Below are 286,129 nucleotides of genomic sequence, written 5' to 3' on the forward strand. Positions count from 1 at the left end.
AGCTTGAATCAGGAATGAGTTTCAAAGACCTTAATATAACAACATTCATAGATGATCAGTGTTTCATTCCCTGCCCACACTATTTGATTTTCCTTACTAAGGAACATCAAACGTACAGCATGTAAGCTTTGATCAAGGAAAACTCGACCAGTCCTTACCACAAAGAACATCTCCAATTAAAACACACAGTATATAAATAGCTTAGTTTACACAGGACTGCCTATGGACGGCCAGTGTCTTCAAGCTACCTGGCTCTTTATGCATTAATTGATGCCAGGCCAGAGATGCAGAAGAAAGCTGTAGCATGATACAGGTCAAGGGGGAAGCCTACGTGCTGTGTGTTTGACACTCCTTCCACCTCTCTGTTGGTCACAGGAACAGGTGGTGCTGAAAGTGAGAAATATCCTACGTTTCAGCCCTTGGTATTCTCTTGCCTTGCCTCATTTTAGGACAAACAACTGGTGTCAGATCTGATCAGATCAGACATAGGGTAAGATTCCTCTGGGCTAAAGGAGATCCGAGGATGTTCAGCTCACAACTTACCTCTGCAAGCTGACAGTATTTGGATTGTCCACAACTTCTTGATGCTCTTGATGCAGCCACACAATTACGTTGATGTCAATGGACTCATAAGAAAAGGGAAGCTGCCTCTTGGGATGTCACATTTACTATAGGAGGAGAGCAGGTTAAGGATATGGGAAATGCAACAAGAATGATTACTACTGACTTTCAAAGTGGATTCAGTGACTTTCGAGATGACAAATGAGGTCAAATGGCAAGGAGGAAAAAAATTGATGAACACATGACAGAATGAAAGAGTTGAGCAAACAATTGAGCTAGGCCAGCTTAATGTATTTTAAAGTTTATTAAGTTGTAATGTGAAGCACTAATTTGACATGTAGACGCTATTAACATTTATATATTACAGCACATTTCCTCTTGGAAGACTTAACAGGCTTGTTAAGCTTGGTGCTTTTTCCAATTCATACCTACTGAAGAGACAGCAAATCTTCTCACAATATTTTAAAGAAAAACCCCTTTCCTCAGTACCTGTTGCTCATCCTTATGTGTGTTATTTTTCCCAGACTACCTTACCCTTTCTTTGCAATGGTTTATAGGATTGCCAAACATTTATCCCAAGCAGCTTACACCTGTGGTGACAGCCCTGAAGCAAACTCAGCAGCGTATACCCCCTACCAGTTCCAAGGGAAAAATAAGCCACACATTGGGTGACAGAAGAATCAGTATCTCTTAAAATAGAGTTCTCAGAAGTGCTTCTACAATTCCAAAAGTCCAGAAGTCAAAACTATAAATCTACTTCCTCAAATAATAGAATGCTAAAAGGATACCCCAGGTATTTTTGCTCCAGTCTGATTTGAAGCATAAAGTTCACCAAATACCAGAGGGCTGGTGGAAGTCTTACCATTCCATCTATAATGCTGCACCCTTCTTCTGAAGATCTGAAATAAATCTCTAGCACCTTAGGTGTCATTGCTGAAAGACATAAAAACACTGTACCAATTAACTTCTTCACCTTATGCAGGCTAATAAGATACTTCTGAGTACAACCGAGCCAAAACAATTCCATCATGGTCAGTTACCTTTCCCTACCTGAGACATCTCTGAGCAAGCTGTTCATCACCAAACAGCATGGTGAGTACCTGAGATAAAAGTGTCTTGCCACATTTCGAAGAGTAATATATCACTATAAAGAAATATACCTTAACATGCTGAAGACAGTGATTATTTTAACTACTGCAAGTGAAATGAAAAACCTAATGAATGTGGAATGGACTGCAGTTTGATGTCTATAAACACAAAAATTCCAAACCAAAGGCAAGTGTGTACAAAATAATTTATTACAGCATAACATATGTTGGCAATATTTTACAGTGAGTTTTCCATTCAACAATTTTGAATCTAAACAGATGACACACAAAGGAGAATTTTAATTAGAACAGTTTATTTGTCTTAATAAAATCCCCTCTTCATGAATGTATATTTGCCTTAGAGGGGCTAGTTAATATTACTGAAATTATTTACATTGCAGTGAAATAAAAACAAAACCGATCGAATGATTCCATTACAGTTTTCCAGAAAATGGATTTCCTGTACAAGCCACAGTATAGTAATGTTTTGATAGCAGTTCTTATAGAATGTAAAGCTGTCATATGTAGCCATTTTGTCCAGCATTATGCTTTAAATAGGTATATTAGAGTCAAACTTCCATTTTCATGTGTTGTATATTTAATATTTACTGCACCAGAATACAGAGTAAGAAAAAGGTTCATTGTGATTTGTAGTCTTCCTCTTTGTGCTCCCTTAAATAGTTTTAAAATATAAAACACACTCCTCGGATACTATTTGCTTTGCAGCTCCTAAAGCAATAGTATTTAGGCATGAGAAGTACTGGAGTATTGGCCCTAAGTCCACAACTAAGACTTTTAATGGAGGTAACACAGTAAACTTAGCAGTGAGTTTAATGATGTAGAGAACAACTATATCCTCCATTCCTGTACCTTACGCATTTGCCCAAATTTGGAGCAGCATTTTTTTTTTTTTAAATTTAAGTGACAGTAAGTGAACAGATGGGGAGAGAAACCAGAAGAGAGAAAGAAGAGTAAAATGGACAGACAACAGTATCAGATTCATTGTATTTTCAGGGAATTGCTTGAGAATACTGGAACATAAAACATTAAACCGACCATAAACTTAAGAAAATGATAGTTATGGAACACAAGGTAGATAGAATACCGTTTTCAAAAAAAAAATAAACCCTTAGTTTTTACACAAACCTAATCTTCAAATTCATCAACACTGGTTCCATAAGACACACACCTTACAAAAACATGCAAACCGCCAATGTTCACTGTGCTTCAAAAGAAATCAAAATGACCAAAGATAAAATAAAAAAAAAAAAGAAAAAAAAGAAAAACAGTAAAAGATGAAGAGGGCAATTCAAGCAGCACTTCTGTATTAATCTGCTAAAAATGCTCAAAAGAATTTATTAACAAGATATGATCACATTTATATGCATATGTAATGACACTTATGTGAAAGCAGTCTTCAACATCCATAATTTTTTGTGAGGGAGGGCTGATGGATTATTAAAAGACTTAAAACTGTACAAGTATAAACATGAAAAATGGTGATTAAGGATAATGTTTACATAAATATTGGCAGTTTTTGTTGGGAGAAAAAAATAACTAATAGTATAATCCATTTCATTTAACTATCCAAATATTTCATTTTATACCTGTTAAAGATATTAAAATACAACCTGGAAAAGTAACCCTGATCCATATCCAGCCAGCACGTAATGACAGTCAGAGTTTTGTGTGTGTGTAGGTAGCTAGACACACACGTGGGCTTGCACACGCTACTTCATATTTCATTAGACAGTAAATCATGGTTAATGGCTGTATGATTCACAGATGCAATGCTGCTATCGTCCTCATTTGTGGCAGGCATAAAGGCAGATGTAAAAGGAAACAGTTTATGACATGCTGCTTGATATTCTTCACATTGAGTGTGGCAGCTTCCGAAACTGCCATCAAGCAGTGCCTCGAAAACCTTTGTTAACGTCTACAGAAAGAAAATTAACAGTTAGTAATAAAACAACTGTAAGTCCCACTTACTAAAAGGATGTGCTGTTAAACAATACTAATCTGAACAAACAGGTGCTCTGTTGGTATTCAGATATAATTACTTCGAAACAAGTTTAAAAACAACATTCTTTTTAATATTTATCATGGGATATAAAACTGTGTGATAATATACATGATAACTATACATTATTTAAGACCCCATATATTTTTGTCTCTGAATACTGTATCTTTTACCTTCACATTTTTGTCTCTCATATTTTTATCCAACCTAGTAGCCACAGCAATAGCTTTTTCTTGTCTTGATTTGTCCAGGAAATACATCATTTTTGCACCTTAGCACAAGGAAAAAAAACACACATTTAGGTAATATCATTCCTAAATGCAATACTGCACAGGCAGACACACAGGATCCAAAACATTTAATGTGAATTAGGGCTTAATTTTAAATTATATTTTCCTCCATTATAAATTACTTAAAACCAATGAAACTAAAGCTATTTTGAAGTTCATTAGGAACATAGGGAGTGAGTAACATGGATTGCTTCTCCAAAAATGAAATGCATTAATGATCATGACTAAGCTGTTCAAATCAGCAGGCTAAATGAAATCCATACTATAAACATAACAGTGAGTAAGAGATGTTTTCTCAGAGATACTCTGATTAATACTTCTTGAAAAAGTATTGGAGATAAATGAATTAACAGACCAGTCCAGTTACTGAACAATTTTGGAACACATTCCAGAAGAACGCCATAAAAATCTGTTTGTATGGCAGAGAGCAATCCGAAGCAGAGCTACTTAGCTATTTCACTCACCTGAGGTTAAGTTTAAGAAAAGCCTAACACACATTTAGTACTTTGCTTGGGCTAGATAACCTTGATAAGAAGCATGATGTTGTATTAATGTAACCACGCAGTTTATTGGACCACAAACATTTTAACAAAACTGGTCTGGGCATCTCTGCAAGATACCATGTTGCTCTGTATTGGCATAATATAAAGTCTTAGTTTGATGAAAACGTGGGCATTCCACGGACTTTTCTTTTTCCAAATACAGAGTACAGACATATCTTACATCTAATCTACTACAAGGAACAAAAGTCTTAAGAAATCACTTTAATAGAGAAGTTAAAAACCCACATTTTAAGTGTATTGCCTCTTCTTGTTTAACTTATTTCCCAATCATTAAATTTGCTTTCCTAATTTAAAGAAGTTTCATAGTTCTTAACAGCTTTCTGTACCCAGAATGGTTTAGAAAAGAAATTACGAGACCAAATATATTTGGGTTTGAGTTATCACCGTCAAGAAACATTAAATTTAACCTGGTTACATTTGCTTCAAGTCAGGGAGTTTATGGTTTAGAAGTTGAAAAGTGTTTAAAATTCTGCCTATGATATTATTACTAGAAACTTCTTTAAACTAAGAAAACTCATTTGGAAACTCAAACTTTGGAACTTTGTATTTTCAAACTTGGATTAGAGATGCCAGTTATTTACGTTATGCACCAGATGAATCAACCATTTTAAACTTGTGTCAGCATAAACAGAAGACTGACACAAAGTCCTAAAGCTACAAAGGATTTTATTTCGTTCCAGAGCTCACTTTTAATCCTAGTCCCACATTTGTTGCCGCTGCCTGTAAACTGATCCACTGTTGAATCACAGTGATCAGTGGACTCTAAGGATATAAAGGGGCTTTTACACACTTGAGTCCCTCACCTCTGCTGAATATCTATCGATTTCACCTTCAAAGGGGTCCCTGACACCTCTCTAAGATTGGTGCCACCACCAATGATCTAGCTTGCTTTCTTCTCAAAGACACTACAGATATGAAGTGTCTGGGTGTTATAGTCTCGGCTTGTATGATTGTTAGGACAAAGTGACCGTATTATTCCCATAATAATGGAGGACAAGAAAGCAGAACCTGGAAAATATCCAGTTAGATGACTAACAAGGTAACAAAAGCACAAGAACACATCTGTAAGAACCTGTAGCAAACACCTGCTGAAATACCTGCAACTTGACTTCCCAAATATTGAACTTGCTCACAGGAAAGGAAAGGGTGCAAGTATTTCTTTCAAGTCACTGTCCTGAAACTGGGCTCTTTAATGGGCTCCAAGTTTGGGGTAATCTGCCTAACCTTCCTTTAAACAAGACAACCAATCCTCTGGAACTAACTTTCTCTAGGGATTCCTGAGAGAGCCTGGGTAATTTTTACAGTGAGATTTTTACTAAGCGAGATCAGTACTGTTCTAAGCACTTTAAGCGCCTGATTGATTTTTATTCCACAACTTTCTGGACTCAGGAGAAGTGAAAAATTTCTATTTCAACTTCCTTCCACTTAGCTCCAGCAGCTACTCATACTTTTTCTATGCAAATAGTATGAAAGTGACATGTGCACATTTTCATTGTTGCCTACAGAGCAGAAACACAAAAGGAACAAGGTTGTCATCATATTTTCTTCATGCTGTTGCTACTTGACAAAGCTGTAAGAATGTGTGAGATACATCCCAGCTAATTAGAAACCAGAGGGGGAAAAACATTGTTTCTAATATATAGGATTATTATTACATGAGATAAACACTACTGTTTTATATTTTCTAATTATTTCAACACTAGAAGCTGAAACAGGAGGGACGACAGTGCTTCCACACTTGAATACCTATGGTGATTTGGTAGTTTAGTTACACTTTCTAGAGGTAAGGAGCAGGTTCATCATGCATCTTATAAAGCAAATGACTTGGTGGTTTTTTGTTTGTTTAAAATGGTCAAAGAAGGCAGAGGAAAAAAAGGAAACAAACAGTAAGCTTCTGGTTCATTCCAATTTATGGTTAATGCAGAAAAAATTTCTTGATTTGAATCACTGAAGTCAACTCATTTTCGAAAACATTAAAAAGTTAAACAAACCTGACAGCTGGTGCTGAATGGAGGTAGCATTGTGTTTGAGAAACTCTTCATTAAAACTTTCCAAATTTTTATTAACAAAGATTTTCTGCATTTCTTGAGTTAGGACCTTGCTCACAATTTCTGGGAGGTTACTATGGTCAGATACTGGAAAGAGAAAGGGTAAGAGAGAGATATGGAAAAAAAAACAAACAACTTTAAAATAACTGCAGAAAACAATGTGAAAACGCAAGCATCACTGTTTAAATCCCTGTTTGCTTTTTTTTTCTTTGCAAATTTGTACACAAACAAATTCTAGTTCAACAGTATTACAAGTAAGCACAAGCTTTAGTATTCACAAAACAAATCTGTCAGATTCTGATTATAATTTTGAAAAACGTTCATTTTGCAAACATACACATTGACTAGTAGCATATGCTTTCTGCAGTTATTTTAGTTTAAATCACCTAATTGGGAATGAAGCCAACAAGAAATACACAATCAATACACTGTCGTATGCATAATTTCTGCTATCAGCCTAAGAAATTTAAGACTGTATATTTCAGCTGAAAAACAGATTCATATGACAAAATAAAGCACTGGACTTAGTAGTACATCTTCAGAGCAAACAGGATATACATTTAGGTAATTATCAGCTCTAGTGTCTTTGTTTACTTTCTACTCTTTGTAGGTTTTTTTAATATGCCATTTTTTAACAGACTTTTAAGTCAACTTAATTGCACTTAAAATGCAGAAACATTTACTCAATTTCATTTTCAGCTCTATAAAAGCATTATAGATACATTTCTAGATGAATCATTCACAAGGGCTCTCTGCCATGTCTACTTGCTGCTGCCTAATATAATAATGCTGCCTAACACTCATAATGCATGCTTGGCTTTGGTCAGAATATTTCTCCCCTATTTGCCATTTGTTTTCTTAAAACAGAGTGACTTGCAGGGTCCACCTAGTGGATTAATGGAGGAAAGAGTACGTAATACGTACATGCTGCCTTACATAGTACAATCTGTGCTTTCCTAGGTATTACCTAGCAGTTTGTTTTTTCTTTTTTGTCTTTGTTAAATTTTGTGTTTCAGGAGTATATTTATACATTATAAAAACATGTTTTTGTCCACAGTACTTCCTGTATCCTTATACATGCATACGTACGTACTTCCTACACACATACCAGCTTTAGAGAATTTAATCAAGCACTCATGTAGCCATGGGTTATTACTGTTGATAGCAAAAGCTCTTTTGACAGACTGTAACATTAACAGAAATTTTCCTGTGGGAAGAGAAAAAAAAACAAACATTGAGATGAGGAATACAAAAAATTAGAAAGTTCTGCATCAACTACTGTTTTATTTAGCAAATCTAGTACACACATAAGAAACATCAAGGCCTACAGAGAATTCAGAAAGATTTACTTTTCATACCCAAATTGCTTAAGAATATAGGAATGCCTATAGCTCAAACTGACAAAACAGCATAGATCATTTCACTGTCTGGATTTGTGTTACCCTAGGTAATTATCAATCACACTACAAATATCTTTCTATAGCATTCATTAGCATATGCTAAAGCCTACTCTGCTCTGAGCTTTTCTTTTTTTTTGATGGATGGCTGAACAAAAATTTTATTTGTCCTATGATTTCTTGGAAATCAAGTAAGCTCCTGCTTTAGTCAATTAAAGAAATAGGTATTTCAGACAATTTTCAACTATAATCAGATAACATAGGCCGCAGTGAAGAATTAAAAGTTTGCAAAGCAAAAATAAAACCAAGCCATACTTTACCTTTTCTAAAGTATATTTCAAATGCTAATAAATGCGTGTCTATGTTATCTCCGATAAGATTCTTAAGTGGTATAAGGAACTTAATGGCTTCTTCTAATGGATTTTCTACCTGTTAAAAAAACACAATGACAGTTAAAACTTGAAATATATGTCTGATAAAACCCACCAGTAATTGTTATTCATAGCATTTAAATTATCAGAGGCCAACAGTGAACTGTAGATAGCTATCCGAATTAAACTGACCTGTAACATTTTTATTTGAACGGTAAGGCTTAAAAGTGTGTTCTCATGATTTCATATTGACAAAGGCAACATTGCTGCTAACTGTGGCACTGCTCATGTAGCACAGTCATGCCGTAAGTTAGCATTTAAAAAGTAAATATGATCACTTTAGACAACTTCTGAAGTTACTCTGATAAGGGGAAGTTCTTTGTGCTTAGAGAAATACTGTCTCTGTCTTTATATTTTGTGGACAGCAATCATATTTCTGTTATTTTTTCTCTATTCACTGTATGAAGATCAACACAGTACATTGGGCGAGAACCATCTTTCTGTTTAGTATCTATCTTAACGAAAGATGGCCTACCATTGGAACAACCAAAATTTAAATAAATTCAGAATATTAATACAGAACTTCAAATTATTAGAGTAAAAAAAATATGACTTCTCTTCGGTATAAGTAGAGGTAGACTACAAAAAAAGGTGTCTTTGCATGCAAAAGTGTTTTTATATAAACTGATGGATTATTTTAGAAGAACCTCATAGCAATCCCATATTAGGAGATTTTTATGACAATGACATGAATTTAATGTAGAGACCATGCTAACCCTTTCCAGTTTTTCAGGAACTAGTTCTTCCCTGGGTCCACTAGTTTCCTCCTCCTCTTCATCTCGCTTTTTCTTTTGATTCTTTTGTTGTCGCTCTCTTTCTGCATGTTTTCTTTCCTCTTCAAGTTTTGCTTTCTTCTGTGCTCTTCTCTGCTTGCTAAGCATTTTCTTCAATTCTTTGGCTGAGAGATTTTCTATAGATTAAGTAACAGGTAACTTATTTTAACTTTTTAACTAGAAAACCTGTTTGTCTCAAACAACACTGAGGCACTCCATTATGCTCTTCCAACCATGTCGAAGTGATGTACTTTTACAGTAGCTTCCAGAAATACCAGCTCTTGCCAGCACATTATTATCACTATATATAGTGATAATAAAATCAATTTTCACCACTGGATTACAGCACGACACTTGTTCTTGCATATTTTCTTTCATAGCTGTTACAGAAACCTCAGCTACTTGAAATATTAAGTACATGAAGTTGTTAAATCCTTGTGACAGATTTTGCCTTAGAAAAATGGATTTTCAAGGGCAATACTAAGCCTGTGTTGACTGCAGCTCAGCTTCTAATACTAAAGACATCCTGACCAATTTATACTCCAACTTAAAACAAGCCTATTATCATTCATTGAAGTGTCTGACCCATGTACAGTCATGATAATACCCTTGATTTTCTGCAAATGCCAAGCTAAATGGATGGAAGCAAAAACCGGTATTGTTTGGGGTTGGGAGGTGAAATATTCTAGTATGTATTAATACTATCTTATGAGAGTTTATTCTGCTGGCTGTGTTCAAATTTGTAGACTTCATTAACTTCTAGATAAGCCAAGAAAATTTAACAGTTGTGTGAAAAGCAGAATACAGAAAAAAAACATGGTTTTCTACAGGTCCGTATAGAAGTGTGAAGTCTCCAACCTTTCCCATTCACTCCTTTTTTTCTTTCCTGCCTTTTTTTTTTTTCCTGCTTTAGCTGGGAACGTACTGTAATCTCCACTTGGTCCACTTCTGTCATGTTTCAGAGAACAGGATTTATGCAAATAATATGTAAAAAAAGAAAAAGAAGCTTCCGAGGGACTAACACATTCTTTTTGTGACTATCAAAACCTCTTCCAAGGCTCTACAGCCAAAGTTGAGACTGGGAAGCAAGGAAAAACAAATGTTCTTTTTTCCCCCATTCATGCAATGCTGTCTTGCCCTGTGCATAAGCTTACTGAATTCATATTCACAGCAGGCAAATGAACTGTATGACTTAGTCTTCCTCACTTTAATTTGTTACATATTGCTGTCAAGGTCCTCTGTCACACACCTATTTTACATTACATACAGAACAAAATAAAAATTGGAGAGAAAAAGGATGCAAGTTGAACTATGCTGTGAAATGTGCCTCCTTTTATATATGCATCATAAACAGATGGGGGGAAGACCTCATTCACCTCAATAAAAGGTAAAACGGTACTAGCAACATGAAGTGGCACTTTTGGTTTAGCTCAACATTTTTCCTCCATGTCAAGTCTCTCTCCCTTTACAAAAAGCCAGGCATTAATTTCATCCTTTTGTCAACAATCACTGCAGTGCTGACAGTAGCTGTGATTCCACAAAAGGAGAAGCAACTATTCTCTTAAGAAAAACAACTTGTTTAAATGGATAAATGGATGTATTCAATTTGATTTTTCCTCTTCTGATTCTGAAATACAGCTCCTCCTCAAGTACTCCAACTATAACTAGGTTCATTCACATCCTGTTTTTAAAATACGATGAGAGCAAAGAACAGAGGGAAAGCTATAGGATGTTATCTATGATCTCTTTTCAGTTACTCATCAAATTATAAACAGAAACAGAATGTATGTTACAAATCATTAATTCTATAGTACATAGCTTACTTAGCTTAAAAGCTTTTACTTGTCATACACATGAGTCTCCATTATGGTCTACGTACCTGAATTCACTTCTTGTTCTTTGCTTTCATTGGTAAGAGGATTATCATGAAGCTTCAAGTAGATTTCAATTGCTGATCGAGCAGCCTTGAAGTAGAAGGCATGTTTCCTGAGCACATCTTCTAATCTCAAAAGGTCTACATAGGCACGAAGAGTCATCTTTCTCATGCAGTATGTGTGGAAGTCAAATTGATCATCTGTTATCTCAAAAAAATGCTTCAAGGAGGAAAAAAAAAAAAAGTCTTAGGCATTTCCATGATTTACCCTTTTAAATAGATGGGAGATAATTTATATCTGATATTATTTACAGGCAATATTCAGCAAGCATAGAACTATTCTTCCCATACTGATTGTTCAAGAGTAGCTGTCAGAAGGAAAAACACACCCAGGAAAATCTGATTTTGTTTGCGAAAAACAATAATACTAGTCAAAGGTTTAGGCACTCTTTAAAAGCCAACTGAAATGTGATTGCTTTTATTAAAAACAATTCACCAAAGTCATTATAAAGTTAATGCAGAAATAGCTGTAGGTAAGAGACATGAAATATTATATTGAATCATTTTCGCTTCAAATAATAATAGTTTTGCACATAATGGATAACAAATGTCATCTCTAGCTATTACAATGAATCTTCAAGAATTAACCCATTTAAAAAATTTAGAAGCTTTCTATGCAAAGAAGCTCATGCTGTTTGCATCAGCAAATATCTTTCATTAGTGTATGAGAAACATCAGGAGAGAAATTGACTGTTTGTACCTACTTACCCTTTCTACTTCGTGACATTTTTTCAAGGCATCACCATACTTCCCTAGCCTTTGATAAGCTGCAGCACATTCAGTCTGGAACCACATACACTGCATCTCGTTTAGGTTTTCCATAGCAGAAGTCCCTTCCTGAAATAAGTGTCATTATCACTTTTTGCCATTATAGTTTCCCAGTTTTTTTCAAACATGGCTACTAGTTTCATCCTGTCAGTAGGAAACACTACTTGGAACGCCATATAAAATTGATATAGCTTCACAGCAACTGATAGTACTACTTGTAATACCCTAGTACTTCCCAAGATATAAAGGAATAAATTTAAATGATTTTCTAAAAATAATTATCTGAAAAAGTTTAGTGTCTCAGTATCTTTGAAATTAACTTATGCTTATATACACAGCACCTACAAAATTCCAGCCATATACTTAATTGCTTTATCACATAAGGAATAATATTTGCTTTTTTTTTTTTTTAGAACTAGTTGATCTAAATTAAAAGGAAGTTGGATTCAGATTTCATACTTTTTCAAGAAAAAATAACCACAGGATTTATTCTTAACAATTTCAGTAATCTAGACCAATATTAAAAAGATAAGAGAATTTATAGAGCTTACCCTACCTTTCAGGGATGAGATTGGCTTTATAAAATTTTTGTCTGTAGTACTAGCTTTAAGGAAATGCTTAAGTACAAGTTACACTTATGATGATGCTAAATCATAACACAGTAGCTTGCACATTCCTGTGCAATTAGCTCAGGTCTCATTACTGACAAATACAGGTTTTGCAAACAAGTTATCAATCAGATGTGTTTTCAGAGAGGTACTCAGAAGTATGTCACTACAAAAATACAAGTATCTTTGGAAAAGTATCTCTGACTGTTTTTTCAGTATTTACCAGGTAAATTTTTAGTATTTACATAGTTATTCATCACCAAGTTATTTTGAGCATTATCTTAAAAATAGACTATTTCAAGATAAATTTCTGATTTTGGTCAAAAATTGTTTAAGAAACAGTGAAACTTGAGATGCCAGAGGCTAACTAAACCTCTCTTCATTACAGCAATATACTTACCCTCGTGAATTTAGAACACATCTCCTCGGCATCCTTCACCATATTTGCTCGCAGCATGTACTTAGCACATTTTGAATTGATAAATCTGTCTGCAGTATCCAAAGATTGTGCTTCATCCATCCATTTTGCAGCTTCCTTCAGGTTACCTACATGCTGTTAGGGAGAAAGTAGTTGAGAATTAAATCAACTTTCAGTATAAACTTGATTTTGACCAATTCTTAAAATCTATAATTACAGGCATTTCTCCCTCAGAAATAATAAAGAAAAAATATTATTGTTTGGCCCCCTTCACCCTCCACAGTATATTCTTTTAGAACAATTTGTTTTAAGTTATGACTTGCTTCAAAAAAGTAACAAAATAAAAAGGTTTTGATTTTCTTACTGACAGAACAGTGCACAAAAAGAAAAATGCATGAAAATCAATACCCATTAATATTGCAAACTGCATTACTATCCACACATTCACAACAGTTTCATGGGGCTTTCTGTTTTTGAACTATGTTCTCCACATGTCCAAATTCACTTTTTACCTTGTAAATTTTTGCTTTTAAATAGAACAGTTCTATTAATGTTGGAGTGCTTGCAATTGCTGCATTGATGTAATCCAAGGCCAAAGAACATTGGCCAAGTTTGTCAAAGTGCTGTGCCAGGAAATACCGAACCCAGAGTAGCGTCGTCGGGGGCTCTTTCTCTCCATTTTCTGGAACAAAACAGAAAGTTACAGTAAACAGTAAGACTGCACTTCAAAAATAAACACGAAAAACAAAGCACAAAAGATTCATCAAGTATTTTCTATAATGGTCTAACTTACAAAAAGGTACTACAACTATTTTCTTGCAAAAAAGTATCAGCACTTCAATGGTTCTTTGTAACTGTCATAAAAAGTATTAGTAATTACACTGTAATTAATACAAATCCAAAGAAGCTTACCACACGGGCCAAAAAGGTCACAAGTTTTCAAAGAGGCTTCATAACCAGTAACAAGTTCTTGGATTGTAGACACCTGCATACAAAAATATCAACTTCAATTTTGTTTAACTGTTGTGGATAAATAAATTAACACACTAAAAAATACTTGAGCAAAATTTGAGAATCTATACTAAAATAATTAATCGGAAAAATATCGTAGGTATCCTCATATGGCTTACTTTACCTTTCCAAGGCTACCTTTGATAATTAGTTACAACTGATGATACTACAGGAAGCAGGTGTAACCTTCAGCAGCTTAGAGTGGAAAGTAATCAAGTATATTTGATTACTATCCTTCACAAGTTATATTTTTGATTATTTTTTTTAATTAAGGTATTAGTTTTCAAGTATCCAAATTGAGACAACTGAAACAAGTTGCTTTAGAAAAGACTGGGCATGATGAAGACACAATGAAGACACAGAGGAGACTTTCTGTTTTCTACTACTAAAGAATTTATTTACTTTTTTTGTTGTTAAGAAGGCATTGTGGCCTAGCACACAGAGTACATCCTTTTATATACAATCTATACATTAACTAAGGCTAACATTTCCTGAATTCATGACTTGTCAACTGTATCATTGCCCCTTCTATGGCTGAAGACTCAAAATTCACTGATACAGTTCTGGGCTCACACTACTGAAGTTTGACATTTACAATATATACAAATGTTAGTACCTGTGCTTCTCATGGCAATGATCTATTCCAATACCAGGTTCATGTCTTACAAGTGCCATAAATTACTTTTTAAGCATTTTATAAAACCTTCAACCTGTTTTATAGTTACACTGTAAATGTGCCTGCCATATCTAACAAAGAATCAGCCTCTTATGGAAACAAAAATAGTAGGAGAGTGAAACATGACCCGTGTATATATACCCAAAATGCTAAATGGTCCTGAAAAATGAGATCATCTGGCTGTAAGCACAGTAGAATAATAGCTATGTTAACCAATCTGGTGAAACCTGGAGATTGTAGAAACCTCCTCCAGGCCACATCCACCTGCTCCACCGGGGGCTCCTCCACCCATGGGGGGGCTGCAGCGTGGAGATCTGCTCCATGTGGGACCCATGGGCTGCAGGGGGACAGCCTGCTCCACCAGGGGCCTCTCCACAGGCTGCAGTGGAACTGCTGCTGCCTGCCTGCAGCACCTCCTGCCCTCCTGCTGCACTGGCCTGGGGGCTGCAGGGCTGCTTCTCACTCCTCTCTCCCAGCTGCTGTTGCCCAGCAGTTGTTTTTTTTCCCCTCCTTTCTTCCATCTGCTCTCCCAAAGGCCCAACCAACATCGCTCCCTGGCTCAGCTCTGGCCAGCGGTGGGTGAGCCGTGTGGAGCTGGCTCTGACCTGACATGGGGCAGCTGCTGGGCTCTGCTCACAGAGGCCACCCCTGTAGCACCCTGCTACCAAAACCTTGCCGTGTAAACCCAACACGGTTTTAGAAAAACAAAGTTTTCAATTTGAAGGGTACTACTAAGTCAATGCAATTGGTAAGAAATAGCAGGTGTTTGTTTCAAAGAGCAGAGGAGGTGACACACAAGTCATATGCAGCCAGTGTAAATGCCTCAAAAATGTAATACAATGTATAAACAGATATGCACATTTTGAAAAGCTCTGGGCAAATCTCATGAGAAAATTTCTAGTAGCAAGAATCTCATCAAATATCATCAAACATTACTAGACTTCAAGTAATTACCAAATGCTAAAGGAATGCTAGGAAGTCACAAATGAACAGAGGCAGATAAATGCATTAAATTGTTCTCCGGTCTCAGACATCTATTTGCTTAAAGAAACCTTCAGCACCCTCAGAAAATCTTCGAAGATCACTTTCTCTAAGATGAATTTAAATGCTGAAGCAAGCATCTGATTCAGGCAGCAGGCTGGCAGTGTATGTGCAACGGGAAGTGTTATTTCCCTGATGTTTTTCACAACTTCAGAGTCTTCCCAAAATCATCATTAGTCATGTGGTTGTTAATAAACTCAAACTCATCTGAGATCAGCCAGCTTTGCTAGATTGCAGGTGAACTGTGTGTAAAGGGAGAAGATCCCTCCTTCTCCATAAGAGAGAACCCAAGTTTTCCACTACTGCAAGGACACTGGGAGTACAGCTTCCCAACTGCACAAGGACCATGTATCCACCAAAAGAAGGGTCCCACCACCTCCAAGGCACACGGCTGGGCTCTGCCTTGAGTTAGGGCCGGCAGCTTCTTTGAACAATACATTTGGAAAATACTGCCAGCAGTCAGCTACAAAAGTGCGACTACAAAAATGCAAAATGGGTGATTAGAACATTGCACATATTGACAAAAATTGAAATGATCTTCGCTTTTCATGACCCACTCACAGAATCCTTTTCCTCCTTTTTATGCTTATGCTGTTTTACTTCAGTCTCTCGCTAGCAATTTAGGGTAACAATTTCTCGTTCACGTGCCACTTCACGAAACAAATTGTCTAGAAATGTGAACCACAATTTGTACGCCCATATTAACAGCAAATTTAGTAGTAAAACATGTCTCTTGGATTTACTACCAATTATCGTTATGCTAGAGCCACCATTGTCATCTTAAAGGCATTAGTATTTCACTATTTCAAAGCAAAACATCATTCTTCATGAAGATTATGTTAAAACTTCTAAAAAAAATTATCAAATCGAAGCATCTGAACCTCAGATTACACTGTAAGAGATGAAATCATCTTCTATTCCAAATACATCTTGTATCAGTACTTCAGAGGGGTAAAAAAAGAAGAAGTGTGTGCGCTTCTCGTTCCCTTCTACACCAACAAGCTTGCTCTGAGATGCCCAGCCCAGAAGTAGTACAAAAAAAAAAAAACTTTGGTCGCAAGAAAAAGATTTGTAACATCCAGGAATCAGATCCACCTTGGTATTACTGAGCATTTTTCAAATAGTTAGCAGCCTGAGAGGTCAAACACTGACTGTACTCCAGCACAAGTATCACACATCCAAATGGACTTTGCCTTGATTACAGAGGCAGTAGTTACACAGGATTTCTGAGCTTCAGCTCACAAATTAAGTCAACTGCAGCCCCTCCTGAGGAAGGTGATGGGTTGCTGCCAAACTTCTCTCCCCTGTAAAATACGGGATTAATTTCATACAAACTTCCCCAATACCAATAAAGCACTTCTGCTTTAGCAAAAAGACATCTACTGCAGAATGGTCAGCGAAAGAGGGAAAAGAGGAGGTAGAAATACATTGAATGCCAAGCTGTGGAATTGTTCATCACCCACAGGATGCTCTTCTGTGCCTGAAATGAACTTGGCTGTTTCCAAAGGCAGATGTTCTTAATTCTGGAACCCCACAGTTTGGCTCTCATATCAACCAGTGGCATTGTCTTATGACTCAAAACCTCAGCACGGGTGGTCTCTGCCACCATGGAGGTTGCTTTTCTCAGCTGGTTCTGAGGATCTGCAGGGGGAGGATGCTGCATCGACCTGCACAGGCGATATTTCTGCATCCTGCATTTGCTTTTAAGGTGAGAGGATGCATACAGGAAAGAAAGAGCACGTGCTCATGTTCTATCAAAGAAAGACTGTGTTATCTGTCCTGGAAACTTGGAATTGAACCACCTTTCCTCTTAATATAAAGGTCTCCACGACATTTCCTGAAGAAAACTTGTTTCTTGCAGGTAACACGGTGACAACAGTGGCCCTGCATGTAACAGAGACCAATCCTGAACCTCCACAGGACTTTGCTATCAACAGAGCAAACATCTCCTGAATCAGATCACTACTTATTCAACAAAACAACTCTTACAGATGTCAAAATGCAATCTTAATAGCAGAAGCATGCCTTGAAGGTGAGTAAAGAAAATCCCTTGTTTTCATCCCAAAGTACAGGTGAATTTTGGACGTATTTCCCATTACCAGCACTAGTAGCACTTGAAAAGTTCTCTGGTTTTCTGAGTATGAGTATCTCCTATTCAAAAGAGTGGAGTGTGGTTGAGTTTGTGACACCGCGTTTTCAGCGGAGCAGAAGAGGTGTCTGCTAGACTTGGTATGAATCCTGATACCTATGTGAGAAGCTGAAAAATAGGAGCACACTTTAAAAAAAAAAAGTATCTGGAAACCATTTGCATCTTGTTTAGCCACAGAGTACCCAAGGGAAACTACTACAGTGCAAGACTTCAGAACAGACCTCGCCACCTAGAGAAGATGGGATACCTAAAGACCAAGTAGCAAACTGTACTTACAGCCATAGCCCTGGCAAGGCATTTCCCATGGCCCAGAGGAAAGCCATGTTGACATGAATAGATAAAGAACATGTGGCTGAATTTTTAGCATCATCTTCCACAAGACAGAAACAAGTATCCAGTGTGTACCCTGAAACCAATACTCTAAATTCCTTGTGGGAAATGGAGAAACAATAAAAACAGTCTGTAGGAGGACTATATCAAAGCTCGCAGTCTTCACTACAGCGAGATGTTATCTAAGGGAGAGACACAAAAGTGTTCCCAATATGCCAGCAGACCCTGAAAAATATTTCATGACTTAGTACCAAAGACGTTAAGACAGAAAAGCAGAAAGCAGCTGCTGGCCCATATTTCTAGAGAATGCTTTTGATGACGACACTTTGAACAGGCCTTGTGGTGGCCCACAAATAAGACCAGAACTAAACCACCCCTTGCTTGAGCTGTCCCCATTGTTGGTCCCTCTTTGAGATGGTGGTAATTATTTACATGTGCACACAAAACTAAAAGCTGAAAACCGGGGAGCTGAACCCACAAAATAGTGATGGGGAATACAAGAGAGATTGGTTTCTAGCTTTTCTTTAGATGCTATGCTGTCTGTAGCATTTTAAACAGAACCTTTGTCAGGAAGAGGCTCCTGGGTTCAGAGACAGTAAGGGCTCTGCCCATGAGGTCTGCAACCTGGAGTCTCACCTCTACAAATGTGGAGACCTAAACCTGAACAATCGGGCCCTCAAAATATTTAAGAATTGATGTATTTCAAGGTAACAGAGGCACACTTCTGAGGATCTCATGTACCTAGCACAGCCCCGTCACGTGAGCAATGTATGTTCAGAGTCTCTGGGGTGGAAATACCTTTCTGGACACTGAGGGGAAGGAAGTTTCATATAAAGAAGCTACCAACCAACTCTAAAAGAAAAAAAAAGCTCACAAATTCAATTAACTAAACCAGGATGAAAATAAAAAAGGCAACTACACCAGAGAAAGGGTTTGACTGAAGGCTAACAAAGACAAGAAGAATCTTCATCCACAGCCAAGAAGCGACTGGCAGGAGCTGAGATGTGCTTTTCATTGAGGCAGCAAGGAACAGAGCATGCCAGACACGAGCCAGCTGGCACACTCGCACCGTACAAAAGGTCTGAGTTCAGGCTCTTCCGACACATCCACACAGGAAGGTGTATTTAGGTAGCCACCTGAATAAGAAATCCCATTTCCTACGGCTTTATACTTTACATTTAACTCAAAGAGCATCAAAGTCAAAGATGGAAACATTTATAAGCTCACAGACCCAAAAAACCTCCTCAGCACAGCTCACACTGGTTGGTTTTATTTCTTTATAAGAAAATATTATAAAAAAATTAGGACACTCCAGGTTTATCTTTCTAAAAAGAAAGGCAGGGGTTATGCAAATAAACAAGGATTTCCGATTTTTTTCCAGCTGCCTACACACTAACTTCCAACAAACTACCTTACGCTCTCACTTGGAAAGTTTCTGTTCCACACCTTGTTGTAAGACTGATCAGATCTACCCTACCAGATGAGGTATGAACCACAGAGTAAGTCCATAAACAGAGACTACTTAAAGAAATTACTCCAATTATTAAAGGCTTTTCAGCCTCTCACATGTAGGACCTCCACACGTAACATTTTAGTGCATGAATAACGTTTGAAGGAAATAAAAATCACAATCAAATAAAAATTATTTCTCTACACCATCAAAGTAAAAAACAGGAAAACACAGGAAAAGCAGTCTTAACACAAATCTATTGTACTAGTTAACGCATTTCTTTAATTTTCTTATTTATCTTGGACCTATACTAATTCAAAGCCTGTTTCTGTAAACAGCTTTACAGTTTTGTATCAAACCCAGTGAAAATGTTGGTTTTAAACTAACAGCAGTTCAAATGGAGATGTGTCTTGGTTGTGTAAATTGAATCAGTCAAGCCATCGATACTCCCTTCTGCTTCCCTAGGGAAAGCATTGTTAAATGTGTATGTTCACACACACAGAGGGCAAATTTTAACTGGCATAAAAATACATATCTACAAGGGAAATTCCACATTTCCTTTAAGTCAACTTAGGATCAAGAAGCAGATCTGAATGAAAACTTTTTTTTTTCCTTGTCTGTTAACATTTGTTTGCCTATCAGCTGCACAAGAACTTGCACGCTGCTTTCAGTGGAAACCTACCTACTCTGCAGCCATGGTCACAAAAACTGTACGTACGCCTTTCCAGACAGCTTGCAAATGGACATCGTGACCCAGCTTCTATAAAAATTCATTGTTTACCTTTCTAGCAAGCGAATCCCAAAGTGTCACATTTAGTCACTAACTTAAGCATTTTTCACTGTGGGGTGGGTGAGCAGACACCATACTTGGGCATTTCACCAGTTTATTAGGACTAGCCAGCCACACAGCATTAACTCTGCAGTACTCCATTTAAAGCAAAAACAAAACAAGCAAAGTCAAAACAAAACAGAAGAAACAACACACCCTGAAGCCCTGGAAAATTAAATGTTCCTTGTTCCCTATCCATGTAAGAAATCAGTTCTGTGTTTTGTATGTGGTAGAGAAGTAGCCTTCCTGATTTGTTTAGAGTTGATCTACGCTGTAAGGAAGTTTAAGAACTTTTTTTTATGTTTTCATAGAAAAAATATATATACAATTATATTTTTTTATATAAAAGCTTTACTAGCTTTTAGATTTTTCTTCGTTACAACCAAAATCCTCCATTAATAACTTATCACTTCTAAATACAAAACATACCAAGTAAAGTGTCAGATACATGTAGAATTTCAACTTTGCTAAAAATAAAGCATGGTGAGAGCTCCTCTTTACCCTGGATTAGGGTCAGATCTGTGCCTTACAACGCGCATCGTGGCTGAGACACTGCATGGTATCTCCTTAAACAGTTGCAAACGCAGTATGTTTGGGAATAACATTTGCACACATGGCTTGATACCACCAAATCCTATTCTGCACAACTTCTGTAAACACTGTTAGCTTGTTGCATAAGCAAAGATTTCTGTTGCTGTCCACTGCAGCTAGCACTGATAGCAGCTAATCCTGAAACAAAAAATCAAAACCAAAAAATCCAAGTGCTACTTTTTTCTAGTATCAATACCTCCACTGTAAATACAGTTGATTTGAAATAGCAGAATAAAGACACTGAAGAAAGTTTCCTCCACTGATAATTACAAACTAAAGCTCATTTAGATAAAAGCCTAACTTGTAACATGGTGGTCTCCATGCATTTTGCACACCTGCTCTGCTGAAACAGCATTATTTCTTTAATAGGGCATGCCACTTCCAAGGAAAATAAATTGGAAGATTTATAGTATAATTAGTACTCCATAAATGCTGCAGTTGCTTTGCAATTTTGACTGAACCACACAACATTTTTAGTCATCTAAGACAGAATTAACCACATTTTTATTTTTTTTTTTAATCTAATCTTGAAGGCCTGCACTGGAAACACTACCCCATATGCCATAAAGGCTATTTAAAGTTGATTCTTGAGTTTCTTTTCTGATTCTATGCTTCCAAACACTGATCTTCCATTGCATTTTCCCTGCCTATGCAGAGGGGTTGGAACTAGATACCTTTGAGGTCCCTTCCAACCGAAACCATCCTAGGATTTTCCAAAGCTACACAAATGTAACACGCCAGTCCAATACTGAAAGCTACATGTAATTTAGAGAGACTGTCCATTCATCTGCTATTTCCAAGTACTAAAACAGAGAGTTCATAAAAAGCCACTTACTTACTTAAATGTATTAGACATGCTTCATCTAGGAATTAGTCTAAAAGGAAAAGCATACTATAAACAGAATATTATTTCTCCCCAGACGTACTGTTACAGATGTGAAAGAAACTTACAAAACAGACTCATACAGTTGTATAATCATGGACTGGAAAGCTTTGCTAAGAGCACTTCATATGGAAGACTCAGGAGCAGAAGTTCACCCATCTTTTTAATTTACTCAACTTCACTCCAAATTAATCTACCCTTAAGAGCAAATCGCAAAGACCTAGTAAGTTAAAATGACTGCTGTATTGTCTTGATACAATGAGAGTAGCAAGGAATAAAAGCCAACACCATCAGCTAGAGATGACTGGGTGGCTCAGAGTTATTGCCCTAACAGTAGCTACTTGTCTGAATTACACTAGAGGCAGCAGGTTGTAAGGTATCAAGGAGCTGATCTAAAGTGACAGAAACACAGCTATCAAGTACCATGATGTATTTGGTTGTGCATTCCTCCTGAAAAGCATTTGCCTCATTTAATGCACACCAGGGAGCGAATAATATCCCACCAGGTGGGATAATGTTGTATGAAGGTAGTGGCACGCACAAAACGGGTATTTATGTCCATTTTCATGCTGCCTAGAACCAGATTTTCTGATGTGCTGGGCATTCCACATCAATTGAGATCAATGAACGCTTCTGAAGATAAACATCTCTGGAACCTGAACTCCTGGATCAATGCCTGCAAAAGTTAGTCCTGACATTTTACTGTTTTAGATGTGCAAAATGGGGATAATACTTCCCTTCTTTGTTGCGTTGTATGAAAATTAACAACTTGGGAGATGTGACATAAGCTACAGCATGTGAGAAAACCGCCAAAAGATCTGGACAGTATATGAAAACTTTCAGAAAATTAGTATTCTTAGGTCTATGTAGCACTTAACTTCCTAATTTTACAAATGTTCCTTGAATGATAGTGACAAAATCATTTATATAAAATGGGATTTAACAAACAACAGCATTAAAGTTTGCACTGAAAATGTTAAGACACTCAGAAATAAAACCTTAGAACAAACCAGTGCTTTGAAATGTCACTATAGTCAGCACACAACTCAATCCATCAGCAACTGGTTTTTGAAAGTTTTTGGACAAGTTTGGGGACTTCAGAAACCAAAGATCAAACAATTTCAAAAGGGCAGAGCACCAGTAGCAGCAGCGGTGAGCAAAGATGTTGTGTCTACTTCTTGTGGACCTTTCAGTAGGTATTTGGGGCAGTCATTCACAATGTAGATCACTCAGGCTAAAAGAAACTCAGTGATAGAGTGATAGTGATCATTGATCAGCTGCTACACTTGTTAGTCAACTCTTATCTTACGTATCAGCTCTGGGGCCCAAATTACCAAACACCAACATGTTTGACACTATGCTTGCTACTGAGAGGAAACATGCTCTCCTGGCAGTACCTGAAACAGTTCACTTTCCTCCTTCCTTCACTTACTGTAAAATTTCCTTGCTTTATATATACTTATATAGCAGGAACACTACCTTTTGCTATGAACACATCAAATGTTAGCCAGATCCTGAACAAGTCCAGTTACCAGATTTCCTCTCCTGGAGTTTTATCCCAGAGACACTAGTTTCTCTAAACTAAACTGTCAGTCAGCATACATAAAAGACTGAGCTCTTTGGTTGATCTTGCAGAGTTGTTAGTTCCAGTTTCTCTACGTTTTAAGATGAAACATTTTTCGCTTTCTTACGTAAGCCACCAATAAATCACAGAGGGCATCTAACTTTGAAAATGGTTTTAATTTGCTTTAAATTCCTTTAGCTTTTTATATCAAGGAGGGAAAACGTCATCTGTCTTGCAAGGGGTAAAGAAAGGTCTTCACTGGAGACAGCCTACCTTCCTGTGTAGAGAGTCTTACACTTTTATTTTTTGAGACTGTTGTTTCTGATGTTTCTTCCAGACAAGCATTTTCTCTCATCCAGTATTTCCTCACAGTCTCCTTGTTTAAAGTTACCCAGAAAAAGGGCACATGTGCACTAATGTCAACCTTCAATGGAATCAATGCACCTGCAACACAATCGATGCAAACCTTGATGTTGACTAATTGAAGATCTTCACTCTTGGGACTTTTATCTCATGGATATAGAAATCAATGTCTATGGGGAACTAAAGAGTATTTTTGAGTATTGCTCCAATACAAAGAGAACAATTGTTTTGGGTTTGGACAGTGGGTGTTAGCATTTCAAAATCTCTTGTGAGGAACAGTAAGTAAAAAATAAAGTTGTTCATAGTTGCTTGTAACCCATCCGGACAGCAATTTAAAGAATGTGGGAGTTGCTACATCCCATGACTTGCACACACACCGGGTTATTAGCTTCCAGCAGAACCATTCCATCAAGAGCCACAGCTACATTCACCACGACCAGTAGCTTTCTGTGAACAGCAGAACTCATAATTATGCAGTGGCACTGCTAAACACAAATTTTTGCTTCTTGAGTGTGCCAACGAGAAACTAGAGCTTTTTCCTCAACAGAACACACACACTGTGCCAGCTGTGTATGTTTTACTCAGGTACTCAGATATCAACGTTGTAGATGTACTTGAAGTAGCCAAATATATTTGTTGTTTAAAAACCAAAAGCCTGATAGAAGCAAGTTTAATCTCAGAAGCCTGCTATTTGGTGTGGAGTCTTATTAGAGACCTAGCGTTTTTAGAAAACTTGAAAGTTGGCCACTGTGCTGGTAATTTCTTTTTAATAAACTGCAGAAATTAAAGCACCAGGCAAAACAAACAAACAAAACTACTAAAACTGCTTCTAGCATAAAACAAGGAGCCTAGTAATTGGGCAGTAAATATGCTATATCAGAGAACAGGACAAGATATCGATATCAAATGATTTTGTGTATACACTTACTGTTGTACTGAAACATTTTCCTAGTAAATGCTCTGTGCATATAAAGCATTCACTTCAGAACGTCTCACTCACATAGCCGTGCTTTAGATGGTTTTTCTAAAAGGCTCCACAAATCATGGAAATGAAACTTGATGCCATTTTAGAAACATGAGCCATAGGTAAAAATTCCATGATGCTCATGTTTAAAGCCATGTTTTGTTTATACATTTCAAAGTTGCAGTGGAAAACAGAATATCTTGTTAGAGGAAAAAACACAAAACCGTAAGTTTCATTATGGAGGATGAAGCTACTTTTTGATTATAGCCTTCTGTCTGCCATGCATCAAACTGACTTTTTTTTAGTTAGTCACCTACAATCCCTATTCACTTTTAACCATGCACTAAGTATTAAAGACAAATTCACATTGAAATGCAAATTACCTCTACAATGTATTTATGAACTGATGATGCAGAAATTTAGCATTTTGTGGCAACCTCAAGAAAACCAAGTGAATAGGCAATCTCCAGAAGCACATCTTTGCAGTGATACTCTTCTAAAGTAGAAGTATTTTTTCTAGGAATGATTACAGTTCTTCAAAACACACTAACAACACTGGCCCCGCTACAGAGAAGCACCTCCCTCATAGCATGTGAATTTTTTTAAATCATGTAGTGGGATGGCTAATGTTTATTTTCACATCTTCAATCCACCCGTCTGTTAGAGACTGCCACTGCAGAAACGATTCTGTTGCACAGATGCTTATAGCAGAACAGCACAATGCATTCAGAAAACCAAAAATGAGTGCAAATTGAAAGCTGCTGCTGTACCCCAAACATCTGAGTTGTTCCTTCAGCAAAAGTGCCAACTGAAGGACAAGGGTGGTATGGACAACTCTGTCCATGAGTCCAGGCCCTTACACTAGGGATTTTGGACTGTTTGATGCACTCATGAATCAAATCCCTCAGCAGCAGCATCTGCTAGTCACACCAATTCTGTGCTTGCAATTTTCACTGTCAGCATACAGAGCACACAGAGACTGTGATCTTTTGTTGTAGGTTTTATACAAATTAGAACTCCAGGATTCAGATGTCAGACCATGGGACTAACATTACCACCTCTCAAAGGACAGGCTGTTTCAGGGGAAATGGCTATTTACTTTTTAAGTGTATGCCATTGCATACTGTACTGTAAAATATTGCACAGTGTAAGTGTATGCCATAGTCACTGCAGAACAGGAAGGCAACACGTGCTTGGGATAGTACTAGCAATAGTCTTCGAAGACTGAAGTACTGATTTCCATAGCACAGCACCTCCTTTAACTGATGAAAGCCTGGCATATTGGAGTTGTCAAGCATTAAAGAAAGTTGCTCCACTGAGCACCTCAACAGTTGCTGTGTGTTAACACACGAAGCCAATGGTAGCACAGCACTCACTGATCCCCCCCATAGCATTGTGCCAACCATCCCTGCTGTATAAGATTATAAACCGCAGGTCTGCCAGACCAAATTGTCTCCATCTGCACGCAATTCAAGGTGAGCGTGAGCTATCTGACCCGCAAAATAAACCCAGACAGTTCTGGCTTTGCTAGAATGTTATTGACATCTCTCCTCCCACTTTTCCTTCACCAACACAGCGAGGGCAAATTCAGTATCAGTGAACATTGACATCAACAGCTTGGCTAAGTGACTGCTGATTTCTAAGAAGCACAATAAAATCTTGAGATAGCTCTCTCTTCATTGGAAAGAACAAGCAGATCACTGACAAAACACCAAATGCACAACTGTTACATTATCTGTTAGAATTTGCACTTTGGAACATCACAAAAATAAAGAAGGTTGTCATATACATCACTTTGAGGGCTCCAAAATCCAGCATGATGGATGCAGGACTGTATGTAAACAATGCTTAGATCCCTCTCCATCTAGACAGCATCCTCAGCCTAACCCCATTACACTCCTGAACAAACAACCTATTCTTTTGGAAAGTGGCTACCCTGAAGCAGCAATTACAGGTGCTCAGCTTCAAGTGGTGAACCATGATGTCCTCACATTTAACCTAATATGAACGCAAATCTACAGTTATTCACCTCTGTTTGAAGTGAATCCATTTCTACAAAGCAGGTTCTGGGGCAAGTAAATCTTTCCCCTGTTGTGAAAGGTCTGAGAAGGCAAAAGCAAGAAATTATAGGAACTGACTGGGGGCTTTGCTACCAAAAAGGTGTAAAACAATAAAAATCCCAAAGCACAGTACCTACTGTCACAGAACTGTTACAGCTAGAAGGGATCTGCAGCCTGCTGAGTCCAAGCCCTCCCTTTCCAGAAGCAGGTCAGCCGAAGCAGGCTGCTCTAGGCCACATCCAGTCATGTTCTGTCAGTCACCAAGAGGTAAGTCTCTGCCACCTCTCTCAACCTGTTCCCACCTTTGACAAGTGCCATGTACTGGTGAGCCCAGAGCTAGAGCCAGCACTCCAGATGTGTCCCACCATGGGGCTGAGGAGAGAAGATGGCCTCCCTCCACCTCACCTCCTGGCGGGGCTTTTCCTCAGGTAGCCCCACATGCTACCTAAGGCCTTCTTTGGTGTCCTTTGTCACAAGGGCATACTGATGGCTCAGTGTTCCTTTTGCTGTGTTATCTGAACCACCCCCGTCAGCTGCTTTCCAGCTGGTGAGCCGCTGGCCCATATTGGCACATGGGATTATTTCTCCTCGGGTACAGGACCTGGCGTTTCCCTTTGTTGAACTTCATAAGATCACTTTTTGCACATTTCTCCAGCCCTCTGAATGAACAGCAACACAAGCAGCAGCCACTTCTCCCAGGTACCTAGATGGCTGTTCCAGTGGAAACCCTTTCAAGTGGAGCTGAGCAGTTTTATGTACACTGACCTATAATCAAATGCCTGAATCCAGAACTTAATTTCATTCCTTGACTGTTGAAACTGCATTGAATTTGGAAGACGAAGACCACCCACAGACTGGAAGTTTTAGAAGTGTGAACATTCACAATCACACCTGCCTAAAAAACAATTCACCAGTGTGGGCCGGTGGGGAGGGACAAGAAAAGAGCTGTGGAAAAACAACGTCAGTTATCTTTATTGCATGTCAAGCACACGAGAACTATACTTTTTTTTTTTTAATTTAATCAAATACTTAGAAATAGACTACTTAAATAAAGGAATGCAATATATCCTTTACTATAACCTGTGCAAAGATAATTTATGTTTGTTTTTGTTTGTTTTGTATTCTTGGAAACGTTAAAGTAGCAAAAAAGACTTTAACATTTAAATCTGTGCCTCTATGATCCTTTGTTTAGATGCAGCTTGTTGATCCCCGATCGGACTGTAGCATTTCCAACAGCAGTTCAAACAAGAAATTAAATTAAATATCTGAATGAGGACAAAACTATGCGGCATTAGCCTGCCTAAGTTGAACATAGACATAAGCACTGCATCCTTATCAGTCTTCCTGAAAAGACAATTGAATAGCAAAACCATAAAAAATAATCTAGATTTTTCTTATTGCCGGCTCTATGATAGTGAAACATTTTTAAAGTATTTGCATTTATTGACTCAAATGCATTAGAAAGCATTTCATTCATCTCCACATAGAGATTAAGTCAACATCAGACAGTCAGTGCTAAGCCAGAAACTACTTGAAAAGAAAAGTCCAAACTACTTTGTTTAGTTAGACTGAAATTTGTCTGCATCTCCAATTTCCACCAAAGCAAAGAACTTAAAGCTAAATCCCCAACACTGTCACAGTCTGCTCAAAAAGAGAGCAAAATCCTGTAATACGATAAAATAAGATAAAAAAGAAAAAGATAGTGTCAGCAAGCTGAGAAAGCTACAACTGGAGAAAAAGGAAAACTTAAAATTATTAGTTAGCTTTGCCAATTTCATCCGATCACACTTACATTACTATTATCTATTGTCCACTGAAAGCTATAAAGTTACTGCTTTATAGATCTTCTGTAAGTGATCTTTGGACAATTTACAAGTGTAAGTGTGAAAATTAATGTTTCTAAATCTTAGTATGCAAATCAAATGATCTTGATTTAGACACAAAGCGTGATCCTAAAATACTCTTAAGCCATGTACATACTTACCCTATTGATTATTTTTTTTTAATTGAGTTATATGGTCAAGATTCCAGTGTCATCAAGAAGCAGATTTCAAAGTCCGTAAGAGTTGGAAAGGAAAAAAATCAAAGGCAGCAACTTACCATCCCTTGAGATAAAAAATATCTCAGCCTAAATTTTCTACATGGGTCTCACGTACTTCTCTTACACCAAATCTTTGAAATAGTGTGACCTATACCATTGCAACGACTATGGCTATACAATTGGCAGTAACCTGAGTTGCCTCCTCACTTTCCTGGTATAAATGGTAGTATGGTTATCCTAGCTGGCATTAAGCATACAAAGACCTGGTGGCTTTGTCAATTTAAACCAGTTCAAGTCTGAGTTGCTGTGATCCCTCCATCTTGATTCAACATCTCTGGCATACTACTTCTGAACTCATTTGCAGTATTCACAGTATTCCATGAAGCTAGTGATAAGATCCAGAAAAATGATCCGGCTGAAGACTGATGGAAGGGATTTGATTGCAGATGGATTAACCCTAAAGCAGCTCAGCGAGCAGCTGCATGGGAGTTTGTGCTGAGGTGAAAAGAAGAGAAATTGAATGACAGAAGGGGAAGTCTAGCAAGCAGCTGTAAAATGACGTTTATTATTCAGATATGGTTGTTAACAACCATAAAGGTATGCAAGGTACCATTACTTCACAAAAAAAACACAGCTTGGCTATGCTTTTTCCATCTTTAATATCTTATATCTAATATCTTAATATCTTATAGTGATATATCTGTAATTTTTTATTTTAAGATAACTGGCAAATGAAGTCAAGAACCCTTTACTGCACACAGACACCAAGATTTTACATTTCTGAAGCATGTGAACTGGGACACATTTTTGATGTGTGCCAAATTTGATGCAAGTTTCCATGTTGGAACAAAGTGTCATGACAGCCCACCCCACCTCGATCCCTCAGAAAGAAAACAAAAATGAACAAAAAAAAGCTAAACATTTTTTCCTTCTTTTAAAGAAATTGTTCTGTATATAACAGAATAAGGCCTGGCTTTCTATGCATTTTAACCTGCATCCTCCAGGCTGCCTTCCACACTACATCCCTTAAATTGTTACAGCCTGAAGAAAGAGCAGCATTTAGCACCTGTGCTTTGAGCAATCTGCTGAGCGCTAACTCAAGATTTAGTTCTTAACCTCATACTACCCACTCTTCCAACAGAGTAAGCATCCTCGAATTGGACATGCTTCTAGTCTCTAGTGTTTGGTGAACTCGTAAATTAAAAATTACTCTAGTGGATTTTATTACACATTTGTTGAGCAATTTACCTTTAACTCTTTAATTATTTAAAGGATTTTTGATCAAGTCAATACTAATATACTAAACATTGCTCGCTGATCAGACAATCATAAAAGAACAGTTGAACTTTAGTTCTCTAAGTAGATAAAAAACAATTTTTCCCACTTTATTTCTGTGGTTTCTTCCACAACTGCCCCAAGTACTGCAAGTCTGTCTTAGATCTCTATCACAACCATGTCATGTCTGCTGGAATCTAAAGCGTATCTTCCAACCTGTAACATCACTATTTGGAGTCCAAGCAGAGTAAGTACTGAATAGTTTCTAAAACCTCCCTGATTAGGCTTCACGTTGAGCCTGACAAATCCTACAGATTTGCAGCTCAGTGTAGCTGAAGGTAGACTTCACCCCAAACTGAAGCTGTTTCACCCTAATCTTCTAACCAGAGCTAGCAGAACATAATGTTTTGAAATCAAGATATACCAGTAGTTTTTATGTAAAAACATTTAGTGTTAAGTACCAGCTTAGAGCAATTAGATACCAAACAGTTTTCTCAACAGCTTAGCAAACATTTACTTTCCACATAATGTCTTTTTTCTCTAACCCCCTCCAAACAGAAGGACACAGACATCAGTATTTTTCCTCTAGAACTGACTATAATTTACATTTTGGAGTTTCATACCTGAGTGAGGAGACTAAAATGTTAACTCCAAAACTTAGCTCCAAAATGTTAAAAGAAACTTACTGAGAAACCTAATCCTCATCTTGGTTGAGCAAATGAAGTTACATTTTCCCCATTATTCTTCTATATTCTTGCAGGCACTGAATTAAGCAATTTACATTTCCCTTTCTCTCATGTAACATTATAGCACTTAATTTTGTCTGAGTTAAGTATATACTAATAGAAGCTTCTATTAGTGTAAGTATTACTTATTGTACCTTTTCCCTGAAAGCACGCTTTATAAAAGATCCTGGACACCCCTGTAGTTCTAGAAAAAAAGCTTTCTAGTCTTACATGCCAACTCTTTGATAAAATCCTCGTATCTATACCATTTCAAAATGCAACTGCAGTTGACTACACCGATTAAAACTGCTTCCAAAAGTCAAAACTGTTCATCCCCAACACTTGCAGGAAATGTATTCATTTCCTAGATATTTTCTAACAGGCACAACATAATCCAGACTACAATTCTTTCGGTTTTCAGTCAAAACATAACAGTATTTGTGTTAGAAGGTTTTCCTAGAAGGTGCAGCATGCATTGCTTGTCACACTTTTCTTTCTCCTAGTCACTAAATTTCAGAATTGCTAAAACTGTTAGAGGCAAAAATTAGTCAGACAAAAAAAAGAGATTCCTATTGTGTTATGGTTACATGAACCATAGTGAACTAAGTGAAATGCAAACAGACCCCTTTTGGGGAAGAGAAGGAAGAGAAAGTAGAGAAAACTCTTTCGCAGAAGTCAGCACTGCAGACAAATCCAAATAAATTTGGCAACTGAGGCTTTTGATTTTGCTTATTAGTTAGTTTTTTAGAATCAAAGTACTAGTTTGGGAAGTACTGATTTGATACACTGAAGATGACTAGCAGCAACGCGCCTTTCCTGGCAAATCTGTCCCAAAACATGTTGGTAATCTTTTCACTCATCATGTCTAAAACAGGTGCTAAAATATTCTTCCAAGCCAAATGAGTTTGTCTTTTACTTCTACATTTTCATACTTCAAATATCAGAGAGAAAAGTTTTGCAGCAATGTTTCTCCTTCTGTCTAGCTATTCAGTGCTTTTTATTTAAGAAAATCTTGATGCAGTTTCAGAAGTTTACATGGAAAAATATGCATTAGCAATATGCACTGTAGAAAGGCTTGTGCTGTACACGATACCAGAATTTATTAGAATTATGTCAACCCAGGAGACACACAGAGTACAGATTACAAATCCCAAAAGTGTTTTGAAAAAAATATTATTCACTCTGATCATCTCATGAATTTAAGTTCAATTAAAGGAATAGCCACTGCTGGTTGAAAAGCTGGATCATGTATTAAGGTTTTTCTTCCAGCTACAAAAGCTGCTCTTAACCAGTCACGAACTGATTAGAATACCAAGCGTTTGTATTGCTTGTAGCAAAAATGGAACATCTGAATAGACTGACCTTTACTTTTATTTGCTGCACAGTTTATTAGCTTGCTTTAGTTTGAAGATTAGTATTTTACTGTACATTACAAGAGCTTGGAACAAAGAACTAAAACTGAAATAACTGTTATGATACAATTTTGCCAAAACTGGGAGAACTTGGAAGAGCAAAAATTCAACACTAAGATTTATCCAGACACTGAAACAGGAAACAAGCCTTTGTGGTAAATACTAATGTGTTGATGCAATTCAGAAATACATGTAGAATAGCCACGTGTGTGCTACTTTAAAATCATGACTTCTGGTGACATCATAAACCATAAGTTGAAAGAATCTCGACACAATTGCATTTGGAGTACATAAATACATTTGCTGGTTATCTCTGATTTTTCAAAAAATAAATAAATAACTAGATAAATCAGTGCATCCTGCATCAATCAGATTTCAAGCATTTTGATGTCAACTGTCTACAGAAGTTTCATTTCACAGATTAATTATCATCAAATGGTGAATATGCATATGACAAAATAGCATACCAAAGAAAAACGTTATGCAACAGTTATTTGAAAGTTACAGTGAAAACTATAAATAAACATTTAGGTAATCCTTTAAAAATTCAATACAGAAGATTTCATTAAAACCGAACAAGTACTAAATTTTACCTTTTCTGGATTGTAATATAAAGATTTCAAAGTGGTAAACAAGGGTGGGCAGCCTTTACTGAAGTTAACCCTCAGGAACTTATCCATTAGTTCTCTAAATTTTTCACCTAGAAACAAAAGTGTATTTGGTTATATGTCAGTGATTGCAAGTGTCATATAAATATAAGCACTAATTGGTGTACAATTCTGGATAACAGAGTAACTGAAAAACTGCAGTTAAGGGTTTTCATCTCCCCTGTTATTTAAGAATAGGTTGCAAATATGCCCTGGATTAAAAAAAAAAAGATCAGAAAATAAAATGCTTGACTTTCTAGTGTTTAGGAGACTGCTGTCTAGAAGACATGGTAACAGTCTTCAAACCTGCAAAAGCTTCAAAAGAGGGAAAGGATTATCTGGTGGCTACCCAGGACGTAGCAAGGGGTATTTAAATAACCACTGAAGAAAATTATACTGAGAGTTATACTGTTAAGTCTAACCAAGGAGTGGATTACCTTGGAGATCTTTCAAAAGCTCCATCATGGAAGTTTTTATGATATAGTTAGATAAATGTGTGCCAGGAATAGTGCATATAAAAGTTATCCATGCTTTGAGGAAGAAGAATGGATTAAATGAACCCTCTTCCTCTCCTGGAGTCTTTTTTTAGTCTCTGTACAGCAACTTCTACCACCTGTGTACATGGGGGTCCACAAGGTAACTAGAAGCACATGCTTTATTACAGGTGAATTAATTAAAACTTGTTTTATCACACTACAGGAAACTGCCCTCCAACAAAAAAATCTGTTTCTTCTGTTGCATTATTCTAATTTATATTCTTGGTGGAAAAATTGTAACTTTAAGCTTAGACAATGAAGCTTCAATTTCTATTAAGTATGTGCTTATTTACAGAAAGCAGAACAGCTTTGAAAAAGCCTTAGAAACACACAAAACAATGAAGCACCCACCTATGACAAAGCCAAGCTCAGGGTCCTCTAACAGATGTGCCAGAGTCCTGGCCACGTGAGCAGTGAATCTATAGCAACGTCAACAAATCTAAAACTGGATTGCCAGACTTTATTCCCTGATCAGACTGAAAATTAACTATCCTACCCAGCCTCCAAAAAGGTGGTTTCCAGGAAGATGAAGGACCTGGTCTGTATCAATTAAAGGGTTACTGAGTTGGAGTGCCTGGCAAGGTCTGGAAAGGACTGTCCAATTAATGAGAGCCTGCAGTTTTGAGCACTCCACACCAATTCTGGATGAACAAGTGCTGGCTGCAAGCAACTGGTCACTGGCCACTCAGGGACAGCAACCTCATTTAACCAAAAATTCTACCCTCTTGAAATTTGCAAATGTAATTCTACAACAGTTTGTTTCTACATCTCAACATTCTCATTATTAACTTTAGCCAACGAGATTTCTCACCTGCTCAATTTATAAACATGAGTCATTTGGGAAACCAATCTATCAGATGATTTTCCACAGGATGTCTTATTCATCCTGACTGATACAAGCTTACTGGATTAACAGAAACACAAGTTTTAAATCAGGGAAATTCTTATTTATGAAACCTGCTGAAGGTAATTTACAGGGAGATTTTACTCAACTGATTTAAAAATGAATTATTTTGCTTTCATTTAAAGTTCGGTATTGCAGGAACAACTAATCCTTACTACCGAAGTTATTTCTATTTAAATGACCATTAGCTGTAAGACTACACTGTCAGATGTGAAGATAACTCAGAGCAAAACATATAGTGAAAAAGGTCAACAACAGAACACTATTAATAAAGATATGCAAAATCATTTTGCAGGGTACTTGTTTGCTATGTATTAGTGCTTTTACTTTATAACAGAAGAAAGACAATTACTTGTCACGTAGCTTTTTAAACCTAGTTTAATGGTCTTAAAAATTTGTCTCTGTGTCTTCCAAAAAAATAAAATGCCTGGGATTAAGTAAGGCACAAACGCTAATTTAAAGGCTAAATTTCTTATGAAGTCATTCGTCTTGTGATGGCACACAGAAGTGTATGCACATTCAGACTCCTGAGCAACAACAGACAAGTACAAGTGTACTAGTCGTGCTCTGTAGTATTTAGAAGGTATGACATAGGCAACGATCAGTAAATGAACCAAACTAAAAGCTAACCTTAAGAAATTGAAAACATCAGCAGATACCATGGTAATTTACAGCTGAATTTAGAAATATCATGGCAGCCAAAACCCAAGTAGTGTAGTTTTCTACTGGAGTTATGGCACTTAAATATATTCTGAGCGTACGTTTTTAAGGCTTTTACTATTTTGTAAAGTTTCGTCTCTTGTATTTTGGAAAAGCAGTTTTCTGTTTTAAAAATATGTGTATTCCCTCCATATTTGAGGATGTTTGTGCACTGTACTTCAGTACAACTTGTAAAAGGACAAAGTCACTGAAAAGAACTTAGTCATAAAATTAGAAATAAAACAACTCATGCTGCACACCTGCTTTTTGTTTCTATTATTAAATTTTCAGCGCTAAATCCATGGATTTTGGCTTTAACAGTTCTAGATAAAAATGCTGCACACCAGTTTATAAACAGATTCATAAAAAAATGGTCTTTTCTGATACATCACCAGTATACAAACTGTTAGGGAATTCTTCGGCCGTATGCTATCCAATTGTTATAAGCATATTTTAGAACTGGTTTTAGTGGTTATAAATTAGAGTATAGGATATTTCATATGTATATGCATGTATACATGGACATATGCCCCGGCTACCTTCAGTGTACTATATTCCCTCCCTTAAAACTGATGACTTTTAACCAGCATGATGACAAAGAAACATGGACAATAATCTCCCCCCAAGTTTGGACACCATTCTGTAGTGTAGTTTTATCAATGAAGACACCATTATACAGTTGGTACCACCATATTAGAGTGCATGAACTTGTCTATCAAATCCTAAAACATGAATAATTTCATCTATTCCAGGAAAAATAGATTTGTCTAATTTGTGTACATGTATAAATACCTATTAAAAGCACATTTAGCAGCCTGATAAAAAATTGAGAAAAAAAAGAGCTATTATGGAACAGATATGCAACTTGTTACCTGAAACAAAGTTTAAAGGTAATCTTCTAGGTGAAACTGCTCTGGGATGCCTTTTACTAACTTCTTCATAAATCTGAAGCCTCTCTTCTAAAGTGCCTATTATCAGTAAATATAATAGATATAAGTAACAGATAAAAATCTATTCTTCTAAAGGTTTTAAAATGTTGAGAATTGTTAAATTTCTTACACAGTTTGGACTTCGAACAATTTTAACATTTCAAGTTAATTTTTTCCAATTCATCACAAACATTGTGAAACAGTGTATTGAAAACGCTAAGATGTAAGTACCAATATTAATCACTGTAAAGGTGAACTTCTAAAAGAAAATTATCTTTCAAGTTCAATGGAAAAGTACCAGCATTTTTCTTTTAATTTAATTCTGTGCAGACCCATTCATACAGTAGTTTGACACTGATAGCTTCAAATAACTGTTTTTCGCTACGCAACTGTTTCAGACATCTATAAATCAGAAAAAAAGTATTTCTAAATTGTAGGTATACAAATGGCAAACTATACAAGTATGCCTTTATTTTAAGTCCTTGGTGACAGCAAACTTAGGGCACAACACTGCCAGTGGCACAAGAGTTGTTGATACCTTAACATTTAAATAGCTTTATTTTTGTTAAAGATTTTCTTCCCACTCCTCCCCTTTCCCCCATAATATGCTTTGGAGCTCCAATGTGGTTAGAATTTAAATAGAAGTAATCTGTTGTTTTGAAATGCCATTTTTATGTAACTAGGATTGATTTTGCTTATGTATTTTCAAATTCATCAAGCAATTTAAATCAAACTGAATGTACAGATCAAGCCTACGGCACAACGTATTTTCAATAAATATTTCTAGTTTCTTTTCTAAGAAAAATAATTTATCTTGTCTCTGAGCTCTGATATTGGGGAAGGGGGGGGAAATGTTACCCAGTGGCTCCAAGAGATGTGCAGTTCTAATAGTTACACTAAAATAATGTTTGATTGGAACTAAAGCATATAAAAAGCCTAATTGAAGTCACAAGTTGGAGCTCCAGAACTTACCATGGGGGAGGAAATAGTCCTAAGAACACCTAAAAAATAAAGTAGCATTATTAGTTTTATAAATTAGTACAGTTTTCTCTTCATAGAATTTTAATATGTCAAATAATCTACTGTATTGGTTCCTTGTTAAGAAATATACATTTATACGAACACATTTTTTCAAGCAGAATAATCAAAATCTTGGACAATTTATGTTGAGATACTAATCATGATCTTTAACTCTACAGATATACCAAGAAAAACATTCAAATGGCAACGTTAGTCTCTGTATAAATGCAAACAGAATCATCTTAATTCCCCAATCACAAGGCGTATTTCCAAACATTAAACCCAAACTGTAAAACTTTCTAGAAGCTGGTTGAGAAATATAATTCAGATCTGTATCTACAAATAATATCCTGGTGGGCTTATGATTTATGATGTCATCAGAATTACTCCAATAAAGCTTCCACTAATTAGCGAACTGTGAAATACAAGGAATGTATTCCAGTGTTCAAGTAGACACTTAGTGAAGTTGCTATTGCAAAGTATTTGGTATAATAAACATGTTTGCAATGTTGTAGGGCTGTTTGTGGGGTTTTTTTTGTTTGTTTGTTTTAAATCCAATTGTGGTATTTTTCTGGAAAGATAGAACAGCAGTAACATGACCTAGCATCGGAAAAAAAAACAAACGTTTCATCACATTTATCAGCCTTTCCTCCAAAGAACAGTCAGCTTCTAAAAAAAGTTACGTATCTTTACAAGTAAGTCTGAATTAGACGTTTATTTCCCTACATGACCATGGAAAGAGGTGCCGCCTAAACAAGTTTCAGAATGACAATTCTGTTTTCTGGTGTATAATAATACTCTGCCAATCAGGTTGATAGAAACAAACTGCAGTTTGGTTTCCAAGTTCATGCATTGAAAGGAAAGGTTCTTCAAGCAAGCACACACACCAACAAATACCAGCTTTAGCTCCAATAATAAAAACACTTGCTGCTGATGCTTCACGCATACAAGTTTTTCAGTGGACAATTTAAAAATGGATAAACACAACTATATCATATTCAAGATTGAACAGTACATAATTTTATGCTGAGCAAACTTTTTAATCTAAAACTGTAGTATACCGAACAGTTTTAAGCATATCCTGTATCATACTTATTTCCAATGCATATCTTAACTTACTAGGTTGTAGGGACTTTTCCAAGCCTTCATAATAATACCAGTTTTCTGCATTGCGCTCAATTAATTCTTTGTATACTTCACCAGCTTCTTTTAGTCTTCCCAACTTCAACAACATTTCGCCTAAAAACAATGCAATAAAGAACTATGAATTATATGAGAAAACACGTAACTGGGCAGTGAAGTTCACAGAATAGATATATAAAATTGGGTTCAGTCATATGTAGATATTGATAAAGAGGCTTTTTACAAAGGCAATTACTGTATATTACATTTGCTTCTTGAAGTTACCATAGCTCAGCACAATTTGGAGCATTCATTACCTGGGAAAAATAGTATTATTTTTATGTCTTTGCATGCATATATTTAAACCAGCTATTGGGATTATTGCAAAGAAACAACGAACACTTCCTTCCAGAGCTGTGTAATATTGTGCTCAGCAATAAAAACTATGGGGAAGGCTTTAGGGGCAAACGGTCATTGCTTGGAGACTTGCTGGGTATCAGTCTGTTTCTGGGAAGCAGTGAGTGTTTGCCTTTTGTATTATTATTTCTTCCTCTTCCCTTAAGTTGTCTTTATCTCAACCTGTAAGTTTTTCCACTTTTTCTCTACCTATATATATATTCTCTCCTGCCTGATATGGGGGGCTGCAAGGCAAGGGGGTGAACGAGCAGCTTTGTGGTACTGAGCTGCTGAGCAGGGTCAACCCAGCGCAACTGCACAAGCAAAGAGCAGATGAAGAATATATGCTATGTTACACTACATGACTGTGTATTCAGAACTCAGTTCTTCAAACCCAGAGAGCACTGTGGGTTGTTTTTAAATGAAAAAAGTCAACTTCAGTACTCACTGAGGGCAGGTAATACAGATAAATGGACTAGAAAGCTTAAGAAGGAAACAACAATTTGATACTTGGAATCAGTGTTTGTACTACAAACACCATGTTCTTCATTAGATTAAAACTGGGTTATATTAGTTTTTATTTATGAAAAGCTAATGGTGTATACACTAATATAATCACCTCTGAGATCTCCTCTGTTCCTCTGTCAACCCAAGTTAAGCTACCCACATCCACTATCCACTTTAATAGCACAAGTTATTGAGCCCAAAATCGTAAATATTGTGTTACCAATTCCCCTACATTCATTGTCTCAAATCATTTAAAGATTTCACATTTCTTCTTTTAACACTTTACCACATCTGAGAGCCTGTAGCAAAAGTTTAGAACAAAATTGGCTGAGGAAAGAAGGATGACTTACCTTTGATTTCTTCTACTATTAATTTATCACATATTTGCTTTTCATATGTTTCTATATGTTCTAAAGACTCTTGAAATAGATCTGCCTCTCTCATCACTTGATTTTGATATAGAATCAGTTCACTATATTCATAATCTATTTTATTTGGAGGAATCTAGGGGGGAAAAAAAGCAATAGATTAGTGAACTTATGCCATCTACCTATACTTCTGCTTTATACAATATTATAGAATACAGGATTGAGTAAATGGAAAGTAGCAAGTCTATTCACATACCCACCCAAGCATCCAAAATTGTAAAGCTCCCAATATTCCCAATCAAATTGAATTCACTCAGGATATCCAATGTTAGAGAACAGTTTCAGAAATTCCTGTATTTCACTTTTCTCTATCACTGTGGCCAGGTAATTAAAAACAGAATCCTTGCCTTCCCTCGTACAATTCAATTAGGTTTGCAGAGATGTCCGTAATCTCATTCCTTCTGAAGGACTCAGGTACTCCACAATCATTTTGACCTAAGTGTGGTAGCAGGCTGCTGGGATATCACAATACTGCATTTCAATACACCAAAAATTCGGGATCAAACTCTTTCCAAAGAGCAACAAACTGCCTTAACACTGGCCACAGCTTGACAACTGGGATTTTTCCAGCCAGAAAATCTGCACTATTTCTCTCTAACCAAATACTCTGTACTAGACTCCAATCCCCTTGAAAGTACAGTGCACAAGCAATGCAAAGAGTGTTTTCAAACAACATAATTCTTGAGGTCTGCTGCCAGTAGCATGGAAAATTATCAGCAGGCTATGGTAGAACTAGTATGCCATCCAACTTTCCACTGATACATCGGCCACTGAAATAGGATGACATATTGAAATGCGTTCCCTTCTAGGGAAAACTCCTTCAAGTGTACTCAGGCAGTGAAAAGTCTTCCCAGAGTCATCACAATCATTTTATTGCAAGGGCTCTTCCCTACTATACACAGAAGCCACTTGAACCACAAATAAACTGCAAAAATTGCAGAGACCAAATACAGGAGCTATGGACAAGGCCCAGTAGATCTATACAACAGTTGACGATAATGAAATTGTAGAAGACAGGACAGTTACAGTCTAAATGTGTTTTTTTTTTCTGTAATAAAAATAGAAAAGAGGCAGCTGAGCTTGATAAATGGTTACTGATTTTCTTTCCCATGACACTACATACTCTGTTTCTTCCTGAGCAAGCAACACTTGTAAGTCACACTGGTCACCAAATGGTTGACTATTACTTTGCTGTTCCCTGGGTAAAGCTTTTCCGCTGTCTTCTTGAAAGAACCAAGTCACATAATAAACAATAACAAAGACATTAACTAGTTAAAATTAACATTCATATTAAAAGAATATTGTTCTCAATTACTACGTCCAGCTATTCTCTAAGTACAGATCCATTTTGAGATTTGACATTCCTGTTCACATACCCCTTGAATTTTCAGAGGCAGCTTTTACAGTATTGTATATTTTTAAGAAGGAAGATTCCCTTGTTGAAAGAAATACTCTGAAACACACCGTAAGTAAATAACACATAAAGAAGTGTGTATTTGACAACAAATATCAGTTTGGGGGCTGAAAGTAACAGCACTCAAATGCTGTTTTTTTTTTTGTATTTATTTTTAATTGTTGAAGAAGCAAACGATGGCTAATGGAACAAACAAGATCAGACCATGTACGTCCTCGAGTCAGCAGCTAGCAAGATATACTTGATTAAGAGAAGAGTAGGGTATTTCCTCCATCTGCATTTCCATTTCTGTTGCTACCTTGGCTCAATTTTATCCATATTAAACATCAGAAATTGCTAACAAAAACGTTGTTCCCTGGAAAGCATTAACTGCTTCACAGACCTGACACATGCAACAGGAGTTAAGCCCTCAAGCGTGCGTTCCTGCTTCGCATTACTGCAACACCAGAGAACCGAAGCTGCTAAGCACCATTTCAATTCCTCTTTTTCCTTCGTTTTCTTTCTGTAAATATTGTCCCTTTCTATGCAATGCACTTATGCTTAAGTTTCTCAAGTAGGACAGCTTTTTGACATCTCATGAATTATTTGTAGGCCTTCAAAATACACAGAAATTACCCCAACAACCTTAAAAAATAACCGAGGACAAGAAGCAGATGCCAGTTAACCTTTTTTGGCCTGGCAGGACTGACATAAAAGAAATGGTAAAATGCCAAAGAGTCATACGAACTCTCTCTTGCATATAGGGCAAATCCAAGATGCTGTGCTTGCTGTCACTCTTGGAGCAATTTTAAAAGTACTTTTGGAAAAGCTCCTTTCTAGAGAGAATTTAGAAATCTAATCAGGTTAATGATCACTTACACATGCAATTCATCAGAAGACAAACAGCTTGTGTTCAAACAGTACCTGATCGGAATAATTAGGTTGTCTTAAAAATAACAGACTCCATAAAAAGCCTCCCCACACACCATTGTAATTGCTGCACATCTTTACTCTTCCCTCCCCCCAGAAGCGTTTTTACGTCTTGTACATGAGATGTCCAACTTTCTCTTCAACTCAGTACAGCTGTTTCAGAAGAAATTTCTTCTCCTGGACCACAAGAAGAATCAATTTTACAACTGTAGATGCCCTGGCATAATTGTCACTGGAAGAATGTGACAAGATGCAGCCAAAACATACCTAAGAGCAGAACCCCAAAACTCCAGAGGCTTTCTGTCCATATCTGTAATTGTGGGCCTGATGCAGAAATTAGGAATAAAATAAAAATTAAGAATAAAAATTTTGCTCTGGAAAAGAAGAAAGGAAAAATGGGACATGCAACAGTAAAACAAATTGCGTAATTGTTTTACACCTCGGTTCCTAAAACTCCGATTCTGAGCTGACTCTTAAATCATCTGATTTAATTTGTACAGCACAGGCTGTCATATTTCCTGCAGTGATTTCTGCATTCAACCTCATAACCTGTTTCTGACTGAAATATTGTGCATCTGGCTAATTTACAGCTTCCAGATGGCAGGCAGCATTGATCTAGATCTTGAAAGACTAGGAGACAGAAAATTCACCATTCCCAACGATAACTCAACCATTAGAATAAAACTGTCAGTGGCAAAAAGTGATGTAGCATTTCAATTTGTTGTTCAGTTTCCAGCTATTACTTGTCCTTGTTTCTCCTTTCTAAGCAATCTTCTTAGCTATCATTCTTCCCCAAAATAAGTATTTAAACTGTACTAGAATCACTTTTTCTTTTCCCGCTTGCAGGAAACAAATGGAATCTCCACCTTTCACTAAACAGCATTTTCTCCAGTCCTGTATTCTTTCCATGTTGATTTTTTTTTCTATTTTTTTTAAAAAAAGGATAATCAGAAAATCTTGATCTCTCAGTAATCAGTGCTCTATAGAGAAAATTGCCCGTTTCTTCTCAGAAATAGGGGTCTTTTCTGCTTTTCACCCAGAAGCCTGCCCCGAGGGACAATTTTACAGTAAGCTAAACCCATCTAACCGCAGCCTGGATCAGAGGCAGCTCACTTCCCTCTATTATTCCCCTTCCTTTCCCCTCTCACCTCACAGTTGTTCAGTTCAGCCAATCAATCCTCCAAAACAGTGATTATATTTCTGTCACTTGGGCTTCCTGAGCCAGCCCTCCGGGAGCCGAGCAGTGCTGCCCAAGGAAGCAGTGGGAGCACACAGGACATCACATTGTTGCTTCTGGCAACAGCTCTAGTTGAGTTAGCTCGGTTATTGTGTAATACTACACCTTAACATACCTACAATCACTAAAACGTCAGCTCCTTGATCTTTTTCTTAGTTTTTACCGCTTGGTTTTGGCTGTGTTAATTCACATCTGAATGGACAGAGCTGCCTGAGTAATCCAAGTGAATGATAGTGATCACCCTACAGTGCCATTATTTACCACTTATTATGACAGCAGCATTTTACAGAACATTTTATGCTTCTTTGTTCATTCATCAAAAAGGGTAAACGCTTTGAAGCCTAATACAAGTTACCATAAAACTCTCCAAAAGCATCAGCTTGCTCAGGATTCCCATTTACTAGTGACTTGGAAACCCTTGAGTTTTTCAACCCTTCCTTTTAAACACTGAATACCACCACCATTTTTATCAAAGTGACATGCAATATTCCATCAAGTCATAAGAGTTCATCTATTAAGTTTGAGTGAATACAAACTACAAGAAGGGAGATTTGGCAAGTAAAGCAAGCAAGAAGTACAGCTCCTCAGATTCAGGAATAGACTGGGCTCAACCATTTTAAGCACGAAACTTAAGTATCCAGGGACTGCACAAACAGCACATTTGGGAACTACTGTGGAAGAGTCAAAACATGGCAAAATTGAACTGTGATTTTCCTCATGCTATCCCGACCGTTCTGGACCCAAAACAATGTTCACTTCCAGCAGCTGCACTGTGTGAGCCCGCACATCTCAGTGAGCTCGTAGAGCAAAGCACAAGGCACAAAACTTTATTTGAAAGATAAGTGGAAACTCATGTAGTCATCTTTATTTTTAATGTTTTTTTGGGGGAAGTCACAATACCTTACATAACTTCACCTACCGATTTCAGAAAAGAAGAAAGGCTTGTCCTAACTGTTTTTCTATACATTCACGTAGTCTAACACTCATGGTATATTTCTCTCCTCAAGTGCTTAAACAGCTTTTCTGTTGTTTCCCTGTCATCAGTATAATGCTGAGCAACAGCTGAACAGTTCACGTTGTTTGTATCATTCAAGCACAAACCCTTGTCTTACGGAAATTTCCCAAATGTTTCCAGTCTTACTAAAAAATGGCATCAGAGCCAGAGAACTTCTCAGAATTTATTTATTTATTTTTAAAGACTGTGGTAACTTCAACAGATTCAACTGATTTAACATTTATCTACGGCAGATGGTATTTGAATCTGTCTCACTAGACTGAAGAGTGTATCACCGTGACTGCCCCCAGACAAGCATATTCACACACAATCTTTTAGAGAAGACAACAACATGAGCAGTATCACTTCCATTCTCTCCAACGAGCCAACACAACTGTTAAGCCCTCCAGGTCCTTAAGAGAGCCTCACTTTCTTACAGTCCATCATTTGCAGCATCCCATCTATTATGTATAATTTCTAATTACAACATCAAACTCAGCTAGGGCTCTGCTGATTCATGCAAGAACCATAACTTTGGCCATCAAAAACTCATAAGAGATGGCCCAGTTTATTGGTTTTGGCTTTCAAGCTATGCATCCCTGGCTTACAATGTCTTATATTATCTTATATTTGACTACATTATACACAATCAAGACACAAACACTCTTAGCAACTACTAACTTTCTTTTCCCAAGTTATTCCACTTCTGGCAGCATGACAGCAACTCAAATGCAATTATCTTAGACAAGATACAACATTTTTGTTCAAAAAAACAAAAACATATTCACCATCTGTAGATCAGGCAATATTTTAGTACCTGCGCATGATATTTCCAGCACATCTACCAAGTTGTAGACCCCTGTAAACATGTTTTTTCTTCCTATGTTAGAGAATATTTAATTCATCCACCGTTATGTTAATCCAGACTTCATAACTCCAAGTTACCAATAACAGAAGTGAATGGTATCTCTTTAAAAAAAATGTTATACTTGGGGATTTTAGTATGGTATCATTTGATGTATTCCAACAAGTTTCAGTAACACCAGATCTTCTCAAATGTAAGAATTTCTAACTCAGCTTTCATGCAGCTCTGACACCAAGCACTGATTTTAAGTGAATAATATATAGATGCATACAAAATTAAGTTTATTTTCATGTTCTTTGTAGAGGTGTAACGATACCCATATTATGGTAGGAGATGGTAAGAGGGCATATATGCACAAATCCAATATTAAACAGTATTTTCTGAAGTTTTAACTACTGTAAAGGGAAAGCATCATCACCGGTTTTCTCTTAGCTAAAAGTCTCACAGACTTCAAGTTACTCAGTTATTCCACATCGGTCTACCCTTACTTCTTCAACCCTAACAGCTTATTGCCAGGGAACAAGTGATCCTGTATAATTTGCATCAGCTGCTAGCTCCTCAAAGAGATTTCCAGGAGCTAAATGTTCATAGAAGAAAACTCCACAAATAACAAATGTCTTCCTCATTAGTTCTTCCTAATTATGAAGAATTAATTCTTCAGACTGTCTCTTATACCCAAAGTGTTGTTTTTTTTTTTTTAGAATAGGATGTCTTACCTGTTGGGTTTTCCTAAACTCTTCAAGTAGTTTTAAGGCCATATCATAATCTTTAAGTAAATGGTATGCAATTGCATATCCAATCCAGGAAGCCCGTTGTGTGGGGCGCAGCTGAAGTAGCTGGTATCTTGTCTCCTTGAGTAAAAGGAAAGCCATTTAAAAAAAAAAAGGATGTTAAGAGTTACTACATCATTACCATGGTCTATCACCACTACAGCTAACAATTTAAAAGATCTTTGAAAAGCTCTGAACTAGACTATTTTTTAAATTCTAGCAGCATATGGAAAAGAAGCATGTTTCTGTCATAGAAGTTTAGAGTCTAAATATAGGAGTTATGGTACAATGCACAAAAATCTAAAAGAGCAGTGCTACTCCACTCATGCCCAGGCACAAGGTCTGGATACTTACACTGCTGCAGTGCTTCTCTGACCTCCCTTCCTTAGCCAAACCACATCTCGGTTATCTGTTTCTCTTCCCTGAGCAAATTCTACACGTTCGGTCAAGTAGATCAACTGATGTGGAAACCCACAACCCAGCCCTCTACTTCAGATGGAAGAGGACGAAAAAAAGCAACACTTCTCCCTTTGGCAGCCAAATCAGTTCAGCTATTTCGAAACCACTGACTCAGTTCTTACACAAATTTGAAGTTTTTATTTGTGATAAAATCTCTACTGGGACTCAAGAAAGCAATCTGCATGGGGCAAAAGTTTCCCATATCCTCAGTAAAACCTAGGGTGTGGAGATGTTTTGGGTTTGGGCTTTTTTTTTTTGGTTGGTTGTTTTTGTTACTTTTGGTGGAGGGAGCAATCACTATTTAATAAAGCCCTCAGGATATATTCAAAGCACTTCCAGCAGTGACGCATCTCACAACTTTCCATAAAAACATGTCATATAACACGCCATTATCCATATTTGAAATTGTTCTTGAGACAATGTAAGTAGTACTAATTTCTATAGACTTTCAGAGGAAACTTGGATTATTTTTTTTGGTGTTTGCAAAAGCACTTCTTATAGGATAGGCATCTCTAATCCAATAAGCCCTACTAAAACCCTGCAAGTCATAACAAAGAAAAAATTCCTCACAAAACCAGAAGAGCTATTTTGTTTCTTTGCTCGCTTTTACGACACAATCTAACAACGCTCAGTTTTATGAGAATGTATTTCTAACAAAGAACGCCCTCAGTACATGCAACCAAAACCTTGTTTGCAATACTACACAATAACGCAAGTACTCTCACTTGCTAAGCTTTAAGCCTTATCCTTTTTATATTCAGTATTTTAATGAAAAATCAATTCACAGCTAGAATTTTAAAAAGGTGATTCACTAATCAAATTTTAATAGAATAATCTTACTTCTGGGATCTGCTCCCAATATTATATGGAGCTCTGCTGCAATTCATTTTCATACTTTCCAAAACAATGGTCCAAAACACTTTCTAGTTTGAAATGTCAAAACCAAGTAGTAACCGAATTACTACCAATAAAAGAAATAATAGCAGAACGTAACAAGAGAATACTAACAGTAGTAAAGAGGAGTTTAAATAGAATACTTACTCTATATCCTTCTAAATCCCTCATCTGGATCTGCAACAGAGAGAGATCTCTCAAGATCTGTAGATTATCCTTATCTAGCTTGAGCGCATTCCGGTAACACTTGATGGCTTCATCATACTTCTTATCAGAACGCTGCAAGAGACCATAGACGTGCCAACCTAATACAAGTTAAGGAAGACACATCCACGATTTTCACAAAGTAATTTTTTGTGTTGCAGGGCATTTGTGTTACAGACCAAATAACTTGATGGCGTCCTTGAAGACCGTCACCCTTCTCAGACTAAAAACTTAAAAAAAGATTCAAAGCCTGAATGATGCAGTAGAGTTATTCCTAGAGATGCATTGCTTAAAGTACACTGCTGTGACTACAATAGGCATTTTTATCCCTAGAAGTGACTCATTCTAAACAATACAATTGGTGTATGAGTTCTACCTTACCCCACCTGCCTATCTGCAACCTCAACTAGTCTCCAGATTTTACAGGAAGGGACAAATAGAGCTACCTTTCATTTACTGATAAAAGGAAATCTTAACATTTCTGGGCACTAAATGCCTTTGTCGGATTCTCAGCATCTCAGACTCCCATCATAGTGTGTCTTTGCACATTTCAATAGATTTCTCTGCCAAGCATCTTTTTTTTTTTTTCCTGAACTGTGAAAAGATTTTGAATTCAAAGCATGAAACCAACAGGTGTCATAGCAACACATCACACTGTGTGTTTACATCTGTCTCCTGGAGCTATATTAAAAGTATATTGTGTCAAGTCATATTTCTATTTGCTACTTCAGGTTACCAGCAGCTCGCTGAGGCAGTATCTTCCACAGCAGTAATTCTGCACTACTTGATTTTCAAATCAAAGGTGACTCAAAAGTTCTGTCCTGAGGCTCTCCCGTGTGCCTCTGAAGCAGCTAAGCCCAACAAATCCTGGGAAAAGGTATATGCATCCTGCCCCCGCTTGCAGTTCCGGCCTTGTGAGCTATCTGTGCCAACAGCAAAAAAAATTTATCAGTTCTTATTCTGCTGAATTGAAACAGAAGCAAGTGTTCCCTCCGAAGTTACAAGCATTTTGAAACAGCTAAGTGGAGAAGGCATAGGAAAAAAAAAAAAAAAAAAAAAAAGGTGCTTTAACCTGCTCAAATTAATAAAAGAAACTGAAAGAGAACATCCTCCTTTCTTAGAAAGCCTCAAGTGCTGGAGTGGGTTCTAGACAACAAGACAGAAAGCAGGTTGGAAGAACAAAGGGGAAGACTTCAACTGAAAGAAAAATATGGTAAGAATTCAGAGTCTGAGGGAAGCTTCGATTACACAAGAGCCCCTGGTTTATGTTTCTTCTGGAACACCAGTCACTTCAGATGAATGGTACAAGAACTTCCCATACCGCTCTGAGACTGCTAGCAGAGCTGCTGCTGCTGCCATAAGGATGTCAGACTCCACCGAGGGGGATGGGATTTGGAAACAGTTCCTGAAGTCGGTCTGACTCTGCTGCTGCTTTCTGTAAATCCTGCTTTGCCTATTTGTGTTCAAGTACTGGGGACATGAATCAGAGTTAAATGCAGCACCTTCAAATTGTAGCCTCGTGAAGCGCTGATAATTTTGATCCCTGCCTACAGCAAGACTGTTGAGTCCAAAATAATTTGTTCTTACTTGGACTAAGATACGATGCTTCGAGCAATTTATTGTGCATCGTTACTGTTCCCAGATCCAACTGGTAATCTGTTTTAATCCCTCATAAATCACGCTCTTCATCAAGCAATCACAGAAATCAAGGCACAGCTCCTTGGGAACCAAAGTCTGTACAACGGCAGACTCCAAGCACAGTATGACAGCTGGTACAAGCCAATAAAGCACAACACTACCACTTCATTATACAGCACACAGCTCTGGCCAGTCTTGAACGTGTTCCTGAAGTGTCCTGAAAGCCTAACGTGCCACCTACTGAAACTGCACACTGAAATAAGTGCAGAGCCTTGATTCAAATTACATTTAAAAAGGCTCAGAGCTTATTTGTACATCAACAAGAGAACGTCTACATTTCTGAGTAGTTTTAGTTGCCATTTTTCCCCAAACCTCAGTGGAGAAACTACTTGAACCTGCAGAAGAATTAAAGTTTTCTTCTCTTAATCCTTAAACTAACGAGGACATTAAGGTGACCGGCTGTACTTCAATCATCCTCTATCGCGTGCTATTTTAAAAGCACAGACGACTTTTACCCCTTATTGCAAGAAAACAATACACAGATATATTGCAACTCGTCTAGGTTGGTAGAGACCTCCAAGATCACCTCGTCCAACCTCTGACCTAGCTCTAACAAGTCCACCACTAAACCACATCCCTAAGCTCTACATCTAAATGTCTTTTAAAGACCTCCAGGGGTGGTGACTCAACCACTTCCCTGGGTAAAAGAAACCTTTGTTAAGGAACTCAGCCTCAGATCCAAGTTCCCCAAGGGCAAGAATACATCTTTTTCTCCTGACACTCCCCACACACACCAGAGCCCCACCAGCAGGAGAATCAGCTATTTGGGCAGTGACATTGTGATCGTCAGCTGCTCTCACAGCATGGTAATAAAAAGATGTTTGCTATTCCTTAAGAACATCAAAAGATGACAACCAAAATACCGTGACAAACCTTCGATGCCTGGTCTGAATTCATTATGCAGCAAACCTCTGCTCAGTAGAAAAGTAATTCTGCAGACAGATGACTTGCTCGAGGCTTATGAGAGGATTCACCGAGAGCTACAACAACACACTTGAATGTAAGAAGTAGCAACTTCTTGCTTTGTCAGTGCTGGTTTTAGGGATGCAGCAAAAAAAAGAAAAGGACTTCTGTGCCTAGGAGGACTCAGATAAGTTTACACTTTTATCTGAATGCAGAATACAAAAAATAATCCTTGTAGTCACCTTACAGTAAGATGAGTCAGTTAAACAGTGAGAAATCCAGTAAAATTCACTACAAAACAAACATTTTTTTAAACTTATCTGGGAAGCATCTCTTTGACCACTCCATGCAACCCAAACTAAACTGGAAAAAATACCAACTCTTCTAGTGAGCCCTCCAGCATTGGAGAGGAAGGATTCTAGACAATTTTAAGAGTCCCACAAACAATAATTAGGGTTGCTGATAAATATATCATTCCGGAGTGGGATTTAAGGGTAGAGATTAGTCTATCCAAACTTGCCCAGATTCTTTCACTCCTCTATTTAAGCTGTAAGACTTCTTACACAAATCAAAATTGCTTTGGTATTTCTTACCTATTTAGCCTTTAGATCAGGAAGGAGCAAGTTACATTTGATTCTTCAACACTATCTCACTAGAAACTCTAATGTCCTCCATATGCTTAGAGTCTTTTTGTTTGTTGTCTTTTTGTTTGCCTTTTTTATTTTTTTGTGATGGGGGGTTTTTTGATCTGCAACCACAAGCTCCCTGGAGGTTTACCATAGGCATAAACAGAAATCCCTTTGTGTTAGCCAGATAGCAATCAAAAAGTGTTTCTTTCAACCATGATACCCTGGAAGATTTTTTTTTTTTGGATGGTAAAAAAAAACAAAACAAAACAAGATTTAATGGGAAACTTGCCCCTGAATAGACTTGACGTGCACATAGAACACATAAGGCAAATTTAAAGTAGGCTCCTACCTGTGGCACAACAAACAAAAGCTCTTGGGTAGCTGACATATTTCACAGGTATAGACTTTTGGGAGACAAGCTTAGAAGACAATGGTAATCACCAATGACCTAAACAACTATTTAAAATTTAGTAGCAAAATAGATATTTTCATAGCACCTCCAGGCAGCATTTCTTATACCCAAGTAACAAAAAGGAAAACTTTAGGAAAGGGCCAGATTTCACACGCTGTGCTTATTTTCTGCAGAAAGTAAGCATCACAAATGGTCTTTTTGTAAGAGACTTAAATGTGAAAGGCATTTTACTTTTCTTAAAGATTCTATAAAACTGTAGAAAGTAAAAAAGTATTTTTTTTCAAGTATGTGATTACAAATTAATATTCATGATATGCGCTTCATTTCAGATTTCTATATACAGACCACGTTATGTATTTCAAAAGTATGGGTTGATGCAGCAATAAGATGATACACATACACACAAATGAGAACACATCAAAAAAAGATCAGGTTTTATATTACAAAGGATACAGACGTGACTCTTTACATCATTACGAAGTCCTTTACGAACAAACTCATATGCTTCTTCCTTCTTCCCTAAACAGTTCAAGGTCAGTCCTTTCATAGCGAGCGTTTCTGTAAGAAATATCATATACTTATGTTTCTCACTTCCCATATGCCAGTTTTCACAATGCAGATATCCTTTGAAGTTGTTACACAGTAAAAGTTCCCCACTAAATGATAAATTTAGATCAGAATAGCTGCCTAACACAGCTGAAGATTGTTATACGGAGGCATTTCCTTTCTTGAAACTGGTCTTAAAAGACCTTCGCAGAGCATCATACAGATGGGATGAACATGGACAACACAAGCTTTGGTTAAATCTATTTTTTCATTCATAAGTGAGTTCTCAATAAGCTGAAACAATTTTATAGGGCTCAGCTTTATGTATTAAAGTTCCAGGTAGGCAGAACATGAAAGAAATTTATTAGGTTGTGTCACACCATAAGAAAAAAAATCTGTCACAGTCAGTTCCTTTATTGAAGGTTGCTTTCAAAACGTTAGTTAAAAAGACCTTATTTCCTGCTACAGTACTTTGGGGGTAAAAGACCTCAAAGTAGTAGGATTTTGAGAGGCAGAAGATTCCAAATAATGTGCTTGCATGACTATTGCTTCTGTTCTTCCTGCAGTCAAGTAACACTGTGGGAAACAAGCTGCATGTAAGCATGCACTGTGCCTGAAAGCTCATCCAGATTCATGGGTGGGTTCTTTTTTGTTGTTGTTTTGCCTGCTGAATAAGAGACTGTTTATTTTTACCCACTGCCAGAAGATTATTAGTCTCATTTTCAACATTGTATTCAGTTTGTCCTCTAACTACAACCTTTTCCCCCTGTGTTAATGGAAAGGGCCCACGACCTCAAGGTCTGTTACAATGCCTGCTTGAACTTTAATTGATAGACCTGTCTCTAACAGTTTTCTTTAAGAGTACACCTAAAGTGAATGACAACCCCAAATAAACCCTTTCGTTTTGTTTTTAAGCCACCCTACATCCAAACTGTGAGAACACGAAGCCAGAATGATACCCTCACAGCACACCAGGAAGCTTGAAAGAGAATATCGCCACTGCATGAAGGAGGGCAAGCTACTCCTACCTTCCCATACCAGGGACGTAACCGTCCAGCCCTAGCGATCCATCTGTTTGTCACCTTCTCACTAAATTTTTCTAATTCTTTATCTCTGAAGCTAAGTGTGACAACAGTGCAGCTTCCCATCAGATCATTTCACTGGCTTAGTTCTGCTTCAGCTGTTCATTCCAGGCTCTGCTCCCAAGCTTCAAAGCCACTAGTGGCTCAGAGCCCAAGTAGTATGCGGACTGCCAAGGCAGCTAGCTGTCCTGGAAAAGTTTAAGACAGCTAGAGCAGAAAAGACATGGAAACGTGTAGTGAGAGGTTATAAAAACACAAGTGTTAGTAGAGGTAAGTGATTAGGGCACAGGCCACTCTAATTTTGAAGCAATTAAAAAAAAATGTACTTCTAACTCTAGGAAAGTAATGAAGACAACCAAGAAGGAGCAGGCACTGATGAAAGGAAGATTAGTCAAACATTTTGCCAAGATTTGATGAAGTCAGAAAGCAAAATAGTTTTGACACAGTACATGCACACTCAGAACGTTAGGCTGCCTGACGAGCAGACCAAAAAAAAAATGCACTGAATCAAAAGAAGTATTCCCTGAGCCGTGCAACAGAAATGCTGTAACGCACTGGGACTAGGGTGTCCTATTGATGGTTCAGTTCTGAGAGATGTAAATAAAACCAACATTTTCCTGCCAAGTTTCCTGGGATATTTATCAGAACAGGCCAGTCCTAGCACCAAGTAGCAATGTATAAGATATCCATTTGAGAAAAAAAGTCAAGATTTTTAATTCTCTGGCAGAATACCTTCATGTAATGTTCAAAAGAAGGGATGGTTTGCTATTAAAAACCACACTAGCACTCTGACCTGGAAAACTAGAAAGGAAACTTTAATTGGAAACTTCAATGAAGCGTGCTTCTACTATACCTTTTGATCTTCCCACCACAAAAAGTGTTTCTGACTAAGAGCTAGTGGGGACATTTGGTGTGAATGCACTACAACTGAAGACGCAGAGTGTTATTCAGCCACAAGGACAGAATTATGCTCACTGACAGGCTCCATTCTTTCTCAATAGTATTGAATAGACTGACAATCCATTTAAACTCATGACAAAAAAGAAAATGTTGAGCTCCACAGTTACCTCCATGTTCAGCAAATTTGGGATTAGAGAGTATCATCTTGCAGAACTTGAGTCCATTTTTGTACTGTTTCTGTTCATAGCATTTCTGAAAAAGAAAAAAAAAGAATTACAACTACCAAAATGCATTTTAAAACAGTATGTTAACATGGTAGTAGAAACGCATTAGTAATTTCCGTAATCAGGTCAGTAGCAAGCTGCAGCTGAATATGACTGTTCACATTACATTGCCTTTTCCTCCAGCATTCAGCTCAGTATCTGCCTTCATTCACATGCAGCCGGTGCTTTGCCTCATGGTCTCCACTGAAGCTGAACTGTTGGGACCAAGTTGGCCACTCCTTTTCAACAGAAACAGGAAAGGCAGGTAGCAGTGTTTTGAGAACTTTTGCACTGAAGTATAAAAATGGCAAGCCAAGTTAGATAACTTGACTCCACAGAACTTCTGAGAAGAGTCACCATGAAAAAAAAACAACAAATGCTTCTTTCAACATCCCATTTTTGCTAGCGGCCTCCAGATTAACAACTTGAAGAGAAGACTTTGGTTGTCACGGATGTAGGCTTTGGGGAGAGAAAGAGAAACCTTCAAGTAGGATAGACCTGTTGTAGCCTCAAAAGAAATACATATACAGATAATTTACCTGGGCATTAAAAAACTAATCAGTAGCTGGAACAGTACAGCTAAAAGCTACTTTTAAATTTATTTCAGATACCATTTACCTAATGATCATGTGAATTGACAAATAATGCTGCTCCACTGGGGAAAAATTAAGAAAAAAAAAAGTACAAGTGAACTTTATTCCCTCCTCTTCTTTGCAAGACATTAGCTCATGCTAATAAGCCAGTTAGATTGTAGTCATCTGGATCATTACAGCTGATCACTTTAAAACAAAGTACATAAGCCAGTTAAGGCACGCTTTTATCTGTAAGCATTAAAGTGATTTATGGTCAGCTAAATATGTCCCTTTTTTTTTTTTTTTTTTTAAATTAAGGAAACGGCTTAACTTGGCACCATTCAGCTCACAAGGTGTGTTGTCCTGCTCCAATTCAGATGGTTATTTCAAGGAGAAACGATGCAGTTCCGGTCATATACTTTGATCTTAGACTGTCTCTAACAGATCTCTTCCACTTGATCAATCTTCGAGGACAGGGGTAAAAATCTCTATTAAGGAAACGTGGTGTGTGGTGACTCCTTTACAGCTGTAATGCATCACGTTGCTTCTCAGGGCACAGGCAACACGGAAACATGCCCATGCTCACTTTGGGGTTATTAGCTACGGTGGCAAAGCACAAATCCTCCCCAAGCCCATGGGAAAAGGCTTAGCTGCAGACGGCTTTTAGTTACTTGTCTGAAACTCAGGACATGTGTAGTTAACCATGATTAACTGGAGACTAAATCACAGAATAATTTTGGTTGGCAGGAACCTTTGGAGGTCACCTAAATCACCCCTCAAGACAAAAAGGGCCAGCCTTGACATTGGATTAGGCTGCTCTGCCTGGCTGACTTCTGGCAGGATGGTCAAGGGGTTCCGTCAGGGGCAAGTAATTATAATGGGGCAATTAACACTTAAACACCAAGAGCAAAAAGGCTTGGAGATTTTTCTCAACAAAGAACTAGTTTCCATGCCCTTATCTGAAATCACCCAGGTTGCAACAAGCCTTGGAGTCCCATCTCAGGGACTGGGGAATCCCCCCATTAATCTGTTTTCTTTTCTCAACATAATATGTTTAGTATCATTTTTAAAGAGCCATAAGAAAATACTAACAATGCTTTAGGTATGCTTTCTAGGTTTATTCACGTGTTCCTGAAGAAGTAACAGAACAGTGAGCACTCATCCGTGACTCTACAACTCGTAAAACACTGAGTAAAACTTCAAATATATCATAATGACCAATACACATTTGAGTCAAGGGTGCTCTTAAGACAGATGAACTGCCTGAAGAAATCGTATCAACTATCCTTGTTCTGATATTTTTTTCCTCAAGTTCAGTCTCAGGTCTAGAACAAGAGCTGAAGCTACATAATCCCAGCCTTCTTATGGTATGGGCCTCGCTGGTTAGCCAAAAGGTGACTTCCCAGCACCCCCACCCCTAAATAAATACACGTATGTGTTTGTAAATAAGCTATAAATTGATGGCTATAGATGGCTATGTGTAGATTCATGCCAATAACAGAAAGGACCTCACTCAGCAATGCAGGTTATTAACGCTCACCATCAACGTCTACACCAAAACGCCTGGAGACTTGGTCACATCGACAAGCCCAGGGTGTTGCAGCACCCCAAGAATTGCTTTTGAGCTCCCTCCTCTCACAGCACGAGCGAGCACGCAGGGCTCCACCTGCAGTTCACTTACAGGAGGCAGGACCTGAGGGCGATGCCGTCTCACCTGGTGGGGTCCATAGGTGAGAAACCTGATGTCTCCATGAGGATTCAAGTTCTGTGCTTGTCAGGACAAATACGGCTGTGTTCATTAGGATCCCTCCCACTGAATTAAGTCCTTCAGTACATCAAAAGCTCAAATGAATATGCTGTGGGTTTAGTTTTTTCATTTGTTTTTAGAAAGAGCCTGATCTGCTGCACTTAACGTGAGGCTTCCCGTCACCCTTCCACAGCCATTATTTCCTGCTAAAAACTAAAGCCAGATCACAAATGTGTGATCCCCTGAAACCTCAAAGGGAGGTTCTGGCAAGGCCAAAACACTATCCAGAGCTTCTGCTACCAGATGTTTGCCAGAGAAGGTAACATCCTTCCAAGAACATCTCATCCTGGATTATTCTCTTCTTCAACACTACCTCAGAGATGTAATCCACTTGCAGGGTTTGCTACACAACCACACCAGACATTGCTCCAGATGCTTCCAGCTACGTACGGGTGCCTCTGACCGCAGGTCAAATGGCACAGCACCCTGGAGGTAACCACAATTAAAAAAAAAAAAAAGTATTGGGAAAAAGAAAAAAAACAGTCTTGTATTGGGAAAACAGATCGGTTTTTAACATCCTGGAGTTTAATACACAGATCAGCAATTTCACAGCTGAAGAACATCTCGTTCTGCTCCTCAGACACTAGCACATGCTCCTGAGAGCCATCTATCAGAAATAAAACCTCAACTGGATAATCAAAGAGAGACTGCAGTTGCTCTGATTCCCCTCCTTACTCCGTGTCCCAAGGGCCCCAAACACCCCGAAGAGATGTGGTATTATTTCAGATGCCGTTTTCAAGTGACAACCAAATAAAGGGCAAAATATCACCAAGGGTGAATCATGCCTGACCAGCCTGGTGGCTGTCTGTGATGGGGTGGCTGCAGCAGCTGACAAGGGAAGACTGACTGATGTCATCTACCTGGACTTCTGTAAGGCCTTCAGCATGGTCCCATGTGACATCCTGGTCTCCAAATTGGAGAGAGAGGGATGTGATGATGGGCCATTCAGTGGGTAAGGAATTGGGTTGGGGCAATCCCAGCCATGAGCACAGACTGGGAGAAGAGCTCACTGAGAGCAGCCCTGCAGAGATGGATTTGGGGTTGTGGTGGCCAAAAAGCTGGGCAGCAGCCAGCAGTGTGTGCCTGCAGCCCAGCAGGCCAACTGCGTCCTGGGCTGCACTCCCAGAGGGGTGGGCATCAGGGCAGGGAGGGGTTTGTGCCCCTCTGCTCTGCCCTCGTGAGGCCCCACCTGGAGTGCTGCGTCCAGGGAGGGTGTGGGGCTGGGAGAGCAGGGCCAGAGGAGGGCCGTGAGGGTGGGCAGGGGCTGGAGCGGCTCTCCTGGGAAGGCTGAGGGGGCTGGGGGTGTGCAGCCTGGGGAACACAAGGCTCTGAGGAGAGCCCCTTTTTCAATAGCTAAAGGGGGCTTATGAAAAAGATGGAGAGCAACATTTTGCTCGGGCAGACAATGACAGGACAAGGGGGAATGGTTTTAAACCATAAGAGAGGAGATTTACACTAGACATAAGGAAGAAATTCTTCACTCTGAGGGTAGTGAAGTGTTAAGCACAGCAACCATACCTCTTTGGTCGATATAAATGTTTTAAGTCTGAAGTTGTTTAAGACGGTCTGTGGCTGTAATCAAGCTGCAAGTTTCTGCTCAATCCCCAATGAACCAGTCCCATGGCGAGCATTTGAAGTTTTCTTTAAGCACGGTTTAGCTCTTTGTAAGTAGCGGAATCCGGACAGCCTCGCACTTAGAAGAGCACCTTTTAAGTTAATTAGCCTTCCCTAGTACTGATGAAGTGCTCTCCAACAGATCCGTACATCCCACTTGCAAACCCCTTCACAATCTGAAGAAAGTTTCGGCCTTCTTCTTGCCAGGCAGAATCTTCTCTTGTTGCTAGGGTTTTGCTACAAAACTCGAGGATTCACCCAAGCAACATTTGAATCTTATATTCTTAATGCTTCAGTGCCTACATCCCCAGCTTTTTAAACAGTCCATGCCTGCTGTGTAACACTGACAGGGGAGGAACGCGGAAGGAAGGAACCCAAGAGCTAAACGTGCAACAGCAGAGGCAAGAGAAAAGGATGAGGCTTGGTCATCCAAACCTATGGAGAGGATGCTGGAGGCCAGTTGCACTGGCAGTCTGCCCCTGCCACAATGGGAATTAAATTCAGCGATAGAAAACACAAAGTTAGCACTGACTGATTCCAGCAGCACCCTTTCTGGGGAGCTGACAGGCATTTAGTGGCTGCTCAAGTTACCAGTTCCCATTTCTGACCCAAACGCAGCACGATCTGCTCACTGCCAGTGCTCTTCTTAATTGACCTAAGACTTAATACTTGGACCTTTTGAAGTCTTTACTGTTTCATCGTTCCTCTATAAAAGTATCGTCAGAATCTGAGGGGTTATCTAACGCTTCCCACTGCAGCTGATGAAGTCACCTAAGCACCTTACTGGGATGTGGGGCAGCACTCTGCATACACTGCTCCTCTGCTACCAACTAATTTGGTTTAGTGGGGACTGTTAGTGTTAAGTCAGAGGTTGGACTCAATGATCTTGAGGTCTCTTCCAACCTACAAATTCTGTGAAATTCTGTAATTACTAAGTTATTGGCCAGTCCCACACTATCTTGTTCAAATAATATCCGGCTAAGCCGTGAAAGAGTTCAGCATTTGAGTTGGAAGTTCCCCTTGCATCACACAAAGCTAGGCTCCTTTGCAATTCTGACAAAAAAACAGGAAAAAAATTGAACTGCGAAAGTGGGGTCACACATGAGGAGGCTTCAGCTCATGGAGGGCAAGGAGAAGGTTCAGTACAACTCCCATCCTCACAGCCTCCTAGTCTCTAGTCCTGGGACAAGCCCTCTCTGGCACCAACACAGTCAGGCCCCAGTGGAATGAGCGGCCAGCATCAGATCCAGCACTAACACCAAGGTGCTCAGGTCACCGTAATATTTAAGTTTTTACTACCACGATTCTCCACAAGCAGCAGTGTTTTATCCCTAAACCAGCTTTTCCCACTAGGAGCTCAGATCTACAGATGGCAAAAAATACAGATTAAAAAAAATTAAATTAAGATCAAGTCTCAGTCAGTGCTGTGCACAAATGCTCAGTACAGCTTGAACCACTGGGACTCTCTTTGCTGCAATAAATGAATAAATAAAATACAGAAACAAGAGAACATTCAGTAGGAAGAGCTCTTCTTTAGAGGCACTCAGCACCTGTAACTTCACCACAATTTGAGTTGCTAGAGCTTCTTTAGTTTACGAGCACGGGTATGCCTCTGCAGAACAGGAACCACAACTACATGCTAGGAATGAGACAAGCACCAGCCCAGCCACACATTTTACGCTCGTTTTTCATCTGCACTTTGGGCAGAAGCACTGAGGAGACCAACCTGCCACGTCTCCTGGAATGAAACCACAGGGTGTTTTGTGGGACCTGATACACACACAAATGTCAGGCTTTAAAAAATAAGAAGTTATGTAAAGGACTTGCTCCCCATGAACCTACCCAGAGCCTCAAAACCTCCAGCAGCACAAACATCTTTGCAGCAGCTGAACTACTTTTTTGCTAGGAACTTTGTGTTTGGCAACTGCTACTTTGTAGCTGCCGTTTCTACTAAAACATGAAATGGACATAGGCTGGAAAAGGTGCAAAGCTCGGTTTTAATACCTGCTTTCTTTGGAGGAGGCCGACAGCAGAGTTGAAGATGCAGCCCTCAGTGGTGGCATAACACAATCTGCATTCAGCCCAGAGTGGAAGGCACAACTCAGGATTCACTGGCTCCCTGCTGCTGTACAAGGGAACTGTTTTTATCAGACCCCCCAAATCCCTAAAAATCTCAGCTCTTAGGGTAAGCCAGCTCACAGCCAGCACTATGTCCACGTTAAATTAGGGTTTCCGAGCATAACGTGTTCATCCACACGAGCAGCTTTACCTGCTATGACCCGATTTACTCCTGCGTGCTTTCAGACAGCCCTCAGGTTTTCTGCCAGGTGTAGCTTTGTACAACTGCTGCCACTGCTCATCAGCTGCTCTGCTCAATGCAGTGAAGAACAGTTAAGGAAGTCGCAGCACAAAACACAGTGGGACTCGACTCTGAACGTTTCCTTATCCATACAGGAACCCTTCAAGAAATCCCACTGTGAAGAAACAGCCAGCACCATTCCTCAGAAGCCTAGTTTATGAGCCTTATCACGACAGCACTCAAACTCCTCCGGAAAATTAAAACAGGAATATGCATTTGGGATCCAGGCTTCTCTGATTTATTCCGCCTCGAGTCCCTAACAAGCATGAAGCACGTTTTTCCCTCGCAGAAGCCCCACTGACACTTACCAGCCGTCCCCTGCAATCCTATCATTTCAGCAGCCTGCAGCTGACCAAGGTTCCTCACCACCTCTCTGGAAAGTTAAGAGCAAGGGAGCAGCCTCCTTTCTACGCTGTCTCCCCAGAGCTGCGCCACAAACCAGGCGTCCCAGTCACACCAGAGGGCTTTTACTGGCAGCTCCGTGCTCTCCTCTGTAAAGGAACCAAGGATCCAGCCTCCAGCAGCCACCCCAAGCATCCCCTGCTCCACAAGGGGATGACAACGGCCACCTCAGCTACGTTGTCAGCCAGTTTAGGAGGCATTAATTAGCATACCACCATAGCCTCCTAATTATTGAATTAGTTTGTGGCAACTCCCCCACATCACTACTAAAAAACTGACTATTTGCATGTCTATAACCCATTACTACTACACAAACAGAAAAGAAGTCATCGAGTTTAATGAATAAGAATTAATTTAACACCTACAAACACTCTAATATTTATCTTTTTTCACAGAAGGAATGTCCTAAGACCACTGTAGAGCTCGGGGAACAGAAGACAATTCATAGTTGAGCAATTCCTCAGACACTGGCGCGTTAGATAGTTTCTAGGATTTGTTCACAAAAAAGGAAAAAGAAAGTGTGTATAGGAATGAACTAAGCAGTAACAAGTCACTGCCATCAAGTTAAAATTAAACTTCTTCTATTTAATTACTTGAAATCAAACAAGTAGGTGGCGAATCTGTTCCTAATAAGAGGGTTAGCCCCATCCTTACAGGATCAGGTATTAACAGGTGAGCCCTTCTCCAAGGGAAACATAATTGCAATTCAAGCAGAAAGCCTTATTTCATGTAACAATATGTTGCAGTCAATAGGAAATCAAAGGATTACTTAAATGCATGACACTTCCCACAGTTACATGAGGCATGAGACAAACAGCAGGGAGTATTTTATGTTGTCCAATACAGGTGGACACCACCAGTTACTAGGGGACACTTACCAGTTTAGCAAGTAAGCCATGGAGGTATCACAACAACTCCTCTTCTTTCCTCTAAACTACTGGCGAGGACCAGCGCCACACACTCTGTCCAGACAGAGATGATTCAATTCCATAATGGCAAACCTTAATCCTAATTTTCAGATTTATTTTATAATCTGTGTTCTTTAATTTATAATCTGGTACTAAATTGTGTGTTGGGGTGCGGGACTCAAGGTTGCTTACACTAAAATGCACTTGGAAAGCGAGCTTAAAACTTGGTTTTAAATAGATGATACAAAAAAGTTTCCTAAGCTTACTAGAAATAAACTTCAAATGCACATGACTAAACAGCAATGTTAACAAGAAGCACTTTCAAGTTACCACACATAGTGTTTATTTTAGGTCGCATCTGCCCTATTTACTTTACATGTCACAGGAGCTGAAGACTGATTTTTAAGTGGCAAGAAACACACCAGCACTCCTGCATTAAGTCTTCTTTATGGACGCCTCTCTCTTCCCATAAAAGGGAGAGCCAGGAAGCTTTCGAACGTGCCCTCCACGCCTTCTGTGAGGCTGAGAAGCCAGCCCGAGGAGTTTCCAGCAGCACAGCCCCTCCCTCCCAAGCAATGTCACACCTGTAAGCACGAGCGTGGCTTCCAGCAGACGGAGTCTGAGGAAAAGCCTCTGCAGAAGAGGCAGATGCAAGGCTTAAGAAACCAAGCAGAACTGGAAGTCAGGACAGCAGAAGAAATGAACTCCAGCACTACCTCTTACAGTAACACCGAGAAATTAGAGCAATTACCTACCCGCTAGGATTTTACCTACGCTGCAATTGCTATCAGTTACAGAATCACATCATATCTAGTTTTAAAAGCGAGCTTGTTCAAGTACCATCAAGCACGCTGGCATACAAAGCCATGTGCCTTAAAGACTACTTACTCAGCTTCTTGAGGAGATTTCACACCTTACGTTGAACTCCATGAGGCCAGTCTAGTTTAGGCAGCTCTGTGTCAGCTAGGTTTGCTCTTAGGGGCACCTCATTCACATTGCTGATAACCTGTCTCACATGTTACATACACAAAGTGACTGACTCTTCAGTAATTATCAGGCTCTCCAGATGAATTTCCCGTTTCATAGCTGATAATTCCCTGTAGCCTTTGTAAAATTAGTCTTAATTTATGACTACAGTTACCACAAATCTGTTCCAAGTGGTTAAATTGCAACACGCTTGTATGGTCTTATTATACAGCCTCCCACATCAGCAATATATAAATCTTTTTTGATTTCTAAGATGTCCACAGCAGCCCTAGTGATTTCAAGAACTCTAGCAGTGCTGAAGTAGGCAGAAGCTACTTGAATTACAGAAGAGCATTTAGCACTGAAAGCTGTAGTATAACTGTACTAAAATAGTCTGGAATATGTCAAGAAACAAAAAGGTTCAACTTTGATTACATAGGTATTACTGCTCCAAGAAGAAAACACCAAGAAAAAGTCCAAGCTACCTACAAAAAACAGTAAGAAATTAAGTTTCAAGAAGTATCAATATACAATCTGATAGGCTAACAAGTGAAAGTTTGTGATTTCCTTGCCTAAGAACCCACGTTTTGTTGTTTAATACACAAAAGGCAGGTGACCAAAGAGCTTTTTCGTATTTCATTTTAAAAAGTTGAGAAGCGACTGCTACCGTGAACTTGTTTGCTACTAGTAAGAATAATCACTTAACTGTTCTAATATTAGTCGCTTATTTTTAGCAGAGAGGAGTGCTAGAATGACTTACTAAGATGCATGCCATGAGCATGCAGTAAGCAACAAATCACCATTAAGAACCATTAAGTCTTTTTTTAAAAAAAATCCCATGCTACCCCCCCAAAGGAGGGGAAAGGCAGCTGGGAAATACCTGCTGAAAGGCGCTGGCTGCACGCAGGGGCTTACACACGGTGCTTGCTGTGAGCCCAGCTTCCTGGGGGATAAAGCGTTCATTCCTCACCTGCAGAATCACTGAAACCAGCCTAACAAATTGCGTTATAGCGAAATAAACGGGGGGCTCCAGCGGGTTAGCGCTGCGGTGCGTGGGTTTCAGCCCGCAGGCAGGCCGGGCGGCACTGAATCCCCAACTTTGGCGGGGCTGGAAGTCTCCTGTGACCACCCCGAGAAGCTCAGGAGCAAGGGAGCGGGCTCCTTGCTCCTCTCCTTCCACAGGAGGGGCTGAGGAGACGGCCGGGGCTCAGCCGAGGCGTTTCTTTCCCCACGGCTGCCTCAGGGACACCGCGCGTCCCCTGCGCCACCGCGCCTCAAACTTCGGGCTCTTCCCGAGGACGAGCCAGGATGCTCCGAGCCACCGAGCCGCCTCCAAATTTCCCCAGTTACCCCCCAAATTTACCACACCGCTGCCAGGCGGCCCCGAGGCTCCCCAAAACCCCCCTCAGGGTGAAGGGCAGCACCGGGGCGGGTTCCCCACCAGAGCCTCCCGCAGGGGGGTGGCCGCAACCCCCCGGGGCTCCCTCCTCCGAGCCAGCCCCTTCCCATCCCGCAGGGCCCCAGACAAAGGAAGGAAGCAGGGCAAGGAGGAGGAGGAGGCGGTGAGGACGGGGGGCTCACCAGGATGCGCTTGAAGAGGTTGCTCTCCTTGGGCGGCAGCGGCACGGACGGCATGGTGCGGGCACGGCGCGGCGGAGGGGGGGGGGGGAGGCGGCCGGGCGGCTGTCGCTAATAGAGAGAGAGCCCCGTCTGTCTGTCTGTCTATCTAGCAAGAGGAGAGCCCCAGCTCGGCGTAGCCCCAACCCGGGCGGCGGCGGCAGCAGCAGCGATAGCGGCGGCTGCTCCTCAACTCATTGGCCTTGCACCGCCCGCCCCGCCGGCTCCCCTCGGGCGCGGAGCGCGGCCCCCGTGCGCAGCTGCCTGACGCTGCAAAATGGCGGCCGCCGGCCCGCCGCGCCTGCGCGCCCCGCAGCGGGGGAGGTGGCTGAGGGGCCCCCCGCTGGATCCCCCCCCCGCGGCTCCCTGCTGTGCTGGGGGGCTCATTTTATATCATTTTATTTTTGTTTTTTAATCCTCTTTTCTCCGTCCTGAGGAAGTGGAAGGAAAAGGGGTGCGCTCGGTGCTTGGCTACCTGAGGCGAGGAGCTGCTCGGAGCCGCCCCGAAGGGAGGAGGGGGAAGGGGGCTGCCGCCCTCCGCGGGGGTAAAAATAACTCCGGCTGGCCCCGCTCCTGCGTCACGGCTGTCCCCAAGCCGTCGAAACTTGGGTGATTTTTCATTCTTAATTTTTATTTTATTTTCTTTCAGCGTTTGGCTGTGCGGGGATAAGGCAGAAAAACCTCCTTTGTCTGCGCGCCGCGCCTCCCTCCCTCCCCTGCCGCTCGGGCCCTCGCAGCCCGCTTGGCGTGGCAGCTCTGTGGAGGAGCAGATTAAACCGCTGCCCCAAAAACCTGGGGGGTGTTAGGGGATCGTACAGCATCCCGAGCTGGAGGGGACCCCTCAGGATCATCAAGTCCAGCTCCTGTTTTTGCTGGAAAGTCTCCGTCAGAGCGGAGCTGCGAGGGGCCAAGCGCTCGCTGTGCGCTGGCTGGCATTGAGGGAAACAGCAGCAAGCTGGCAGCTTGCTCCGGGCGGGCAGGGATGTCATCTCCTGCATTAATTCCTGTTTGTTTTTTCTTTCTTTCTTTTTTTTTTTTTTTGCAGCAGTTGATTATGTAAAGTTTCCCCATGCACCATCCGTGCACGCTTAGAGCACCAAGTGTTTATTCGTGGCTTGGCTCCTTTGCTGAGGGGAGGTTTTAAGGTCTCTTGAAAAGAAATTCTCCTCCTTGTTATTCCCAGAAATAGTTCGTAAATGGGTCTTTGCAGAAAGGGAAAACAAAGCAGCGACGCTGAGGCCACGTGGCCTAGGGGATTTACTTAGAAGGAAAACTGGTTGAACTGTCAAAAGTTGCAACCAATTAAAAAGAGCATTTTATGAGGGGGGAAATTAGGCAGCTTCAATTAGCATCTGTTTGTGTAATTACTCTTTAAAAACAGTAGTTATATTTTAAAAGGTATGTTATAAAAGGATATTAATTCCGTCATAATATGGTTATCCACCTACCGTCCCAGGTGGCGAACGTAGTAGACAGGCACAGTAAAGCAAGCGTGTGGAAAAAATAATTAAAAGCAATTAGAAAAGCTGTCTGCTGAACAAGTTTTCTTTGGTTACATGTAAAGTGGGTAGCTGACTGTGACAGAAAATAACCAATGTGTCTTTGACCTGTTACAAACCTTGCTGAAGTTGATGGACATCATAGCTGCCTTCCTTTCAGGCTAAAGAAGGCAACAGGAGAGTGGAACGACTTCTTGAAAGAGGGTAACCTGGAAGGCAATCTAACTTGCGAACTACAAGATAGAAAAAATATATATTTACATGTCTAAAGGCTTAGGTAGTTTCCTGAGAAGATAGCAAATGTGAGGAGGTATTAGAGAAGTACAGCGTATGTTTTCGTACTTCCTGTTGAGCGTCAATTTATGGCCACTTTTTGTGGATGGTGGTTGTTTTAGGCTTTGTTTTGGTTATCTGTTGTGTGGTCTGTAGTTATGCTGTCTGTAGTTAAGCTTATTTGTAGAAAGGTTATCTTTACTGTGTTTATTTCTCGATGGTTTCGTTCTGGCATGTTTCTAAGGATGTCAGTCACCTCGATCAATGGTAACCAATGTGTGCAACTATGTAGTATTTTCCACATGCTGTACTCCATTCACTGTTCTTTTTGGCATATGATGCAGTACTGCTCTTACTCAGTATCTGATTTTTTTTTTCAAAACATTAGTAATACTGACAAAGTCAGCCCTTCTGCCTCATTTTCAGAGTCTGCACCACAGCACATAGTTAGCTCTTGTTAATGCTAGCCTTGACGTTACGACCTCTGGTTTCCTGTCTTACCAAAAGGTATGTTACGCCTTCTGCTGGGTTCGGTGATAAACAGATCCATCTCCGAGATGGTCAGGCAAATACAGGGCTGGGTGGACCTTTGGTCTGAAGCAGTAAGGCTGTTCTGAGGAGCTAAATGTCTCTGTTTTCTGCTCATCCAAGAACTAGAAAGAATGCTGTCTGCAAGCAGACAAACTGCAAATAAGAGGCAGGGGCTTGATTTGCGTTTAGACACGTCTGTATTAAAAATCCGTGTTAAAAGCAGCAAGAAAAGGAAAGCAAATGAGAAAGAAAAGAAAAAAGAAAAGGAAAGAAACATTTTTAGACTAGCTGAGAGAGCATAAACACAGAAATGAGCTTGGGGGGGGGGGCACAGTGCTGGTTGAAAGTGAGGTTTGGGAGTGCAGTCAAGAAAACTTCTTGTCATTTAATCCTACTGTGCTGGGCCAAACAAAGCTCTTTCGACGGGCTTTGTTAATAAACAGGACTGTATTCAAGACGCGTATGATTCTGTCACCAGTTTTTCCTACAAACAGAAAGAATTCAGGAGTCTGTCGACAAATTATTTGGGTCGAAAGGGGGGAGCAGTATTAAAGCGATATGTACATGATAGCAAGCTTGGGATTTTTCTGCATCTCTCTCTCTACCCCGTGGCACGGTGTCTGTAGAAGTCGTGGCACAGTGCTGGCAGATTGCTAAACCCAGTTAGGGCCCCTGAGCAAGAAAAGGGCCTCCTCATGGACGTAGACCTGCCTTCAAGCCAAGCACGTTGTAAGGCCTGGAGCCGGTTTTGTCTGATGAACCATTTCTTTGCCTCTCGTTTCTAAAGCAATTGGCAGCTCAGGGTTGCCAGATTTTAGATTTAAAAGTACAGGACCCCCGTGTCCTGTTCCCTGCTGCCCTGCTGCTGTCACTCCTCCCTTCTGCCATGGTGTCTGAGGGCAGCAGCACCTTACCCCAAGCACTTTCCACCCCATAAGCCACAGTCCTCACCAGCTCTGTGGGCAGCTGCTGTGGCCGTGCAGGCTTTGGGGCATCCAAGCAAACCGTAAGGGAGGTGGATGCACAGGCAGCAGTGGGATTTCCCATCCTTTGTGCTCAATTCCCATATTCCATTTAAAACGATGGATTAAAATGATGGATGAGACCAACCTGTGTCTTAGCTGCTGGCTGGTGGGGGTGCTGAGATTTTGTTAGTCTGTACTTTCACACTCAGAGTGTGAAACTTGCCCAGCAAGTGCAATAAAAACTGAATCGTGATCGCTTTTAATCAGAGGGTTTAATATAATAGTCATTCCTGGCTGCAGTAGAGGCTGATGTGATTTTTCTTGGCCTATCCCTTTCCTTTTTAAATCTGTTTTGTAATTCTGAGTGCGTGCTCTGCTTATAACTTGCGTGTTCTTATTAGCTTCTTGGTTGCTCTCCCATGTACCACCTTTCCAAGGTTTTTAAGCATCAGATTGGATATTTGGAGTCCCAACGCAAGGATAATTTCATTATTTATCTTCACTGAGGCCTAAGGTATAGCTGAGGAGTGGGAACAGAGACCTGTGCTGCGTCCCCCAGGCCTGGGGGAGCTCCTTGGAGATCGCAGGGTGCTGTTTGCTGAGGCTCTTTGGTAACTTGGTCAGCTGGGGATGGCTCCTGTTTTCTGGGGCAGCCTTTTCATGTCTGCTTTGCCTCCAGTCCCAGGGGATCGAGCAGAGCCAGAAGCAGCCCTCAGACCTAAACAAGAGGTTAGTTGTCATTCGAGTGCTGATGAGATTTGCTCCAAATCCCCCGATCAGCTCATTTTCAGTCTTTTGGAGCGCTTACCTTGCCAAACCTTGTTGATGTTATATGTGCCAAATACCAGATTTTATTTTTTTTTTTAAATCCTGTTGAATGACAGTAGCTGGAAAGAAAGAAACTTAGAACATAGCGTTCCTTAAAGCATTTACAGCAGAGCTAGGTTTGCTGAAATATGAAAAAGATGGGGAAAGTTACTGCAAAAAAGCAAACTTCTCAGTGCAAGGTGTACACCTAAGGAAAACCTAAAAGGATCAGGCAGCAGAATTCTTCCTCTGAAGCTAAAGTATGTTTTTCTCCTGTACCGTGTGTAGCAGCAGGTAGGTAAATTGGCCTTTTGGGTGATTATAGGTATAAAAAAAAAAAAAAAACAGGTTATGTAAACACTTTTGACTATAATTAGGGATATAGATAATATTAAACAGATTATGCAACTGTGAAGATGTGCATATGCATACTGTGTTTGGAAACTTGCCGTATTAGGAAGCTGCAGCCTGTTAGCCGGACACAAACCGGGGTGGTTTTATGTTTATGAACATTTTGGGACTGATGTTTGTCTCCTGTAGAGCAGCAATAATTCATTTTCAGTACAATTAACAGCAAGCTCCGCCAGAAAGTGGGACTTCACGTTGTTTTATGCAGACTTTTCCGAAATTGCTCTTTGAATAAACCAGATTGGAAGCCGTGTTTTGGGAAAAGGCACGGAAAAGCCCACTTTATGTAAGAGCCCAGAGCCAGGGAGCAGAGCCCTCCCCGTTCCTCGTGCTCGCTGTTCCAGCCAGCGTTTGCTCAAATCAGAGCGCGTTACCACACAACTGTGAAGAAGATACCGAAAATGAAAATACAGATGTGTTTTTAAGGTCTGTTTTTTTTTTTTCTTTCTTTAATCTGGGGGCTGGTGTTTCCAAGCCAGTGTGCCCTCGCCGAGTTGCTAAAGCGATGCTGCCAAACCTGCGCTCCCAAATCCCGCGATGCCGTGGGCCGGAGGAGAGGCGGCCAAGGCAGGCTGCTGCCCTCTGGGAGCTGTGTTTCGGAGCAGGCATGCTGGGAGCGAGAGTTTTTTCCGCTTTCCTTCCCCTCCGCAATGCCCTCGTGCGCTGAGGCCAGGTCTGTCTGCTGCCTGTCCTTGCGGACGGTGAGTTGGGGAGCGCACAAATCCTGCGCTGGGTAAGGGGGGCTTGCGCCTGGCTTTGGGGGGGCAGAGGGGTCCTCAATGCCACCGTGGGCCCCTGAGGCCTTGGAAACATGCCTCTGAGGCTCTTGTGCTGCTCCTGTACCCATCAATATTCATACACAGCTCTACAAATGCGTTTGCATGGAGCTGAGGGCGCTTTGATTATTAAAAGTGTCTTCTTAAAGCTTCCGAAACAGTCGTGTTGATAGCTGCTGCTCGGCTGGGGCTGAGCCGGGTTTTTTGTGCTTGTAATGAGACAATTACACTTGTCATTTTGGCATGCTGGTTCTGATTTCTGATGTGTTTGTGCTGCCCACAGGATAATTTTGTCCCATTAGAAGAAGTTACTAAAAACTAGTTTGAGAAGCAGCTGGTAGGTACTACACGGTGCTCTGAAAAAGTTTTATGTGGGCTTATTTCTGCACAAAAGCAGTGCGACGACATTTCTCGGAGGAGGAGATAGCTTTATTCTTTCAACAACAAAACAAAATTATTCTGAAATTTCTTTCTCAAAGGTTGGAATCGTGCAATTTTTTAGGTGTTCAGGCATTTAAAAACAAGGATTTTACTTCTGAGAGCTGAGGCAGAGCTATATTATGAATTAGGTATTTGATTATATTGATTTTTGACTCCACCAGTTAACTCCATTAATGACATTTACCACCTGGCTGGATGATTATGAGCGTGGTGACTTGAAATAAGTAGGAACAACTCCACTGCCATCAGCAAAATCAGGCCTTTGGGAATTAATTCCAGCACATGCCCTCGAGGAACTAAGTCCAGGAGTGCAGACCTCGGGCCTTCTGCCTTGTTCCTGGTGAAGGAAGCCTGATGCCTCTGCTACAGCTGTTTTTAGTCACTGGAACAATCCACGAGGGCTATTGTTGGCTTTCTATAAATTAAAGCAGTCCTTAAAATAGCTGCAGTGAGTTTGGTAGTGCCTGCCAGCCTGGGGAAGGTGCAGAAGTAGAATAAAGGCTCTTCCCTCCCTCTCCAGCTCTTCCAGTTCCCCCAGGCAATAAAACAGACATCTGGGTTTTTTATTGGAAAAACAATGCCTCTGTTTTTACTGTGTGTTGCTGTTCCTTTGTTATAGGACAAATGGGTAAGCAGGTAAGGAAAAGTGGTGAGCTGAGTACTTAATGTTGGGGTAATTTGTTCATAAAACCCCTGAAGGCGTACAGAAGCTCTTGTCAGTAATAAGTAAAAAATGATTGGATTTGGGAAACTGCAGCGTGCTCTTTCAAGGAGATCCTGTTGTAAAAGTTTCATGGGCTGGATTCTCAGAATCAACTTGTTTTGTAGAAGTTGGTAGACATAGGGGGCTGTGGTCATGGCAGAAATATTAAGGAGTGCTTCCTTATTTGTTAAACCTTTTGTGTGTGTGTAGTCCTAGGACAATAAAGATTTAAATGCAGTCCTCTTGGTAGACCCTTGCACACCAATTTTTAGAACACAGTAATAATTCATTGCCTGGTTTGTGATGTGATGATGCACAATGAAGAAAAAAGATCTTTCCCGGAGCAGCAGTGATCCTGTGTCCTGTAAAACAACGCCAAGTCTATGAAAAATGGAGGGATGGGATTTCAGAGTACCAGCTTCCTACTCGCTTTTTTGATAGAGGATATTTGTGTCACTTACATGTGAGAGTAGCACGGGAAGGAGTACACAGGGAACATAAAGCACTGCTCCCATGTTTGACATAATACATACAGAGATGAATAATTTCTTCATATGGGTTTTCACATATTGCAGTCCCACTGACTGACCTTTTGCAAGGTCACCCCAATATCACTATTTCCCACCTTCCAAAGTTACATCCTGTAATGGCAGTAGCTATGGTTTTGCACAAAATTCTGCACATTTTATACGTTCTTTTCTCTCTATACAGTTGTGTACTTTCAGTATAGCTTTGTCTTGTCACAGCAACATTTTTGTTTTGCCAGTAAGGCATGAAACAGTTGGATTTTTCCAGTGAGATGTGTAGCAAACAAAGCTGTTGTCTGTAAAGCAGCACCTAGAGCAGATCCTCAGAAACAAACTGTTTGAGGAGGTGACAGAAGATACTTTTGCCAACTCTCAGCTAGTACAATGGTGCTGGTAAGAATTTCTAGCTTAAACTGGGATTGAAACAGGAATAGTTTTGTCCAAGGTGACTAAATTTTTGTTGGTGTAATCAAGAACAGGATCTGGGCCTGTTACAGGTTGGATTTTTTATTTTTATTTTTTTTTTAAGAAAACACTTTCTAGACAATTGTATATTGTATATTGACACCCATATATTGTCTACTTCTCATTTCAGGCAGTGGAAGAATAAGGAACAAGATGAAACCTCTCCAAAGTGTCTGGCTTTTCAAGAGCTTGCTTTCCAGTTGCTACTGTCATGGTCAGCTTCACAGTTCCCCTCTTCCCTCTGTTGCAAAGAAGATAGGTTATGTGATGGGGCTGCACAGCTGTGGATTTGGGAGGCCAAAATCTTTGTTGGACCCAGCTAGATTGACTCTGTCGTGCAATGGTCGGCTTAGGAAAAAGCATCAGGATTCCCGAGCGTTGTGGAAGCACAAGGCTGTGCAGAAGTACCTGGAGACTCTAAGCAAAGAATACCAGGAGGTCAGTCACCTGCTTGATGCTGACTCAAAGAATGACTTCGAGCAAAGAACCCTGAGGAGAAGACATGCCGATCTGTCCCGTGTTGTAACTGCATTTCAGGAAATCAAAGAGGCTGAAAGAGAAGTCCAGGAGTTAGAAACCATGTGCAGAGGTAAGGAGAAGACATCCTCTTAGTCATTTCAAAAGAGTGGCTTTGCTTGTGATGAACTTAATTGCCTGCCCTTCAAGGAAAGCCTTTACATAAGTTAATGCTGCCCTGGAACACTCTCTGGTCATGTCCGTTCCTGGGAGCTTTCTTGCTTCTAGGGCTTTCATCCATTTCCTTTTATTTTTACCTCATCTCTCTTTGGTCGGAAGTCTTAATACAGCCAACTTGGGAAGGTAGGAACCATCTGAACTCTGAGGGCTGTGTCTAGCAGAAATAGTTTGGAAATATTTGAAGTTCTTTTTTTGATAGAACAAACAGTATGAACTGAAGGGGAAAAAACCTTCACGTCAAGCATATTTGATAGACGCAAACTTCACCTGTGTCATTTAAAATGGGATTCCAACCAGCCAGTGCATTGATGCTTATTAAGCAAATTCTGTGAACTTTCATCTTCAGGCCCTGAATTCAGCTTCCAACATAAGCAGCAGGAGTTAATGTCTTTGAAGATATTTGAGGAGTCCTACAAAGAATAAAAATTGATGGTTATCTAAGAAGCTGCTGCTTCTCAAAACTATTCTACAGTAAAGGTTGGGGTAAAAACAGGAAAAAAAATATTGACACTGGTTTTGATGCCATTCAGGAAAAAGAAAGTATGGGGAGAATTTACAAAATAAGCAGTGGTACAAATTTTGACAAAAAAAAAAAAAGTTGGAAATGTGAAGCAGTGTGTTCAGTAGAAAAGAAAAATGTGGACCATTCTGCTACCCCCAGAGATACTAAGATAAGAGACAGTATTTTAATCCCAACCCCTTTCACTCCTCTTCAGTGGATAAAGAGGAAAAGGAGTGAAGATGAGGGACAAAAATTTATACCTGAAAAAGAAATATACTTGGCAGAATGACAAAGTATTTAAAAAAGTGGAAAACTCCGACTTAGCAAGGCTGTTTTTGCATCAAATAAATGTAATGAAGAATTTTGCTAATTCCATAAATTATGATACAGATGAATGGAGTGAGTTAGAGTTGAAAGGAAGAAAAACCAAATGAATGAAAGAAAATTACAGCCAAGAAGTTACTTAAATGGAGCCCAATTACTCTGTACGCAGTCTGTGTCGTGTGGCTGAGCTAAAACACAGATGGCCCCTTCGGCTGACTGTGCTTTGTGTTGTTTTTAGCTCCAGAACTGATCCTCTGCTCTGTCATACCTAAATTCCTCACAATTACTGTAGGATTGTATCTTTGCAACACTCAATGAAGCAGGAAAATATTATTGCCCAGTCTGTCCCTGGTGAGGCACATCAGAGGGCAGATGAAGTGACTTTTTAAAGGCCAGCTTTGCAGGGAGGTAGGGATGGGATGCCGATCATTTCAACCTCAGGCTGGTAGGTCACCCCCAGACCCTGCTTCCATCTCTGCTCACAATATTTAGGCTGATCCTGTTTATCTAACTAATCCACGAGGATGGTTTTTGAGCCAGCTAGAAGCTTTTCATTCAGTACCATCTTTTGGTTGGAGTTGTAATAAACTGGTAAGGAAATTTATGTAGTTCTTGCCTTAAGTGCCAACGATGTCTGGCTCAGCTGTTGATCTGTCATCATTTATTTAAAGAAAAAATACCCACATGGAATATAAATTAGAAACCATGATATAGAGGAGCTGCTGCTGTCCTTGTCCAGCTGGCCCAACATCCCAGCCCATTTAGTTCTTAAAGCTGCTGCTGTGGACAGGAGAACAAGAACAAGGCTCCAGACATGCAGAGAGGAAGAGGCCCAAGTCCTACATCTGTCTGCTCTTTTATTGAGGTGTGTAAAACTCTATAAATAAAACACTAATACTAAAATACTGATAAAACCTCTACGTTTACCTTCTGCTGAGGTGACAGAGCCACTTCTCAGCTGGTAGAACAGAGAGAATTAAAATGGAAAGGAGAGGGTGCTCCCTGTTTTGGCGTTGTCATTTTTTTCCCTTGACTCACACTTGCTGAGCAGAGGGGAAGGGAATCTCCTTAAGCAAAGCCAGGAATTGAAGTGAGGTCATCCACATCCTTGTGGCCTGAATCCACAACTCTCACATCTCACTGATCACTTGATTAGCAGGAGACAGAGGGTTAGAAACCTTGTTATTATCATCATACTTACATGTTTTATGCTCACTTTAATGAGTTGTCTGCAGATCACTGAGTATAGGTCTGTTTCTGGGCAAGTCTAGAAACCGACATTTTTACTTCATGAGGAATTGTAATATGGGAAACTGAGGCACTTTTTGTCTCCAGGCATGCTTTTGATGTATTTTGTCAAATCTATGCGTGGATTTATCCCTGGACTGTCAGTCTGTGCCACATAAGCATCAGCTGCAACTAGCATCTGTTTGATGCAGACTTTGAGCCATAACCCAGAGCTTCAGAGGTAAAATATCTGTTACTCCTTCCAACACCCCTGAAAAACACAATCGTTGATTTAGCAATATGCATCCTGGGTTGGGCTGCCCTTTTTTGATATTTCATGCTGGCAAAGTGGAACTGCTTGCGTTGTGAGCTTTTATGTGCTGTAATGTGTGTCTGTTGTCAGCTGTGCTACACTTTGCTCTAAGGTAAGGGAGACTGGCTAATATCTGTTCCTATCATTGGAATTTAGAGCTAGACAGCAGGGATGAGAAACAACTTCTGGAGCTTGCCTTGGAAGAGAAGGAAACCCTTGATAAAAAAATCAACACGCTGTGCAGAAAGGTGAGCCCAAGGTAAAATTATACAGCTTTGTAAATAAAGGTACCCGAAAAATCTTCCTTTGTGAAGATTTTCCTTTTACCCATCAACTATGACACTTGCATGTAATGAAACAGAAGTCCAGCTCCTTACTTTTCCCTGAAAAGACGTGGCAACATTAATTAGTAAGCTTCTGGCAAATGCATCTTGGAAGCTTATTATTTTAGTCAGTTTTGCTTGCTTGCTTGTCTGTCTGGAGGTGCTGAAGGGGATATAAAGCTCTGGCTGTGCTATTGAGACGTGGCGTGGCGTCCTCATAACTGTTTGTGACAGCAGAGCCTACATTCTTGAAAAGGTTTCTGATTGCAACTTTCAATCTTTCATTTCCTCTTCAGCTGACAGCACCCCGTCAGCGGGGACGTTAATTATAAGCAGAGAAGTTCAACAGATTCGGTGGAAGGTTCTGTGTTTGGTCTCACTTCTGTGTTCACATTGAGAAAACGGGAAATGGGACCTTCTGAAAAATAAGATCAATGTTTGTGTGAAAACCAACTGAGTTACAGCTAGTAACTGTGTGTTCATGGGTAGCTGGGGCTGGGACGAGTGGGATCAGCTTGCTTTCCTCTTAGGTGGGCTCAAGCCATGGCCTTTGTGAAGGCTGGCTGTAAACTGGATTAAAAGGAGATACAGAGTCATGAAAGAGACAGTGACATTCTTTTTTATTTTCTCTCTTTTTTTTTTTCTCTTTTCAGCTTTTCCAGCTTCTAGTGCCAAAGGAAAAATATGATAAAAGTCATGTTATATTGGAAGTGACAGCTGGCAGAACAACTGGAGGTCAGCAAAATCTCCGCAGTAAAGATTACTCCAAACCTCCCTCCAAATTTTTAAGGCTCTTATGGGTTATTCTGAATGCACTTTTATACTTTAATGGTATAAAGTAATACTCTTTAAAGAGGAGCATTAAATCTGTCTAATGACCACGATTACGGTGGCAGCTCAATCTAAAAACTGGTGGCTGCCATATAACGAACTGCCTTTATTTTTTTAGGTGACATCTGCCAGCAGTTCACCAAGGAGATGTTTGAGATGTACCAGAACTATGCAGACTATAAACGTTGGACCTTTGACGTTCTCAACTACACTCCAGCTGAGATAGGTACCGAAGCTCTTCAGGCACTCCACCAAGGCAACTAAATTAAAAGCTGGGTTTCTCTGCGCTGTTTGTCACACGGTGCTTGCCTCTCCAGGTGGGCTGCATCACGCGGCCGCTCATATTTCGGGAGATGATGTCTACAGGCATCTGAAATACGAAGGAGGGACGCATCGGGTCCAGCGAATCCCCGAGACGGGCCTGTCATCGAGAATGCAGCGCATTCACACCGGGACGATGTCAGTCATTGTCCTCCCGCAGCCAGAGGAGGTAAACTAACTGCAGATCGGGGCAGCAAGAGGTATCCCTGCTCCTCCTGTGTACCTTACATGTTTAAACAGCTCACTAGAAGCAGCTTCCCAGATATTTGCTATCACCTGAAGTGGCAAGTAGATCGCTGATCAGTTCGGTGACTGTTCCGGCCCCAGTGCTCACAGATCTGGCTCGTTAGCAGTAAGCCAATTTTAAATTATGTCTTATATTAAGACAGGGAATATGTCCAAGAAAATATTCAGTGTTGCATAGTAATAAGTTTCAGCAAGTCCCTTAATTCTTTTTTGGTTCATTTAAATTATTGGTGTCGTTCCCTGTTAAATCCAGGGCCGTATGTTCTGAATTTGAATGAGCGTGTTGGTAAGTCTTTGAGTTTTCACCTATACCAGCCGTTCTCACTTAAACCAGCAATTTACGCTGAAGATAATCAAAAACAAATCTTGAAGGCTTTCCCTGCAAGTTCTGCTTCCCTGTAACACTTTCCTCGCAACGTTGATTAGGTCGGAATGTTCCTTTCCTATCCACTGAGCTCTAACTCAGTCCAGGTCATGGGCTCGTACTTCCAGTGCTGCAGTCCTTGCCTGGATCTGGGTACACCCACCCACCTTTTCCTCAGTTAGATGTTTTTAAACACCCTTGCAAAAATCATTCAGGCTTGACTCAGTGAACGAGATCCTTGAGCTGCTACTTAGAAATAATTTGGATGATTTGCTTGTTTCTTGGTCTCCCTGCCAAAGCTGGTGTTTTTACAAAAAGTTGCTGATTGTAGTTTGTTTCCCACACAGACATACCTGGTTTTCTGAAGGACCTGGAGTAAGAGAAGGAAAAAATAAGTGGAGTACTTAAAGAGTTGCTTTGCAGAGATACTTGCTGTTAGGGTGTTTTAAGTATAATAATTATAGCTGTTACCTAGGAACAGTTATAAAAGAACAGGTTTTGGAGAAGTGTTTTGTTTTTTTTTTTAATACTGCGTATCCTTGAAAAGATCTTCAAAATATTTTAGCAGGAGCAGAAAGTAGTAATTTTCTTTGATTCTAGGTTGACGTTAAAGTGGATCCCAGAGATCTTCGTGTAGACACGTTCAGGTCCAAAGGAGCAGGAGGGCAACACGTTAACAAAACTGACAGCGCCGTGAGAATCGTGCACCTTCCCACAGGTGAGTCTGGCTGCTTTTCCTTCTAATCACCCTAAAGCTTTATCCTGAACTGAAAGCTCATGATCCTGCAAATCATCTCTTACAGAGAGTTTGCCAGGTTGGGCCTTGTATCAAAAAATACAGTATCCCTTTCTTGTTCTGCCCACCTTTTAGTGAGGAAACAAGTGAGAAAAGGAATGTGTGTTAGTGGAACAATGGTCGACGTGTTGCTGTTACGCCAGTTTTGTCTTCAGATGGATTGCTTAATGAATACACTGTCTTTGAAGGATGAAAGAACAAATGGAGGGTGACAGGGATGGGATGGGAGATGTAAATAATTTGTGCTGACTGCTTCGGGAGTAATGGTCATTGGCAGCCTTGCTGCAAACTGTGTAATTACAAGACTGAGAGAAAAAGGACGGTTGAAGATTTTCATTGAATACTAGTTAATGCTGTTAGATGTTGAATAGGAAAGAAAGCACACACTGATGGGAAGTTACTGTATATACTGAACCACTCTGTCTTTGTTAGGATTTGTTTGTACTGGAATTGAGTGGGTTTGTATCCATCCAGATGCAGAATCTCTTAATGCACAAGAAATTCCAGGAGCAACCTGAAAACAGCTGTTTTGTGTATGCCTTTTTACTTCAGAAATCTAATGTGAAGTAAAAATAAATACTAGTTTTCTTGTGAAGATCTTTATTTGTTATTCATAATTCAGTTCATGACTTTCCAGTACGACTTTGACACCCTTTGCTGCTAGAATAATGAACTTTCCAGCCTCCAAGAGCTTATGCAGACTAAGACTTTCAAATCCTGCATTTCATTTTTTCTCAACGTGCTTCTGTGGACTCTGCAAATTACATTTTTAACATGCGATAGCTAGCTGGAGAAAATCTGTTTTCTGGAGGCAGTGTCAGAAACTTGTTTGCTTCTTGAAATTTTACAGTATCCCTACTCTTTCTATAGCACCAAACAAAGAAGCTCGTGGTGCAATTGTGAAGAATTTAAAAAGTTACTTAAGGTTTTGGGCAGTGTGTTAAAATGACTTTTTACCCTACAGCTGAAAGGCCCTACAACCAGCACTGCAGAAGGTTTCAATCGCCAAATGTGTTAGAATTAATTTAGCTTGCTTGTTCTTTGTTATAATGGGCTTTTGATCTGTGCTCTCTTGAATTCTTCTGTAAAGGACTGGTAGTAGAGTGCCAGCAGGAGCGATCACAGCTGAAGAACAAGGAAATAGCTCTGCAGATGCTGAGAGCTAAGCTGTACCAGCAGATCATTGAAAAACAACTAAGTCAAGAGCAGAGTGCCAGAAAACTGCAGGTGAGGAAATGTGATTGATGGGACTTGGAAAAGGTGCCGCGTTGTAGATTTGTTTCTGATCTCTTTGAGTGGCAGTGACAGAGCACGTGAGTGTGTGCCTCTGGCTGGGTGTGCTTATAAAGGAGAATCTTGTGTGTTAAAGTGGTAAGTGCTTTAAAACTGGAACTCTGATTTCATCTTCTCCCGGTTCAACCCTAATGTAGACTTCTCAGGTAATGAAAAAGAGCCATCGACTGTAGCTGGAGAGAAAGGAATCATAAGACTGCAGCTGGAACTATCTGAATGATCCGAACTCGCTCAACACTGTGAACTGAATTCCCCTCTTAAGGCTACAGTTACACAATCAGAGCAGTAGTACAGAGTTATTCTCTGTGAAAATGGGGATCAGAAGTTCTTGGAGCTCTTGGAGTTGCATTTTAACCTGTTCCTAAAACATATTTGACCAGATCATACAGAGCTTTTGAGAGAAATGAGTATATAAACAAGCCCACCAATTCGCAGTTACATAAAAGTTGATTTGCTATTTTTTAGATAGCCTTTAAAAGAAGAAATGATTTCCGTAAAAGACTTACCTCAAATTAAGCTGCAAAGTGTACTTTTCTCTTAAGTGTGTTAACATTCTTCTCCCATTTCTTGAGTATTTTGCTGTTTGCGGTGCAAACTTCAACAGCGATCAAAAAGAATTAAAATACTTCACAATAACAGAATTCTTCAGTGCTCCAAAGTTTCCAGCTACTTAATCACTAATTTCAGATTGCATTTAAATGTATTGTTCCTGCAGATTATTAACTCAGTCGTTGTAATCAGTGAGCCATTTATCTTTTGTTAATAACTTCAGCTTGAGAGTTTTCAAAGCTGTATGAAGGACTGTAGATTTACATTTATTATATATTTACATACTATAGAAAATCAGGTGAAAGTAAATTACCTTTCCTAATAATTCAGAATATATCAAATACATTCCTTGGTTTGAAATATAAATGTGGGTGTGGGTAGAATTTTCCAAACAAAACCTAAGCAGGTACTCATCTCCCTGAGCAGTTTTTATTGTGTAATTCTCCATTTCAATAAAGCATTTAACCACGCAACAAAGCTACGCTGAGTTCAGTTTTAAAGCCTTTGGAATTGTTTGTGCTCCTGCACGTTACCACTAGAGGACTCCTCTCTGTACTCTCAATTTACTCTTTGGGTGTTGATTTCTGACAGCCAGATGTTAGTGGAACTGCTTTGCCACCCCCCTGTGTAGTAAACGTTGACTGTTATTAATGGTGCCTGCTCATTATCTTTGGTGGGAATACAACCCCCTCAAAACCCAAAATACCACGTTACATTTTTGAACTGCTGCCATGTGTAGGCACACGTTTTGCCTTACGTGACTGGTGTCATTCTTACAGCTACACAGCTAGGACAGAAGTGGTGTACTGCAGGATGTTAAAACTTGGTCTGATACAGAATAGCAAATAATACAGTTTAGTAATTCCACAATGTTTTAAATATATATCCTAAATCAGTGACTACCAGGCTGGTAGGTGGAACAAGCTGATCAATTTATGTTTATTCTGGCTATGCTTTTGTAGAGTGGCTTTTCATTTTTAAAAACCACAATACATATGTATTTTATTGCTACAGTTGGGAACAAGAGCCCAGTCAGAGAGAATTCGTACTTACAACTTCACCCAGGACAGAGTCACCGACCACAGGATCGCTCATGATGCCCGCAATATCAAGGTGATGGTTGCTCATCGGGGTTTTAAAACTTAGACTTATCTGTATCTTGTGAGGAAAAATGTAACCTTGTGAAAACAATTTAGAATATATGTGGAAATCACGTGGCCTGTTGTTCTCTGATGGAATGTGATAGAAGCTCACACTCTACTGCCTCAGTGATGTAGGGTAGTGTTAAAGATGACTTATACAGGAAATAAGTAGCTGACCTAGTTCTCTGTGTCTTTTTCTCCTACTATATGAACAAAAAAAGATCAAGTATGGAGTGCTCCTTAGCGAACTTTGTGAGTCCCTCCACCAAACTGGGCAAGTAAAACTTGAGGTTCTGGAAGCTTACTGTAGCCAAAAGAAAAACCTGACAAGACAGACTTTTTTTAAGTTAAGTCAGCCAATCAGTTTAATCCTCCTTTTAATGTTAGAGTGAATAAAGAAAAAACAACAACTTTGTTTACCTTGAAAGCCACAGATAATAGCAACTGAAGCTGAATACTTCTATTGCAAGATTACCTGATGGTTTACTTCTGAATAAATTTCTACATAACGTTTCAATCTTATTCCTTTGTTAACAGGTATTTAAACAAATACCTAATAGTGCATTTTTGTCTATTAAATTTATGGGAATACTCTGAACTTTAGGACAAAATTTAGGATGACCCTGTATTAAGCTGCCTTAGGCATCCAGTTTACTGTAATTGCTGTTGCCTAAGGAGCAACACTTTTAACCTGTACCCACAAATGTCCAGGGTTACTTCAGAGAACACGGGACATGCAGAATGAGAACACAGGACATCTGAACCATTCTTAAGTTCATATTTAATGGGGTAGGGAAGAGCTATAGAGGTATCCAGATGGAAGAGAATGGTAAGAAGTTCCAAAACAGTATAAATATTAGTTTTGTTAGTCTAGCTTTTCACATAGTTGCTTTTTTTTTTTTGAGTAAAATTGGAACTATAAACTGCCTAACAGAAGTGAGTTAAGCTTTGCTTGTAAAAAAAAAAAAAAAAAAAAAAAAAAGAAGAATTCGTTCTTGGCATGAAAAAAATATTTAAATTGGGTCCTTCTACTCCTAATTGTTCTTGCTGGATGATTTTTTTATGTAAATGCTTTGCTTATGTGAAAGCACAGCAAGAAGGCACCAATACCTCTTCTGTTGTTGCCAGTGTGCCTTCACACGAAGTCCCAGTGCACCATGGTGCTCTCACACAGGGGAGTCATGAAGTTGGGCAAGTGGAAGTGCTACGATAAGACGCCAGGCAGAGGGCATTCCCAGAGCTCCTCTTCTGCGTAGTCACTATTTTGGAATAACACTGCTGTATGCTCAGTAATGCTTTTGTCTGCTGTTGTTTTTTCATAGGAAATTCTAAGTGGGAAAGAGGAACTGGATAAGCTGATAAACAGGCTACTGGAGTTTGCAGAGATGGAGGCTCTCACCGAGTATCTAGAAAATTTGCAGTCTGTGGAAGGAGGAGGCTGCTGAAGACACTGTATAGAGTTAAAGCTGAAATGCGTTCAGTAGCAAAATAAAATGGACATGTGTTAGATGACTGATTAAAATCTATGCCTTTTTTTCAGTGTGTGCTACTACTCTTTTTTTAATATATATATATTGGCACAAATGAACTTAATGGGTTGAATTTACTACAGGTTCCCTAGCAGAAAAGAACAGGCTTTGAGCACTGTTTGTTCTGGGGACGGGAGATGTTCCTGTCTAGATGAAAGATCCAAAGCTCCCCTCAGTCTAGAATCTGACCTCAGGAGTAATACTTATTTTTATTGTTTTTATCCACTGACAGAGTGAACTTCCTAAATGTAGTCCTTTCTAAACAACTCTGTATTATGATACATTATTTATTTATGGTGAATATAGAAAAGGAAAGGGAGCAATCTTAGACGAGAGGCCAGGATCCTGAGAGCTGTACCTGTCAGCCTTCCTGGGTCAGCTGAGGCTGGGTCTGGACCACGTGCTGTGGTGGAGTGTAAAAGTACCTGCTCCAGTTTCACATTGAGTTGACAAGGTTCTGGAAGGAGTTTAGCACCAATAACAGGCAGCATCCTTCTTGACAGAAAATGAGCTGACAGTGTAGATGGATTTTAGCAAATGAGGTAGGTCTGGAATTCAGCTTCTGCCTTGATGTCTTCTTTGGGAATGTGTGCCTGTCTCTGAGGGCAAGCCAGATAGCTGCAGAGCACGCAGCTTTAATAGGACTCGTGTTCATGTTTTCCCCTAGGCACATATTGTGCAATATACTTACACGCACTTGTGCGTAGGCAGGCAGCAGTCAGAAGCAGAGAGTGAGGAGCACTCGGATGTTTCACATTACACAGAAATAGGCAAGGGCACTGCTGGGCTGGGCTGACTTGCTAGATCGATGCATTTGCTCTTTATCCTGCTCTTCCCAAACCGTGCTATGAAACTGCTCTGCACTTTCTCATGAATGTGAAGAGTCCATGAATTGTCATGATTTAAATTGCACGTCGTGGTTGTTTTTTGTCTGCACGTTTATTTCCTAATCATGAATGATACAGGACTGAGAAAATAGCAGTTGTTTTAAGAAAACAAATTATTTCAATACTGAATCCTAAACTGTGTAGTTAAAAATCAGTTTAAACTTTATTCGGACAGAATAGCAACTCTCTAAATATATATATTAAAATATATAAATTTAACTTTATTCAGACAGGAAGAAAGCAGGAAAAGTACTCGGTTTCTCAGTTATGGAACTATTCTTCAATCCTTGGAGGTTTGAGAATTCCTGACTTGCTTCCAACACTCAATTACAAAAGGTTTATTTTTTATTTTTTAATTGATAGCTGTGTAAATCAATCAAGAAACCTAGTGTCCCATGATTTAGAGTCATCTGCACATTTGAACGCTGGCATTGCGGTGAGCGGCTGAGTGAAAAATACCCGCAGGAAGGCAGGCAGCTCAGCTGGCACCTATGCAGTGCTGACAGACCGGTGCTAACTGATGGGATTAGCTGCAGGAGGAGAGTTTACGTGGTGAGCCAATTAACGTGCTCCTTTAGCTCACTTTCATGGTGCAAAACGATTTTATTATATATGTTGAACGATCTTAGAAACTCCTTATAAACTATGGATTTTAAATAATCAGATTCTACTTCCAGAATTAGGTGATGTTCATGAAGCTCTTTACTATGAAAACTCTATTGAAACACTTAAACAAACAAACAAACAAAAAAAAACATAAAAAGGAAGGAAAAAAAGAAAAGGAAAAAAGCCTTGCTTAAGTTTCTGAAAGAAAGATGGTGATGTTCTGACCACGTGTATGTGCCTTGATCCACCCCTCGCCTACAAGGAAGTGTAAGTCATAGGTTCTATAGGCTCTACCTCATAGGACTGTTCCTCTCTGAAGGTCATCCTCCCCTCTGCAGCCTAGGTGCTATTTTTGCTGTTGTTTTGGCATTTTTTCAGTGTAAGATTTTTAAGGCAAGGCCTTCATTTTCCTGCCTTTTTGCTTTTGGCTGCTAGCATAATATAAATAAATTACCTTTTCTGGAGCAGGAAATATTTCAGTTTTACTCCCAAAAATAACACCGCAAGGGAACAATGGCTGTGCTAACATTACGATTTGTTATATGATTACATGTTCTCATTAGCTTAAGAAATGAGGTTGTTTCCAGTCAGGCTCTAGCACAACTCACCTGTCTCTGTTAGACAAAACACGAAGGGGCAATGCCAAAGCAGCAAAGGCATCTTCTCTAGTTCCCCTAGTCCCTAAGTGTGGATTTATACATCAGGCTTTACTACCTTTTCCTACAGCTTTACCTTAAATCAGGAGCTGTAAGAACTGACTGCTGCTTTGAAACTCTTCGTGGCAGATGGGTACGAACAATTCACAAATAAACGGCATCAGATGAAGATCCGTTTGGGTTTGTTTTTTACCTTTTGAGCTTGATTTGGCATTGCTAATGTAGGTTCCACTTGGATATCTGAAAAACATCTTTACCTTTAAACGTAGCAGCTGTCAACATGATAAGGAAAAAAGCAGAAGTTTGCAAATGAAAATGATGATAGTTGCCACTTGCTGCCCCATGCCTGGGGTTCCCTTTCAGACATCCCTTTCCAAAACCAGCTGCAATTCAGGCACCTGAGACCTCCAGTCTCAGAACTTGGAATAGCATCACCTCTTCACTCTGGCCACGAAATGCAAGTTACTGCGTTTGCAAGCAGAGCGTGTCCACTGCCAGGGCTGGAGGACCCCATAAGAGATGTGGGGGGAGATGGATCAGCCAGAAATGCTTCCTTTAACCAAAGAGGTCGTACTCAGGGGCTGTGTCTCAGTAAAACATCTATTTTATCGCTCCGATCCTGCCTCTCCCTGGTACCCTCACCTCCTATCTTTATGACTTTCCTCTTGGTCCTAGGACAACTCTTCCTTTGTAGCATGTTTCTAAACCAGATGAAAGGCAGGGCTATTAAAACATAATACTATGTATATATATGCTATTAATCATATTTGTAGAATAAATAAAACATTATACAAAGAAACACATGGGGCTTTACGACAGTGGAAAAATGGATTTTTACCCGCTATTTAAGCAGAACAGCACTGGTGTCTTATCTTGATTACTTCTAATTAATCATCCATGGAATGCACCAGGGAACGCCTCAGAAATCCTGGCACTAGAAATGAATTTATTCCTTTGACAGAGAGGGCTGTTTATTATCATTTAGTTAAAAGGAAGGAATAACCTAACACTGTTTGCAGTAAAAGGTATTTCATAGCCTGTTTGCCCAGATCTTACCTTATCTTATTCTAGCTGCTTTGCAAAGCTGAGTAGTTTTTTTGCTTTCTGTAATAATAAAAAAATTGCCAAATAATCACATTGACAGTAAGATTATAATATTTTTTTTTCAGTAAAAGCAGTGTTACTGAATAATTTGCACACGCTTATGAAAGGTGGGAAATGCACGTCTGTAATTCCTTCTCATTCTTAAGACCAAGGAGTAGGAAGGCTACCGAGTAACCATCTGTTTCCATCAGAAGTTTACCTATTCAGACAGTCTGAGTGCTGAAACAGTAACCCCGGCAAACCCGGGCTCTGTTCTGTTAGGAATTTAAAAATTAACAATTTTAACCCAGGTCGTTTGTTACTTATAATTGGTGCACTGAAAAAAAGCAATTTCCAGCAACTGTTTAACACGCTACTGGAAAGCGCCCAGGCCCCACATCGGTGACCACAAACTGAAAAAAAATACTTCTTTTAACAAGCCCTTCCATATTAACACACCTGTTTGGGTTTATATTTACCCCAGGCCCCACTTTTAACACAATCTGCACCCGTAATTCTCTCAGGTCATCCAAAACCCCTTGAGTACATGAACAGCAGCAAGAGAGATGGTTGAAATGAGAGCTTTATTTGGTATTTTCATATGAACTCCACTTCAAGAGCTTGCCGTACTCTGCCCTTGCGACTGAGAAGTTGTTTGGGAAAGCAGCTGTTTGGTTTTGCAGACAACACTCAGAGTAAAACAAATGCTTGCGAACAGCCCCACGGTTCCTTCCTCGCTGCACTCTTGGTCAAGCAAGGGATCCAAACCTGGTCTTCAGCACGGGGGCTGCGTGATGCTGCCTGCTGGTTTTTAACACAGTCTGCTTCTACGTGCACAGCTAAAACCAAACCTGTGCTTGCTAACGTTCCCCAGGATCCTCTTGGGCAAATTTATCCTCTTTCAGGTTACTTGCAACATTTTTATTTATTTTGTACAGAAACTTTTATTGGAGCTCTATCCTGAAACATTTCCCAAAGCTAGCCTCATTCCTCACGCAAACGGCTAACACGATCTCCACGTTGAGGAGCAGGCAGAAGGTAAGAGGACCTGAGAGGTGGACACAAGAGGCCGAGAAGATGGGGCTGACACAACTGAAGGGCCAGCCGAAGGGACACGGACAGCTTTTGAAGCAGCAAGTGCAAGGAGTTAAGGGCCGCGAGCGCTCCGTGAGGAATGCAATGAAATCTCTTTCAAGAAAATAAACCAGAAAACCAAAAGAGCAAAACCAGCCAAAATAGCTGGGGATGTGCTTCTCCAGGACACGAGGCGAGCATCCTGCTGAGGCTGGGAGGTGGAGACACCGTGGCCTGCGCAGGAGAAGACCAAACCTTCTGGAGAGCTCAGCGGGGATGAGGGAAAGTGTACGCACAGCACGGCACAGCGGTAAGAGGGAGATGTGCATAGCTAGGACTACTGGAGGAAGATGGCTTGAGGAAGACCCCAGTAATAATAAAAAAGTACGAGGAGGGGGAGGCACGACTCAAAAAAGCAAACCAAGGAGGCCAGGCAGCATTAAATGGGTTTTTACTCCCCTTCTAAGGTGCCAAAATATGCACTGGAATTACATTATTTTCAGGGAGGGAAAGGAGAAATGCTTTTATAGATGCCCAGGTAGTGAATTTAATTCAGATCCATGTCAGGACTTGTCCTCCCATCCTCTCAGTCCGAGTATTTAGTTTGAATGGTGCAGCAGCAGAGGGTCAAACTACAAAAAACATTTTCTCTGCTGGGAAAGTCTCCATTTCATTCTACAAATACCCAGGTGCGGGGTTAAAATTTGGCTTGGCCTAAATCGGAACAAAGATTACTCTATAACCTGGGTTGAACTGAGCAGGTGCTCCCTGCACAGCTCCTGTCACGCTGAATTACACACCAAGGAAAAAATCACCTTCCCTTTTAGCCTATGCAACATACGTGCTTCTAAAAGCATCGTCAACTTCAGGCGGGCCTCCTGTCGAAATGCACACAGCGGAGACAGGCTGCGAAGCTCTCCTTCCAAGAGACAAGACTGGTGAAAGGTGATGCAAGGAAATGAAGACAGTGCAGTGAAGTGACTTCAAATAAAGCCAAGGATGTGGCCCTAACTCAAGGTGTTTGCAAAAAACCAACATGTGAGTGGATAAAAACAGGCTGTGTGATAGAAAACAGATTAGCGAGAAAACAAAACGCTGCTCCTCTGAAACAGCAACATTCCTTTGCAGAAAGTCAGTGCAGCCCAAGGAAGGATTAGCAGATGAGGAGCAGAACTGTGCTAATACCTGGAGGATTCCTATGGCAAATTCCAAAGGCAGAAGATTTTGCAGGGAGATAGGGCAGAAGGGAGAGCTATCTCTGCAGAACAGATGCCCTGGAACACCAGGGTCTGCCCTAATTCTCATACAAGGCTGCATTTTTGTACACAAGAGAAAACATTTGGTTTAGACACTCACTAAGGATATCAAATGACAGCACGGTGCAAAATTAAACAGTGACTTTCTAAGTATCACGTTGGTTTCAACTGGCTCTTATTACACTCGAGGGCCAGCAACAAACTGCTCTCTCCAAACTGATCTGCAGAGGCAGTGGGGAGAGAGGAGCTGCAGTTCTGGTGAAATCCTGGCTTGAGAAGTCACATCAGCATTAGTTAACCCAACGCAACTCGTGGCGAACAAAGAAAACATTTAATTCTTTCCCCTAAGGTAAAGACTAGCTTTGGTTTGTCTGTGAAGCTCAGCACTTGGCAAAGACCTTTGGTTCACATTGCTACTAGCAGCAGCTCCTCGAGGAAACGAGCCTGGAACACTTCTGTTTTCAGATGTTTTTAAACATCTGCTTAAGCAATTTAGTTACAGGTATCTGGAATTACTGCCTATGGGGATTTTGATATGACAAAACGTTTTAAAGAGAAAATGACAATTTTTTGGGAACTTCACTAAGAAGGGGAAGACGTCCTCTTCAGAGGATATTAAAAGTGGAGCCCACAGAAAAAGAGCACTAGTAAGTAATAAAATCATTTTGCAGACACATCAGAAAGAAATAAATATACTTCAGGAGTAACAGAAGGAGGATGAGTACAGCAGGGCAAAACAAAATCATTAAAAAAACAGTTTCTTGAAAGGAAAGAACAATCAGCTGCTAACTCAGCAGTCAGCAATGGCCAAGGAGCAGAAAGAGCTGGTTGAACTGGCAAAGCACAGGGCACCTGCAGCAGACAGTGTGTAAAAAAAGGCAAATGTGGCTTAGGGATGTATCAAGAATTATTTACAATATGCTAAGGAAGTGTTAGTGGCATCACACATGGTCTCATATGCTTTAACATATAGTTTAGGCAACCTCAGACTGGAATGGAGGAAGAGAACTGCTGGTAGAGCATGGTTTTTAAGAAGGTGCTTAAAGTGTTTATGAAAAAGAAACCTGTCAACCTCTCCATGGTAGAAGGGGAACTTCTGTTCTAGCCTTGCTTACGAGGTCTTTCACGTGGAACAAATGTGTGTATTCCTGCATCTCCTGGACTCTGAGAGCATCCAGTGGTCACCTGTAGCTTTCAATGAGCATGCAGAGCTAGATATGACAGAAAATGTTCAAACTTTTCAAAACAAACACCAGAAGAAACACAACCCTGACAAACAAGCATGTATGATTAAAACCTACACTCCAAAACACTTCTACACACAAAAAAATGTCACACCATAAAGAGAGAAAAAAAAAAGGACCTCAGCTTCCCTTGTAATGTATGATAGACCAGATTCCCACTCCTTTGCCAGCTGGTCTGACAGATTAGGTTTTTTCCCCCAAGAAGTTCAAGCTCAGCAGTTACCAGCTGTATTTTGCTGTGGCTGGACTCTGACAGCTGCCTTAACTCTGCTCTCTGTTTCTGACCAAGACTCTCCTGAGCCAAATGCTGTGGGCTTTAGAAATGGAGGTGTGTTTCTCAATGGTTTCGTGATTTCAGCCTTTTTGGCTCTTTGTTTGATACCTAGAGAAGCAGGAAAGTAGAGCTGCCGTCTAACGCAGCCACTGAATCTTGACGATGCTAAACGGAGACAAAACTCATCAGATTAATAAGTTTAACTTAAAATCCTTTAAAAAAAACACCTAAGCATTTACACTGCCAACTTCTAACAGCCCGAGCAGACAGCTTGGACAATTCAGCCACCAGCTCCACTCACTCATCTTTTATTTTCCTCTCCTGTAGCACTGGGAATGATGAAGCTTCGATAAGCTTAGCCCCTCCAGCCTAGGTAACACTACTCAATGTGTTCCTCTTGCCAGCAGAGGAAAACCACCCACCTCAAAAAGGATGTTGTACGCTGTAGCAGGGCTAGATCTTTGGAATATTTTTTCATGACAATACCATGTCATTGCTTTTTATGAGGAAAGAGACAAAAAGGAAACAAGACCAAAACGAAAAAAGAAAATGCGATGTGTAAAAAGAAAGAAAAATCCTAGAAGAAACAACAATAAACCAAAATGCATCAGGAAGAAAGCACAGAAAACTACTACTTTGACAGAGGTGGCTCCAGAGCTGTTATTAAAAATCAGATTCATCAGGTTTAAACCTTCAGCAGAGCTCTAACAAACTGATCATGCATGTACACAATTAATTTATTTTAGAATACCATCAGAAATGAGCAGCACCGGTGTGACTAACTCCCCTAAAAACAGCTTTCAGTTTATCTACTTGAAATGTTGGAACTCTCATCGCCTACTAGTTTGCAAGCAATTAATTAGAGGTTAGTAAGCACAGTACTTTTACTCATTAGTTAGGAAACTACTCCACATAGATTATCTTGGGGGGTGATTTTACTCTCTAGTACATGCCACTGATCCAGTTCTGGTGTAAAAATAAAAGGTCTGTATCATTTTTTGCAGATTAAGCATTAGCACATTGTCCCATACCTAGAAAAGGGGTAAAAAACCTGACCAAATGACAGCATACACTGAGCTAACTGAGCTTAGATGGCATGGTTGAAACAAAACATAAAACTATTTACAGTATTGCATAAGTAATATAGCACAAACTTCCATTCCAAATGCACTCACATCAAAATAAAATAAAAAAATAGTACAACTCACATACGTTTTAATACCTATAAATCCTTATTTTCTATCCAACATTTTCTTTATAAAAGCCTGTTTAAAATATTAAACTTTTGATTCTCTCCAGCCTAAATGGAATCTAAAATGATGTGTTACTGATCGCTTAGTCTTTGCCTTAAGTTTCTGGATTTCCCATTTTCAAATTTCCTCTTTTTAAACGTCGGCACCCCTTCTGCCAGGTCTCCAAGGGAGGTAACTGTCTTCTCTGTAAATATCACCTGGGCATCTTCGGGAACCTCTAGCACTGGAGCTGGCACGTTGTCACTCTCTGTACTAGGAAGCTCCAGGTCCACTTTTTCACTGGAGGGAAGAGAGGGAAACATTAAAGAGTTAATCTGCATGGGGAAAAGAATACCGTGTACAACAGACAGTGATATCCATATTTAATCATCAAAGCAGCTTTGAGCTAGATGCGAAGCCTTCTAGCCAAGATCATCAGCATGACAGAGATCAAGAAAAACATTGTTTCTTTTGTGTGAAGTGCCATAAAAAAAAATAGAAAAAAATAAAAATAAAGATGTTGAAAGATGGTGGCCAGTGAGTAATTAGCAATGGTTTGCTACTGAGTAGTTTTCCTCAGGTGTCCGTCCCCAAGACTGTGTGTGACAGAGCAGAGAACAGGCCTACCAAATGAAGAAACAACCCAAAGCTGGGAGAAGCAGCTTCAGAGCACAGGATCACAGCTAATAATCAAGGACATTGTCCAAAAGTTACGAGTTTTAGGGGGTCGGTGGCAAACACTGTGTTCTAGAAGGATAACCAGAGGCATGAACATAAAATGGAGAGCAGCTGAACACTTGGCAGAAATGATCCAGATCACAAGACAATCGGAATCACAGCAGCAGCATAACACCACTGTGAAGAGACACCCTTAAGGAGTACATTTGTATGGACCGGCCAGGAACACAGCCATCTTTCAGCACTGCTGAGTGTTAGTTTAGTGTCAGCTTGTGTGCTGCACCCGGTGTTGGCTCCTCTGCTTCAAGGATCAGCTTGAGCACCTGAGCAAGAGCCATGGGCATTACTGCAAGTCCAAAAAATGTGACTGTGGCAGTAACCCTAAAAAGCAAATCTCCTGAAAGTGGTTAGCACTGCGTCGAGTCTCAACTGCAAGCAACTAATGAACAACCACATGTCTTCCTTACACGTGTGTTAAAACACAGACTGATATATGTAAGGTTCAGTAGCTGAAAGCACTTTTTATCGGACAGTGCTTTCCAAAAGCACTGAAAGAACTTACCAGCTCTGGAGTCAAGAAGTGTTTAGCTGACCCAACACAGGAGGTGTTATGGGAACTTATCAAGCAATATTATTATCTCCAAGGAAGTGTATCTGTGCTTAATTTAATCAAACAGTGACAGAACTGTACCTGCTGAATAATTGAAAACTAAAGTGCTGTGTAATGGGGTAAGAATGAAAGGAAAGATTCATTTCCTTCTCCCAAAACTGTTTTTCCAGGCTCCTAGAGGGCACTGCAACAGGAAACTCACCACAAAAGACAGTATGCTTCAGAAAAAAATGAGCAACCTCAGGCATCGTGCAGTAAAACAAACCAAACCAGCCAACCGAAAAAAAAAAAAACACACACACACACACAAATCCTGATCAGATGCAAGTCATGAAAACATCTGCAGTGCATCAGCTGGACATGTGAGAGAGAGACAGCTTCCAATTTAGTATTGGCATAACCAGATTACATGTTTTGTCTTTCAACTCCTTACTTAAAGCATTACAGAAAGTGTCTACCAACACATTATGACAGCATCCAGTACTTATCCACAGTGACAGCAGAAGTTGTTTTAGTGCATTTTGTTTTGTTTTGGCTTTACTTTATTTTGAAGTTAGGGATCAAGCAAAATGAGAGCTCAAACAGAACTCTGTTACTACAACGCTGGGTTAAAGACAAAACAAATGTGTTACAAAGGGCTGTGTCCTTCAAGTGAGCAGCCAGAATCAGTGCAGCATCATGAATTGAATAATTCACTGCTTGTGGAAACAGCTCAGCCCACATTAGGTAGAATTCACTTGGGGTCTTCAAAAAGCACACTCACGTCAGCAACTACTGATCTGACAGGGAAGAGATTCAAAGCCCTATGATCAAGATCAAGATCTTCTAGGGCCCTCAGCAACCTGAACTCCAGGCAGAGGTAGCCCAACTAACCATTTATCGGAAAGAAAGAGAATTTAGCCTGGAAGCTGGAGGCATTGAACAAGCTGCCTGTGCTGCTCCGAGGCTGGAAGCAGTTAAAAAAGCAGCTACAAGAGCTGGAGTCAGCTGAACCCGATTGTTGAAAGAGACAATATATAAGGAACGTAAGCTTAGAGTAACTACGTTTAAACAATTGATACTCAGCCTCTGAGGAAAATGATGGATGACAACTATCCTTAAAATCCCTTCAGTTTACTTTGTACTTAGGGTGAAATTCTGCACTGAAACAAAATGCCACTGCTATCCTCCATGGAGAGCTATTACTTTAAATAATCTCCAAGAAAAGGGTTGTACTTCAGGCTACATTCCCAATAAAAGCTGTGGTAATTACCAGAAGTCAAGAAGAAAAAAGATTCAGCTCCTGAAAACAGATTCCGGAAACAAATGTTATGCAAATTGCTGTGGTCAAAAGATACTCACCCTGATTCTTCTTCTTCTTCCTCATTTTTAATTGATTGCCATTTTCCATAAGGATTGTCACTGGAATAATCTTTGGAAGCTGATGCACGCTCTTCTTCCAGATTAACTTCCCGCCATGTCCCATAAGGGCTTAGCTTTTTAGCCTTGGGAGATTTCTCTTCCTCTGATTCATCATCTCCTTTCCTCTAAAGAGGAAAAAACCCACCTTAAGCAAAAATGCCTAAATAAAAACATAACGTAGCTTTATTTTACATCTTTTATTTATCATCTACTATTCGTAATTTTCAACCAAGAGTGATTTGAAACAATAAAATCATATTGTAATAAAAATCTTTACACTTTTTTCCTTGAGCTTTCATCTCATACACAGTTGAAAAAAAAAAAAACTGTCATAGCTGAAGTTATCAAGGGGTAGACGATTACAGCTTACTTAAAAACAAGAGGCCAAAAAAATCACATGCAAATTTCAGTGCATGCACATACACAATTTGTACCTAACATGTGGTGGTTTATAACGATGCACAGTGATACAAAAATATGTATTTTAGAATTAACACCTGTTTAATTAATACAAATTATATTTAAGCCATCTCTGCTGGTTCTGAACTACCAGTTCCAGAAATCCACCTGACCCAACCAGAGCCATAATCATACCCTTTATGTGAAGTTTCAAAACTGAAGACAAATACACACAATTGATTTTGTTGTGAGGGCTGCCAATGCCAATTAACTTTTTGGATTATTTCAGGGATAAGACAGTCTACTCTCTCAGAGTACATCACACTTGCTGCAGAATTCTTCTTCAAATTGGCTGAAGAGAAGTTCATGCTCTGTGTTCTGGAACAGTGCCACTAATGTGCCAAATAACTTCAAATAAGGATTAATTTCACTATTCAAAGAAGTGCGAGCTCCTACTTTCAGTCATAAGGTTTAACCTCACCACAATCAGTACAGCCTATCACAAGAGATGAAAGATAAGTCATTTAATACTAGAAAGTGAACACTATATGTAAAATAAATCTAAAGAGAGAATTTACCTTGGATTTTTTTCCTGGACTTTGTGCTTCACTTTCACTGTCTTCCTCACTGGAGTCCGATTCAGATGCTTTGGAACCTGTTTCTGCACCCTCTTCAGAACGCTTGCCGCGCTTACTGTTCTCATTTGAAGATGAAACAAAACCATCAGGTTTCTCCCACGTGGACACTGTCCAAGATATTTGAATAATTGCATTATTTACGTATCTAACTCTAATCTATTATTGCTTTGACAGCATCACCTTTCAGAAGGAGTACTGCCTTATATACAGCAAATAATTTAGCACAAGGCCTCTGCCTTTGCTCAGTACATTTTTCTCAGCAAAGATACCACCATGACAACTGCGTTCACTGTTGATAAAGCTTGCTTTAATTAGTGCTTAAGAAAAACATCGTGCATAGCAAACCATGGTCCAAACATCTCTGGTCCCTCTCGCCCTAAAACAGGGCAGGCCACCTTTGGAGGTACCCATTTGATTTGTGTTATCCACTGATGCCAAAGAAAGGATGAGGTAAGGAATGCTAACTGTGAGCTTCTTAGCTTTCAGGGCAGATAAAACCTTCCCCCCTGCTACTCAGCTCAGTAAGGTCAGGTCTCTAATTAAACAGCTATCAAGCAAACAAGGGAATACAAACATTAATTTGAAAAGGCAAAAATATCTGTAGGATACGACCACGTTTTCAATTAGAAGGTAGTATTCCAGCAAATATATTGAGAGAAGGTATTTAAATAAAAGTGAAACAGTGGTCTTTAAGCCAGTTTTAGTAGCAATAAGGTAAAAGTATACCAACATTTAATATATAATGTTATATAAGCTTTCAAGTGTAACAGAACTACTATTTTCCCAATTACTTTATTTCCAAAGTAACCCCTAGCAGAAAGCAGCACTTAAGAAGTATGCTTCTAAATGTATCTCGAGGAAGTAAAGGTGTGAAAAATTGACAATGGGTGGCTTACAACTAACAAAGCAGTCTCTTAAGGGTATTGCTGTCATCTAGCTTTAGACCAGTAACTAAGAAAAATAAAATATCACTTTTTTAGGTATCACATATAGTTAGTGGATTAAGGTGCAGCCTTCTGAAGCATGATTCATAGCAGGAGCTAAGCCGAGAGATACTGGCCTCCTAAATTATATGCCTGAGATGAGACACTACGAACATTCCCCTTGGCTAACAATTTGTCTTTTCTTCAGAAAATAGGATTAGCGTTAGCAGAGCTGACAAGTATTTCAAGCATTTGCAAGATACCTGCAACTAGATAAAAATAAGGGATCACTTTGAAGTCTCACAATCTCAAGTTTTACCGAATATAATGATCATAAAGACATACTTAAGTGCAACGTGTCCGTGAAGAACTTAAAAAATGTTACAACCAAAAGCATAAAATGTCTGAACTTCGAAGGCAATGTTTAAAAATAACCAGCAACTCACTTCCCTCTCAGAAGAGAAACCACAAATCATTTGAGAAGAGAGGTGGCATGCTGAAAAACTGAAAGGGTTTTGTTTTTTCTTTCCTATTCTTGGCATCATTAGGAATTCCACTTCATACCCAACAGCAGAAGGAAAACTCATAGCTGGCATTCACTTGCTCTCCAGAGAGGCACTGTTGACCATACCTGATTTGAACAGATTTAGAAAACTAATGCCTGTTCTGGGGGAGTTACCACAAAGTTCCCCAGGCAGGGAAAAAAAAATGGGGAAAAGAAACAGGGGCTCTGATTCTGGATTCTTGCGTCAGTCCTCTGTCAACAAGAGGAAAAGTTTAGGAGATCCTAAACTTCAGCTCCATACACCTGGTAAAACAAAATCCTATCCCTTTGGGTTTCCAAACTAAAACTTTAATACATATGTAGAAATGAAGAACCCATACCTTAGAGTTGTAAGTTAAAGGTTTAAAAAAGCCTACAAAGCACAAATGTATACAATCTCATAATACATTTATAAAGCCAGCACTGAGCGAGCTAAGCAACAAGTCTATTTCAACTAAGACAAGAGCTTAAAAGATATAGAACTGAACAGTGGCCTTAAAATACAGCTATTTGCAAAATAAAATGCTGCTCTGAAAACCCTCTGTTCTGAAACAGAGCTTAACTCCTTACCTCCTGTTTGTGTGTTATAGTAATAGGTATGACCATCTTCAGTGACACCTTCTACCCACACTGCTCCCTGAGAAAAAGATACAGAAGCTAATTAAAAACAAAGACTTTTAAGGATCAGCGAAAGAATCACTTACAAAACATAAGACTTCATCCCTTTAATAGTTTTGCTCATGATAATTTTACTGTTTCAAAACCTGTCTGAAGCTTGAACTCCTTAAACTCTTACAAATTATTTCCTTTGACTCAAATGAGGTTGAATTGCTTATCTTTAAAGAACCACAAATCCATATACACATTTTTTTCAAATAGTGGATAATTACTATGCCATACAGTTCGAATTATGATATAGCCCAACATTTTATATGTTTTTGATTTTCCAAATTCACATCTTAACTTGTCATTTCCCATTTTGTTCATTGTCTTAAGTAGAGACTGAAAAATCTCTCTGGAAGTCTTGCAAGTTTTGTCAGGGCTATAGAAAACCAGTATCAAGAAATACTATCACTGAGTAAACAAAAGCAAACAAAATAGCCTTCTAAAATTTATTCCAAAGTACACATTCACCAGAAATAATTGAAGAATTAACCTTTGCAAGAATGCATGCCAATGAATTTACTTGATTTGGAAAAGCACCAATTTCAACAAAACGTTGATTTTTCATTCTGATTAATCAATGCAGGAGAAATGTGGCTGAATTTGCTGCTTGTATGTCTTTGTGGATGCGTAATTAAAATAAAAATTACTTGCAGAATAAATAATCATACATTACATGAGTTAAGATCTTTGTTAAGAACCTGATTTCAGCAACACTTACACATAAAACTTTTTCACTGCTCCTTAAGTACTAACATTACTCACTCCCCTGTACTGGGCAGGACTTCTGTATAGCTTCATCACACATCATTTTTGCATTAATAAAAGTTTCTGTGTATAGATACACGCAGAGATACGTGGATTTTTCCACACACATTCCTATCCATTTGCTTAATACTCCATTAAAACCTCGTTTTTCTTTTTAAAACAACAAATTAAGAAGTTCACATCCGCTCTGTAGAAAACTACATAAGGAACAAAAAATTATGCTGGTTTGTTCAGAGGAGGCAAAAGCAAGAAAACCTTCAGTGATCAAGTTTCCTCAAGTTTTTGCTCTCAAAAGTTTCAATGTGATAGTTTAAACATGAGGGAAAAAAAAGGAAAATTTATCTTATGTAAGTCGAAAGAGGACAAAAGACTGTACTTATGTGCAAGCTATCCTTTTTGTTACAGTTAGATCCTGAGGTTTAGGTTTTCAGCAGGTATTTGACATTTGGCACTCTGAGCATCCTACTACATAAATGCCAACAAGCATGACATCAATCTAAGTGAAGCTGTAGGTAGCCTTCACCACGCCTTTCATTGCTCTGTTCTCTGCACCTCTTGCAAAGCCTGAGCAGCAAGCCAACCTGGTATAAAGCAAGGAGGGACCATGAATCTCACTTGCACGACAAATTGCAAACATGCCCTTTAATTTGTGGGAAACGTGAGTCCTTGCTGAAGATCTGGAACATTCCCAGTATCTTTAGCTCAGACTAAATAAGGGAGCAATTAAACGCTCGTTTTCAGCAGGAGCTGAAGTAACTAGAGACACCACAAAGTCACAGATCAGGGCGAGGGAGGAATGGCAAAATACAGCCATGTGGCACGAGAGAGATAGCCGAGGCCGAAGGTGCGTATTTATGATACAGCTGAGACGAGCTAACTTCAGACTGCTGCCAAGAAGGCAGCTCCTTCCCTCCTCCATCTGGTCTTCCTGAACGGGCAATTCTGACTGCCCAGAAGGCTGATTCAAGGAAACAAGCAGTAACCTAAACTCCGAGGTTTCCACTCCCTGGATGAGTTCACTGTCAGGACAAACACACACCAAGGACCATACACGATCAGTCACTGGACCACCTCTTTCAGGGGAAGGCTGGCTTAAAAATACTGCAAAGCTACGCCTTGACAGAAAAGATAAAGTTGAAGACCTGGTTAACAAGATGGGCAAAACTGCAGGGGAAAGAAAACAGAAAGTTGGAGTAGCATGTGTTGGGCAGCTCTGACATGAATAAACACAGTATAAAAAAAAATCTGTTTCTGAAATAAAACCCTGTCTTAACAGAGAGAGAGAATAAAGACAACGAATGTGACATTTTGTAAATTGATTCAATTTCCTAAAAATATACACTATTATAACCAGTTTTTCCTCAGTCTGTAAGTACCCAGTACCAAACAAAGGCTACCTTCTAAGATACAACAATACAGGGTGACAGAATGTCGAGCATTCTGAAAAAGACAGGATTTTTTGCTCTCCAACAGAAAATCCAGTACTAGCAGACAACAGTGACTTGAAATCATACTGCGCTATTACCCTTATCTTGAAAATGGGAAAAATTTAACACCACTTCATGGGAATGTTGTACAAATAGTGCTTTTAATGTTGTGAAACACTAAATTCCTGGAGTGAAAAATATCAGGGGAAAGTCCACTGATGATGATAATAAATGTATTATAATAATAAATATAATAAATAAATATAATAAATAGTCTTTGAACTATTCAGAAGGTTTGCCTGTCCCTTAAATCAGGAAAATACAGTAAAATGCTAAAAGGTTGCTTGCAGATGGCAACCGTGCCACTAAGAAACCTACAAAAAGGACAAATTATCATATAAATGTACCCTAAAGCAAACACAAAAAGATATTTTTTCTTTACTACTGGACAATGTAGCCTCTGTGTTTTCCACGCAGTGCTAAAACACAACACACAAACACACACACATTTCTTCATACACATAACAAACAGCTATTTCTCACTGAGCAGTTGTGAAAAAGGAAAAATTCCTTTTTTCTTTTAAGTGTTAAAGATTTCTACATCGCTGTGGTAGAAGAAACTCATGAGCTATAGTTCAGATCTGATGTCTCTTCAATGCTCATGTTCCATCTTACTGTAAAAGGAGAGGAGAGCTACAAAAAGCTGAACAGAATTTAATCAGAGCTTTCCATAAGCTTTCAATTCAATGGGCTAATGCATTAAAAAAACATTCTGTAAAAACATAACCATCATTATCTCTTCTCTTGATAATTATTAATGCAAAAAAAACATGTACAGTAGAATTTCAATTTTCATCATGTCATAAATGATCCTATATACTTACATTATGTTATGTTTCCTATGTTTACTAAGAGCAAACAATTTATCGTCTGCAATCAGGAGAGACTTGCAAATTGCTCAGCTCATTTCTGGTAAGTGTTTACAAGGGCAAAGAAAAGTACAAATAACAGTGTTTGATTACCGTTTGCGAATTTTTAGAGTTGCCTTGGAATCCTTTAGGTTTTTCCCACTGTGATTCTTAAAAAAAAAACAAACAAAAAACAAAAGCAAATTTCACCCATCACTCAGTCCTGATCATGTTTAACAATATAAAAAAAACAAAGATCTAACCGCTAAGATACTGATATGTGCACCCATCGCAAGTGTAACATTGATCAAGGATAATATATGTTCTGATGGAATATATCTAGCTGTAGTATAACAATAAACAAAAGTGTCATAATTACAACTGGCTTTATCAGAACTAATCTGCCAGACTGTTAGATTCTGGTTGACACACAGATACTGGAAATTTGGTACAAAAAGGTCTTTTTTTTTTTATGGTAGCATAGGTCAGAAGAAACTGAACACACAAGATTTTTACCTTTTGGAAGTTACCCTGTAGAAGGAAAGACTAAACTAAATACTGAAGTCATCTCTAAATTTATAAGAAACAGTTTATGTTCTCATTAATCATAAAAAAGGGTTGCTTTTATGCTCTAAAGTGTAACTTTAGAGTATGAAATATAAGCTCATAACACATCGCTCCTCAACAGAAGTCAGTCTGTTAGATAAATCCTGTAAATGTGGAAAGAAACAATCAGAGAACAATTCATAACTGCCCTCATTTACTTGAGCATGATCAATGCCCAAATAATCATCCAGTTCACTTCTCATTCCTGATAAAGCATTTTTAGAAAAAGCACAGCTATCTTTTGTATATTTAACCTCTGAGAGGCTAACATTTTCCAGAAACAGTAGAATTACTGTGTTATCCCATTATTATTAAGAAAAAACAAATACAGCCTCAAGTTCCGGATGCCTAAGACTTGATTATTAAGTATCAAAAACTCCATCTAATTGTTCAGATTTTAATAATCAGCTTCCTACTGAGATAGCGGAAGCGTAAAGAAATGCAGGTTGTCTTTAGTCATTTGTATGCTATACGTCTATCTGCATTTGCTCCTCACTAATTTTTACCTCCTGTTTTTGTATTGTAGTAGTAAGTGTAGCCTTCAGGAGAAAGTCCTTGCACCCACTCCTTCGTTTCAACTTTCGGTGACTCTGAGGCGCCCGGAGATGTCTTTTTTTTCTTTTCCTTCTTCTCTTTCTTTTCTTTCTTTTCCTTCTTTTCCTTCTTTCCTTTATCTTCTGTTGTGCTACTCAGTGTTTTACTCAGCACTGAACTGGGACCTACCTCATCTTAAAGAGAAATAACACTCAGTTAAAAAACAAGAGCATTAATCTGAGTTTAAATATTAGTCACTTATGTAACAGCAAATAGGAAATTTTGTTCTTAGGAGTATTTTTAGTCATTAGTATTACACTCGTAGTAGCCAAACTGAAGAGATTACATTCAAAGAACCTTTCATTTTAGCAATACAATAGTGTTACAAGATAGTATCTTCCTTATAATAACTTTTGATATTTGATATCTAAGTATCAAAAGATGAATAATAACACACAAACTGTAAGAATCCACAAGCTCTGACTAAACCCAAAGAAACTAAAAGAGTCTTGAGGAAGAACTACTGCAGGAGCTTTAAACAACAACTTTTTAAAAAGGACAATACATCTTTGCATTGACTGAACAAAGGTACTTGCTGAACTGCAAGCCGAGTAGCAGATTTTAATCTCTACTACTTGATACCAGTGCAAGTCCAAGTGCTCCTATTTGATAGGAACTTTTGTCTCCAAGTGGTAAAAGTGAAAAATAAAATTAAAGGAAGCTGCGCTGCTGATTCCAAGTACTAACTACTGTTTTTATTTTGTTTGTTTTGTGTGTGTATGTGTGTGTGTGCTTTCACATTGTTTAAATGTTCCATTCCAAACCAGATTGTTCCATGCACCTGAGGACACCATAGCTAAAAACAATCTGTACTGCAACTTCTACTACCGGCAATTTGCAGGCTCACATTTCCTTTTTTTTTTTTTTTTTTTTTTAATAAATAAATAAATAAACAAGCAAACACAGTCCTGGAGGCCTAGTCTCATATTTCTAAAACCTAATTTAAGAAAAAAAAACATTCCTATTCAATATTCTTTCAATTTTGTCTTTAATCCTTTGGCAACTATATGAACTACCTGGCTTGATTCCAAGCCTTTTCAAATCCTCTTGATATGCTTTCATTGCAGCCTCCTCCATTGCTGCAAATTCTTTTGACATGTTTTCTTCTTCTTTTGCTTTTTCCAAGCTTTTCTTTTTAATCTAAAAGAAAACAAAAGCCCAAGAGAATAAATTAAGCAAGTCTGATAATAAAAGTGATTAAATATATGTATTTGTGAAAGTAAGATAATAGAGTTACCTCACTAATTCTTTTTGCCACATTTTCTTTATGATTCTTTCCTCTTTCATGAAACTCTATGCTCTAAAAAAATAAGAAAAAACAAGAAAAATAATACATCCAATTGTAATTTGTTGCAGCTAGTTAAAATTTAATTAGACTAAACTTAGTTCAACAAGCCTAAATGTAACCTGCTTTGAAAATATTTCCTCATAATAAATTCAGGAACACTACAAAACACAATACAAAACTTATGAAAAAACAGTAACGCTCAAAAGTTTTAGTATAAACGCTCATATTCTGTATTTAAGAGATTTAAAACTTCAGAAATAATAATACTCAGCACGTATATTAGAGATGAGTAACATGGAATTTGGGTTCCCTCTCTATGCTATCCTAAGTAGCACACATTTTTTTTTTACCCATTTTGTTGGTTTTTCTGCAAACTTTTAAAAACATTGTGGTCTATTTAGCATTGCAAACATTAGCTATTGTCCTTAATTAGATAATTCCCAACTGTAGAAAGATCCTATGAACGTAACCAGTCTCCAGGCCCACAAATCTGAGAGGGAGAAAAGGCTCAAGTTGGGTAAATGAGGACAACAGAACAGTCTGCAAGCTAAAAAGCTGCCAGAAAAACAAACAAACAAACAAACCCAGTAGAAACTGGAAGGAGTTCAGAAGCTGTACAGGTGTGACAGCTGAAACCCTCATGTGGTTCACAGAAAACACATCTGATCTCACTTAGGTGTTCAAAAATTAGGTGCCTGAAGCTGACCTAGTAACCCCAAATTTCTTTGCACAAACAGATGTGCAGGGGATGCACATCCAGATGATGATTGACCGCTTCTGAAAGCAGGCTTATAAGTTACCTAAACACCCTCCTTAATGTATATTTCCCTTTGCTGACTATATAAAAGAAACCTAAACCAATCAGCTCACATCTGTGCTTCTGAGTTACAGGTATCTCATTGTAAACCAGATGAAGCTCAGCTCCAGGAGTACCTTTGGCATCAAGTCAGGAGGGCAGAACTTATTTTTAAAGTGAGAAACCAATGGGTCTAAAAAAGGTGTCTTGCAAAAGGTGTCTGCAAGTCAGAAACACCTTTCTTTGACCCAGCAACATTTCTGTGGGCTGTGTGAAATGAAAGAAATTTCCTTTAAGTGCTTACAGCACTGGCTGTACCAGGCCTGCTATATACAAACAGCATGTAGACCAGGTTTTGCTTTCTATTTGCATACTAAGGCTAGGAACAGGCATGGACAAAGTTTCAGGACAGATCAAATGTTCAGTTACAGGTCCTGAAGAAAAAGCAGGATCAAATATTTCACTTCTTCTCTTGCACTGCCAAGTACAAACAGCACGCACCATCTTGTGTGCAGGTACGTGGCTCTCACGGAACACATCTTAAATATCACAAGTACTACACAAACATTTCTAAACAGCACAGTTCATGTATTAATAAATTAACACGTGATTTTATAGGCCATAATTCAAATTCTTAGTATTTCAGAATCATGGACTTAGCAGAGAGGATGATCGTACAGGTCTGTTGTCTGCTATCCAGCACTTGCAGTAATCGCAGAACTTTTTGGGCTGAGATTTCCAGTAATCGGCCCTGGGGAGAAGGAAAAAGAGAAGATGTGCAATCTGAAACAAGAATCAAAGCCACGGGTTGTAAAATACATAGCCTCAGAAACCAAACCGAGTCGCTGTCTTTGGGTGATTGAGTGCTATGAGGATTTTTTTTGGTGTTTTTATTTTGGGGCTTTTCTTTAAGCTATGGCAAGCAAGCAAGAATAGTTGTGTTGACTACAGTGGTTCATAAAGCACAGCTCAGTAGCAAGATCTACCCAACTGATCCTTGAAGACTGCAATATTTTATTTTTTTTTCCAACAGAGATAATGCTGTGAGGACCAGAAATATAAGACAACACAAGCCAAAGCTAAACAAGCAGCAGCAGATACCTTTATTCATCACAGACCTGTCAGAAATGTGCAACTCGTGCTGTTTTTCATTAAAAAATGCATACAGAAATGCTTCTCAGGGTAAAATTTTGATTTAATGTCAAAGCCCATTTTGGATACTGTCCTCAGTGAGCCAGGCAACACAGAGGTGTGGTCCTGGACAAGGTGAGCTAAGGCGAGGAGTCCCAGGGCAGACTGGGACCTGTGGGGTCCCAGACACAACAGCAAGTGCTTTGGGTGTTCCCGTGCGACAACGTGAGCATTTCTGAACCAGCCCATTTAGATAAGAAGTTGTCTGTGTGTGAGAAAACACGGGGAAAACTCTTCAGAGCTCAGAAGTTGGTACATAAAAGTATTTACCAGTAAAACAAACAAGCCCTCCCACGATTAGATAAAGGGTGATTCGTCATCAACAACCTCTTTCTAATGGCAGACGAGGGTTTTGCAGAAATAATTCCACGTCTTGTTGGCTTGCAGGGACAGATGCAATGCCTTGGTTCAGTAGAAAATATTTCAGCAACAGATTTTATTTTTTTCAATTAAAATAAAAGGAATAAGGGGAAAAAATAATAAAAAAAAAAATCAAGATGACATTGAGGATATTCAAGATTAGTCCAAAAAAATGGATCTCTGCCTTCCACTTCAAGATCAATGTACACAATTTAAGGAAAATACTTCCTGACTTTTTAATTCAATGAAAACAAAACTTCTTCCACACGTAAAAATACCACCCCAAACCTTTCATGTGCAAGCACATCTTTCGTAACAGAAACAGACCTGACTTCACTCTTAAAATTGAAGCAGAGAGATCAAAATATGCCTCCCCACCAGTGCTTAGTGTAAAAACACGATTTCCAAGAGGCTGTGGCTATTTAAAGTTGTAAGTATGGTGAATCCACTCTCCAAAAACATTTCAACCTGTAAGCAAGCGTGTTAGCAGCACGCAGCTTTCCGAGCAATTTGCTGGGAAGCCAGAAAGCAGCTGGGCTTCCCCCGACTTACACAGAAATCCTCTCATCTCTACACAGTGGACTTTAAACCTGGGTGATTACTTCGTCACACATTTAATTAAAAGGCTTTCGAGATCCATACTCCTGGGAAATATGCCTGGGAAATCTGAAAGTGGTTTGAAAAGCAGCTGAGTGGGAGGGAGAGGTTCAAAGCTCAGAAATACCTCTAGGGCCTTGTTCCTCTTTGGACTACGGCTCCTGAACTGTCCCTAAGTTCTTTGACATCACCCAAGGTGAATTTCCAGCTAAAAGCTGCGTTAACTTTCCCAAGGCAAAGGTCATCATCACATCTGTCACAAGCCCCTGTAGCTACACAGAGCGATCACTGAGAAACCTGAGGCACAGCTGGGACCTAAACACAAAACTCAAGGCCTTGGCAAGGAAAACTTTTGTCTTCACCTCCTGTTGGTGTTGCTGAAGATCTGAGATGGTAAACACAATGCTGTGCAGTAGACCTGATATCATGGGAACCTTAAATCCTACTATTTTATGCTTAACAGAGTTAATTGTGTAAATTACAGTCCCAGATCTGCAACTTAGGAGTCTCCTGAGTATTATATGCTTAGATTTTCCACTTGAGCTCATACCACTCAAAAAAAAAGAGCAAGCTCATCTTAACTACCCCTCAAATCCCATCTGCCACTGTAATAGGGCCGGAGCCTGTGACATACCAGCAGGGCTGCAGGAAGATCCCTCTTCAGCAGGATTCTGCCAGGATGCTTCACAGGCTCCGCTCACCAGCCTGAAAGTTAATCCTGCTTGATAACTGGTCAAATATGGGATTTTTTTTCCAGTAATCTACCAAATACAGCCTTGAGAGTAGATGCAGTTAAAATACAAAGGTCCTTAAATTGTGCGAAAATCAAGGGGATCATTTTATTTTAGAAAGTCCTTGCAGGTACTTTTCCTCGGCACAATTAATTCCTTGGGACATTAGAATCACACAGCCTGTGTTAAAATATTCAGGTTGTGCACTCCTGCCCACAAACCGTGTGTTTGGGAGACCACAAAAGGACCAGGTTCTGTTGACAACATGCAGAAAGCAACCTGAGGAGCGACTCCAGCAGTGCCGGAGTCCAAGGCCCCGAGCTCTCAAGTCAGAGCCCCCTGTCAATACGTGAGCATCTCCTCCTAGGCAAATTATTAATGCTTTAGCAGACAGTGCAAGCAGCACTTATATTGGGAAGAATTAAGAAACCCTAATAAAGACACTGTCTTCAGCAAAGAAAAGTTTTGACAAACTTTATTGTGAGACTGGGATGGAGGTTTTGGTTCCTACCACATGCTGCCTGGAAGAAGAAAAATAAAGAAGAAAAGGGAGGACAGGGAATAAGAACTAAATGTGTCAGGTGGCTCTGAATACAAGGAAAAAAAAAGTATCTGAAAACAAGAAAAAAAAATAATTTGGCCATGTAAACAAAATCTGGAAGTATTTGCTTTGAATAGCTTTGTTCTGAAACACCAGACTTGAAATCTGGCAGGGATGCAGAGGGACGTGTATCAGGGATGTATCTGTCCAAATTATCGGCCTTTAGGGGGAACGACTTCATACGCATGCTCAGGGTCTTCTTTGGTCTTAATATCTGCAAAGTCTGAAGATTTCACACACAGTTAATATCTTCCAGCTTTCTACAGGTTTGAGCACTGAACAGCCTAGGCGTGCATCATCTTCTTGAACACAGATCTTTGTGTGTGAAGTGAGAAATCCCCAAATCCTAGCTCCTGGCTACATAAAGATACGAGAATTCAGACTAGCTGATCTAGTCTGATGGTCTGTAGCAGCCACTCAACAGGGCACATTTTTCAGAAATACTAATAAATTCTCTTGAGGAACACTGTGCACTTCTAAAGCAAAATAATACTTCTGAAATTCAACAAAGTAGAAAAAAAAAAGAAAAAACTCCACACATCTCACAGCAGAGCTTCTGCAGGGGAAGCCGTTCGAGAAGAGCTAATTTAATGAAAATATCTTTCAGTCTTTCTGTATTGGTGAGCTCTCAGAATGAGAAACTAAAATCATTAGGGATTGAGGCCTTACGGGGGGAGCCTAAAGCCAAGAGCCCGAGCCAGCCTTTGGCATTAAACATCCGAGGTCAGGAATATCTACTGAGAGCAGAGGTCTGCTGCTGCAGATGGAGAAGGATCTGGGCCATGTCAGGGAGAGTATGATAAGAATTAGAAGAGAGAGAGAGAAGGTGAAAAAAAAAAAAAAAAGTGACAAATTGGGTCAAGAAGCTGTTTGGGTATAAATTTAGCAGGAGCTAAAATGACGAACGCTGCTGCACCTACTGTGAGTCTGCAAGGCAGGCTCCAGCAGCTGAACCACCAAATACTTCCCCACCAGATCTCAAATTTTGGATCCATTTCGTGTGATTTTAAGGAGAAAAAAGGATATTTTGAAAAGCAGGAGAAGCAAGCAGATGTCATCTGACTTTCTTAGGTCACACAGAGCAACCCCTGCGTTTTGCACCCCCCTCCCAGAGGCGCCCAAGCATCAGTAGGTGTTTCCTAAATATTTTAAGTGGCTAAAAGAGGCAGCAAAAATGAAGAAAAGGGGGGTTTCTTCCACAAACTGCAGCCGGAGCTGGAGGTAGCGAAGAGACCCGGCAGGGGGAGAGCTCCCCGCGGCGCTGCCCGGCCGAGATAAGGGCGGAGATAGGGGCAAAAGGCAGCACAAACAAACACCCGGGGGGCCGGGGGAGCAATAAGGGGACAGTAAAGCTGCAGCCTGAGCTCTCCCCAGGCTGTTTGGGCTCCCCCAGCCCCAAAGGGCCGGCTCCAGCCCTGCCCACCCTCCCCATCCCCGTGCCCGGGGTCCCGGCCGCCAGCACTCACATGGCCGCCGCCGCCTCTTCCACCGCTGCCCTCCGCCGGTGCCGCTGGGGCGGAGCGGGGCGGAGCGCGGCGATGGGAGCCGGGAGGGCTCAAGCCCAGCTCTGCTCCACCCGCCCTTCATCATCACCACCTCCTCCTCCTCCTCCCCGCTCCTCCTCCTCCTCCTCCTCGCCCCCCGGCCGAAGGCAGCGCCCCGCGGGGAGCCGCACGCCCAGGGAGCCGCCGCCGCCGGTGAGTGGGGGGGGCGCGGACGGGGGTCGGCACCCGGGGGCCGCGGGTTCGAGCCCCGCCGCCGCTGTTTTGGGAGGGGGTCGCCGGCCCCTTCCCCGCGACCCCCTGGCAACTTTTGGCGGAGTTTGGGGTGTAGAAGAGAGTGGGTGCTGGGTTCTCCTCCCTCTTCTTCCTCCTCCTCCTCTTCGTCGTCCTCCTCGCCCCGCCGCCGCCCTGCTGGCAGCCTCGCCCCGCCGCCCTGGGGCTCGCCTGTTGGGTGCCCCCCTCGGCCGCTGCCTTCCTTCCCTCCGCTAAAAGTCGTCTCACTTTTGCCTCCTGCCCTCTCGATACTGTGCGAAGTGTTGCCCAACGCCGCTGCGAGACCAACAAAATAAATAAAAAATAATAATCTTAATGCATCGGCTGCAGCTGGCGATGTGTGCTGCTGAGGGCGGAGGGGAAGCCTGGGCAGTGAGTCATGAATTTAAAAGGCCCTCTGCTTGTTTATTGCAAAAAAAAAATAAAACAGGGGGGTGGCGGATTCAACATGTGGGTAATAAACGGGGACATTTTAAAAAAAGTGACTAAATTCCTAATAAAAATGATTAAACGAGGGGTAGCAGCATGTTCCTCCCTGCCCCCAGCTTGCTGCCGTAAGAAGAGGGGGGAAGTAATTTTGCTTTTTTTTTTTTTCCTGAAGGGGAGGGCTTGCGGTCAGGCTGTCATAGCTGACTGCAGGAGTTATGCGTTTGTCAGCATTTCCATTAGAAGTGTACTTTTTATGTAGTTTACAACTTGGTTATAAAAATATGCGCTGGGTTGAAACTTGGTCAACGGCCTCTTCTCCAGAAATGTCTCTGAGGCAAACTTTGGGATGGTTCTGCTTAGATGTGAAGTGGAAATCCGTGGAAAATACAGGATTTTGTGTTTCGCTGAACTCTAAAACTTTGCTGCTCACGCACATAAATGCATTTACAGCTGTTAGCCTGAACTCGGTTTGTGTTTTATTTTTTATTTTTTTCCCATGCCAAGTATGCTGAGTGAGGGAAGGGTTGAAAAGCTCGGCCTCTGCAGGCTTTGGGGTCGCTGTTAGGGCCTTAATTAGCTCAATGGAGGCTTGGTGAAGCCTCTTAACGGAGGCTATGGGGGCATCGTGAGGTGCCCACCTTCAGAGGTGTCGCGGGGCACCCACAGAGCTCAGGCAGCCTGCTGAGTTGTAGCAGCGCTTTGAAAGCCCCAAAGCTGTGGACAAGACAGCAGTGTTAAAATAAAAGCAGAATACGGTAACTTTACTACCGAAGCTCTGTGGGATTTCTTTATATTTTTAAATTTTTACTCTGTCTGTTCAGTTTCCGTGTCTGAAACGGGGAAGGAGCGCGGTGTTTAAGAGGCTTCGTTTGTATACCTCTGTACGTATGCATCCTGATGCTGTGAAACGTGCCTGCCACCCAGTGGATGCAGCTGATCTGTGTATGCTTTATATTCTATACATTTACTCCCTCTCCTCTGCAAGTTTGCAAAGTGAGGTGCTCAGGAGCTGTCGGGCGCCGTGCTCCTCTGGCTGCATGGGCCGGGATGCCATTTGAGGTGAGGTGACCCGCCGCTGCTCTTCCAGCTCTGGGGCTGAGCCAGTGGGGTATCGGCTGGTGGCAGCAGCACACTGACCCCTCAGCTGGAGAAGTCAGCAGATAACGATGGGTGGATGAGGCAGGTGATGACATAAAGAGGAAGAAGCATCGTCCTGCTTAAGATAACTGGAGAACGGGATTCTCCGGCCCCTGCTGTTCCCGTAGGATTTCCACCTGACCTTCCCGTTTTCTGACGCGGGCCATTTGTTTTTCTGGGTGCCTGAGCGGAGTCTTAAGTCTGATCTGCAGTCGTGCTGAACTCACTGATCTGGAACAAAAGTCAATGGCTGTTTGTTCTCAGCATGCAGAAAATGTTTAGCAGGACTAAGCATGGTGGAAATGCAAGTCTCCATCGTCAGAATTGCTCACTCAGTGTCTGCAGCTTTTTACTTGATTTTTTTTTTTTTTGTACCTTAGTTTCCTGTCTTCAGAAAATTGTGGATGTGTCCTTTATTTTTATGGATTACTGCAGTGATAAGAACCTGGGAGAAAAGAATTCATTTGTCCTCTGGTTTGATGGTGCGGATATGCTCTGAAGGACAAGGGCAAAAAGAGAATTTGCGTGTTAATTATAACAAAGCTTCTGTCAGGAAAAAAATGTGACCAGGTCAGTCACAATTACAGGCTGACCTCCATGCATACGAGCACTAGGAGACAGTTTTAATTACCATTGCTCAGTTCTAATAAGGCCTCAATTCTACAGTGCTAATCACATTTTTTTTTTAAAAAAAAACCTGCTTTTACTGTGTCATTTCCTAGGTTTTCTTCGCCTTAGGAAAAGATAAGATAAGCAGCTAGGCAGCCCGGGGCAGTGCATGTGTGTTTGTGTCCTCCCTCAGCTGGGTTACTGCTGTAACACACGAGACTCGTCCGAGCTCTCCATCGAGCAGGACCCACAGTGGTCGGTCCTGGCTGCGTGTCGGCCAGCAGGAGAGGATCTGTCATGCTCTGCCAGTTTCTTTCGCAGCTGTCTGCAGGCAGGGAGCGAATGGCCAGGCTCAGAAATCCTGGGCTGTGTCCCAGACTCCGGAGGAGAGCGTGCCGTTGGGATCTCGCATTTTCCTGCTCTGTCTGCGCCCCTCATGTGCCATGGCTTGTCTCAGTCCTTTGACTCGTTCTCACGCTGTCTCCTTGTATCTGCCTTCCTTTTCTCCTCCTCCTTTGCTTCTGTACATCCCATCTCTGTGTTTTCAGTCTCCTTTCACAGAAAGTTGCGTTCATACACCAGCCCCCTTGTGTTTTGGTTTTTTTCTTTCTTCTTAGTCTCACGTCATTCTGTGCCCATTTTTTCTCCCTCCCTTTCTTGTTTTTGCTGTGGAGGGAGCCTTACTCCTCAGTTTTTCTGCCACGCTCTCATGTCATTCCTTACCCTCTATGGTTCTTGCATGAAGCATCTTCCTTGGTCCTTCTCTGTGGTCTTCTACAGCTTTGCATTGCTGTGAAGACCCACGGGACAAGACACTGAAAGGGCAGGAGAAACAGGGCTCCAGCTCTCATCCCAAGTGCCTGGCACCTTTTTGGCCTCAGCTGACCATTATATGGACAGTCTGGAGCCTGCTCCCGCTCCATGCCTTTGAAGACTCTTATCTGAGCTGCAGCCTTTTCCTGGGCAGGAGCTGGGAGAAAAGTTGCTGAGTGCTTGTGGGGATGGCCTATGTAGTCTGATGGGCGTGAGGAGTTGTGACAAATGTGGGTGTGGCCTAGTGAGCATCTACTGAAAATGCGTAAATTGTCTTCAGCAGTTTGACCAAATGTGTGTGGATTTTTCATGGAGGCAGCAAAAGGCAGCATACCTTTGGTAGAGCAGCTCAAGCCCTCATGTCAGTTTTCAGATCTGTTACCCGAAGCTGAAAGGGCACTATTACCTTCTAACGAGTTCGCCAGTGCTTTCTGTTAGTACTGAAAGACAGTGTTTTCACCAGTCTTGTTCTGAAAAACAGCTGAAGTATTTTGGCTGAGGTTTTCTAATCTCTGTCTACTCAGTTCTTTCTACACCCCTCCCTCAGAAGCAACCTCTACAGCACATGGAACAAAATTTAGCCTGAGGCAGACATTCAACTTGGAAAATTTCAACCCAAACAGTCCAAGTCTGGCCAAGTTACAAGCAGCTGAAAGCAGCATCTTGCATTAGAAGTCTTCAGCAACCGCCTAACAGGCAGTGCTACAAGCTTCACCAATACCAGTGTAGGTTTATGTGCTCTTAAGCACACTGCTCAACTGTAATATTAATCAATATCTTACCCAGTTGACTAATTGGCACCTGGTTGATTTTTTTTTTTTTTTAATAGACTAAAACTTTTCAGTCAATTGTACAAATGCTTTTACTTACTCGTATTACTCATTGTTGTTTTCCTGGCCGAAAAATTGCAAACTTTAAAATGGAGCCCCTGAAATAAATAAGAAGCTGCGGCTGACTGGTTCTGAATCTTTCAGAATGACTTAACAATTGTTAAAGACCAATTTACAGTAGAAGTGGAGCAAATTGCTTCCCAGAGTTTTGAATTGTAGAAAACCACATCTCCCAAATTCCTAAGCTATTCATCAGCTGTTCAGCTGTAGCAGGCTCACCCTATATTGTGTCCCTGATATATCTATTAACTTTGCAGCGAAGTGTGAGTCGAAAACAATCGTGCCATGGAGTCACTGTGGAATAAATACCACAAACATTGGCAAAGTTGCTTCATAAATCTTAGTTTAGAGAGGAACCTAGGCGTGGCTTTCTTCTGCGTGAGTGCAGCTGTTTCTTGTGGGGTCCCCCAGGGACTGGGTCTTGGTGCAATGCTGTTGAATACCATTCTATTCACAGTTTTTGCAATGACATCTCATCTTTACCCATAGATGATATACAGGTTTGTACACACAAGATACAGGTTATTCAGTGTACTCCAAATCACATTTTTAACTGGTTCCCATCCAGCAGAATGCGTTGCTCATGCAGCCAGCTACTAAGGAATGAGGAATGCAGTTACACCAGCAGGATGGGAGGCTGTCTGCAAACTGGTAATTTGAAAGAAGGTTTAAGAATTTGTGTGGATAATCATCTCGACGGGAGTTTTCATTGTAATCCTGTCAACGAAGTGTGATCTTTGGCTATACAGCAATAAAAATAGTGCATAGGAATGGGAAGGGACACGGCATGAGTAAGATCACTGGAATTCTGAGTCTGCGTCCGGTGTCGCTGTTCACATGAGGAAGGGTGTGAAATATTAGTAGGAACACAGCAACAAAAGTGTTCCAGGGTTTAAAAAAGAAGCTTTATAATGCAGTTTATCAGTTCAGAGGAAACTGGGAGGTGAAATGTATGTCTTACATATGCATAAGGAAATTACATGATAGTTATTTGACCCTGTTGAGACATCCAACATGTCTGGGAGCTGGAGTTGGGTGTGTTGTGTCATGAAATAATAAGTAGCAACGAGGGTAATTACTCATTTTAATGAGTTTAATGTTGCTGGGAGTGTTTAAAATGAGATAACGTTCACTATTCAAAGAAGTGCTTTGGGTTGGTTTTATGGGGCACTTTGTTAGTGCATGTAGAAAGGGAAAGGACTGTGCTGTGCTCACCTGTGCTCTTCACCAGATCAAGAATACAGGATTATTCATAGTGCTGTCAGTGCATTGTAGCACCTGTTGCTACAGTGGTCATTATGGTAAAACGGCACGCTCCAGAAGTTGGCCAAGTTTTCTCTTGGTTCAGGAGGACCTTTTTTTTTTTTTTTTTTTTCCTTGATGCCTAATTTCACTTCTGGGATTATGACGAAAGATTGTATAGTTTTCACTTTCCTCAAGAGCATTAACATCTGGTTGCAGCTGGCAACAGGATTTTGGTTACTCACCTTCCTCACCTACTGCTCTCTGTCAGTACAGAGGATCCTCTCGTATTCACAGGTTGGTCTACCTCCTTTCTTTGCTCAGCAGTCAATAAAGATGGCTATATTTAGGGATGGAGAAATTTCCTCTACCACTTAGCAGATAAGGCATTGTTCACCATTTACAACTGACCTACTGTAAATGTAATGCTCGCAGTACCCTGAAGCCCACCCTGCCCTTAATCACCTCGCTGTCCTTTGGACAAACCTCTCCTGCTGCCAGATCTCCTGCTGCAAGCAGACGGGTGTGCTGGAGATGAGGACGTGGGCATGTGTACATGTGGCTTGGCAAGCTAGCAGGACCAGCAGTCGCTAAAACAACAGAAGTTATGGTGGTGAATTAATTTCATAACCTGAAACACACGATGGGCTGCTCAAATCAAGTTGACGTATTACTTACCAAGTTTCTTTTCAGACAGCTTCGTGCTAAAGCTAAAGGTTTAATTTGGCCTGGGAATTGCACTTGAGCCTAGATAGTTATGAGATGATGTTTTATAATTCCATAGCTTGTGCTTTTTAATATAACAAACACTTTTTTTTTTCCCCTCTGGCAGCTGAACCAGAGTAAATATACTTCAATACTTGAAGTATTTCTTTCCTTAGAAAATTTATTTTATTATGCCTACTATAGCGTAAATGGTACATAAAAGCATGCCAGGATCTGACATTCCATATTTCACACGATGGTCTTAATTTGATCTTTTTCATTCACACTTTCAAATATCCTCTGAAAATTTTAAGGTAACTAATTGCACTTTCTGTACAGAATGACATCACTGGAAGGTTTCCTATTGAGAATAACTGAAACTTGAGAAGCCTAAGTTCTTGTAAATCATTATCTCTAGACTTGTCAAAAACATGCATACGAGTATTTCTGCTTATTTGGATATACTTAAGCACCAAAGTACTTGTCTCAAATGTGATTTCTAAAACATTTTCCTCAGCTGCTGTACTGAGATGTGTGTGTTTGGGAAAAGAATATGAATACAGTCTTCTAGGGTTTGGCCCTTGCGCCTGTTGCTACGTTCATTGAAGTTAATGATAATGCCCTATTGACTTTGAGTATATACAGAATCTAATTCACTAATAAAGTGCAAATAAGGTTGGAAGTTTTCAGTTTAGAGTTCTAATTAGGTTATTTCATAAATTTCTTCTTGGAAAATGGCAATCAAAGAAACAAAAGTAAATTTTGAATCCTACTTTATTATTCCAGTAGTTTGTTATAAATTGGGTCATTATGGAGATGATCATGAGTATCACCACATGGTGCCTGTTTTGAAAGTGCATTCATGGGTTATAGTTTGCTATCTCTTGATGTCTTGTAATCCCTGGATGTCTTTAAAAGACGTTTAGATATAGAGCTTAGTGACATGGTTTAGTGGAGGACTTGTTAGTGTTAGGTCAGAGGTTGGACTCAGTGATTTTGGAGGTCTCTTCCAACGTAGATGATTCTGTGATTCCCTTGCTAATTATAAAATGAAGCAGTGTTTTACTCTGAAATTAAAGTTTATAGAATTGTTAAGTGACATGTTGGTCTGAAGGGGATATCAAAACTGAATATAAAACTTATAAAGAGGTAAGCTGCATAACTGTATAATTTGTACACCTAGCAGCACAAATCGTGTGCGTGTAGGATAATTACACACCCAGATAACCAAATTAAAAAAGGAATAGTAGTAGGACTGAGTTGTTTGCAAGGTTTGTTTTTTCCTCCCTTCATGAGTGCTGCATGTAACTGTAATCAGGATAAAGAGTTTGGTGTTTTTATTAAATGTATTATTCTGTATCTGTCACGTGTGGACTTCCCGTTCAGTCTGTCATCTGGCACATCTGGGGCCAGTGAAGACGATTCTGCCTGCTCCATAGGATTAGTTTGATTTCCTTGCTTTGTTTTTACACATATATTGTTATTTCTTTTTTTGTTCTTAAAATGGACTATTTCAGATTCACCTGTGTACTCTGCGCACTGATACTGTCTCTTTCCTCCATTAATATCATACTGACATTAAGCGGTAGTATCTCAAGTACCTGGTCATACAGGCATTGATGAAATTTAATGAGGTGTTTCAATTTGCTTGACCTTGTTCTGCAACTCGTTTATGCCTAATGTATTCAAGTAGGAAACTCAGCATGCCGAGTCCTGGTTGAAAGTTGCTCACAAGGTAGCTGCTGCTGCTGCAGCTTCCCTTTCAACATCTGGTGCTGCTCGGAGAGAAGCTGCTGCTTTGTCATTTTAAGAAGCTCATGCATTAATCATGCATTGGTTATTTTGGGGGCGTGCTTGGGGTATTTGGAGGTAGTCACAAGAAGTTTGGTTTTCTGCCTTGAGAAGTGGAAGCGCTGGTGGGAAAGTTACAGGATTCTGCACCCTGCTGCAGATCTTCGGGGACATTTTTTTGGCAAGGGGGATTGGATAGCATCCAGGCATCTGTTCTTTGTTCTTTATTTTTTGTTAGGAGATGCTGTGTAAGTGTGGAAATTCAGTGAGCAATGGCAAGGTCTTTCAATGTTGATCACGAGAATGACAGCAGATACATCTGTTTTGCAGGAAACCAAAAGAGCCCACTTTTGTCAGCAGTTTAAATTACTGAAGAGGCGATAAGGTTATGCTACCCTGTGGCATAGGATTTGCTGTGTTTTTTTTTTTTTTGCTTTTTTTTTTTAAAGATATATGACAGAGGAAGGGGCACTGTGGGTAAAAGGACAGCAAAACTAGCCAGAAAATGGATAGAGACAGTACTAAACATTCATATACCACTGTAGGAGCACTGATAATGAAGTGTGGTGATCACAATCGTCGCTGGTAGACGAGCGCAACAGAAGTGAAGCCGCTACAGAGCTCCAGAAGCAAATCCAGTGTGTAGACACTTCAGCAGTATCTTCTCCAGACAGAAATGTTGCCTCAGAAATATGATGTTGTTGCAAATTGGCTTTCAGTCAGCTCTCGTACAGCTCTTCTGCTTGCTCTTCCCCTGCAGGAGAGAAACATCGTGAAGTGGGACAGCACCACCAAACAAAATGGCTGACGTCTAGTTAGTGTGGGTCTCTGCTGGAGACAGTTGTCTTCTAGGTTGATGTTGGGCGGGAAAAGGCACTAACTTCTTCACCCTGGCCACTCTTGCTGAGGGTTTGCACAGAGGGGAACAGGGCTGAGGCCTAAATACGAAGTATGGGACTCATGGTCACAATGCCATTTACTGTGGTGACCCAGCACTGCCATAGCTGCAGGGGCCACTGCTGTCTTCAGTCACTCACTCCTGCCAGACTGGCCAGATCACTGTGGGGATCCTTCTATTTCTGCCAAAACAATCCGTTTTACCTACATGGTTTAAACGGTTAATTTGTCTTAGTTGCAGTGGGCTGAGGAACTTAGGTGCCAAAGCTGACGTAGGTTCTGGTAAATACACTGAGATGCTGCTGGGGGGTGGGCTGAGGAAGTTGGTGGTGTCTTAGTGGAAGTAGTAGAAAAAAAAAGAAAAAAAAATACTAAGACTTTTTAAATTCAGTTTTCAAATATTAATATTACATGGTAGTGAAACTTTGCTGCTGTTACAGAGGTATTCTTTTAATGAAGGAGTGATCTGGCTTCTGACCATAAATATACTGCAGGCAAGATGTTGAGAGCCAGAACTGTACTTTTTTTTTTTTTTATTATTATTATTTGCCAATGACCATTTGTGAAAATTATCCAGGACACTTCTGTTGATGTGAAATGTTTTTAATTTCTGGTGATCAAATTTACTGGTATATTTTTATCATTGATTTTCTTTTGGAGTGAGTATGATTGCATCATATTACGTACCATGTCCTAGGTAAATTATTGCATAGCATGCTTGGGGGGAGGGGTGTTGTTTGCTTAAGAGGTCTTCCTATTTTATTTTATTTTTGAGAAGACATTAACTTTTGCAGGTGTTGTATTTTCTCCCTCAGAAATAAAAGCTTCATCAGAAATGCAAGTTTGTGGTCTGTCACTTCTGTCATTACTGTGTGACTGACAGCTGGAAAAGGTCAAATCGTATGAGTGGCTGTTATTGTATTAGCCCCTCATCTTTCTTTAAGTAGTTTTTTTTTTTTTCTTTCCCTAAATCTGTACGTTAGCTATAAACTACTTGTTTAATGCTTTCCTGAAGGGGGAAAAAAAAAAAAAAGGTACTTATACAAGGAATTAATTGCCTTTTTGGATATATAGTGATATATGCTTCGTATGTTTTAAGACTCAAACTAGGTTCCAGGTCCTATGTATTTGTCTCAGCACCTGTTGAGCATGTTACTTTCTGAATTCTCTAATCCTGTAGGGTTTATGTATTCTCCCTTCTCTTATCTCCGTATTGTTGACAAGAAGTTTAGCAACATTAAATAGTGTTAGAGACTGCTTAGTTCTTTGGAGCTTTTTGTTTATGACGTGTAGTGGACAGGCATGTAAAAACTTAGTTTGTTTTTGAGGTGTAAAATGATCTGTCACGTATGTTCAGATTTAACTTTCTATTCTGCATATTTTATTATCAAACTGAGCAGTAGTGGTACGGGTGTTTCAACAGCCACAAGCGTTTGTGCAGGCATGGTTTGAGGGTGAAGGTACGTAGTTCTGGTTCTTTTGTGTTGCACTGCGTTTGCACTTGCAGAATGACTGCTTTAGCAAAGGAAGCCATTCTAAAGGGGAAATATTAGGAACAATACTGAATCTGCAGGCTGCATTAAGGAAACTGGAGGACTGCTAGGAGAAGGTGGCTTTACGAACACTGTAACTGGCACTCCTTTGGATGTGTGGTTTCTAAATCATATTACCATATTCCATTATTTATTTATTTTTAGTAAACTGAAGACGAGTAAAAATAAAAACCTGTGGTTTTCTTTGTCTTTGGTCATTCTAGGGAATGCCCTTTCTTGGGATTGCTTGTTTTATCTGCTAGAAAAAGGCACTGCTAACCAGTACCAGAAATGCAGATAAGTACATTACAGCTCTCTGTGGTTTCTGGCTGGAATGTGGTCGCAGCTTGAAGTCAGGCGTCTCCATGCTTTTGCTGTGTGGAGCCACTGCACCTCCATCTTCTTTATTCCAAAATGTATCTTGAATGTTCAGATGCATGAGGAATCGTGAATATTGCTGGGAATTAATGAAAATTGGGTAGATCAACTTAGGAAGGGAAGGAAGTAGATTAAGGTAGATCCAGAGTAGTTTTCTCCTTCTAACTGGCAGGACGTGAGCCAGAGAAATGAGATACAGAAGAAACTGTGAATAGCCCTGCTGATAAAACAGAGATAAACTGAACTGCTACAGAATAGCTGGGAGCTAGGTCACTGTGTGCAGAAGAAGCCTGAATGGACTTCATTACCCGTAGTGTAAGGATTTGGGGGGGAAGGGTCCTTTTCAAGAACAAAATGTTAGCTTTTACTAAGCAGGCGGAAAACAGACATAAATCTGAATGCTGCTACCAAATAACACTGCAGAACAGTCATATGTAGGTAGATTTCTTTTCCTCTCCTTTCCGCCCCCCTAAATGTTATGATATACGCATGGTGTTGTTTTGAGGACACCTTAAGCATGGATAGGCAGTTTTTTTCACCAAGTAGGTGAATAATCAGATTTTCTATGTCAGGGGTTGCGATCAGTGAAGCACTAGAGTGTTCCAGTTAGGTATGAATGACCAAGAGCTCAAGTTCAAGATCTCCTGAGTCCTTTTAGTCGGTCCACAGGGCTTGCTTTGCTGTGGTTTCCAGATGGGGAAGAAGGTACAGAAGAACCTGACCAACGCCGCAGGAGCCACTTGTGGTTGTTAGCTTGGAGTCCGGTGCTGGTGATCAGACCCAAGAGGAGGACAGTGGGGAAACTGGACCAACAAGGTCGCCTCAACACAGGTAGAGTGACCTGCTTGTTGCCTTAGCTGGGGCTGCAAAAATGGCTTTTCAGTGCAGGTATCATTTTCTGTCATGAGGGGTGTGGGAGAGGAAATTAAGTAAGTAACCTGCCACCAGCTCCATTTTATCTCATTAGTGATGGGGTATTTTTTCCCAGAGGTTTCTAAATCTCTGTACCTTTGTTGATTAAACAAAAAACCGAAAGTGATGGATCATCAGAAGATACCTATTGGGGGCTTGTCCAGGCACACCTTGCAAAGGTTTCTGCTCTGCTCAGAGCCAAACAGAGAAGATGGTGTGGGTGATGTCGGATGACGTCTGAAAGGAGCTTCATAACAAGACTGAGTGCACCAAGATGTAAAGAGAGTGAAACAGAGAAGCTAAAGGTGGCCAACTGCGGGGTTTCAGATTAACTGAGGGATGTTCGTCAGACCTCCTTATAATTCCTTTGCAGTGTTTTCTTTCTGAATATGGCTTCCCAGTACTCTGGGTTATATACAGCCATATATTGTGTGTGTATATAAATAATATAGATATGTACAACCTATTTAATAAGCTGGAAAAAAATCTTGATGCTCAGGGCTCAAGATGTTAATCAGTTTGTAGTGGTATATTTACTTCTACCATAGCTATGTTCTGCTTATTTCTCTGTTTGCTTTATAATGGCATATTTACATTATCTTAAGTGTGTTACTCTTCAGGTATGGTTTAGTTTTAGTTTTATTCTCTCAAGCCTCTCTTGGACTGAGGGCTGACAACATTTGCATAGAAACAAACCTTTACTAGTCCAACTTGAAAGAGAAAAGAAAGGATTTCATCTCGTATTTTGACCTTTCCTATAAAATTCAGTAACTTGACTTAGGGGTATTTCGAATGGAGCATCTAATGAAGTCATGAGTGGGACCCTCTCATCTTCTCCATTCATGGAATAAACCTCACCTACCACAAGTCTTCTCATCCACAAATACTGGCACCCAAAAAACAACGAGAAGTGACTTCAAGGCATTTTCTGACTATGTGATTTTGGATAAGGGTAAGGGGAATGACCTTGGATTAGTAAGTGTCATTGCGTTTTTTTTAAAAGCTTGTGTGGTTGTGCCAATATTGATGTTCTGCAGGGTGGAAGGCTGATGTGTGAAGCGGTGAGAGCCTGGGTATAATTTTCTGTAGCTAAGTGGGACTAGCAAGGAAAAGGCAATATATTTACAGATTGTATTATCAACACCCCCCACGCACACACAGAGACACATCACAGAATAGAGAAGCGTGGAGGAAAACAATCCTTGAGTCAGGACAACCACTCCGTGATTGTATGTACTTTTCCCCCTTCTTCTATTTTGTTTTGTCTATTTAGATTAAAAGGTCTTCACTGTAGTATTTTTGCCCTGCAGATCTGTAAGGGCCCCAGCCCCTCCTTGCCCGGTGGCATCCCATCGCAACACCTGCAGGCATCCAGCTACAATTTCACCCTAAAAAAATGTAAAAGTGCATTGTTTGATGATACTGGTGGCTTTGCAGTAGGAGGCATTGGGCCTGGTGGTGTTTTTCCTGTTTGCTACGTGGGCTGCTAGTTGACATTTCATGGTACAAGTGAATTTTCCAATGTGTTGTATAATTTTGTTTCATAATTCCTGTCCCTCCAGATCTGACTGCTGCCAAAATGTGCACATACGATATACACATGTAGCTCTGAAAACAAACACTCGCTGAATAATGGCTCTTTCTTGACTAGTCTGGGTGAAAATCGCTGTGTTTTCAGAAGGCGGAGTCAAACCCTGGGGTCAAAGTCTTTTAGATGTAGGGTGTTTGGGATCTGCTTTCTTCATTTGGGATTTTCATTTGGGAAAGCATCGGTCTGCTGCAAGCAATTAAGGATTAGCAATAAAGGAATTAAAGGATGTTTGTTTAGGGCTTGTTTAGGGCAGTTAGTTTTCTTGTAGAACAACGTAGCAGAGAGAAAGCTGCTCCGAACTTGTACAAAGAGGCAAATGTTCAACAGGCCCGGGGATGTGCAATTAATCTAAAACAAAAATAATACAGAAAAAGTCATTTTCTTTACCCTTTCTCTTTCCTGAGTGAGATCATCGACTGCCTCAAGAAAAGCTCTTTTAATTACTTGGAATATTAAAATGAAATTAGTCTGATGCCACTCTTCACTAGTGGTTGAAATATAGGTTTCTGTGACCATAGTCGCAATTAGTGTCTTTCTGTCTGATTCTCAAAGCTGGAAAACATTACTAAAGTGTCTAACAAGGGGAATACTGGAAGTGAGAGTTCAAGAAATAAAGTTGGGCATAGGAAAGCAGTGGATGAAACTTTGCATTTAGGCTACCAGCCTAGGATCTGAGTGCTCTGCTGCCTAATGTAGGTCTCGCCTGTCCCTTGATGGGAGAGGGAGTTAAAATCATTCCAGTCTGGCTAGCTCCAGCTTTTTTTTCCCCTCAAAGCTAGGGAGCCCTCCGTAAGTGAAGGACAAAATGGGTTCTAAGGTTAAATGTGTACACTGAGATGCTGAATTTCCAGTATCGGACTAAAATAATAATCACTAATGTATACATAGTGATTGTATAGTGCTTTGGATGGAGCATTGAGGATACTAAGTGTTTTTTAAGTCTTGGGGAAATGACAGGCTGCTCAAGGAGACTGCTGAGCTCCCTCCATTAAGTAAATGACCTCGGTTAGTGGAAAGCAGGAGAAAAATGCCATGTATGAAATCATGCCTGCGGTAATACCCTCTCGTTCTCTTAGCCTCTCGTGCCTGATGTTGTTTTCGTGGCCCCCTGAACCACAGCGTAAAGACAGATGATTCTTGTGAGGCTTTTGGAAAACACTTCATGGGAGCAGCAATTTTCTTTGAAGCTAGGCCTAGGTGTATGTGTGCAGTAGTGTCTTCTAGGATACATCAGCTTGTTGCACCTCATGTTTATGGGGAAAGGACCAAAAGAGGTGAAGATTTGGTGTCTTAGATCCACAGAACTGTAATCTGTGATTTCTTTTAGGACAGCTCACCAGGACAAAGATCAGCGTGGAGACACAGCTTCTGTTTGTGCAAGCAGCTTGAAATTTAGCCGCGAGATCACAGGGTTGGCTTTCCAGCTGTCAGTTCCCCTTATCAGTAGCCCAAGCTCCCTGATACCCCTCCTTTTTCTTTCCTGTAATCTCCTTTTTTTTTTTTTTTTTTCCCCTTGTCTCTTCTCCATGATTCATGTATGCATCAGTTGACTAATGGACCATGTATTTGGGCAGGTAAGGCAGCCACTAAAAGTATCGATCGCTTCCTGAACGAGTACGTGAGCGACTCGTGTTTCTGGCTAACTGGTCTTTAATAGCCAGCCCTCCACCTGAATGAGCTGCAATGGAAAATGTTTTTATTTAAACGAGCTTAATTTTTTTTTTTTTGCTTATGCTGTTGTTGGTGTTTTGTTTTTTTTCCTCTTGCCTCTCCAAGTTAGCCCTCTTATCTTTCCCCACTAATTAGAGCAGCTGGACGAGCGGTAATAAACACACTTTCCTTTCCTTTGTGCTCGTATCCTGAGCGGTGCCAAAATACTCTCTTGTGCTCTCATCTGGGCATATTTATGGAGCTTCTAAAAATCGACGTGTATCAAGATTTCCTTTTTTTCTGTAAACGAGGCCTGCATCTGTACCGGGAGCCCGCCCAAGCGCGTGAGGTAGGCGGCATGGCCGGCCTGGGGGCTGTGGGGCTGAAAGGACGATGAAAATCGGACGGGAAGCCAAGAGTTTTTCATCTGACTGGAGCCGTGGAAAATGTTGTCCCTACGTGTGCATGTGCTGGATGCCGTCTGTTATTGTCTGAAACACAAATGTGCATAAATAGTTCCGTGGTGCTGGTTCGAGGTATCAACATCCATTTCCTGTGGCGCGGCTGACTTTCTGGGGCTGCGCCGTCTCCGCAGCCTAACTCCCCAGCCTTTAAAAAAAAAAAAAAAGAAAGAAAAGAGGAAAAAAAAATAAAATAAGGGCAGCTGCAAAAGCACAGCATTGAGCCTGGAGTTGTCCAGCGAAAGGGCGGTGTCTGGCTGCTCTCCCTTAGGAGGGAGCTTGGTGGGGAACATGGCGATCCCTCCCCCTGGCCGCTCTGGCTGTATAAAGGCCAAACAATAATAGTAATGCGAATGTCGTCCTGCTCGAACTTCTGTGCCGATCTGTGAGCCTGTCTCAGGCTACACCGAATATTTTGTCCGTGAATAACAACATTCCTTGCATAGAAACTTTTTTTTTCAGCTCAAAGCTTCATTCTTGATTTGATTTTTCTACTGATAAATATAGATGTGAAAAAAAAAATCCAGTGTTCACGGCGGATTTTTTTTTTCCTAATGTGTGTTTATTATTCATGAATGTGTTGCAACATCCAAAAATGTAACGAGTGACTCACAGTTCGAGAAGAGAAAAAATATAGCTTTTTAATGAGGACTCCTCAGTGGGCTGCAGACTGTCCCAGTTAAGAGGCCGCAGTTTGATTGTATCAAACTCATCCAGTCCTTGCTCATCCAGTCCAGAACCATATGTTTGCAAATATTTGGTTTTATTTTTGTGCATTACTATTTATTTTGGTGTAAGAAAGGAGAAAAAAAAAAGAAAAAACAACAACAACAACAAAGGCTAAGTTTACTGTTATCGGCATAGTAACATCTCTTGTAGTTGTAATAGTTGCAGGATCTTATAGTTGTAGATAAGAGGTTTGTATTCTTGTAAGTTATCCTTGCAAGGACTCCTGAGCAAAGAGAACAACCCTGTTAAGGCAATAGACCTCTGAAGGAGTGTAATAGTAGGGGATCAGAAGCTCAACTTGTGGGATGATCTACTGATCTATTTCAAGTCAGTATTGTCTTTCAGGAAATACTGCTTCTTATTTTTTGGAAAATTGAACTTTTTCTTTCATTTGTACGGTTTTGAACTTTACCAGTCTCATTTCATGCTCAGTATCCTCTCACCTCTCTGTCCTTCTTGCACAATAGGAGGAAACCCATATTTGCTTAAAAGCAAGGTGAGTGCAAACCCACAGAAATAGGTAGGTGACCTAATACTTGCCTTTCAAGCTGTCTGTATACACAGGTGATCATTTCCGTTTGAATGCCATGAATCTAGGAGTCAGGATTGTATAGCTTTGTATAATCCTGAAGTAAATTTTTCAAGATTTTCCAGAGCTGTTACGCACACTGTCTGAGAATTCAGCATAAAAGCATGGCACTTCTGTGCCCTTGCAGTCCTCTTGGGACAGCCAGTAATTATTACCATGCAAAAATGAGGTCATTTTGGCTTTATTTATTGCAAATATTTAGCATTGAGGAGTCTTAGTGAGGTGTTCTGTATATTAAGTGGCATTACTGTTATGGTCTATAACTACGTTAGAGTGTTGAGTAGAACGGCACCACCTTGAGTCTCCCACCTTGTTTCCACCTGTAGATTGAAACTGCGATTCCTGTCTGTTTTTTTCAGGGAGTAAGCTCTTCTAGATTAAAAAAAAAATAATAATAATAAATTCAGATGGAATTACCCAGTTATTTTCATAAAACACATTTCTCTGCCCATTTATTTCTCAAGTCTTTCCATCAGTTGGCTTATTTGTTGTATGGGCCGTGATGGGACAGGGTCTAGAGACAGTATTTAAAGCAAAAAGGGCTATTGGTCTTTCTGGATCACTTTAGCATCCCCAAATGAAGGACTGGGAAGTGGTGAATTGGAAGTGAGTTGTGTTTCAGAGTGTGACTGTCTTGTTTGCCTGTCTGACTGGGGTTAGATGAAGCACAATGATTTCTCCTGGCTGCACTTGCAGATCATGGTTTCATCCTTTGTTTTGTAATTTTTGGGCATCTGAATTCTACTCAGAAGTAGTATGGGTTGTAAATTTGTCCTGTTTTGATGTCCTTGTTTTATTGTCTCATCTGTGGGTCTAAACGTGTAACTTCCGTCATATTCATTGGCAGGTGTATTTTTAGGATGGTAAATGACTTCCAGTGCCCTTTCCGAAACAAATGCACAAATGGCATGAGGAGGGATGGTGAGCCAGAGTGGGATCGGTCTGAGAGTCACCGGTTTAAGTGGTGTGGCTGTCCCTCCTCCCTGCCTGGATCATCCCCTGGATAACACGCCTCCTTTTTTTTTTTTTTTCAGCCAACGTGCAATCCTGTGATTCTTAGGGTGAAAAACCCTATTGCTCAGCCAGCCTAGCAGGGTGCTTCGCTACCACCCACGAAAGGGAGGTCCTCTGCCTTTTGCTGGCAGTGCTCGCTCATCGCAGCCCTTTCAGAGCTGATTCAACTCTCTAACCACACAGAGAGCTGCTGATGCTCCCCACCCACCTCGGTCAGCTTTCTGCCACGTTCATGTGTCAAAGCAGGTCACTGGAAGGTTTAAGGGGTACCACGTGGACCCGAACCAGAGCAGGGAGAGGATGGGGGGGAGAGAAAAGTGCGGTCGGGGTTGGTAGAGGAGTGTCAGAGAGAAGCTCGAGCGTGGCACTTGCGGCTGAGATGGGATCAGGAGCTATCTCGAGTCAGAGCTGTGTTTACTGCCTGGATTTTTGCAATTCTTCCCCTCCTGAGTCTGTTTATCAGTAGAAAGGAGGGCATAGCCACATCTTAAAAACACATTCTTAGAAATACTGAAAGATAGTGTTTCTTACCAGAGGCAAACCTGTAACCAAAGGAGGAAAGCACGAACTTAAAAGGACAAGGAAAAGTGACTGTGCAAGTAGGTTGTCCTTGAGGCTCGCCATCTCTGAGATGTGACCTAGGAATACCTCAGAGGTGATCCAAGAAGGGTTTGTGCAAGGCTGCGCAAGGTCAGGGGTTTGCAGCTGTGTGGGATGTTGCTGTTCTGCTGGTGAAGGCAGCTGTCTTGCCAAATTCGGTAGGAAACACTGGATGCAAACCTGGAGGTATAAAATGGATGAGGTTAAAGTTCTCCTGTGCTTGGTTGTGAACCCATTGCATTTGAAGCACTTCTCTCATCACTTCGGCTACTTAGGCTTAAATTTCTGGAGGCTTGGAGTTTCCTGACCACAGGGTTGCAAACGACTCTTGTGTATTTTGAAAGATGACAGCATTTATTATCTGAAGGCTTCTGATCAGACGTAGGATGACCAGGTTACCTTCCCTCTCAGCCTGTGAGAACACCGGCCTGTCCAACACATGCTTTATTTACCACCACTTTCCATTTCCTACAATTCAGCTGAAGTTCAGGTGACCATCACAGTGAGTCAGTGGAGTGTTTCCTCTCAAATTCATTGTGCTCTGTGCTCAGCCTGTACCAAAACATCACTGAACCATACCTTAAAGGGCACGTTAAGAACCGATAGCTGTGAGGACTGTGCTCTAGGCATCCAAAAACCCTGGGTTCTGAATTTATCCTTTTGATTTGTGATTAAATAGTTGAACAGTGAATTTTTATGTATCTGACGTCTCCTAGCGTAGACCTCCTCGGTGGATAGGAACAAGTTACCTCGCAATCTCTTGATGCAATTTTTCCATCTGTAAATATTTGGGTCATTGTGCATTTGGCAGCGTTAGACTGAAACTGCTGTGGGTTTCTGTGTTTTTTGTGGCACCTGCTGCAGAGGGAGGTGCCAGTCCACAAGTCCCGACTACTGGGACAGAGAGACCACAGCACTAAAATGCTGGAGCAGTACCAGCACAGTTTCTTGATGTAGATAAGGAGAGAGAAGGGTGCAAGAGCTGAGGTGCTAGCTTCGGGTTTGGGTGAAGGTTGGTTCAAGTGTCGCCCTTTTGTACGCATGCAGGTGATTTTGGGCATGTGGCTGGGGGGTTCATGCTATGTTTGTGAATGGGATTATTAGTACTTCTTTCCTACAGAGACACCTGAGATTAAATACGTTGCAAAGCTTGAGATTTTTATCCAGTGGTAAACCGGAGCCTTCCCTTCAGCCTGAAGAAGTCCCCTTCAGCACGTGTGGCTGTGGGAGCCGGGGCCAACGAAAGCTTGAGAATTTGATCACGCCGTATTTATTTATTTGTGCAGCCTCAACTTTTTCGGCGGGTCGGTTCCCCCGCCCGCTTCGCTGCGCGGCTACGCAAATATTTGCGCGGGGAAACAGCGGGGGAGTAGCTCGGTGTGAGCAATATGCAGCCGGGATGGAGGGGAAAAGCTGTTTGAATTGGCTTTGGCCACGCTGTTGGTCAGTGTCTAGCTATGTCTTTGGGGCAAATGGTGGTGCGAATTTCATAGAGATACTCATCGCGGCAATGGGCAAGGTCACTTCTCTAAGCCAGGCTCATAATCGGAAAAAAACCTTATACAGTACTAGGGATGAACATCCACCTGCGTTATCTCTTGCTAAATATTTCTGCATTTTGTGTGAGCTTTTAAAAATATATATATTGCTTCCAGATTTAGCCTAGAAGCAGCAAAATGTTTGCATACTTTGTGGTCATACATCACTCTGAATGATTTTTCTATTTGGTTGATTGCCTGGATAAGACTCCTGCTTTTTTTTTTTTTTTTAATTTCCCTGTAAAACATAACTATTAGACTTTCTTTAATAATTAAAATGGTGCTCTCCCCGTGTCTGTGTTAGCGTCCTTGTAACTGCTGAGCAGCTGGGTCAGATTTCTCCCCTCAGAGCCCCATGATTTTAAAGTGCTAGAAACAAATGCTTTCAGAAGTAAGATTATATTAGAATGAAGCTGTTGGAGAGAGGGAAAAATGCATCTGTCACAAGTGGTGGAAAATATACAGTGACTAAAATAACGTTGTGGTGTTTCCTCCATATGGTTTCTTTTTTCACCCGAGAAATACAAATGAAGACACATTTTGATAAAGAGCTGTAGTGAAGCTACGTGAGTAGTGACTTAAGTGGTGACTACTTGGTAAATCATAGAAGAAAAAAAAAAAACAACAAAAACGCTTCTGCTGCTCTGCTTGCTGTTGTTTTCTTCAAGTCTTCCTCTAAAGTAGGTTGCAAAGTAATGGGATAAAAAATGTTTATTAAAATAATACCTGCGTATCTGTTCCTTACACAGTAAACTGGGAGCCACTTTTACCTTTGAGTGCCATGAAGATATCGTAGGGACTGAATTAATTGCAAGTAAAACTGGAATTTTCTTCTCAGTTACTGAACCTGTGCAGTAGTTGGAGATATTAATGTCCCTAAGACAGTGAGTTTTGCTCAGTGAATCACCTGTTGGACTGATGTTTAATTATTACTAGGGGGTGTTTAATTACTGCAACATTCACTCATATTTGAAGTTTTTTCCATTTGTTTGCTAGAGGGAGCTTAAGGCTTTTATGCCTGTCTTGGTACAAGTGTGCAAAGTCACCTCAACTGCCTTCTTTCCTCTGGTTACCCCCTCCTGTCTGCACGGTTTGGGGTCTGTGCCATGCCATCCCCATGCTTTGTGGTTCTGAAGTGGCATGTTGGATGCTGTCCTTCTGGAAATCAGCTTTGTAGTGGAAGTTGAATGCACTTGCCAGCCTGCAAACCCTGCTTGTGCTTACCCTTCCCACCAACGCAGGAGGGAAAGAAATCTGTCCTGACCTGTGCACTTTTTGTATCTATAAGCCCCATCCACAGCCCTCAAGTTGCCTTCCTCTGCCTGTTGGGTGGCTTGGGGCTGGACTGCGTTGATCGGGTGCTTATTTAGCACCACATTTGGGTTAGGAAGATGAGGAGCATGCTGGAAATTCACTGAGATATTCTCACAAGCCCCAGGTGTTGAGGTGCTACAGGGGTGAGGAGCGTGTGGGAAGTTCACTGAGATGCTCTCAGAAGCCTGAGGGACATGGGTGCCACGGATCTCACTGAGTTGGTGAAAAATGGTGTGGGGACTGTGTCTCCCTGGGTGATTTGGGGTCCTCCCTAGGTTTTATTTTTTGGGGGATTTAGTGTGAGCACTGTGGTGGGTACCAAACAGAAGTGGCTGTGGGACATCTTGTGTGTCATGAGGGTGGCTGAGGCAGGACGTGAGGCAAAGACACGGCTTCGAGGACAGGGACGGGCGAGCTGAGGTGCCAAAAAGGGCTTTGCCCTGGGGCCAGGACACATGTGGGGACCCAGCAGGGCACCAAGGCCGCACCTGCCCGGCGGGGCACAGCGGGCACCGAAACCCGGGGTCGTCGCCGCCACCTGCGGGCCGAGCCCGGCCGTGAGGCGGCCGCCGCCCGGGGCGTGCCGAGCCGAGCTGAGCCGGGCCGAGCCCAGCCCGGCCCCGCGGTGAGTCACCGGCCGGGGCCCGGGCACCACTTCCCCCCCTTTCGGCAGGAGCCATTTTAAGTGCACGGAGGAGCTGCGGGGCGGCCCGGTACGTGCCGGGCTGGGCGGGGGGAGCGCTGCCAGCCCCGCCAAGGGGGTCCCGGGGGAGCTCCCCGCTGCCAGGGAGGGCTCGGGGAGGGGGGGGACGGGGGAGAAGCGGCGCTGGGGAGGGGAGCGCTGTGGAAGGACCCGTGGTTGTGCGTGTCCCTCTTCGGTGTTTTCCAGCAGTTTGGGAAGTGTTGGTGGTTTTTTAACAGCTCCTCGTCTGCCAGCACCTTTGCTCTGCCTCAACACGGGGCTCGGAGGGGCTGAAGGTGGGTCGCGCTCGACGCCCCGCTGCTTCTGCCCAAGCAGCCTCTGGGTGCTGCTTAAATAGAGCTGGTTAAATCCTGCCAGCCCTAAAAACGGGCAGGTGCTCGCTTTTCCCCTGGGAATTACTGGGAAGTGATGATAATGGGGATCACGCCTGTGGCGGAGGGACCGGGCACGGATAAAAATGGGGTTAGCGGTGGTGGAAGGCGAACGGGAAAGTCCCCGAGGCGGTTGTGCTGCGCCGAGTTACTTCTCAGCTTTCGGTGGAGGAAAAACACCTTGGTACTCTTTAATTATATACTTCTGGAGTCTTGTGGACGAAGGAGTGTTCCCACCGTGTTGGCAGCTGAGCAGAAATGGACGCTAAGATCTGTAGGAGCGTGGGTCACGCAGGTAACTTCGGACCCCGTGTTTCAGCCTCTCAGTTGAGAAACGAAGCCAAACATCTTCTGGAAATGCAGTGCCAGGGGGCTCAAACTGGTAGGCACAGGGGGGATACTTCCCCGTTTCGTTTGCTGCCCACAGCCCGTATCTGACAGCGTAATGGAGGCTTGCTTAATGCTGTGACTGGTGACAGGGGAGGGAGGGAGAGAGCGCCCATGAAGCGGTCATGTTCGGGGTGAGAGCCTCTTATCGTCAGCCCTTCCCAGCCACCGCCTGTATCTTCCTTCTGCACCTTACCGTATGGTGTGTTGTCACTGTCTTTTGATTTTACGTTTTGCTTTTTTTGTTTTCTGTCTTAAAGCAACTTTTTTTTTGTAAGGCCTTTGGGAATTTACTTGGTGCATTGTTTCGCTCTGACAAATCCACGGAAGAAACGATAAAGCTACAGAGGGACTGCTTGGGGAAAAAAATGTTTTCAGTAGGAGGTAGAAGCTTCTTACTGAAGAATTCTTTAACAGCTTTGCATCTCCCCTTTTCTTCATCATGAGTTTTATTTTCGGACCTTAGGACTGAGGTAACAACCGTCTGCCGCGCTCGCAGCCGACAGAGCGTGAGCCTCCCTTTCCTTACCTCTTTCCTCCGCTTCTTTTTTATTACTTTTTTTTTTTTGTGTACCGGACCCCATCAAGACAACCAGCCTCGACGTTTCAGCTATCCAGCCCGAAGTCGGCTCCCAAGCCCCAGCTGCTTATCTTGGGCAGAGCTTATTTTCTGTGCGAAAGGGTGAGGAGCTGCCGCTGCTTTCCCTTGAGCAGGGCTTCGCGGAGGAGCAGTTCCTCTTTGAAGGCAAGGCTGCCATGTTCAAGCTGTCCTGCTGCCGGGCGAGGGCTACGCCAGGACTACGTTTGTTTCTGTCTCAGGGGGGGAAAAAAAAAAAAAGGAACCCCTCTTCTCTCCCTCACCCCCCTCCCTTAGGCAGGGATCTTTCTATTTGGATTGGATTTGTGGCTGATGAGAGATGAGCCATGGGAGTGTATCATAAGATGCCAGTTAGCTTGGACATTATTTCCAGGCCCATGCTTTTACAGAAATGCCTGTTTTCTAATGTGCTTTTTTTTTTTTTTTTTTTTTTTTCATCCGCTGACTGATAGACTTGCCAAGTCCATGATCTTGGCACTCAAACAAGAGAAGAGAGGGGGGAAAAAAAAAAGCACAGATTTTAAGAATGTTGCTGGCCTAGTATAGCCTGATGTTTCAGTATTGCTACAAACTCATGCTTCAGTGGTGTTGTGCTTTCCTCTTCGGACACTTGTGTGCTTGAGAAAAATGCACAAGGTGTATCTATGCCTTTCTCTTTCTTTTCAGCAGAGCTGTGTTCAAGGGTGGGGACTACAGTCGACCTGTGCTAGGTGAGCTGCTAGCAAAGGCTCTGTAACATAAATTCAGGATTTACCCTTGTATCAGATAAGAAGCTTTGATCTCCAAAACAGCTTTCACTTCTTGCAAGTGTTACTAAAAGTTTCTGGGATTTCCCTGGCAGATTTTGTTGGTTTTGCTGACAGTTTTGGTAACTCTCTTGAGTTTTGTTGGGTGTGCGAAGAGCAATAAGAACTTTCCTCTGGAGTGATTCAGTAGAGGAGTGGCAGGAGGTGGAGTTCATGCTTCCAGCCCTGGTTATGCCCCTCTCCGTGAGCGCTGAAACTTAGCGGTGATACCCCAGTGATTTACTGTCCTTATCCTCTTAATGCCACTGATGTGCTTTAGAGATTATTTGCCTTCTTAAATCTTATTTAAATGTTCCTTCCCAGATAAAGCGTTTGAGAGGCTATACGTACTGAAATTGGAGGTCTTTTGCTTATCAAAAGTCTGCAGCAGCGATGTGAAATGCTCTAGACTTTCTCCCTCCCCTGACACGAAGGGGTTGAGCTCTGCAGGGGGAAAAATGGTTTGTTCTTCAGTATGGGCCTGGCTTCTGGCAAAGCCCCTGGCTGTGTCAGTCTGTGTGCTAACGGATCCCATTAGATAGGGACTGAAGCTTATGCATGCTTACCTGGATGTGTTTTAGGCCTTAAATACCTCACAGCTGCCTTTAGGGATGGATTGTGCAGTCCTATATCTGGCCTGAAGGAGATCGCTCACCTTGGCTCACGGCTGACTTTGGGTTGGGTGAGGATCTTAATGTGGAAACGATGCCTGTTTTGTTAGCCTCTGAGCTGCCTTCAGTTCTCAAACTGGGATGCACAACCCTTTTTTTCATGTATCGTGGAGAAATTTTGTACAGCCCAGCTAATTTCCTAGGAATAATGATACCAAATACATAGGTTGGAAACTGTGGGAAAGAGTTGCTTTTAGATGGATTGAATGTCACTGTTTGCTTCTATAATTAGTTTTAGGCTATTTCCAGAACACCCTATATTTAGCTAATCATCAACATTTCTGTGTGAATATACCGGATACATATATTTTTGTATTTTGAAGGGCATGTTTTGCACTTCTTGAGTGGTTACTGTTAACGCGCTGTCTCCTGACTTTGTCTGAGAGCTTCTTTCACGTTTACCTAATTTGTCTTCTTGCGTGGTGGTGGTTTGACTTCTGAAGTGAGCTCAGTAGAAATGTTTTGCCGTACGAGACTTTTTCAGAATGGAAGAAGGGGGTGAGCTGCATGCAAACTGCGTCAGCTCTTGAGAGAAAAAGAGCACGTTAATACATACTGTGGCTGCACATAGAGTTTCAGCAGTCTCTGTGTTTTCCTAGAATTCCTGACGTTTCTCACGGGGTGTTTTGGCCCTTCATGAAACCGGCAGGTTGGGAGAAAGCTCCTTTGCTTTCACAAGCGTTGTATCAAGTCACTTGTGCTGTTCCCCGGTTCCCAGTTATCGCAGTGTTTGTTCAGTTTTATATTGCAGCCAGGGAAAGAAACGGCAACGTGCGATTGTGAAACTACAGTTACGACTTGTGATACCTAGGGCTGACCACTGTCAGGGGATTAATGTTTAACCTGCTCTTCCACCGAGACTCAATTTCAAGTTAAAAGCAAGTTGACAAGGGTGCTGTTAGGTTTCTCCTCTGTCTGCGTGCCCTGCTAGATATTTTTGGAGCTAGCGAGCAGTTTCCCAAGGCTGTGATGGCACGGTTTGTTTTTAGTGGACGTTGTCTCTCCAAGCAGAAGACCCTCTGAGGAACAGCGTTCTTGAAAGCCGTATCGTGAAGGCACCAGGATTTGCACATTGCCTGCTGAAGGCAGAATCTGGCCTAGGAATATCAGTGGGAGGTGGTTTGTTAACGTTACCCACCCCCTTGCTCTTGGTAGGTTTGCTGTTTCGTGCTGTTTTTTTTTCCCCTCTCCAGAGCCTCTGTAAACTATTTGTTCCCCGTAGCTATTCAAAAATTGTAACAATGCCTGTAAAATAAGCATGGGAGCTGAAGGAGGGACTTAGCTATCAAGAAAATAATTTAAACATTTACGTGCTGTGGAGCAGGGAGTGAGGCAAACCTACACAAACGGCAAGAGTTTGCTTTGCTGGCCACAGGCACCTCTAAGCCAGCTCGTGGAGATCTGGGAGCTCAGCAGGGCTCTCCAGATGCTCTCTGCTCTGGTATTCAGAGAGTGGAATCCTGCCTTATTTTTTTTGTTTTAAATACTTCTGTTTATTTCAAAAAGAGAAAAGAAGGAACTGCAGAGAGGAAGTGTCTGTTTGGGGACTTTTTTTCTTTCCAAAAGGTGGTTTAGACATATGAATGAAAATGAAACTCTCGGTGTTGAGAAACAGCAGGCAGGCGAACTTGAAACTAGGTAGAGCTTGCAGCTTTTTAAAAAATACTGAACCTTTTCAGTTTGAAAAGTGTATTTCTTCCACTATCAGCTAAAAACAACACTAAAAAGTTGCTTTTGAAGCACCTAAGAGACGTAAAATTTTGTCTGATGGAGCTGCAGTGTAGAGAGCCAGTAATTCAGACCGTGTACAAATGGACTGGGGAGGAGGGGGGGGTGTCCTGAGGAAAACCGAGAAGATAATTACCATTGGTAGAAAAATGTCCTAAATGTGCACTTCTGGTAATTATATATGTTTTAGGTAATACAATATTCGACCATTTGTTGTTGCGAAAAGCTAATTGTCTTTTAATACGATCCCTCAAACGAGCTGTGTGAAATGGTGCTTCGGTGGCAATGGACTAGAAATAATTCTCAACAGTAACAAATGTCAGGAAACCTTTGCCAAGCCGTAAAACAAGGACTCCATGTTAAAAACAGCAGGGATAGTTACAGAAAAGATGCAATAGCTTCCAAGCCTTGTAGTAGAAAGGATATATTTTGTGGATTGATTCTGGCGTTTGCAATGTTTGAAGCTTCTCTTACACGTGCCCTGTCTTCAGGTGGACTTAGGGAAGATTTTGTTAGTTTGTGCTGCCAGGCTTTGTAAACCACCGATCCTGAGCTGCACGTGGGTGTGAACTGCTGGGTTTCTCCTGTGTCCCCTTGCAAGCCTGTTGAAAAAATAAAAAAATAATGAGAAAAATAAATCAGTGGGAAGGTTTTGTGAGTTCATTTTTGCTGCGTTTGGAGAAGCTCTTGTGGCTCCGCCTGTCGTGGACGTGCTCGGTGCCTGCAGCCTGGCTGGGGAAGTGATGCCAGTGCTCGCTGCTGTCGCTGCAGCTTGTGTTTCCCAGGCTGACGTGCACGTCAAATGTGCTTGGGCCTGACCCCAGCTGCTGGTTTTTACTCAGAACTGCAGGTTACAGGCATAACCACCCCCGTTGCTTCGCCGCACAGCCCGTTAAACCCACGCAGCGGTGCTTCAGGTGGATGGATGTGCCCTGCAGCGCAGAAGGGAGCTTTGGAGAGAGCGAGTTTTGCTCAGAGGTAAATCCTTACAGCTCCCCTTCAGCAAGGTGGCATCTGCTGTGGCCCTTAGCTTCTTGACTCAGCAGCAGGTTGAGCTGGAGTTGGCATTTCAACTCTAGATGTGTGTTTTTGTGCATTTGCAAGCTTGCACCAGGCTAATTTGTTTCAAACTTAGCATGGTTGTGCCTAGGTTGAGGCTGTGGGACTACCCCTGTAGCTGCTTGGGTGTACCACCTTCTTTTTTCCCTCTGTGGCACCATAGGTTTTACCCCGTATTTTATTGCCCTCCCCTCCCATCCACAGTCTGAACTGTTCAGGTGAGCAATCCCTTATCTGCTTCGGCTAAGAGCAGCCACGTTAGCAAATGAGGGCTCGTGCCATGCAGAGCTGCCTGGCTCGTTGGCTGAAGCAGGCTGGGACTGATTTAGGAGCAGTGGAGCTGGGCGTTTTGTGGGATTTTTCGTACCACGGGGCTCAAAAATAAGGGAGAGGATGAACTAGCACAGTTTTCTTTGGGACAGGGCAATTGCCTGCAGCCAAAGCTTCAGTGAAGAGAGCATGTTGTGAAGAGATATTGTGTACCCCATTTTTAAATCATTAAAAGCTTTTTTTCCAAATGAATTGTCTGAAGCGTACATCTAGATCCTTCTGGCCAGGAGGGGGTTGTTCACTGATAAATTAGGTTTTGTTGGAAGTTATGTAGTGGGGTACGTCTTGGTAATAGAAACTGGGAGCAAAAAGTTTTTATGTGTTGGTTGGGGAATGTGTAAGTAAAAGTCTGCAGTGTTTTGGGTGGAGGGCGAAGCTTGGTCTTCTTTGTTCCTTTTCCTTCTGGGAGAAGAGGGGGAAGGAAACACGGGGTTGAGAACTGTGCTGCTGCAGCTTTCTGAAAGAATGTTGTTACCATCTTGCTTTGTTAGAAATATTCTAGTTATTCCTGTCTGCTAAATCGGGTTATTGAAATGAAATGATGACCTTTGCTCTGAACCTGAAACGGTCCGAGAGAAAAGCAGGTGTTGGGGAAGATCAAAGCTCTTACCTCGGCTGGAAAATGTGAAGATAGAGCTGAAGCTCCAGGGATGCTGTATTCTTGCAAAACCTATAAAAACTGGGAAGAATTTGAAAAGTTGATTATGGGCAGTTGCCAGGAGCTGTGCTGCGATAAATTATTAACTCATTGCACTGTACTGCCTCGCAGTGCAAACAGTTATAAGCTGGTTACTGTGCTCTGCTCGGTAAGTCAACACTGTAAAAAATTCCTTGGTTATCTGGAAAACGTCTTCTTTGGGATGTTTATTAAAGGGACACCATAGGATTAAAAGTCACGTTTCCTTCTGGCGAAGGGGGGAAGAGAAATCCGTGGATGCAGCTGGTTTCTGGGTGCCTGGGGGAGGCTGGTCAGTGGATGTCGCCTCGCTTGGTTTCGCTTTTGCTCCTCTCTACGCGGCGCTTCGCTGAGGCGTGATTCCTCCTGCCTACCCGGAAAAACACAGCGGGAGCAAGGCAGTCGGCTTAGCACTTCTGGAGGCACAAAACAAGTTGACTCAGAGCTGTTTTGCAGGAAAAGGAGATCTGTGGAGACCACTCCTCCCTTCTTAGCTGTAACCGAGGTAGCTGAAGAAGTGTCTTAGCAGGCTCCTCGGAGCATCGTGGTGGTGCCGTGCTGCAGCAGCTTCTTCAAGGAATGAGGTTTCAACTTTGTAAGAATTGAGGAATCCTGATTTCTGCCTTGCTTTCTTAATTTTTGTAAATGCAGATACCACAATGTTGTCCTTTCTGTTTTTTGTTTAAATTTTCAATGTTCGTGTGTTTTGACAGTCTTTAGTTGCCCCAGAATGACAATGACTCATAAAGGAACACTCTTACCGTTATTCTAGCCCTATACTTGTGCTACATGAATTTTTGACTAATTTAATAGTGTATAAACAATATACTTTGCATTATGCTTAGTGACATGCTCATGTTATGCTAATACAATATACCACGAAAATAATGACATAGGAAACTTTGTTTGCTGTAATATCTGTGGCTCGTTAGCAGGGCACAGATGAACTTTCAGGGTTAAAAAAGAATATCCAGCTCGAGAGCAAACCATTGCTGGATCGGTGTCAACATCTGCCACCCCGGTTTTCATAGGAAAACACTGAATCCTGCCAGTACATGTTGCAAGATATGACCAACGTGACTTACAAACTGAGAAGCAAATCTATAAAATGCTGTTGGCTACATAGTATTGTTGGAATCTGAGATGGAAAATACTTTTTTTTTTTTTTTTTTTTCTGTCCTCTTCTAAGTCCTTTTGCCAATCCAGCAGAATTTAGTAAGGTTCAGATCATGCTGCAAGGCTTTCTTTTTGTTCGGAAAGGCTTTTGAGCAGCCATTTCTTTGTATGTTTTTTAATTTGTTGTCCGTTCGGGGTTACTTGAGTATTTGTCAAGGGTAGACTAGTGTCAAAAGTGGACTTCAAAATGTTTCGGAAGCGAGCTTCTACAATGTGTTTTTCCTGAGGCTTTCTCTCAGTTTGTGATGGACCCTGTTTAGGGCTTCTTCTGACTTTCAAGGACGTGAATAGATCAAGGCCTGTGATGTGGAGGGATGTGTAGTGTTGCCTTGGTCACAGGGCTCAGATGGAGACACACGGAAAGCTGGGGACAAAGCAGGCTCTTGTCAAAGGAGCCTAGTTACAGAACAGTTTCCTAATTAAAAATCAGGAGATTTTGGAGCCTGGGTGTCTTCAAGAACTAGCAAAGCACTGACTTTGAGATGGCTGCTCTTCTAAAAGTGCCAGTCACCGTTTGTGCAGTTTTATTCAGGAACTGTCCTGGGATGGGGAGGGAGAGCACTGTGGGGGTGGAAACCCTTGGCTCCTTAAAGGGTAAAACACCAGAAGCTCCAAGAAGTCCAGTTAAAACTTTTATTTTATTTGTTTGTTTTAACTGTGTCTGAATTTACACAGAAAATGTTCCTGGACTGTAGTAGTAGTCAATAGTTAAATCTCCTAGATATCAGCTACTTTAAGTGCTTTAAGTGATACGTCTTCTACTGTGTCAGTGGGCGACCCTGCAGAGATGTAAAAACTGAGCTCAGAAGAGGTTTTGCTACTGCTGTGACAGAAAAAGGTGGCCGCTCGTGAGGGCGGCCATATCCTTATATGAGGCCATCTTGATAGTTCCCCCCCCCCCCCACCTGGAGGGATAGTTTTTGGGCTGGCTGAGGAGCTGTTTTCTGACAGACGATGTTATGGGGCTACCTGGGGCAGAGCAGAAGATGACTTAGGGAGGCTGAGCATAGGATGTTGCTTCTCTCGTAAATACCGCCAAAACCAGATACTGCACTGCCAGGAGTTTCTGCTTTTTGCTGAAACTTTGTGGTGTCTAATTTTGCTTCCTTAGGCCCTGTTAACTCTTTGTGCTTCTCCTGTTGGTCCTCAGTGGTTCCTCAGCCTTTATGGAAGGTAGAGGTGTTAGTGGTAGGATCCCTGCGGATCCCCCAACGTGTCCCCTTTTGTAGGACAGGATGGTCCTGTGAGGGAGACCAGCTGCGGCCATGTTTGGCTGTGGTTCAGCTCTGAAGGTTTCTGCTTGTTTGCTTGATCATCTAAACCCAACCGCTTGGATTTTCAGTGGCTTAAAAGCCTGTCTGAGGAAGGCCAAACACCAAAGGGTCCGGGACTGGTTGTGGTGGACAAGAACTTGGTGGCCAGAACTCGAGGCCTTCAGGGGCCATGTTGTGACAAGCACAACCTCATTACTCCCCCCCATCCAGCTGACCAGCTCAACATATTTCACTTTTCAGTCTTTGAGGCGCGGGCACCTCTTATTTCACTTTTTATTTTTCTAGAAGGACTCTCCGAGCTCCTCCTCCTTGTGTGAGGCGGCAGAGCCCTGTCAGGAGGCCGGGCCCGGCCGGGGGAGCTGGAGGCGCGCTGAGGCACCGCTTGTGCCTCAGCCCGGGTATCGCCGCCTGGGTTTCCTGTCAGTTAAACCACGAGCCGGGGCAGATGCTCCCAGCGATGACTCCGCTTGCTGCCCCGGACAGCCATTATGCGAGCCAGGCGGTTCCTCAAGAACGGACTTGGGGCCACACGCTCCTCATTGCAATCGCCTGTGCGAGACCCTTATGTAGATACCTGAGTAAAGATCAGGATTCAAGTGGTTCGAGAGAAAGCAGGGCTTGGACTCTTGAGGCGTGAACTGTAAAATAGTAACTAGGGGAGCCACAGTCGAGCAGGGAGAGCTGGGGTCCAGCATATCTTTATCCTCTACCACAACTATAGGAGTTCAGAAAAGTGTAGGAGCAGCAGCAGGATAGAACATGGCAGCACACAAGTTCACGAGCATCTTTCTGGGCAGATAATTGCCATCTTGCTCGACCTGGTGATTTTTTAATTGTAAGATCCAGTAATCTTTAGAATATATATAAATATATTTTCATTCTAATTCACTTGAGGGTCCATTTCTGAGGAATTTCTGGCTTCAAACAAGTTATTACACGTGTATTCTGAAATTAAAACAACAGAAAAAGCACATTGAAATGTGTGTTTTAAGAGAGATTTTTATCTGTACCTACTGATATTTAAAGCTAAATATGTTATTACAGTGTGGTTACTTTATTGACGCTAGAGCCCTAAAAATATCTTCCTCTGCATCAGATTTTAGAGAACTGAGTACTCCATGCATCAAAATTGTATTAGAACTGAAACTGGGCAGATTAGTTTCAGCCATTTTGACTGATTTGACGCTCTTTGCTTCCCCATGTGATGGTGTGGCTCCCAGACTGTTTGTGTTTTTATTTTTTCATCTGTTTGTGTGTTGAGTAGCCAGCAGCGAGTAGAGTTTGCTTTGGTGTGTGGTAAAACGTTTCTGTGTTACCTGCTCTTTAAATGATGGGGTTTTAGTCAGAGGGATGCATCCTCTGGGTGACAGAGAAAGAAGGGTTGTGGGGGTGGTAAGGTCAGATAGATAAGGACTCTTTTTGTGTTCTTTGCTTTTTTATTTTCCTGTTTTCTCTTGGGTTATGAATCAGTAGGCACCACGTGTAGCTCACAATGTTGGCTTGACCCCAGGGACGCAGCGTCAGGTCCCTTGAGTTTCTGCAGGACCAGAAGCCAGGATGAGAAGGCTAAAACTCCGAATTTCTGCCTCTGTGAAAGGCACCAGCTCTCCCATTCCTAACATAGCTGTGCTGGAAGCCTTTCTCAGCAACAGGATGCTTGTGCTGATCTCTTTCTCGGTTAGTTTTGACCAGTTTTTCTGAGGTCTGTGGTGTTGGAAAGATGCAAATGGGGTGTGCAGCCCTGAAGGGTGCATGTAGAAAAGCCTTTGCTCGAAGCTTGACAGAAGGCATGGTGTTGTTGTGTGTGTTTGTTGATCTTCCCAGCCACAATTCTGAAATACATTCATTGCATCGTGATCACAGCCAACCACGGCTGGTTGGAAACTGAGACTTTGCAATCAGACAAATCAGCCTTCGTAATCACAATTAGATCAAGTGTTAGGTGAGTGGAAAAAAAAAAAAAGAAAAACAAAGGAAGCTGGAGGACAAGTGAAGGGATGGCTTAGAAAATCTGTAAAGCAACCTCCCCCTGTATTACCTTGTTCATGGTACCAGTCTACAGAGGAAACTTGGAGCAACCGAGGTCCTTTCTAATGGAGGTACTTGAGTTTCTTGGAAGTCATGTGAATGGAGAAGATCGGAGTTCAGGGGAGGAGAACCCTGCGTGTGTACACCTTCCCCCTGCAGCTGGGGCGCTGTGGGGTCCCACGGGAGGAGCCCCGGCTGCACAGCGCAGGGATGCAGCCACGCAGCAGCCGTTCCCTCGTTAGTTCTGCAAAAGACTCAGGAACTTGAGTGATGAAATGAGGAAGAGGTGAGGCTTCAATTTCTCTCCACCTGCTTTGCGGGGGCTCTGAAACTTTCCGAAATAACACAGGTTTTGTGGGTCTTTCCACGCCATGATCGTAAATTTCTGCGTCTAGTTCGTTAGCACTGAATTCCTGTGTCTCCTCGGAGCAGGTGTGCGCTCATACGGGGGTGGCTTGGGCTTCAGAGCAAACATTTCCCCAGACGTTACGAAATACTGACCTGTCCAGACGCTGCCTTCCCTGGAGGGACCTTTGCAGGCCCCGCTCCTTTTCCACGTAACTCTGAGGAGAAATCTTTTTGCTTTTATTATATTAATCTCATTGGACTTTGACTCACGTTTTGTCACTGTTTGAAACCCCACGGTGGGAATTGCTGGTCTAGCAACAAGCCGGGAGAGAATTTATATTCCCTTAATAGCCAAGTTCACCGCTTTGAAATTCCCCAGACAAATAGTCTCCCTTCCTAATCCCACCCTACCCAAATGCTTTAGAACATAAAACGTAAGCTAAGCTGATATATAAGAAGAAAACTTCTCAAATGGCATGAGAATATCAGCGTCTCTCTTATCCTACAGTTTCCTATCAAATGTATTTTTTATTTACTGTAAGCATCGTGAAGCACATGAGTTTTCAGAGTAACATGAGTGGACACAGGGCATTTTAGGGTATATTAAAAATTGGCAGTTTGAAAAGTATTATTTAATACAATTATGGGTTGAGTGGATGTTCTTCCCTCCTATCGCCGTGTAAGCACTCTCTTGCCTTGCATAGGTTTTAAAGGTGTGATTTTTAGATGCAATATTTTGCATTTGGTGCTTTACCTAAGTTTTTTTTGCAGATATCTCAGTGAATCAGGTCTGCCACGTGTTACGTCCAGGCTAGATGTTCAGAAATGCCTGTACTCTTTGTCTTGTCAATGCTCCTTCTCTTCTCTGCTCCAATTTAGTCAGCCTGATTGATCTAATCCTTTGGGAAACAGTGATGCTGAACGAGTGGGTTATCTTGGAAAACAGCACAGGTTTTGGGTATAGCAAACTCCTGGAAGCTGGACACAGCTGATTACCTTGGTAAAATCTGGCTGACGTGAGACAAACCCGTAGGAGTGGGAAATGAGAGAAGCATAGGAGTGGTTGCCTCTCAAAACAGCCTTCTCAAAGTCTCTCAGAAGAGCTAATGTTGAAGATGCTAATACGGGAGAGACGGAAGGATTAGGAGGAAGATCGAGAGGAGATAAAAGCCAAACCTGCAGCCTCTGCAGCAATCAGGGAGTTTTAGGGAGGCCAAACAATTCCGGTCCTTTTTCTGGGTAGAGCAGTGAAAGGTGTATTCGGCGTGGCTCAGCTGGGTGGGATGATCCGGCTAACCTGCACACAGAGCGCTCTGTGCGTGCTGTGCGGCTCCACGCCCACACCGAGCTGGCTGGTAACAAGGTGGTTTGTGTCCCAAACAAGTTACAGCGAGAGCCTGGGGTTTTTGTGTTGGTTTTGAAGTCCCTCTGGCTATGTAACGCTCACTCTTCCTAACCAAGGCCGTGTCTCCCCCTCATTTTCTGTGCATCTGTGCGTGCTCTGGTGCTTTTTCGTAGCCGTTTCCAATTTCAGGTGCAGTTTTAAACCAGCGTTTTGAGAGCATTCGTGGAGTTCAGAGCAAGCTCCTTGGCAGGTGACTTCGCTCCCTTTCCTCCTTACTCCGGGAGAGTTTACTAAGCGTGTTTACTTGAGCATATCTGGATTATTTTCTTACTTCGTGCTGTGGCCAGGAACGCAGGTACAGGTTACCCATGCAGAAAGCACGTACGAGTCGGGGCCGTGACTCATTGTGCTCAGGGAGAACATACAGCTTCAGCCTCCTAACCCAAATGCCTCTGAGCCCTCCAGCCTGTGAGTTTCAAAGCTCATCTCCCCCATTTTATCATTTTTACTCCTTTTAAATATTTTTTTAGGTTTGTCACTGATAGGAGTTGTGGCTGTGCTGATCCCAGACTATGGCAAACGAGAAATCAGGCGGAAGAGTTAACTGCACAAAGCAGGAACAGGCCCGATGCCTTGATTTAGGAGACAAGCGTGAAACATCTGGGTTGTTTTGGTGTCCTGTTTGAAGGAACGTAACAGTCATAAATCCTTCTTAATGACTGCTTAATGAGTTAAAGTGTGTGATTAAGCAAAAATGAAGCTGAATGCACTCACGCTGAAAAAAGCAGTCACATTAGAAAAGACAAACTGGAGAAAAAAATGTAAGGGGGGGGGCGAAACAAAACATGCTTGCCTGACCTGGAGGTTACTGGGAGGGTGTTCGTGGAGTCTGACTGCAATCTCTTACTTCCCTGTTTACAGCTGTCTCTTATCACTTTACCTGACTGTGGGCATAGGTTAGTACTTTGCACCCCTTCTTACCTTACTTTTCACTCCTGTTTCTACAGGCTTCTTTGAATCAAGTATTTCTGCTTATGGAGTGGTAGGGGCTGTTGACACGCACTCTTGGGTGTTGTTTTCTTTTTTTTTTGTTTTATTTGGTTTACTTTTTTTTTTTTTTTTAATTTGTATGGAAGCTCAGTGCCAACACCAGCTTTGTGATTTTGGCCGAGTAGGATCTTTGGCTAATTTTTCCCAGAGATGTGTTGACTGAGATGTGCCTTTCTTGTCCCAACCTCCTAACACCACACTAATAACAGCGCTGCGTTCTCCAAACCCTTACAAATAAAACCATCACGGTACTCCTTGGGTCATTTCCCTCACCCAACTCTTTCAGAAAGATCCTAGATGGAGAATTATTGAGAACACAGTGACTGGGGCACCGTAGGGGAGCCCTGCGGTACTGCCTGCAGCCTGGAGAAAGCAGATCACCTCCTGCTTTGTGCAGGGAACCTCACCTGTGAATTCCTGTGCTCTAATCAGTGCGTGTCGGAGCACTTTGTGTATTGTTCAGTAAAGTTAAGCCAGGATCCGTGCGACGAATAGATTAAAAAGCTGCAAATGCAGTTTGCAACAGTGTGTTTTAGCGGATAAGTTCTAAAATCTGCTGTTTCTATCTCTGTGTTACCCGCGTGTCGCAGTTAACCACAGTGCTCACTTGGTGAAGTGCAAGTGCTCTTCTAAATCCGGAGCCAGAATCTCCCAAAGACAATCGCTCATTTAACAGCTTGCTAAGAAAGGAGCTGATGGTGAGAGTGAGTCGTGCTGTGCCAGAATAGGAGTTCTGGTAGACTTTTGGTTTGTTTTTCTTCGTTGTGTCTGTGAGTCTTGTCTGAAGGCGCAGGAGCTGAGCCCAGGGCAGCACCAGGTCCTCGTCAGGCAGCGGGAAGCCCGCAGTGGTGGCAGCGCCTTGTGCCAGCACCCTGCCTGCCACGTGCTCCGGCAGCAGGAGCTGCAGGCAGGCGAGGAATTAGTGTAATTAGATTATCTCGAGCCCAGAACAAGCCATTTGGGGTTTGTGCGAGGGATGTTGGAGGTGGTGGGAGCTATTAAAGTGAGGAGCGAGTGCTTGCGGGCCGTGGCTCGTGGTTGAGGGGGCATAAATCTCCTGGCTTGTTCCTGAGGGCGTTTCAGAGCCTCCTCTCTCAGAGCAGCCTGCCTGTTTCCTGCAGTCCAAGAAGGAAAAATGCCTCTCTGATGCAAACGTTTTACACGGTGGTTCAAGAGGGGTTAACCACCGAGGGCAGCAGGTAGAGGTCCGGGATCTGACCGTGCAGCGAGGTGCTGTACGGGTTGGCTCCCTGTAACCAGATAGCAGGGCAGGACGGGCGGGCGTAAGGAAGGAAAATAGGCAACAATGTCAAAGAACTGGAAATTCAAGTCGAGCTGACTCCCAGCAGCCCGCTCCGGAGGGTTTGGGACTGGTGATACTGCTGACAGCTGACAGCAAGCAGAAATACTGCCTCTGTGTGCAGGCAGCTCCTCCAGAGGCACCGCCGAGGTAAGAGGATTTGCCTTGCAGAGCCTGGGCAGCTCTGCGGGGCGCAGCCACAACCGGACCCAGCACTGACACGAGTGAGATGCCCCGCAGGGGCTTGGAAGTGCTCGGGGAAGGGGAGGCTTCAGTGAGTTCTGCCTGGGTTAGTATGTGCCCCTCGTTCCTTGGTTTCAGTCAGTTCAATCACACTGAGATTTCTGAACCAGGTTCTGAAGGTTTCTCCAATGCTCGAAACACACCAAGGTGAATCACAGAGCGTTTGGGGTTTATTTAAATATTTTGTTCCTTGTGCCTGACTGTCCACATTGGAAAAGTTAAAAAGAAACAAACTGGAAAAAAAAAAAAAAAAAAAAAACCAAAGCCACAAAATGCCAAAAATCTCTGTTGGAAAAGTTACAACAGGGCTGGTCCCTGAGCCTGCTCCTCTGGCATCTTCTGCAGGACACCGAAGAAGCTCAGTGAGGGTTTTGATGACGGATCTACAGCTACCAGAGCTTGGCTGCAAAAGGCCATCTGCAATAAGAAGCTGCCGACTTCCAGCTCATCTCTGCTGTCCTTTGGTCAGTTTTTCCCCCTTTAATATAGATACACTTTCTGTGCACTTACATTTCAGTTTTTCAAAAAAAAAAAAAAAAAGTCTTTGGCTTGCTAAAAATGGATTTATTTTTTTTTAGTAAACTGAACTCTTTCCTCCAGGTGATCTGAAACCAACATTACTAATTTGCAGAGAAATTAATTTTCAGAGGCCGGCTGGCAGCTTTACGTCAGGGTTTGGTACGGACTGGCAGCTGGTAATTTGTGAAGCTCGGCGCCCAGCCAAAGCAATTAGCTTCAGTTTCCCCCCATCTCTCCTCCTCCCACCGCCACCTCTTTATTCTCCTGCGTGCCTGCCTTAATCAAAGCAGCTCAACCTCTTGGGGTCAAGCAGCTCTTCCCTCCTACACCCCTCAGACAAGTTTTCCTCGTATCCTAGTGTAGCTGGCTTGGAGCTCAGCCCTTCGGCTGTCCCTGTACCGAGCCGCTTTCCCTTTTAACATCAATGAGATTTTATTTATGGAAGAAGTTTGACCAGGTACACCTAGACTGATCCGTTTTTCATGCTTTCCTCTGTTCAAACCCCATTCCTTCTCCTTAACTGCTTCTCATTTTATCGGGTGGGAGATGCCAGCTCCTGATTTTTCTCCTTCTCTTTACCAGTAGTGATGAGTTGGCTCCAAAGGCAGCATCCAGGTGATCCCCGAGTGTTTTGGTCCCCAGCTCTGCGTTCCCGGGAGCTGCCCACGCGGGTTGTGCAGCAGCCAGAAGAGAAGCAGAGCTTTGCAGTGCACATGACACAGTCTTAAGCAGGCTCTCGGGTCCACATCACAGCATCACGCTCCTGCAAATCTTCTTCGTAGCACAGGCACCTGATGTTTGGTAGGATAAGAGCCCTGACGTAGCCCCTTGCAGGGGAGTTCTTAGAAAGACCGGCGGCCAGGAAGCGCGGTGCCGCAGCACGTTTGTGGCCAACGTTTTGCAAGTGAGATTCGGTTATTTTCTTACCCGGAGGATGAGGAAAGGGGGAAGAGAAGAGGGTTTGGACCCCTGCATCCCCCTGGGGGATGATCTCGGAGCGTCCCTCAGGTTGTGGCTTTCCTTCCTCCCTGCTAGCCTCACCGTGGTGTTTTCCTGTCTTCCTTGGGAGAGTTGTGCTGTCAGAAACTCCTCGTGCCGAGTACCAGATCTCAGCTTCTTCTTCCTCTCTGTCGCTTTGCTGGCTGCAGGTGCTCGAGGTCTGAGAGCAGGGTTCAGAGCTCCTGTTCCTGCTCCTGTCCTACAAGGAGTGGACGGGCTCTGGCTTGGTCCCTCCTTAACCTCCACTGGCAGAAAGGGATTAGTGCAGGGAGCACCCAGGTGCTCGCCTGACCTCCCCATGAGGGTGTCCAGTCCAAAATCTTCGTTCCTACAAAGCTATCGGATCATGAGGAGCTTCTCACTACCATGAGGTGTAACAGTCTTAAGCAGGGCTTGAGTGGATCCCCCAGGGATCGCGTGCATGTGCTGGTTCCCAATGAACACAGGGAACTTCAAAAACCTGTCTCCTGCTGGTTGTACCTCTGGTTTTCCTTGTGCCTTCCTAAAAAGCCTGCATCTCTATACGGGTGTCCATCCTGGTTTTATGTAGGTGCTGTGAACTCTGGTTGACCTTAGAAAGTCACTGGGCTTCAAGCACTTGCACTCTCTGTTCGTACATGTGGGTTACAGGCATGTGACGGAGATGGTTGTGCGCCCTTCCCAAATTCTGCTCACCCCAGGACAATTACATTAACCCTTGTTTTGAAATAAGCCTCTGCTGGGAAGCTGGGGAGGTTTTCCTATTTGCCTGGTGGTCCTCTGGAACGAAAGCCCTCTGGTTATTGAGAGAGACTTCAGATCCTACTGAGAGGCCAAGCAATTGTAGGGGATTTACCCCAGATTGTGGGGTTGCATGTGATGCTTTCTCTGCCGCAGCTCTGCTGCTGTGTGGAGAGCTGTTCAGGTCACCCTGCAAAGGGCTGGGGTTGAAGTCCTGGTTTCAAAAGGACTTTTTTTGCCTTTCTCCTCACACCTCTAGCCCTCATTAACACAAATACTCCCTGTTTAGGGTTGTGGCTACTTTAACAAACGCTTGAGCAGCTGATTAAAGCAAGCCTTGGAAGCTGGGCAAGTTGTCCTGCCCGCATGACTTTGGTTTTCCCGATTTCTTAGAAGGGCTGGATCCAGGGACTTCAGCGAGGCTCCCTGAACGCACTGGCATCACGGCGCAGGAATTTGGGAACGCCGCAGCCTATATGGGAAAACCAGCTGCTGCGGTTGCTAGAGTGAGGGAGTACGGGCCCGTGGCTTGGCCCTCCCTAATTAAACGGCCTGCCAGCAGGGGAGGAAGATGCCCTTCGTTTCTTGGGTTTCAGGCTGCTGCAAAAACAAGGCGAGGTGAACCTCCTGTGCGCGGGCGGCTGCGACATGCCGCAAACGGCCGCCTCGCTGCAGGGCTGAAGTCACCAGAGGTGACTTCAGGCAAGGCCCAAGCCTGTCTCTCGAGGATGGGGACGTGCTGGAGCTGCATCAAAGAGCAGCCCTGCATCAAAGCCAGGGCCCTAACTGCAGGCATCAATGCTGTTCTTCCTTCGAGATGGTAGGGTATTATTGACATTTTGGTCATCCTAGTTGTATAAAAGATGACGTTTAGCACTCGCTTTTATTTCAGAAGCAACACAGTGCATCTCCGCCTGGGCACAAGTTAACCACGGTTACCTCCAGCGCCGATAAGGGAGTGAAACCGTGGGAGCTGTGAGCACGCGTCCCTCCAGCATCCCTCCTGTTTGCCTTCCTTGCTTTGGGAGCCCTTTCTCTGCTCTCTGCTATTGTGCTGTGCCGTCTCTTTGCCTGCTCCGCTGTGCCGTGACGTGGTCAGTGCCGTTTCCTTCCGGCTGCTCGCAAGCCTGCGGCAGAGATAAGGCTGCGCTTACAGGGCCTTTGGAAAAAGAAGCTGAAGATCTGCTTCGTGTACAGCTCAGCTCTCCGTGTCGTACGAGGGATTTAAGGGCTCTGTTGCACGCCAGGAATCGAGATGGAGAGCCCTTCACTCGCAGAGTGACAGCCGTGCAAAGCTGGAGCTGTGTGCAGGGCAGCAAGGTGACGCACTCGAGGTGTCCTGCAGCTGAGCGGGTCAGGCTGGGCTTTGTGGTTTGGCTTCGAGTGTACCTCAAAGACCAGAGTTATTAACGAATACAAAAGCTGCGTGCATGAACCGGGCGAAAAGAAGGAGTTTCTTTTTGGTAACCTTTGTGACTCTGTCGTCTGAGTGCTAGGCTGGTACTTTTAATGTGAAGCGCTCTGGAACCGGTGTCTTACTTCCTGAAACGGTTTCCCTCTGCTTCCTGAACCAGTCCTGCTCTTCATGGGAACGAAAATTTGCATGTGGTGATTAGTAGCAGTAATACCCGTGGAGATACAAAGGTGTCTGCCTTGCTCCGAGCTAGAGAAAACCTTTCTAGTGAGCGAGGACCAGCCTTTTCTGTGGCTTCTGCTCTTTCAAGTAGCAATCGTTTCTTAATTATAACTTTTTTTTTTCTTCTATTTCTCTCCTCAGAGATAAAAGGCTGCCCACGTGGGAAAACCACCTCAGGAAAGGATTTCCCTTGGTTTGTTTCCCTTTGAGAAGAGGAGGACCTGGGAACACTGATGGTTAAGAAATACTAAAAGTGGCCCTTGGTTCGGTTCCTGCCTTTCTGCCCTGCTGGCCCGTGGTGCCGCTCCTCAGCCTTTGACATTTGGGGAACGTTTTTCTTCGTATGTGGAGCTGAGAGCTGGGAATGCGTTATTATGGCAGCAGTGGTACAGCAGAATGAGCTCGTGTTTGAATTCGCCAGCAACGTCATGGAGGACGAGCAGCAGGTACGGGGCCGCGGGAGAGATCCCGTTCGTTTGAGGGGAAACACGAGGAAAAAAAAATGCCACGTAAAACACCAGCAAGCCAACGCTGAGCTCATTCTTGTTGCGGCAGATCTCTGTGCAGTTTCCAAAGCTTCCTGTAACTTGCACGAGCCCAGCAGAAATGGGTTGAAATGTTGCAATTGCTGCAGTATCGCAGAGACCTCCTCTGAAAATGTTTTTCTCCTGTCACTGATGTGTGCCAGTAGAATCCACTTGTGATGCGAAAATCCTAAAATTCTGATATTTGGCTGTCGCTTTCGCTTTTCCAGTGTGCTAGGCTAAAATCTGGAAAAAGTAAGTGTGATACCACAGGAGCCATAGATGTCACCTCTCTCCTTTATACGGATGGGTTTCTAAATCACATTGCTATTCAGAACTAAGCTTCAAACTAATTGAAAGGGGTTTCCTTCACACTGAAGGGATAATAACTATTTCCTGAGACTCTCAGGTAGGTTTAGATGATCTGAACCACATCCTACGAGTCCTGAGGGTTCAGCGAAGGATTCCTGCTGTAAAAGTCAGGCAGCTCTTCTATAAGTGGTGGCTAATGGTAGGGTTTTGCATTTTTTTTAACAAGAAATTAGATTTTTCAGTGGTATGGAGAGACGTTTCATAGTCTTACACAGATCATAGGATGTCTCAGTCTTACGGAGAGCCAGCTGAGAAGTGCTGTTGCAATCTGTCCCTCTTTTTGTGAATGTGAAAAGGATTTGTTCTCCTCTGCTTCAAAAATACTGTTGGCTTCAGAACCCTGTCCCTGGGTTTACTCCGTGCCCTGATATTTGGCTGGTTTGGTGTCCCGTTGGTGCTGTCAGCGTCACAGGATCATTTCAATGAACTGAGCGTTGTCTCTCTGAAGTGCTAACTCAGTTTTGGGTGGAACTGGTAATGTAACTTCCTTCCCTGTATTTTTCCAGAGCTTGGGGATTTAGATATGGGAATTGCACAAACATAGTGGAAAACGAGCTGGATTTATTACCTCTGCTTTTTGTTTGTTGCTGGGTTTTCTTTACAAGGCGAGGGGAGAATCGAGAAGTGGAGGGCTTCTTCACTCTGATTTCTGGAAGGAGCAGTGCAAGCACACGTGGCTTCGTTCATTTTAGCTGTGCGTTGTGTATCTTTCAGTTTCTTTAGACATTCACCTGAAAAACTTAAAAAAAAAAAAAAAAAAAAAAAAAAAAAAAAAACCACCCAAAAAGACACCCAAAGGCCATAACAGAACATCCCTCGCTGCAAGCACTCAGATGCGAGCTGTGTTTAAATCAGCAGGTTGCCGTAGGTCAGCTTGCAAAGATTTGGCTGCGTGAGGGCAGGTATTAAACATCGGGGCTGGAAAAGGAGCCTGCAGCAGGGAAGGAGCTGGGGAGCTGCAGCAAGGTTTAACTCAGGGAAAGATACGTAAAAGGACGTGAACATGAAAAGGTTTGACCTGCTTCTTGCACCTGGGAGCTGTCAGTACGGGCACTGCTGAAGGTTTCAGCTCCGGACAGGTAGATCGCATTTAGGGATGCATACCCCAATGTGGGTACTTAGGAATTAGAGCTCTGGAAGTGCTCTGTGTTGATCAAAAGCATTTTTTTGAGCTTCATCGGGATGCAGAATGTGCCATCGTCATACTTACGTGTCCATTAACTCATCTTTGGGTTGTTGGAGTCGAAAGAACTGTGGTGCTTTCCTCCTCGGCGAAGCTGTTCCTGGAGCCCTGTTGTGCCAAGAGCTGTCAGGACACGGAACAGCTGTGGGGAGAGCTTCGGGGTCTAGATGGCAGCTACACGCAGTGCTTCGGGGAAGTCATAAATTCGTGGCCATCTATTTATTTTTGTAAAGCCTTGGTTAAACAGCCATAAATTAGGAACAGACCATTTGCAAATGTAAGCAGTCAGCCGCCGGCAGATGCCAGTGGGAGGGACTTGGTCGCATGGCCCCACGTGAACAGGAAAGGCTCTCTTTTGTCAGCTCCATCCCTTTCAATTTAGAAAATATTTATTTATTTTTTTCTCTTGGAGGCCTAATTCATAGCATTGTGCTTATACGGTGGTGGGAAAGAAGTTGGGTTAAAATGTCTTCATAATTTTGAGGAGGGAACAAGTGACTTGTCCTAATGCTCCCGATAAGCTGACTGGCTGCTGCTACGTGTCAAAGATCATGTTTAAACAGAGGTTTTGTGGATTTTTGTTTTGTTTTAAGAGAGACCACACATGTAAAACTGTGCAGGAGCTCCTCCAGGATTTGGCTGCGTCAGGAACTGGCCTGGAACTGCTTCGCTCCCCTTCTGCAGCTTCTTCCCTCAGTGCCTTTTCATTTAGCCCTTCGTTATCTCACAGCTACTGTGATACTTGATCAGGACGGTCTTGATTTAAAAAGCTGAATTCAAGCAACCACAGAGGCTGGATCCACGCTAGTAAGTTGTAAACGATGCCAGGGATGCACCACATCACCTCATCCCTTAATTTTTAGCCTTGTCCCCAGCACGACTGCTCTGTACCATCTAGCACTCTTCCACATGGCTCTGAAAGCTGCTCCTTAGGTTGGGCAGAGACTTCTGCACCATCTTCTCCTGCCTTGGTTTACTCTTCCACATCATCCAGTGTTCTGGAATATAAATCCGTGCTGAGGTTGCCTCCCCGAGAAGGCAAGCAGCATTTATCTGCTTCCAAACCCCCGCTGCCAAGCTTGGTAATGTCTCGGAGCCTGGCCGTGGGAACGCCCAGACAGTCAAGAGGCTGCTTCAGGGAGAGAAAACCGAAGGCCATTTTCTAGTCACCAAGATCACTTTGACTGCTTTCGATTACCGGGGGGATTTTTGTTGCTTTATTTCCAAATAAATGGCCAACTACATCTCAAGGCTGAATTCTGTTGCTGTTTTTGCAGAGCCAGTTTCTTCACCGATGTTTCTTTCTTTTTTCTCCCAATGTAGCTTTTCCCCGTTGCGTGTTTTTCTTAGCACTGATCACTCCCTTTTATAAAATGTCATCCAAACCAGTTAGCTGCTCGTCACTGTGTTCCTGGGACAGCACATTTTCTGGAAGAGATCTGGATTGTCCCTTGGATGGATCTGAATTGTCATATAAGAAGACGCTACTTCCAGAGCAGAAGAAATCCCCTTCTTTTCCATTTGCACAACCAGTCTGGTATTTTGCGAAAATTTTTGAGAGGAAGAAAAAGAAATCTCTCAAGAATGTCAAACACTGAAGATAAAGAAGAATTTGAGAGCGTGAAGGAAGGTTGCTGCCATTAGCGTTCCCCCGAGGAGGGTAGGGTTCAGTTTTTCCCATCACGGAGAAGTGGCTTTTGAAACTAAATAAGCTGTTTTGTTACTGAAGTCATAGAGTCACAGAATGATTGGGTTGGAAGGGACCTTAGAGATCATCTCAATTCCAACCCCTGCCATGGGCAGGGACACCTCCCACCAGCCCAGGTTGCCCAAAGCCCCATCCAGCCTGGCCTTGAGCACCTCCAGGGATGGGGCATCTACAGCTTCTCTGGGCAGCCTGTGCCAGAGCCTCACCACCCTCTGAGTGAACAATTTTCTCCTAACATCTAACCCAAATCTCCCCTTTTGTAGTTTAAAACCATCTCCTCTTGTCCTGCCATCATCTGCTTGAGCAAAGAGTTGCTCTCCATCTTTCTTATAAGCCCCCTGTAAGTACTGAAAAGCTGCAATGAAACCATAACCAATTGCAAACCTTGTACAAAACTGTAGTTTTTTGCAAAAAACGTATTTTACATTAGATTTATTTGAAGTTGCATTTGTGCTTTTCCTCCTGAATGCATTTTTTATATCTGTTCCAGCCTTTCCTTTTCACAACACTGGCAAGACAGAAAACCCATACTTTGTACAGCAGTAATAAATGAATGGGAAGCAGGTGTAATAATGGTATAAAAAATAAAATAAAAGGCCAGAAGGAGTGATATTTACTCTGACTCCAGTTTAAAGCTGTTATTAATTTAAAGAAAATCCCATTTAATGTGTCTTAGCATGAACCAATGCTCTTCTGCATGACTCTCCAAGTGGCTTCACTCTTCATCTTTCATCTTCTGGCCGAGCAGCGTGTCAGCAGGCTCCTCCAGTTGTCCAGCTCCAGATTCACACAACCACGTGTTGCCCTGAGAGGGACAGGCACAGCCCCCAGGCACCCCCCTGGTGTAGACAGGCACAGTTTACCCTTACAGAATAGATCACATTTGGTCATTAGTTTTCACAACAGCCTGACTGGTAGGGTGGAATAAAAATAGGGCTTTGAGAACCTCGGATAAAAATGTCTAAGGCTCTGTTGGGTTTATCTGTGTTTCCCTCAGCATTCGGCAAAAGGGGTTTTATGAATGAAGAGTAACTTTGGGGTATTTTTGTCTCTCAGAAACAAAGTTAGTGAGGTGAGCTTCAGTCGTTAGAGAAGGGCAGTGCTGAGCCAGTCGTTTTTCATCCAGGATGAAGCTCACTTCTAAGATGTTGCAGATAGATGCCTACAGGATGGATGTCTACATCAGGAATAGATACCCCAACACCTCTCTCCGTTTAGAGTCAATGGAGAGAACTGGGAGTTTTTAGGGGATGATCCTACTGTAGCACAGGAGCCTACAACTGGACAAGAAAACGTGCTCTAAAAACACCTATTTCTCCCTGTTGACTCTGAAGGAAACCTGGGGTTATTAGCTTAAGCCAGTAACCATCCCTGGAGGTCTTTAAAAGACGTTTAGATGTAGAGCTCAGTGATATGGTTTAGTGGAGGACTGGTTAGTGTTAGGTCAGAGGTTGGGCTCAGTGATCTTGAGGTCTCTTCCAACCTAGACGATGTGGCTCTGAGTGCCTGAACCACAGGTATTTGAAGTTAGGTGAGGTGAACTTCACCCCTAGTGTCTATTAGCTCAAGTAGGATGAGAATACTAAATACTAAATACTTCATATTTGTGTTTCCCCAACCTACAATCCATCATTTTACCTGCTCAGTAGGCCAATGAACAGATGCTCGCAAAATGCCCTCTTTTTCTTGCCTGCAGGTGACAGGAGCCTGAGTGTAGTACGTAAACTCTTCTTTATTTTTTAATGTGGTTATGTAGATGTGTGTACAGTATATGTGGTTTCCACCACAAAACGTATAAACTGTGGTATATTTCTGAAATTGGGGTGCTCAAGCTATTTTTGTAGCATGAATTTTATCTCAGTGGTGAGGCTGTAATGGGCTATCGTCCTCCTAGTTCATGGAGCTGTTGAAAACAAAACCTTTGTAACGCATGCAGTATTTTATTTTTCTTCTTCTGTTCATAGTGCTTTATCTTTTTTTACCCATTTTGCTTTCACGTAACCGAATCTACAAGTCTCGTGTGCCTTTAACTGCTCTGCCTTTTGCTGCTTTTATTGCTCTCCCCCCACATTACGCTCTTTGAAGCTTATGTTCCGTGGAGTTTGGCAGGTTAGCTGTGGATTTTTGTTTTCCTTTGTTTTTTGTTGATTTTGTGGTGTGTTTTATTTATTTATTTAGTTTAGTTTAGTTTAGCAGAGTGTTTATGATAGAAACCCACAGAAATATTAATTTTGTGTCTGAATTCTTCCTTTTTCTTCCTTACCCTGCCTCCCGTTGCTGTTGTCTGTATGGAGCCAGTAGCTCTGGGAGCATTTCCCACCGCTGGTGGCCTGAGTAGTGGTGAGATGGTGAGATGGGAGCAATGCCTAAGTGAACTCATAACCAAATGTTGTTTTTTCTTGTGTAGTTAAATAAAATCTGCTTGATCTGTGCGTATCTTTGTTCTTCTCTGGAGAACGAGACCAAACACATACACACCGGTTTTCTCACAGCAGCACATTGAGCAACTTTATTTTTTTTTTTTTTAGGCTTGCCACATTCATAAAGCAATTTGTGTTTGTAGTGAGAGAGCTTTCGAGTTGCACCAGGCTTTCTTTGAGCCCGCTGTGCTATCAGCAGCTCTGACTTTCTTCCTGCAAATGACATTTTGAAAGAGGCGCTTTGGAAAATACTGGCTCTGCAGTAGATGGTATTTTCTGAAAACCTCTTCCTGTTGAATGGTTGTCTTGTCAGAGAACGTGCGTCTTATTATTGCTGGCCAGCTTGACTTCTGCCTTTCCAGCCGCCCCTTTTCTTCTGTATCTTACGGAAAATAATTGTTGAGAGAAGGAGAACGACTGAAAGTGGTCTTGGGAAGGAAAGAGGGGGAGCAAGTGAAGGAGGCCCTAAGAATTAGAGAGGGAAAGTAGTATGGGACATGCGTCAAGCACTCCCTGTTGCTCTGGGACTAAGTGTCCCCTGATTGTGATCTCCAGTGAGTGTCTCGTGGGAGACCTGATGCCTATGAGACCTTCCTGTGGGCCTTGCAGCCTCCCCACCCCTCCGCCTCCAGCTTGGCAGGAAGAGCAAGTGGTGCTCGCCGCGAGTTGCTTGCCTGCTGTCGTTGCCAGCACAGTTTGGCATTTACTGCGCCGCTCCTCTCCTCCGTCACATCAGCTTTTAAGCTGGAAAATGCAGCTGTGGGAGTCTCGTATTAACTGACTGGAATAAAGTCAGGATTTAGACACTACAGACTCTGGCCCACGGCAGGACACTGCTGCTGTTTTATTTGGTGTGCTAAAAATCATCCAATTCTTCTTCAAAACATCTAACATCGAGGTGATGTAGAAATATTCAGGTCTGCTGAAATACTCATCAGCAAGTGCTTAGGTCGGGCACGGTCTAACTACCATTACTCTAATTTTCCTTTCATTATTTTTTTCCCTGCAGCTCGGGGATCCATCCATTTTCCCTGCTGTCATCGTGGAACACGTCCCCAGCGCTGAGCTCCTGCACAACTACTCCGGCTTAACCTGCGTGGACGAACCCAGTGACATGATCACTGAGAGCTCTCTGGACGTCGCAGAGGAGCAAATCATAGAAGACGACGATATCACCCTCACAGGTTTGCAGTAAAAACACTTCCCTGCCGTGCTCTTTTGTCAGGATGGCTGTGGCAGTGACAAAAAGCAATAAGAAACAAAGTTATGATAGTGCTGAATGCTGTTAATTCTGTACAAGACAGAGAAAATGGCATTAACACCATTACCAGGTGGCTTGCAATCCCAGCTGTACAGCTGGTACAGTGAAGAGTTTCATTTATCAATAGAGATGAAGACAGAGTCCTGCTCAGAGTTCCAGAAAGAGTTTTCGTTGCTCTTAATGGGATATTTTTGCTGATAATTTTGCAGTTTTTTAATGCTTGGTACATTTTGCAGTTGTTTAATGCTAAGTAAAAATACGTACCAAAAAGCAATAATAAAGCAATAATGTACAGCATCTATAGAGGTATTGCTTTTCGCTTCCTGAGGGTATACAAGCAGCCAGCAATAAAACGTACCTGTAAGCATGGTCTTGGAGGTCTTTTCCAACCTTTACGATTTGAAGTGCACTCAGCACAATATTCACTTTGGATTTCTGATGACGATTCATGTCTAAAATACAAATGTTCTGCATGAAGTCTCTTAGGAAAGGTAGCCCCAAAGAGAAAACAATTCTCATGGAAAGCTCGAAGATAAGTCAAATTTAAAAACCAAACACAACAACAGAGAGACCTCACAGCAAACAAAAATTTGCTGAAATTACACGTTTGAAGCATTTTTGTGAAGTCTGAGAGGTGGGGTAGATGCTTACAGCACTGAGATTTGTCTCAGTGTCATCTTTCAGCAGCGAGGTTCCCCACCTGACCTGTCTCCAGCTTGCTGCTTGCAGTCATGCTTTTGACATTACTTCCCAAGGCATGCTCTGATACAATCTTTTACCACCAAAAGCAAAACAAAAACTCACCAAAACTTGACATGAGTTCACAGAGCAGGCTGACATGAGCCGTTCCCAGTAAATCTGATAATATCCCCCCCTTTTTTTTAAGCCGTGAATTATCTGTGAACAGACTGTGACTGTGCAAATGAGTTAGCTGATTATTCGAGAAGGTTTTTACATGCTTAAACATTATTTCACGTGGAGACCTCTTGCCAACCATTCACATTAATTATTCACACTCGAACTGGCATTTCCTCCGTGTGTTACTGCAGCGCCACTTCACGCGGCTGTGTGAACGGTTCATGGGTGCTGGATGTCGTGGTTTTTGTGAGTCCGTATCCACTACAATGCCTGGTGTGTGAATTCACATTTGCATGAGCAATTGCGAAACGCCACTTTTGTGACTCCTCTCGTTAACATACTTTGCTGCTAACATAAATGATCACATGAGGAGGGTTTGCAGATTGCTGCCAGAGACTGCAAATCTGTAATCCTTGTAACTGGTGGTGTCCAAGGGATACTTCGGAGGCGGACAAGCGCTGTATTGTTAACATCATCCCACTGTGGTTCAAGCAGTCTGGTTGTCTTTAAAGGCCGAGTCCTTAGAAGACCAGAGTTGTGACTTTGGAGAGATTATTGTAGTGACCGGCTGAAAGCTCCCAAGGGAAGGTGGCTCAGTGCTGGGTTTTGATCAGGGAGCCATCCTGCCAGCCTCAAGCACGGTTACGGGGCCAGGACTCCCCATGGGAGTGGGGAGAGGGCGTAGAGAAGGAGCAAGGAGCTCTCCATCACCTCCCTGCACCACCTTTGGGCTGTGGGTGCACAGACCAAACTGTCAGTCCACGTGCAAACACATTTTGCAGTGGCTTGCTTGTGGGATGGGGCTAATCATAACTAAAATTTCCCACCTCCTCTGTTTTCTCGCTTCCTTTTTTCCCCTCTTTGAAGCTCCCGTCTTGATGTTAATGGTATGTTTGCTCCCAGCAGTGAAATGCATTGTTTTGCTCTTTGAAGTCTGTACAAATCTTTTCAGTCACTTTCACATTATGCCATCGAGAGAGAATCAGACCTGGTAAAGACTGCACTCATTCCAGTTTAAAATATTCACAGGACTGAAGTTCCCAGCAAAATGAAACCGAAAATGCCATCATTTACGACTAAACATTACTCAGAAATGCTTAATATTCATGATTCTTTTTTGAAGCTACAAGTTTTTCAATACTGTGTCTGTCATACCTTAAGCTTCTCTTTTCCCCTAAACTACCAGAAATTAGAGGTAGGTCTGCTTTTAGTGCTGGATCTGCAGAAATGCAGACTCTGGTAGGCTTTTCTGTCTGTAGGATATAGTGTAAGCCAAAACCACAGCTATTACACACCCATGATGACTTATCTGTAGCATAAATTATGACCTGCAGAACACGACAGCTGTAAGAACAGCATGTTTTACTTGAAACCCTGCAGGAAGGTGGCCAAAAACCAGCTTATCTTAGAAGAAACTTAGAAGTTTTATCACTGAAGAGAATATTGATTTTTTTTTATCTCCCTGAAAAACACAGGGGATAAAGTTTCCTGTATCATAAATTTCAGGCCACCTCGTCAGATGGTATGATTTGCTACACTTTATTTACCTTATTAATGTAACTAATTAGGGTTTTAGATTCATAGGAAGGAGGAACTAATTGGATTATGCAACTTCCTGAAGTATTTTTTTTTCTATATCATATATTTAATATGAAAAAAAAATAATATAAAAATAAAAAATTAATATATATAAAAAAATAGTTAATGAAACTCTCTGCCATTTTTTGGTTCACCTGTGCTGGCTTTGTTAGGGTGGGATCAGTGAGGGGTCCTTGCTGACAAGGTTTGGATATGTGAGGGGCAGAAAATTTGCACCATGCCCTAGTCTGAGTCCCGAGCGCAGAAGTAGGGCTTCTCTTGGAAGAGGAATGAAGCTCAACAACCAACTCTGAAGTTCTTGTATGGTCTTTTCCAAGGTAGGTAGGATTTGGCTTGTCCGTGTGGTGAACCTCTAGCACTGATGGCATAAGGCAAAGTGCTCGATAAGAGAACTTAAGCGAAGAGTTGCTAGGTGCTGTTACCCAGCACAACCCCAGCGTGCTCAGTAATCATTTATAATGCTGCAAAGAAATCCAAAGGACTATTTGGTTGGAAGCAGGATTTCACAGCCTTAATCCATGAGGATTTTTAGTTGACAACATGCCAGTTGTAAAATAAAAAAAAAAGGCTACGGTCTCAGTTACTTTGCAGAGAAGTTATTCAGCGCTGCTTATACCATCTGGTTAAAAACGAGTAGTGTTTTTCCAGATAGCTCCCCAATGAGATGATTTTGCTTGTAAATTTTAAAGCCTTGTTTAAGAAAGAAAACAAAGTGTGATGGATAGGCCTCCTGAAATACATACGTTCTTAAAGCAGCACTAGGTTTTCCAGCTCCGGTTAACAATCACACGGAACTTACATTAAAAAGCAATCACTTAAATTTTACAGCCAGTCATTCTGAAAAAAAGAGGTCTCAGGCTGTGTGTGATGGATTTCGCCCTCCTTGGAGCAGGTTTAGATCCCTTCCAACGTTACTCTGAGATTCTGTGGTCCCCTTTTTTTGTCTCTAGTAAAATCAGCACTGCCTTTAAATACAGCTGTGAGTAGCACAGCCCAGACAAGGGCTTGCTTTGCTCTTTGGAGATGATGGCCAGGAGAAGTATGAGTGAGGTGGGATCACTGGAAGTGGTGGGATGGGATCACCGAGCCTTTTGGACAAGGCAGGGGCCACCACGTTAGGAGCCTGCTCATGTAGAGAGGTGTTAAAGCTTTCGGGCTGGGCAGCAGACAGCAGGAATTCGGGCTGAGGGAGGGAACTTCCAGCTGGATATCTCCTTTCGTTCCCCAGCAGGTGAGAAGAGCAGAAAGCCGTGTTTGGGCAGGCCTCGTGCTGGCTGTGGGCTCTGATTCATCGCAAACGCGCGTTCGCAGTAATTGGGTTGTAATTGGCAGACAGGTACACAGGCTTAAATTTGTGGCTTGCTCAGATAAACAAGGGCTTGAGTACCCTGGGAAAAAAAAAAAAAAAAAGTTACTTCTGGGTGTGGTTTTGTTTTCTTTAGCTTTTTTCTTTTTTTTTTTGGAAGTTTTTACCTATTTAAGATAGCATTTGACACGCCATGCTTCTCTGAAACGAAAAACCCACGCCGTTTTGCCAACCGTGACTTCACCAAAGTGGGACAAAGAAGCTATTTAACCCCATTTCTTCTTAAATCTGTGACTGCATTGTAATTTCACGTGATTGAAATATGTATTGGCAACCTTAAGGGGGAAGACTACAATTACAGACAGCAGCCTGCCCTGCTAGCCGAGCTGGTTATCTCTGAGGACCGTCTGGAGTGATGCTGCTCGTAGGACAGAGAGCTTGTGCTTGACCTGCTCTGTGTGGCACTCCACAGCTTGTTTGGTTTAGCTCTCAAGTGCTTGTAATCCAAAATTATTTCCAGCCATTTTATGGGACTAAATTGCCTCACTGCGTGATCAAAAAAAGTGCGAAGCCCGGCTCATGTTAAGTGAGAGGAGTTTGGATCGTCAACCAGGGGCAGAGACGGGAGGCACAACCACATCCCTGTTTTTTCAGCAGCAGAGGATGATTAATTTGGCCCAAACCATTCTGTGAAGTCATCTTCTAAGAAGAGACTGAATGGGTGTTAGCAAGGGGATTAACGTGGTTAAGAAACTTATTTTTGGCATTCTGTGTCTGTGGATAGACAGATACCATTAGCTGTTGCTCCTTACGCTTACTGTGAGCATCAAATTATATTAAGCTTGTTGATAATACAGCAATTAAAAGTTCCTTTCAGCACTCTCAACTGTGGCTGGGCTACGTCTCGCCACGGCGCCGTGAAGCAGGGAAGCTCTGCCTGGCCTCAGAGTAAAGGATGGGCTCTGCTCGGCCGCCTCGGCACGTGAAAGCAGGCGTGAAGGTTTGCTCCTTGTCCCCGGGACCAGAACAAGCAGCCTCTCCTCCCTCCTGCCCTCCCACCACGCCGGGACCGGGGCGCAGCGACGTGTGGCCATCGCCCTGCGTGGGCCGAGCTGGCTGGCGGCAGGGTGACTGCAGCTGGGACAGGGCGCGGGGCATGAAGGCGCCGAGGGAAGCAATTAGCTCTTCGCTGTCGGCTGTAAAAAGCTGGCTGGTCCTGTCCCGGCCAGAGTCCGCTCAAACTCAGCTCTGGTGAGGCCGCACCTTGAGTGCTGTGCTCGGCTTTGGGCCCCTCAGTACCAGAAGGACATCGAGGGCCTGGAGCGTGTCTAGAGCAGGGCTACGAAGCTGGTGAAGGGCCTGGAGCACAAGGCCTGTGAGGAGCGGCTGAGGGAGCTGGGGGGGTTTGGTCTGGGAAGAGGAGGCTCAGGGGAGACCTCATTGCTCTCTGCAACTACACAGAAGGAAGGTGTGGGGGGCCAGGGCTTGGTCTCTTCTCACAGATAACTGGTGGTAGGGCTAGAGGAAATGGCCTCAAGTTGTGCCAGGGGAGGTTCAGGTTGGCAATGAGGAGACATTTCTGCTCAGAAAGAGCAGTCAGGCACTGGGACGGGTTGCCCAGGGAGGCGGTGGAGTCACCGTCCCTGGGGGTGTTCAAGGAGAGGCTGGACGTGGTGCTTGGGGATGTGGTTTGGTGGGTGATAGGGGTAGTCGGGGGATGGTTGGACCAGATGATCTTGGAGATCTCTTCCAACCTGTATGATTCTGTGATTCTGACAACACGAGGCTGCTGGAAGCTGGCAGGGCCAAAGAAAATTCCAGAACAGAACCAGAAGCGGTTACAGCAGCACCGACAGGCCAAGCGTGAGCCTGCCTACAACCGGGAATGGGCTTCGCTTGCGTCCAGTGCCCTCCCCAGCTGCCGGGCAGTGCCTGGGGGAGCTGTCAGGCTCTGGCAGCCAGCCTGGGCCCGAGATGCTCTGCGGCTTTGCTCCTGACCCCGCAGGCTGCATGACAGAAGTGCCACTGGTTCGCTGCCCTGCCTCACTTTGTGCACTTCAGTCTGTGCTCATTGCCTCCCCTTTTCTCATTTCACAACCTCCCCAGCTCCACGTTTCTCATAAGACACCAGCTAGCAGCGCGGGGCCTGGACTTGCTTGAATTTCTGTGCGAGGCACTGGGTGGAGCAGGTGCCGTAGAGCTGGCAGGGAAGCCAGGCACCGTGACTGCAGGGCAGAGGTGCCCAACACCCACCTCACCTTCACTGTGCATGGGTGTGAGCTTCTGATGCTCGCAGCGTGGTAGTACCAAGGTCGAGAAAAAAAATCTGGGAGGTGAGGAGGCTCCTGTAAATCACAGCAGGGTGGAGGAGGTAGGGCTGATGCATCCGAGTGTCTGCATTTATCTTCGTCCTTTCCTGGTGATACAGTTGCTGAAGATGTGAGCATTTGGAGTGAAATTGTCTTTCTTGTTGTTTTTTTATTATTATGGGATTGATTATTGCTGGTGGGCTGGGTGCTTTGTTTTTGCTGTGATTAAAAATAGTGTAGCAGTTCTACTTCCTGTAATAAACCTATTAGTTTTATGAAGAAGCAATGTTCTTTCTGAGGTCAGTGTGTTTTATGGTACGTTTTTGTTTGCTTTATCAGTCAGTCAGTCTTGTTCTTTCTTTTTTTTTTTCTTTTTTTTTTTTTTTTTTGTGCATGTGTGACTACCCCACCCAAAATTCCTCAAAGTTAAACACAAGAGAGGGTTTGAAGCTGACTCACTGCAGGGCTAAGAAAGTAACTAAGGTTCATTTGATCCTAGGGAGGGGAATATTAGCACAGCCCTTTGTAGCACTTTGATAAATGCAAGCGAAATACCTAACATAGGCCAAAATTCATGGCACAGGATAAGGAAGGCTGGCCTGTGCGTTTCCACCAACAAAACGATTTCTAAAAGAATGTGTTAAACTGTTCTCAAGGTTTATGCTACTTGATAGTGGAATTAACATTTACCTTTTTTTTTGCCATGCTACAATTATTTTGAAAAAAGAATAATCCTCTGACCACCGTAAGAAGAAAGCAGCAGGTTTTTTAAGGATCCTGTCGAGAATATCATTTGTGGTAGTAACATTTTTCAGGTCTTACAGGCATCGTGTTCTGCTGCATGTACTTGATCAGCAAGTGGAAGGGTTAGAAAGGCAGGGCAGAAATGAAAGGTTGTTTTTCTAATACATATAATTGTAAAAGTATAATGCAGTAAAGGAATGAAATGACTGCATTGCACATTTTCTCCCTAGAAAACCCATTACTGCTCATTTTAGATAAATAAATATCACTCTGAACCTTTAAGTCCAGTTTGTAGCTTGGTTACAATTAATATTATGTTCTCTTGCTTTCAGTTGAAACATCTTGTCATAATGGGGATGAAACGATTGAAACAATTGAGGCTGCCGAAGCACTTCTCAACATGGACTCCCCTGGTCCGATGCTGGATGAAAAAAGGATAAGTAAGTTTTGTATGAAAGCAAAGCAGTCTCTGTTTGCCTTGTTTGCCTGTTTGAAACAAGGAGGGAGTCAGTATTTTGTGGTTGCATGGAATGGGTAGGAATATTTTGCTTCCAGACTTTACACATGTAGTTTAGATAAGAGAAATCCGGTGTTGTAGGCACTGAAGCCTACAGCTTCAAAGCCACTGCTTTGAGAACATGTTGAGGCCACAGCTGAACATTGATGGGTGAGGAAGAATCAAAGATCAGAGGGAAGGTGTGAACAAAGTGAGGTTGTTTAGACTGCTCTGTTTGGTTTGGCTGATAGAGGATGAATCTGTTTATGTTTGCCCAGAGAAGCTGCGACTGCCCCATCCCTGGAGGTGCTCAAGGCCAGGCTGGATGGGGCTTTGGGCAACCTGGGCTGGTGGGAGGTGTCCCTGCCATGGCAGCGGGGTTGGACTAGGTGATATTTGAGGTCCCTTCCAATCCAAACCATTCTGTGATTCCTTGTTGGTTAGATAGAAGAATATATACTTACATGTTTAGATTACATTACTTATGAATAAATACGTGTCAGCACGTTGTAATAGTGCTTTTTAGGGGAGCAGGTTATGTCATTAAACTGTTCTGTTTTAATACAGATTATGGGCGATTATGGGTGGATATATTCAATTATGAACTGCTCTCCTCTCCCATGGAGGCAATAAGTGTCATAGTTTTATTTCATTCTACGTTTAAAAGTCCTTGTGGCTGTGTGAAAATCTTCTTGTTGTCCCTTTCCCTTAAGCAACTATGTTTGGTGCAACGGAAGATGAAGACATGGTAGCTCCTATTACACACGTGTCAGTCACACTTGATGGGATCCCCGAGGTGGTGGAAGTTCAAGCCCCAGACCCTTACGCTGAGTCACCAGAGACTCCCGAATATGAACAACCAAAGAAGAAAAAAGGTAAGATGCTACTGCAGAGCAGTGGTGTGGAGTAGAGAGCAGTCAATGGCATGCTATCTCCTCTCGTGAGTCTTTCGAACCATGCTGGATGTCACATCAGAATAACTCAGTGTCCCCAGCTGGAAATACAGAGAAAGTATTTTCTTACTGGGACTCCAAGCACAAATACTGACGCTTAGATACTGATGATGTTGGAGAGGTAGCAATGATTGCTTATCTGACAGGAAGCGTGGATCTCTGCTCGCTCCTATTTACAGGTTCTTCTTCACAGGAAAATTGCATTACAAGCTATTGCCACGAGTGCTGAAGTATTTTAATTAGCTCTTGTTTTGCTTCTACTGAAAATGCCTGATCTGTGCAGAATATGGGATCAGATTGAGGGCTTTTTTTTAACCTCTCTTCAATATAAACTGTGCTTTTTTGTTTGTTTTTTTTTTTCTTCTTTCTAAATAGCTGCACGCTATAGTAAGTGCCAGTCCCGTTTGCAGTAGGGGGTAGTTATCTGTGAAAGACACCATACAGGCCTCTGGAAATGCTGCGGGAGCTTCCTGAGCCCCGTGTGTGTCACAAGGCCTGGTAGGGACGGGTGTGGGTCAGGAGCTCTCTGATTCCCGTCAGAAAGCTGAACTGAAACTGCTGTGGAAGGGAGCTTTACCAGCAGCTGCTTGAGAGGGCTGCTGGGGAAACTACCATGAGATAACCGACTGTAAGAGGACTTTAACTGTTTGTTTTTTCTTTTCTTCTTCTTAATGTTGGCTGCTGTGTCGGTCAAAACAAAGAGCCTCTGTCTGCCAGACTTTTAACCTCTTTGGCTTGACACTTTCATACCCTCTTTCTTGTTGTGCTTCTGCTTACTCCCACTCCTTCCTCCTTGCTAGCTGTAGGTTAAAAAGTCAGTTGCTCCACATTGAGTGTTTTGTGTTGTGTTTTTTTTTAATCATTATATCGGGTAGAAGAAATGCTAGAAAAGATACTTCAGCTTGGAGTTTCATTAACTGCCAGTTTTCAATGAAACTGGGACTCCTGTAGATAGATGTTTTGATCTGAGTGATGCTCAAGTGTTACATCAAAACGTGCAGGGATTAATAAGGCATTGGCCAACAGCAGTTGCTGCAAAATGTTACTTAGTTTGCAGTGCATTTCTAATGACATGCAGGTTTTATTAGTTTTGTTCTTCAGACGTGCAGTATGTTTCCCCTCCTTTGCTCAATTTTGTGGCAGAGCAAAGGATTGCAGACATGTTGCCATCTGCATGCCAGCCACGATCTACTTATGGACTCAAGGCATATGTACAACAGCTAAAGTTGTAGGGCTGCACTGCATAGAGCACTGCTAGCTAACTGAGGTGGAATGGCACTGCCAAGTAGAGCTTCTCCAAGAACATCTTCTTCAGAAGTGATGGGGTGTTTTTACCTGTTTTCCTTGTGAGCCATTCTGCTGCAGCATGTGTGCTGTATCCACTCATCAGCTCCACTCCAGCCCCGTGCTCAGCAGGATGGTTGTGCTCGTGAATGTCTGAGCACCGAGCTGCTGAGCTATGGATCAAAAGGGCTGGAAGAACAAAGGGATGTTGGAGGAAGAGACTTGGATATTTGCTATATGAATTCCTTTAGTTCCACTTTTGCTAGTGCAAAGAAGTGTATCAATCTTTTTTCTTGTTTGATAAAAAATACTGTCAGGATAAACATCTCATTTTCTAAATATCACATCCATTTGGAACAGGAACGTCTAACCTGAAGTGTTTTTACAACCATGAAAATGGGAAAGTGGAAATAAAAATCATAAACCATTATCTGTACGAAACGATGGCAGCCCCTCTTAGCCTCCTGCACATTCTGCACCCTTCCTCTTTGTGAAATTCTCTCTTAAAAAGGAACATAGTAATGTACTCTGACATGGAACAAATTCATGCTCTGTTGAACCAAAGGAGGAAGTGTGCTAACGCTTAATGTACTTTCAGTAAATATCTTCTTTTAAACAAAGGAAACATATCTTGTGTGTCTCCGCTAGCTGTGTTTGTGATAGTATCAGTGTATGAAGATTATAGCTCGCAGCGTCGTCTAAAAACATCATCTTCAGTTATCTCTAGTCCACTTCTAGAGCACTAAAATCAATACCCTTCTGTAAACAAGTTTCACGTATGTCACTGATTTCTAATTTTGGATAAGTTTGTGGTAGAGGACTGTCCAGACGGGATGTCTTCAAGTAGTCTAGGTTGAGGTAAGAGGACCCAGAATTGCTGCAGCAGCAGAATTTGTATTTAGTAGCCTAGCTCATCTGTAATCAAAAGTGCGTTATATGTGAGCAGCACTTGTGCTTCCTGAAGCTGACCAGCAGTAATTAAGTCATGACTTAATTGAGACTTCATCCACTTCATTTGCTTTAAAACCCGCTCTCATTCAGACCCAGGTAATTAATTACATCAAAGGAACGCTCCCTACTCCTTGACTGCTTGTATTTACATGTGGGCAGGAGGGGGAACCAGATGAGCCCTGAACAGTCTTCCCATAATGTGTAAGGGGAGAAAAGCACTTACCCAGAGTTACCCTGAGGGGTTTCCAGTGCCATAGTAGCTGACCTACAGAAGACTGACTTCTGGATGAACCCATAAAAGACTATAGGAGTGGCCTACAGAAAAATGACTCTTATTGAGCAACCTGGGCTGGTGGGAGGTGTCCCTGCCCATGGCAGGGGGTTGGAACCAGATGCTTTTTAAGGTCCCTTCCAACCCAAACCATTCTGTGTTTCTGTGACTTCGTCTAGACATTTTAAGGAAGGAAAAGAAAAAGGGATGTTTTTTGCAACCATTGATGGTCAGTGGTATAAAGATTCTAAAAATGTACTCCAGCGGTTCTTAATTGTTTTGTATGACCACGTATGACAAAACCAGTATTGTAGGATTTCTTCCCTCCGTCGTCATTCAAATCAAGGAAGGTGTTAATGGCCAAGGTGGTTAATGGCCAAAGCTGAGCTTTGTGTCCCATGCTCAGTCATAAATCTTGTCTGAATTGAAGCAAGAAAATGAGAGGGCTCCATGCATTCCTCGTCTTCCCTCACGGTAGCTGTCAACCAGCTATCCCTCCTCCCATTCCTGTTTGGGGAAAAAAAAACAAAAGGGAGGGAGACAGAAAGGAAAAAGTGCAAAGGTAGACTTAGCAAGACTGCGAATGACAAAAGGTGAGAGTGCTCAAACCAGTCTATTTTATGACTTCTTAATAGATACCTGGAAATCTAAAACAAAGCAGACAGCCTGGGATGGCCTTGAGCATTTTAGTTGAGAGTTAGTGAAGCTCCCTATTCTGTGATTCTGTGCTTATTCTGCAGTTTTGTCTCTCGTATTAAGGAAGCCCCTAAAAACAAAACTGAAAGTGGAATGTCACTGTGATGGGAATGGCACAGACCTATTTGTCCTACCTCTGTAGAACATAAACTCCTTTGGAAATGCAATAAGTGGAGAAAAAGAAAAATACTTTTCTTTAGATCTTAATTTAGGATAGTAGAGGTTACTTGGATTAGAAATGCATTTCTGAGTCCTGTCTGCTTGGACTGTTCTGCCTCAAAGGAGCAGAGACAGTATGTAAATAGTTTAGATATTGTTAACATACTAAAGGATCACAGCAAAACCTGGTAAGAGGGATTTATTGTTTCATAAATAGGTTCTGAAGATTTCTGATTCATTACAGTAGCTCTAAAAGCTGATATTGAACGAGATCTAATGAAGGAAGAGGTTCAAGGTTTGATCTTGAAAAATACTTCAGTATGACCTAATTTTTTTATTCCACTCATGTTTACATAGTTGATTTCTCAACATTTTCAAATTATCGTCATCGCTTGTAACTAACTTCTTCCAGTTGTCACGCTAGACAGAGCAACCGTGTTTCTGGCTTTAAAAAGCAGAGTTTTTCAGAGCCACTTACTGGTTCTGCTGGACTTAAAAAACAAACAAACAAACAAAAAAAACAACTTTCTTTCCTTTACCTGTAGCCAGCACTCAGAAAGGAATAAGAAGGATCAGGACTGAGAAGTGTTTTCTTCACACGACAGTGCAGTTGTCTTCTATCAGCGGGGACTTCCAGTCAATTAAATAATCAGACGGTGTTGTTTTATCCCTAAATTCCATTTTGGCAATGGCTGAACAAGATAGTTCTCTGTATTTAATTGAGCCTTTTCTCTTGAAACTCTTCTGACCACAGTTTATAGCTTATTTTGCTCATCTCTTCTGCATTAAATGCTGTTAAGAGTACCTAAAAAGCCACGGAAGTTTCCAAGGCACATGGACTTTGGAAAAGTGAGCATAATTTTTACTATAAGCACAGTAAAATTATAGGGGAATCAATCATATTGCAGAAATTGAAAAAAACTCAGAACAGAACTGAATTCTTAAATGATTAAAAATTGAATCTTCTCTGAATAGAGAAAACAAGTATCTTTTTTTTTTTTTTTAGATCTTTCCTTGTTCTTTTTTATTTATTTTCTTTTATTATTTTTTTTCGAATCTGAAGTTGATTCACTGGTGGTTTATTTCAGGGAAGAAGCCAAAACCCACTCGTCCTGAGTCCCCTACCACAACTCCAAACATATCTCTGAAAAAGAAAAACAAAGATGGAAAGGGTAAGTTCAAGGAGTTGTCACCAAAATTTTTTAAATGACTATTGTTTCTGACTGACACATGAAAAGGAACAGTTCACTAGTTTTCCTGTGATGTAAAAACAGGTCTTGTGTTCAAAGACATTTAATTGTAAAATAAGTAATAAATAAATGAATAAATAAATGGTGGAAGAAACTTTTTTGTGAGATAACCCAGTTCCTAGGGAGAACGATACATTTCTCATCTCAGTTGCAAGGGTTCTTGGAAAATCCTCAACCCCCCACAGAGGCTGCTGCGTTTCAAGCGAAGTCGTGGGGAACTCTTTGCATTGTATTAGGGTTTCTTGGGATGTGGTTATGTTGACAGATGATCTTTGAAAACATTTTCCATCTGTGTGTGTCTAATTCTTCATGAGGAGATAATCAAGGCTGCCAGCTGGCAGTGGGAAGCACCAAGGCCTCAATTTTGAGGGAAGCTAGAAAGCTGCTAGAAGACTTGGGCAGACAGCTTGGGTTTTTGACACTTCTTCAATTCCTCTGTATTTGCTTTTGCAGAGAGATTTTCTACAATACGACAGAAAATGTTTACAAGTAATAAATTTTTAAAAATCAAAAACTTGCTTTATTATTATTACTGTTGTTATTATTCAAGACCTGATTGTTAAATGAAATAAAAGAATCAGAGGAACCTCAAGGTAGTGCTGTCATGAAATAATGGAAAATATCAAAGCAGCCATCCACAAAGTTAAGCGGCAGAAGAGTCTTAAGGGTTTTGTTGCTTATAGCAAGGGTGCACCATAACGTTTGTCCATTGTTACAAAATTGTTAATTCAGAAGGAATTAAAAAGGAGTCTGTTGCCTGAAACCACGAGAAAAAGCTTCCACAAAAGCGTAATTGTTCAGCATTTTGAGGAACACAGAATCGAAGCAAAATGGTTGTTAGTGGCCATGGTATAGAAATAGCTAGAAAGTTGTGTGCCTCCAGTATCCACAATGTCCCCTGGAGGAGAACGTGTATGTTAAAATACCAACTTCTCCATTTAATTATTCGATGCAATGCATGGAGCAAATTGTGAGTTTTCTACATCTTTCTTCTTCAGCTGTGACTCACAGGAGGTTAAAAACCCTGCCTGTGAGTAAAACAGCCAGCGTTGTCACAGGCAGTCCCTCTTCACAGTGATTTTCAGTGGCTAAACAGTGGCAGATTTTCAGTCTGCCTTCATGCAGCGAAGCATTTTCAGTCTAGACTACAACAAAAGCACCCTGGATTAGCTGGGAAGTGGCTGGGAATGCTCTCGGTCCTGACTGACGTTGTGTCCTGCCTGAGCAGTCTTAACCTTTGCCTTTGGGCTGTCTGAAGGCAAACAGGCTGACGTTTCTGACATTTTCAGCTAATCTGGAAGACATTTGTTGCAAAGCCAGCCAGCTTGGTTTTTATCTTCCCTCCAGAGATGTTCACTTTTAGAGTTTCCACCTTCTGCAGGAGCTGTTGGGGTTTTGTACTGTCAGGGTTGATGACATGGCTGAATATTTGCGAGTCCCTTATAATGGGAGCTGGCTGGGTTAACTGACCAACCCAGAACATTGTTGTGGGCAATAATTCAACTATGGAGATTATAATACAGTAGTTTGGGAGTCTGAAGAATTTGTAGGACACCTGTAGTTTACACAAAGTTCAGACTTGTGGCCATGCAGGTTGAGAAGACAGCAAAACAAAGCTGAAGCTAACAGCAGAGATCCTGTTGTGTTCTCATTCACTGGGCATCATTTTTTTTGTGAAACTGCAGAAATCTGCACATACTGACTGTCCTTTCTGTGTTTTTGCATAGGAGATAATTTCACACAAGAGGTTTTCTCCTTTTTCAGATGAACAACGTCTCACTGAAAAGCTTTTGTACAGCTTCAACTGTCCAAAGGGACGTCAAACGCTGGTAGCCTTAGAAAAAAAAAAAAAAAAAAACACAAATTTAGGCTCTTTGAAACAAACAAACAAACACCCAACCTTTGTGAACTTTATTCTCCAAGGTTGCTACCTTGGTTTATACCAATAATTGCCTCCATAGAAATCTAGTTGTTAAAAGGAAGGCTTTTGTTCAGCTTTCTGTAGGCCAGTCACCTCACTTCAGCAAACTCTTTGAGCAGGGGCTTAACTTTCCAGCTTCAGAGGATGGACCTGTTCAGGTATAGTAGTTAGTGACTGCTTTTATCCAGATGAGGCATGAGAGAAGCATCTGAATGGGAGGTGAATGCTGTGTAAAAAGGGTTGTGAGGCATTGGAATGGGCTGCCCAGGGAAGTGGTGGACTCACCAACCCTGGAGGTCTTTAAAAGACATTTAGATGTAGAGCTCAGTGATGTGGTTTAGTGGAGGACTGGTTAGTGTTAGGTCAGAGGTTGGACTGGGTGATCTTGGAGGTCTCTTCCAACCTGGATGATGCAGTGATTGGAATGGGATGTCTTAGCTTGACTGACACCCAGCTCTGTAGGTTGCAGGCAGGATGTTTGGGCACCCAGATTAAAATAACTAACAAGAATTTCTTCCCATGCCCTCTGTCACTATTTCCTAGTGTTAATGATTTATTACAGCGCATTCATAAGCATACCAGCTTCTTAATGTTTAGGATATTTAACTCATTAATAAAATATGGTCAACTAACATGTCTTTCTGTTTCCTGCAATACTTTTATTTTAGGAAATACGATTTATCTCTGGGAGTTCTTACTAGCACTGCTCCAGGACAAAGCTACGTGTCCTAAATATATCAAATGGACTCAAAGAGAGAAGGGCATTTTCAAACTAGTTGATTCCAAGGCTGTTTCCAGGTTGTGGGGAAAACACAAAAACAAACCTGACATGAATTATGAAACAATGGGTAGAGCACTCAGGTATGTGCATTTTTAATAATACCGTCTTTGTTGCCATAGTGTTTGCATGCATTGAATGTCATATCTCATTTGTGTAACAACAGTAATGAATTAGTGTGCTGTCAGCTCGGGAAATAAAGAAGTTATTCCAGCAAAATAAATAAGCAAAAAGTAACCCTTACTAACCGAAACCTCAAATCAGTCACCTGCAGTTTCAGCTTGGACATGTTCATGCTTCACAATCAGCCCCCAAACCAGACTGAAGATTCTGAGTGTGGCAAGCCTTTTATGTAAAATTTTAATCTCCTCTCTCTCTCAAAAAAAAAAAGCTAAATTTGGGTATATTAGAGTTAATGAATTGATTTCTCCCCATGGCAAATGATCCAATTCCCAGTGGGAAATACAGTTTTATAATTCAGGCTTGCACGTGCTTCTGTGGACTTGTGTGTGCAGTTTTAAAACATCCTATCATTTGCAGATCGGATTTTTTTTCTTCTTGTGCAGAAAAGGCTGCAAAATAAGTAGACACCCATGAGTGTGGGTGATGCAGGCTTCAGCCTTAACTGCTGATTGAGAATTGTCTGGCTGAGCAGCTCTGCATTTCTCTTCAACTCCTTTCGCCCCTCACCTCAGTATGCCTAATTTTTAATTGTCATACTGATTTGCAAATATAACTGAAGTAGAACTCTCCTGTCCTGTTCTCTTTGCTGTCTTGTAGTTAAAATGTCCGTATGTGCTCACCGGGGAGTAAGCACAAATTCAGGTAAATTAAAGGATTGGATGACTTGAGGAGAATGAGAAGTTTCATAGGACTTTAAAGCAGCATTCATTTATAGCAGTGCTGCCAAATCACAGAGCTCTTCTATTTCTCTTCAGTGTTATCCGATGTTGAAATTAAATGGATAGAAGAAACACCATTAAAAAGTGTCATTTGAGGAAAAAATATGCTCTTAGTTTGGTCACTCCTTTGTAATCACAAAACTAGGCATATAAAATATTAAACCTAAAGCCCCTCCTTCCTTGTTGCTGCTGGTGTAATTTACTGCTTTTTTTTGTTGTTGTTGTTGCTGTGTTTTTTATTTAGTTAGGGGTTTTGCAAAAACACTCTAACTTCCTGATGTATGTTTGCTTTCGACAGATATTATTACCAAAGAGGAATACTGGCCAAAGTAGAAGGTCAGCGCCTAGTGTATCAATTTAAAGAAATGCCGAAAGATCTCGTCTATATAGATGATGAGGATGCAAGCCCTAGCACTGAGTCATCAGATTCAACTTTGCTCTCAACTCCTGTGGCCAGTAGAAACCAGTCGAGCAGATCTAGAGCGTCTGCGAACGCTGGGACAAAGGGAGGATCCACCACAGTCCTAAAAACAGGAAATTCGAAGCCTGCGAAGCTTAAGGAGCCCGTAGAAGTGGTACAGCAGCAGACACCTGGCTTGACTTCGGAAGTTTTGAGGACAATGCAGTCTACGCAGCCAGTACATCCCACGCAGCTTTTTCGGACAGTTCACGTAATGCAGCCATTGCAGTCCATCACGGAAGGACAAGCGGCTGTAAGCAGTAACGTCGCAGACGAAACGTTAAATCCCTCAGTCCAGAATATAAGGTAAGAAAATGTCAAGAAAATACATGTATGAACAAGAATAAATTCGCTGGAGGGTGGCTAGGTAAACTAGTTTCTTGGTTGTGCTTCAGAAAAATGACTCGTCTTGCAGTTGGGTTCAAGAGAAAGAGATGCTGTGCAGGTGATCCTGGTACATGTACACTCATAAGTGCTCTGTCTTTCATGGAGGGAAGCACACCTTTCCTGTGGGATTAGGCCTGATACAATCCTTTAAAAAGGAAGAATATTCACCTTTTATTTAAAGTTGGTATCGTCAGTTCTGTCCTGCAGCAGAGACAGGATTTTCCTGGCTCTGCTTTTTCACAGCCTGGTGTCTTTGCTTTTGGATTATATATGGTGCGTCTGGAAGATCCCATCAAAAACACTTACCTTCTTGCTTAATTCTTTTTGTGATAAAGTTGTCATCTCTTTCATCTCTGCTATTGTCCCCAGTTACAACAGGGAAAAGCTCGGTTATCTACTCAGGCGTTTTGCTGCTGTTAAAAGAACATGTTACTTTGATTTTAGAAAACAATTAACAGAATAACCTCATGGGAGTCTGGCTCCTGAAGTAGTCTGCAGTTACAAGTCATGCTTCCGTGCTTAATTTGTAAGTAGGCTGGGTAATAGTACACAGCATTTCAGCATCATCACTGCTTTGCACTTACATGCACAGTGTGAATAGCATCCTAAATGGAGAGGTTTCAGAAACAATCGCTCAAGCCTTGTTTTACCATCCCCTGATGGGAGCTCCTTCATTTCCACTGACTGCAAAAGACCTAAACCATATGTTCTTCTAATCTTGGCCCTCCTCAGCAGGAATTTCAGAATTGTACTGGAGATTCTGGACCTGGAACACAGCTGTTTCACAAAAGCTTTAGGAAGAACTTCTTTACTGAGAAGGTTGTGAGGCATTGGAACAGGCTGCCCAGGGAAGTGGTGGAGTCACCACCCCTGGAGGTCTTTGAAAGACGTTTAGATGTAGAGCTTAGGGATATGGTTTAGTGGGGACTGTTAGTGTTAGGTCAGAGGTTGGACTCAGTGATCTTGGAGGTCTCTTCCAACCTAGACGATTGTGATTCTGTGCTATAATTCAGGAGATGCACATTCTTAATGAATTATGAACATTTATTTTTTTCCTGGGACTTGCTCTGTTAAGGTCACTGTTTGAAGGGTTATTGTGTTGTGCTGCAAAATGTCAGTAATGCATTTTTCCTGCTCCCTTGCTCTGTTCTCTCCTTTGAAAATTACATCCAGAGCCTCCAGTAGGTCTGAAGTGGTACTGAGCATCTGGGGTTAACGGCAGAATGCTGTCAGATGGAAATAAGTAATGGCATTAATGAGATCAAATAATTACTTCGTTTCTAACGAATAAATTTTGCTCTCTCACCTCTGCTACTAGAGGGCTGTTGTAAAAGCCAGTCAATTATTAAAACTGTACTTACATATGAAAGGAAGATAGATTAAGGGAAATCCAGAATAGCATTAACAGTTTGTTCAGAAAGAACTAAAACTGCCTGGATCAGCTTTCAGTGACTGATATGATAGAATCAATAGGAAGCATTTTAGGAGATAACTAAGTGGCTGAGGAAACTGAAGAGTTTCCATTTATATAAAGGAAATGACAAACCAAGACTTCAGCTTCAATCAACAAAATATATACATTCTCTCTTCTTTCTTTGGGATATAAAAAAAAATAAATTTTCACTGGTCTTTCTAGTTCGGATCCTGGTGTTTGTTTTTCCGTAAGAATGATGGAATGGCTTTCACTCATGTTGCAGTGTGAAAAAATCATTCTGAAGGAGAAACTCAATAAAGTGAGGTTAATAAAGGTTGTGAGGGATTAAATACATTGAGCCAAGAAAGCAAAAATCCTTTTCATGGTTACTGACAGGCACAGTACAACAAAGTGGCAGGAGTTACCATTTTTAAGCAGAGAATACCTGTTTCCATTCGTCTTTCGACTGTAAATGCCTAAATTGAAATCAAATTGTGTTCTGCTTATTATTCTAATGAACTAGAGTTCGTTTAAGAAGCACATAGGGGAGGGGAAGGTTAGACGTCATCAGAAGTTTCTGTAAAAGTCATTCTCTAATTACCCGATCTCTAATTACCTGCAAGTTGTAAAAAAAGTGACTGGGTTAATAACAGTGAAAGGAAATGAGTATGGGCACGACTGAAGCTGTGCAGGACCATTTAAGTCAGGAGGAAAATATTATTAAACATAAAGAGTGAGAGAGTATAGCAATTTAGAGAATTAAATGGCTCTGGGCTAGATGTATTTTAGATTATATATCAGAAACAATATCAACAGTATAGATGCATAGATCTGGTTATACAGACAGAAGTAAAAATGATAGTAACAAACAGAGTGTCTGTTCATCCCAAGCTTTGCAAAGCTGCACGGTGGCATTATGGCCTGCTTTGCACTGCCGTATTTCACAGTTAGACTTCGGGCAATCGGCTGGGGCTGGGAGAAGGTGGCAGGAGAAGTTTGAATGAAATAAAAGCTGTGGAAAGCTCACAACTCTGTGGTGCTTCAGTTCTGCTGTGTAACGTTAACGTTGTTCCATGACAGCTTCAGCGGCACGTCTCCCAGCCGTGATGACCAAGTATATAGGATGAAAATAAAAGAAAAAAGACCTGTTGGACCCTTCCAGTGCAATTCAATTAATGACTGTACAGAAGTCTTCTTGATGAAGCAAGTACTAAGGTGTTTGAGCTGTTAGAGTGGAAAAAAAGTAAACAGTTTTGTGTTTACAAGCTTTTAAACAGGATGAACCAAGGTGCTGATGAGTCCTGCGCAATCATTGCCCGCTCCAGGCTCTAAAAATACCATTTATGCCCTCTATTTTTGCTCGGTTTCAATCTGCACGCTTCAAAATAAAACTAACCACATACAGCAGAGAAAATACTGAAGGGGGGGGAGGTTAAAACAATTGGCTTCTTAACGCTTAGCTGTAAGTGACAGGAACATGCATCTCCTCTTGGTAAAAGAATTATATCTGGAGGCTGCTGCTCAGGGTTTGTGGCACCGTCCTGTCCCCGTGCCAGCTGGCACGGCCAGGTGAAGTCTGCTCCTGGAGCCACCGGCCCTGGGGGTGCTCAAGGAAAGGCTGGACGTGGCGCTTGGGAACATGGCTGGGGACAAGCAGAAGGGTGACAATGTAGTGCTAAGCCAAGCTTAGGAAATGGGGCAGGGTCACGCCATTTAAACCAGGGTTTGCTGACCAGGAAAAGCATTGAGGACCTTGGATGGGAATACTCCGGATTGCAACCTCGCTGTTGCTCTGGCTCGGTAAATTTCCAGTTGTGTAACTGGGAGCTGAATTTGGCGTCGTGTTTCCAGTGATAGGACAAACATAAAATGCCTCTCTGGATGAGTATTCCAGTTTTATATTTTCCCAATGAGCTGGCTTTGTAAAGGAAAATCTCTTTGAATTTTGCGCTTGTAAAATCGCTCAGTTTAAACCAGAGTAACTCACACAGGTGCTCTGGTTTACACCGGTGTTTTACTGGGATAATCGTGGAATTTGGAGGCACTGAAGTAGTCTTCGGATTCAGCTCCACGTTCATTGGGCCATTTGGAGTGTAAAGGGTCTACTACACCATGATTCAGCCCCAGCTTTCTTCTTGACCTTTTTGCAGCCTTTGGGGTAGAAGCTGTTGCAGGAATTCATCCCAGAGGTGCTACATGCATGGACCACAGTGGTGAGATCCTCATTCAAGAGGAGGAGGAAGGGGCTGAAGGTGAATTCGTGTTTTTTTCCGTATCTGCAGTCACTGTGCTGGAGCTTGCCTGAGCACACAGACACATAGAGGCAGTCTGGCACCGTCCTGCTGAGGCTTTACATTGACCATCTGCTTTCCTATATCCAGTCCTTTTTCCTGGAATAGGAACGTGATCCACATCTGCCCGAGGTCAGCTGATGTTGTAGCCCACCTGCTGAATGAAAGCCTTCACAGGGGGCAAAGAGCTCACCGGGCTTCTGGGATGGGGACGTGGCCGAAGGAATGGGATGCCTGCTGAGGTCTCCTGGATAATCAGAAACATCTCCTGGCTGTTTTGTGGGAGGCCTGTCTTTCACCAGCCAGCATCAGAGCACATTTTGCCTCTGTTTGCAGTTCGAGTGTCTACAAGAAGCTCTCCTTTAGCCCACAAGAGGCTAAAGCTCCTCAGGACGTCCTTATGATAGAGCCAACTTCTGCCAAGGCAAAGCCTCCAGGGCAAACTTCCATTTCGAGCTGAATTTCTGCAGCTGAGACGAGTTTTGCTTCAGCCCGTTTCCGTGGCGGGTAGAAAGAAAGCTGCTGAAGGCAGAAGGGGTTTAAAGGCGATCTGGAGAGATCTTTTTGTTTCACCCCACCCCACCCCTTGGCCTCCCTCACTCTTCCTGTGCTGACAGTGAGCTGTCTGTAACTAGCGAGCTGAACAAATGGGGAAAGTCCCTGGAAATTGGCCTGTTCATCTCAAGGCCATTATTTCCCCAATAGCTGTGGATTAAATGTTGTCTGTGCTGGGAAGGGAATTTTCCTCTTCCTTTTCTCTGTGTATTTCTTCCTATTGCCTTGTTTCTTCCTTGTTACGCTGTCAAACACTTTGTGTACCCTGGCTTGTGACTTCAGTTCTGTTCTGTATCTTCTCCCTTTCTCTTCTTTCATAAATTTTTCATAAATCGTCGTGAATAAACTCGTTTCTCCTTCCTGTTGCCACTCAGTGTTGTGTGTGTGCGTGCATATACACGTTTATGTGTGTGTGTGTATAATCTCTGTACCTTGACTGGAGAAAATAGAGTGTCTGGAAGAAGCTATTAACCTCGGTATGGGATGTACTTTCACGAGACATAAAATGGCTTAACATCAACACAAAAACAATGGCAGTGTGCTAAGAAAAACGCTTTGGTTCGGTCTTCTCAGAGCACCCAGGACTTTGCCGAATACCCTCTGATTGATGAGATCCATTTTGCAGTTTTTGAGGTGGTTATTTACAGCCCTGTGACAGGTAAAATCTTCTATTTTATTTCAAAACTAAACACCCAAAGAACAAGAGGGCATCGTCCAAGTAATACTTGCATATACAGCTTCAGCTGCTGCTTTTCAAACTCGAATCTACCGAGATGGTTTTAATCCTTCAGACTCAAGTAAGTTGCACCACGGATTGAGGAACTGGCTTGGTATCCGAGAGCTTGGATTGAGCTGTGACATTCTGATTTTGCTGCAAGTTCATTTAACTGTTGGTAATTTACATAGTTTTTAAAAAGTGAGTGGATGCCCTCCTCCTGTCACTGGTTCTGGCGTGGGTATTTGTGATTGTTCTGGCAAGCTCCTGGGGGAATTACTTGAAAAGAATCAGCACTGGTGACTCTTATCAGACTCAGTGAGCCTTGGTGGTGTCATTCTGAGCCTTGTGTTTCAAGCTCCGCTGCGTGTACTTGCTGTGCATCACCAAGTTCTCCAGAACTTGGAAAAAAAAAAAAAAGAAGTGATCATTTCAGCTGGTGCTTCGTCTCCTTGCAAGCCCGTTTCTGTGAGTATCTTCCTTGGGCTCCCTCTAGTTGTGTTTAAGAGGAGCTCAATACGGAGCTTAGCAGCTGCCCCTCTGCGCTCTGCTGTCAGCAGCATCAAATTTTGTGTCCCAGCTGGATAGGCTGGGTGATGAGACATGTGTGGGAGCCTCATGGGCTCGTATTTGGGTTTGCTACAGCATCACTCCTGGGTACTGCTGACTTCCTAGCTACAGGAGTGGATTTTATTCCTACCAAGCCACCCGGGAGGTGGGGAAAGGCTCGCCTGCAGCAGGGACTGGCAGCCAGGGGTTGTTGAGGGAAGAGCTAAGAGCTTTGAGCCTGGTGCCAGCTGGGTTTCTGGAGCTGCTCTTGCTGGGAGGGCTGGGAAATCCTCTGCAAATGTTCCTTCACTTGCCTCTGCTGCTGCACGAAGAGGGAGTGCAGCTCCCTGTGTGGCTGGAGTAGCAAGCAGCAGTCTGCAGCCACATCTCCCCCTCACTTCAGGTTCTGAATACCCTGAGTCTGATCTGATGGGTCAGTGGCCAAATGCTGGAAAGCAGGGATTTCACAGAGCTGTGGAAAAAGGGGGAGTACCTGGGTAGGAGGACTACAGAAAAGAGGACATCCCACGATAGGTGTATCTGTGCAATCCTTACAGCGTGCTGTATCGTGCATGGACTTGAAAGTACAGATGTTGAAGGTAGGTTGGTTTCTGTCTGAAGTAATTTCAGAGAAATAAGCTAGGAGGAGGAGGGGATGGTTATTTTTGTTTTCATCCAGCATTAAATATGTTCAAGAAAATCCAAGTGAGAGCTTAAGACTGGAAAAGTGGAGGAGGACAGGCAGGAGAAACCATTGGAGAGGAGCAGGAATGTCAGAGAGAACTCTGCAGAACAAGCAAGAGGAAAAAAAAAAAAGATCGTCGGAGGGAGAATGATGGTTTGGAGCAAGCTGCAGTAGGGTTTTGAAGCAGGGTTTTTCCCTTCCTTTTTCCCTCCCTTCAGTGGAAATCATTTGCTTTGCAGGCAGCGTGCTGTGGGTTTTAGATAGATGCATGTTTTTAAACCGAGGTATGTTGCATGACTGAGCCGTGTGTTTCAGCCACGTCTCTGAATCACCACTTTCCACTGCTGTGTTTGTGTACGTCAGCGACGTGGCCGCTCAGCATCCAACTTCACAGAGGTCTAGTGGGTCGTGCTCGTGCTGTCTGTTGGTGCTCGAGATGGAGGTCTGGGATGCAGTTCCCAGGCTTTCTCATGAGCTGCCAAATGTCCCAAAGGCAGGCTGTTGAGTTTGGCGCTGGTAGCGTCGCTCATACAGAATACCCTCACCCTGGGGGCTGTGTTGCTGAATGCAGGGGTCAGGCCCGGTTTTTGTTTTGTTAACAAAGTGACTGCTTCTCCTTTTGCAATCTTCAGATGGACGTTCATGACGCCACATAATTTTTCAACAGTGAATCTCTAATTATTTTTAAAGACTCAGCATGGAAGTGTTCTCACCCTGTCATCTTTTCTGATCCTAACAGGACTTTACAGACTCCGACCCAAGTTCCAGTGGTTGTTTCTCCTGGAAATCAGCAGCTGCATACTGTAACACTCCAGACGGTGCCTCTTACCACGGTGATAGCCAGCACAGACCCAGCCTCGTCAGCAACACCCCAAAAGTTTATTTTACAAGCCATTCCTACTTCCCAGCCCATGACAGTTCTTAAAGAAAACGTCATGCTGCAGTCTCAGAAGCCAGTCTCGCCTTCCTCCTCAATCGTGTTGAGCCCGGCACAAGTTCAGCAGGTTCTCACCAGCAGCGTGCAGACAATTTGCAATGGCACAGTCAACATGGCTTCGTCTCCTTCCTTCACCGCCACGACCCCAGTGGTAACTTTTTCACCCAGCAGTTCACAGGTGGTCGCTCATCCGTCTGGCACAGTGATCACCTCGGTTATTAAAGCGCCAGAAACGAAACAGATCGGCGTGCAAGGAGCGCTGAAAGAAGAAGACAGTGACAAACTAGATGATACTGAGCAGTCGGAGCAGAGGTTTCAGCAGCAGCCGTTTGTGATGGTAGTATCCAGTTCAAATGGTTTCCCATCTAACGTGCAAGTGAAGCAAGAAGATGAGCCATTGGAACCAAATTCATATCAATAATTTTTTTAAAAAAAAGACCCTGTGGATGATTATTTTCATAAATGTGATGGGACCTTTTCACTTATGTATATATGATTTGATTCAGAAGCAAGATGTTATAAAGCTACTTAATTTCTGCAGATAATTGTTAGAAATCATGCTTTAGAACGGATTTTGATTTCCTGTTAATTGCTAAATGTTATCATATAAATAAAATATATTACTCGTTTCAAAATACAGGCATGAAGGAACATGCTTTTTTATTCTATGAAGACTTTCTCAAAGTTTCAGACTTCTTTCTTACTGTACGTTTTCAGCGTGTTGCTGATTTACATTGCAGTAACATTATTATAACCTTTTCTGTTTAATCTAGACATGTATCACTTAACTTTTAAAGCAACAGTTACTTTTAATGGGACATTTTCATTCCATGTGTATGAATTTTTATGATCAAGTATCTGTTTCATAGCGGTGAATTTACATCAGTTTTAGACTCTGATAACCAGGTATCCTCTTGCATTTTTTTTTGCAGCACAAGCTCTTGTGTGTGCAAAATTGAATATACACTCCTATTGAGAGTACAAAAAACATTTATTCCAGTAATGGACAATGCCATGTCTATATTTTATACGGAAACATCAGATATATTTAATTACAGAAGCTAACGGCATCACTACAGGTGCAGATGTTTCATGCCATTTTGTGACTATGAAGCTTAACAATCTTGCTTTCTACTTCAGATTATTTTGTAAGGGGGGAGGGAAATGAAATATATACAATTTTTGCAGGTGTTCTGAGATTAATACTTCTAAGAGTTCTTTTTTTGATTGTAAATAATGTACATTCAATGTCACAAGGAAGTTTTTTCAGCTAATTTGTTTCCATACAAATTTTTGATAGATGCAAATAAGATCATTATGTTTAGAGGTCTAATGTTATATGTATTCATATTACAGAGTGAATTTGTATTTAAAGACAAATTTTTAAATGATGGAGCCCTCTTGGGTCCTTCCCTTTTGTATTTTAATTGGTTTATTATGAAAATAAATCAAGCAGAAAAACACTTCTCTGTATTTACTTTGAAACATTTTTAGATTAATACAGTGTTTTAACAACCACAATGAATAACCAAAACTCACTGGACAACGTGATTAATCCATGTGGGTCTCTGGTAGGACACGAGCAAATAAGAAATCAGTGAATTGCTTCTGGACAGACTTGAACACGTCCTACACACTGTGAGCATGGTATGCTGTGAAACAACACTACTCACTGTATTGCTTTGGAGCTCAAATGAAAGTTGAGCTGTGTCCAAGAAGTGGCCTTTCCTGTTGCTTCCCAATATCTTCTAAACAGCCCCAAACTTTCCATGTAATTTTGGGGTGCCATCCATTCATCACAGAGGGCCTTGTGGCCTGTGTACTTGCTGGCTGTTGGCTCAACCTAGCCGATTGCCATGCTTCAACAGGAGGTGGATTAAAAATCAGGATGATGTCTAGTGAGATTAGTAGAATGTAAAAATTCGAGGAAATACGTCTTTCTGTAAGTTTATATAGATTTATTGATTCATAAGGTTAATTTTAAACATGCAAGTAGTAGAAAAACTAAAGGTGAAAGAACACTGACAGGGATCTCTTGCTCTAATTGATCAGAATAATAAAACTATCCAGCGAGCAGCGCTCTGCCACAGCTACCCTGGTCTTTGGCAGCTGAAACTGCCTCTTCACTTGAATGTGTGGCTCTCTTCTCCCATCGTGTGGCTCCCATGCAGTTAGGGTTTGACCCACAAACCCACACCCTGATCCCATTTTCAGGAAGCCTGGCCGGACCAAAGCAAGTGACGCCAGCAAAGTGGCCATGGTGTATCTGGCAGGGCTTCTGCTGGCACCATTACTAGGACCATGGCTTTCTGTTTCCCACTGACAAAAGCTCTGGAAGAGGCAGGCTACTCTTTTAATCAGACTACAGAATAAAGAGTTTTTCCTGTAGGACGGGTATTTTTTAATACTAGGCAACCTGAGGTGGTAACTGACATCATGGTGTTTTTAACAGAGTGTGGGGGTTGTTTTGCTGACCTGTTTACTAGATAAATGAAAAACTACACCACAGGGTTACAGCTTTGTGTGTATCTCTTGCCATAGATGTGACTATCATGAAGGAAAGTGATTTGGGCAGCTTAGTGTATGTCAGATAGAAAAGTAGAGGAGACCTCTTATGGACAACAGGAGTTTATTATTAGCAGTCTAATGTGTAAATAAAGGTTTGTATCCTTTAGGCTGCAGTGTGTGACCCTGGTGTATCCACACTAGGCTCTCTCCTCAGTGCCCCAGCCCTCTACGGGAGGAAGCGGGAGCCGACCACAAAATGGGGGCTGGAGCAGCTCCCCTCCCGCAGCCGCCTTCCTCCGCGCTGCAGCAGCGGCCAGGCTCTACACAGAGCCTCAAAACCACCTCAGAAATTAAAAACCAGAGGCTGCGGGAGAGCAAACACCAGGGGGGCTGCGTGACAGGAGGAGGAGGATGAAGAAAGGGAAGGCAACGGGCGCCAGGCGGCCGCCATCTTGCCGGGCGCCAGGCGGGGCGGGCGGAGCCTGGCGGCGTGGGGGGGGCGCTCCCCGTCAGGCCTCGCGCGCGGGGCGGCCCCGGGGCGCGGCGGCCGCGGCCTCTCGAGAAGTTTCCTGGGGGCAAGATGGCGGCGGCGCCTCCTCCCGCGCCTCAGCCCCCTGTGGCGCCGCGGTGAGCGCCCGCCAGGTTCCCCCCCTCCACCCCCCGCCGCCCTCCCTCCTTCCCTCCTTCCCTCCGCCTCGCCTCGCCCTCTCACGCCGTTGTGTTTCCTCGGCAGGTTCTCGGACGGCGACATCGACCGCGACCCGGCGGCAGCGGCGCGGGTGAGAGGCGGGGAGAGGAGGGGAAGGGGGCGTGAGGTGGCTCTCCTCAGGCTTTCCCCCGGCTTCCCCTCAGCTTTCCCTTCTCTTTTCCCTCAGCTTTCCCTTCTCCTTTCCCTTCTCCTTCCGACGAGCTGGGGATCCGCAGGGCTCCTTCCCTTCAGGTGTCCCCCCCCCCCCCCCCCCGAGGAGCGCCCTGGTGCTGCCTGAGGATGCATGAAAAAAAAAAACACCAAGCCAACCCTTTCTGTGCCATATAAATATATAAATAGACCATAATTCGAATTTCTATGTCCGCTGCTACCAGTAGAAGAAAAATAAGCTTACTGAAGAAATGCCTTCAGTCTTTATTAGCTTTTGTCTTCCTGTCTTGTTCCCCCCCCCCTCCCCGTGTTTTACCCATTAACTCCTGCTGATGTGTTCTCAGAGGTTATTTTTCTTGAAAAAAACAGAGGTAAAGAGAAGACAGAACTGGCAGATCTATAGATCTTTACGTACCTGGAAGGGAGGAGGATGTAAATGCACGGCTCTGCTCGAGCGCAGTAGGTGGTATAGGATAAGGTAATAGGGGATTACCTTTCCCTAAAGAAAAGGCCAGCTGAAGCCTGCCCTTCTCTGGAGTTTCCTCTGTTGCTTGCAAAAGTTTTTCAGGAGATAAATGGCATCTAAAAAGGGATTTGGAATAAACAAATATATCTGGCTTAGTAAAAATTAATTTAAGACCTAAAACCACCATAAGGTCTTTGGAAGTATTAAAGAGTACCATCAGAATCTGTCCATTTTTCTCTATGTTAGTCTTGTCTAGTTAATTTTTCAGTTCTTTGTGTGCTCAGTGACTTGGAGACTTTTTTGTCAGCTTCAAAATACCATTTAATGTTCTAGAGTTGTTATTTAGTGCATGTTGCAGTAAAGGGCGTACCTAAAAGCACTGGTTCGAGAGGCAGGCTGTGCTTGGTGACCTCTGAGCTGGTGAGTCCCATGGTGCTACATGTGGTGCACCGTGCCTGCATGGTCCTAGGTGTGGCCATTTGGCTCACGTAATTAATATTAACAACCTGGGACGTGACGCACTGTATACGGGGCCATATGGAGCCTCTCTCCACACTTGACAGGACTTAGAGTGGCATTTCTGCACTGTGTCGTCAGGACTTTGGGTTCCTTTAATTCCTGAAGCACATGCTTTGGCTTTCTGCACCTGATACGACTGGAAGGTCGTCCCCTGTGTTTAAATACTGCCTGAATGATAAAGCTGCCAAGTCCTCAGTGGCTTCTTGTGTCATTTTAAGTTGGAAAAGTAGTCCACTTTGTGGACTATTTTCTATTCGCTTTTTCCTTAGAAAATGTTTTGCAGCCTAAGTGGTGATTATTTAGGGATAGAGTCAGAAGGAACTGATGAAAAAAGCATTCATCACATTGTTTGGGTGAAGTGTTCTGCCCAGTGAAGAAGAAGGGTTGGCAATTCCTTAAATTCAGGCACAGGTGAGACAGGAGACTGAAAGTTAAGTTTATCTTAAGCTGCTAGCTGTTGTTGCCACTTTGTTCCTGGTTGGTATAAGCATTTATGTGCCAGCAGTGAAAGAGAAGAGGTCATTGGTCTGAATTAAAGCTAAGGCAGGCCCTTCTGCTCTTCCTTTTTTCTCTGCCTTGGTGGGACTGTGTTGTGGCAGCTGGGTTGTATTAATGTTTATGCCTGTTTAAAGCCTGTATCTTAGCCACCTTCACGCATGCTAAATTCTGAGTGGAAATCCAGTTGACTTAGAAAATTACTGTACTGCAGTCACGTACTGTAGTAGCTTCAGAAAACTTGCCAGCTTCTAGCAAAGACAAGAACTTTTGTCCCTCGTTGGAGACGTTCTTTCCAGGTGTGTGCATGGAGTCATTGCCATTTCATTGCTATGCAGAAATAATAAACTTGTCTCACAGAGTATAATACAGTTATTTCAATCTGTGTACTCAGTGATTTCCCTAGCCAGGGACTACTTTATGCTTATTTCCATGGTGCAGCAATGTTCCCTGTGAGCTCTGTGCTGCCAGAGTCTTTTGTTCTCTTATTTCTCTTGCTCAGCATGCTTCAGAACCATCTCCCATGCTCAGTTATATCATGTAATGCAGGATTTCATCCCGTGTCACAGTGCTTTGAGCGTGTTATTCCTGCACAAGCATTTTGACACATTGTATATTCATTCTGAGTTCATGATACTGCACTGCTTCCTCAAATTGAGCAGACCTGTGTACAAATAGGAGAATTGTAGGAAAATCGTAGGAACATACAGGATCACCTGTGCGCTCGACTTCCTGTTTAAGGCATTTGAAAGTCCTGTTTTCTTCTCAGTAAGAAGCAGACTTCATGACTGGGATATAATTGGCAGGTTCCTTGTGCTTCAAGCTTTTTGGATGAAAACTGATCAATAGGTAAACATTCATGCCAGTTCAGGGTATTTCTTTCCCGAAATCTTAATTGACAGAGCTTGGTACTGTATCTTCACGGTGACTTTTGAGATGCCATTTCATGTTTTTCTGTGTCGTTACAGGAGCTGACAAGAGCTTTGGAAAAGAATCCAGATGATGCTGAGTGTTATTGTCAGCGGGCTTACGCTCATATTCTTCTGCAGAATTACGCTGGTAACATCTTCAGGCAACGCTGAGAATCCTCTTACAAGTGTATTATGACACATTCCTATAGCAGATGTCTTAAATGTGCAGACAAATTAGCAATAAGAGAAAGCCTTATAGATAACGTAGTTTGCTGCTTCTACAGTAGGGCATGCTTTTAAAGTTGTCTATCTTTGAGTGCTCTGTACCTGCAAACCTTCCAGTGAATTGGGTAGGCTGCGGGCCCAGTTTTTCATTTGATTTTAGCACACTGCTATCTTGGCAGCATTATTTTTAGTATATTTCTTGAGCAAACTATAAGCTTTGTGTTGTAAGCGTCTTCAATCCTGATGTGTTTTTTTTTTTTCTTTTTTTTGTTAGGGACTGAGTATGGTTGTGGTAGGAGGGTGGCAACTGAATAATGCCTGGGAAACAGATTAATGGAATTAATTAAAAATGTCCTGCTTTGTCTTTTATGGAGCTCTGTGGCTGAGTGAAGGCTTTGTCCATAGCACTTGTCTGAATTTAATTTAATTAAATAGTGTCATGTGTGCAAGCTAAGAAAGCCAACATAGTAGTGAATTTTTTTAAGGTGTACTCTAAGACTTGAAGTTCACTGCTTTTTGTAACATAAATGTTCTTCACCTGTAAACTGACTTTCAACAGATGCAGTTGCAGATGCAAAGAAGTCCCTAGAACTCAACCCCAGTAATGCTGTAGCACTTCTTAGGAAAGGGTGTGTATCATCGTATGTTGTGCTTTGAGAAAATTGTGCTAATCTGTTTGGCAACAGTAACATTTGAATTATCACTCGATACAAGCTTTTTGCAACACCGTAAATGAGTAAATTCCATGTCATACTGCTTCTAAGCCATCTGTAATAAAGCTCTGATTATAAGAAGAAATAGTATGTTGTTTTTTTAAGAAATGTGCCTTGATTTTTGGGGTGGTTATCTTAACATTTTAACCATTTCAAAAACAGACTTCTTATGCGATTTAAATTCCGACACGTGTACTTTTAACCAATACAGTGTGTAAACTAAGGATGTTGTTATCTTCAGGATGTGGATTAGATTGAAAAGTAATTACTCTTCCTTGTGTTTTTCTTTGTGTCAGGTTAGGAGAATATCACATCAAAAACTACGCTTCTGCTTTAGAGTCGTTCAAAGAGGGACAGAGGCTGGACAGTAAGTACTAAGATGTGTGCACAACACTTCTTTGCTGATGTCAAAAAAATAGCTCTAATGTGTAAGCAGAAAGTGAAGAACAAGTGTTTTTTTAAAGGCTAATGAGTTGGGTGCCTGATTTGAGATATCTGGAACGGGTCTGGCTTTTGGGAAGACCTGAGCAATCCCCGACCTGAAAGTGTAACACTGTAAAAATGTGTATCAAAACTGTTAGCCAGTAATACCTGATTTTCTTGCCTTATAAAATGGGGGTGTTTCCCTGCTCCCCAGAGGTCTTGCAGATAAATGGTGGCACTGGTATGGCATTACGTGTCATAGAAAAGTTTCTGAACAGAAAAGGCTTCCTATTTGTAGCTGAAATTTTTTAGTGAAACCATTTGGTGGACTGGTCTTCAGAAAGAGCGTGCAACTTGTGTTTGAACTGACAAAATGAATTTGTTTTACCTCCCACTAGATACCACTTCATTTCAGAAACATATTTATTCTCTTTTTTTTCCTTTAAGTGTTGGCCTCCCAGCTGGAACTGTGCATGTTTTATTTTGGGGAGAATTAGAGCTTTTAAAAATACGACGTTTTTCTAGAAGCAGGAAAGGAGTAGTTCAATGCAGAAGGCTTTGGTATAAGATGCAGAGAAGCACACAACAAAGTAATTGCAAGGTGGTTGTAACTCCTTTCTTTTTGCCTATCCCACATTTGAAATGCAACTCTCAACCTCATTCTGTTCCCCTTGTTCTCAACAGCAGAAAGAAATTGTAAGAAAAGCACCTTGAAAAGTTGCACAGCAAAGTGTGCTAATCTGATAAGAGTTGTCGTGATCTAAGATTTTCCTGGTATGTTATCTGTAACAATGCCAGGAGCCTGAAGCTTTACCAAAAATGTTATTAGATTGTGGTTCCCAAATAAGCAACCCGCTCCTCTGATCTAAAACTGGAGTTTGATGGCAGAGTAAGTTAATGAAAGTTCTTTCTGCCAAGTGGTTGTGCCCCTTCCCACTATGGCAGTTATTCAGCCTCCTCTTTCAATACATTAAGTCTGCAGAAAACTGCTGTTTTTAAAGAAAAAAATGCCTGTGAACTGATGCGTTGAAACAGACCTCTGAAAGGCTTGAGTGCTGAAGCCAGCAGAATTGAAGTGATAATGGTGATGTGGTGGAATTCCAGCAACTGTCATCTTCTGTTTAGGGCGCTCTGGAATAGGAGCTGAAGGATTTAATTGAAGCTTTAATTGCTTACAAGTTCTTTCAGTTCTGGTAGCCTGGGTAAGTGGGTATTCTCCCCTTCTTGGTACGCTAGAAAATTGGATGAGTCCTTATAGTCTAGGCAAGTTTTCTTGGATCTTCCTGTGAAAGGGAGTGCTTCCTTGTGATTTCTGTAGCTTTCCTTACTTGATTTCCTTACTTCTGTGGCTTTCCTTACTTATTTCTGAAAACCCATAACTCCTGAATTGAATCAGTAGTCACTTTAATCTCCTGTTAGTGGCTGACAGGGCCAGAAATTCTCTGTATTTTTTCATTTTCACTGCGAGTAATTGCTATCGATCTGAGCTTTCTGTGTGCATAGATTTCATCACTTTTCTTGTCAGTTGGAGTTGTTCAAAACACATGGTGTGCACAAAAACTTCTGAGGCCAGAGCATCACTTCTTCATTCTCTTCAGCCTTGTATCCTACTTACATTGTAAGGTAGAGCAGCACGTTGGGCTGCAGGTATCTTTGTGGAAGTAAATACCAGCATGCTTCTGGCTAACTCAGAATCCCTGACCAACAGCACAGCCTCTTGCTGTGCTGAATTGCATGACATCTGCCTGTCTGATTTTAATATGTCAGTTTTGCTGCTGACCCAGCTGAAGTGTTTCTGAAGGTTCCCTGTACTTCCTGATTACTTTCTCAACTGAAACTTGCTTCCAATGTTCTTCGTCATTACAAATCCTATGGGCTATTGTGAGATGAGGGGTCTCCTGAAGACTTCTTTGAAAAATACAGGTTTTTAGGTGATTCTCTTGAATATATCACCCGTCTTGCTGGCAGGTTCATGCCAGTGACAGAATTTGCCTTTGCAGTTCTGTGGAATGTTTGCTGGATCCTAGGTGGAAAGACTTGTGAGCATGAGCATTTTGGCATAGCAGTTAACCTCTATTTAAGTGCAAAGTGAAAAAAGGCTATAATTAAATAAAAATGGGGAAATGAACCACTAAGCAGGTGATAAGGAGATGTTAGCTGCTGCTGCCTTACAGGGAATTGCTGTGGCAGGGAATTCTTTGCTGACAAGGCTGTTTTCTTTGCCGCACAAGGGGGCAGAAGTACACCATTACATGTTCCTTGCTGATGTAAGATCTGTTTTAAGTCTTTGTAATGCTCAGGGAGATGGGCTTGCTGCTTGTGCTCATTACTGGTAGTGCTGACGGGCTCAGGGAACTACAGCAAGCTTCCCATTACCCACCTACAGCGACAGCTAAATAGGACTTGGCATGATGAATTACTGAATGTGCATAATGAATACTGAATGTGTAAGTAAAAACTTGATTTTATAAAATAACATTACGAAGCAAAATTTCTTGCGCTCAATCAGGAGATGATGCATCTGAATATATGGAGTTCACTAATGTGCCTCAGACTGAAAAAGCAGTGTTATCTGCTGCTCTTTGGTACATCACAGGGATTTAGGACAGTTACACTTGAGAAATGAAATGTTCTTGAATTTTGCTGTGACCACCTAATAATGGATTTGGTAAAAGTGAATTCTGCCAACTTTTTAAAGAAAATGTCTCGGTAGGTGCAAGTGAAGACCCAGGTAGTCTTTCTGAATTAGAAAGTCATTAGGAGTTGTGGGTAAATTCCTCAGGAGAATACTTTACTGAGTAGTAAATAAATTTGCCTCTAATTGTGATGTGCTGGTATGCAGGAAAAGAGGCAGTGGTTGGCAAGGAGATCTTTTAGGGCAATAAGTCAGAAAACTCCAGGCCTTTCTTACTGAAGTTTGTGTTGCATGGCAATCTTGTCATAGGCTATAATTAAGAAGAGAATTCATCACTTGCTGCTGAAAGTCTGAGGTTGGATCAGTGTAGATTTGTCTGTTTCCCTTTGCTTTAGGACCTTGAACTTACTCCATTTCACTTCCTTTTTAATTAATAAACTTTGTTCCCAAGTGCAAAAATTCAGAGAGCTGTTTTGGAGGGCTGTGGTGTGTAAAGCTTTGAAAATTAGAGAATAATTTAAGTTTCAGGGAAGCACTGGAGCTCAGGAAACTCCGTGCCCTGGCCAAATTAACTTAGAAGTTGCGTGTGTTTGCCTAGGTCCTTTGACAGCTGAGACTGAAGATGTCACAGCCTCTTTTGGCAATCAGCTCCACTGTTGTACTGCCCTTTCATTAAAATATTTTCCTTATCTAATCAGAACTTCCTTTGCTGCATCTTTGGTCTCTTTCCTTTCCCTGTACACTTGGAGGAGTCCAGGTCAGTTGTCCATATGCCTTAGGTATACAGTGGGTAATTGAAAGCAGCCTTTTGGTCCCCTCTGCTTAATGTTGGAGGTTTCCATCTGAAAGCAGGTATTTTGTTTTCAGGATTTGTTAGGAATATAAAAAAGACTTATCAAAAGCTGATTGCCTGGTAATGTCAAGATGGCCGTATTCTTATTTCAGTTTCTATCTTTTCCTAACAGCATCTGAGAGGTTACATAAATGTTATGTAACTTAAAATTTAGGCAACTTTGAAGATGATTAGCAGGGATAGCAGAAGATAAGGAAAAAGAAATGCTTCGGAGGAGTTGGTAGCAATTTTAAGTCACACCTCAGAATTTGTGTATGCTTGCTATCTGAAAGGATCGAGGTGAATACGTTGCAGAACTGCAGTGGAGCTGCATTCTGTGTTACGAGCATGTTGGCTGGAAACAGTGGTCTTTTTTTAAGCTTCCTCAAGCTCTCTGCGGGGAATTTTACTGTGTGAACTCCCTCAATGTGAGTTCCTGCTACTGCAAAAAGATAAATTTAGCCAGTCTTAGTAGTTGGTCAGTAATATTGCTACTTCGTTTGTAACATTCCTGACTGTGAAGGGTTTTTCTGGGAATTTTGCTGAAATAAGAAGATTATTCTGCCATTGTACTGCTGACTTTTTAGCTATTTTCCAGTGGTATATATATATATATATATATATATTTTTTGTCTGGGGAGCTTGTTTCCTAGACTTATCAATGTCTTAATTTTTTTCTGTGGTTTTGATGTGTAGAGTGGAATTGGCACCTACATATCTCTAATGTCATTGATACTGTAGATGCGTATGTGAAGTATGTGTGAAACCACCAGGAGAAAAGAAAATACTTGGTGCTGGTGAAAACTTGCACCACTTTGGATTGTCCACAGAACAGACTCTTTTTTCTGATACTTCTCTGGAGAGGCAGCATGTGGCTGAGTGCTTGGAAAAAGAATTTTAAGGATAATGGAGAAGTGTGTGAAACAGTACTTCTTGCTTTCCAACTGCCATATAAAGGTTGAGCAGATTGGAAAGCAGTAGTATAAATGGGTCAGTCCAGACAAAAAAAAAAAAAAATTGGTGTGCTACAAATTAATTTCAGTTAATTAAATGTAACAGAGTTAAATAGTAGAGCTGTATAAAAATGTTTAAAGCTTAACTGAAATGGCAGAGGTTATACGAGAAGATACTGGGAAATAATAATTACAATTTAATAAATTGATGCAAATTTGGATGAATTTGTTCCAGCTGGTGGTTGAAAGAAATTGTTCTTTATTCAATACATGTAGTGCTTGAAGAGTCTTGATGTTACTGTGTTTGATTTCTTCTAGATGTAGATGATACTTTTACTATTTGGATCAAAAGATGTGAGGAAACACTAAACGGTAAGAAAAAGTGCATTTACTCGATGCAGGATTTCATGTAACCTCTGCTTTGAATCTGTATTGTTTACAGCTTGCTTCTTGAAACAGTTTTTGTGTTTTTAAAAAAAAGTTGCACTTTCCTATCCCTCGTTTCTTTCAATTATATGTTGGGAACTCTTCTTTAGTTCAGAGTTTAAATTAATATTATGATTTTAATCTAATAATAATATGTGACAGAAGAGTACTCATTTCAAGTTCAGACAATTTTAACTCCCTTTCATGTACTTTCCAGCTTATTTTAAGTGTGGAAGCCTGTCAGCCTTCTTTCTAAAACCAACATCAAAATAAATTCTCAAGTCTTGCAGAAAATAAAGTTCGAAAGAGCAGTGGAAATTTGGTGATGTCACTCTTTCATTCTACATGGAGAGTGCCTTTGGGTACTCACTGCTGCTCTGGTGTCTTACCGTGGCAGTCAGCTTCCTTTTGTATCTTCCTACAACCTGATACCCCAGGAAAGAGCTTACCACAGTGCTTAAACTGCCTGCTGGTTTTAATGAGGTATATCAGAATAGCTGACTTTTTTTTTCCTCTGCCTGTTAAAACTCCCCCTCCTCCCCAGTGTTTATTGGAGAATGGGGCAGTAGAAACAATACAAGTTCATGTCAACCTGTTGATTACAAACTTAGTAGAGGAGAACCTGTTTGTGTTACATAGGAATGTACAAATCTATGCCTGGTAGTACTTTTTACCAGGTTTAGGTTTGTTTGGAGAAACTATAAAAGTGGTAGGCATGCACTTGGTCTTACCTGCAGAGTTATCTCGAGTGAAAACTTTCTCTGCCTTTGCAGAGAAAGAGTTTATAATACACATTTCTCAAATATCATAACTACTTCTCCCAGTTTGTTTTGTCTGGAGAAATGAAATTGCACTGTTTTATCTTGTCTCTTCATTTCTTTTCTTTTTTTTTTTATTTTGAGCTATTTTCTTAGTTCTCTGGTACTACAGCAACAACAACAACAACAAAAAAAAGCTTTTTTTCGTGACAAGTTAAAATTATTTTTTCATTATTTTTACCTTTTTAGGAGTACAAAGTATGAAGGACCAAAGGAAAAGTTGGTTTCTTTTGAAACCTTTGAAACACTCTCTGTCAGGATTCTATCTCATTTGCCAACTGTTGTTGCCCAGCATGACATACAAATTTGATGAGAACTTGGTCCTATTTCTACGTATGCATGATATCCTAGTACAGACTTGTAGAAAGTGATTTTTTTTGTACCATGCTTTTGATTACTTTATAAAAAAAAAAAAAAAAAGGTTTCTATAGTTTCCTGGTAAGGAAAATGCGGGAAGCCTATTCCTTTTGTTAATCAGAACATGTTTTATATCAGTTGTTTCTTTGCAGAAGTTGGTAATTGAAATGGGTAGCGTGAATAAAAGTAAAGGGCTATTAAAGCAGAAGACTAGAGGTAGAACTGGCATGTCTTTAACTTCTGTAGTGTTGAGAATGGGATAAATGCAGAATGGCTAGAGTAAACGAAGAAAGATGTCATGTAAGTCAAATGTTTTTTTTCTGAAAGTACAAATGTTTTTGTTTTTTTTTTTTCCCCTGCAGGCTCACAGACAGAAATGGTAAGGTGTCTTCCTTAATATATTTACTGCTTTGATTCTTGCCTTTAATGTGCTTTTAGAGTTCTGTGGCGTCTGGAAGCTTCCAAATGTTTTAAAATAATCTTTGCTGTTTGATAAAATTCTGAAGGATCTAAACATGTTTTGAGACCAAGGATGCAAAATTTGAATGCTGAAAACCTAGGAGTGGTGAACAAATCTGGAAATTGCTGTGCACTCATTAAAGTCAATTTTAACTTTCTTGCTTGCAGTCTGTGGCTCAATTCTAAACAAATTAACCAGCTCATCTCATCAGTGCCAACTCACTTGTAATTGCTAGAAGATAGCTTCTTTTTCCCCAGTAGCTTGCATGTGTTTTTTTCAGACTTCTTTGGTTTTGTAATTCAGCAGAGTCTTTCTTTTTTAATTGGAAATTAGAAGAAATATCAAAAGTGACCTTTCTTGTTTGGTTAGTCTTTTTTTGGAGACCAGGATGTGAAGTTGCTTTGGGTGTTCTGCTCCCTTCTTTGTAGTTATTTCAATTTTTTATGCCTTAGTAATAGGATAGAGGAGGAAAGTGTACAGAAATGATGGGTGTATGTAAAGACAAATCTTACCATTAAAAGGATTTTTTATGTTGGAGAATTACGCCTGAAGTTCTCAGATCTATTTCAAGCTTTCTTTGTGACTTAAAGATGAGCAGCATAGCCACTGTGTGTCTTTCAGATCTTCTTATTCAGAAAGGAAATGAGTTGAAGCTGAACTCAATTGCTATTTATCAAATGTGCGACCCCTGTATTGTAAGATATATTAAATATATACACTGTCAGTCTTTAAATTGTTTGAAGTCTGTCATAAATGGCTAGGAGAGGAGAGTTTTCAGCTTTCTTATGTATGTTAATGCACATGCATAAGTCAGGAGAAGAGAAGTGATCAGTATGAAAGTGATTTGTCTTTATTTATATATGTCTGTTATATTTTCTCTTACTGATACAACTTCCCAATGCAATGTGTTCCAACCAGAATACACAACAGCAACCTCTGTCATCAAAGATCAAGTAAGTTGTCTTTAGTTTTGCTGCGAGAATTAAAGTAATTGACGTATAACTGTTCTTTGCTGATTGGAGATGCAAGATAATAATTGTAGTAATTCTGCAGAAACTTCACAAAGTGGCAGTGTAAGTGAAATGACCTGCCCATAGTGCCTGGTAGAGGTAATTTTTTGAGCTATTTAATTTAAGAAAGTCAAATAATATGAATTGGTTAAGAATGTGGCCCACTTCTTACAAATTTATTGATTAAAAAAATACATTCTTTAACTACTTGTCAAGACTGCAACTGTGTTGTTAAAGGAAGGGGAAGAAGTTTAATTTTGTACATCTTCTCTCCCATCCCCCCCTTAAACTACACAATAGTGTTTTAGCTTTTGTGGGTTTTGGATTTTTTTTGTTCTTAAACATATCCTTGCAGATAACTTTTCCTGCTTCTTTTTCTGAAGGTATGACTGGTACCAAACAGAATCTCAAGTCATCGTGACTATAATGATCAAGAATGCACAGAAGGATGACGTCCGTGTGCAGTTCTCAGAGAAAGAGGTGATTTATGTTGGCTGTTGATACACATCCTTAAATTTCACGAGGCGTAGTTATTAAAAGGGAACATCACTTGCTGGAACAGCAGGAAAAAGTGGCAGAAGTAGCCTTCTGCCTGAGCATTTTTATGTACAGTGAACAGGGAGCTGTTGCCACAGCAGGGTCTGTAGGATTTATGCACAAGCCAGAGTGTGTTGTGCATGCTGCAGAAGGAACAGCTGTTCTTCAGCTGCCTGGGTGTTTGGAGGGTTGGGGAGGAGGTGATCTGAAGTTAAAGTGTTTGTGTGTGAATGCGTCTGGAATGTGAACGGACAGAAACAAGGTACTCTCAAAACATTTATGAATAAGTAATATCGTGCTTTAGTACTGTTACGGAAAAACAACAGCGGGTAAGTTCATCTCGATTTTTGTATCACTGCAATTGATAATGGCAACAAAGTGTGTTTCAAGGAAGTACTGTAATCACTGTTGTAATGCCATATGTGGTACTGATGACTGTTTAATTAAGGGTGAATATTGAGCAGGTAGGTTATTCTCAACTAAGTTGGTACTTGGTGAGCCACAGAAGTGTCTGTTTGATCCTGTCTGCTTTAACTTGTGGCGAGTGCTCACAGGAGTTTAACATAGCTTGCATATATTAGAAGGGAAGTTGCAAATTGTTTTCATGGTTCATTATGAAAGTGTTGATACTCCATTTGCCATATTTTTCCCTAAAGAACGCAGATCAAGCTGACAAGATAATAGGCTTTTTGAGCGCACGCTGGCTAAAAACCGAAATCTACTGTTCATCTTTGTAGTGTACTGTAAAACACCTTGTTGAATAATGCAGGAGCGTAGTGCTGGTACCTGAAATTCTGATGCCTGGTGTTTTAAGTATCCTAGCGAAGGCTTGTTAATTGAATCACTTAGTCTTGGTGCCAAATGACAATCCTTTACTTGGAAATGGAAAACTTCTCTTAAAGATGACCAGAGATGTGTTTTTGACTGTTAACAGATGAGTGCATCGGTGAGACTTCCATCAGGTGAAGACTACAACTTAAAGCTTGTTCTTCTTCATTCTATAGTGCCAGAGCAAAGTACATTTAAAGTGCTTTCAACAAAGGTAAGCTCTTCTTAGTGTAAATCATTTCTTTGTCTGTTTCTGACGTTGAAAATGTTTCTGCTCTATTGTCATGTCTCATTACCGCAGTCATAATGTCTTGCTTTTCATATAGAAGTGTTTTTCTTTCTTCAAGGTGCCTTTCAGCCACTGGAAAGCTTTCTAAACTTGTGCAAGAATCAGAACTAGTGACGTGATATGTTGCTTACTGAAGTGCAAATCACAGTTACATTGAGGATGCTTTTAACTGTTGCTGTTGAAAGATGACTGTGGTCTTTACTTTTACATTTGGGGTATTTGGAAAGCGTGAATGATTTTTTTTTTTTTAACTCAACTTTTAGGAGTCGATACTGTCTTATAGAGTATTGTCATCTTTATGTGCCTAAAATAAATGTCAGACCTGTAGGATTTCAGGGTTGAAATAATTCTTGACCCTTTCATGACTTTTTCCTGCTGGTGAAAGTTACTCATAGTTATCTGTTCTTGGCTTTTCACAAGGCTTGTCATAATGCTTGCTTGGAGACACTTGGAAGTTGCATGGCATGAAAGAGAATGCTTTTACCTCAGCATTTTGTCTTCCAGATTACAGGTATAGAACAATAAGGAACTGACTGTTCTGGTGTGGCATATCGTAGCATAACACGTAGACAGACATGTTCAGACTTGGCTCTGTGGACAACCTACCTCTGAAGCAGGAGTAAATGTTTTTGATTCTTTCCTTCTGTTTCAACACTGGTTTTATAGAGCTTTTGAAAATTCCATTGCTTTCTCATGTTCCACTGTACCTGCAAGCTGCAGAAAGGTACCTATAGAAGTTATTGCATGTTTTCAGGGAAAAAGGAACTTCAAGATGACATGAAAAGATTTCCACAAAGTTGGTCTTGTTTTTCCACTCCTCACACTAAGGAAGCTGGGCAGGTTTTCTGGTTGAATCATGTGAATCATAGGATGGTTGGGTTGGAAGGGACCTTAAACACCATCTAATTCCAACCCCCTGCTGTGGGCAGGGACACCTCCCACCAGCCCAGGTTGCCCAAAGCCCCATCCAGCCTGGCCTTGAGCACCTCCAGGGATGGGGCAGCCACAGCTTCTCTGGGCAGCCTGTGCCAGGGCCTCACCACCCTCAGTAAATAATTTCTTCCTTTTACCTAATCTAAACCTACCCCATTTTAGTTTAAAACTGTTCATCCTTGTCCTATAGCTACACTCCCTGACAGAGTTCTTACAAAGCGGGAGATGAAACCGAGTGCTTGAATTAAGTGTAAAGTCTGCTACTCTGTTATTGTATATATATAAATGTAAGTGGAATGGACAGGTGCCCTGTCCAAATGAGCAGCTGTGAGGTCCTGTTTGCGTTTATTCCTATCTAGCTAGTGTTAGACTTTTCATAGCTCTTGGAGTTTGCTATTCTGTGAAGCATTAGGCCTGTGTCTCAGCGCTCCTGAAATTATCACGGCTGTCTTCCTATGCTGCCATCCCCAGCCTGGGTTAATTATTTGAATCATCTCTAGTAGTCTGGAGCATGGTTTAGGCTGAGATTCTTAAAGTGGTGTGAAAGCTTTCGTTGTGTTCAAGCAGTGTCTGAAGTGTAAGGAATTTGCGTTTATTTCCAAATGTTACTGTTCCTATGTGGTTTTGAGAGAATAATTTTAAGGCAAGGCAGGGTAAGAGAGAACACAGGAGGAGTTGTAACAGGTGAAGTCAGCGCTTCTGTGTATACTTCCTCTTGTGGAAAAGAGAAATAAAGGGGGGACACTTGTGAAAGCACAGTGAAAGATACAGTTTGGATGATGCATCTGCTAATTCCAGTACTGACCAGCAGGTGGAGTCTCAGTGAAGAAAATACTTTATAGGAGGCCTGCATTAAGGATGGTGAAGCATGCAAAGTGCTCTTTAAAGACTTAGTGTTTCTCAAAGTAAAATATTCTAAGCACTTTAAGGGAAATGGTGCAGTTGTCTGAATACTAGAGATGTACATTTTTTTGCAACAGTTTTGTGTATGTGCTTTGTTCACATGAGCAGGATGGAAAATATAGTTATTACTTGGAATAAACCATCTTAATACTTCTTCACAAAGGAATTTGTGTCACTTACATGGAGTTCTTCTGTAAGGACTTGGAAAGGAAGACTTAATTTTATTATCTTCCTGATTATACAAACATTTTACTGTATCTGGTTCTTTGACCAGATGGGCTGAGGTTTTGTTAGCAGTGGAAGCAGGTTATGTGGGCTCCTGGAACATATCTTGTTTATTCTCATCCGAGAAGAGTCCTATTGTCCTGTTCACATGTTCTTAAATATTTTTCCGGTGTGAACCAGGATGGTAAAAAGGAATGTGATCTGAAAGGAGACTCGCTTCAAAAACATGTTTTGTTGGAACAAAAACCATACTATGCCAGGCAACTCATTTGGAGTACCTCTAGGCCTCTTCTCTTTCTCATTACAAACAAACCAGAACATACAAGCAAAACAAAAACCCACCCAGAGCCCTGATAAGAGTGCAGACTGGGCCAAGAGGAGGGAAAAGGCTCTCCAAGTGTACGTGCATATCACAGCTAGATGGGATTTGAAAGACTCAGAGGAGTGGCGACAGGAGGCTGTATTTGGGAGGACTCTTGTCTTTATGGCACTGACAGACTTAGTGAGGTCTGTTCGTCTTGCTGTGTGTTGGAAGGTTTGAAGACTGTTTAGCTAAGGACTAGAGCGGGGTGAGTGTTTTCTCTGAGCTGCTGATAGCAGCGCCTGAGAAACGGATATTTTAAGCTGGCAGGTTAAGTACAGATAGAGATTAGGACATGGCTGGAAAAAATCATTCTCATGTTCATAGCCTCTGGGATGAGCTTGCTCGCTTCCAGCAGTGGCTTTTGTGCTCTACCAGAGCTATCAGAGCCACTGGGTTCAGCCGGGGTCTGTCTGCTGGGCTGGTTCCCTGACTCACAGTGGTCCCTGGCTTCACCTTTCCAATGAACTTAACCGTGCCAGAGCTTTCTCAGAGTCCTTTTGTGATTCCATCAGAAGGAATCCTATCTACTTGGAGTAGACTGTGGCTCCTTCCTGCTTAGCTGAGCTCCCAGCCTGGATTTCTGCAGGACAAAGGTTGCAGGATTGCTCCTTGCAATCTGGTATTTTCCAACTATGGTGAAACAGAGCGTAACACGCAGGCAGGTTTTGCACTAGATAGACTTTGAGTTTCACATAAACCTCTTAGACCTAATAAATGTAATGGATGGAGGATGAAACAAGAGAGCTGGCAGATAATAAAGCAATTGTGCTTGTTTTGGTAAGTAAGAGATGCTGGAGATGAATCTCTCAGTACTGCTTAAAATTCAGCATCGCTTGACAAATGCAAAACGATAAAGGTAAAGATGCAAATTCAGGAGGAGAAAATAGCCCTGGTTTTATTTGCAGAATTACAGATTCTGAAGTGACTGCGAACAGCAGACAGAACTTAAAGGCTTGGTTCTCTCAGAGAATGTCAACAGTAAAAAATGCAATTGCTACATTAGGCCTTGTTTCTCTGATGTTATTGTTTAACTTCCAATCTGGCAAAGGTGTCTGACTGCTTAGAAAACATTACTAGGTTAACCTGATAGAGCAAAAGGTAGCAGCAGCTCCTAAAGTTACGTATAAGTTAGAGATTTGTGTCTTATAAACAGAAGCTGGTCTGGTCTTTGAAATTAGGAGGGATTTTGTGTGTAGGTAGGATTTGTTGTATTTTGGTGGCCATCCCCAGTTGTGTTCAGGTGTCGGGTGAGGTGGGGAAGACCTGCACCACACTGAGAACTGCACAGTGCATTCAGCAGTAAGAAAAGGTGAGGTACTTGCTAGTGGTGCTGCCTGTTTTATTTATTTCCAGCAGAGGGAGCCAAAATGTAAAGGCTGGAGCGAGTTTGCTCTTTAGAAGTTGCCTTTGTGGAATTCTCCTTCTGCTCCCGTCATAACAGGAAAAAGGCCTTGCTGTGGTGTAAGCCCGGCAGGCAGCTCAGCCCCAAGCAGCCACTCTCTCTCTCCAGGTGGGACAGGGAGAGAATCAGAAAGGTAGAAGTATGAGAATGCATGGGTTGAGAGAAAGGCAGCTACCAGGTAAAGCCAAAGCCACCGCTCCAGCAAAGCAAAACAAGGAATCCATTTGCTGCTTCCTGTTGGCAGGCAGGTGTTCAGCCACTTCCAGGGGAGCAGGGCTCAGCACACACGATGATTTCTTTGGAATCCAAATGCCATCACTCCAAACATCCCCCCTCCTCCTTTTTTCCCCCATCTCTTATTGCTGGGCATGACACCATGTGGCGTGGGACATCCCTTTGGCCACTTGGGGTCAGCCCTCCGGGCCGTGACTCCTTCCAGCTCCTGGTGCACACTCTGCCTGCTCTCTGGCAGGGCGGCACAAGGGGCTGGAAAGTCCTCTGTGTAAGCACAGCTCTGCAGCAACTAAAGACAGTGTGTTATCACCTCTATTTTCATCAGAAACCCAAAACAAAATCATATGAGCCTCTACGAAGAAAATGAACTCCTATCTCAGCCAAACCCATGACAGGCATGCAGACCTAAAATGAGTGACGAAATACATTTAAGACAGAGGAGCTGACTTGGCTCTGTCCAGCAGATAGAGCAGGGAATAGAAATGCACACGTAGTGCAAGGATTTCTGATGTTCTGAAACAGTTCTTAGTGTACAATCAGCCCCGCTTTCTTTTCCCTCTTCTGTTCCATCTGTCAAGCAGTTGGGATTCCAGGGGAGTATTTGGCTATGTTCTCTTAGAAATGCGTGTTGTGTGTGTGTTTCTCTGGGTCTTCATTCATGTTCTCGATGCTGCTCAGGAATTTCTCATTCTAGGTGAGATTTCTCATTCTTCTAGGTGAGGAGAGTGAGGATGAGTATCTGCTTTTTTGTGTGTCCTTATCCTCTTGAAGGAAACCTCAGCTGGTACTTTCTCTTTTCCTTCTTCTCTGCTCCTGCATCTGCAAATAGTCTGGGAACAATTGCTGTGAGTTTTCACTTTTTTTTAGTGGTTTGGGCTTTTTGTAGATAATGGCGGTTTGGAGCCATTTGAAAAAGTGGCTAAAAGCAGCTTTGTGACCCCAGAACTTCCCTTTAATTAGACATCAAAGCTGTGCTGCAAAGAGGAAGGTGTTAGAAATCCTCACTTTTTTTCACAGCTGGCATTTGTTACAGAGATGTCTGAGGTAGGAGCACACTCCCAGCAGCTTTATGCCAAGAATAGGGGCAGTTGGTGTGCCCCAGAGGAACGTTTCTTCTCCTCAAACCAACGTTTTGCCTTGCAAACGCTGAAACACCCAGGGCAGCTCTACTGGAAAAGCACCCTGGTGCCTGTTGCTCAATGTAAAGGGAAAGGTTGAGACAAAGTGTTTCAAAAAGTGTGTGAGTCTTTACTCAGAGGCAGATGTACACAGATAGATAAACAGAGGCTATGGGTTTATTTTAACTGCAATCGGTTCTTGCAGTCATATCCTTAAAAGAGGCTTTCTCATTTTGGTTATTTTTAGTTAGTTGTTTGTAGCAACTTGAATGCAGCCTTGCCTGCTCGCTTGTAGTTCTCTCTGTGAGGCTTTCACGCAGATTCGTATCTCCCTAAACTTTCTGGGTGTTTCCTGTAAACCATAAACTGATATTTAAGATAGGAGTTGGATGCTTTTCTGCATTCTCTTGCATCTCTTAAGCAGGGCTAGATGGAACAATTTCCTGGCGAGAGCATAAAGAAACCTTCCTGATGATTGCTGTGATATTACTTGGCTCAGAATAAGTTCAATTTTTTTTGTTCCTTGTGAGTGCAGGTGGGTTTGGGGCAGATTTAAACTTGTTAATATTGAGAAATAGATTTTAAGCTCATGAATCAATGCCCATGTTTTATATAACTCTATAAAGAAAAGCTATAAGAGTGTTTCTCTCTGCCTTGAGAGAAGGTGGATATGAGAACGATTGGCTTTACAGGAAGGATGTGGTGGCAAAGAGCTTTAGGCTACCAAATTGATCTGTATTGCTAGCTCCTTCTGTAAAATATCCCAAATTCTAAGGAGTGGTTGCTATATGATGTCAGTGAAGTGGCACTGATCATTGTACACTCAGTTATCCATAGTATGAAGCTGGCAAAAAAAAAAAAAAAAGGTGTTTGCTAAATCCCTTCTGTTAGAACACCTTCTCTACAGAACATTTTTTTAAATTATCAATAATTTGTGGTTACACTGGAAAGTTATCCTAATCTCAGTATACTTTAAGTCATGGACCAAAGATTCTGGAACTTAGAATGAACAATTTATAAAAGGTCTTTGAATAACTAGGATACCAAAACTGTTTGTGCATATGATTATAGATAGAAGTTTGAATAGGTCATACCTTTTTAGAAGTTGTAACCGTAGAGTTTGTTTAAAAAAATAATAATAAAAAAGCTGTGATTGCAAAATGACAATATCTTGAATTTACTACTTGGACAAAAGAGTCAGTAGGTCAGTAATAGTCACCAACTCAGTAAAATAACTAAGGAGGTGATTGGAAATCCTGATTTCACATTACCATTTGTTTAATACAGCAAAACATCCGAATTTTAAAGGGTATTTTTTTCACGTCTTAAAATCAGTGGCTGAGCTGCTGCTCAAGCTCTGCCACTTTCGATTCCCTTCATCCCTCTGATCAGAGCTCAACACAGATTAGTCAAGCAAACTTTCCCTTAGCGTGAATTGTGAAATACAAAATACACAAGGAGTTAAAAGAAATTTCTCATAACTTGTCAGTGCATACCACATTTTCTTTCAAAGACCACCAAAATTCTTTTAATATTCTCAGCCAAACTGGTGAGCTCTGTCCTAGAGCATGAGTCCATGCAGAACCTAGTTTGCCAGAAGTTTGGGTGCTTTTTTTAGCAGTAGGCTTCTACCTAGAATCTTAATGTTGATAACTTAGTGTTGTATTTATCTCTAAGGGGATAAATTCTTTCTTAAAATTAGATTATATGCTCTCTTATTCCACTCTTCTTGAAGTAAGGTTTTATTTGTGCCTTTGTGCTAGCAATGAAACATATAAGATTGCTGCTGAGGTCTTTTCTGGCATCTCTCCCATACATAGCACTCGGATTCAGATGCAAACAAATTTGTTTTAATCTGTTATTTTTTTTTTAAAGCATCTGTTACTTCTGTGAGTAGAAACCCCTGTATCCTTTCACTGCTCGTGTGGTCTCTTCTCCATGATGATTCCTTGATTTGACGCTTGTCTCAGCAGGGTGGGTTTCTCAGGGAGAATTTCAAAGAAGCATTGCCTGAATTACTCTGTCAAATTTCCACGTGTCTTTTCCTTTTTACTTTGCTCACTTTGAACCCCAAATCCGAGGAACTTAAAACAGAGAACACAACAGCAAGTGGATTATTTCTGCACTTGAACTTTTTACAAATCTGGAGTGTTGTGTCCTATTTTGGGCTTCCCAGTGGAAGGAAGATACCAATGTAGTGGAGGGCTAACAAGATGAGCAGGTGGCTGGAGGGCATGAGCTACGAGGAGAGGCTGAGGAATTGGGCTTCCTCAACGTTAAGAAGAAAAGGTTGAAGGGGAAATATCTGTATTCTTGTGTGCTGCTACCTGATGGGATGGGACAGAGGAGGTGGACCAGAGGTACATGGTGACAGGGAGAGAGACAGCGGGTACCAGATGGGGGTAAAACAGCATTCCTCTGGGAATCTCACTGTCCTTTACTTCTTATTTCCGATGAACGCCAGCGTCAGTGCTTCTGTGCTTTTCTTGCTTTCTGTAACTGGCTGTTTCAGAAAGGAGTAACTGTGGCAATGGGACACAGCCTCAGCACAACAGCCCATTGTAGTGTTAATGCACAGTGAACGTGAATTTGTAGAATAACCAGGACCTACCTTTTACTTAAGCTTCATGTGCCTGAAGGTTTTGAACCTTCTTTTTTTTCTTTCCAGTGGTGTTTTGTTACAGAACAAAGTTCTTGAAATAGCATGTGATTAAATGGATAACAACCAGAGGCAGCTTCTTAAACTAGCATGCAAAGCATTTAATTTACAATCATTTTTCCTGTCTTATTCTAAAGTTGGCATGAGGCATACGTTTAATGAAATATAAATGTTATATCAAAGTAGTTGGCAAAACATTGAGATGTATTTCTCTTGCCTGGGTACTGATTTTTTTTCCAAGGAGAGGAAAAAGCTAACAGTACTTGTGTGTTAGGTGTGACATCAATGATGTGTCACTTGTCTGTGTGATAGCCATCCGTATCTGCTTTAAAATGTTCATTAAAATGCATTTACTGCCATTTGTGCACATAATTGGGACTCAGAGATGCTTCTCAGATCAAATAAAGCTCTCAAGCTGAAGAAATGCGCATCTTCACAAGCAGAATTTTACAGCTTTATATTTTGGAGATGTGCTTGTATAATGGTGCACAGCTAATGATTTTGCTCCGTTTGCTCCTGCCTGCAACTTTGCCTAATGAGTGAGCTGAATTGAAGTGGATGGAGTGGATGGGCTAAAGGATTAATCATGTCATAAACACGTTCTGTCTCCATTTCTCAGCTGTATGTACTTCCAGTTCGGCAGCGTTGAAACGTTTAGGCTTAAGGAATCTGTATCTTACGCTGGGAATTAGTTTGTAGCATTTCCTCTTCCTTGGTTGGGGATGTTTGTTGTATAGCACAGGCTTGGGGGCAGTTGCAGAGGGAAGTGTAAGAGCTAGCAGAGGAAAAAAGGAGCGGGGGATTATTGGAGCAGCAAAAGTAGAAAGATTTTTCTTAAATGTGTGGGCAGAGCAGTCTGAACAGCCAAAGGGATCTTTGAGGAGGGTTGTGTTCTGTGAAGAAAACATCTGTGTTTAGCAGTTCACATTAAGCATTACGTTGCGTTAGAGTTCATTCTTTTCAGTGCAGATGAAAGTCTGTGTGAGATTCTGAAAGATGGTGGTGGAGACCTGGAGCACGAGGGCAAGAGGAGAAACAAACGAGGAAAACTGAAGTGGTATAGGTTTGAGCAGTCTCAGCATTGTGAATTTGCTGTTTTTTTTTTGTTTGTTTGTTTTTATTAAGGCTGTTCAGTGGGGATGCATTGTTAATTAGAGTATTAAAAACTTTGAGATTAAGGCCTCCTCCTCTTAAACACGCACTGGGGTTGGCGATACAGTTGCCACAACTTGAGGAGAGTTCTGTAGGAAGTGGAGGAGAGACAGGTTGTTTTAAATTAAGACTCAGTGTTCTACTTCTGGCTAATTAGCGCCTTTGTTAGTGGCTAATTAACTTAAATGTTTGACTCATGAGATCCAAATCCATTCCAAAAAAACTACAAACCAAAACAAAAAGAACAACCTGCCAATTCTGGCACTGATGAAACTACTTATTTCTTGTACGTGTAGCTGTGTAAAAATATTTTAGTTTCTTTGTGCTCATCACAAAGCATTCGATTTGTGAGTGTAGAGTTCATAACGTGAACTTTGTGGCTATAATTTTGGTAGCCATTTTAAAAGAGCCCAGTGAGGGAAGATTTGCTGTATCCTCTACTGCTGCTGGAGAGTAATAATCGTTGGCACAGTTTGAATGCTGCTTCTGCACAGTTAAAAACAAATTTGTGTTTGTAGAGATTAAAATACTAAACTTGAATGAGGGATTTTTTAGAGGCAGTAGGTTGAGCAACTAGAATAATACAGCATTTTATTTTTCTTTGACTATTTTTGTTCTGTGACTGATACCTTTTCCTCATTTTTAAAGATCGATCCTGTGATGCTCAGTTTGGGACTTGTAAGGGTGCTAAAAACATTGGAAATCCAGCAGATATAGGAAGTGGGGGAGTCACCTACGTGTAAGTTGTGTTTATTAAGGCCAAAGCTCTATCCTGCCTTGAAGGGCATTCATTCTGTGCCTCATGTCTTAAACGTGTTCCCACTTAGTACAAGTTAGTGGTAGAAAATGTATATTTAAACTTGTCAAGGGAAGCAGTAGTTTCCCCAGGAAAAAAAAAAAAGTGGAGCAGTGGTAATTAAATATTCTGTTTCTTAAAATGCGGCATGATCCCAAATACGGCAGCTTTGAGACTTAAATGAGCTCATTTCTTTATTTTTATAAGGCATCTTGGACTGTTACTCACCAGTGACAGACTTGAAGAATTCAATAAATAAAGTTCAGATTTCGGATCAACGTGATGCTGTGCAGGGAGCGTGCTACTGGGATCTCTGGGGTTAGCTTTACAGAGGTGCCTTTGTACTCGGGTCTGCAGGGATCCCCAGGTCGCAGTGGCTTTAGGTAGAACTAAGCTCCCTTATGCAAAGCTGTGCACAAATCAGGAGCTGCTGAAGTTCAGCAAGCGGAGATTTAAGTCAATTGATAGCATCGTAGGAATTTTGTGACACTTCCTGAAGGGAGTTTGTCATCTAGAAGTGACACTAGGCACTCCTTGTTTTTCAGTCTTTGTTTTGCAACTTGGTAATCCTCTGACCAAGGATGAGGTTAATTATGAGAAACTGCTTCAATATGGCTGTCTAAAGGGATTACGGGTAGTTGTGAATAGGGGCATGACACGCTTAACTCAATTTCGTTTCTCCTATGATAATTGCAACCATATCCACTTTTAATTGCCGGTTTTGTCAATGAGTACTAGGCAGTTTTCTCTGTAGCAGCGTGTGTTCAGCGAACCAAGTGAATCCAGCTTCTGAATTTCTCCAATGGGAAGATGAGCACCGTCTCTGGATGCTTCTCTGGTTTGTGTAGTATACATCGAATATGTCAGGTTTTGTTGGATGGGATGTAAACCTAGGGCTTGGATTTTGCAGTCATTCAGGAGCACTATTTAATTATTAGAGCTGATTGGCAAGAAACAGATGCATAAGATGCACCTTGGTGCCTGGCAGTGTAGAGGCATCGCAGCTGATTGTTACTTCTGGGATGCTGTGATTTACAGAGAGTGAATAGTAAGCACAAGGAAGTGGTACTAAAACAAAAGGATGAAACTCATGCAAGAGCTGAGCATGAAGAGTTTAGTTGATGTGTCATTAAGTACTATAACTTCATAAGGTAAGGTAAGTATGTTTTGTTCTAATGCAGGCTTCATGTTAGACACAGTCTCTAAAACCAACCTAATTATTTCCTCACTGCTACAGAATCCAGCTAATTTGAACCTGTTCCTCAGAACTGTTTGCCATCTGGATTAATTTGTTCTTTGTGTTGTGTTTTGTAGGTTGAAATAAAAATGAAGAAGCCAGAAGCTGTAAGATGGGAGAAGCTAGAGGGACAGGGAGATTCTCCGAAGTTAAAGCAATTTACACCAGGTTTGTTATCTGAAGGAAGTGTTAAATGCTTTATTTTTGGCAAGGCACTTGCAGATATTAATAATAATTGGTGTGTTAAAAGCTGTTAATAAAATCGTAGTGTTGTATTTACAATAAAAAGACTTACTCTTTTTTTTCCACTACCAGAAAATGACAGAAATAGTCTGCAGGGCATTACTAAAATTCATTTATTAAGGTTGGGCATAACTTCTATTAATCTGATGAACTGTTGAGGATCTATGCTTGTCATTAATTCCTTCAGGCTTTTATCTGTTTAGCTGTTTATTTCAGTCACTGTTTTGCAGTTCTTTGCATTGTTATGGGTATATTGTTGCTTAAAGAATTAAGTATCATTAAGTATTTCACCTCTCTTGAATGCTTTTGCAGTGTCTCAGGACAATTTAACAAGGCATCTTTGAAAAAATGTTGACGTCCTGATTTATTAATTTCAGATATTTTTGCAGTTTAACTCACATTTTTCTGTGGCTGTAGGCTGTTTTTTTCCTTCCTGTCAGCCAATATCTCCTGCCTCATTTTGACTTCAATTATTTTTGCTGTTATTGTCCAGAATTTCTTTGTTGGATAGCTAAATAATATAATTATTTACCTGAAAGTAAACTTTGCAGCTGCTGAATGTGGTCTCCAGCATTTCTTTGTTCCCTTTATATTTTTTCATTGCAATGCTTTTATCTGCAAGGAGGAAACCATTTGCATTTTGAGATTCATATTCCATTATTTCAGATTCATTAAATACATACATGTCTGTTCTGGAGAATGCAGCTTTAAAAGTAGTGAGAAGATTCTAAGCTAACTAACATCTCCCTTTTCAGACACCCAGCACTTATATCCATCCTCCTCTCACTACACAAGGAACTGGGACAAACTGGTAGTTGAAATCAAAGAAGAGGAGAAGAACGAGAAGTTAGAAGGAGATGCTGCTTTAAATAAACTCTTTCAGCAAATCTATTCAGATGGTACAGATGAAGTGAAACGTGCCATGAACAAATCATTTGTAAGTCTGTGCTCTTTGTCTCTAAAGAAATGTGTAGCTTTTGCAGAGTGACACGTTATAGTAAGCTCTGCATAAGTCAGGAGGCTTCCACCCACCAAAATCTTGGGCCTCTGATAAATGGCAGTGGTTCAGTGGGAGTTGTTGGTGTAACAGGTCTCATTGAGAGGTTGTGCTTTGCTGGTTTCTTTGTTTCAGTTAGTGTTATCAAAGGGAATGCAGCTTTTGCTTCCTATAAGGCTTGGAGTTGTTGCCCAGGATGACAGGATCAAATTCTTCTTAATTCTTTATATATAGCTCCTTTGCAACAACATGACAGCCTCTAAAAGCTGCTTATTATCAGCATCTCGTAATGTCCAGTGTGGAAAACAAGCACTGCTAGGCTGAAGGTCATGGAATGATGGCTTTTTCAAATTTCATTCAATATATGCACCAAATTCCTGTGTAAAAACTTCACATAGAAGCAATAAATTCATCAGGTTTTTCAGAATTTGTTAATATGTTGCAGGAAATGTGACTTCTGTGTTACTAGATTTCCTCTAGGAAACTAAGCAAGCTTTTTCTTTTATTGCAGATGGAGTCTGGAGGCACGGTTCTGAGCACCAACTGGTCAGATGTTGGTAAAAGGAAGGTAGAAGTAAATCCTCCTGATGACATGGAATGGAAAAAATTCTAATCCTGTTTTTAATCTCTTACCATCTCTGTGTTGCCATAAGTCATGTACTGACCACTGTGTATGGACATAGCGTTCTTGGATTCAAAGCACTGAATGCTCCCCTGGAAACAGGAATTGTCTTTACATTTTGCGTGCTTTAGAAATTCCTTCACCTGCAGATGTTAAAGGTGTAGTCACGAGTGGAACCTCTCTTTTCATCATCTTTGTCTAAATTTTGGAGATTGAGTCAAACAGTCTAAATTTTCTACCACCTTTATCAGCTCTGCTCTTTGGGGAATGGGTGATCTCTGTTGGGCTGTTCAGGTTCGTTGCCTTATGCCCGATACTTCTGTTCCATAACTTATTAGATCTTGGCAACTTTGGGTAAAAACACTTCTCAACAACAGTGTTACAATTCTTCGCTCTTTAACTCTGCTAAATAAAATTGTAAATATAACTTTTTCTATACAGAAGTTTCTTCATTTCATTTTTAGTAATCTCGGTTTTTGACAAGAGTGAAATTGTTTGAAGCGTACAGCTTAAGTAGTAAATACACTGCTTAAAAAAGAGGTGGCTTGTACAGGAGGAAAACTTGCATTTTGCAAATAGCGAGATTGCCCCTATTGATGCAGATTTAAAAAAAAAAATAATCCACTTAGGGATTCCTCCCACCTTGGTGATGGGTTGAACTGCAGCTGTATGTGATGAAAGTCGGTCATGGCTGGAAATTTCTACAGGGGAACGAATCCTCTGTCTGCCTTCTGTATTCAGAAAAGAAGGATCTGTTGTAAATTGCCTGAAGTTGAAGACGGCATGCAGTTGCTTTAAATCCTGTTATTTCAAAAAACTGGAAACTCCTCATATTTTAGAGAGGAGCATGTGCATCCTTTATTGTCTTCATTAGTGCAGCTTTTTCATCATGGGCAAATCTTAAATAACAGCCTTTCAAAATAATAATAATAAAAAAAAGCTGAGAAATAACTCCCCTGCCTGTACCTCTTGGGTACAGATCTGCAAGGGCCCACAGTCACCAGACTTGGAGATACTCGGGAGCTCTGTGTGCTGCTGTCCCTTGGGAATTCAGAAGTACCTGAATATTGTAAGATTCTAGAAAAAACTGTGACTATTTGCAAATATTGGCAGCCATCTGAAAGCCCCTTCAGTCCCTGCTAATTGTTGATCCTGTTCTTAAATTCACTGCTCTTCTTCTTGCATTCCTAATTACATAGGCTTTTCTAGGTTGTTACTCTTGTTTCCTTCTTATTTGATGTGTTCCTTTGCTGCTGTGAGAATTGGATAAGCCTGTTAAAATGTAAGGGATATTAGAACAGTTGTTTTAATAGGACGAGGTAAGTCTACAGCTGTTATAAATGTATGTAAAAGTTTATCAACAACTGACTTAGGTTGTAAGAGGGAGAAAGGAGGTGTTCTGTTCTCCCTGAGATCCAGGCATTTTGATTTTGCATTGATTCTGTGAAAGCACAGCAGCTTTTTTTTTTTTTTATAGTACTGCTCTTGTGCCCTTGGGATAGCACCAAGATTTTAAAATCTCACAAATCTTCAAAGAGGAATTGGTTTTCTACACATACCATGGCTAAGAACTTCAGAGTGCTGTAACTGGTAGCTGTAGATTATGACTGCAGCCTTGACGTAACCGCAGTTCCTTGATGCACTCAGATGATGTTTATCCTGCAGTGCAAGCTGGACGGGGACTTTTTTCCAACTACTTTTAGCTGAAGACTTGAATCATATGTTCCAGAGCGTGAAGTTGATGACCTTTAGAACTGAATGTTACCCTTTGAATGTGATGAAGGGCGATGGATTGAATTTGGGAAGGCTTTTGTGTGTGTGCCTTATCCCTGACTCACTGGGTAACATCTGTGTCTTGGAAGAGTTTCTCAAAGGGCACGTGTGTGGCGTATTTCAGTGAAGGTTTTTTTGGCTTCAGTGGGGAGATGCTTGCCCTTCAGGGAATTCTGAGTAACTGGTTGCCCAGCATCTAGAGCATTTGCTGTCTATATGGGGTGCTAACATTCAAGTTGACTTGATTTGGAACAGGCTTGGACCTGATTCTCCTAGATGAGTGCCTTGCTACTTCTTAGCTATGCTGTGGAAAGCCTTTCTTCCCACCTTAATGTAGAAGGAAGACAAATGTCTGAGCTTTACTTTGTCATAAAATTGGGTTCTTGTCTCCTGGCCAGCTGTGCTTAATATATGTCGTTCAGAGCACTTAGCAAGTCTTTACTAAGCACTGTTAAGGGAAGAACCTAGATAAAAATCTCTTAAAGAGAAAGGAAAATGTAATTTGAGGATGTTTTCTGCCAATCAAGTTGTTTTTATTTACTGTAGAGAACACAGTAGGGGGTTCCTCTGTCTACTTTCACTTGCAGAAAGACCACGGGAATACTTTGGCAGATAAGCACAATACATTATTGTATTAAGTGGGTACTGTTTCACTGCTTTGGCATTCAATTCGCTTAGCTTAAGGCAAAAAGTAAAATAAAATGCATCACTACTTATGTACTCTTGAGGCATGTGTAATGCAAATATAATGCTTTAGCTTCAGGCTAAAACTTGTAGCAATCAAGTGCGGGACCTCCCTGTCCATCTCAATCCTGCCAGCCAAGTTTGCAGGCCTAAACATAATCACCGGTGGGTTTTTGAACACAGATAATGTGTGTGTGTGTGTGTGTGTGTTCCTCCTCTAAAACTGAGGTGAACCCGGAGTGGCAGCTTTTGTGTGTTGTGGGCAGTTGTTGTTTTTTGGAGGAGGACTGGGGGGTGTATGTGTTAAAGGAATAGGTAGAAGTGTCGTGTAAAATTGGGGATGAGGAAGGTGCTTTGAGCTGTGTGGACAGCATATATTTTGTTCTTGACAAAGCATGGGAATGCACAGAAGGGTTCCAGGAGCTGCTGGTGAAAGGAAAGGTGGGAGGGAGCTTGGGGGTTGAGTAGAGATGCTGAAGGTACCGGGGACAAAGGGAATTTCTATTGGAACCAGACAGGATGAGGCAGCTGATACAGCACTGCAGCCAACTCATTGTCAGTGTTGTTTTTTGTTTAGGTGATGTTTTACTTATTCAGACTTCTTTTGCAATATTTCCCAAGCCTTTTGGTCATCTGTAGATAGGCTTTTTAGAAGATGTGGAGAGCTCTCCTCAGAACTCAGAGTCCTGTCCCAGATACTACAGGAACAGGACAGCAAGAGGTTACAGTAGAGCCTCCCCACAGGTGGGATTACTCTGGGCTTCTGTTTTGGGCATCATCCAAAATGCCTGACAGCTGTAGCTTCGGACTGCCTTTCCCATCTCAGGTAAATGTGCCGTGCTGGTAAAGGATGGGGTGAACCTCTCGGTGGTGGTGCCACCGATTCACTCCAACTTTTGTCCTGTATGAGCAGAGATTTGGTCCACCCTGATGTGCAAATGAACAATGCATTCTTTGCCAACTGTACTTTTATGCTTCTCTGCATCTTTTTTTGAGCTGTATTGAAGAAGTAAGCAAATGGCTGTGTGGTGTTTAGCTCCCTGCTGGGTTAAGCCCTAACACTCCTGTCTTCCCACTACTTTGTCTTTTTTTTTTTTTAACCCTATGGTTTTGTTGCCTGTTTTCCTTCTCTTTTTCACTAGTCTGAGTTTGTCCCACTTGTTTCCTCTAATCTGCTCTGCCATCCTAATCCTCCTAGTACACATTCACACGGGTAATTAAATTTTAAAGACAGTGGGATTGCAGTGCTCCAACATCGACCTGCTTGTGGAGGGAAACATCTTTGGTGACAGACATCCATCTTTCTCTCTTTCTCTGAACTTTGACCAAAGAAAGGATTTGCACAGGTGGCTGCTAGCACAGGGTCAGACTCAGGGAACACTGTCCCACCCCAAATACAAGCAGGTTAGAAATCTGGTAGGTGATCCTACTTGTGCATGCTGTAACTCGGTCATGCAAGGAATTGCTTTTGTGGTGTCAAGGGGAAACTCATCTTCAGCAACGGTAGTAAAAGCTGCACAGCAATCCAAACATCCCCCGTAGGGAACATTTCTGCATCTTTTCATACCGTTGGGTCGTCGGTCTTACTGCTGTTGATATCTTGCCTCAAAGCTTCTTAAAAATAAGTTGTTGTGCTTAAATAAGACTTTTATTTCGATGTTGCTGTAGCAAGAGACCTTTAATTCTGTTCTTTGAATACACTACATAGGTAAGTGCTTATTTGAAGCGTGAGTTGGGGAGAGGGTTTTGTTGTGTGTGGAAATGGGTGAGATACACAGTCTGTGCAATCCATGCTTGGTACTGTAGTCCTGGCAGTGTTACTAGTCACAGGCTGTGTTGTGACTGTGGATCTGCTTCTCCTGCCACCACTGGAGCTCTCTTGGTGTTCCTGCACACAGAAGAGTCGAAGATGTATGTGCCATATGTGACAGTGCTTAAAGCATCCATGAGGAAGATGCTTTTCCTCCTTCTTATTTGCTTTATGTCTGCAAAACTGTCTAGGAGCCTTTTGTTTAGGAAGAATTATTTTTGTTAAGACTGTATAGACATTAAAATCACCTATAACACTTTTTTTTTTCCTTTCTGCAGAAAAAGACTTTTCAGACTGGGGGGGACAGGGAGAAACGGGTCATGAGTTGCCTCAAGATGGCCCAACGTGCAAAAGACGGTGACAGCCTAGTTCATGTACATAGAAACATTTCCTTCTCTTTCTGAGTGTTTTCACCTTGCTTTCCTCTCCAGACAGTTCTTGAACGTGTACTTGAAGGCACTGCTACACTTTCTACATTCAACAAAGCACAGAAAGCAATTGCTGTTTTTAATGTATCCATTTAATCTGCGTTAAAAAAAAAAATAAATCTAAGCATATTGAATGATGTTCTTCTAAAAAACATAACGATCAAGGTCATTTTCATTTTAAAAAGAAAAAAAAAATTAACAGGCCTTGAAATCCCACTCTAAGAAGTTTTTAAATTTAAATATTTCAAAGCAAGTCTTTTCTTGAGATTAAGGTGAAGCTTACATGAAAAAAGGAGTTACAATAGAACAAAATACTGAATTCTATTCTCATCTTTTCTCATTTAACACTTTGCTTTTTCGATACGCTGTTTAGCATGCTGCATGAGGTTGTCTTTATTTTCTTTAAGCCACGATTATGTCAAATTAATTCCTCTTTTCTGTGTCATGCAGTGTTAATAACATTACCAGGCTTGCAACATTTCGAGAGCTGTTTAGTCAAAAAAATGAGAGCTCCAGAAGGCGAATTTAGAGAAAATGGGACCCTCCTGTTTGTGAAGCCCACGTAGATGGCTCCGTAAACTCAGTGGTAGGGTTTGAGATAGGGTGAATAAGGATGAAAGCAGTGTAATACCTCTATTTCTGTTTTCAAAGACTGGGAATCCTAAGTCGTACTGCCTTCACGAGTGTTTCAGCTTAGTACCTTCCTTAGAGATTTAATATATAATAGGATCAGTCCCAATAATTACAGGGTTTGCCTGAGCAATAAGGGTGAAGCTAGAAAGCTTTTTTTTTTCTTTCTTTCTTTCTTGATTACTGGTAAGCACTTTCTGTTGTGGGGAACAGAGGTTGGCTTCAGCAGAGCTGGCATGAATGGCCGCTATCTAAGCGGAATAAAGAGGGGTTGTAATCTTGTGTCAGAAGTGTCTAGTTCGAGGATTTATAAATACAGCGCCTCTTGTAGGCTCTGAAGGGTCTTGAGACTCTTTGGCCTGCAACTGCGTGTAAATACTTCGCGCCGTAGTCGCTGGAGAGCAGATAGTTGTTAGCCACCGCCGCGGTGTCGTGGATACAAGATTCCTGCTGCCGGGGCGGCTTTGATGTCGGGCTGTGCGAGGGGTTTTGGTTCCCCGGCCACGCACGGTTCCCTTCCACAGCCCCTTTTCCTGCCGCTGGTTTCCGACCTAGCACAATGCGCGGCCCCTGCAGCAGCTTTGTGGGAAAGGTATGCTGTAATTGGGGTATAACCATCCATAATGACCTGGCAGCTCGCTGCGAATAGCAACAGGGAGCAACTTAACTTGTGATTTATTTAACGAAGCTCCGCGGATGAAAGGTGCTCCCGAGTGTACAAGTTTAGCCAGTTGCCTAATTGGACATAAATTTTCGCAGCTAGCTCGGAGGGTTTTGTTACGAAAGGGCTGAATTTGGATTTATGAGCAAGCTCCTAGACTGCTAAACCAGTTTGTGAGCAAAGTTAGATGTCCCAAAACAGGCAATGCTTGGTTTTTGAATTCAGTAAATGCTAGCGTACACTTGCCATTGGCAAAGCTAATGAACTATTAATTTAAGATTTTATTTACACTGAGTAACTGACCTCGCTTTTGGTACAGTAACACACGCTTCGATTTCAGAGCCAGGGCTGGCGATGCCCCTTTGGTCGTAGTCTTTTACCAGTTTGTCCTTGTAATCTTTCTGCTTGTTTTGTCAGGGAACCGAAAGCCTTTTCTCACACGACACCCATGATGCGAGCGACCCACCAGCTGCAGGGCATGATGATTCGGCAGGCGGTACGGCAGCCTTGGTAGTTGTAGGGCCACGGGTAGTAGCCCAGGAGGGGCTCGCAAATCCTCTGGCACTGCGTGTAGCTCCGCCTGCACTCGATGCAGCACACACCTAGGTGATCCAGCATGGGGTCGAAAGCCATCCCTTCCCCTTCCAGTTGCTGAAATTTAAAGTGTTAAATGTTATCCCTCTTACTAAACATTATAAAACTTGGAGGTATAAGTATTAGTGAAGGGAAAGATTTGAAGATAGCCATATGGATCTTTAAGGTAGAGGACCACATCTGAAGCTTATGTTGCATTTTTTTAACGTTTTTTGTTTTTTGATGCCTTTTTTTTAATGGTGTTCCGAGGAAATTCTTCAGTAAGCTCTAACCTGGCAGGTGTTTTGTTTTGTTTTTAATTCATAATATTTCTCCTTTGTCTTTCATTCAGCTTTTTTCCCCCTGTGCCACACTGGGTTGCTGTATGGACAGCGAGATTTCTGCCTGTGGTGTACCTGACACTAAGCAGTTACGTGGAGCACAGCACGTAGGAGATATTTAAAAGCAGGCTCTTGCTTCTGCTTTCTCTCTTCAAAATTACTTTCCTCATTTCTGGAGGGGAGGAGGAAGACAAAACCTGAATATTCTGCTTTTTGAAGCTAATTGCTTATTTTTCAAGAACATTTTGAGGAAAGCAGAAGCAAAAAGTAAGTGCTGGTATCTAACTTAAAACAAAAAAACACTCAGGTTAGAAAACTGGCAGTGCCCTTCAAAGGTGAGGCACAGAAGGGCCTCAGAAAGGCACAGAGCTCAGGCCTTTGGTGACCAATTCCTCACCCTGATAGCAACTGAGGGTCTTTTTTTCCCCTCCTTGTGCAGGATTCATCTTCTTGAGTTCAGATACCTGCAGTGTGAACTTCCACAGCTGAGCTCGTCATCCTTACTCCCTTTGAGGTGGGTGAAGAGAGAGTTGTAGGCATGATTTGCTCCCCCCTGAAGGACCTGCAGCATAATGAATGGTCCTTTTGAACTAAATGAATCTGCCTGTAAAGAAAGGCTGGCTACAGCTGATACCTGCTGAGGAAGGTGAATCCGACCCTACAGGTGTGGGGAACTGGGAGCTCTGCATCTGGCCCAGCTTCCCTCTGGGGCTGCAGCAATTGCTCTGCCGCTGCTCCCTGGGGGAAAGGTGGCTCAGGCCTTTTGGGCTTCACGTTGGTAGATGAGAGGCTGAATTCCAGTGCCACTGCTACTCTGCTGACCTCATGAGAGAGTCAATTTAGATCCACTTTATTTGGAGTGATTAATTTGAGTTTAATTAAGGGATGTCAACTCTGCTGAACGCTGTCACAGTATAATGATCTCCCGCTGTTGCATAAATGTCAAGTCAAAGCTGGAACTTATTTCCAAGGCAGGAGGCATTTATCTTGTGACAGTGTTGTATTAAAGTGACTTACTCCTGCTGCACCAAATGGGGGGTGTAAATTGTCTGGCGCTGGTGCAGCAGACTGGAAGCTGCCTCCTGCGCACTCGCTTCTCCTGCAGCGCTGCAGGGACACGGGGGCAGCTCCTGGGGGCTGCTTCACCTCCAAGAGCAAGAAAATTCCCTGATGGGCATCTTCCACCCGCTGCTGCTGTCTCTGAACTGGTTCTCCCCTGTGAGCTGCTTGCCAGGGAGCCTGTGCTTAAAAGTAGGTGTGTTTTTACTAGGTAAAGGTTGGACGAGATGATCTTGGAGGTCTTTTCCAACCCAAATGATTGTGATCCCGCTCTACTAGGCTGTGCTTTCTGGAGGAGAACCGAACAGGCTAAGACTGCGGATTTTAAAAGTGTGGTGTGAGTACTTACATTGTATGGGTTGTCGGGATTGAGCGTTTGGTCGCTCTCTGGTCCGACATCGGTCTCCTGTCCCACCGGCCTGGTTTCATTCGACTGCTGATCCAGCTCTGGGGTCAGCTGGGTGGTGGGCGGCCTGGTGTTCGCCTCTTCAACAGCAGCTTCCGAGTCTTCTGCGTTAAAGGTTGGTTCTGATTGGCGTTTGTTTCTCTTCATTTCTCTCCTTTCCCGTTGTTTATCTGGAGAAACAACCAGGAAAATAATCATTTTGAATGTCTCCTTGAAAACTGGATGAACATCCCAATTGGGAACTCCTCACTTTCCTTGTACTTTCTAAGCAGCCAGTATCAGCCCAGAGCGGGGTGAGATTGCTTTCCCTCCTCATTTCCTCCCCTGGAAGCTGAGCAGGAGTGAGGAGATGCTTTTTGACTCATTGTACAGTCACTTGCCAGCACTACCAAGAGCAGTCACATGTGAGTCTCATGTTTGTGAAGCCCTTTTGTGACAGATTCGTGTCCTGCTCCCAGGTTCAGCTGGTGGGAACGGCTTCTGGGCCGCTTTAACACCGCTCTTCTGCTGCCCAGTGGGATGTGCAAGGTCAGGAGAAAAACAAAATACTGGCAGGTTGGATCTGCTGGTGCTCTAAATTTTTATCTTTTTTTTTTTTTTTTTCTCCTTGAGGGTTTTAATCACTGGACTGAGAAGGTGTAAATCTTTTCAAGCCCTCTTCTCTCCTCCCAGGCCTGGAAGTTACCTGGAGGAGCTGCCATCTCCCTGGTAACTCCTGAACACTTTCTCTAGGCTTGGCTGCCTGTGACAGCAGTACTTCAGCCCTGGGAATGGCCTCCAGGACCTCACAAACTTCATCTACCAGTTACCAAGCTAAAGCATATTGTCCTTGCACTCCTCTGACATCCTCTGGAGAAGCAGGCTGGGAAAGGAGACAGGGAACAGTCCCCAGTCAGGAGCTTGGTGGTCCCCAACCCAGCTCTTGGCCTGGGATGGTGTTTCCCTGGTTGGGGAAGGCATTTAAGTGAAGGGAAGGATGACATATTTTAAAAATGGGAGAATTTTTACCTTTGGGATACGTAGGTCGAAGCCAGAAAATCGGAAGATCCCCACAGAGCTCTAAAATTTTGGGGCTCAGGAAGCCGTTGTGCTTGATAGGTTCATCCGCAGCCACCCAGATAAGGGAGTTTTCATCAAATCTCACCGGCATGATTTCATCTTCCTGCGGGTAGAAGAGCACAAAGCCTTTGTTTAATCAAGTGAACAGTTGCGGGCCTACCTGCTGCTATTTCGTGAGTATGAACCGATTGTACTGAAACCAACAGCAGAGCTGCTGTCGGGTTTTGCTGGGGCTGAGATTTCACCTCTCTGAGACTTTTTCTTTATTTAATAGAGGTCTTTCAGTCCAAAGCGCCAGATTTTCAGGTGGTAGGACCTGTGAGGCTCTCCCATCTTCAGTAGGCCAGCTGAAAATGAAACCTTTATCTTCTGTCGCGTCCTGCTCTCACTCAACATGCTCCTGAGATATAACTGTTCACAAGAGAAGAAGAAAACCCCACACCTTGTTCACAAGTGTTGGAGTGGATTATAGTCAGAAAATGATTCCAGCTCCCAGTTTTAGGTCGGTGTGATCGGCCCGATTAAAGGTCTTGCTCAGTAAAAGCAAAATTCAATTGACCAAAAGCTTGAAGTGCAAGTTAAGGGAGCCTGCCTTTTTGAAGTGTACCCTGCAGGTTTTTTGGTTCCTATCTTCAAAGTGAGGGAGGAAAATGCCAGTGATTGATTCTTTAAAGTTGTTAGTTCAAAGTATCATTTTACATAAAATGTGTAAGGATTTTACAGCAACAGTGAAATATTAAAAGAAAACCAACTTGTGAATCGCAGAAACCAGTGTGATTTCAAAGTTAAAATTCCAAATTGCTTCCATAAAAGTCATCAAAACTTGTTACATAACTGACTAGATCAATTTATTCTGTCAAGTTGTTGTTCCTTTAATGTGTTTATTGATTTCTTTGTAGGTCTCGAGTCATTTAAGTTCGCTATCCAGCCTGTCTAGTGAGAACCGCTCTTTCTTTATTTCCTCCCGGTTTCGTTTTTATTAGCATCAGAAATAACTGAGTCTCGCTTTCCGAAATAAAAATATCCTTCGTTCCTGTTTGCCTGCTCACAAGCCAGGGTGATTTCAGAGTTTGGGTACTGATGCAAATTTATTTTAATCGACCACTTTTATAGGTAACGTCAGTTGTACGTATTGTTAGAAAACACCGTGAGTACTCACAAATACACATTTACCAGAGGGAGAACTTGCTCTACGTAGAAAAATAAATACTACTTTGCTGTTCCAGTTGTGTATCTAGCCAGGAAGGTGAAGTAGCAGGGTGAGGTTGATGTTCCAACAATGCCACCTCTTGGTTTGTCCGCTACCGCGAGTTGTATGCAACGAGATGTGGTGCATCTTCGGAGAAAATGCACAGAAAATGCATCTGCTGAGATGATCTCTTCAAGACTGCGACCTCATTCTTTAATGAAAAGCTGAAACGTGTGGTTTAGTGCTAATTAAGTCAAGAGCCAAGTCTGCCTTTAAGGTAAGGTGGAAAGGATCTGGGTCTCTGACCACCTGGAATTGGGGTGGGATCTTTTTGCCATCGTAGGGAAAATCCCAACAAAATCAGGGAGAGTTTGATATGGTCTCCTGATGCTTTCCTGAGTTGTATTTAGAGGGAATTTTTCTTCATTTTTGAGTAGATGTTCAGCAATCACAGCATGTAGGCGCATCGGGAATGGCAAGAGGAAGATACCGAAGGAGAGAGTGTTTCCATGTCTTCTCCCCAGTTGCATGAAGTGACGCTGGTGTGGGAGCCGGGGCTGTGCAGCAAGTTCACTTGCAGCAGGCTGCAAAAGTCCCTGAGACACGGCGGTGAAGTTATCTCAACCGTGGCCTCGCAGCGATGACAGCAATCCCTAATACTGCCCTGTGTTCCCCATCCAAGGAGAAGGATAGCCCAGGTGAGCAGGGGTGCCCTGTACCAAGTGTTTCAGCCTGGGAGCGTGCTGGGCTGATGCCGCTGGCATCAGGTTTAATTCAAAGGGCCCTAGTGCTCTTTATAAAGCTGGATTAGCTGGGACTGCCTTTGGTTTAAAGAAATATATATGAAAAAAAAAAATAATAATGTGCTTGGATATCCATATAGGATATTTTAACTTCAGTCGCTGCTGTGAAGTCAGGATTTATCAATCTATATTAAAATTGCTGTCATGGCAAAGCCTGCTCTGCGCTGCTGGCAGCGCTCTTTATTTTAAAATAGCTTCTGTTCCTTGTATCGTGGGATAAGAGCGTGTGCCAGTGCATACTCAGGACCGGCTGTGCCAGCTCAAAGCTGTGTTTTCTACCCTGGGCCCATGTTCTTGCCCCACAGAGCTGGGGACTGGTGTGTAGTGCCTGCGCTGTGAGCTCGTGGGCAAACCTGGGGAAGGGGACTGTGGATCTCGTGTCTCCTGTGTGCTCCTGCTGGGGTCCGAGCCACGAACCTCTCAGCTGTACCCAAATAACTGGAGTGGGAAACTTGGGTTTTGTGCACCTAAAGCAAGAGGCTTGATGTGAATGAGATGGGGAGAGGTTTGGGCTGGTGTCTGGGTGAGCACTGCAGCTGTCGTAATATCTGATGTGAATTCCATGAAATGTGGCTGACGTGATGTCCTAAAGCCAAGTCAGACGTAGGCTGAGAAGGTAAATTATTAATATTTTTTCCCGTTACTACTTCTGAGATGAATTTTTGCAATAATGCTTTCGCCTGTATTGATTATTTCCCAAGACTTGGCTGCTGGAGTTGCCGCTTCTGCTGACGCTGATAATGGGTAAGTGTTGGTAATTAATCTGTTGGGATCTGTCCCTCACCCTCCTGTACAGACCAAAGCCGCTGCTTCCTCCGTGCTCTCCCATCACAGATTTGTGCCTAGCCTGACCTCAGGCAGACCCTCGTGGCACTGAGGTCTCCTTGCACCCTTTGCAAACGGGACTGGGGCTGGCCCCACTCCCCTCCTGATGGGTGATAAACGCCCCTCTGACACCGCTCTGGTTCCCCTTACCTTTCAGGGACCCCTTAAGATCAGCCACAGACCCCTAAACCGCCCAAAGATGACCTGATCAGTGGTGTTCATACCATCTTTATTTGCATTAATATCCCCCAAAGTCCCTCTCTACACAAAGAGAATAAAAGGGTTAGCCCTTACCAGGTCGGAGGAGAGGCTCGCCTTGGTCATAGCATCCACCTCGGGGACGTGAGCCTTCGGCTGGGCTTTGATGTAACACTTCTCCCCTTCAGCGAAGCGGATGCCAGTTATGCCCTACAAAAACAGGACACCCCAAATAGAGCACTTGAGCTGGGCTAAAATTGCCACCGATTTATTTTTACTTTATTTTTTTAGCCGGAAAGTTGAATCTTAATTAAAAACAAAACAAAACAGATGAGATGCTCTTCTCACAATTTTAGCTTTGTAGTTTTGGTGAAACAGGGTCTGGGAGTTTTTGCTCCTTTTCTGACAAACGGGGGAGTTTTATGTAAGCGCCTCGGTGCCAGCTCCGGGTGACTTGGAGCAGCTCTGCCGAGGAATTAGTTAACACAGTTTGAGCCGTGCCTTGGAGTCGTGCTAGCTGGCTGCGTGGGACCCCCAGCACCTTGACACGGCTCCGTGGAAATACGTGGGCAGTTGGGACGCTTGGAAGGGCTGTGACAGCCAGGGGAAGCTTGTGGTGGGGGCTGCGGGGCAGGAGGCTGCTTGTGGGGCTTCCTTCGGCTGGGATATAGGGGTGAAACGCAGTTCCCTAATAATGGGTGTTGAGTTTTGAGCAAGAGAAGGGCATCCCAGGACATCTCCTGCAAGTCCTGGGTCACGTCTACCAGCACCATGAGCAACACGTTTGGGTACCAGAGTTTGGGCAGGTATAGCAAAGTTTGGGCTGCTAATGGAAGCCCTCGGCCTTTGGCAGTGCCTGCCTTTGCTTTCTTTCTCCTTCGTGTGCGTTTTGGGTTGTGCTGGGCGTTGTTTAACCATCAGCACCCGTGGAGGTGACGTGAAGCTGGCATCGATCCAGCGGCCCGGTGCTTTCGTGCAGATGTGAACAGCGAAGGCAAATGGTAAGAGCTCGTCACGAGTGCTCTTACTCAGCTGCTAATTAATGTTGCCATGGCGATGTTTGCGAGGGCTTCATCGAGGCTGAACCACAGCTGTCGGGTAGGTCCGGGCCCTGGGTCTCCTGGCGTGGATTTGTTTGTGCTTTTGGAGGAACCAAGGAGCCGAATTTCTCCTTTCTGGGTTCAGCAGGTGGGGTGGGGACCGGCTGCTCCAGAAGCCCTGAGCAAGACCTGGCAGCTGCTGGTGCCCTTTGAGGCTTAGGGCTTCGAAAGGGGGAGGTGTGCACCTGATGTTTTGGGTGGGTGTTGGTGCTTTTCCAGCTCAATTCCCTGTGTCACAGCCTGCCAGAGGGTTGTTCTAGCACGATCACAAGGGCATGTGTTGCAGCCCTATTTCAATGGTTTGGAAACACACAGCATTGCATAGATCCAAACCTGATGCAGCCTAATCCATACTGGGATGGACCCTGGCAGGGGCTATCTCCAAAAGGCATTTGGACTTTGTTTTGGAAGAAACCATTTGGCTTCCTCTGAAAGCAAGCCAGGAGGGCACGGATATTTGTGTGGGCAGCTGGGGGACAGGGACCTCAGGAGCAGCCAGGGTAGAGAAGCTGGGACAGGGCAGTGTAGAGACCAGTGCTGGAGCATGTGATGTGAAAGACCAGAGTAGAGGTACTTACGATCTGAAAATCATGGACTTCAACAGCCTCCTCGCTCCCGCTTCCCGTTTTGAATGTCTCCAAGTTGTTGCCAGCATCTATTTCCATCGATCCGTCTTGTACTTTCCCATTAATGCTCATGGTATAGTGAACATTGTACACCTGGGATTGATAACAGAGCAGTAACACTTTAATAATTGTGTGTTGCCTTCTTCCTAAACCTGCCTGGTGCTCAGAGGGAGCCTCCTGCCTGCTCCTGGGTGCCCACTGCCCCTAGCCTGATGCTGGGCACCCCTGAACAGAGCCTGGCTCACTCTTCATCTCTTAACTTTCAGCTCTGCAGACATTTTGATAATCCTGTCCTACCCTGCAGGAGCCCAACCCTGATTTATTCCTTAGGATGTCCTGCTGGGGTGCAGTGAGACAGGTTTCCCGTGAATACAAACACGCTTCCCAGCCTGTAATGGATGTGAGCTTTGTTTAAATTGGGTACAGAGGTATAGAGATTTGTCAGCATATTTGCTGTTACCCTGTTATTCAATGAGGAAAGCAACAGCCCGGTTTATATTTTCTGGATGACCACAATCGGTGGGGAGGGGATTTTGTCTCTCTTGTGCAGCCTTGCTAGAAGTGCTACGCAAGCGGTTTACTTTTGGCCTTAAAAAGAAAAAAAAAAAAAAAGCCTCACAGCATTTTAATGAAAAATTTACACTGACAGCTAGAGACAAATTTCTTCTTCTCTCACCTTCTCTCAGGAAAATCTGAGGTGCTAAAGATTTATGGGTCCTCAGTCAGACACATTCAGTCCCGTATTCTCTGCTGTCCTGGGCTCCTATTGAACGTGGTGCTAAACCCAGACCTTTGCACGTGGCGTTCCCTCCTAGGGGCTGAGCCAGAGCTGAGGGGTTTTGTTACCACTGTCAGTTATGGGAGAATGTAAAGATTTAAAATAAATGTACCTCATTTACCCTAATTAAAATTACCTATTTATTTATTTATTTTTTTAGCATTGTTTCCTAAACACTTGCAAGTCCCAGGTAGTTTTCTGAGCTGGAAGGCAGCTCGGAGAAAGGACTCCAAGCTTTCCCAGTGTCTTCACCTGGAGCTTGACTCTGAACCTTAATGACAACTGTGCATGTAACAGATTTTGCAAACCAGAATTTGGATGGCTGGAACCATAAATAAAGGCAAAGTTTGTCCCATAATCCACATATGCATTGCACCTCATTCCTGGCTCTGTACCTGCTCACATCCCTCTCTCCTTTCAAAAACCCAGAGCCAGGAGGTCAGCAATATGTCTTTTGTAATATGTCTTTTTTTTTTTGTCTAAAAACTTGCACTTTCTCCACAATTATCTGAATTAGTCCTACATGCGTGTGTGCATTTCACCGGGGCCTTCTGCTCTGTCTGCTGGGGCTTGCACAAGGCTCTCCTTGATGGGAACCGGAGCGGGGCTGGCAGCAGCGCAGAGCTGCTTCCAAAGCAAATCCAGAGCTGCGAGCTGCACTTTTGGAGTAAGTTAAATTCCGATGTGCACGAACATCTTTAACGTGTCCTAAACCAAAGTCTTAGGTAAATAGAAAGTAAAGTTAATATATAAACACAGTCCAATGCTTGTGATGTCTCTGAAGGTTGATCCTGACACTGCTCAGCAGCTTCTCAGTTTTGTCCTTTGCATACAGCCTCTTTCATGTACCCCAGAAAATGTAAATAGGAGAATGTATCACGACTTTACAAATCCTTCCCCAGCTGCTAACCACAAATGCCTGTGTGTACGCACAGCCCTACCAGCCACCAATGAGAGGACTGATGGGGCCATTTAATGGGTTAAATATAGCATTACCCGTCTGAGGGTCCAGGTAGGATCCCGCCCAAGAATGCAGCTGATGTGAAGAAGGAATGCGTGCCTTTCAATGCTTTTTTTGTCCTGAGAGCTGGGGTTTGCCCGGGATGTGAATCCCTGGGGAGGAGTTGGGTTTGAGTTTGCTGGGAAGTTGTGAGCAGAAATCAATGTGGTGCCTGTGCTCTTGGAGATAGGCTTCGCCTTCAGTAACAAATGTGCTTCAAGAGGCTCCATCCAAGCAGCCAGTGAAGATAATGACTATGGTATGTGTGAGTGTGTTTTTTAAGGCATGAAAAAAAAATAAAGATCTGCTTACAGCCTTCTTTATCGACCTCACAAGGCAAGTTTCTACCCCATGCCTCTCCTACTATGCAATGAGTGCCTGGGAAGGGGGCTCACTGTGTTTCTGTGCTCACCTGCCGCTCGGTGGCTTTCCAGAAGTAGAAGGCGCCGATGGCCCCGGCCAGGAGCAGGAGGGCCCCGGCGATGAGCACCGCAGCCCCTGCCTTCAGCAGCCGCCCTGGCCCCGGAGGTGGCACTGCCGCCGTGTATGCCTGTGGGGAGCGAGGTGCTGGGAGTGGGGCGGGGACCCCAGCCCAGTGAGGGTCCCCTGGCTTTGGGTGCTGGTTTGGACCCTTGTCCTGTCCTGACCCAACCCCTCTGTTCTGATGCATCCCGGTCCTGTGCCACCTATCCCATCTGGTCCAATGCATCCCATCCTGACCCATCCCTTGCCACCCCACCCCATTGTGTCCCATCCTGATCCGACCCATCCCAACCCACCCCTTCTGCTGCATCCTGGTCCTGACCCACCCAACCCATCCGATCCTGATCCAGTGCATCCCATCCCAACCCATCCTGTTTTGATCTGACCCTTTTGCTCCTGAGGCAATGAGTCCTGACCCAACACATTGCATTCAATCCCAATCCCGTTGCATCCCATCCCGCTCCGACCAGACCCATCCTGACCCATCCATCCCATCCCTCCCATTCTGCCTCATCCCTGTCCTAACCCACCCAACTCCTCCGATCCTGACCCCGCGCATCCCATCCCTACTCATCCCGTCCCGACCCGACCCGTTCACTCCCGATCCCACTCATCCGACCCCATCGCAACCTATCGCGACCCCCCCGCCCCGTCTCGCCCCGCACTCACGGGCGGTAGGCACTGCTCCACATCCTCGGGCCCCGCTCGGGCGATGGGCACCTTCTCCGACCCCTCTGCCATGGCTGAAGCTGCCCTGGGCTCCCCTGCTCCTGGCCCCGTAGGGCAGCACCGCCCCGGCCCGGCCCCACGCACCGCCCCTGGAGCCCCCCCCCAAGGGCCGGGCCCCCCTTTCCCAACCCCAATCCCACCCCCTCCTCGAGGGGCTGGGCCGGAGCTGGAGGGGATTTGGGGCCCCTGGGCCAGTTTTGGAGAGCGGGGAGTGAAGGGGGGCACCGGGGGCGCGCACACACCGAAAGCAGCAGGCTGACATTACAAGATGTTTAAAAAAAAAAAAAAAAAGGCTCGTAAAATAAAACTTTTATGAGCTCGCCACAGGAATTTGCGACACACGGCCTGGCAGGGATGCCGAGATGCCCAGTCCGGAAAAATTTCATCTTCTCCTTCTACAAGGTCACGGACACCGTGCAATTTGGCCTCTCTGGGGGACGTGTCCCTGGGGTTTCTTCTCACTCCTCATCACTCGCACAGCTCCCTGTGCTTGCTTTGTAAGCGTAGGGGTGCCTGCTCACTCTACGTTAAACACATCTGCTGTATTTTTTTCCCCAAAGTATACAACTTTCTTTCAATTTCTCTGTCCCGCTCTTCTCCGCATTGCTTATCTGACAAGCCCAGGGCTCCTTTGGTTACTGAGCACAAGCCCCCATGGGACTTAATGACAATGAGCCCGTCCCATCCCTGCTTGTCCCTGAGTGCCACATCCCCTGCAGAGGCAGGTTCAACCGGTACCTTGAAAAGTGAAAAAAAAAAAAGCAAAACTTAAAAAATCGGAGGCTTGTGCCCACTGAGCCTTGCACCTTGCTGCTGCAGGGCTGGGGAATGAATCCTGGAGAAGCCCATCCACATTTTCTGTCCTGAAACCCAGCTTCGTCCTTCCCGTTGATTTCTGCCATTAACAATCAGATCTTGGCCAAAAATTAACAGGCAGGGCTGCCGCTGAAAATAAACATAATCACGGCTCATTAAATCAAAAGCGGAGCATACTGTGCAACTTCCTAAAGTAGGGCACTTTCTAGCCTGCACTTGAATGACACACTGTTGTAGGTTGGGGCTAATAATAAGATTATGATCCTCTTCATTAGCAAGTATTTTGTTGCACCAAAATCTTGTGAATGGATATGTCTATCTTGGCGAAATGTGCGAATCCCAGCCTTTGATCTCAAACCCCCGTTTAGCACTGCTGCTTTAAAAAGACAGATTTATTTTAAGGCCCCCCGTGCTCATCTCCCGTGCGAAAACGTGCCGGGGAGGTTTCTTCTACACTTTGCCACCTCCCGTTAACCCCTCTGTTCGTGCCTTACCCTATACGTGCGCATATATCTGTTTTCTTGGGGGTGTGGGGAGCCCATCTCTTGCCACCGTGATTGATGAGGTGGCCGCGGGGAAAAGAGGGCTTTGGGCAGATGCAAATCCCTGCAAACAGCCTCGCATTCAGTGGCTCCGGGTGCTCGCTGTGGAGCGCAAAAAGGCGAGCGCAAGAGCCAGTGTTTGCAGGGCTTAGGACAAAAACGTGACTTGCCTTTCACCGGCTGAATTCTTCATTTGCAATAAAGATGACGACGATACTAGTGTCTGAGCGCTGTCTCCTCTCTAAATAACGTGTGTGTGCTCAGCTGGATTAAGCCAACTTCTGAGGCTGGAAATCATAATAAGTCTTTTACAGGACAGCCTTTCTGGTCGTCTGATACCATTATCCTCTGGGCTGAAAAGCATTCCAGAGTACTTGGAGCACTACAATGAATGTGAGGTTGCTTAGCTGATAGCACGGGCTTGTCTCAAGGAAGCACATTTTCTCATTATTTTTTTCACAGCTCTGAAAAAGTTTAGAAGGGGAAATGGAAATATTAAAAACGAGAACTATTTGGTGAAGCTGTGCACCCTGCCTTTCTGTAAGCCTCTTGTGGTTCCTTATGTGTTTTATCTCCATTTTCTAAGTGTCCCAAATAGTTATTTGAACTTCACGATGGCCTGAACTGAAATTCATGACAGCTACTGAAACTGGGCACTTTCCCATGCTTTCACACCAGCACAGCCGCAACATGGTGGTGATTCAGGTCTTGATGTCTCTTCGAAATAAACAGAGTCCTCTGGGGGAAAGTAAAAAACGGTCCTACAGAAAAAGAGAAAGGGAATGTTGGCTTTGATATTCAACCCATGACAGCCTTAGGTTTTGGAGAAAATCTAAGGAGTCTTGCTTGCAGTTAGGACAAAGGATAAAATAATACTTATGTGTGCTACCCTGGACATTGTGGTGTTCCTCAGGGGGTTAGCTTTTCCCCTTCTCCCCCTTGCCCATGCACAGGGTGTGCCAACACACTACTCCTTTCCTTGACCAGCGTGCTGGTGGCGACGCATGAAATTTTGAACACCAACCCCACTGTTTTTTTCTGTGAAATGCTCCCTGGAAAGCCCTGCGAAGTCCTTTGCTCTGATACTTCAGGAGAAGCTGGGCATCCCCCTTTTCTGTTCCTGGGGTACCTCCCTGGCAGGACCACACCAAGCAGCTGAGCTGGCCCTGCTTGAAAGGATGGCCTGAGATGCACTGGGGCCAGACCACTTTCAGCCCAAATCCTTCCTCTTCTCTCCTGCGGGAGGGTGAGGACATATGGCCCCTCACGGTTTGCTCTTCCTCACCCCAGGACATGGAAGGCAGATTTGTTTTTCCCCAGGGCTGAGTCTCATCCATCCATATGTCTTCAGCTTATTCTTCCTAATTTAGCTCGTGGCTGTGCCTTCTGTTTCCCTCGAATTAAAGAAATGAAATAAAATAACTAGCTGTCATTACATGCTTTCATTCCTACATTTAACGATGTGGTCTCTTTTGTAGCTATCCTGTGTAAATTGCACATAGACTACTTTCTTTCTTAACCTCAAACCATGGCTTGGTGCTTTGGAGGTAGTTATTATCTTAAACAACTTAGTAGCATCAATCTTTTTCTTTCCCAGAGGCTTCTTTTCACTTTTATGAGAAGTCTGATAGGTTTCTTTCCATTTTGTAGCAAAAACTTGTGACTTTTTCTTATCCAAGTGCACCCACGAATTAACTGTATTTCTATTTTTCGATCTATGCGCCGCTCCTCTAATAATTTCATGACCTGACTTGAGAGAACATTTCCAGTGAGATTGTCCCAGAGGCATCTCCAGAACCAGGATGTTTTTCACAAATATGGTCTCCTGAAACACGTATTTTACTCATCCTTCTGAAAACACTTTAAACGCCATTGTTTTTTTGGCCTTTATTATCTTTGTGAGACATTTGTGTAGGTTGGTTTCAGTGAGTTTAATCCCTATTCACCTATTCTCTGTTCCTTCATTTATCTGTTACATCAAGCTTTTCTGATACTGTCTGTAATACTTCTTCACCTGCATTCAGGTATCTGTTTAAGAAGATTTTCTTTTGGAAGAAACACATCAGATTTAAGAAACTAAACTCAGGAGTGAAAAAGATCCAACGAACAGCATCCTTTCTCTTGAGATGACTTGTCCTCAGGAATGACTATGGAGGAGACCACGACACGTCCATTTCACAGCACCACAGCACAGCTGAGGCTGTCAGGGAGCTCTGGAGGCCCCTGGCCCCAAGCCCTGCTCCAGCACAGGGTTCCTAGGGCCCTGGTGCAGGCGCCTTGTGCCGCTCTGCCAGGAGGAGCCCCCCCAGCCTCTCTGGGCAGCCTGGGCCAGTGCTCAGCCGCCCGCCCAGCACAGAAGTGCTGCCTGGTGCTCAGAGGGAGCCTCCTGCCTGCCCCTTGGTGCCCACTGCCCCTGGCCTGGCACTGGGCACCCCTGAACAGAGCCTGGCTGCGGCCTCTTTGCCCCCTCCCTGCGGGGATTCCCAGCCCTGGGGGAGATCCCCCTGAGCCTCCTCTTCTCCAGGCTGAGCAGTCCCAGCTCTCCCGGCCTCTGCTCACAGGAGAGGTGCTCCAGGCCCTTCTTCATCTGGGTGGCCCTTCTCAGGAATCTTTCCAGCATGTCCATGTTTCTCCAGTGCTGGCAGGCCCAGAACTGGACCCAGGACTCCAAGTGCAGTGCTGAGCAGAGGGGAAAGATTGCCTCTCTCGGTCTGCTGGCCATGCGTTACCTGATACAGCCCAGAATACCATCAGCCTCCATAGCAGCAAGGCTCCATTACTGGCTCACGCTGAGCTTGGTGTCCGCCAGGACCCCCAGGTCTTTTACTGCAGAGCTGCTTCCCAGCTGGGTGCCCCCAGCCAGTCCTGGTGCATTTTGTGTTGCTAAATTTTGTGTCATTCTTAGCAGCCCACCTCTGTGGCCTACTGAGATCCCCCTGGGTGGCAGTACCACCTGCTGGTGACTCCACCACCCACTCCTCCCAGTTTTGTGTTGCCAGCAGACTGGCAGCAGACACACTCTGCCCCAACATCCAGATTAATGAATTAATGAATCCATTAATGAAGATGTGGAATTGGACTGGACCCAGTACTGTTCCCTGGGGTACTCCACTAGTTACTGGCCTCCAGCTAGTCTTTGTGCCACTGACAAATAGGGTGAATTTAGGTGGTCCACAGCCTCTCTGCTCCCCACTGAAGGCTGTGAGAGCTGCATTCTCCCTGAAAACCTTTCAAAACTGCACCCTTTGCACATGAAGCTGGGCAGCAAAAATTTACTTACTCAAAAGTAGAGGCAACTATGGCAACTTTGACCTTTGTCTTGCTAGCTGCTATGAATGTCAGAGCGGGGCTTTGCCCCCACACCACCTGGGAAGCTGTGCTACCCTGGGGATGCTGCCTGTGCTCCCTGCTCCAGTAGCCCTGGTCCAGCTCTGTGCTGAACTGCACTGTGCAACCATGCCTGAGAGAGTTTGTCTCCCAAAGTGCTTGGGAGGTGACAATTCCTGGCCAGGAGGGAAACCCACCTGCTTCATCAGTGCTGTATTTCTTGCAAGCCACATAGCCAAGGAGAGGCGTATAGAAAAGGTCTGAGGGGAGATGATGAGGCACCTTTGGAGGTGCTTGCAAGGAAATCTGTGCTTAGTTGGGACACCATGGAGGAGTTGGGCAAGGTCTTGCTGGAAAATTTAGCAGAATGGTTGTTGTTGCCACCATACCACCATGAAGAGCAACAGCAGCAGGAGCAATAATAATGATTTTGTGCCATTTAGGGCATAATCTCCTTTCCTGAAGATGTAAATGTATTTTATAAGTCAGGAGCAGCATGTCCTGTGTGGATGGCTGAGGAGAGAAAACGTTTGAGGACCAGCATGTCAAAAGCTGGGGACCTTATTCCCTGCAACTCCCTGTACTGCCCTATTTCCCAGGGCAGTATTTCCTTGGCCCCATGGGTAGTGAACAATTTTCCCTAATTGTTAAAAGGGGAACTGTCAAATAATTTAAGCTCCACTTTTTATAGCCTGCCTATATGGGGCCGTGGCACTGCATGGGGCAGAGCTGAGGAGTGTGAAACCAGACTAATTGGAGAGGGGGTGGAGGTGGCCTCCATGTCCTTGCCAGCAAGGTTTTCTCCTTGCTGACATACGTTGCTCTTGCTGCCCTAAGGAGCTTACCTGTCCTTGCATGGTCTTACAGAGACAGCAATGACTTATTTCTGGGAAATCTGGGGGCAGTTTGGTAGAAAAAAAAAGTAGTTAATTTGCAGAGAGATCTTGTTTAGGTAAATTTTCTGCAGCATTATGCTACTGGAGGTGGATGGGACCACCTCACTACTCTTCTGTCTTGCCCTCCTTGAGGAGCAAATGACTCCACACATGGCCTTGGTGTCCAAGAGGAGATGCTCAAGCTGATTCCCTTGGAAATAGAAAGCTAGATTTGTCCCCAGTCATGGCTAGATGTGCCTCTCTGCTTCTGCAAGAAGCTGGCTGCAGCCACCCCAGAGCTTCATTGCCATAAGCGAAGCCTGCCCTTTCTGCCTGAGAGCAGCCGGCGGCTCTGTGGGGATGCTGTGTGCCTTGCAAGCATGTCTCGATGAAAAGAGCTTTGTTCCCCACTGCCTGTACTTGTTTGCTCTGGAGAAACCTGCCCCCCAGCTGTGGTAGTGCTGGTTTTAGAGACGGAGGTGGCTGGTATAGCTGTCACTCCATGGTCAAGACGCAACTGGGTGGTCCCTTGTGCGATGAATTAGTTAATGTGCGAAGAGATTGGAGGAAGGTGTAAAGTGCTGAGCATTTCTCTCGACTTCTTAGGATAATGCGTTTTAAAGATCATCTTGGGTTTGCCTGCGATGTGATTTGTTTAATTATTTAAAGCCTGTTAGCATATTTTCCTCGGGGGATGGAATATCCTCGGCAAAAAGATCCTTACAACAGAACAGAGATCTCTGTTGTACTCTGAAGGTCTGGGCTCACTCCCAGCCACCCGCAGTGACCCCAGCACGTTGTATGGTGGAAAAGCTGTACAAATACCCACCTTCCTGACCCCAGAAGATGCCTCACGACAACCTCTCCTCCAGACCTACAAGATGCCAGTCACTACGGGGCACTTTGCAGGGCATCTGGGGTTATGAGCGGTAGGTTGTTGGTACGGAGAAGGCTTTCTAAGACACTTCTCAACCTCAGGCCTTTCCCAACGCACTCTTGGCTAGGTATGTCTACATGGTACAGGGTGGGATATCGTTGAGATACCTGGAGAAAGACTGCTGGGACTGTTGTTGATGCCCAGGGAAGAGCTTTCTGGTTCAGCAGTCTTATCTCTGCATGGCTGCCTGGTGGAAGAGTTGATGATGAGTTGCTGAGAAGATGTGGAAGCAAACAGCTCTGCCGTGGCAGGAGCATGGATTGGATCCCACGTGCTCCTCTGGCTCTGCTTGAAAACAGTCTCTTGTTCTGTCTTACTGAGCTTGCTGTGACCAACAGCATGTGCAAGGCTGACCTCCCTTTATGTGAATACAAGTGGATGATGCCTCTCCTCTTCCTCACTACCTCCCCCATGAAACCCCAGCTTAGCAGCTCTGGCTTATCTGTGCTGCTTCTGAGTCCCAATTTAAGGGGAAAAAGGTCTTGGTTGTTCTAAACCATGAGAGCAACCACAGCATCTCATGGGAGCAGACAAGTGTGTGTGTGTTGGGCAGGACTTCTCTTCATTATCCCCTCATCTGTGCGGTTTTCTGCAGCACATTTTTTTTAACCGTAGAGTAAATCTCAGTGGTGTTGCTTAGATTTGCTCTGACATTGTAATGGGAAGACCCCGGAGACCGGCACTGTTGACAGAGGCAGGCCCTGACATCCCGGTGACATTTGAGCTGGGTTGCCGCAGATTCAAATCGTTGTTGTATTTTTTTTTTTTTTCTTAGTTCATGTTTACTGACGAAATCTGGACTCGAGGCTCAACTGCAGCCAGTCTCCACAAGCCCACCCTTCGGCCACTTTTACAGCCGAGTTGGCTGAGGTGCAGAGAGGTCAAGAGCCCCGAGCGAAACACCCTGGCCGTGCGGCTCATTAAGAGCTGATCTCCAGACCTGTGTACCCAGCCCTTTGCTCTGATCACCAGGCATGGCTGCGCCTCATGGGGCTGATGCTGATAAAAGAAGAGTCAACAGCTTCATTTTGCAGTTTTATTAGCAAAACCAAGCAAAACCACTGCGCTGGACTCTGTTGTTGAGTCTGCAGTCTGGGCGTACTTCCATCCAGAGCTTACCAGCAATTTAACTAGAAGGCTGAACAATAAAATATGTTAGGTCTGAAGTGGCTAAGCGGAGGCAAGGCGGGAGGTAAGCCGCCTAATTGGAGAAGTTTCAGCAGGAATCTCACCCCAGGGATCTGTCCCTTGGGATTAGTGGTCTGCCGACGTCTGGGTTGCGTGGCACTGCTGCCTTGCCCTGGGTCCCACCACAGCTGATGGCAGGGAGCCAGAGAACAACAACGACAACAACAAAAATCCTAAAACTTGCACAAAAGCGAAGATGAAGATTTCCTGCTGTCTGTGCGGAGGCCTCTGGGAGAAAGAAGCTGGCAGTTTTGACCCAGAGAGGTACAGTGGTGGCTTCTGACTCACAGAACCACAGAAGAAGAAGTGGGGACAAGGAAACGCAGTCTTCTCCTGCCACCCAGGGGTTGTCTCCAAGAGAGATTCCTTGCTGTCTTGTTCCAGCCAGTTTCAAAGGCCCTGCAGCACCAAACCCTTGGCTACCTTAACAAGGACAGCCCAGCGTAGATTCATTTTTCCTAAAAAGGTATATTAAAAGAGTCTGCAGCTAGAGGCAGGAGGAATTGCCATCTGGAGACACCTGTTTCTTTCCCTCTAGAAGGTACAAGTCACCGGTTCAGATGCAGACCTGAAACCTTGGGTGGTCACCAGATGGGTGAGCTGCATCCCACCTCCATCTCGTTACCTCTCCCTTGGGTAGTTCTTCAAGATGAAAAGAAGTCACCTCCTTGCTCCTGTTCCCCTGCCTCCCCTTCCCCCTGGGGCCCTATTGGAGCCATTTGCTGATGCAGATGAAGAGCTGAAAATGAAGAAGTAAAAAAAAAAAGCCTTCAAATATGCTGGTGCCAAGGGACTGAATTAGACTGGCACCATGAAGGCTGGAGGGACGCCATCCCAGGACAGCTGCTCCACAGCAATGTGCAGAGCCTGATACGGGTTCAGAGCCTGCCTTAAACCCGACTAAAGTACTCAGCCTGTTTTGAAATCCACCCACAGCCTTAGTTTTTACAAACTCAGGAAGAAAATGGCAAATTAATCCTTTTTTTAAAAGGATGAGTCGGTTTCTTGTCACTCTCTGCACAGCTCAGGATATGATAGTTCCTTCTGCATAAATACAGATTGTTTCTTTTCACAACTTCCCTTTCATCAAACTGCTAGGAAGGCCCGGAGGTTGTTAAAATTGTGAAAGAAACTTGCTTCCCAATTAAGGTCAATCTCTTTTATCAGAGTCTTTGCATATAAACCTCACTTTCAGAGGGATTTCTATAAACTCCATCACCGTCTCTGACAAACTGGGAGATGCCCAAATCTCAGAAGGAGCCAGAGAAGCGGCTGACTTCTCCCTCGGCTCGCAGCACAAAGCAGGGATCTGATCTGTCATGATGACTGAGAACATGTCACAACAATCTGTTTGCATTCTTCAGGAAATAAAAACATCTTTCTCTCCTGGAGCTGTAAGCTAATTTGGAGATTTTGCAAGCTGACATGCAACCTGATTAAAATGACCTCAGGCCAACAATTCTTCTCAGGCAGCTCGACAATTAAAGTCTAGACCTATCTGTAGCCCAGTTTTTTCTTCAAATCCCTTTTAGGGAGGAAAAAGTTCTGTGTTTTTATTTTTAAATCTACATATTTGGAATTTTTCCTTTACACTTTGCTTCTACTGTAGCAGGATGTGCTAAGGCGATCTATATTTTTTCACATTTTGAGCAGATGAAACTCATACACAGAAGCCCCGGTTTCTTGCCTGCTGGAAAAATATACTGAATATCCAACGGAGGAAATAATACATGAATAAACTTGAGGACTCCAAGAAATACCCAAGGCACTTTCTGGCCTACATAAAGATGCCCTTCGAGTTTCCTGGGCAAGAATGTTGCGCCCTCAATTTTCCAGACTCAGTGGATATTTTAGTAATGGCCATTGTATGATTTAAATCACTTTTCTTTTTGCATTTCACAATTAGTTAAGGAGTGGGATCACTTTAATAATCTGCCGAGTTTATTTATTTATTTATTTATTTATTGTGAAAGCAGTGATTTGTAAAGCAGCGAGCAATGAAAAATAAATGGGCATCTTCTGGCAGAGCATTTGTCACCCCATGTGCAACCCCTGAATTTAATTCGGTGGTTTGGGGAGACTTGGCAACTGGTCCATGAATATTTTAGCGCCCATTACTTTCAAAATCACTGCTGCGATCCTTCATGCTAGGTAAGTCCAGAGGAGGTTTCTCTTCTCCATTGCTGATTTGGCTCTGCTTGGATTATCAGCTGGTTTCCAGCTTGTCAACTGGCCAAGCTGATTGACAAGCCGTGTTTTGTGAATGTTCTTCACAGCCTAATTAGACTCCCTGAAGGGCTTTATTTTTATTAATTCAAATCATATACTTTTTAATTATGTACTAAACTGGAGTGGCTTACAGACTAACTTTCAGCATCACCAAAATATCCCATGCAGCTGCCATCAGCTCCAGGCCACGGGGGCCGTGTGGGAGCTTCTCTGGGCACTGGTGGCTTCATGCTGGGGACCCAGGTCCTTGTGTGCCTGTCCCCAAAGGTGGGAATGACCCCAGGGTGCAGCTCAGTGCCTGGGTGAGGATGGTTTTCGCCATCCTGCTCCTTCTGTCCAGCTCCTGGAGGGGGTTTTGGGGGTATCTCCTAGGGGAATGTCAGATGGAGGTTGGCAGAGGTGGTGGCAGGACAACTGATGGAGCCTTTCTTTGGGGTCAGGAAAATGTCCTGATGCTTCCATCCTCCTTTCCTGCTCTCCTTGTGCCCCATGGGTGGGTCCTGGTGCTGGTGGGACCTGTCCAGCCCCCAGTCTCTTCCCCTGCTTGAGGACCTCATGTCCAGTCCCGGTGGGGCCATGTGGCTGCCTTGCAGCATCCACAGACTCCTTCCCCAAGGTGCCCCCATGCTACAGCGTGTCCTGCACAGGCCCCCCAGTGCAAACTGTGTCCTGTGGCAGGAAGGAAACCACTGGAGCATCCTCACTGCTTCCACCACCCCTGCTCTGGGAGCATCGTGGCTCTCCCTGGCTTGCCATCTGCTCCTGCTGGGGACCTTTATGGGGACCAATGCAGGTTTCAGTGAGTTTATGCCAAAGGGGAAAGGACAGCTGTCCTGCCCCGAGGAAGGCAAGCCTGAAGTTTTTTAAAAAGAAGCATCTGGACCCTGCTGTGGTGAGTGTGAATCCTCACATCCCATAACCATACCCCCCATAAAAATCAGGAGCCGAGTTAACCAGATTGCGTCTAAATCTTGCAAGAAATCACATCTTAGCAGAGGACGCTGGATTCGTGGCGTCCCCCTCTTACCGCTGGTTTTGGGTTAAAATGGGGGGGGATTTTGGAGCCCCGTGCCCCCGGCAGGGCAGGCATTGCCGTCCCTCCATCCCCACCTAGCGGCCGCAGCCGGGGGCAGGGACCCGGGGGGGTCCAGGGGGGCAGAGCGGCTCCGGGGCTTCTCCCCCCATCACCATCCACATCCATCCTCCCTCCCGGGGCGATTTTGGGGGGCTGGTTTAGAAGAAAGCAACCTCCGACTTGGAGGAACCCGTCAGAAAGAAGTCCCTCTGCGTACACTCAATAATGATGTGTATATATTTTTGGGTGTGTGTGCATGGAGGGGATGGGGCAGATGCTTTCGGGGAGCAGGCACGCTTCGGATTGCTCGATGTGCGTTGATTAATTTGTGTATGAGCTCCTAATGACAAGGCGGCCCTGCCAGGGCGCAGCTTCGCCGCAGAGCTGGCACCAGCTGCAGGCTCCGGCACGGCTACCGACGGAGGCAGCTTCCCTCGCTATCTCATTTATCATCGCTGCTTCCAGTCCAATTTTGTTCACGCCTTACGTTTCTGATTGTCTTGGATTAAACATTACCAGAGGAAATAATACTAATAGCCTTTCACTGTGAAAAAAATCAACTTCTAAGGCGTTTGTTATGGAAAGGATTATAATAAATTAAATGCTTAAACTAGCACTGTGCAAGCATTTTTGTCTTGGATCAAAATGTTTGCACTGGATGTTTAAACATTTAATTTATTATAATGAGAAATATCATTGTAAAAATAAGCATGTTAATTAAACTTGAGTTTTGCAAATGTGAGTCATCCCATGTGGACACAGTATAATGAATATAGACAGGTAGAGTCTGTGTGCCCTTTTTTTTCTCATTAAGAAAATGAACATTTACATCTTTAAACCCTGCAGCTATTAGTTATTTTTAATGAACTGTGTTGCCATTTCAAAGTTAAGCTCTTATATGATGCAATCAGATATCGCTAGGTCAGGGAAGAACTTTGCTAATTAAGTTGCAGAGAAGTTCTTTGCCACAGATAATTGATTAAAGTTGTTACATGGATAATCAGTTTAGGTAGTTAAATAAATAAAAATAAATAACTGCTAATAAAACCCGGGTCATGGGAGGGTGGTAAAACGAAGCAGAGCCCTGGCCACCTTGGGTCCAACGCATCCATGGATGTGGAAGCCATGAACCGAACCTCTTTGTGACCACCTGATGGCGAAACGAGGGACCACAGGGACCCTTACAAAGGCAGTTTGGACAGTGGTGGTCTGCTGCCAGCATGGGTGAATGAGGATGGAGGCAGGGTGCTCTTTTCCTTTCAAGTGAAGTGATTGAAAGCATTTCGTTTTGCCTTCTCCTGCCACTGGTGCATCCTGCTGGTCTCGTCCTGGATTCACCGTCTATGCTAGGCCGTATGCTGATGCTTAGACAAAAAGCACTTGGATTTAGTCCCAGCTCTCTCACAGATGTGTTGTGTTGCCTTGCACATGTTCCTTTCCCTCCTGGGCCTCCATAAAGTGCTCTGAGATACGAACCTGCAAATGGTAGAGGTAGTGCTACTCTGTTTTAATTAGCATCCCGCCTCCCTGTGCATTCAGGGGTATCTTGGATCTCTTGTTGTTGTGCCTTACTTGAACAGGCAAAGGTCACAGTGGGCCACCAGCCCTGGCTGAATGCCATTTCTGTAGTGGTCTAGCCCCAAGCGAAGGAGGAGAAACATCTGTGAAACTGAGCTCCGGGGAGGGAGGAGACCTTGGTGAGTTATTGCCCAGGAGCTGCAGCAAAGAGCTGGGGTGGGATGCCCTGCCCAGGGGCTGCTGGGGCAGGGGGACACAGCAAATGCACCGTTCTCCCACATGCAGTGATTCAGGCAGTAGAAAATTTGCAGGGAAATGCAATTTTAAGATCTTGATCTGTGGAGGTGCCTCATTGTACTGTTCTCTAGTTAGTTGTCCAGTCTCTCTGCTTTTAGTGTCTGCTGTAGGGCTTTTGGAAGGTCGAGAGTCTTGATTTTCTTCCAGATCCAGTGGACATGCTTTGAATGAACAGAAAGGATGAAGTAAGCTGAGGAGCCTTTGTTATGTTTTGTACACAGACAGAATTGGTTATTTCACTGGGGAGAGTCCTTCAAAAGCAACAGCCTCTAGAGGACTTAGTTCCGTATCATGTGGGCCCCTCTCTCCCGTCCCACCAAACTCTGGGGTTGTCTTTTCCTTTCACAGTGAGTGGGAGGGAGAAGAGTTTTCCACATGAAGGGAGGAAGCTGTTGCCCTTTCTTCACTCTGTCAAAGTTTTGCAGTGTTGTCTATCGTCACGACCTCTGCCAACCTCCCACAGACTTTCCCTCATCCTGCAGGAGCAAATTCACACTAGCCCTGAAACATTTTGCTTCAGCCATGGGAAGCATTTCTTTACAGAAAGGGAGGTGCTGCCCCTGGGGCCCTCCACACCCTTGGGATGGGGCACACGGCTGGGGTTACAGCAGCTGCCTGCAGAGCTTGTGGTCCCAGGAATAGGGCTGTGGAGATGGGCAGGGGCAGCTTGGCAGAGACCTACAGGGACAAAAGTTATTTCTAGCACTCAGAATCAGGCCATCCGTCCCAAGCCCCTGGCAAGCTGAGAAGATTTTGGTGCCCAGCCTTTTATGGTGGGCAGAAAGGCTGTTACTACTGTCTGCCCATTATAGATCTGGAAGAAAACCAGGACGTAGCTTTGCTATGGTGAGAACTGGGGCCTCTGAAACCACCTGTGAACTCATGCTGGGATCGAAATGCCCAAATCCCATGGCACTCAGGTAACCCAGAGGACAAGTGTGAATGGAAAATCTTATTGCTGAGGCCCAATATGATGGTTTAAGAAGCACCTGTAAACTGTAAGCCAGCTGTTCCATGGCTGCAGGTAGCTGGAGAGATCATGTAGGGATCTGAAGATGTCACCCAGAAGGGGAGGAGACATCATCCACCTCTGGCCTCCAGCACATTCACCCTGGTTATGCGGGGTGGGTGAAGGCAATGGAAGAAAAACAGACTTGGAATAGGGATCTGCTTTCAAATCTGAATGATGGAGTTGCCACAAAAACATCCACATCTTTGTGTAAAAGTACCAGCAGGACACAGCAGCAGCTGACTCATGAGTGGCTTTACCTGTTACAGTCTAAAATTACTTTTCTCAATTGAGTGGCCATCTGCTCCCTTTCCATTTCAGCTCCCAGGACTGTCACCTTCCCCACAGCACGGAGCACAGCCACCGAAACCAGCCCCCTCCCAGTTGCTGCATCCCTCCCTCCCTGAGACATTGTCTCCATCTCTCTGCTTTGCTTGTGAGCTCTTTGGAAATGCTCTTTCTTGCTACGAATAACATCGGATGGGCAGCATACCCCAGGAGCCCTGAGAGCAGTGGGGATCCCACTGCCACAGGCACCAGAGGCAGGGTAGGGAGTGACAAACTGGCTTTGTGCATCCATCAGGAAGGATGGGTGCATGGAAGAATCCTTAAGAAGGGGGAAACCCACCTCCAGAGAGCTTCTCCAAAGCTTCCCCTTAAATAAGGAACACCTGAAGTATTTGGTACATAAGGAGGGAAGTATCACTTTCCTCTCCCCAGTTACCAGTCCACATTCTACAACCTAGATTTGGGGTTAGGTACCATTTGGGGAGCGAGCTGGCTGTGCCACTAGTGCTACTATGCATTTAACACATCCAAAAGGATTAGATTCCTCCTTGGCCAACCTTGAAATTGCCTGGAAACCTCCAGAGGTTTTACATTACATATAGGCTGATCTAATTGTTGGCTGCTGCCCAAAAGCACAATCCTGTCTTCTTCCACAGGGGTCCTCCCACAGTTCGCCCCCTCCCTGACTGCATCTGACATTCACCTGACCGCTGGGTGAGCCAAATGTGCACAAGTCAACCCAGTTTTGGTGCTTTTGTACAGTCCTTCTGAGCCCTCAGGCAGGAGAATTGCCTGGGTGCTGGTGGCAAAGGAGACATGGAAACATGAATATGTCTGATATGAGACGATGGGACTAAATCTCCTGTCCTGGATGTCACAGGCATATCCTCTCACAAGCACGAGTGCTTCCACCGCATTTTACCAGTGGTCCTGCAGCTAGAGCTTGTGCTGCAGAAACCGGAATTAGGCACCTTGTGGGTGGTGTTCGACTCCATCGCACATCATTAAAGACACAACATCCTCTTGAAAGCATTCAGGAGTCGTAGGAGAGAAAGCAGGTCAGAAGGAACTTGATTTTTTTTTTTTTCCTAAAATACCACAGGAGGCATCTCAGATCTTGTTTCCTTGGTGTGTTTACATGTTGTAGCATTGCTTGTCTTTAGCTAGAATAAGAAACCATGCAGGAGATCTCTCCTGCTGTACTGGGCCAAGGGTGATACGGTCAGTCTTCAGTCAAGTTCCCTTGAAAACCCTCTCTTAGTGCCAAAAGCAGGCAGTGCTGCCCTGCTGTGCCTTGCCTGAGGTCTCCAGGGTATTGTACCTGCATTGTCATGGCTGTGTAGATACAGCTGAAAACACTTCTGTGTTTGTACTGTTTTAGTCCTCTCCCTTGTTGCTAAAGAAATTGGACGTTGACCCCTAGTTGTGAGTCTGCTGGTCTCATGTTGCCTGGCTTGATGCCACCAGTAGGTATCTCCACTCTCTGGAGATCTCTACACCTCTCTAGGTGGCTACCAGAGACTTCTGCAGGAGCAGGCTTGGGTTCAGTGATAGGGATGATGCCACACCATGATTAGTGAATAAATGGAGCTTAATCGACAGGCCTGCATTAACTTCTGAAGTGTGTGAGCAAAAATATCAATTATGTTAATTATCAAATAAAAGAAAAAAAAAAACAAAACAAACAAAAAAAAAACAACACTAGGACATACACAGTGAAATAGCATCAACAAAGCAAACACTTGATTCAAGGACCCTGCCTGGGAGCTGAGCCTTGGGTCCCTATCTCCACTCATCTGCACTTTGGATGATTTATACTGTTACATGGGGGAGCCTGGGGATTTCTCATAACTAATTTAGGCATCTAAATGTTAAAGGAGCTTGGGCAGGCAAAGGGAAGAACAGGAGCATCAGTGGTTCACCCAAGTTGTCCCCATTGCTCCTCTCCAAGACATGACATGAAGCTCTCGGGAAGAGGTCCATGAATTTCCACTAGCTAGAGTCACTGCAAAGGGGGTGGCTCAGACTGAAATGCTGAACTTCTACCCTGGCAGACGAACCCCAGATTTTACTGGCATCACCCAGGACCCCCGATCAGACAAACCCAGACTCCGCTGAGACTAGATGCCAAAGGCTGCTCTGAGAACAGGAACAGGTGTTTTTTTTTGCCCCCACTCTGCAACTGCACCTCACTTTCAGGTGGCCCAAACTCCTTGTCAGACAGTGAGGAACATTACACCACGCTGTAGGAGGGCAGAGGCTGTGCTACAGACATGCGCATGAGCCGAGCACCTCAACTCAACCACCCTTTGGCAGCAGTCACCTCCAAGCCAGGAGAGCCTAGGGACTTGCTTTGAAGGTATTGCGGTATGTATCCAAGGCATTTGAACTGGATCATGAAGAACTAGCTTATCAGACTGCCCTCCTTTTTTGGCAGAAAGCCTTTTCCTCTCCGCTTTCAGAGTTATGACTAATTACTCCTCATGCGGGCTTGCTGCTCTGAATCACTGATGATTAGCTGGCAGAGAGGCTCCGAGCCTTCCTTCTCAGCACCCACCCTTCAGCCCCAACTTCAGCTCTAAATTTAACCAAGACGACCCTTTTAGTTAATTAGACGCATCCTGGTTTTTACTACCACATTTTGATAAATCACCAGTCTCACCCATTCTCCTGATTGTAAAAGCTCTATCACAGGCATTGCTTCCCAGTCTCGTCTTGCAGCAGTCTGATATCAATCCCCTTCAGATACGTGCACGACGACAGAGCCTCTGATGCTCTCTGCCCACCACAAATCTTCATGCAGAGTCTTTTATAAAGTCCCTGCTAAAACTCAGAGAGTGTGCATGAAAACTTGGTCAGGCTCTGCCACCCTTGCCATGCTTGAGAAAGCTGAAGTCAGGGGAGGAAGGAAATTTCTCTCTGTTAAGTGACACGCAGGCAGGATATTGTTTTCTGCTTACAAAGTCTAACAAGGCCTTGTTTATGTCTAAGAAGGCTTTGTATTTTCTTTGTGAGTCATCTTCTATATATATATGCACCATAGTAATTGGGCATCTAATTGAAAAATTAATGATAAAAAACAAAGCTTTGCCACGTACAATTTTCTAGATTATTGACATATACAAAATGTGAAGTTATATACTCAAAGTGAGGAACAATTCCTCCTTTCAGAAAAGTCTATGTTAACGTTAAAACTCTAAAATAAGCATCATCACTGGTATAAGTAGTTTGGAACACGTGCTTCAGTTTGTCTCATTAAATGCTATTCCACTCATGATTTCAGCAGAAGGATTTGGTATCTGTTTTTTACTTGAAACTTTTGAGGGGAGGGAATTTCTAAGCTAGATAATTATTATTTCTTTTGTTCAGACCTTTGTCATTTCTGGAAAGAGGCAAAATACATACTAGAGAATCTCAAAATAATCAACATCTATTTTTTCTCTTGTATGCACAAATATAGACCTCTCACTTGGTATATAAAGAGGCGTACAGAACTTAAACATAAGTTACTCTCCTTTGGTACAGCTGCTTTAACCATGTGTAGACCTCTAAGCACAGTACCTGTGCAGCTTTACCCAAATCAGTCTTAGCCCTATGAAAAAAGCAAAGCACGCAAGTGGTTGCTGATGCAAAGAGGTTTTCGCATCACAAACGCTTCAGCTGACTGACGTCGTTTCATTCAAGTTACACTGATTACCACCAGCAGAGGATCAGGCTGGAAGAGCTCAGCCCAGGCAGCAAAAAGCAGCTCTAGCACGTACCTTCCCTTTCTCTGCAGCCCATCATTACAAACTCTAGAGCTACATCTCCAGGGAGGTGGTGCTGGAGATAAGGAACAGGTGAGACCAGAGGAAGCATCCTTCACACTCCTCCCCCCCCTACATTTTTCTACACCGAACAGTTTTGTTGACCTGTAAAGACATATAAGGTCTGAAGCACAAAAAAATCAATGGACAGATCCCTCCAACACATCACAAAACCTTTATTAGTGTTTATCAGTGACACAGATTACAGGAACCAAAGGCAATTAAATAACATTTAACTTTAAACTGACCACAGACTCAAGAAATACAAGTCACATTTGGCAAGTCAAACTTCTCAGTACACTGGGTTGCTTAGGTTATTATACTGTGAAAGAGGAATTTCCCTTACAAGATTCTACATATTCAGGATATTATTAATTATTGTGTCTTTCAGACAGTTCCTTTGGCAAGAATTCCCATTTTTAAGCTTTTATTATATAAAAATATAACCAATTTTTCATTATGTACAAACATTACATTACACACTGTACAGGTTAAAAACACTACAAAAATGGCAGGCCATGGGCAAACCAAAATTAAAAAAAAATAATGTAGAAAACATCGAAAGAAACAAAAAATTAAATACTGCACATTTCATAAAAATTACATTAACTACAAACAATTCCATTTTTTTTTTGTTTGCAAATACCAAACAGTACCGACGTGATTGGAAATCTTTCCCAACAACTTCATGTTTTAAGGCACATCTTGCATATTTACATGTACAACACTGGATCTGGTCAATAACTTAAAGGCTCCCGGGAGCGACCGAGTCGTGTGCGTGTGGGGACGTGTGTATGGGGCTGGGGAGCGGGTAGGGCTACACTTTCTCGGTGGTGTCAGTCTGGGGACCCAGGTATCTAGTCGAGGGGGCTGGGTAGAGGGGCACCCCGATCTCCTGGAGGTCGGGGAGCCGTGCGGGACGTGGAGGGGAGAGCAGTGTGATCGTCCGGTCAAAGTCCCTGTGCAGCACCTTCTCGTAGACGCTCTGGAGCCCCACTGTCTTCGGCAGCTGGGCCTGGTAAAAGTTGTCCCTGCGGAGGGGGTCTCTGGGCAAGGAGGTGCTTTTGCAGAAGGTGGAGAGGGGCGCCGAGGGGTGGGGAGAGGGGTGGGGGTTGGCTCGGCTGCAGGACGGGCTCCAGCAGCGGTCCGAGTGACCCAGGATCTTGCACTCGGCTGTACAAGCCCACAGACCTAGAGGGAGCGAGAAACCTGTGGTTACTGCAGGGACAAACCCGCGCCATCCCTAATCCTCGGAGTTATCAATCACGGGATGACTCAGTCGGGCAGCGATGCTCCACGGCACAATGAAAAGGCACACTGGGGAAGGCAGGGCTACGTCATTTTGCTACGGGCGCTTCTCACAGTTTAACTTTCAGGGAAAATTTTTGGGGAGGGGAAAAAAAAAAAACACACACAATTCTAAAGCACTTCCAGCTCTGCTAATTTGCGCTGGATGCTTTTTGTGGAGAGAAAGCAGCATTTAGCAGCCTGCTGGGAAGAGGCAGGCAGTTTGAGTCAGGCAGCTCTGGAGGGAAGCATCAGGTTCCCCTCCCCACCAGCCCCCAGCTATTCGCAGCACCCTGACAGGTCCCTCCATGCACCCCCCTTTCCGTCTGTCTGTCCGGACAGCTGGGAGCAGGGGCTGACTCCTTACCATTCTGCATGTGCGTGATGAGGTCCTTCTTCAGGGCATCTCCGCTGATGTCCGAGTCGCTGTCATTGAAATCGCTGTCGCCTTTGCCGCTGTCTTTGCCGCTGAACTTCTCCGCCTCTCGGCCGGAGATGGTGTTGAAGGAGTGCCCCTTCCAGATGGCCACGGGGGGAGCAGGCTCTTTGCCAAAGCTCGGAGCAGCAGCAAAACCCTGCTGGGGTGGGGGGGTCAAAGGAGAGGGAAGAAATATAGGGTAAATTGACATCAGAACTGCATCTCTGTGATTTTACATCCCCCCTCTCCATGCACAAACCCCTCCTTCCACCCTCCCCTTCCCAGGACACGGCAGGACCTTACCTCCCCGCTGGGTCCTCTGAGCCTCTTCTGACCCTCGTAGAGGCCAGCGCTGTCGCTGCTGCTCTCAGCGGCAGAGATCTCTTCGGCTGCCGGAGAAGGGTCGGGGCTGGTGAAAGAGGTTTTGCTGGGAAAGGTTCGTACCTCAAACACATTTCCCCTCGGGCTGCTGTCCTCCTGCCGGCCCTTCTCCAGGTGGGAGATGTCTATCTGCTCCTTCAAGGAGGCATTGTTTTTGATCTCGTTCCCCTTCTTGCGCCTGTTGCAGGTGGTGGCAATGGTGATGATGGCCACCAGGAGGAGGGTGCAGCTGCCCGCCAGGACGATGATCACGATCAGAGGGATGTCCCACTGCAAAGCCTTTCCTTCCCAGGAGCTGGGCTTGGCTACCTCCTGAATACTGGAAGGAGCAGTGGCGGTCACCAGGAAGTTGACTGTGGCAGTCGTGGCCAGAGGGGGTCTGCCATTGTCTGTCACAGTGAGGATGACCTTGAACAGCTGTCCCAGCTCTTCGGAGAGGTCGCCCCTCAGCACAATGTCCCCAGTGCTCGGGTTAATAGTGAAAAGGTCCTGCTGGGGCTCTTCCAGGAAGGCAAAGGTGAGCTCGGCATTGGCCCCATCATCTGCATCTCGAGCTTTGATCTGGGCCACCAGGGAGTCACGGGAGGTCTTGCTGGACACGCCGATTTCCACTGACCCGTTGGTGAGCACTGGGTGGATGATGACGGGAGGGTTGTCGTTCTGGTCCACCATCCTCACCTTGACAAGAGTGCTGCTGGAGAGCTGTGGGGAGCCTCCGTCGGTGGCCTGGATCCTCAGGTCCAGCTGCTTGAGTATCTCATAGTTGAACGTCCTAAGGGCATAGATGGCCCCAGTGGCGGGATCCACTGAGACATAGGTGGAGATGGGGGCCCCCATGACTTGGGTCTCCAGCAGTCTGTAGGTGACCTTACCGTTGTGGCCAAGATCAGGGTCTCGGGCCACCACAGTGGTGATGTAGGCACCCGGGGGGTTGTTCTCCGGCACGGCCACCTCGTAGAGGGGCTTGGCAAAGAGCGGTGCGTTGTCGTTTTCATCGCTCACCCTCACCGTGTACTGGCGGACGGTCTTGAAGGGCGGTGAGCCCAGGTCCTCAGCCACCACAGTGAGGTTATACTCAGGGATGCGCTCACGGTCCAGTGCTGCCGTGGTGACGATCATGTAGCTGTCCTCGTAGGCACGCTGCAGGGCGAAGTGGTCATGGCCACGGAGGCTGCAGCGCACTTGCCCGTTGGCACCCGAGTCACGGTCAGAGGCACTGACCAGGGCCACGAAGCTCTCGCTGGCCGCTGCCTCACTGACGTAGGCCACGCCGGCGGCACTGCCGGCCCCACGGAGGGCACTGATGCTGATGCGTGGCGCGTTGTCGTTGACGTCGGCAAGGCGCACGATGACGGTGCAGGTGGCAGCGCGGGGGCTGGCGCCACGGTCCTGGGCACGCACGTCCAGCTCGTAGGTGCGGGTGCGTTCGTAGTCCACGGCGGCCTCCAGCGTCAGGCGGCCAGAGCGCGGGTCGAGGCGGAAGAGCCGCCGTGCCTCGGGGGGCACCTGGCTGCCAAAGGCGTAGACCACTTCCCCATTGGGGCCCTCGTCAGGGTCATCGGCGTCCAGGTCGAGCAGCAGGGAGCCGGGTGGCGCGTCCTCAGGCAGCTCCACCGTGACTGAGCCCCGGGCGAAAGTGGGGCTGTTGTCGTTGGCGTCGAGGACACGGACATGCACGGTGGCTGTGCCCGAGCGTGCTGGGCTGCCGCCGTCCTTGGCCACCAGTTCCAGGGTGTAGGAGGGCTGGCGCTCACGGTCCAGCTCCTGGAGCAGCACCAGGTCGGCGCAGCGTGCCCCATCCGCTCGCGTCTGTGCCTCCACTCCAAAGTGGCTGTTGAGGGAGACCTGGAAGCTCTGGATGGAGTTGGAGCCCACGTCCTCATCCACCGCCACCTCCAGCGGGAGGCGCGTGCCAGGAGCTGCGCTCTCCGACACCTCCAGCGTCATCTGCGCCCGGGGGAAGCGCGGCGCGTTGTCGTTGATGTCGCGCACCTCCAGCTCCACGTGCACCAGGCGGTAGCGCTCCCTCCAGCAGCTCACCACGTCGAAGGCCAGCACGCACTGCGGGGCCTGCCCACACAGCCGCTCCCGGTCCAGCCCCGCTTCCCCGATGCTCAGCTGCCCGTCCTCCTCCCGCACCCGCACCAGCGAGCTGTTGCTGAACTGCCGCATCAGTCGGAAGCTCATCTCCCCGGGAGCCTTCACCGGCATCTCATCGGCCAGCGTGCCGATCACCGTGCCCGGAGCCCCTTCCTCGTCGGTGCGGTACCTCACGGTCTTGCAGCGGGACACGGCCAGCAGGCAGCTGGCCGCCAGCAGCCGCAGCGGGCCCATGGCACCTGCGGGGCGCGGGGATGGCCGCGGATCCGCTCGCCCACCGCCCACCACCGCCGTCTGCGCCCCTCCGCGCCCCGGCGCCGCCTTTAATAGACGGCGCTATGCAAATGGCGGCCCGGAGGAGCCAATGGGAGCGGCGCGGGGGGCGCCGCCCGGACACCCCCTCCGCGGGGCGGCTGCGGCGGCCGGGGCGGCGGGCAGCGAGGGGCGCCCGCCTTTGTTCGCCAGAACTCCGCGGGGCGGGGGGCTCATTTCAGCATTTTTTTTCCTTTTTTCCCTCCCCTCCCGTTTTTTTCCCGCTTTTTAGTTTCTGTGTATTTCGTCTTTTTTTTCCCCCATTTTTTATTTATTTTTCCGCTTTCATTTTTTATTTTATTTTCTTTCTTTCTCTGCCCCCTCTTTTCTTTCTTTCTTCCCTCTCCTTTTCCCTCCGGAGGCTCCGGGCGGCGGACAGGTGCTGCCGTGGGCTGTGCCGTGCCGTGCCATCCCATCCCGTACCATGACATCCCATCCCGTGCCGTGACATCCCATCCCATCCTGTGCCATGGCATCCCGTGCCGTGACATCCCGTGCCGTAGCATCCCATCCCATCCCATCCCATATCCCATCCCATCCCATCTCCATCCCCATCCCGTGCCGTGCCGGTCCGCGGGAGGGTGCGGGCGGGCGCGGGCCGGCTCAGCGGGGCGCGGCCGGGGGGGTTTCGGTCGCTTTCACATCCGCGCCCGCGGTGGTGTGTTCCTCGCGTGAGAGCCTGTGATCCGCGCTGTAAGTCGCCTTTCAGGAGGTGTCCCCGCATGCTTTAGTATGCATGTCACCGCCCGGGTTTCTTAAGCCTGGGGCACTAGCAGGCGAAAGGGAAAAAAAAAAAAAAAAAGAAAGAAAGAAAGAAAGAAAAAAAAAAGTTCCAAATAGGATTTAGCATAAGCTTGAGGAGATTTGGAAAGGTTTCAAAGATCAGGCTGTATCAAAGGCTTATGAAGCCCTCGTTAGCTGCAGAAATATAATAGCATGGCAGGCTATCCCATTTGAGGAACCAATGTCTGTATTATTTCACTATGACAGGCTAAAGGGAGAGAAAGTTGAACAGTTTCCACAGAGGAGTTGGACTAAGTTGAATATAATGAGCAAACGCCACATGTATCCATTATGTCCCCCTATTCATTCCCAATCACTGCCATAACTCTTTGACTAAACGATGATGAGCGCTGAATTACACACAATGCCCAGCTCATATTAAAATACATTTAAGACCTATCCCTCCTGGTGCCCTGTTACGCCTATTCACGGGATTTTCTTTTTTGTCCTAATAGGGCCTCTCTGGGAAGCAACACCAGCCTCGTTCCAGCAGAACAAAATAACAGCATGAGGCTGAAACCTGGCACGGACCGGGGGAACGAAGCCATCTGCCTGCCGCTGCACCGGGGTCCCCCAAAGCCGCGTGTCCTTCCTCCACCCTCCTCCTCCTCCTCTTCCTCCTCTCCTCCATCCTCTCCTCTTCCTCGGCCGGGACGGACCAGCGGGGCTGGGGGGCGGATAGGGGGGCTCCAGCCCCGGTTCCTTCCCCCCCTCCCGGCTCCCTCCCCGTTGCAGGGGGCTCCCCGGGGTCCCCTTTGGCCGCCGCGTTGCGCTGCGCGGGGGTTGCGCGGGGGTTGCGCGGGGCGGCACGCGAGCGCGGCGGGCCCGCAGCGCCGGCTTATGGAAATGGGATTTAAGGAGCGCAGCAGCGCTCGCTGCGGGGACGAGGGGGGAGCAAAGGGGGGTGGTGGTGGTGGTGGTGGTGGGGGGGGGGTTAGACACGCACCGCCGCCGACAAAAGCTCCCCAAACGCCTTCTTTCCATACCAAAAGGCTCCGGCGAGCTCTTTCTCCTGCCCCCAGGAGCTCCGCGGGAGGGAGGGGAGATGCGGTGCCGGGGAGTGTTGGAGCGGGTCGTGTAGGACCGGGTCATGTTGGAACGGGATGCGTGGGACCGGGTTGTGTTGGCTCGGGATGTGTTGGAACGGGTCGTGTTGGGCCGGGGGCTGCGCGCCTGGGAACGGGGCCGCTGGCCGGGAGCGGGCAGCGGGCAGCGGGGCGGCCCCTCGTGTGTAACAGGATTATCTTTGCCATTTCAAGTTCCATACAGCATGTAATTTATTTTTAATTAGGATTAGATCGAGCAGGGAAGGAGACCAGACCGTCCCCCCGTCGACCCCCCTGCCTTCACCCTATTCACCCTACCCCTTTGCCCCCCGTCCCCGTAAAGGCATGGCTATTCCAGGAGGAGCTTGTATTCTTTATATAAAATCAATCAATCAATACAACAGGACTCGCATTCACCTCCCACGCATTTTGCAGGAGAAAAGGGTGCAAAGAAATGTATCTTCCATGTGTACTCAAATATCTGCATCAGGACGGGCATGGAAAACCTTCTCCCTTCTCATCTATGCATTCCCCATCTCACAGACTCTCTCGATCCAAACCCTTTCTTAAAAGGGTCCCAGTGGGGTCTTGCTCCTCTTGCTTTTTTTTTTTTTTTTTCTTTTTCTGAGGGCAAAATGCACTTTCTGTCTGCTCGAGTTATTATTTTTCCACAATCGTGACTCTGAGTTAAAAAAAAAAATACATATCAGTCGCTCCACTGGAGCAAAGCCTTCTCCCCAATAGTTTGGATAAAGTCCATTACAGAAATGTTCGTAAAGGCTAGTGAAGAATCTTGTTTTACAGCTCAAAAAATAAACATACGGATCAGCTGCGTTAAAAGCGCTTCTTTGAAATATTATGGTTAAACAGCCCAGATTGGTTGATTGCTCCATGCAGGGACATATGTTCTTGCAAACTGTGTGTATTGTTACTAATGGGGATTCTCACACCACAGCCTTCTTTTGAATCGGAGGCACTGGAGGTTTATCCGGAGCTGTTGAGAGGTTGTTTTAATAATTCACCAGCCCTCTTGCACTTAGTGCTGTTGCAGAGACTCGGAGCCTGCTAAGAAGGAGGCATTTTGTGGTGTCCGGAGCTCTGATCTCCACTGCCAAGCTCCTTCCCGGACCTCTTTGATGCAGAAAGCAAAGCTGCTCTGAGAGGTGGGTGTCAGGACAAGGAAAAAGCAAAAGACTCCCCACCTATCCCCGTGAGCCTGAATCTCAGGGTAATGCCTTGCTCTCAAGGGCTGAAAGCACTCCCAGCCCACCAGCCCAATGCCAACAGCAACCAAGTTGGACTGATGGCCAACAAATTGCTGCAGGTTCCTCTTTCTAGTTTTAATTTTGCGTTCCCCTCAATTCTGATCCAGTAAAGCTTGTGGGTGTTCTGCTCCTCTCCCCAAACAGTCATGGCCTTACAGAGGGTGACAAAAAGTCAGGATCTCCTCTTCTTCTTCCCTTCACACTTCCAGCTGTGGGGGCTGTGAGGGAAGGCAGGACTCTCATAGGGCCCAGCATGTACCTCAGCACCACATACACCTTGAGGGAGCAACTTCATGCATGGGACCATGGAAGCAAGCCATGATTTATATAGAGGTGACTGTGTTACGTTTGCTTTCCCATGAGATCTTTGGAGCACCAGGCTCTGGGTATGAACACCCCTCTCTCTTCTTGGCCCTGCTCCCACTCAGCACAAGCTGCATGATGGCTGCATGCCCTAGGGGTGGTGGGGTGGGATGCTACAAGGACATGACATTGACATGCCTTGACTTTGTCCAGGCTTTGCTGAATCTGGAAAGCGATATGAGTGAGTCTGGTATTTGGGTGAGGTTCCGTCCAATTTCTCTCCAACCCCAAAACTGGGACACAGTGTGTCCCCCCACCCCTCATCTCCAAGCCTGCAGAGCTGGTGGCACAAAGTCCCTCCTTGGAAACCCGTCTCCCTTTTCTCTCAGCCCCTGCCTCTTTCTTCTCTGGCACCATGGCTCGGCTGCCTTTGAGTGATCTACAAAAACAAAGGAGCTCCTTCTGCTTCCCGGCCTAAACAATCCCCCCCTGTTTAATCACTTCTGCCGCAACCAAGGAAGTGTGGGTTAACCTGTCAAGCTCCACAAGCCCAGGCTGACCAAAACTCTGGAAAACAAAGGAGTGGAACGAAGCGGCAAAGGGTTTTGTTGCTCCGTGGCTGTTTGTGTTCGAGGGGAGCACGCAGCATTGTCTCTGGCCTTGTAGGCTATAGAAGAGAGAGCTGCCATCCTTCCCGTGAGCCGCAGTTGGGTACCAGGGTTATAAATCACCCCGATCATCTGCTTGTTATATTTGCTTCAAATGCTTCCCTGCCTCTGTCTCCCTTCTGTGAAACGTGAGCTATAAAATGAGAGTTTGTTCTGCAGAATAAAGAAATCGTGTGCCCGTACCCCCCACCCGGCAAGCAGTTCTGATTCCGCAAGGAATTTATTTTTTAATTGGATTAATTTCTAGCCTCTCTCAGAGTAGCAGCTGGGGTCTTTGATTCGAGAGGTTAAAACAAAGGGGAGGGAAACAAAGGACCAGTTCTTCGCATTCCCCACACAGCATGGGCCTCGTGTGTGCTGCCTGGAGGTATCCCTGGAGCAGTGTGCATTCCTCGAGGTCTGCAGACAGGGTCCTCTGGGGGATTTTTGGGATATTCCCTGGCCTGTCTTGCCTTTAAGTTGATGACAGGGGACTGGGAAAATCCTTGAGGTGTCTAGGCCTGAGTTTGTCCCTCCTACCCCAGCACCCAGGCCGTGGTCCCACATATCCTTAAACTCGTGGTGCAGAGGAGTCAAGCACCTGCTGACACTTTTGTACCTCCTCTCTTCTGCCCCCCTCTTCGCCAGCTCTCTGTACTTTTTCTGCATGAGAAGAGATCGATGAGGCTTTCCAGCTGTTAAATCACGAGCCAGGTGCCCAGGCTCAGTTCTCAGCTCCGTGATCTGGAGCAAGCTAATGAAGCCCAGCTCCACCAAGGTCTGGGGTATTTAGGTACTCAGCTGCCATTGAGTCCAGTGGGGATTTGACATCTTTTAGCATGGATGAGGGCTTTAGGCTCTCTCAGACTCAGCCCCTCATGTCTGCAGAGCACTTGCGTACCACGCAGAGCAGTTGTAATGACAGCACACTGCAACCTGTGGGTATGCCAGGTGATGACAGCCCAAATCCTGCTACGTGCCCAGCACCAGGCCTGTTACTAGATCAGAGGCATCCTTAGGAGGAACAACCTTTATTACACAGGTTCTTTCTGCCTATTTTACCTTGCTGCTTTTTATTTTAGGGGTCAGAGCAGTAGGACATTAAACAGGGGAACCAGAAAGTTTCTCTCCCTGCATGTTGTGAATGGAAGCTCCCTCTCCGTGGCTGCTCCCATACACCTGGCTGGGATGCCTTTCATACCACTTTGAAGGTGTCCAGGTTGGTATATTTGGCTTTCCTCCAGCAGCTCCTTGTTTCCTCCGGGGCCTCATTCGTGCTCTCCTCCTTGAAGGACTGTTTGGGATTTCAGACTCTTACGAATGATGAATGGGAGGAAGAAATCCACCTTTCAGCTACCACGAAGATGTACGGCCCTCTGTGAACACTTATGTGTGGCTGTTGGGATGGGCTCCACTGACTTCTCAGGGAGGCAGCTCACTCGCTGTTTCACGAGCAAGCTCCCTTGCTGGATGTCCTTCCTCTGCCCCTGGCCAGACAGCTGCCCTTGCCCCGTACCACACCAAATAATCATGGTCTCATCCCTCTGCTTCCTTCCTAACATTTCTCATATTCCCCCACACGTGATTCCTTGGCCCCTTTGCTGATAGATGTGGCAGGGGGAGGTTCTGTGAAGTGATCTTTGGGTTCTTGGAGATGGAGAAGTTACAGTAGCATGGTGCCATGTTTGAGCTAATTAGCCCCTTGTCACAGCAGGGTTAATGAGCTTGAGTGCAGTGCCATAGCTTCTGAGTTTTGGGCTAATTTTCACAGCTTTGCCCATTTGTACCCTGAACTTCTGGTTGCTTCTGAGAGGGGGGAAAAATGCAAGGGGGAGGCAGGGGCTCAGCCTTTGTGCTGGAAGCTGGAGGAAAATCTCTGCCTCCATCTCGCCTCTCCTTCTTCCCCCCTCACTCCCCCCCTGTCCTCCATCTCAATCGGCTTGCAAAGTCAGAGCCCCCAGCTGTGAAGGACTAAGTCTCTCCTTCTCCCAGCCTCCTGAGCGGCAGCAGGCTGTGAGCAAGAGCGTGCCGCGCGTCACTTCTCTTCAAGAGCCTGCGAGCGCGGGGGGACGAGCCCGGGCGCCGGCGGCTGCTGTGCTTGGCCGCCTGCCAGGGAATGGGCTCTATTCACACCGAGCATCTTCGCTCCGCCGGCCGCTTTCGGGGGGCTTAAGCATCCTGCCTGGGGGCTGCCACACCGTGTTGCCCTCTTGGTGCTCTTTGCTGTCCAACACCCAGTGCTGAGGTAGGACCACAGGGCAAGGAGCACTGTTTGCCCACTCCAAGCTGAGGGAGCTGTGATTTTCTGCCATCTGGTCCTCCTAGGTGCTGGCAGGAGCCCCCCAGTCCCCTTGGGAGATGCTGGAGCCCGTAGGCTGGCTTGGCTTGCTGGCATCCTCACTCATGGATCCCCTTCCCTGCTGCCAAGCCTGAGGCTTTATTTCTGCATGACAAGGAGTCTTCTCTGCCTGACAGTTAAGACAGTGATGAATTCAGTCTGTCTGAGACCCACCTCACTGTCTCCACCTTTGATGCATCATCTTTCTCATCAGGACGGATTTTAGATTTGAGAACTACCAGCATCTTGCTGCCCAAAATGCAGTCTGCTCTGAGGAAGAGCAAGGTGGGGAAATGGCACACAACAACAAAGAGGTTGGTTTGGCCAAAGAGCAAGCACGTCCTCTTACAAGACATTTGGAAAGAATTCGTATTCATACAGACTGGATGAGAAGGCAACTTCTCAGAAGTTTGTGTTCCTAAATCGTTGCGGTACTCTTGAGTGTTTTGCACAGGACTTCTGTTTTAAAGGTTTCTGTAACCACATGTAGCTGACTTCATGAGTGTGGAGGCCAAGAGAAAACTTTTTCCTTTTTTTATTTTATTGTTATTATTATTTTTTTGTCCTAATATCTCTTCTTTGACCTCAGCAGGACTTTGACCTCCAGAGCTACAAAATGTTCCTGTACTCACTGCTCTTCTTTCATGTGTGGCATTTGTTTCATCTCCACGTACACCTTGCTGAACAGATCCGGCTGAGAAAGCACAATGCTGGGTCTGGGTGGCATGACCTGGACCAGGAGCTGGTGGCAGCCCAGGGATGACCTGGGACAGAGGAGATGTTTCCCATGGCTGAGGGATGCATCCATGCCCAGGTGTGTTTGTCTGTCTTTAGGGACTGCTCTTCAGTCCCCAGATGTCACCATCTCCACCTGCAACTGTAAGTGTGCGCCACAGCAGGGTGATGACACAATCTGGATACCACATGCAGTCTCTATGGCTACATCCATAACACCGAATAAAATGCTCTGTCCCCTGGCTCTGCTTAGCGTACTTCCATAGATGGAGCCTGTGGTGATATGGCCCTTTTCCAATTTGGTAGGAATTACCTGTTTGTCTTGCTAGGTTTAACTGTCTGGTGCAATCACTTATTTCATTCACTTGAAAAAGAGGTGCCCAGTTTTTCATGCCACCCTTGCATGCAGCTTTTTGCCTCTGGAACCGAATAGAAATACAGAAACCAGCACACATTTCACACATGATCCCCAGGAAAAAAAGTCATCCATCCTAAATGCCAACAGAATTCTGTTTTGAAATGTTAAATGAATTGTCGTTGCTTTTTAAGTGCAGTAATAAATGTGGAGAATGATCTCCCTAAAAAGAAAGCTCAAGGCTTAGAGGATAGGTGTTAAAGAAACACATCAAATTAGACAAAATCGGCAGAAAACCTGTGTTATCCCAAAAAATAAGGTCTGACGGCTCAAGCGACTCTTCTGCTTGCTTCTGTACTGAACATCAAATTCATGTTTCTGCCTAAAAGGATTTTCATCCCTGCAGCAAACAGATCTGAGATGTTTGTTTTGCGGTGGAGGCAAGTGGTGGTGGTGTGTGAGAGGCAGAAAATGATGCGATCGGGCACGGTTTGTGAGCCAAGGGTCACAGACGGGTGAAGCCTCACACAGGTTAAAATAAACATTCAGAGATGCTGGCAGAGCATGCTGAACACTTATAACTGCAGAGGCTTGAGATGTGTGTGTATGTATGTGTTATATATTATAATGAATATGATAATTACAGGAGGTAATTTATAATATGTGTGTATCATATACGAGTGCCTCCTCAGTAGGCTAAACAATGCCATGAAAGTCTAAAGAAATGTGAAATCTAATTACTGTAGCTGTGTTAGTGAAGTAATAAGGAGCTCGGGAGTGTGACTGATAAGCAATTAGATACTAGACTAATGAGCAAGCTGTCTGCAGTCCATCAAAAAGAGTAAGGGAAGCTTGTGTAAGACACACCTGGCATTGCAAAGAGGAAGATATAAACACAGTTTTCCAAGATACATAAGACAACATGAAGACATGATGCTCACTAATGACTGGAGATTGTGCGCTTAGCTCCAGGATAAAGTCATGAACCAGTTAAAAAATGTGTGGCAGACCCACAGGGGACAAAGGACGAGGCATTAGGCATTGGCAGCAAGTATGCACAGGAGAGAAGTAGCTTGGATTCAAGGTGTTGGATTAGTGGCTCTCCAGTATTGTGTTTGCTATTCTGTATTTCACTAAAAAGCAGGTGAGAAATTGATATCGGGATGGATGTGTGGTTGCAATGGGAGCCTGGTCCCAGTAGAGCCAGTCTGGCAATGGGCAGCAGTACTGGAAGTGCTGAGAAAGGCATTCCAGGCTCTGCATGTCCTACAGGGAGTCCTGTAATAACCACACTCATCTTGTATGGAAGACTGTCTCCAGGAGCTTATACTTCACCAAGTATTAACTGTTTAAGCTGAAATTTTCTGTGCTGGATATCTGCTTCAGGCTGCTGGTTCTTTTTGAGGGAAAGTTTTAGCTGAAGCTGTTTGGTTATCTCTGGAAAGGAGGCTAGGATAAATTTATCCTAGGCTTTTTTAATGGTTGTTTTGCCTGTGGGATAAATATCCAGGCTCTCCCATTTTTCTATTTTTTTTTTCTTTTTATTTTTTTCTTTTAAACCATATAATTTTCATGTTTTGGTTTGAGGACTTGAAATTTTGCAAGAAGATTCCCTGCTATAGCAGGTGAGTTTCATTTTCATGAGCATTCAACCAAACTGGGATGTACATTTGAAATATTACACCCCGTGGATGTTAAACAGAGATTTAGCAGATAAACACCCCCAGATTTTACCTGTAGTGAGTGCACTGTGAGCTTAGCTGGGACTGGCTTTTGTTTTAAGCACAGGTTGGGCAGATCCAGAAGCCTGAAAGCAGCCATCATCTCTCTGTGGCCTCAGCCAGGTGAAGAAAGAAGATGCTGGGTATGAATGAAACAGGGATGAGAGTCTGGGAAAAGAGAAGTCAAAAGACTCTGTTCCTGTCATAGTGCCTTTCTTCTTGGTCTGCCAGAATCTTGGATTGCTATTCCAGATATTTGTGAAAAAGCATGATTTTCTCTGCTATGGGGAAAACGATGTCAAAACCGAATAGCAAAATATCTCCTACTGGCTTCAAGAATGGTTGGACTTAATAACCCAGTGCTGGTCTTGGCTCTGTGCCTGCTCTAACAAGGCATGGTCCATGGTGTGATGGAACTAAAGCTTACAACCTGGAGACTTCTGCTGGAGAGCTGGTGGTGAAGTTCTGCTTTTCTAGCATATTGTACCTTAAAGTCTCTGGGGACATGCATAGAGTGTCACTGAGTTGGTGATGTCAGGAGAAAAAAAAGTGAGGAGAAAGCAGGCCTGGAGTGTTTCAGCTTGGATGTGCAAAATTAGCGGATACAACCTACTAACTTGCATCACCATGTGGCTCAGCTCACCAGCTGTAATACAGAGCTAATGATACACCCTTTTTTCACAGGTTCATTATGGAAATAAGATAATTAACATCTGTGAATCACGCTAATTTAAGAGTGGAGAAGGCCAAAGAACAGGCTGTGAAAAAATTATTACTTTCATCCCAAGCAGGACTTGAGTGGTATTGGGAAACTGTGGCATGAGGCAAGGAAACAGAACAAACACTGAGGAGATGAAGGCTCTCAGGCCTAGAGAGCATAGCAGGAGTCCAGTGGAGAAATAACACTTCACTGTGGAAACAAGGATCATACCACAGCATGACTGGGGCTGCAAAGACCACCTTAGGCCCCATATTTCCCAGTTAAGTGTTTGACTTTGCAGTCTTAACATCATGCTTCCAAGAAAGTTCTCCTGGGTGCCATAGCTATCAAAATATATATGTCTGTGGAGGGAAGAACCCCTTCTGCATGCCCTGAAATCATCCATGTTGCCTGTGGTGTGGTGAGGGTTTAGAGCTGTGATTGCTTATTAAGCAACAAACTTGGGCTGCCCAGATGGCGACGGCTTTTTTTGTTGTCCTCCAAGTACGCAGTGACCTTCTCGGCTTCCTTTTCCCCACAGCTGTAAACTTCTCAGCTCTTAGCCTGATGAGGAAGAAACCTCTTCACCAGGCTGCCTCAGTAATGCGGTGTTTGAGAATAAATAACATTGAAGTCTTCTGTATTAAAGGGAGACTGCAGCTTTTGGAAAAGGAAAACAGGCTTCTAAAGTGATCAAGAGCCAAAGAGTCAGTTCAGCTTTCACCTTGAGCTGAAACTGTGAAGAACTTATTTTACACAACCAAAAATAATACTCAGGCACAGTTTGGTTAACCTGTGTCTTGTGAGTTCAAAGATCTAGGTATGTACTACTGAGCCATGGCTTCTCTTTATGTTCTAAGGTCAGACATCTCCTTGTCTTACAGCTGAAGTAGGTCTCTATGTGGGAAGCTGAAGGACTGGGAAGGGCTGAGGGAAAGGCACTTTGTTTTCTGGGTGGCAGCAAGGGCATGTGTAGGCTGAGTTGCTGGAGGAGCAAGGATTTGTGGATGACCATCAGTAGGATCTGGTAGGATCAGTAGATCAGTAGGATCTCCTGGGGTGCAGGCAAAGCATGACCCGGGGACCACTTCCAGAAGGGTATTACATGCCTTTTTGCTGTTGTAAATATGCTAATTCTAAGCATGTGGGGAGTTTTATCGACGGACTCAGCTGGACTCTCATGTTTGCTATATCACCTCCACAAATTGATTGCTGTTAAGTAGGGAGCAGACCCGTCTGGATGTGTGCATGCCTCAAGCGAGTCATCAGGCGATCCTATTAATATAACATCCTCGCCTCCTCTCTGCTCCCCCTTCTGTGGCTTATCCCACTCTCTTTCCACCTTCTGTTGAGTCTGTGAACTCATGTCCTTCCAGTCTCCCCACAATGTGTCTAGCTTGCTCATGGAGAATAACCCTGAAAAAAGCAACAGATACTCTTACAAGCAAGGGCATATTGCAGTACAGAGCATTTAATGGAGGGATCTGTTATGCTGCACAAGGCGTTGTTTAGGGGCATGGCGTCAGGACGTAAGGAATATTTGTAAGATGGTTCTCAAAAATGTTTATAGGCAGACTCAGACTGTGCATAGCATGCTGGCTGATGTACTGTGTCAAAGCACAATGTCCAACACAGTGCTGGTAATGCAAGCTGCCCTCCTAGCTTGTCCATTTCCATTCTCAATATTTCATCTGAAAGCCCTCTTTAATCATAAGCAGATAGGAAATTATTTATTACAGAGTGCCATAGGTGCACATGGTGCTTTACAAACATGCGAGGGGACAGGTTGCTGCCCTGAAGAACTTGCTGTTGGGTTTAGACAAATACAATCAGAAAGAAAAAAGTTTGGGGGTTAAAACTTTCAGCAGACAAATAAGTGCCTGTATACAAGCACATCAGTCACAGTACATAGAAATATTCTCTTTTCTGAGTCAGTTGTTCAGCTGTGTCACATCTCCCACTGAAGCTGACAAACTGGTAGCTCCTTAGGTAGAAAATGCTTGTATTTTAATGCTTCTTATGTCAGGAATTATTAAACCAACGTAAATATAAAAAACAGCTGAAGGGACAAAGTTATATTTCAGGATGACCTGCAGCATCTAAAATGGAAACAGTAGCCAAACTAGTAAGAAGCAAAGTCAGATTTTGTTTTGTTCAGATAATTTATGCCCACGATGTAATGCTGATATAATTTATGTTGCATTGAGTGCTTTGTTTCCTATGAAATTTGACTGTGCAACAGGGTGATGTGAGTAATACTTCAAGGCAGGATTTTTACAGATTACTCTTGTAGCGAATATACACAGGTTTTACTGGTCTTTCCTGTGACAAGAAGGAAAGGAGTAAGAAAGAAAGAAAGAAAGAAGGCAAAAGTACAAGGTAATACCCATATATGATTGCATCCTTAAATCAATGATAACATTTTGCTCACAGACTATATAATTTGTGTGTATGTGTGTACTTTAAAGAAAAAAAATGTTTTGGAAATTATGGACTGATTAATGTACTTTAATATACAGAGCAGTACTGAGGCAGTCATCCAGTCCTCAGTCCTCTGCTCCATACCCTTTTTTTTTTTTTTTTTTTTTTTTTTGTTTATCCATCAATCAAGAAGTCCAGCCCTTGTGCTACAAATCAGCTAAGAGAGATCCTGCTCCTGTGTTGTGGAAAAGTTCACAGCAAAGCGAGTAGTCCTTAACGGCAGTACCTAGATTTATAAATGATGACAGCAGAAATAGGGCTCATTGGCTACATTTTACGGGCAGTCATTAACAAAAGCCCTTATTTAACAAATCTGAGGAAACGGTCGTGTAATGGGCTTCTCGGATTCAAGGTGAATCAAAGGAAAATCGCATCCAGGAGGACGGGGATGCTCTGCCAGTACCACCACAGCATGGCCACATGACATCCCCAGCGGCAGCCAGGGGGCTGTTGGTGCAGCTGCCCACAGACCCTGCCAAGGAGCCAGATGATGCTGGAAGAATATCTTTCCCAGCCCTGGATCGGGTTGCTCTTGGCTTGTTCTCTGGCTGCAGGAGCTGGAGCTCATTGCTGGGCAGATAAACAGAGAGACTAATAAAGGAGGCGAGGAGCTGTCGATCGTTTGAGCAAATTGGAGGTGTGCTGTTTAGCTGAGGAGTGCTGCAATCCCTGATAAAAATCACTTGGTGGTTGACACTTGATCCAGGATTAAAGTGCGCATGTAACTCTTGGAAGAGAGCTCTCTTCTCCCCCCAAGCAGTCCCTCTCCCCAAATGATTAAATCCTGTGCATAATTACACGTGTTAAAAAAAAAACAAAAAACAACCCTAACTCTTTCAGACGCTGATTTTTTGCAATTCCCATAATTGGCAAGTGGTTGTACATGGGGGAAAAAAGGGGAGAAGGCTTTGATTTTTTTTTTTCAAGCTGAAAACGTGCAAGCCCTGTGTGGGTTAGGTCCTTTAGATATTTAAAAAGATTGAAACGACTTCAAAGGAGACATTCTGTTCTATCAGGTTGAGTATATTTTAATATTAGCAAGTTTTTTTTTTTTTTTTTATTAAGAGATCCATTCTCTTGAGGAAATAAAACATTCTGAAATACTTCATCCAGAATGGTTTTTCATTGTTTTTAAAGAGACAACACAGCATTTCAAGCATGCTGGATCAGGGTAAATGTCCTCATTTCTGCTTATCAGCTTTGGCTGCTCCCTGTTATCTTGTGCTTGTTGCTGGTTATGTAAATTCAAATTTTCTGTCAACAGACTGATGTTTTTTTTTTGGAGACAAGAAGGGAAAAGTATTTGGTTGCAGTACTTTCTATTTACCTGTTGAGTGCCAATACATTGTGGCTAAGCAGGGTGAGGACAGCAATGTGGACCTTAGGGCAATGGCATCCCTTCAGAGGGAGTTCTCCCTTAGGGACTTAGAGACTTCTTTTAGGGAGATTTCCAGAATTCACTGAATGTGGCCCTGAATAGGAAGATTGCCAGAAGATAGAGCAGGTGACCTTTTGAACTAAGTCTCCTGCCCTGCCTGGTGGACTAAGTGCATTTCTGATGACATATGTACCTTAAAATGCAAGTGAGTGTTGTAGAAGATTTCACAGAAGAAGATTAAAAAAAAAATAATAACGGAGAAGGGTTACTGTGACAGCTTGGAGCAGCAGCATGGGGAGTCAGAAGTTGTGGGACACATGGGGATGGTGCAGGGCAGAGCAGGATGGGGTTGGAGACAGGCAGGGCAAGATGCTGTAGTGGTTTAGGGCAGAGGTGAGGCAAGGTATGGGCCTCATGGCCCCATGGCTTGTGGCCCCATGGGATATCTTCCAGCCAGGACATGGGCCTGCCCCTCTTGGTCCAGACATGCCTTTGACCTGGGGACCAAACTGATATGGGACTGGTTGCAGTGAATGGAGAAATGGCTGGAAAAAGCCAACAGCACCCAGAAAGGAAAGTGAGGAGGAGTAAAGAGCCTCATTGGTGATGTATCCTCACTCACTCTTGGACACGGGGGAACAATGGAAAATGCCAGCTGCTGGTCTGAGAGAAGGTGCTGGCAAGAGCTGAGTGCAGGCGGAAAAGATTTTCTCCAAACCCTGAGGGACAGGATACCAACAGGGGCACAGGATGCTGCAGAGTGGAACCCCAGGCAACGTTTGCTGTGAGGAATCTGGGCCATCCTAGAGATTGTTCAGTCCGTTTTGTCAGGAGAAGGTAGAGGCCATGTCTCTGTCTCCATATCCTCCCATCAGCCCTGGCTTTGGCAGTGAGGCCTCCGTGTGGGGTTCGTGGCCAGCTGGTTTAACATCTGGGCAAGGAGTCTGCAGAGATCTGCCTCTACCCAATTTCCTTTCTTTTCATTGAAATCCAGATAATGAAAGCAACGAGAAGCTGATCTGTCCCTTGTGAACCCTGAGGAGATGCAGCCAATGGCTACTGAATATTCTAGTTATTTTAGATTAACCTCCTGGCCCATGTGCCTCTGGAGGTCTCCAGACCAGGAATGAGGCTGCAGGCAGCAAGGCTGTCTGATGTTTGAGCAGTTATTTTTCCCCTCACAGCATCTTCGCCTGGTTCAGACTCCACATACTGCAGCTGGGATGGTTTGGACCAGGAGAAGGCCTGGAGAAGGGCTCCTTAGCAGGTCCTCCCTTTATCTCCTTGGCATGGGAAGTAGGGCTTGGGAAACATGGGATTAGAATAGGGCAGTGGGCTGAAATAAGGTCATTTCCCTGACGTCTGTTCATTACTATGAATATTCCCTCTGTATTTGACGCCCTCTTGGCCTTCAGACCATTGACAAGGGGATTGCTTCTATTTTTTGTTGTTGTTTTTGTTACCATTGGGTGATTTTAGACAACAGTGTGGTCTTGAATGAAGGTCTGATGAGGCAAAGTAAAGAAGGAAAAAATCAGAGTCTCCTAGCTCCTGCAGTGCTTGTGTGTGTCTTATGATCTCTGCATGAATAATATGTTCATCTTAATGGTGCACAGCAATGGGTAGGGTACATATGCTTGATAAAACAGATGCTTAACATATTCCCTTAAATAGATCTTTTGCTAATTCAGTTCAGTGTTGTATCTAATCTTGTTCTGCATGTTCAGTCTGCAATTCCCCTGCTAAAGAACTTGCTGGGGATGCTACAACATGCCCCAGAATGGTGTCCAAGGATTTTAGCTTTCCTTATAAACAACCAAAATGGAAAGGCCCCCAAAAAGTGAACTGCCTTTAGGTGAGTAAAGTCTTCATAAGATTGAAGACAGCCTAAAGCCGTGGCTTTCATTTAAAGGGATTTGAACAGCTTCATTCACAGAGTGGATTAACATAGCAACTGGAAGTTAACATTTCATGTGGCAAAATTGTCTATTTTTGATGTTTTCTTAGCAGAGACAGCCAGATGGCACCAAATTTACCCAACTTTTTCCTGGATAGCAGGTTGTTCCACAACAAGGTGCACTGGCAGTGCTGGTGATGTGGACACTGAGCTGCGCAAAAATGTATGTCTTGTTCTGGAAGTGGCCTGATATATAAAATCACTAAAATGAATTTAAAAATCAGATAAATAACAGAGGGCTTGCTTTCATAGTTCATCCTCATGGCTATTTTAAAAACATACTTTATTTTTGTAATGAATATGGTGCTGCCACACAGCTTCCAGCCTGTGGCACTGCAGTGCACCAAAACCAGAGGCAAGCTCTAGAAGTTCTCAAATTCAGGAGCTTCAGTGCCCATCATTCACTTGTCCACCTGGAGCTCTCAGACACTCCTATGGGCTTGGCTTTTCTGCACCTGGGATGGGCCTTTCCAAGGGTTAGCCTTAATTTTTCTTAAAGAATGGAACAAGACTCGTTCTGTTGTTGCAAGAAACGTGTGGAAAGGGAGGAAGACTCTTACATTGTAACCTCCTGGTTACAGTATTTATTCAAGCAGTTAAAAACCCAGGTTTGTTCTCTGCTTTGCTGTTTGAATCTGCAGGTCACAAAAGACCCAGCTACCAGGTAATGGGGCTATGAGATGGGGAGAGACCTTGTGCAGGAAAAAAATGCCTTGTTCATGAGTCCAGGGAGAAGGGACAAAAGAGGGAACAGAAGAGGAAAGATGGGTGTGTGAACCTCTGTAACAGCCTTCTCAGGCTGTGACATAGCAGAAGGGCACCCTCCAGCATCTTGTTTTCCAGGTCTGTTTTCAAACTAAGAGGTCTCAGGATGTATTTTGTGAAGAATTGAAGTGTGTCAGCTTTGCTCTGAGAATACGTCTTGGAGAGGGCTTGAGACAAGCTTGTTGTTGGTATATATTTTTTGCTGGATTCTGATTGCATATAAGGCTGAGCTCCCAAACTAGAGCAGACCTAGGCTTGCCAGTGAGCAGAACTCTATTCTTTTGAAATGTTTTCTAATGTTTTCAACTGAATTTAAGTATTTCCAGGGCTAAATAGGTGTTCAGTGAGGAGATTTGGCTTTAGGTCCTTTAGATTCACTGAAGTCCCATTTTAGATACCCAAAACCCTAAGAAAATGATTACTGCATCAATAGATTTCTCTGGTTCTTGTGTAAACATTACCAGTGCAAGTAGAAAGACTCATTAAACACAAGTCTCTTGCAAATTAATGTGAACAGTAACACTGAGCTTTAAAACGTTAAAGCTATCTGCACCAGATTCTGGCAATCCCTGTTCCTGGTATCTCTCTTTGAACAGTGCAGCTGAGGATATCTAAGGTTGTTGTGTAAATGGAAACCACCCAAAAGAATAAATCTGTGAACAGTTGAGGCCAACACCTCTGAAGTCTCCAGTGTCCTTTGTCTTACCAACCTGGTACACACTGAAGTATAAATGGATGAGGACACCGAGAGACTAAACCAACAAAGTGCTTGTAGTGGGAAGTGAGCAAGTACCAGTGCAGTGACCAGTACCAGCTATACTGTCTTCTTAACAAGATGGTAACTACTTTTCTTTTCAGCTGGAGTAGCAGGGCAGAAATACTTGTTTTGTTGCTGTGCCTGCACTCAGTTAAAGTTTTTTGTTGACACAGCTATGGAGCTCTTTAAGCATCACTGGAGCATCACCGTGGGCATCCCCTGCCATATTGGGCAGCCTTTGTAGTACTGCTTGAGGGAGAGTCAGCTCAGAATAGCCCTGTAGCATTAATTATTTTGTGATGGTTTTGTCTTGCTAAGATGTAAAAAAGGTATGAAAGCGGTTAAGAATATGCTTTGTTAGAATATCATTCCCAATTCTGACAGTGAGAATTTTAGGGGTGACCAAAATACCTCAAGATTTTCTTTCTCAGTTAAAATGAAAGACTTTATGAAATGGAGAGTTTTATGGAGAGTTTTTTTTTTTTTTCTCTCTCTCTCTCTCTTTTTTTTTTTTTTCTTTTTTTTTTTTTTGAGCTATGAGAAGGTAATTTCAGGGCTGTTTTGAGAGAAGTGAACTCCTGTTTTCAAATGACCTGCTAAGGATTTAGTGTGCCTCTTGGCCATTGCCAGTAAAATAGAGAGAAAGATTTGCCAGGGAAGAGAACAAGATCTTAATAGTGGGTAATGGAGCTGGAAGTTCTGATAGCAGGCTGTTGGGATGCATTAACCCCACTTATTCTAAGAAGATTCATCAGGAGAGAAACCTAAAAGGGAAATCTAGGAAAATGTATTAATATAAATCATTAAATAGATAACTTTAGACCTACCGTGTCCACAGACTTAGTGTTTCATGGAATAGAATAAAAAAAGAATGATTTCCAAAAAAAGCATGCTCACCAAGCAGGGCTATGTTTATATGTGTTATAATTTCATTTTTTTTTTCCCAGTCTTTGAATTAATTAGCTGCCATGCTGAATTCAAAGTGCAATAATTAAGCAAATTAATGCTGCAGTGAAGTTATTAATGAGGCAAAATATGCTAATATGCTTTCGATAAAGAACTCCTTTTTTCTCTCTTACCAGGAAACTGGAAAAGCTCTTTTATTTGGGGGCAGACACCTTATCTGGAGTTCTTAGAGAGGGCTTATGGTTGTATGCCGGTGAACAAATGTTTGAAACAGGGGTTAATATCTGCATTTTAGACACATGCAAAACCTTGCAGAAATGCGGCAGTGACAATGAAGTTATTAGCCTGGTTTCTAGCGGCGTCAGTAACGAGGAAGGGAAGGTGTTCTGTGACCTGTGCTTCCATTATGGGAGAGGATAATGCCTATTAAAGGGCTGCTATTTTTACAATGATATTTTAAATATTCAATTCATATAAAGCAGTGAAGGCAATTATTGCCGTGACATAATCAAAAATACGTTTCTCTATTCAGTGTGCCTGGTGCCATTATGTTTTCAGATTGTAAAGAATATTCAGCATTGAAACATGATGGTAATTGTTTAGAAGCTTGGAAATATTTGCATGTAACAACAACAACAATAGTAACAATAACTAATAAGTGGATTCTGTAAACTTTTCCCAAGAATTTGGAGTTGGGCACGTAATCCATAAAACCATTTAAAACATGATGGAAAGATGGTAATAAAAGACCATTCCCTGACATGTTCCACCCATGAAGGAAATCAGCCATGTGATAACTCATAGGTACCCTGAATGGCTCCTGCTCTCCCTGACTCTGCCCAACACCCACTTCTTTTAATCCCTGACAATCCAATGGACATTGTGCTCTCACAGACCAGCATCTTGTTTATATGCAGCATCTGTGGCTTTTAGGTATTGCTTCCCTCTGAGAGCCTTTCAGCCTCTTCTTATTCACCCCTTTACCTATTGCCTGCTGAATTTTATGCTTCTCACTATTCGCATCGGTTTGGTCAGGTTTCCAGATGCTGATGGGTTTCTAACTGGTTCAAAAAGGCCCTTGAGCTAAGGCAGGCAGGTGTGTTCATTAGTTTTTTGCTTTCGTGTTTCATCCTATTTTTTTTTTTATAATTTTATTTTTATGTTCAGCAGTATACATGCCTCGGAGATTTTCTTATCAACTCCATGAATAGATGGATTCTTGCTACCTCTCAGGATTTCATTTCCTTCCTTTAGACCTTCAGGATATTTTCCCTCTCATTTGCTGGCATCTTCTTTGTTTTTCAAATGTGGTGTTAGCAGGTCCCTTTTAGGTACTCAGCTAACCCTTCGGACATATTTTAGTTATTCTGCAGTCAGTAGAAATGATTCAGGTAATATTACTTCCTAATGTTGTCTGCTGCTTTTTAACACTATACCAAGAGTAATCTCATCTCTTTGCACACTGATTTCTTGGAAACACTAATTCTAGAGCATTTAAGTGGTGCAAAATTATTTCTCAAAATTTTCTCCCCACAGGCAGTTTGACCAGTTTACTGGACAGCAGTTCAAGTTCGCTGTTAAAAAAATGTTAGAAGTTTGCTGCTGTTTTGATCTGTAACTGAAACATACACCCCTTTCCTTTTCCTTGATCCAAGGCTGACAGTTCATCCATATATTTATATCCTTATGGACTAAGACTGGCATCAGATGGTCTCTATTGCGTGGATCTCACCGCTCAACAATTTTGCATCACTAGAGGTGCTGGATTCCTTTAGCACTCCTCCCTCACTTCTCTAGTCTCACCTGCCTTCTGGTGTAGGTTGAATCAATCTGTACAGATCTCCATTCTTCCTTCTTGCCACTTTCTGCAGCGCACTGTCTGCAGGTCCTTATCCTTATCCCAGTCTCTTTGCATTCTACTAAGTTGTGCAGCAAAAAGCATGAAAATCCTTGGAGGTAGAAGGAGGATGAGGCATGACTTAGAGGAAGGGAGCAGGTGTAGAGGTGCAGGCTATAGATCTTCTGGAAAAAGTGTTTTACATTCAACAGCTCTCTCATAAATAAAGAAAAAAAAAATCTGGAAAGCAGTGTAGTTAGGAAGCACTTTAACATGAGCAGTGGTCCCTTATCCTGACACTACAGACACCACACACATGCAGAGCAGGGATGACTGATACCTCTTCTGAATTCTGAATTAAAAAGGAGGACAGTATGGGTCATTTTAGTAATTTTTTTTTTTAATTATTATTTTTTATTTTTATTTTTATTTTTATTTTTATTTTTATTTTTATTTTTATTTTTATTTTTATTTTTATTTTTATTTTTATTTTTATTTTTATTTTTATTTTTATTTTTATTTTTATTTTTTTTTAGAGTATGACTAGGTTGGTTTTTGAACAACCCCTTACTCTTTCAGAGTAAGAGGACATGAGATGGTGACGAAAAATCAAGAGGAATCTCTGGTGACCCCTGGCACTTAAATAGAACAGAGCCATGACAGTTATCCTCTATGTCTCAAAGTCTCAAAATACTATTTCTGTCTTTGTCTGGCCTTGTGCATGTGGCTTGAGGGAGAAGACAGACAGAAGGAGGTTTGGTGACGTCTCGCGTTGAAGAGATTACTAAAGCATACAGCTTCTGCAATTGCAGGGAGTGCTGCAATCGCTAAAGCCATCTAGAAAAGAGCTCACTTTCCAAAGAGACTCTCTCCAAGAAGAGCACACAGCCACAGCACGTGGTGTCAGTTTCAGTGTGGTCATACCCCCGTTAAATTTGGACTGTTGCTATTTGTTTGTGTTCCTGAGGGCCTTGCAGTTTTTGGCACGGATTTGGACCTTGCTGTGCTCACACCATACAACTGCAGAATGGAAATGTCACCCCTGAATTAAGGAGTTCATAGTGGATGAACCTGAAGTTTGTACATATCAGCCCCTTCCCCCTGAAGACTGTCCTCTCGGTTAAACACAAAGGCTCTGATATCAAAGACTGAAGGCCTTTCAACTCAAAGGCCAGGAGGTTTTGCTATAAAATAAATAGTGCCAGTGCCTAAAGAGGGTCTAAAAGACTTAGGAGGAATTATGCCAAAAAAGACTGTAGCCCTTTGTATATTAGTTTGCTTTTCTGTATGAATTCCTTTGATCCAAAATGTGTTGCTGCTCCATTTATTGTGGAGGTTCTCACATGATTTCCTTAGTCAACAGCAGAACTCCATCAGGAATTCATTAGAGAGTGTTTGCACAGATGTAAAACTCTGCCTAAGTGATCCTATTATTATTTATATTGGGCCTGATCCTGCAAACCCTTAGTCACATAAATATTTCCCAATAAGGTAGTCAAATGACTAACATGACAAAGGACTGCAGCAGTGAATTTAAATTTGCAGGGTCAAGGACAACAGCAGTCATAATTGGACATGTAAATTTTTTTCCTTGGTACATATGGGGTTTGTTATTTTTCCCTATTTTTTAGTTCATTATGATGTACTACATTATGTACTATGCACACTTCTTTAAAAACAATTTCTTACTTTCTGAACTGACTATTCTAAAACTTCACTTTGACTTCATTTTATGTTGTTTGTAACATTTCCCTTCTGCAGCCTGAAAAGACAATATTGTGATCAGTGATGGTCCAACACAGACATCAGCCTTATCAGCCTTGCATGTTGCCGTTGAATTTTGTATCATTACTGTGGAACAAACCATTTCTGAGGTCATGGTTCCCAACTGCTTGGCTGGCAATGCAAAGACAGCAGAGAGATGTTCTACAGATAACGCAAGACAAGAAGAAAAAAATAAAAGACTTTTTTTTTTTTTTTTCCTTCAGAGTAGGTAGCTGAGTATTGCTATATATTTGTGGGTGGTGGTTAGAACATACCCTCGCAGTTGAAATGCAGTTAGTGACTCTTCATCACAAGGTCAAGTGGAACAGGGTAGCTGCAATGAGGCATGAAGCTGGTGCTCATTTCCAGCATTAAGCTTTGAGCTGGTGGTTGGATGAGGTGACCCCAGAGGTCCCATCCAGCCTAAGTTGCTCTAAGATTCTGTTGTGATTTATTGCTAACTCAGAATTAGAAATGATATTAGATATTTCTGTGACTTAAAAAATTATTGACACAATGTGTGCTTGTGTGCGGGGTATAAAAATGGGAATAGTTTTTCAACATCAACCAGTGAGCATTTTGGAGCTGTGTACATGTGTCACCATGCATACATCTACCAAGAGTGGCTAAAACTTGCGTCAGGATATGTACTGAATCTTGGCTGGATGCAATGGCTTTATAGTAAGGAGAGTATGGTATGGCCAGTGAAGACTACTTCTGTTCCTCGGAACACCCAGTACATCTTCTTACAATATTCAGTTGGCAGGTGGCATGACAGATTCCTAATGCTACTGTCTCACTGCAGTGTTGAGCTGAAAGCCTTGTCAAGCAGTGGAGAATTCCCACTTTGGAGGAGGAAGGCTAATGTGAAATAGTTATGATAGAAGAAGTCTCGCTAGGGCTGTAGAGGGACCTGGCTTCCATATGTCTTCATAAAACTGCTTGAAAATGGTCCTCTCGATTCTGAGTTCCTCTAAAACCATATTTCTTACATGAATGTAATGAAAAAAAAATCATCTGTCAGTGTGCAGACGGAGTGTCACGGAGAAGAAGTGAAGCATTAGGTCTTAGGAATGCACATCTGACTGAGGAGCCCTTGGGAAGCTTGGTCCATATATCTGTGCTGAGAACAGCTGGCATATGAAGCCACACCAGTGGTAGTTTCCCATCCCAAATACCACACATCCTTCACCCATCTGGAGCTCAGTATGCTTAAACTTATGGTGGCTGAAGGACCTGTGAATGAATCTGAGCACATGTAATAAAAGTTCCTGCTCAGACAGCTATTTGCCTTCCTCTGTCAGGATCCTCCATGCTAGTCATCGATCTGTCTGACCTGGCAATGACAAACCTTTGCACGGACGAAGCTCCGCAGTGTGTGTCGACCGTGACTCGCTGCGCCCTCTTTAATTTGATTATCTTATATGACACGAATGTTTCCAGGCTAGTGGGTGCTTATATTTGAGCACAGGCTGCATTGAGCCAACTGCATTTGTCTTGCTGCCTGTCTCCAGCACAGTTCAGGGCATCTTAGGAGGAATATCTGTTTGTGTTCCAACTGGCTGAGACATAGACTTCAATTTTGTGTGCTCCTTTGCATCTAGGCAATAAATCTTGTAGTAGCTTAACTTTTTATATGAATGCTGCCTCAGGCAAGGACTGTGTGGCCTAGAAAGCAGGAGGTTTAATATTTTATGAAATTTCCAAATGCTGTTTTGCTGCTACCTCTCCTCGAGTGAATGGAACCCACAGTGGCTTGATAGACCACCAGACTCTCAGCTACACCAGGAAACAGAAATAATCATGGACCATCTCAGATAACAGAAGTTATATAGAATTCAAACACTGGGGAAAATGGTTTGAGTGGAAGCATTTGAGCAAATTACAGTCCACATGGGGAATAAGCAAAATCAAATAAAAGAAGACTATGCCTTGCGGGTAAGTCATTTGAGGGAAACTGGTCACTAGTCTTTAGGAGTAACACGACTGGTGTGTTTTGAGCTGGTCAAACAGTTCATGTGAAGGCAGCCATGAGTTAAAACACTGAAGTCTGCAGCCTGTCACAGTGGTGTTAAAACTTTGATTTTTTTCCTAGTTTTCTGGGAGATGCCAGGTGGAGCTGTCCTGTGGCCACTTTATTTGGGTCTATTAGGCTCCGCTTTGCAGCAAGCTGTTAGAAGGCTGTTGGTTTTGTTGTGATGGAGTGGTTCCTTACACTCCCAGGAATGGGAATAATTCCTTTGTTGTGTGGGGGTTAGGACTGAGCAGTGTGACAGTGGCACTTGTGGGATTTATCATCAAGATTCATCTATACTGACTTGGGGCTGCTTTAGGATTTCAGTGCAGCTGGAGCCCTTTTGCCTTCTTCCATCCGGTCCTGAGGTGGAGCTTTGATTGAGCCAAATGAAAAACAAACCATATAGGATGAAAAGAAGGCAAGAAACTCCATGAAGAACCTTGATTTGCATCTTTTTAGGCATAACATACACCTTTCTTGAGTTTAAAAGGACTTGTGACTTCTACTTTTGTTACCTTAATTTATTCCCAGCAGTGCAATAAAAAAATGTATCATGATGTAGCCCAATGTTTGTATCTTGTCTGTGAGCTACATGTATTGTTGGTAGGGCTTGCAGAGCACTTACACATGCTTATTCCATGGAAGCCCATACGAGTGACTGAAGGTGAAGGAAGAACCAGCAGGTTGCTCCTTCCACTTCATCCCTTGTTGGTCTGGTGGGCTGTGAGGTGCCACACAATGTGGTTGCATCCTCCCCACCACTTTCCCCCTCAAAATGACCGAATCCAAGCATTAAAGACAACGGGGTTCATTTAAACGTTTTACGTGGATGAGAGGATTAAAAGGTGTTGCTCTGCATACTGGGAAGAATTAGTTTGAGTCAGGAGCTGACACTGCCATTTGTGAGCTCTGCTTGGGATCTCCCATTTTAAACATGAGTTTAAAACTCATGAGTGAGGGAGAAATCCAATGCTGACGAACTTCAATGCATATTATCCCTATTTTTCTTTTTTGAAACAATTGTTGTTTTTGCCACATTTTCAACAAGAGCCATGTGATGAACAGAATCGCTTCTTAGAATCTGGCACCTCTGAGTGGTATTACTTACCAGTTGGAAAAGACAGGAGATGTGACAATTTATATAGATTCACATGTTCTCAAAAATTTGCCAGCTGGAGAAGGGATAAATAATAACTCTTGAACATGCTTCAGTTCCACTCATTCGTCCAGAATAACTGAACAGGCCAGACCTCAGAAACTTGTTTGGGGGAAAAAAGTGGGACTAATACTTACTGACTAATATTTCACATTGTGCTCTGTGCCTCAAGTCTTTTATAAAGTCAGGGCACCTTTGCTAAGACTTTTTGCACCGTGTGTGTGATGGGTGAGGGACCACTATAAGACTGAATGGGCAGTTTAGTGTGCTAGTGCTGCAGGCTTCTTTTTCCTTTTCTCTGTTCCTATATTATATTTTCATACAGGTGTGGCTGCTCAGCTTGGTCTGGTGTTGCCTCTGCTTTCAGCACATCATTTCTGCCCTTCATTCCTGCACAGCTCCTCCATCCCTCCCTCCTGCTGGTTTGCTTCTCTTTGACATTTGCCTCTGGCCATGAGACCTTGGGATACAACTCCTGCAGGACCGTGCTGCTTGTGTACAGATAGCAGGGGTGGGGGCTTGCAGACGGTGCTGGAGAGAAATCCCAGACTATTAACAATGCAAGAAATAGTCAACCTGGACTTTGTCTAGCCTCTCTCTCTTCCCTTCCCCCTCTCCCTCCCTCCCCCCCTTCTTTCCTGAGGACTTTGTCTTCTCTCTGGAGCTGTGCTTGGCATTTTGATGCAGGTCCGGTGCGTGAACAAGCAGGCTGGGTCTGGGTCTGCATTTAAGGGGGATTTCTTTAGAGCCATCTGCCATCTCGAAAATTAAAGCAGTGAAAGGTCATTGGGATAAACCGATTTGCTAAACAAAATGGTTAACAACTCATGAATAAAACTTAAAAAAAATAACCCTAAGGGGAGGGACAAACTTTATAACCAGAGAGAAACCCACCCTTGAAAAACCCACAGCCTGCCCTTGCTGAACGCCACCCACCCCTTTCCAGTTTATTTCCAGCCTTTTTGGGGAAGGGGCTGACCCCCCTCCTTTCTGCCCTGCCCTCCTCTCTCTCTCCTGTCCCTGCATCCCCCCCATGCTCCTGTGTGTGCTTTGGGAGAGGAAGACTTGCAATCTGTGGTGAAGATGTGGCCCCGAGCTTCCTAATGACTTTCCAATGGTAATGTCCAGGGGGCTTTGTGCCTCCTCTTAGCAACTCCTGCAGCAACAGCAGTAGCAACTCGGTCACTTTTGTCCCTTCCTTGCTTCAGTGGTGCCGCCTCCTCCTCCTCCCCTTTGCTGAGTTTCTTGCAGGTCACAAGCAGGAGCAGTGAGCCTGCCCCTATGGAAACAAGGGAGAAAACCATACACAGGAACAAAAGTACGCAAAATCCACCTCCTCCCCACCCCCATTTCAGCTCTAAAGAATAATCAGGATTATCGGGAATGCTGTCTGTTGAAATATGGCATGCAAGGCCAGTGCTGCTCATCTGGGTTAACTCTGACAAACAAGCCAGGTACCTGGGTGGGGATGAGGGTGAAGGAAGCTCTTTACCTACCCACTGCCCTGCTTTTATTCCTCTCCCCAGCAATAAATTCTCTGTATTCCCTCACCAGACCTTAAAACAAAAACAGACAGTCAAAGGTTTTGGTATTTGCTTGCAGCTCTACAGAGCCTGCGCTGAGCAAGAGTTCTCAGGGGTCCCTTAATGGAAGAAATACTCACAAAGGTTGCAGTTTGCATGACCTGCTGGAGGCTGCAGGGCTCTTCGAGATGGCTGAAGGGAGCCCCTGAAGGACAAAGCCCTTGTGGAGAGCACTGCAAGGTTGTTCAGAGTAAAGTTCTGCAGCCTTCAAGGGCAAAGGTCTTCCTGCAGCAGGCATGAGGAGACACCCCCTGTGGATGTCAGTGGAGGTTGAACATCAGGCAAGGTCCTATGCATTGAGCAGGCAGTGGGCTCCAGCTGTTTGTCTGCCCTGGTAGAGGATGCAGGCGGTACACCTGAAAGGGCAAAAATGTCGAGGGAGGATGGTGAAGTCTGAATGCTTGGTAAGCAGTTTGGAGAGACCATCTGCATCCCAAACTTGATGGGGACAAAGCTAAATTCCTACTGAGGCCATGGGAAGAGGGTCTGGGAATCTTGGGATCCAGTGAGTACAAATGGGAAGCCCTTTTGGTGTTAGGGGACAAAGGTGGAGGTCTTACGGTGTGCAACTAGGCCTTGATTCCATCAAATTGTGTGGTTATGTCGTGGATAAAAGCTGCTGGATCTGATGCCATGAGCCAGCTGTGTGCTTGCTGCTAGCGGCCCAACAGTTTAAGAAGTAAAATGCTACCATGTCTTAGCCACTAAAGCAAGTCCTCGTGGGCCTATTGTGTAAGCTCTTTCGAAATCTATTATTTTTTTGTTGTTATTTTGGGAAAAGTAAGAGCACGTTAATGTAATTTCCCATTTATTTGTCTGAAGTCCACTGGCATCAGTTGAAAGACATCCATTCAGTGGGTTGTTTTATAATGGCTTTTACTGTGTGCTCTTTTCTGTTTCTTTTCTCTGTTTTATTTAGTTTTAGAATGGTTAAAAAGAACAATATTAGAGGAAAATGGAAGCCCTTGGCTGAAAGGAATTAATTAATATTGTTAAAGCTATTGCTACAGCAGAGTTCAATTATTTGGCTGGTCTTGTGGGTGAAAGCTGCAAACTGCCAGAGCACTGAGGAAGGTTCCCCTGACTGCTCAGTTGGTTTTATTCTCCAACTGGTGAGGGCAGAAAGGCATTTCTCATGCTTATGTTTACTTTTCCAGTGTAAATGAAGTTGGCCTACATTGCTGATACGCACCTCTATCAAACCCATATTTGACTTTATGAATTGTTTATAGAATTCACACTATGAATTTTGCATAAAATAGTTGCAGAAGAATTGTGCATGGACTCCATTTGCTTTTCCAGGAGTAAGGTGGTGGGTACTTAATGTTTAATTGATTAACAAGCAAGATTGTGCGATATATTTCCTTTCTGAAATGAACAGTGTTAAAACAAGATTCTGAAACAATTATGGTCTGAAAAGACCATCAGGAGAAAAATCTCAGGAGGCTGGTGCTATAGGCAGATTTATTAGGATAAAACTTCAAAAACGGGTGATAGAATAAAATGTGCTCTCTCTGGATTAATTATTACTCTTATCATTTCTTATTTTCCCTAACTCTTCCTAGAAAAGAATATATAGCTTCTTACTGCCATTTACAAGTTCAGGTGAATTTTCACTCGTATTTTGGGAAGTAGCTTATGTATTTAATGCTGTTTACTTGCTTGGATCTTCAATGCTCATTAATAAAATTTTAATTTTTGGACTTTGCTTATATTTAGAGCATTAACCCTGAAACATCATTCTTATTCTGGGAGATGACTGTTCCTGACTTGATCTTTTTAGAGTTAGAAAGAATCACAGAGCCCTACAGGGCTGTGGCAAAGCACTCCAGATAAGTGTTTTCCCCCCATGTATTACTTATTTATTAAATCTGGTGGAGCATAAGTAAAAGGGAGAAAAAAGACCAAAGAAATACAGAATACAATGGCCTTCAGATTTTAATGGGAGATATGGCTGGAAGCTATTTCTAAATTATTAAATAAATCGATTTTATTCTTGCAGTCACCCTCCAAGGTGTATTTGTCAGCCTTATTATATTCACCTTCAGTGCTGCTCAGGACCACTTACACAGAAACATGTTTTTCCTGGCCACAGTTCTTCAGCCCTTCTAATTAAACATGAGATTTACATTATAGGTTCAACATTCTTTCCTTTTCTTTCCTATTTTCAGCCTTCACTTTTTTTTTTTTCCTCAGTCAGTTCTCCCTGTGTTTGCTTTGCAGACCCACGTACAACTAACAGTGTGAGGCTAGGCATCAGGCTGACAAACCTGGAGGTAGTCTTGTTCCCATTTAAAATGCAAAACCTGTTGGCTGCAAAAGAGTTTTAAGATAATGCTTACAGCACAGTGCTGCTTTTTCTGTTCACAGCTGATGACAGGGCACAAAGCGTTAAACAGTGTATTTGTGACAGCCGGGCTGTAGATAAAAGGTTATTGCACAAAGAAAAATACTTTTTTTTTTTTTTTTTAAGATTTGATTTATCATTTAAGTGATTCTGTGCTCTCTCATTCTTTCTTTCTGCAGACACACACCACACAAAATCCATTTGCTCAGCTTTTCCCATGAGTAATCCAACCACTGTGGTTTGGAGCAAAAATCTGAAGAGGCAATTGAAAAAATTCCGGTATTGAAAGTTATTATTAAACGGCCATCGATAAACCAAATGTGCTGGCATGCTGCGAGTGGGAGAGGAAAGTAGTAATGTATTTATTTCCCGAAGAACAACTTTACAGTCTCCGGCAATTAAAAATGGATAAAGGCAGCACATTTTACCCCCACCCCATAATTGTCAATAGTGGCTATGCTCCATGCACTGAAGCTTGGAAGGGAATTGGGAGCAATTTTTTGCTGCTCCCTTTATGGAGGAGTGGGAACGTGCTCTGCTGGGGATGGACACATCACAGACATGGCACGGGGGGCAGTTTTTGTGACCATTCCCTCCACTGCTGTCTCGGCTTGAGATTGGGAGAGGTCTGTAGAGAGGTGAGCGTATGGGGCTCAGCAGTGAGGTACTCCACAACACATGCCGAGGGTTGTGCTTTTAAGCCAGATCTCTTCCTATGTACAAAAACATCGCTAGCATTCTACTGCTGGATTTACCACAGCGAAACAGAGCACAATGGTACTTAAAATAGATGACTACCTCTCTAGAAAAATATACGCCCGCTGTGTAGTGTTCTTCCAGCTGACTTTTTGCTCGTTGTTTTTTGCCAAGATATGTAATTTTTATTATTACACATTGTACCCATAAATAATATGCAACTCGAGAAAGAATGAAAACATTCCTCAGCTCAATTAAAAAGCAGGTTATCTCGAGGCTAGAGCCGTTGCCAAGTGCATAATGGCTGTTTCACTTTACTGCCACAATCACTTTATTGCCAGAGTCGGGCTCATTACTTCGGGCTAGCACGCATCTTAAGGCTTCACTCTGAGCAGCGCAGGAGCTGGGTAGCTGCCTCTCAGGAACTGCTCTGGGAGACAGCAAGCCTCTCACACACCTCCCCGCTCCGTCTTTGCTACAGGGGACAGGAATTTACTGTTAACCTATGGGCAGCGGCAGCAAATTACGGCATGCCTCGCTGTGCTGAGCAAGGTGGTATAGGAGCAGAGCCCATTCCCTGCTTCTCTTCATTCCCCACAGCCCCTAGCTCTGCAAGATGACAGATGGACCCCTGCCCACTGGTTTTCATCCTGTTGGATGTGTGTTGTGATGAGCCTGGGCAGGGCACTGTGTGGGAAGCCTCTTTTCTTGCTTTAAGCCACTGTTGAGTTCTCCAACATGGGGCAAATGGGTGGGGTGCTACCATCCAAAATTTATTTACTTATAACAGTGGGCTTAGCAGGTGGATAGCGATTTTCATTCTGAAATCACAAGCACGACATGCAGAAAAAATCAAAGCACCAGCCCTGGTCCGGCCCAGACTAGCACCATGGAACCAGGGGACATACACATGCTCCAGCAGAGGGACACGGTTGTTGCTGGGTGGCAGCTTGGCCCCTACACAGGGTGGTACCACCTTAGCCAATAGCTGTTTTAGCTGTCCCCGTACATCAGTGCTCGTGCCCCCTGGGGAGGTTGCTCTTTTAACTATTTATTGCTTTCTAAATTAGACTGTTGGCATAAGCTGCCAATGACTTTGCTAATTACGTTGCCCCGGGCCAATCTCTTTGACTTACTCCTTACCAAGGCCAATTAGCTGTTGCCAGAGCGGTTTCTGTCACCCGCTGGCCTGCCGCCCCAAATGTGAGTTCAGTGACAGTTGCATAACAAAGTTTGCCTAATGCTTTGTTTTCTGGCTCATACTGAATTAATGTAGTCAGTGAAATCCAGGCAGATGCAGTCTAGGTCTCATCTGGTGATTTTGGGTAGGCAATATTCCATGGCCTCCTTGACAGAGATCTCATCCATTAGATTGAAAGGGATGTCCAGAACCCAACCTGGTTCACATCTATCTCAGGTTCCCTGTGATTTCTCCTAAGAAATACTTTGAGGTTATCTTGAGATCAAACACAAGACAAGCTCCATCTGCCTTGTGCATGAGTGTATGGGGATGTAACCACTTGTCTACGACATGAGGTCATCACACGCACCTCTCTTAGTGATTCCAACAGAGAAGCTGCTGGTTGTCTTAACTTCATGTAAGTCTGGAGAAGGGTAAGGAGGTACATGAAAATTCCTCTAGCATGGAGCAGGAGCAGCAAAATGTTTGTTTTCACCCTCTTCTTGCAGCCCCTTAATAATACCGTGTCCCTGCTCAGAGGTGAAATGGCTAGTGATGTTGGGGGTGAACACGTTCATCGGTCTTGCTTTTCAGTGGGGCTCTCCACTAGAAATTTAGAGCAGCTGAATGGGGCTGTTGCAGAGACAAGCTAGCCTTGTGTAACTCAAACTCAGTGAAGAGACTCTGCAGGCTGGTTGGTAGGCTGAATAGTGCTGTTTTTTAACCTTGTTCTGTTTTTAAGCTTATTTAAATTACACTGATGCAAAGGCCTTTGTGGGCCAATTAGTCAAACATTGCTGTTGATTTTAATCATGGAAATTATACAAGGCTGAAGCTCTTCTCCTTTGGTTTTCTCATCTGCGCTCTGCTGTGGAGTGTGATTGCACTGCTTATGTTTATGATATCAGTGCCAGAGCCAGATATAAGCTAGCCCATCTGGGTACTGCTAGCAGAACAGAAACAGCAGTACAAGCTTTGCCCACAGTTTACATGGCCCTCCCTGTAATGCTGCAGACCAGGGATTTGCTTGCATTATTTTTTACCAGCCAACTGAGGAGAGAAAGGAGGCATGGTCAAGACTGGGGCAGGGGGCAGCTGGCAAGGATCCCCCTTTCAGCCAGAATATAGGGAAAAGGATAAAGGTAGGATTAAGGAAGAGAGTTGATGTAGGGCAACATGGCTTTTGCCTGAGAGGGTAGAAATGGCCAGCTGAAGATAGTTTATTGAGGCTTTTCAAGTGTTTGTGATCTAGGTATGATTTCAACAGCTGGTTTGAAAAAAGTAGCCCAAATAGCCCCATAGCTCTCATACCTTTGGACTTCAGAGTACTCTGTGGACTACTATGCCTATTAGCAGACAATTAGATGCAAGTATATATGGGCTAGTCTCACCAGATCTTTCATAATTGGAGCAAGAAAGTGGCTACCGGGGATATATAAATTCCACTCTTTTCACTGCAGTGCTGGTAACCTCTGGAGGTTCACTTCACCTTATTGCTTCACGCAGTTGTTTGTGTAGGCACCGTTAAAGTCTTTGCACGTTCCTTTGAAAGTAATTTACAGTGAGCACTATAGTGTTTGCTAAATATTCCTGGTGCTAAATTCTTTACAGGGAATCATTTGAACAAGATGATATCCTTATCTACTTTCAAAGGCAAAACTGGAGAGGTTTTAATGATAGCCGGTGTCTACTCATTTTATGCATTTTGGCTGAGCTTTTCAAAGCATGTAGGTAATGAGGACATCCAATTCCCATTAATTTTAGAGGCACCTTAAAAGGCTTTATAAATCTCAGCCTTTATGCTCTAGCCAAGAAGAAGGAAAGATTGATTTCCATACTGAGAAAATTTTTAGCAAAGTACTGATAACGTACTATAATAATTTCCATGATAGCTCACAGAAAAATTAACCTCATTATCTGCACCATGTATGAATTTCTCTTCTTAGTGGCTTACCTTGCATATCAAGGTAGTTGAAAGTTATGATTGATAGTGTGGTCAGTGCTACATTAAGACTGAGACTGCTAAGTACTTATCTTCAGCTATTCACCTGATCTCATGAAGTTGCTTAGATTGCTTTTATACAGTAATGTCACTTGGGTTGGACTGAAATTTGTCTAGGGAAGAGTTGCCCGTTTTCAGAACTTTCAAACACCTTTTGTAGGGGCTGGAGGCTTTTGGCACTTTTTTTTTTTTTTTTTTTGTGTGTGTATGTGTGTTCAGATGAATTTAGCTTTATGTATGACCATCCTTTTTTATTGTATCTTCTTATTTCCCTACACTTTTCTATGTTCTCCTTTTGATTGACTGGAGCTTGTGCTTTCTTCCCTAAGCCTGTGATCCTTAAGCAGATTGGAAACTTTATAAATTTCTGCAAACTACAAGCTCATATAAAAGCTAATATATTTCAACCCATGGATTGCTCACAAATTGTTTTCCAACAGGTTTTAGGTAACTGGGCTTTAGGTTTACTTTATGTTTATAATTTTGCATTCTGGCTGTTTTGGTCGTACATTAAGGGTAGGATGCTGTCTCTGCTGAAGTCAGTGATGTGAGCCTGATTATGTGGAAGACAGAGACGATGCTTTGAGTTCACATGCATGTGCTTGTGCATAATGCACAAATTTATTCTTAATTCAGAAATGACATACTGTAAATTGCAATTGATATACATACTTATATCTGGAGGTACATGTAGATACAAATATCTATCAATTCAGCACTTAACACTGCTGCATCTCAGTACTCCCAACTTAACCCCTGCAGGACTCTTAGTACTCGTTACCTCGTATGCCCAGTCTCATGTGGCTACCACTTGGACTGAATGACAGTTTTTGCATGCATTGTATAATTTGGTGGGTGGGGGACTTAAACATACAGCGGTTAACATGCAAGGGCTACATCTAAGTAGTGGGACCCTGATAGTCCCACCTGGCTTCTGGGTCTGGGTCTGGTCCTTCTGCTGAGGTAGGCTAGAGGGTGAGTTTGGGGCAGACCCTACTGCATCTCAGTTTCCGTGTGATGGCAGTCTCCCCCTGCCTCCTACACCTGCCTCTTCATTGACCAGAAGCTTTCTGATCAGCTTATCTGGGCCTTGATATAGAAATGTCTACTGTGGCTGATACATATGTTGTTGTATAACACCTATACCACACAGTTGGATGGGATTCTGCTGAAGCATGTTTGGTACCACAAGTGAGTGCGGAGTGTCTGAGCTCCTGTTATTGTTAGATGTAGGCAGAATAAGTCTTCACACTCCACTAACTAGACTGTGATAGGAGATATTATCAGATGATAATGGATTGTTGTCCAAGTAGAGATTGCTGATGAGTAGTCTTCCTCAGGAGTAGGTATTGGGACTGGCGTTGTTTAACACCTTTATATGTGACATGGTTGGTGGGATTGAGTGCACCCTCAGCACGTTTGCCAATGACAACAAGCTCTGTGCTGTGGTTGACACATTGGAGGGAAAGGATGCCATCCAGAGGGACATGGGCAGGCTTGAGACATGGAACTGTGTGAACCTCATGAAGTTCAACAAGATGAAGTGCAAGGTGCTGCATCTGGATCAGGGCAATCCCAAGCACAAATACAGGCTGAGCAGAGAATGGATTGAGAGCAGCCCTGAGGAAAATGACCTGAGGATGCTGGTTGATGAGAAGCACATCATGAGCTGGCAATGTGTGCTTGCATCCCAGAAACCAACTGTATCCTGGGCTGAATCAAAAGCAGCATGGCCAGCAGGGTGAGGGAGGAGATTCTTCCCCTCTACTCTTGTGAGACCTCACCTGGAATCCTGCTCTGAGATCCCAGGCACAAGAAGAACATGGACCTATTAGAACATGTCCGGAGGAGGGCCATGAGGATGATCAGAGGGCTGGAGCACCTCTCCTACAAAGACAGGCTGAGGGAATATGGGTTGTTCAGCCTGGAGAAGAGAAAGCTTCTGGGAGACCTTACAGCGGCCTTCCAGTGCCTAAAAGGGGCCTACAGGAAAGCTGCAGAAGGACTCTTTGTCAGGGAGTGTAGGGATAGGACAAGGCGGAATGGTTTTAAACTAAAAGAAGGTAGGTTTAGATTAGATATAAGGAGGAAATTCTTCACTCAGAGGGAGGTGAGGCACTGGATCAGGTTGCCCAGGGAAGCTTTGGATGCCCCATTCCTGGAGGTGTTCAAGGCCAGGCTGGATGGGGCTTTGGGTAACTTGGTATGGTGGGAGGTGTCCCTGCCCACGGCAGGGAGGATGGAACGAGGTGATCTTTAAGGGTTCTTCCAATCCAAACCCTTCAATGATTTTATGATTCTCTGATCCTCTGATGAGGGGAACCATAACATGTAGCCATGACACATATACTTCATGACTATGTCACAGACACCTCACGACAGGTAAAACTAAATCCACCCTAAAGACTATATGGTGTTCATAGCTTCATAAATGTATTTAATGACTACTCTTACAGTTCAGGAGGCAATGCATATAAACTCAATAGCTTTAGGTGGGTTTACTGGGAAATGTGGTATTGTACTGTGAGCAAACACGCACCCAAAGCAGAGCCATGTATCTGGCTCCTTCTGTGGAATTTTGCATGGGAATGAAAAAAGTGAATTATGTGGCTTAAACCAGTCTCTTATTATATGGCTTGCTGAAAAATGTATTGGTTTCGTACAAGCAAAGCTATTCCCATGAATGCACAACACTAAATTCATCCTTGTAATATGCCCAGTGAGTCAGTGAGTTACACTTGGGTTGAGTTTGGTCCAGAATTTTTATAGGTATCAGAATTATATAAAGCCATAATTATTAAATGCTTCCTATTTATTTATTTATTTATTTTTTCTCCAGAGCTGCAATATGTAATTGTCATGTAGGTTGCTATGGTTTATGCCTTTAGTTACATTGCCAAGGTACTTAATGTTTAATAAAATCCTTTCATAACCCCTTGTCATTAATACATAACTTGAAAAAGAGCTAGGACAACAGTCGTGGAATCAAAATTGAGCAGTAAGCTGGGCACTTGTACTTTCCCTCATTATCTACCTTTTAGAGTAGGCTAGAGCTAAAACAAACAGACTTCCTGGAAAGTATTATTAAGACATATGAGACCAGTGCTACTGGAGGAGCCCTATGAAACAATTATATTTGTGGTAATTTTGTTGATAGTGTTTGTTGTTTTTTTTTCTCTCTGAAAAACGTGAAGACAGTTTCTTGATATAATGAAATGTTCATTGAAGTGTTTTTTCTTTTTATAAAGTTACTCCATATGCTTAATAAAGTGCCATTATTGAGCAATTATGGCATTTTGTTCATTATGCATTGCACCTTGTCACATCCAATGAAGGAAACAGCAAACTCTTTCTCTGTCCTTGAAAACCAAAAATGTAAATAGTGGCATTACTCCCGAGGGAAGAGCTGTGTTAATTGTGGAGCACTGCGTTAGAAATCCTGGATATTGTATGTCCTCATTGTTTAGTTTGAACGGGGTGGTTACTGTGGGATTTAAACCATATGTCGCTTGAATTCCAAAATTGGTCTTTTCAGTCAGCTGCGCTCTATCATTCGGTATTGATCACAGATAATATGCTTTGCAAATTAGGGGTGGTTACAGTCCCTTTGTCCGTAATAGATGTTGTCATTCATGTAGAATAGCCTGAAAGTGAAGAACATTTTAAACGGGGTTAAAGCTTCTATAGTCATCATTAATGAATTTTCTAATGCTGCCTGGATTCCATAATCATGTGAAGATCAATAGCTATTACAGTATAATGTAAACAAACAGAGAATCCATTAGAAAGGGAGGGGTTGTGCTGAAACATTTTACTTCTTGCCTACAACGGCACATTAGTTATTATCAAGGCAAAACTGAATAATCAAGTGTATGAAATATAGTCTGAATGAGACGGTGATTAGCGAAAGTGAGGCTAATGCTGAAAGAAGACAGGTTTAGTACATTCTATAAGTGAAATGAATTTGAACAAATTCAGCTGCAATAACAGGCTCCCATTTAGGTACTGCTGTAATACACAGGAATACTTATGAGCTGGATATTTGAAAACACTGAAATAAGAGGATGGTTTTGTCATCTCACACCAACACTTACACTGTGACAGCACATAGACACTCCACCGGGGTGGGACCTGCACTGACACAGGCACAGGAGAAATACAGAGGAAACATCCCTGAAGGGCAATGGCCCAGAATATAAGATGTAAGAATAAGAAACAAACAATGAAAGGCTGAGACGAAGAGGGGCTAATGCTGAGCTGCTCTCAGCATATTTTAGCATAGCCTGGCTAGCTGTGAATCTCTCATCCAACTGGTAACAGCTGCCTCCTTTTAAGTCTGTCGCTGAATCGTGGCATTGTAAGCTCTAGCTGTTGAGGAATGACTGAATGTTGAACCCATGCAACAAAATCCACTATGCTGGACCCTGATAAAGTGCATTCTTTTGTACAGTCTGTGACATC

The 286,129-nt window shown here is 42.9% G+C and overlaps 7 protein-coding genes across 16 annotated transcripts; 3 read left to right on the forward strand and 4 right to left on the reverse strand.

The window, feature by feature from the left end:
* Positions 1-1,838: 1,838 nt before the first annotated feature.
* NAA16 (N-alpha-acetyltransferase 16, NatA auxiliary subunit) lies at positions 1,839-64,131 on the reverse strand. Its single transcript, XM_068675507.1, has 20 exons — positions 63,839-64,131; positions 53,534-53,618; positions 51,292-51,396; positions 47,140-47,297; positions 45,586-45,720; positions 39,373-39,526; positions 38,117-38,236; positions 35,921-36,016; positions 32,856-32,962; positions 13,811-13,883; positions 13,411-13,580; positions 12,881-13,033; positions 11,813-11,941; positions 11,051-11,264; positions 9,115-9,308; positions 8,288-8,396; positions 7,679-7,777; positions 6,514-6,657; positions 3,843-3,940; positions 1,839-3,585 (listed from the first exon to the last, which is right to left on the reverse strand). Exons 1-20 carry the CDS (start codon positions 63,890-63,892, stop codon positions 3,385-3,387), a joined length of 2,598 nt encoding a protein of 865 aa, XP_068531608.1. The 5' UTR covers positions 63,893-64,131; the 3' UTR covers positions 1,839-3,384.
* MTRF1 (mitochondrial translation release factor 1) lies at positions 63,748-81,735 on the forward strand. Of its 4 annotated transcripts, none has more exons than XM_068675574.1 (10): positions 63,748-63,893; positions 71,400-71,858; positions 74,488-74,579; positions 75,308-75,389; positions 75,604-75,711; positions 75,803-75,975; positions 77,017-77,134; positions 78,303-78,439; positions 80,069-80,167; positions 81,519-81,735. In XM_068675574.1, exons 2-10 carry the CDS (start codon positions 71,423-71,425, stop codon positions 81,639-81,641), a joined length of 1,368 nt encoding a protein of 455 aa, XP_068531675.1. In that variant the 5' UTR covers positions 63,748-63,893; positions 71,400-71,422; the 3' UTR covers positions 81,642-81,735. The 4 variants fall into 4 exon arrangements, with proteins under 4 accessions (XP_068531675.1, XP_068531668.1, XP_068531684.1 ...); XM_068675567.1 differs by lacking the exon at positions 63,748-63,893 and adding an exon at positions 64,280-64,483; XM_068675563.1 differs by lacking the exon at positions 63,748-63,893 and adding an exon at positions 64,915-69,058.
* Positions 81,736-85,522: 3,787 nt separating this feature from the next.
* On the reverse strand, positions 85,523-107,366 carry WBP4 (WW domain binding protein 4). Its single transcript, XM_068675593.1, has 10 exons — positions 107,227-107,366; positions 102,959-103,031; positions 101,434-101,496; positions 101,213-101,336; positions 100,109-100,330; positions 99,111-99,166; positions 95,801-95,867; positions 93,704-93,870; positions 92,667-92,851; positions 85,523-90,337 (listed from the first exon to the last, which is right to left on the reverse strand). Coding segments are annotated over exons 1-10 (1,167 nt in total). The 5' UTR covers positions 107,229-107,366; the 3' UTR covers positions 85,523-90,129.
* ELF1 (E74 like ETS transcription factor 1) lies at positions 107,315-181,703 on the forward strand. 5 transcript variants are annotated; one of them, XM_068675521.1, is made up of 9 exons: positions 107,315-107,457; positions 148,444-148,748; positions 155,519-155,693; positions 162,919-163,026; positions 163,796-163,957; positions 168,485-168,568; positions 171,236-171,428; positions 172,546-173,013; positions 180,043-181,703. In XM_068675521.1, the coding sequence occupies exons 2-9, from the start codon at positions 148,677-148,679 to the stop codon at positions 180,659-180,661; spliced, it is 1,881 nt and encodes a 626-aa protein (XP_068531622.1). In that variant the 5' UTR covers positions 107,315-107,457; positions 148,444-148,676; the 3' UTR covers positions 180,662-181,703. The 5 variants fall into 5 exon arrangements, with proteins under 5 accessions (XP_068531622.1, XP_068531638.1, XP_068531629.1 ...); XM_068675537.1 differs by lacking the exon at positions 107,315-107,457 and adding an exon at positions 118,652-118,789; XM_068675528.1 differs by lacking the exon at positions 107,315-107,457 and adding an exon at positions 128,913-129,069.
* A 1,556-nt stretch (positions 181,704-183,259) lies between these two features.
* Positions 183,260-209,816, forward strand: SUGT1 (SGT1 homolog, MIS12 kinetochore complex assembly cochaperone). Of its 2 annotated transcripts, none has more exons than XM_068675622.1 (13): positions 183,260-183,375; positions 183,482-183,527; positions 186,056-186,146; positions 186,783-186,852; positions 187,233-187,303; positions 192,098-192,151; positions 193,743-193,757; positions 194,724-194,793; positions 195,234-195,330; positions 196,322-196,429; positions 207,605-207,695; positions 208,526-208,707; positions 209,279-209,816. In XM_068675622.1, exons 1-13 carry the CDS (start codon positions 183,329-183,331, stop codon positions 209,378-209,380), a joined length of 1,044 nt encoding a protein of 347 aa, XP_068531723.1. In that variant the 5' UTR covers positions 183,260-183,328; the 3' UTR covers positions 209,381-209,816. The 2 variants fall into 2 exon arrangements, with proteins under 2 accessions (XP_068531723.1, XP_068531734.1); XM_068675633.1 differs by having other exon boundaries at positions 183,262-183,375; positions 193,743-193,759; positions 194,759-194,793.
* A 4,342-nt stretch (positions 209,817-214,158) lies between these two features.
* Positions 214,159-226,642, reverse strand: CNMD (chondromodulin). Its single transcript, XM_068675606.1, has 7 exons — positions 226,485-226,642; positions 225,745-225,882; positions 223,507-223,647; positions 221,925-222,038; positions 218,763-218,916; positions 217,698-217,924; positions 214,159-216,026 (listed from the first exon to the last, which is right to left on the reverse strand). The coding sequence occupies exons 1-7, from the start codon at positions 226,554-226,556 to the stop codon at positions 215,811-215,813; spliced, it is 1,062 nt and encodes a 353-aa protein (XP_068531707.1). The 5' UTR covers positions 226,557-226,642; the 3' UTR covers positions 214,159-215,810.
* A 17,965-nt stretch (positions 226,643-244,607) lies between these two features.
* PCDH8 (protocadherin 8) lies at positions 244,608-248,947 on the reverse strand. Of its 2 annotated transcripts, none has more exons than XM_068675644.1 (3): positions 246,460-248,947; positions 246,106-246,313; positions 244,608-245,642 (listed from the first exon to the last, which is right to left on the reverse strand). In XM_068675644.1, the coding sequence occupies exons 1-3, from the start codon at positions 248,869-248,871 to the stop codon at positions 245,269-245,271; spliced, it is 2,994 nt and encodes a 997-aa protein (XP_068531745.1). In that variant the 5' UTR covers positions 248,872-248,947; the 3' UTR covers positions 244,608-245,268. The 2 variants fall into 2 exon arrangements, with proteins under 2 accessions (XP_068531745.1, XP_068531737.1); XM_068675636.1 differs by having other exon boundaries at positions 246,106-246,316.
* Positions 248,948-286,129: the final 37,182 nt, after the last annotated feature.

Source organism: Anas acuta, chromosome 1 (genome assembly GCF_963932015.1).
Source record: "Anas acuta chromosome 1, bAnaAcu1.1, whole genome shotgun sequence".
In the NCBI taxonomy this organism is placed as follows: Eukaryota; Metazoa; Chordata; class Aves; order Anseriformes; family Anatidae; genus Anas; species Anas acuta.

What these genes read in the sequence shown, in the direction of transcription:
- NAA16 (XM_068675507.1), bottom strand. Translation starts at nt 63,892, where the DNA reads ATGCCGTCCGTGCCGCTGCCGCCCAAGGAGAGCAACCTCTTCAAGCGC. An exon ending in ACCTTTAAACTTTGTTTCAG is followed by an intron (nt 32,963 to 35,920) that starts GTAACAAGTTGC and finishes TTTTGTTTCTAG; the next exon opens with GTGAAAAATTTAGAGAACTA. An exon ending in AGAACAAGAAGTGAATTCAG is followed by an intron (nt 9,309 to 11,050) that starts GTACGTAGACCA and finishes CTTAATCTATAG; the next exon opens with AAAATCTCTCAGCCAAAGAA.
- MTRF1 (XM_068675574.1), top strand. Translation starts at nt 71,423, where the DNA reads ATGAAACCTCTCCAAAGTGTCTGGCTTTTCAAGAGCTTGCTTTCCAGT. An exon ending in AATCGTGCACCTTCCCACAG is followed by an intron (nt 77,135 to 78,302) that starts GTGAGTCTGGCT and finishes TCTTCTGTAAAG; the next exon opens with GACTGGTAGTAGAGTGCCAG. An exon ending in ATGATGCCCGCAATATCAAG is followed by an intron (nt 80,168 to 81,518) that starts GTGATGGTTGCT and finishes GTTTTTTCATAG; the next exon opens with GAAATTCTAAGTGGGAAAGA.
- WBP4 (XM_068675593.1), bottom strand. An exon ending in TGGCAAAAAGAATTAGTGAG is followed by an intron (nt 101,337 to 101,433) that starts GTAACTCTATTA and finishes GTTTTCTTTTAG; the next exon opens with ATTAAAAAGAAAAGCTTGGA. An exon ending in GTCCAGGAAAAAAATCCAAG is followed by an intron (nt 92,852 to 93,703) that starts GTAAATTCTCTC and finishes TTTCCTCTTTAG; the next exon opens with AGGAAAGGAGATGATGAATC.
- ELF1 (XM_068675521.1), top strand. Translation starts at nt 148,677, where the DNA reads ATGGCAGCAGTGGTACAGCAGAATGAGCTCGTGTTTGAATTCGCCAGC. An exon ending in CGACGATATCACCCTCACAG is followed by an intron (nt 155,694 to 162,918) that starts GTTTGCAGTAAA and finishes TCTTGCTTTCAG; the next exon opens with TTGAAACATCTTGTCATAAT. An exon ending in ACAATGGGTAGAGCACTCAG is followed by an intron (nt 171,429 to 172,545) that starts GTATGTGCATTT and finishes TGCTTTCGACAG; the next exon opens with ATATTATTACCAAAGAGGAA.
- SUGT1 (XM_068675622.1), top strand. Translation starts at nt 183,329, where the DNA reads ATGGCGGCGGCGCCTCCTCCCGCGCCTCAGCCCCCTGTGGCGCCGCG. An exon ending in GTAGCACTTCTTAGGAAAGG is followed by an intron (nt 186,853 to 187,232) that starts GTGTGTATCATC and finishes TCTTTGTGTCAG; the next exon opens with GTTAGGAGAATATCACATCA. An exon ending in CCTCTGTCATCAAAGATCAA is followed by an intron (nt 194,794 to 195,233) that starts GTAAGTTGTCTT and finishes CTTTTTCTGAAG; the next exon opens with GTATGACTGGTACCAAACAG.
- CNMD (XM_068675606.1), bottom strand. Translation starts at nt 226,556, where the DNA reads ATGGCAGAGGGGTCGGAGAAGGTGCCCATCGCCCGAGCGGGGCCCGAG. An exon ending in GGAAAGCCACCGAGCGGCAG is followed by an intron (nt 223,648 to 225,744) that starts GTGAGCACAGAA and finishes TATCAATCCCAG; the next exon opens with GTGTACAATGTTCACTATAC. An exon ending in CGAGCCTCTCCTCCGACCTG is followed by an intron (nt 218,917 to 221,924) that starts GTAAGGGCTAAC and finishes TTCTACCCGCAG; the next exon opens with GAAGATGAAATCATGCCGGT.
- PCDH8 (XM_068675636.1), bottom strand. Translation starts at nt 248,871, where the DNA reads ATGGGCCCGCTGCGGCTGCTGGCGGCCAGCTGCCTGCTGGCCGTGTCC. An exon ending in TCAGAGGACCCAGCGGGGAG is followed by an intron (nt 246,317 to 246,459) that starts GTAAGGTCCTGC and finishes CCCCCACCCCAG; the next exon opens with CAGGGTTTTGCTGCTGCTCC. An exon ending in CATCACGCACATGCAGAATG is followed by an intron (nt 245,643 to 246,105) that starts GTAAGGAGTCAG and finishes CGCTCCCTCTAG; the next exon opens with GTCTGTGGGCTTGTACAGCC.